At 39.0% G+C, this 273101-nt stretch overlaps 9 protein-coding genes and 4 long non-coding RNA genes across 20 annotated transcripts in view; 6 read left to right on the top strand and 7 right to left on the bottom strand.

Moving 5' to 3' along the window:
- Window positions 1-43417, top strand: part of LOC117482036 (basement membrane-specific heparan sulfate proteoglycan core protein-like) — a 55922-nt gene extending 12505 nt beyond the window's left edge. For 4 of the 7 annotated variants that reach the window (XM_034130003.1, XM_034130002.1, XM_034130001.1 and 1 more), the window contains 12 exons: window positions 31846-32112; window positions 33180-33446; window positions 34511-34777; window positions 35656-35922; window positions 36987-37253; window positions 38132-38398; window positions 39469-39735; window positions 40043-40303; window positions 41076-41157; window positions 41243-41303; window positions 42522-42658; window positions 42782-43417. In XM_034130003.1, coding sequence (XP_033985894.1) covers window positions 31846-32112; window positions 33180-33446; window positions 34511-34777; window positions 35656-35922; window positions 36987-37253; window positions 38132-38398; window positions 39469-39735; window positions 40043-40303; window positions 41076-41157; window positions 41243-41303; window positions 42522-42658; window positions 42782-42836 — 2465 coding nt within the window. In that variant the 3' untranslated portion in view covers window positions 42837-43417. The remainder of the gene's footprint in view (window positions 1-31845; window positions 32113-33179; window positions 33447-34510; window positions 34778-35655; window positions 35923-36986; window positions 37254-38131; window positions 38399-39468; window positions 39736-40042; window positions 40304-41075; window positions 41158-41242; window positions 41304-42521; window positions 42659-42781) is intronic. The other 3 variants (XM_034129999.1, XM_034129998.1, XM_034129997.1) reach the window with 3 other exon arrangements.
- LOC117482110 lies at window positions 27567-29835 on the top strand. Its single transcript, XR_004555822.1, has 3 exons — window positions 27567-28107; window positions 28185-28264; window positions 29762-29835. It is a non-coding gene; the product is annotated as an uncharacterized LOC117482110 (long non-coding RNA).
- A 2512-nt stretch (window positions 43418-45929) lies between the features above and the next one.
- Window positions 45930-49860, top strand: LOC117481996 (transmembrane and immunoglobulin domain-containing protein 1-like). Its single transcript, XM_034129941.1, has 7 exons — window positions 45930-45978; window positions 47050-47400; window positions 48311-48571; window positions 48745-48832; window positions 48943-49000; window positions 49556-49621; window positions 49719-49860. The coding sequence occupies exons 1-7, from the start codon at window positions 45930-45932 to the stop codon at window positions 49728-49730; spliced, it is 885 nt and encodes a 294-aa protein (XP_033985832.1). The 3' UTR covers window positions 49731-49860.
- A 25845-nt stretch (window positions 49861-75705) lies between these two features.
- On the top strand, window positions 75706-95398 carry LOC117481995. Its single transcript, XM_034129940.1, has 5 exons — window positions 75706-75866; window positions 88385-88735; window positions 88837-89049; window positions 94553-94578; window positions 95303-95398. The coding sequence occupies exons 1-5, from the start codon at window positions 75818-75820 to the stop codon at window positions 95396-95398; spliced, it is 735 nt and encodes a 244-aa protein (XP_033985831.1). The 5' UTR covers window positions 75706-75817.
- LOC117482102 (B-cell receptor CD22-like) lies at window positions 82338-105141 on the top strand. 2 transcript variants are annotated; one of them, XM_034130109.1, is made up of 5 exons: window positions 82338-82629; window positions 82789-82876; window positions 82972-83026; window positions 83242-83336; window positions 104817-105141. In XM_034130109.1, the coding sequence occupies exons 1-4, from the start codon at window positions 82347-82349 to the stop codon at window positions 83323-83325; spliced, it is 510 nt and encodes a 169-aa protein (XP_033986000.1). In that variant the 5' UTR covers window positions 82338-82346; the 3' UTR covers window positions 83326-83336; window positions 104817-105141. The 2 variants fall into 2 exon arrangements, with proteins under 2 accessions (XP_033986000.1, XP_033985999.1); XM_034130108.1 differs by lacking the exon at window positions 104817-105141 and adding an exon at window positions 83434-83689.
- On the top strand, window positions 99243-104708 carry LOC117481994. Its single transcript, XM_034129938.1, has 8 exons — window positions 99243-99327; window positions 99623-99979; window positions 100411-100623; window positions 102883-103024; window positions 103948-104060; window positions 104168-104255; window positions 104359-104422; window positions 104625-104708. The coding sequence occupies exons 1-8, from the start codon at window positions 99279-99281 to the stop codon at window positions 104706-104708; spliced, it is 1110 nt and encodes a 369-aa protein (XP_033985829.1). The 5' UTR covers window positions 99243-99278.
- Window positions 105142-107201: 2060 nt separating the features above from the next.
- LOC117481993 (B-cell receptor CD22-like) lies at window positions 107202-127017 on the bottom strand. The gene is made up of 13 exons (XM_034129937.1): window positions 126803-127017; window positions 126646-126725; window positions 124900-125247; window positions 124596-124805; window positions 123654-123905; window positions 123301-123561; window positions 119064-119116; window positions 109437-109656; window positions 108341-108502; window positions 107999-108080; window positions 107832-107892; window positions 107349-107530; window positions 107202-107256 (listed from the first exon to the last, which is right to left on the bottom strand). The coding sequence occupies exons 2-13, from the start codon at window positions 126713-126715 to the stop codon at window positions 107202-107204; spliced, it is 1956 nt and encodes a 651-aa protein (XP_033985828.1). The 5' UTR covers window positions 126716-126725; window positions 126803-127017.
- Window positions 127018-133852: 6835 nt separating this feature from the next.
- LOC117482118 lies at window positions 133853-134905 on the bottom strand. The gene is made up of 4 exons (XR_004555830.1): window positions 134710-134905; window positions 134428-134515; window positions 134260-134314; window positions 133853-134036 (listed from the first exon to the last, which is right to left on the bottom strand). It is a non-coding gene; the product is annotated as an uncharacterized LOC117482118 (long non-coding RNA).
- A 13047-nt stretch (window positions 134906-147952) lies between these two features.
- Window positions 147953-161764, bottom strand: LOC117482063 (B-cell receptor CD22-like). The gene is made up of 9 exons (XM_034130051.1): window positions 161703-161764; window positions 161546-161625; window positions 151208-151555; window positions 150904-151113; window positions 149952-150203; window positions 149600-149860; window positions 149042-149302; window positions 148803-148887; window positions 147953-148695 (listed from the first exon to the last, which is right to left on the bottom strand). The coding sequence occupies exons 1-9, from the start codon at window positions 161717-161719 to the stop codon at window positions 148635-148637; spliced, it is 1575 nt and encodes a 524-aa protein (XP_033985942.1). The 5' UTR covers window positions 161720-161764; the 3' UTR covers window positions 147953-148634.
- Window positions 161765-162503: 739 nt separating this feature from the next.
- On the bottom strand, window positions 162504-207458 carry LOC117482034 (complement C3-like). Its single transcript, XM_034129995.1, has 41 exons — window positions 207353-207458; window positions 206831-207020; window positions 205546-205711; window positions 205126-205196; window positions 204737-204828; window positions 203208-203290; window positions 203007-203094; window positions 201705-201807; window positions 201299-201413; window positions 200413-200528; window positions 200087-200221; window positions 197441-197656; window positions 197095-197295; window positions 196446-196601; window positions 195953-196082; window positions 191761-191829; window positions 190362-190601; window positions 189882-190086; window positions 180638-180723; window positions 179738-179877; window positions 176050-176259; window positions 175710-175770; window positions 175145-175228; window positions 174860-175063; window positions 174071-174146; window positions 173640-173799; window positions 173105-173212; window positions 172847-173003; window positions 171487-171650; window positions 170639-170794; window positions 170320-170379; window positions 169904-169994; window positions 169699-169750; window positions 169516-169603; window positions 169057-169146; window positions 168646-168751; window positions 168385-168474; window positions 167833-167916; window positions 166192-166272; window positions 165859-166006; window positions 162504-163265 (listed from the first exon to the last, which is right to left on the bottom strand). The coding sequence occupies exons 1-41, from the start codon at window positions 207430-207432 to the stop codon at window positions 163121-163123; spliced, it is 5097 nt and encodes a 1698-aa protein (XP_033985886.1). The 5' UTR covers window positions 207433-207458; the 3' UTR covers window positions 162504-163120.
- A 12591-nt stretch (window positions 207459-220049) lies between these two features.
- Window positions 220050-271900, bottom strand: LOC117482044 (hemicentin-2-like). The gene is made up of 16 exons (XM_034130014.1): window positions 271879-271900; window positions 267984-268193; window positions 243032-243385; window positions 242083-242307; window positions 240312-240668; window positions 239974-240183; window positions 239491-239844; window positions 227316-227525; window positions 226632-226886; window positions 226119-226379; window positions 224841-225101; window positions 223610-223870; window positions 222687-222783; window positions 222560-222605; window positions 220770-220969; window positions 220050-220687 (listed from the first exon to the last, which is right to left on the bottom strand). Exons 5-16 carry the CDS (start codon window positions 240535-240537, stop codon window positions 220627-220629), a joined length of 2442 nt encoding a protein of 813 aa, XP_033985905.1. The 5' UTR covers window positions 240538-240668; window positions 242083-242307; window positions 243032-243385; window positions 267984-268193; window positions 271879-271900; the 3' UTR covers window positions 220050-220626.
- Window positions 249508-250740, bottom strand: LOC117482119. Its single transcript, XR_004555831.1, has 3 exons — window positions 250648-250740; window positions 250315-250412; window positions 249508-249572 (listed from the first exon to the last, which is right to left on the bottom strand). It is a non-coding gene; the product is annotated as an uncharacterized LOC117482119 (long non-coding RNA).
- Window positions 257829-260013, bottom strand: LOC117482111. Its single transcript, XR_004555823.1, has 4 exons — window positions 259940-260013; window positions 259786-259843; window positions 259453-259550; window positions 257829-258314 (listed from the first exon to the last, which is right to left on the bottom strand). It is a non-coding gene; the product is annotated as an uncharacterized LOC117482111 (long non-coding RNA).
- Window positions 271901-273101: the final 1201 nt, after the last annotated feature.

Genomic DNA, 273101 nt, shown 5'->3' with positions numbered 1-273101 from the left:
AAATAGCTGTGAGTTTATCGTAATATTTGCAGAATTATAAATATATAAAAATATTTTATCATAATATTTTTTTCAAGAAGTGTTTAATTTTCGCACCTATGCCACCAGTCATATTATTTCATCCAGTAGCTAGTTAATCTTTCACCAGAAAACCGTTGAAAATGGCTTTTATGATGTCCCGAGGGATTCGGCGGCTCAGCCTCTTGTGCGCACGAGCATGTTACCGGTGCGCCAAGTAGGAAGAGGAGCGCACAGGAGACAACCGTTTGATTGCAGACTGTTATGTTTATGTGGGGAAATGGTGGTGCATACATTATTTGAGATATATTTCAAACTCGGACTTCATTTTAAGGACATGTCGGCCAGGGGTGTAGAGCTATTTGTTTAACCTGTTTCATGCCTTCCCCCCGGTACCGGGCGGATAAACGCGTCATTTGCAGGAAACAACGTCTAAGGAATCTTAATATTGAATAAAACTATGAATGTGTTATATCCATGTAACGGGAAGAAACTCAGCTAACTGATCTTTTTAATTTTTTTTTTCAAAAAAACCCACAATGCTAGCACTCAGCCTCTGAATTAGCCTCGATCGAAAAAACGGGACCGACAAAGACACATAAACTCACTCAGAACTCCCTTATTACTTATCCTAGATGCACAACCAAACACTATTTTTTGGTGTCCTGGAGACACTGAATCTACCGGTGCCCACCTCAACACTCAGTGATAAACATTCGCGACGCTATCAACGAAAGCGTACATCATCACATGTGGAGCCAAGAAGCTAAACATATAAATATGGCTTACCTTGGTCAAAAGTGGTCTTCAATGGCATTAAAACGATAAAAAAACGATGCTGCAGTTAATCCATAGGTTCATCCTATGTGTCTGTGCCTTCTTTGAAATTATTTCTGATAATCCATAAGCAATACAACTGCGTTTTAGTTTCCAAACTCCAGAAGGAGACATTCCTCCAGTTTAGTTTCGCTTTCCACACGCGAAGCGGCAACATTTTTTCTTTACAATGTGTGTCTATGTAGGTATCCTCCTTCGATTCTATTGGCTCTAACGGTCACAAGGGTATGTCAACCAACCAGATCGAGCAAGGGGGGGCCAGAGATAGGTCAAATCCACCCAAATGACCCCAGATGGCCCAGTTTTTGGCTAAATCTCTCTAAAAAGGTCAAATTTCACTTGTTTTGCATCAATCTTGATACAGGGTACTTATTATATGTTGTACTTTGGATTCCTAAAGCTTTTAGTCTACTAACCCATCATCCAAGGGTAGTTTTCACTATCTGTAAAAAATAATTTTTGGACGGACACTATAATTTACAGTTTTTTACTATGTAAAATCTGAATTTTCTTTAAAATAAAAAACATTTATATTGATTCTGACACTTCTACATCCAACTCACAGGTTTATCATTACTTTGAGAAAAAAGATTATTAATTTAACCCTTTTAGAAGGGAAGATATGGTCATTTGTTCTGGGAATGTCATTTTCGAGCCTGAGACCTGAAAAACAGGCTCAGAGTGGAACAGGTTAAGCACCGGATTGGCAAAACAGGAGAGTATAAACCAGTCTGCCTTGATCTATGAATTAATGTCCGGGACCCTCACGGTATCTGCTGCCCGCAGCTGTTTTATAGAAGGAAACCCTCCTTCATGAAATGGCTTCAGCATCAGGAGGCAGCGGGACGTATACTCGTTAAAGAGCTGTGCCTTTTTACGCACCGCCTTCGCTGTGTTTAACTTAATCAGAACAGTTTAAGAGTGACTGCAGGCTGCTATGTGTTACCACACACACATCTACACACATCGAACTGCCCGATTACTCCCCCTTTTATTGTGAGTGAGATGTCCAGTCAGTCACCAAGGCGCATGATGTGTGTGTGTGTGTGTATGTGCTCTGCTCAGCTCAGCTCTATGTGTTCGGTGTGTTTGTGTCTGTCCGACACCGGCATATATGCGGCTGTTCCCAAAATAAATTAGTTTAATCTTAATCTCGATGTAGTGCTAAATGCTGTCGGGAGTGCACCGGAACGAACGACACTATCATAATATCTTCTGAAAACAAATGCCACACACACACACACACACACACACACACACACCCTGGCGACCGGACATCTCCTTCATAATGCGCCTTCTCCTCGTTTTCCCAGCATTCACTGGATTATCCGTAAATCAATCAAACAAAACCAAAACGTTGATTTATCTGTGTTCCCGTTTTGGTTTAAAAACTGAATAACGTCGGTTTTTTGGTTTTCCGAAAAACCAAAAAACAACACCGGTTCTTTTTTAAACTTTGCTAATATGTTTTGGATGCATATTGTTCTAGTATTTGTTCAGGCTGTTACATACAATTAGACTCTGTTGCTCCCTGCTGGTGGTGAGTAAATATTAAAATCAGTTAAAATTGACAACCGGTCCGCGATTTTTTTTTTAATGTATCTACCGGTCCTTGGCACAATAAAGGTTGGGAACCCCTGCTCTATATTACTGCTTCAACTATGTGTACATGCTTATTTGTTATATGCAGAGTTGTTGATATTACAAAAGTCTTGTCAAATTGTTTTTTTAAATTCCACATAATAAATAACTTTGAAAAATCCTCATCAGTGTCTTGGTTAATAACTATCCTGCTGACAGAGACAATTAAGTCTATTTAAAACAGAGAGAGCCTAAAAACATCACATTTCACTCCATGTACAGTTTAGATTTTCACTCCATGAAACATAAGCTCACTAGAAGACCTTGTTAGATGTTACTGTGTAAGATTCAAATCAGAATAAATCAACAGCCAGCTCTACAACAAGTGAAGGACCATCGGACGAGTGTTTGGAAAAGATCACGTTCTAAAATCTCTAGATTTCCGATTTCTGTTTCACTTTTCATTAATTTGCGGTATATAATGTTTAATTATTAGCTAGCAATACAAAGAAAAATCAAAGTAGTGTTGCTTTTGTATATCTCCCATATATGTCATTATTTTCTTTTTTTTATTACTGCCGAATTTTACTCCATATTTTATTCCTTTTTATTCCATTCTATTTCTATGTAAATACTGAATTTTTTTTACTATATTTTTGATTATTTCTAATATTTGTTCATGTTATTTTTTATGTATGCACCATGACATCAAGTCAAGTTCCTCGTACGTGTAAACCTACCTGGTAATAAACCTGATTCTGATTCTGATGTGTCACTAGAAGGAAAGGAGCCACAGTGTTCATAATGATCTGGGATGTTTCTGATATGAAGATCCACAGACAGAGTTTTCAACTGAGAATCAATTTAAATTATTTGCCTTTTTGTCAAAACTTGTGGAAAATGCTTTTAGTCATATTTTATATATTTGTTTAGTCCACCCTTCCTTTCCCTTCCATCACCCCAACCCTCTATCCCTCAATCGTTCATCCCCATATCCATTCATCCTTTCATCCCTCCCTGAACCCTTGATCCCTAAATCCCTTCATCCCTCCTTCCCTTGACCCTTCATTCCTTAATTGTCCGTTCCTTCACTTTATTCCTGCACCATACATCTTCTCTTTCTGTCTCCCTTCATCTATTTCTAGTTAGTCTGGTGTTAACTTTCATCAAGTTCTATGTACTTTCTGGGCGCTTCTTTATTCAGACCAGACAGAAAAACGCCTGAGACTAAGTTCCCATACACTAAGAGACCAAGCACTCTCCTGGCTGGCTCTCCATTTAATGTCGGAGATGTTTAAATCCATGTTTGGTCCATAATATGAACACCGACCTCCTCACCAACATTTCTATCTTTACCGTCTTTACAGATTCAAAAAAGTGTCCTGGAAACGGAGTTCAGAGTTTGATGCATAGAGGTCTGGAAGTGTTGAAGGTCCTGCCACTCCTTTTCATCTAATAAACATGGTCAGTACCCCTGTAACTTGACCACAAGTGCAGTCAAGTTGGAGTCATATGTGTCTCATTGGTAGCCAAAGATAAGGTGAGAATATAGTATAGAATATACAGAGCACTTCTATAAGGAAAGTTCACTAAACCCAGCACTCCTATATCCTGCCTGGATTACAGTTGGTCCTCCAGACCAGCCTTACCCCTTCCTCTTACATTTCCTCAGTGCTCAATGAACAAAAAAACCTGTAATAAAAGTTTAACTGACATATTGTTGAGGAGTGGAAAATGCTAAAGAAAAATGTCCAATTTGGAAAAGCTTGAGCAACGCCCTGATTATGAGTCCTTATTCCAGTAAAACACGTTTTAAAGAGTTGCTTTCCAATATGTCAAAGATGTTGGTCCTCGTGTGAAGTGTAAATCTAATATACAGTAAATTACCTCTAATGTTAAAAGACTAAAATGGCAATAGGTTTCACTCATTTGATCTTTAAAAACTAAATATGCATTTAGATTTGTCAAAACAATCACTGATGGATGTTAGAATGTGTCTCAGGGTGCTGATTCAGTATCTGATGTTTCACTGTCCTCTAGTGGAGGATCTTAAGTGAGACACATTCAGGCGTCATCACTCAGAGAGCTCCCTCCACCGTCTGCTTTAAAGGGTCAGTTCACCCAAACTAAAACACTTATTTCCCCCTTTGTGACGGTCTGTCTGTTTTCCTGTTTCATTTTCAAAAGTGTTCACCCCCTGTCTTATGTCTGTGTCTGCTTCCTGTCTCTGTGTTTTCCCTCCTTTTTGATTTTTGATTCTGTTCACCGGGTACCATTGTGTTTTTCCTGCCCTGCCTAGCTCTGTCTTGTCCTTTGATTCGTTATGCATGTATTTAAGTTCTGTTTGTTTTGTGGGTTCTTTGAGATTACTAAGGAGTGAGTTCTGGTTTGTATGCTGTATATCAAGACGACCTTCAATAAAGGTCATTTTCTGTTTCGATACCTTCTCTGTCTCTGCCTTACCCTCGGGTCATCCACCTCCCTGAGTCAGTAGTAGGTAAGCAGTCAGTAGTATGTAAGCAGTCAGTAGTATATAAGCAGCAGTCAGTAGTATATAAGCAGTCAGTAGTATATAAGCAGTCAGTAGTATATAAGCAGTCAGTAGTATATAAGTAGTCAGTAGTATATAAGCAGTCAGTAGTATATAAGCAGTCAGTAGTATATAAGCAGTCAGTAGTGTATAAGCAGTCAGTAGTATAAGCAGTCAGTAGTATGTAAGCAGTCAGTAGTATATAAGCAGTCAGTAGTATGTAAGCAGTCAGTAGTATGTAAGCAGTCAGTAGTATATAAGCAGTCAGTAGTATATAAGCAGTCAGTAGTATATAAGCAGTCAGTAGTGTATAAGCAGTCAGTAGTATAAGCAGTCAGTAGTATGTAAGCAGTCAGTAGTATATAAGCAGTCAGTAGTGTATAAGTAGTCAGTAGTATGTAAGCAGTCAGTAGTATATAAGTAGTCAGTAGTATATAAGCAGTCAGTAGTGCAGGGGTACTCAAATACAAATCTTAAAGGTCCAACATTTTTTTTTCAATAAGACAAAGGTCCATTTATTACGGTCATTCAAACTTTTAAAACAATTGCAACAAGATTCTTAACACGAGGTTGCAAAAACAAAAATAATCTGTATGCAGCAGTTTTCATTGTTATTGTGTCTGTGCTTGATCCCTCAGAGTCGCAGTGTGAGCTGCACAGTTATGAATAAAGGCAGCTGCACCCTCTTTCATTCAGCATTCCCATTATTGCTTTATAAATGTCTTGCCCCCTTGTGTGTCCACTGAGGTTCGTCAGGCCCAACACATCTTCAACAAACTCCCCCTTTGCCTCATCATAAAAACTCACAAACACCAGCAACTGAGCATTGTCAGTGGTGTCAGTGGACTCATCCACAGCTAAGGAAATGCACTGTGCATTTTTTATTCCATCACAAAGCTGATTAATCAAATCACCAGCCAGTATTTATGTTCTTCTGGTTGCTGTGGAATCTGAGAGGGGGATTTGCTTGATTTGACCTGTTATTTCCTCTTTTTGTTTGCCTTCAAACATGGTCTCCATCACTTCAGTCATGCATTCTTTTATACTTCAGTTATTATCCAGTGGAATGTCCTTACCTACTGGCCTAGTTAAATCAAAGTGGTTATTTCTTTTTGTCTGGGCAGTGGGCAGTGTAGTTTTACACACCGTCTTATTTGACTTTCTCAGGACTTAAAACTGTTTTTTGGGGGCAGACCCCCACAAAGAAAAAAATATATTTACACACGTAAGGTCATCATCTTAACAGTTTTGTATGCTCATCCGTGAGCAGAGCATCAAGTTGACATGTCTATTACAGCTGAATGCGGCGATTACCATTTTGTTCAGCAAAACGCCTCACAAACTGATTAAGATCAACAGCTTTAGTGCGTTTTGATTCAATGCTGAGTACAGCCAAACTTGACAGTCTCTTCTCTGTCATTGTAGACCGCAAATACCTCATTCCTTCAGTACTTGGGTCCGAATGCTTCTCGTTTTGCGCCGTACCGTTCAAATGAAATCGCCGCCAATCATATTTCCACGCTCGCCCCAGGGCCGGGGGAGGGGTTACAAGACGTGCGTCTTGTGCTGCATTCACTTGCACTCGGACATTAGAGACTTTCTCTCATAAATGTCCGATGAGCCACAACTTTTCTTTCAAAACAAAGCTGCCAACTGGGGTGGCAGCTGGGGTGGCAAGGCCTATTTTTAGGGTGGCAGTTGCCACCCCGGTAGGTGAAACTAGGCTACTAGCTACAGTACAGATGCAACTAGATGAGCTGTTAACTCTCGCTCTGACTTTTTTTTTTTTAAACACACACGCATTTTTCCCACCCGCATTCCGCGAAGACCCGCCCTACTGTGCCTCTGATTCGCAGACTGTTGGTGGGGGGAAAAAACACTGACGGGATGCTGAATGTGATTGGACCAATGCGTTGACAGACACACACAGACAGTGGAACAGTCGTACATGCAGAGCGCTGTTTGCAGTGGACATAGCGGAGAATTTTGACTCGTTGCGTTGTGGCGATGTCTCACAGATAACACAGATAATACAGATAATACATATGAAAAGTATAATATGCTCAGAGTCCAGAGAGAGTTGTGGTTCGGTCCGGATCCGGACCGGAGTCCGGACTTTGAGGATGCCTGCAGTAGTGTATAAGCAGTCAGTAGTATGTAAGCAGTCAGTAGTGTATAAGCAGTCAGTAGTATATATAAGCAGTCAGTAGTATATATAAGCAGCAGTCAGTAGTATATAAGCAGCAGTCAGTAGTATATATAAGCAGCAGTCAGTAGTGTATAAGACTGATTCTATAATTTAGGGTGCATTTCACATCAACAAAACAGTACAAAGAAAGTGTTCTTTCTCAATAGAACAATCAGTGGTTCAAGTTAGTATATTCCTCAGTGTAACATATCCACTAGTTGCAAAGCTTAAACATTTTTATATATTTTTTTATTTTAAGGGAAAGGATGTTTTCACTACTCAGTTTGTCAACTATGTTACGGACAAACTTGATGTCATTACAATCATTTGATTAAGTCCTGCACTTCAAGTAAAATCAAATTTGAAAGGCTCTTGAGTCTATTCTACCATATATCCAAAGACTTTTTAAAGTTTAAAAAATAATTGTATTAAAGTTTTGTTTTTTCATGTGATATGTTCAGCACTGTCATTAAGTTTAGGGATATTTTGTATTATAAAACTACCATACAGGTCATTTTGATAGTTTTAAGAGATGTCATGTAAAACTCCAACCTGTGTAGATATACATTATACTATAAAGGATATCAGAAGCACTATTTTAGATATTTTAAATTTGAAAAAATGAGGTGCAACATAGTTGACAATGAAAGTCAAACATTTGACGCAAATAACATAGTTGACTGGACAACATTATTAACCATCAGCACTATGTTCATTTCAAGGCAGAAGTGCAACATTCCATTGATAATGATGTGTAATGACGTCTACATGTCGTACAAATTGTCAAATAGGTTATCTGTCAACTAAGTTACTACAGTTATTACAGTACTGGGTAACCTAGTTGACAATTTCCCTATTTTGACCCATCATTTCAATGGTAGGCCTTGCCTGGATGACCACATGTCATTTTCTTGAACAGGTTAACATCACATTTGCACATATAATTGAATTAAAATCATTAAACAATTGTAAACCATAACAATGTACGTAACATTGTTGATTGTCAATGAGTATATTAATTGACCATGTGCTATTATACATAAAATATTGTAAACATTTAGAGGACAATCACCACAGTGTGTTCAAAATGTCTGCCAAAGAGGAACATGGCATCATGTGATGCTGGTGACATGGTATTGGGACAAACCATTTTTTAGTTAAAGGAGGGAGTTCTGTTAGTAACATAGTTGACAGAACTTTTGCGGACATTCATATATTAAGATATTTAAATTATTTAAACGATGAAATCAATTAAAAATATGTTATTATTCTTTAGTATTTAGACTTTTGAAATGAATGAATCATTTTTTTTATTTACTTTAATGGTTTTTATTCATTATTTTGAAACCAAGACACCCTCAACTGAAAAACGGACAGAGCAAAAACTGACAATTTAAGAACATCATGACACATTTCAAGCTAAATAAAGCATAGGATGCACATAATGTTTGTGTGATATTATAACATGCTTTCCAATAATAGGCTAAATATGATATTTTTGAAGAAAATAGTTAGAATAATTATAATTATCATCAATGGACATCAATGGACATGGAATGTACCCTAAATTGTAGAATCACTCATAAGCAGTCAGTAGTATATATAAGCAGCAGTCAGTAGTATATATAAGCAGTCAGTAGCTAAGCAGCAAAACGGGTCTTTAACCATAGTTTTCTTATTTAAGAAAAGTTTATATTTTGTTAAAATACATTACTTTACTGAGTAGCGGGTGTTAACTGGCATTTGGCTCATCATGCATATTAATAATCTAAACAGGAAGGAAATCTAGTCTTCTAACGGAGCGTCCACACAGCAGCGTTAAAAAAATCTTGGAGGTGGGCGTATCTGAAGCTTGGGGATTTCTCGCGAGCAACGCGACCAACAACCAATCACATGAATCTCCCGCCCCCGACATACGAAGCAAAAAAGCCCGAAGTAAACTGGATATAAACTCCCCAAACAGGCGAAAACCTACCACTGTCTCTGCCACCTCCCTCCATGCCTGGCTCCTCCGGTTTGTATCCCGGTAGGTAAATAGGGACTGGTCATAAAGCACCGGGTGATTCCCTGCCGCTAATTTCTCCTCCATTTTTTGGAATATGAGGAAATGACCTGCGGTATGTCTCTCCCAGCATACACGCGGTTTGATTGGCTAGCGCTTGAACTGTCAGATTTGCATAAACGGGATTTGATTGGCTGACGCTTCCACCTCAGCTTCAAAAGTTGAACATTGCTCAACTTTTGAATCCTGAAAATCCTGAAAATCTCCGCTCTGCTTCCCACAATGCAGTTCGGCGAAAAGTGAGGCAAAGTGACGTCACCCCATTCAAAGTGAATGGGCAGAAGCGTTGGAAGATTTTTTTAACGCTGCTGTGTGGACGCTCCGTAACAGTCTGATATCCGTCTTCTGCTCATTGCTACAGAGGAAAGTTATCTTTAAACACATCGTTCCTCCTTCACTGTAAGTAGAAACAGTTTATTGATGTAATGATTCTGTATACCTCCTGTGAACATTATTTAATCTGACATGTTTTATAGTCTCACAGAGATGAGAGGAGCAGCTATGAGTTCACACTCACATGTTGGTCTAACAGTGCATTATTTACAGTTGACATTAGCATGTTTTACTGAATCATTTTCAACCCACAGCAGTTATTCAGGTGACACTCACTTATTTATCCGACTTGAACCGAGTTTGCTTCAGGGTAATGACATGTTGAATTCCTGGTGCTTCAAATCATGAATTAATAAGAAGTTTATTCCGGATTTTAACCATTAACAGCTTCTTCTATTCATTTATCCACCATGTTTGTGAGTACGCGCAATGCACGCTGGGAACACAGACTCCTTTCAAAATAAAAGCACTTCCTCTTCTTCTTCTGTGGTGTTTTACGGCTGTTTGCTTCCACAGTGTTGCATCACTGCCTCCCTCTGGATTTTACTGTTTCTCACACTTTTATAAAGTCTTTCCACCAGACCAGACATTCTTAAAAAACGTGCTTTCTCCACAATCTATTGACATGTATAGACTTTTTGCACTACTTTTTATTTTGTTTTGTATTTTGTGTTTTTGTATTTTATTATATATGTTGCATTGTTGGAGGAGCTCATGTCAGAATAATTTCATTGCCAACTCTACACTGTAGCTTATGTGCATATGACAATAAAACCTTTGAATCTGGAATTAAATCTTATTAGAAAAAGTGGTGGAAACCATTTCTCCAGATTTAACATCAGCACAGCAGAAGATTAAAGATGTTCCTCTCCTTGGTGTTGAACCTCGAACACCTGCATGAAAACCCAAATGCATAAACCTCTAGACCGGCAGTGTGGTTTTAAAACAATGAATGCCAAACTACAGGTCTTGTTGTGATGTGATTTAGAGTGAATCTGTACCTGTATGCACACAACGAGCACACAGGTATTGAGGACAGAACATGGTATAAGTATAAAATAAATAAACACATTAATACATGATAAATACAGGAATACAAAAATACAAGAATAAATAAATGTGGAAAAAAAAACGAGAAATAAATAAATGTGGAAATAAATACAGGAATAATAAAAAAATAATAATAAATACTGAAATGAATGTGTACATTAAAAAATGAAAGTTGAGAATAATACAGAACACACATTATTATATATATTTAATGTATTTTTTATATTTATTTTCACTTACATTTATACATTTATTAATTTCTGTCCCTGTGTTTCACACAATGTTGTTCTGCTTGGTCGCCTTGTATTCTGTGGATACGACAACCTTTATAACAAACTTACTTTCAGTTTCAACAAGTGTCTTTAACAATATCTTTGAGCTGCTATCATATTTAATTTCACTTCCTCTGACCAGTCCCCCTTTTATTTGGAAGCTTTGTGTCAAGTTGTACACAGTGCACGGAGAAACACTTCTCTCTTCAATGAGTATTTTTAAAAGCTTACAGCACCGGGAATTTCCAGCATATTCATGTTCTGTATTAACCTCAAAGCCCCCTGAGACAAAAGTACAATTTGTCATATTGGGCTGCATAAATAAACTTTGATTGACTTTTATTGATGGATTTGGCGCAAGAAGTACACTTCTCTTCAGAGCCCTCAAGAGCCAGATATAAATGTTTATTAGCGTCAAAAATGGTGTTGCTATTAAAGGTTTTGCTTCTACCTAAAGCTCAGTAACAGGAGTGGAATGGATGGGATTTCTAACAGGTTTGAGGTCTTTGATTTGAAGCTCTTCTCCACTGTAGCAGTGAGATAACACACACATTTAACAAGCAGCACAATACACACTAGGTTAAATCAACACGATAACTTGGCTTCTTCTGACTCAAAGACAACAGCTCTTCCTCTCAGCCACATCCGAATGATGGGCTGTCGTTCAGAAATGAAGATCAAGTTATAGCCGGTATGTCCAGATCGAGGTAACCGTTTTGTTTGTAAGAATGGAGGTTTGGTAAAGTTGGATAGATACCATGGCTTACTGTTAATGTTTACATTAATTATGTGACCATCTCTGTTTCCTGTAGATATTTAATTGCTCTTTTTACTGCACTGTTAGTGTACAGTTTTACTATTATGCTGCTGTGTTTATTGTATTTTTGTAACTCTGGCATAACAATTTCCTTCGGGATAAATAAAGTCTTATCTTATCTTATCTTAATTCCATTGTTTCTAAAGGACTCTGGTTGTGTTTTTCTGAACAGAAGTAAATATTTGGACTGTCACTTCCTGTGATGAGTTTCAACAAATGTATTTACCTCACTGTCTGCTTTGTGTGACCTGAGTGTCTGTCTGTGTGTGTTGCTGTGTGTACCTGTCTGTGTGTTGCTGTGTTACTGTGTCAGTGTGTGTGCTTTCTGTGTTACTGTGTGAAACTGTGTCGGTTTTCTCTGCGTTACTATGTGTGGCAGGGTGGTGCGGCTAGGTGTAAGAGGTCGGTTGCTGACAACGCCATCTGGGGGAGTTTCGCCCCCAGAAAATTCCTAAAACTAAGGTATTATACTTTTAAGGACAATCAGGTTTGTGTACAACACAGGCAGAGACAGTTTAAGGGTTAATATCAAAGGCTACTTTATTTATAAAATCAACCCGGTATCACAGCAAGACCTGAAAATGTGACGATTTACCACGCTGGGAGACGTGAAGATGTTACGATTTTGTCCCTTCAAACGTGACAGTTACACAGATTGTTAACATGGCCCACCAATGCAGAAATACCCGGATGTTATCTAAAAACACCAGACACAATACATTTCAATAAAATCCACACTTTGGGGAAAAGGACAGGGCTGGGACTTACCACAGCGGCAGTTAACATAAAGGGGAGTAAGGGGTCCAAACTAAATCACCCGTGACACTGCACACCACACACAACGGACACGTGAAGAACACCACTGCTCCCACCAGGGAGTCTGCCGCCTCAGGCCCACAGCACCTGTCCAGCACAAGACCAAAGGTTAGGGTTCTGCCACGTTTGGTGCAGAAAGATAAACAAAGGAAAAACAACAAAATACACCAAATCTTAATTAATGTAAACACAAATGAATAAACAAATTAAACCAGATGAAAGTAAATGTAAATATCATCATTGCACTCATTTATTTATTTACCCACCAGAGTCCAAAGAGACTGAACCAGGGCTCTAGGTTTTCTGTTTGATTTTAAAATAGGATAAATATACTCTTGCCACGAGGGATGCTACTAGAAAGAAGAATAAACGAGTGAATTATGAAGGAAACTTCTTCCATGACATAGATCAACATCAACATGTTAAATAAACAAATAGCTCCAACAATAATCACCGGACCATTGTGTGTCTGATTCCTTCCAGTCCACTTGATTATGAGTGTGATGTGTGTGTTCATGTTGGGTTCACACTAACAGGCCTGTGAGTTTCTCACGTCTCAGTGTTCTGCATTTCTCTGAAACAGAAGCAACCTGACCGCAGAGAGAGCAGAGAAGAAACAAACCAAGAGAAATTATATGGCATTTTCCATCCTCTCTTATAATTAATACTGTGCCCTTCATGTTGTTCAGTAAAACTGGCTCGTGGTTTCACAGGTTAATGCCTTCCTGTTCCTTCACTACACCGGCAGACTGTGTGACGTCCTCAGTGCTCATAGAGATGAATGTTATTCTCTTCTTCATTTGAATGCTCTTTTCTTGTTTCTGTGGTATATCGGCAGCAAAACAAGTTAAAACCATAGTTTATTTTGTATAAGAAAAGTTTATACTTTGTTGAAAAACATTACTTTGTTGTGTAGTGGGTGTTAACTGGCATTTGGCTCATCAAGCATATTAATAATCTAAACAGGAAGTAAATCTAGTCTCTTAACAGCCTGATATCCGTCTTCTGCTCATTGGTGACAGAGGAGAGGCATCTTTCAACACATGGTTCCTCCTTCACTGTGAGTAGAAACAGTTTCTTGATGTAATGATTCTGTATACCTCCTGTGAACATTATTTAATCTGACATGTTTTATAGTCTCACAGAGATGAGAGGAGCAGCTATGAGTTTAACTGCAGCAGTGAGTGGATTAGTTGTCTTCCTGCTCTCTGTGTCAGGTACTGTACATCTACACTTACATTCATCACATGAACAGAGGGGATTCTGGGAAAATGTGGGACTTGTAAAATCAGGTCACATGTGGGAATAAGTGGGATGGATTTGTGTAAAAGGCAAACCTAGCAGAAACATTTTAAATGTATTTGTGTGTAGAATTGTAGAAACTCAAAGACGTTACTAGTGTTTTTGATGGATTTTCTGAAGATCTTGTCGTGCGTTGCCACTGTCCTTTGCTCCAATCATCTGCATCAAATATCAGTTTGCTTATCACTTTTACAAGCGTTAGAATGAGAATATAGTGTATGCATAACTGTTCCATCCTCTCTCTCTGTGAAAACATTTTGCTTTGTTTTTTTCTTAAGACGACTTAAAGAATCTCCAGCTCTGTTTTTATTAAGTTTTTTATCTATTCTACCTGGATGGATTAAGAAATAAGAAAGTATCATTGGTACCAGTTTAAAAGTGCCTTAGAAAGAATTCACGTGTTTTTCTGCTCTATCCCAGTAAAGTTTGTAAAATGTTTATTTTCAAATTGTTTGTTGACAGTATTGTTTAACAATTTATAGATTAACTTTGATCATAGTTTCTGATGTGCTCTGTGTTTCAGTGGTTCAGGGTCAGGGTGGCTGGGGAGTGGCTTACTCTTCCACTGAGATCTGTGCAGTGAAAGGATCAACAGTGGAGATAAGATGCAGCTACACATACCCATCTAGAATAAGTGGCCTTGTTAACACAGTACAGAAAACATTCTGGTTTACTAAATGGAAAGGTGGTGAACTTGTAGATGTGACCACAGTCTCAGAGTATGCAGGTCGTGTAGAGAATCTCTATGAAAACAACAGATGCACTCTGAGAATCAGAAACCTGAGAGAGAGCGACTCAGCTGAGTACAAGTTCAGGATCATAACAAATAAAGATAAATATATTGGTCAACCAGAGGCCTGTACTACGAAGCTGGTTCAACCTAACCTGGATATGTTTGAGTTAGCCGGTTGGCCCAATCCAAAACATACGCGCTCTCGCTAAACTGTACTACGACGCTGGTTATCAAGTGGATCGCTCAAGCCAGCCGTGTCCTATCTAGTTAGGTGCGCGTTCACATGAAAGGGGTGGTATTTGGAGCATTCGACCAATCTCAAACACGGACAAGCGTACTGACAGCGCAGCGTCATACTTCCTGAATGAAAAGTTAACTTTAATATTAGTCAAATATGAAGAAGTTAAACTTTAAACATCCATGACTTAAACACTTTATCCAGGATAAAAGCCACATAGCTGCACCTGCAAGGTGAATACAGCTGGTAAAAGAGAAAGTGTTTGAATGCGTACATTAATAGGTTTATGATATCACTGCCCCGTCTAAGACACGATCTGACTTTAATTACATTTGACTCGAGTGTTTCGTCAACTTAATGTGTTGCTTAAAATAATACTTCTGCATACAGTATGTGACACTGTAAGTGTTGCACGGCCAGATACGGCTCAAGAAGCTGACTCAGATAAGGAAATATATGATACATTATGATGTGATATGATATGAATGATAATTGGACACATCGACGTCTGCACTCACAGTGCCGCGGACTGTACTTAATGTTACTCTGATCCGGTTACTTATGTCGTGGCAGATATTTAAGTAAGCTTTCTTAACGCTAATGTTATAATAGTCAGATTGCTCTGAAGATGGGAGGGGATATTCTATTAATTTTCACGTTCACACAGTCAGTTGATTTTTGCCGGCCGTCTTTCCTGCAACGGCAGTTTTTCTGTATTTCCTCTATCCTATAATATGAATTGATCGCTTTAAACTCCGCACACGGAGCTCTGATTGGTCAGCAGGCGGTGCTTTCACTGAGTTGATCTCTTAGCCTGCCACCTAACCTGCTCCGGAGCAGGTTAGCCGCTCAGCATAAGTTACCATGGAAATCTAGCCTGCTAAAAAGAGAATCAGCGTCGTAGGACCGGAAAGCCCGAGATTTCCCTGAAGTCAGCCGGCTAAGCGAAAATCCAGCTTCGTAGTTCAGGCCTCTGGAGTCACTTTGTTCATCACAGGTACTGTATCTGAAAATGTATTCCTAAAACGTTTAACATTTTATTTTAATTTCTTTACATAAACATGATTGATGTTTTCTTTATTTTTCAATTCCACCTTTATTCAGATCTCCAGGTGGAAGTGCCACACTCGTCTACTCTCCTTCAGTGTCTCAGCAGTTGTCCACCTGGTCAAACTTCCTACATCTGGTTTAAGAACAGACAGGAAGTGAAGGAAGACACATCTCCTTATGCAGACTTCACTTATGATTCAGCAGACAATTATTCCTGTGCTTTGAAGGGATATGAGGACTTCCCCTCTCCTTCAGTGTGTGAGTTTACTCAAAGTCTTCCATAACATAATAACATAAACATACAGTATAACATATATCATCATTGCACTCATGTATCTATTCACCCACCAGAGGTCACCAGCAGACATGGCAGTGTGCAAAGACACTGAACCAGGGCTCTAGGTTTTCTGTTTGATTTTAAAATAGGTCAAATATACTAAAATCCCTCAAAGTGTTTAGATTTCTGATAAAGGATGGAATCAAGTTAACCACCCACTCTGTGTTTTATTAAACTATTACTCATTAAAATATCTTCCACCGTGGAATTAAATGTGAAATGTGTTCATGTTATCTCCTCCAGATGCTCCAAAGCTTTAAAATGTTTTGCATTGTGTTTGTGAAAAACGTTTCCTGCTTTTTGTCTCTGGACATTTGCAAGTTGCCGTTATGTCTAACCTTCCATGTTAATAACTTTAAACACTTCTCCTCCAGATGCTCCAAAGCCTCCCTCTGTGTCAGTGAGTCCTTCTGCTGAGATAGAGGAGGGCAGTTCAGTGACTCTGACCTGTAGCAGTGATGCTAACCCAGCAGCTACATACACCTGGTACAAGGAGGATGGAAAAGCAAACGTTCCTCTTCTCAGTGAAGGAACACCATTTGTCTTCAGATCCATCCAGTCCTCTGACTCTGGAGAGTATTTCTGTAGAGCTGAGAACAAGCTGGGGAGGAGGCCATCTGCAAACACCTTTATTGACGTAAAATGTGAGTAAGACAGTTTATTAAAAGATAACAAGCTTATATCTGTCTAGTTGTTTCTAGAGAAGATGTTACTTATCATCACTACTTTCTTCAGCTCAGCTTGCTTTACATTACATGGGATCCAGGGAACAAGTGGGTAACAAAAAGTGAACTGGCAGTAACTTCTAATCACATTTTATAGAGTTGCTCATGATGACATCATTGAGAAACGACTGTTAAATATTGTTATATTTAACTAATATTTACTGTTATTAACTTTACAAGGCTATCTCTAAATCCTTAGATTCCATGACTCAATTCATAGTTGTGACTTGATTAAGTGATACACTAAACGGCATTTAACCAATGACAAATCATTACTTTATTATGACTAATAATGATTCAGAAATACCCATGAACAATTATTTACAGTACATATTAATTCATTTACATAATGCAACTTAAATTCTATTCACCTTTTGGACAAAGATTCAATCCGTCCAACAAGCATTTTGTCAAACCATGTTCAAAGTCCAAAATGCAGCTACAGTTCATTCAGCGTTCAATAATGTAGATACCCTTTGAGCTAATCTAGTGAGCAACACATTCTTAATATTTTCTGTTCACACATCTCCTCCAGATGCTCCGAGGATTCCTTCCTTGTCAACACTCTCTGGTGAGATAGAGGAGGGCAGTTCAGTGACTCTGACCTGTAGCAGTGATGCTAACCCAGCAGCTAACTACACCTGGTACAAGGAGGATGAAGACTCTCCAAAAGCTTCAGGACAGATCTTCACCATCACTTATTTAAAAGCTGAACACAGTGGGAGTTATTTCTGTGAAGCCCAGAACAAGTTAGGACGTAGCAACTCCACCTTACATCTGACTGTTGTGGCAGGTACGTTTTATGCGTTCATCTACTACCACACACACTTATCAGCTTGTTTGTTTTCAGTCACATTGTCTTGGTAGGAGGCTGAAAAAGGACTGCGTGTTCAAATGTACCTTTCCGGTTCGGGATAGGGGTTGTTTTCTGTCTATGACATAAGGATATAATTATCCTGAGGGTCCAGATTATATATGGGGTGCAGTCATTCCCTGTGTACTGTGTGAGTGAGAGTTGTGTATACTCAATCGCTCATCATAAAACTAACAATCTCATAAATGTGTTTCCATTTGTTTCAGCACTTGAACAAGTGCTTTTTTTTTTTACATTATTTTAAAAACAAATGATAGTATCATTAGTCTAGGAATAGGAAGGTTGAAAATAAAGTCTCACACACCCCCTGCTATACTCCAAAGTGCCCCTAGGGGTACTTGTATCCATATATGAGAAACACTGCTGTATTAACCATCTGTTCTCTGTCGATCTCTGTTTCTCAGGATCATGGAAGCTACCAGCTGCTGTATCAATCTCTGTTGTTCTCCTGGCTGTCATTTCTCTCTCTGTCTTCCTGTGGATCAGGTGAGCAGATCTGTTTCTCTTAATTGTTGTTTGGTAAATCAATGAAAGTCAGTTTGTCAGAACTAAAACATTTTATTTATTAATAAACTTTCCTAACCAGAAGAAAGAAGGCTTCCAGGGATTTGTCTGAGATTGAAGAGAGAGCGGACAATGGGGAAGAGGTGAGAATAGATACGTATGTCATCAATCTAGTACAAAATAAAACATGTTACATTCAATTTATACTGAGGAGTATTTCATGGTCTTTAAGTGCTTCTAGAAAATGTATCTGACAGAAGAGGACCACTTGCTGCTCTTTTGACATCCTTCTATAAACATCATACATCCAGAAGTGTTCCTACCTTTTGTCCTTTCCATCATTACCACAGCTGCTGTTGCTTTGGCCTTTTCTGTCCTGGGTCCATTCCTCTGTAAATGAAATATCTATTAATGTAAACATGTGTAGTTGAAAGTGTTTTCCTCCCTGCAGTGTGTACCTGATCAGCCGGAGCAGCAGGATGACCTTCAGTATGCCAGCGTTCACTTCTCCAACAACCGGGCAGACCCTCTTTACTCCAACATGAGAGCAGCTCAGCCCCTCAGACACACGGAGCAACAGGAAGTCCCGGAGTACGCTGCCGTCAAGTTCAGCAGTGCTGCCCCGAGGTGAGCAGATCCTCACACAGGAACATTATTCATATATCATTTAATTCCCTTTGCATTATTATTACCACTAAAAAATACATCATTTATCTCTCAGGACCAGAGGTCAGGACTCTGAAGAGGATCCAGCTGCATTGTACAGCACGGTCAACAAATCCCACTGAACACAGCAGGCGTTGCTTTTGAAGGATGATACTTCAGTTTTTTACAATCACATTTCTATGTACACAGGGTAATATGGATTTTTTAAATACATTTCTCAGGGTGGACCTTTCCAAGAATGAGGCGATGAGTTCTCAGCCTAGTTTTTATTAATGTGAATGGCTTAACTGTAAAGATTGTATTAAGTGTTTCAAAACTTAAAGGTGGGGTAGGTAATTTAGGAGAAACCAGCTCGAGTGCGCTCTGTTAGTACACATTTACTGACATATACATTTGTATCATCTGTTGTAGACCCAAATAAATAAAATAAAATAAGAACTCATTCTCAAAAAAGATAAACGCCATTCTTAAAATGTATAAACGAAAAAAGCGATCATGAAAAAGTTTCCAATAAATGAATAAAATCATTTTTCACCACTTTGTTGTTCAGATATATCACATACTTGTAACTGAATGATGCATTAATTGAAACAAAACACAGTATAAACTGAGGAGTGAGTCCCGTGAGTTTCATGTGTTTTCTTGACTCCGCTGGGAAACTGCTCTCATGTCAAGAAGCATCAGATCAGTGCATGCGCTGCATCGTCCAATCAGTGAGCGATACACAGTAAGGGGGCGGAGCGAGTGGCTGAGGATTTCACCGGAGGATGGTCTGGTGGTTCCTCAGTTATCGCTCCTCGCTCCTCGCTCCTCGGTCCTCCGGCAGAAATAAGCACCATGGGACGCTACTCAAGATGGCGCAGACAAATCAACTTCCGGTGATACCGAGGACCGACGAGCGAGGAAATGAAAATAACCGACCTGAGACGCAGCCACAGCCGGAAGAAATCTGCCACTTCCTTACAGAGCCCCTCCTCCAACACACACAAACGCGCACATGACCAATGAGGGCACGAGATAAGTTTGTGCACAGATGGAAGGCTGACAGGCAGGTAGGCCATCCAGTTATTTTAGCCGGGCCGGCTCAGATGATTGGTCGTGCTTTTTACAGTATTACAGCTTCCACAGATGACATTTTTTATGGATTTTTTGTCAAAGCACTTCAGATATTCATTGCTATCGGGATGTTAAGAGCATTCCATGGAATATAACAAAAAGTGTATCTCGAGCCGGTTTCTCAAACTTACCTACCCCACCTTTAATGTAATCAATTGTATATATTTATTTTGTAACATGATTTTTGCCAAAAGAAATTCCAAAATGTAGAGATGTTGCAACAAGGGATCTGATCCCTAACTGCTGGCTTGTTGGAAAATGTAGATATTACTAAAGAGCTATAATTTACTGATAACAAACCATTTCCATTGTTTTGTACATTTATCAACTTTATTCAAATAATATTTCTTTACAATGTTCCTCTTCTTGTCTAGACTGAAATATCAACAACTACTTGTTTGTGTTATTTTGTATCCATTCCAAAATACATGTTGTTATTGAAAAGCACATTGGGATATCAGAGAGGAACATGTGTTGCTGATGTAGTTGCAGTTTCATTCTGCTGCCACTAGGTGTCAGTAAAGAGCCGTATTTCACTGATGGAAAACCATTACCAAGAGCCTGTAAAGCACATTTATCTTTGGTGTGTGTACGGCCTTAATGTTCACACATTCTTATTCTGACATCTTTTTATGTAAATATAAAAGTTCCATTATCACCAATTAAAATAGTTAATTTCTTTGTTACTCTTTAAGTTCATAATCATCACAACTCAATGCATTTGTCTATTTTGCTTTGTTGTTACACCTGTTATTCTGACCCTAGTCTTTTGCTCTGTACTTCATGTGTTTACCTTTCTCTCGTTCTGTTCTGTTCTGGTTTGAGTTCATCAATAAAGGTTGAAATGTCCATAACTCTCGTCCACACTAATGCTAATGATAGCATTAGTGACACTAATCTGTCATTTCTAAATAGAATAATTGCGTGAGTGAGTGAAGTGTGTGTGTGTGAGTTAGTGAAGTGTGTGAGTGTGTGAGTTAGTGAAGTGTGTGAGTGAGAGAAGTGTGTGTGTGTGAGTTAGTGAAGTGTGTGAGTGAGTGAAGTGTGTGAGTAAGTGAAGTGTGTGAGTTAGTGAAGTGTGTGAGTTAGTGAAGTGTGTGAGTAAGTGAAGTGTATGAGTGAGAGAAGTGTGTGAGTAAGTGAAGTGTATGAGTGAGAGAAGTGTGTGAGTTAGTGAAGTGTGAGTGAGTGAAGTGTGTGAGTGAGTGAAGTGTGTGAGTGAGGGGAGTGTGTGAGTGAGTGAAGTGTGTGAGTGAGAAGTGTGTGAGTGAGAGAAGTGTGTGAGTGAGTGAAGAGTGTGAGTGAGTGAAGTGTGTGAGTGAGAGAAGTGTGTGAGTGAGAGAAGTGTGTGAGTGAGTGAAGTGTGTGAGTGAGTGAAGTGTGAGTGAGTGAGAAGTGTGTGAGTGAGTGAAGAGTGGAGTGAGTGAAGTGTGTGAGTGAGTGAAGTGTGTGAGTGAGTGAAGTGTGTGAGTGAGTGAAGTGTGTGAGTGAGAGAAGTGTGTGAGTGAGTGAAGTGTGTGAGTGAGTGAAGTGTGTGAGTGAGAGAAGTGTGTGAGTGAGTGAAGAGTGTGAGTGAGTGAAGTGGTGAGTGAGTGAAGTGTGTGAGTGAGTGAGTGAAGTGTGTGAGTGAGAGAAGTGTGTGAGTGAGTGAAGTGTGTGAGTGAGTGAAGTGTGTGAGTGAGAGAAGTGTGTGAGTGAGTGAAGTGTGTGAGTGAGAGAAGTGTGTGAGTTAGTGAAGTGAGTGAAGTGAGTGAGTGAGTGAAGTGTGTGAGTTAGTGAAGTGTGTGAGTAAGTGAAGTGTGTGAGTGAGTGAAGTGTGTGAGTGAGAGAAGTGTGTGAGTGAGTGAAGTGTGTGAGTGGAGAGTGTGTGAGTGAGTGAAGTGTGTGAGTGAGAGAAGTGTGTGAATGAGTGAAGTGTGTGTGTGAGTGAAGTGTGTGAGTGAGTGAAGTGTGTGAGTGAGTGAAGTGTATGAGTGAGAGAAGTGTGTGAGTAAGTGAAGTGTATGAGTGAGAGAAGTGTGTGAGTGAGAGAAGTGTGTGAGTGAGAGAAGTGTGTGAGTGAAGTGTGTGAGTGAGAGAAGTGTGTGAGTGAAGTGTGTGAGTGAGTGAAGTGTGTGAGTGAGTGAAGTGTGTGAGTGAGAGAAGTGTGTGAGTGAAGTGTGTGAGTGAGAGAAGAGTGTGAGTGAGTGAAGTGTGTGAGTGAGTGAAGTGTGTGAGTGAGTGAAGTGTGTGAGTGAGAGAAGTGTGTGAGTGAGTGAAGTGTGTGAGTGAGTGAAGTGTGTGAGTGAGAGAAGTGTGTGAGTGAAGTGTGTGAGTGAGTGAAGTGTGTGAGTGAGAGAAGAGTGTGAGTGAGTGAAGTGTGTGAGTGAGTGAAGTGTGTGAGTGAGTGAAGTGTGTGAGTGAGAGAAGTGTGTGAGTGAAGTGTGTGAGTAAGTGAAGTGTGAGTGAGAGAGAGTGTGAGTGAGTGAAGTGTGTGAGTGAAGTGTGTGAGTGAGTGAAGTGTGTGAGTGAGAGAAGTGTGTGTGAGTGAAGTGTGTGAGTGAGTGAAGTGTGTGAGTGAGTGAAGTGTGTGAGTGAGTGAAGTGTGAGAGTGTGAGAGAAGTGTGTGAGTGAAGTGTGTGAGTGAGTGAAGTGTGTGAGTGAGAGAAGTGTGTGAGTGAAGTGTGTGAGTGAGTGAAGTGTGTGAGTGAGAGAAGTGTGTGAGTGAGAGAAGTGTGTGAGTGAGTGAAGTGTGTGAGTGAGTGAAGTGTGTGAGTGAGTGAGAAGTGTGTGAGTGAGTGAAGTGTGTGAGTGAGTGAAGTGTGTGAGTGAGAGAAGTGTGTGAGTGAAGTGTGAGTGAGTGAAGTGTGTGTGAGTAAGTGAAGTGTGTGAGTGAGAGAAGTGTGTGTGAGTGAAGTGTGTGTGAGTGAGTGAAGTGTGTGAGTGAGTGAAGTGTGTGAGTGAGTGAAGTGTGTGAGTGAGTGAAGTGTGTGAGTGAGTGAAGTGTGTGAGTGAGAGAAGTGTGTGAGTGAGTGAAGTGTGTGAGTGAGTGAAGTGTGTGAGCACAGCACAGCAACAGTCCTGAGGCCTGTACTACGAAGCCGGATTTTCGCTTAGCCGGCTAGATCTCCATGGTAACTTATGCTGAGCGGCTAACCTCCTCGGGAGGCAGGTTAGGTTGCAGGCTAAGAGATCAACTCAGTGAAAGCACCGCCTGCTGACCAATCAGAGCTCCGTGTGCGGAGTTTAAAGCGATCAAGTCATATTACAGGATAGAGGAAATACAGAAAAACTGCCGTTGCAGGAAAGACGGCCGGCCAAAATCCACTGACTGTGTGAACGTGAACATTAATAGAATATCCCCTCCCATCTTCAGAGCAATCTGACTATTATAATATTAGCGTTAAGAAAGCTTACTTAAATATCTGCCACGACATAAGTAACCGGATCAAGTAACATTAAGTACAGTCCGCGGCACTGTGAGTGCAGACGTCGATGTGTCCCATTATCATTCATATCATATCACATCATAATGTATCATATATTTCCTTATCTGAGTCAGCTCTTGAGCCGTATCTGGCTGTGCAACACTCACAGTGTCACATACTGTATGCAGAAGTATTATTTTAAGCAACACATTAAGTTGACGAAACACTCGAGTCAAATGTAATTAAAGTCAGATCGTGTCTTGGACGGGGCAGTGATATCATAAACCTGTTAATGAACGCAATCAAACGCTTTTTTCTTTTACCAGCTGTATTCACCTTGCAGGTGCAGCTATGTGGCTTTGATCCTGGATAAAGTGTTTAAGTCATGGATGTTTAAAGTTTAACGTCTTCATATTTGACTAATATTAAAGTTCACTTTTCATTCAGGAAGTATGACGCTGCGCTGTCAGTACGCTTGTCCATGTTTGAGATTGGTGGAATGCTCCAAATACCACCCCTTTCATGTGAACGCGCACCTAACTAGATAGGACACGGCTGGCTTGAGCGATCCACTTGATAACCAGCGTCGTAGTACAGTTTAGTGAGAGCGCGTATGTTTTGGATTGGGCCAACCGGCTAACTCAAACATATCCAGGTTAGGTTGAACCAGCTTCGTCGTACAGGCCTCTGCTCTTCACAGACAGAAATGCTGATAGCTAACCTTCAGCATGTTGTAGTTTTTTTGCACACATTATTATTGCATGCATTCTTCAAGTCATGGAGTCCAGGCAGTTTCATTATAATATCAAGTGATGTTAATTTGCATTAGTAGTTAGTATTAGGATGTGTGTTCTCTTGTCAGTGAGGAGAGGTGCTCTGTTTACCACAAGCTGCTCTCTTTCTGCAGAACTACAAACCATGTAAAGCAATAATGTGAAGAGGAAGGAAGTGGTGTTTTAAACCCCCTGCTTTCTGTCTCCTTTCTACCTTCAAGCCCACAGAGGGACGTTAAGGTTCGTGAGAACTCCCTTTCTTTTAATGTAGGAAGGGTTTTCTTGTGGACATCAATCAACTTCTTTGTTATTTTGTCACTGAAGCCACACGGAGACGAGAGCAGCAGCTATGAGTTTAACAGCGAGTGGATTTGTTGTCTTCCTTCTCTCTATGCCAGGTAATGTACATCCACATGTTTTTTTATCCACATTATATTTAGCTTTTCTAAACGCTTTGACACTTTACATAAATATTCCATTCAAGTATACAGCAAACATACACAGGCATATATTAGTGACCAAACAAGATGCACGGAAATTCATTTGGAGAAAATACAAAGAGACAGAAAGAAGTGAGATTGGCAGGTGGTTAGTCAGCGGACGACCAGACCCAGGAGCAATGACTGAACTGGCTTTTCCAAGTGTCAAAGGTATGATCCTCTTCTGCATCTTCTACATATGGACAGTGTTCTGTAACTTGACTTCATGTGTTGTCAGGCGCAGCCAACAATAAGGTCTACAGATCATAATACAGAGCACTTCTATATGGAAACTCACTACTACACCATCCATTCCTGCCTCCCTTTATCCTCTCGTGCATTCATTCGTCTTATTCCAGGTATTCTTGCTCATATTCTGATTTGGCAGAAACACACCTGAGTAGAAATGGTTAAACTCATAAAATGTTAATGTGGCGGCACGTGGTAGTGTTTGTTTGAACTCCTATTTAAGATCTACATTTAACCAAAAGCCAGACAACGCCACCTTGGGAATTGCACCCAAGGAAATAATTATTCAAAGTACCAATAAGGCATCAGGTTCGTAATACTGAGGGGCAGGAGAGGTGGTTCCAATTCATCACATGTTTCATTTCAAGTATTAAATATCATTAAAAAACACAGTAAGATCATCATACACACTGGAAATAAAGGGGGACATCTTAATTAAGGGATGCTGAGGCTTACCAGTGGATGGAGGTGACGAGGGGTGAGAGGGATCCCCACAAAGTAAATGAGGGCACCCGTGATCACTAAACACTCACACACACGAAGGAACACCAACACCAGGGGGAGCCAACACACCTTTGGCTCTCAGCAACTAAAGAGGGGCCAACAAAACACATTACTGGGGGAAACAGTCAAAAATAATTAATACACAAACCAACACATAAGATCAGTATAAAGACAATAAGAAATCAATAATACTAAGAGATATAACTAATATCGACTGAAATAAACAAAACAAGTTTAGAACAGGGTCGAAAACAACTAAACTAAAGAAACGGAAATTAACCCAACAATCTACTTAATATTGAACTAAATAAACAAAACAAGCTTAACTCAACAGGGTCAATGAAATAACTAATCATAAACAGAAATTCATCGAACAGTCCACTATAACAATGTTTAAAATGTGGTCATGTAGTGTAATGCACAGTGACACAAAGAGGCAATACAGACGATGCAGGCCAAGAGCAACACCCGCCAGGCAGCAGTGTAGCGGTGAAGCACAGACGTTGAGGCAAAACAGCCGTCTTTCTGTATTAGGCTTCCAGCGCAGGTGATGTTACGATAATAATACTACATTCATATTATTCAGGAAGGATGAGACAAGCAAAAAGCGTACCTACCGATCAGGCTAAGTTAAGACACACAGCAGGAGAGCTTCGTTCAGCAGCGGCAGCAGACATGGGCTGCAGGATCCCTGCAAGGGTCTACAACCAGCAATACACATTTAGTATGTATGCTACTTGTCATGCTAAGCATACAACAAACGGCAGCCACCGCAAACTCACCGGTGCCAGCGGAGAAAGCACGTAAACGGAACCCGGAAGTGGCCTTCGTGCCAAAGAGCAAGAGGGAGCAAGAGCGACACTGACCCCTCTTTAGAAAGGTTGCCCCGTGTTGATAGGGCTGAACAGTTTATCCTGCTACATCGAGATAACGACGAAAACTACATTTAAATGTGCCAAAACAATCAGTGTTAAATATTAAACTGTACATTGTCTCCGGGTCCTGATTCAGTTCCTGATGTTTCACTGTCCTCTACTGGGGGATCTTAAGTGAGACACATTCAGGCTTCATCACTCAGAGAGCTCCCTCCACTGTCTGCTTTAAAGGGTCAGTTCACCCAAACTACTAAAGTACTGATGTCCTCTCTTACCTCCTAAACATGCAAATCATTCATAATGAAGTTTGCTGCATGCTGTGAGGTTGTTTTTCAAATGTTAAAGTGCTTTAATAAATGTAAACATTGGACATATGTTTACAGTTAATTCAACTGATCCACCTAAACATCCAAAGTCATTGAACATGTGTTTTTCGTATCATTAAACTCTGTGTGTCCAAATCCTACCAGTCCACTTGATTATGAGTGTGATGTGTGTGTTCATGTTGGGTTCACACTAACAGGCATGGGAGTTTCTCACGTCTCAGAGTTCTGCATTTCTCAGAAACAGAAGCAACCTGACCGCAGAGAGAGCAGAGAAGAAACAAACCAAGAGAAATGATATGGCATTTTCCATTCTCTCTTATAATTAATTTGGTTCTCTTCATCCTGTTCAGTTAAACTGCCTCGTGGGTTCACAGGTTAATGCATTCCTGTTCCTTCACTACACCTGCAGACTGTGTGACGTCCTCAGTGCTCATAGAGATCAACTGTTTTACCCTTATCATTTTAAATCCTTTCTAATGCTTTTTTCAGGAAAATTGTTTATTTATCAAATGTTAAAGTATCTATCAGTGTTGGATGTTAAAATGTGTTTCAGGGTCCTGTTCAGTATCTGTGATGTGTCACTGTCCTCTAGTGGGGGATCTTAACTGTTGCACATGCAGGCTTCATCACTCTGAGAGCTCCCTCCACTTTCTAGTGGAAGTCTCTTTGGGGGCATTTCACCAAAACTATAATAATATGTATTTCCTATCTCACCTCCAGTGGCATCTAGCCATGCTGATGGTTCATATGAAGTCTGTTCCATGCAGTGCGGTTAACTTAAAGTAAGACCTCTCTGCACACTGCTTTTCTAACTGATCCACTTAAACAAGTCAAAGTAATTTAAAGCATTGTTTTCTAATCAACATCTATCAAACATCAAACATTGTCTGTCCTACCAGTCCATGTGTGAGTGGTTCATGTTGGCAGGCATGTAAGTTTCCCACGTCTCGAAGTTCTGCATTTCTCAAAAACATTAAGCAACCTGACCGCAGAGATAAGAGAGAAGAAACAAACCAAAAACAATGACATGGCATTTTCCATCCTCTCTTATAATTAATTTGGTTCTCTTCATCCTGTTCAGTTAAACTGCCTCGTGGGTTCACAGGTTAATGCATTCCTGTTCCTTCACTACACCTGCAGACTGTGTGACGTCCTCAGTGCTCATAGAGATCAACTGTTATTCTCTTCTTAATTTAAATGCTCTTTTCTGGTGTCAGTGTTATATTGGCAGTGAAACAAATGTTTAACCGAAGTGTCTTTTAACGTGTATACTTTTTTAAAACAATACAACTTTTGTGTGCAGTGGGTGTTACAGGGTTTGGCTCATCATGCATATTAATCGTCTAAAGAGGAAGTAAATCTTGTCTCTTAACAGCCTGATTTCCGTATTCTGCTCATTGGTGACAGAGGAAAGGCATCTTTCAACACATGGTTCCTCCTTCACTGTGAGTAGAAACAGTTTCTTGATGTAATGATTCTGTATACCTCCTGTGAACATTATTTAATCTGACATGTTTTATAGTCTCACAGAGATGAGAGGAGCAGCTATGAGTCTAACTGCAGCAGCGAGTGGATTAGTTGTCTTCCTGCTCTCTGTGTCAGGTACTGTACATCTACACTTACATTCATCACATGAACAGAGGGGATTCTGGGAAAATGTGGGACTTGTAAAATCAGGTCACATGTGGGAATAAGTGGGATGGATTTGAGTAAAAGGCAAAGCAGAAACATTTTAAATGTATTTGTGTGTAGAATTGTAGAAACTCAAAGACGTTACTAGTTTTTTTGATGGATATTCTGAAGATCTTGTCGTGCGTTGCCACTGTCCTTTGCTCCAATCATCTGCATCAAATATCAGTTTGCACTTTTACAAGCGTTCAAATGAGAATATAGTGTATGCATAACTGTTCCATCCTCTCTCTGTGAAAACATTTTGCTTTGTTTTTTTTCTTAAGACGACTTAAAGAATCTCCAGCTCTGTTTTTATTAAGTTTAAGTGATTTAGAGAGATATTCTTATTCTAAGTCATAACATATTGACTCAACTCTTATCGATCATACCTCTGCACCAAACCCTTCTAGTTCCTTCTCTACTCTCTGACCTCAGTGTTATATTCACACGCTCTGAGTTAAAAGCAGTCTTCTTCTTTTTCTTATCTGTATATCAGACAGAAGCTGCTCACACCTCAGTGTTCTGCATTTATTGTTATTGTTCACACTTACCTCAGCAGCAACCTGACCACAGAGCGAACAGAGAGGGAACTGTTCAGAGAATCTCACACTATTCTAATTAATATGATCGCTAATCATTCACTGTTCATTTATATGAAGGCATTTTCCATTCTTCCTTTGCCCTGACTGTAAAACTGAGCATAGACTTTTTGTGTGGACTTCTGTTATACCTGGTTTAAAGTGGACCTATCTTGCTATATTTGAATAATATATTGTAGGGCCATACCTATATAAGGTATATTTATACGTTTTCTTTTTCAAAATACCAAACAGATCATGCATTTTAGCCATGCCTCATTTCGCTCTATTTTGCTCTCCTCCACCCTGTCTTTGCATGCGCTGCAGCTGACCACGCCCCCCTGCAAAGGAGGGGGCCGAGTTACGAGCGTCGTGTTACCATGCTGTTACCATGCTGTTACCATGCCACGGCAACCTCTCATTCCCCTGATAGGTGGAGAGTTGGCCATATAGGCGGAGCTCCTCAGTCCTGACGTCAGAGAAATGTTCAAATCTGGATCAGTTTTTATCAGATCCGTTGCAGCCCCGTTTTTAGAGATTTGGGTATGGAGGAAAATAGAGAGGGTTGTGTTTTCTGACACTTGGTGAGTTCCCTGACACACCGGGGACACATATTCATGTATAAAAGACGTACAAAAGTGCATTTTGCATGATAGGTCCCCTTTAATTAAGAAATAAGAAAGTATCACTGGTACCAGTTTAAAAGTTCCTTAGAAAGAATTCACATGTTTTTCTGCTTTATCCCAGTAAAGTTTGTAAAATGTTTATTTTCAAATTGTTTGTTGACAGTATTGTTTAACAATTTATAGATTAACTTTGATTCTAGTTTCTGATGTGCTCTGTGTTTCAGTGGTTCAGGGTCAGGATGAGTGGGGAGTGGCTTACACTTCTACTGAGATCTGTGCAGTGACAGGATCAACAGTGGAGATAAGATGCAGCTTCACATACCCATCTCCATCGAATGGAAGTGTTACCACAGTAGAAAAAAACATTCTGGTCTAAACAGAAAGATGGTGAATCTGTAGATCTGACCACAGTCTCAGAGTATTCAGGTCATGTAGAGAATCTCTGTGAAAAGAACATCTGCACTCTGAGAATCAGAAACCTGAGAGAGAGCGACTCAGCTGAGTACTGGTTCAGGTTTGAAACAAACCGAGCAGGAGGAAAATATAGTGGTTCACCTGGAGTCACTTTGTCTGTCAAAGGTAACACCAATCAGTTCCAAATGTTCAACATTAAGAAACAATAATATAATTGTGATGTGTTTTTAAATACATGAATGTTGAGAGTTTATTCTTAAATAACCTTCCTGTTCCTTCTTCACAAATACAGATCTCTCGGTGCAGGTGGAACGCAAATATTCCAACAGTGCAAACCTGAAGTGTCAGAGCAGTTGTGATTTACCTGATAATGATTACGTCTGGTACAAGAACGGAGGAAACGCTCTGTCAGGAACATCTTCTCTTCAGGTCGACTTTAATTATCTCGACAGCTATTCCTGTGCTTTGAAAGGATATGAGGACTCTCCCTCCCCTTCAGTGTGTGAGTTCACTTCACTACCTTATTCTAACATAACACCATCTAGTGGAAGCCTTAGCTAACTGTATGGGAATGTGACTTACCATTTATGTTTATTTTTCAGGTGTCACTGGTCGAGACAGCAACACACTGACTTATACTGAAGGAAGTATCTGCGCCCCCAAAGGATCATCAGTGGACATTTCCTGCACGTACAGCAGTAATGAATGTATTACATCTAAATTCTGGTTCAGTCCTGAGCGTAGTCATCAGGGACAGAATCCCTCTCAACCTGAGGACCTTAGTAAAAACTCCCAGTATGCAGGTCGTGTTCAGATCCTTGAAACAGAGAGAGGACGCTCCACTCTGAGGATCCCTGACCTGAGAGACTCAGATTCAGCTCAGTATCTCTTCACATTCAAAACACCAAGCTTTGAATGGAGGAGTGATTTACCTGGAACAACTCTGACTGTCACAGGTACTGATCAACACAAACTGATGTATACTGTATACACCAACACATTACAATGAAAACATACTGGAAGTTGAGTGTTTGTAATTACTGTTGGATGAGTTATCATATTTGTTCACCAACTGTAGACTGTTGTGTTAATGGGTATATGTACATTTATCATCAGTTTCATTTCAGACCGAGTGATATAATATTGTTTATTTTTCTCATATCCAGCTCTGCAGGTGCAGGTGATCAGAACAACTTACCAGCAGTCTAATACCTATGCAGAGCTGAAGTGTCACAGCAGCTGCAGTCCAGCTGGTGTTTCCTACGTCTGGTTCAACAACAGAAAGAAAATCACGACAACATCGATATCTTCCTATAAAGGCTGGATTAAACTCACAGACACTGTCTCTTGTGCTCTGGAAGGACATGAAGCCTTCTCTTCTCCTATAGTGTGTGAGTTCACTCATACACAAACACTGACATTTCAATACATTGACAATTTCAGATAGAAACCTTACAATAGTCTTCTGATTCTTAATGCAGACGCAGCAGTATTATTTATAGAAACAAAAAGCTTTCTAGGTCAACAACATACAGATTAAATAGATTTTGGTAGAGACATAATTTACAACATATCAGAGGTAAAAATACAAAATATCAACAATAACAGAAAATCCGGTAGGCAGCAAGAAACATCACAAAATATCTATCATAAATAAGGTTAGCTTTATATTGTTCTTCATGTTATTCCAAGTTACAGGAACAAGATGAAAAAACTGGATTCTCACTAAAAACCTCAGTCGGCAGCTGCTAGGGTTATTTTGGAATTAGTTCCTCATCCAATGCTCTGTAATGACTCGAAATGCAGCTATTCAGTGTTCAATAATGTAGATACCTTTGAGCTAATGCAGTGAGAAACACATTCTTAATATTTACTGTTCACACATCTCCTCCAGATGCTCCGAGGACTCCATCTTTGTCAAGACCCTCTGGTGAGATAAAGGAGGGCCGTTCAGTGACTCTGACCTGTAGCAGTGATGCTAACCCAGCAGCTACATACACCTGGTACAAGAAGAATGGAAATCGTAACGTTCCTCTTCTCAGTGACGGACCACAGCTTGTCTTCAGCTCCATCCAGTCCTCTGACTCTGGACAGTATTTCTGTTCAGCTACAAATGATCTGGGGAGTAGCACATCTGCAAACACCTTTATTGACGTGAAATGTGAGTAAGACAGTTTATTGAAAGATAACAAGCTTATATCTGTCAAGTTGTTTCAAGAAAATATGTTACTTATCATCACTACTTTCTTCAGCTCAGCTTGCTTTACATTACATGGGATCCAGGCAGGGCCGGCCTGACATGCACATTTACCATTTACCTCACTGTATAAAAAAGTAACTGTGTTGATAATATTAATAAACAGGAATTATATTTGCAAAGTACATTGTTTCCCAAAAAAATGGTTTCCCTCCTGTCGGTTGGGGGGGGGGGGGCTCATCTCACAATGTCGCTTGGAGCCCCAAGTTTGATCCAGGGAACAAGTGGGTAACGAAAAGTGAACTGGCAGTAACTTCTAATCACATTTTATAGAGTTGCTAATGATGACATCATTGAGAAACGACTGTTAAATATTGTTATATTTAACTAATATTTACTGTTATTAACTTTACAAGGCTATCTCTAAATCCTTAAATTCCATGACTCAATTCATAGTTGTGACTTGATTAAGTGATACACTAAACGGCATTTAACCAATGACATCATTACTTTATTATGACCAATAACAATTCAGAAATACCCATGAACAATTATTTACAGTATATATTAATTCATTTACATAATATCTAACGGTTGTTTCTCTAAAATATATTCCTTAGCTAAAGTGAAAAAACTGAAACGTTGACTATAATTAAATGTATTATGTCAACAAATTACACATAATTGTATCAGGTTGGTTGAAAGCAATAATGTACATTTTAAATGAAAAATATTAGGTTCATCTTAATATTATTGCTTTCAACTCACCTAATGCAAATAAATTGAATTTATTGACATAATACATTTAATTAAAGTCAATGTTTTAGTGTTTTCAGTGTACTCTACAAAATGTGATTAGTAAATGCTCAACAACTGTCCTTCAAGTTAGGGTTATTTTGGAATGAGTTCCTCATCCAATGCTCTGTAAGGACTCGAAATGCAGCTATTCAGCGTTCAATAATGTAGATACCTTTGAGCTAATGCAGTGAGAAACACATTCTGAATATTTACTGTTCACACATCTCCTCCAGATGCTCCGAGGACTCCATCTTTGTCAAGACCCTCTGGTGAGATAAAGGAGGGCAGTCCAGTGACTCTGACCTGTAGCAGTGATGCTAACCCAGCAGCTAAATACACCTGGTACAAGAAGAATGGAAATCGTAACGTTCCTCTTCTCAGTGACGGACCACAGCTTGTCTTCAGCTCCATCCAGTCCTCTGACTCTGGACAGTATTTCTGTTCAGCTACAAATGATCTGGGGAGTAGCACATCTGCAAACACCTTTATTGACGTGAAATGTGAGTAAGACAGTTTATTGAAAGATAACAAGCTTATATCTGTCAAGTTGTTTCAAGAAAATATGTTACTTATCATCACTACTTTCTTCAGCTCAGCTTGCTTTACATTACATGGGATCCAGGCAGGGCCGTCCTGACATGCACATTTACCATTTACCTCACTGTATAAAAAAGTAACTGTGTTGATAATATTAATAAACAGGAATTATATTTGCAAAGTACATTGTTTCCCAAAAAAATGGTTTCCCTCCTGTCGGTTGGGGGGGGGGGGGGCTCATCTCACAATGTCGCTTGGAGCCCCAAGTTTGATCCAGGGAACAAGTGGGTAATGAAAAGTGAACTGGCAGTAACTTCTAATCACATGTTATAGAGTTGCTAATGATGACATCATTGAGAAACGACTGTTAAATATTGTTATATTTAACTAATATTTACTGTTATTAACTGTACAAGGCTATCTCTAAATCCTTAAATTCCATGACTCAATTCATAGTTGTGACTTGATTAAGTGATACACTAAACGGCATTTAACCAATGACATCATTACTTTATTATGACCTACAATTCAGAAATACCCATGAACAATTATTTACAGTATATATTAATTCATTTACATAATATCTAACGGTTGTTTCTCTAAAATATATTCCTTAGCTACAGTGAAAAAACTGAAATGTTGACTATAATTAAATGTATTATGTCAACAAATGACACATAATTGTATCAGGTTGGTTGAAAGCAATAATATACATTTTATATGAAAAATATTAGGTTCAACTTAATATTATTGCTTTCAACTAACCTAATGCAAAACAATTAATTTATTGACATAATACATTTAATTAGAGTCAATGTTTTAGTGTTTTCAGTGTACTCTACAAAATGTGATTAGTAAATACTCAACAACTGTCCTTCAAGTTAGGGTTATTTTGGAATGAGTTTCTCATCCAATGCTCTGTAATGACTCGAAATGCAGCTATTCAGCGTTCAATAATGTAGATACCTTTGAGCTAATGCAGTGAGAAACACATTCTTAATATTTACTGTTCACACTTCTCCTCCAGATGCTCCGAGGATTCCTTCTCTCTCAACACGCTCTGGTGAGATAAAGGAGGGCCGTTCAGTGACTCTGACCTGTAGCAGTGATGCTAACCCAGCAGCTAAATACACCTGGTACAAGAAGGATGTTAATCGTAACGTTCCTCCTCTCAGTGAAGGACGACAGCTTTTCTTCAGCTACATCCAGTCCTCTGACTCTGGACAGTATTTCTGTTCAGCTACAAATGATCTGGGGAGTAGCACATCTGAAACCATCCGTATTGACGTGAAATGTGAGTAAGACAGTTTATTTAAAGATAACAAGCTTATATCTGTCTAGTTGTTTCTAGAGAAGATGTTACTTATCATCACTACTTTCTTCAGCTCAGCTTGCTTTACATTACATGGGATCCAGGGAACAAGTGGGTAACGAAAAGTGAACTGGCAGTAACTTCTAATCACATTTTATAGAGTTGCTAATGATGACATCATTGAGAAACGACTGTTAAATATTGTTATATTTAACTAATATTTACTGTTATTAACTTTACAAGGCTATCTCTAAATCCTTAAATTCCATGACTCAACTCATCGTTGTGACTTGATTAAGTGATACACTAAACGGCATTTAACCAATGACAAATCATTACTTTATTATGACCAATAACAATTCAGAAATACCTGTGAACAATTATTTACAGTACATATTAATTCATTTACATAATATCCAGCGGTTGTTTCTCTAAAATATATTCCTTAGCTAAAGTGAAAAAACTGAAACGTTGACTATAATTAAATGTATTATGTCAACAAATTACACATAATTGTATCAGGTTGGTTGAAAGCAATAATGTACATTTTAAATGAAAAATATTAGGTTCATCTTAATATTATTGCTTTCAACTCACCTAATGCAAAACAATTGAATTTATTGACATAATACATTTAATTAAAGTCAATGTTTTAGTGTTTTCAGTGTACTCTACAAAATGTGATTAGTAAATGCTCAACAACTGTCCTTCAAGTTAGGGTTATTTTGGAATGAGTTCCTCATCCAATGCTCTGTAAGGACTCGAAATGCAGCTATTCAGCGTTCAATAATGTAGATACCTTTGAGCTAATGCAGTGAGAAACACATTCTGAATATTTACTGTTCACACATCTCCTCCAGATGCTCCGAGGACTCCATCTTTGTCAAGACCCTCTGGTGAGATAAAGGAGGGCAGTCCAGTGACTCTGACCTGTAGCACTGATGCTAACCCAGCAGCTACATACACCTGGTACAAGAAGAATGGAAATCGTAACGTTCCTCTTCTCAGTGACGGACCACAGCTTGTCTTCAGCTCCATCCAGTCCTCTGACTCTGGACAGTATTTCTGTTCAGCTACAAATGATCTGGGGAGTAGCACATCTGCAAACACCTTTATTGACGTGAAATGTGAGTAAGACAGTTTATTGAAAGATAACAAGCTTATATCTGTCAAGTTGTTTCAAGAAAATATGTTACTTATCATCACTACTTTCTTCAGCTCAGCTTGCTTTACATTACATGGGATCCAGGCAGGGCCGTCCTGACATGCACATTTACCATTTACCTCACTGTATAAAAAAGTAACTGTGTTGATAATATTAATAAACAGGAATTATATTTGCAAAGTACATTGTTTCCCAAAAAAATGGTTTCCCTCCTGTCGGTTGGGGGGGGGGGGGGCTCATCTCACAATGTCGCTTGGAGCCCCAAGTTTGATCCAGGGAACAAGTGGGTAACGAAAAGTGAACTGGCAGTAACTTCTAATCACATGTTATAGAGTTGCTAATGATGACATCATTGAGAAACGACTGTTAAATATTGTTATATTTAACTAATATTTACTGTTATTAACTGTACAAGGCTATCTCTAAATCCTTAAATTCCATGACTCAATTCATAGTTGTGACTTGATTAAGTGATACACTAAACGGCATTTAACCAATGACATCATTACTTTATTATGACCTACAATTCAGAAATACCCATGAACAATTATTTACAGTATATATTAATTCATTTACATAATATATAACGGTTATTTCTCTAAAATATATTCCTTAGCTACAGTGAAAAAACTGAAATGTTGACTATAATTAAATGTATTATGTCAACAAATGACACATAATTGTATTAGGTTGGTTGAAAGCAATAATATACATTTTATATGAAAAATATTAGGTTCAACTTAATATTATTGCTTTCAACTAACCTAATGCAAAACAATTAATTTATTGACATAATACATTTAATTAGAGTCAATGTTTTAGTGTTTTCAGTGTACTCTACAAAATGTGATTAGTAAATGCTCAACAGCTGTCCTTCAAGTTAGGGTTATTTTGGAATGAGTTCCTCATTCAATGCTCTGTAATGACTCGAAATGCAGCTATTCAGCGTTCAATAATGTAGATACCTTTGAGCTAATGCAGTGAGAAACACATTCTGAATATTTACTGTTCACACATCTCCTCCAGATGCTCCGAGGATTCCTTCTCTCTCAACACGCTCTGGTGAGATAAAGGAGGGCCGTTCAGTGACTCTGACCTGTAGCAGTGATGCTAACCCAGCAGCTAAATACACCTGGTACAAGAAGGATGTTAATCGTAACGTTCCTCCTCTCAGTGAAGGACAACAGCTTGCCTTCAGATCCATCCAGTCCTCTGACTCTGGACAGTATTTCTGTTCAGCTACAAATGATCTGGGGAGTATCACATCTGAAACCATCCGTATTGACGTGAAATGTGAGTAAGACAGTTTATTTAAAGATAACAAGCTTATATCTGTCTAGTTGTTTCAAGAGAAGATGTTACTTATCATCACTACTTTCTTCAGCTCAGCTTGCTTTACATTACATGGGATCCAGGGAACAAGTGGGTAACGAAAAGTGAACTGGCAGTAACTTCTAATCACATTTTATAGAGTTGCTAATGATGACATCATCGAGAAACGACTGTTAAATATTGTTATATTTAACTAATATTTACTGTTATTAACTTTACAAGGCTATCTCTAAATCCTTAAATTCCATGACTCAACTCATCGTTGTGACTTGATTAAGTGATACACTAAACGGCATTTAACCAATGACAAATCATTACTTTATTATGACCAATAACAATTCAGAAATACCTGTGAACAATTATTTACAGTACATATTAATTCATTTACATAATATCTAACGGTTGTTTCTCTAAAATATATTCCTTAGCTAAAGTGAAAAAACTGAAACGTTGACTATAATTAAATGTATTATGTCAACAAATTACACATAATTGTATCAGGTTGGTTGAAAGCAATAATGTACATTTTAAATGAAAAATATTAGGTTCATCTTAATATTATTGCTTTCAACTCACCTAATGCAAATAAATTGAATTTATTGACATAATACATTTAATTAAAGTCAATGTTTTAGTGTTTTCAGTGTACTCTACAAAATGTGATTAGTAAATGCTCAACAACTGTCCTTCAAGTTAGGGTTATTTTGGAATGAGTTCCTCATCCAATGCTCTGTAAGGACTCGAAATGCAGCTATTCAGCGTTCAATAATGTAGATACCTTTGAGCTAATGCAGTGAGAAACACATTCTGAATATTTACTGTTCACACATCTCCTCCAGATGCTCCGAGGACTCCTTCTTTGTCAAGACCCTCTGGTGAGATAAAGGAGGGCAGTCCAGTGACTCTGACCTGTAGCAGTGATGCTAACCCAGCAGCTACATACACCTGGTACAAGAAGAATGGAAATCGTAACGTTCCTCTTCTCAGTGACGGACCACAGCTTGTCTTCAGCTCCATCCAGTCCTCTGACTCTGGACAGTATTTCTGTTCAGCTACAAATGATCTGGGGAGGAGCACATCTGCAAACTCCTTTATTGACGTGAAATGTGAGTAAGACAGTTTATTGAAAGATAACAAGCTTATATCTGTCAAGTTGTTTCAAGAAAATATGTTACTTATCATCACTACTTTCTTCAGCTCAGCTTGCTTTACATTACATGGGATCCAGGCAGGGCCGTCCTGACATGCACATTTACCATTTACCTCACTGTATAAAAAAGTAACTGTGTTGATAATATTAATAAACAGGAATTATATTTGCAAAGTACATTGTTTCCCAAAAAAATGGTTTCCCTCCTGTCGGTTGGGGGGGGGGGGGGCTCATCTCACAATGTCGCTTGGAGCCCCAAGTTTGATCCAGGGAACAAGTGGGTAACGAAAAGTGAACTGGCAGTAACTTCTAATCACATGTTATAGAGTTGCTAATGATGACATCATTGAGAAACGACTGTTAAATATTGTTATATTTAACTAATATTTACTGTTATTAACTTTACAAGGCTATCTCTAAATCCTTAAATTCCATGACTCAATTCATAGTTGTGACTTGATTAAGTGATACACTAAACGGCATTTAACCAATGACAAATCATTACTTTATTATAACTAATAACAATTCAGAAATACCCATGAATAATTATTTACAGTATATATTAATTCATTTACATAATATCTAACGGTTGTTTCTCTAAAATATATTCCTTAGCTAAAGTGAAAAAACTGAAACGTTGACTATAATTAAATGTATTATGTCAACAAATTACACATAATTGTATCAGGTTGGTTGAAAGCAATAATGTACATTTTAAATGAAAAATATTAGGTTCAACTAAATATTATTGCTTTCAACTCACCTAATGCAAACACATTGAATTTATTGACATAATACATTTAATTAAAGTCAATGTTTTAGTGTTTTCAGTGTACTCTACAAAATGTGATTAGTAAATACTCAACAACTGTCCTTCAAGTTAGGGTTATTTTGGAATGAGTTCCTCATCCAATGCTCTGTAATGACTCGAAATGCAGCTATTCAGCGTTCAATAATGTAGATACCTTTGAGCTAATGCAGTGAGAAACACATTCTGAATATTTACTGTTCACACATCTCCTCCAGATGCTCCGAGGATTCCTTCTTTGTCAAGTCCCTCTGGTGAGATAAAGGAGGGCAGTCCAGTGACTCTGACCTGTAGCAGTTATGCTAACCCAGCAGCTAAATACACCTGGGACAAGAGGGATCAAAATGCACTCCTTTCTTCTGTCAATGAAGGACCACTTCTTGTCCTCAGCTCCATCCAGTCCTCTGACTCTGGACAGTATTTCTGTAGAGCTGAGAACTCGCTGGGGGCGAATACATCTAAAGACATATTTGTTGATGTGAAATGTGAGTGAAACATTGTTTTAAAGCTTTAATCTGTCCTGTCTTTGCTGGAGAATATTTCTATGATCTTTACTACTTTCTTCAGCTCTATAGCTTCTCATTCACAGTCTGCTGTAATTCTCTTAATAGCTTAAGGTGATTTTAAGATACTTAAAATGTATTTTTTAAAGGATATTTATGACAATAATTACCTAAAAATGTATTGATTAATCCAAATTGATCCATTAATTCAAAATGCATCATCTGAGAAAGCCATGTAAACATTTAAAACATAGTGATGTGAATGACACGGGTCTCTCTGAATCTCCAGATCCTCCAAAGCTCCCCTCTGTGTCAGTGAGTCCCTCTGCTGAGATAGAGGAGGGCAGTTCAGTGACTCTGACCTGTAGCAGTGATGCTAACCCAGCAGCTAAATACACCTGGTACAAGGAGGATGAAGACTCTCCAAATGCTTCAGGACAGATCTTCACCATCACTGACTTCAGAGCTGAACACAGTGGGAGGTATTCCTGTGGAGCCCAGAACAAGTTAGGACGTAGTAACTCCACCTTTCATCTGACTGTTGTGAAAGGTACGTTTTATGGCTTCATCTTAAACAGCAAATGTATCAGCTTTTTTTAAATTTTCAGTCACATAGGAGGCAGAAGAAAGTTGCAGTTTTCATCGTTGATGTGGGAAACGTTTTCTTTCTGTTACATACAAAATGGCTCATATATTTTATTTATAAAATAAGATTAACTTTATTAATCCCAATTTGGGAATTTCTTTTGTTGCAGCAGCATAACATAATAACAGATACAAATAGTAGATATGAACAATTCTAAAATATAAACATCTCAAAATACATATAGAAATAAACTAGAATCTCTTATCTCTTGTGTTTCAACAAATTGTTGTGTTACTGCTGCAGTTTGTTGTGCTGTCTTTCCCTCAATACTTACAGTGAGAGTTTTGTTAAGTTAAGCACACCCAATGTGAATAAAGGGTTCTTCTTGCCTACATAAGAACAGAACAGTAAGGTAAATCCAAGGTCTGTGCAGTGCCCATTTATTGGGACATTAGATGCCAATTTCACTGTTTGCAGACGATACCGTCCTTTTCAATAGCCCTTGACCATCAGTGTGCCTAACCCTGATAAGACCTTAGTAATGCAGGTATTTGTATTCAACATTTAGTTTTGAGACAAACCCTGGACTTACTGGGCTGGTTAGCTGTCCAGCTGGTCTGGGAGCACCAGGAGATTCAAAAAGAAGGAAAAACAGTATTCACGGCGTAAAAAGTATCCCCATTAGAGAAACACTGCTGTATTAACTGTCTGTTCTCTGTTGATCACTGTTTCTCAGGATCATGGAAGCTACTACCTTTGGTAACAATCCCTGTTGTTCTCCTGGCTGTCATATCTCTCTCTGTCTTCCTGTGGATCAGGTGAGCAGATCTGTTCATCTTAATCATTGTTTGTTAAATCATTGAAAATGTGTGTTGTTAGAACTTTATCACTTTTTTTAACCAGAAAAAAGAGGGCTTCCAGGGACTCTGCTGAACCTGAAGAGAGACCGGAACACACGGAAGAGGTGAGAATATTTTTATAACAAATACTGTCTAGTCTTAAAAAATCTGTTCTATTGATACTTGTCTTGAAACGTCCTTAATCTTTTCTGTCATACAGCATGATGTTGATGAAGCAGGGATATTTCTTCCATCATACCACATTTGAGTTTTCTGTCCTGGCTGCAATCCTCTGAAAAACTATAAACCAAATAACATTAAAATGTATAGCTGATTCCAATGTCAGACAACAATATGTCCAAATGAGCAATCACAGGTCAGGGTTGTTTCACGAGTTGTCCTCCAGGTGTCAGTATTGGGTCCACTCTTGTTCATTACATTACATGTTACTTGTCAGACGCCTTTATCCAAAGCGACTTACATACACAATACTGTGGACAATCCCCACAGGAGCAATTTGGGGTGTCTTGCCCAGGGACACAACGACATGCTGACTGCAGTGGGGTTTGAACCTGTGCTCCCCTGATCCGAACACCAACGCACTAATCCACTGCGCCACACGCCTGTTCATCATCAACCGCCTTCACCATTATGTCCACTTTCACTGCTATGCCAACCTCTCCATGCCACACACCTTCACTCCCCCTAACCTAATCATTGATTGCTTCTCTGTACCTTTCTCCAGTCAAGTCAAACGCCTTTGTGTCACCTTAGAACCATCCTCTCTTATGCACCTAACATAAGAAACATCACCCAAACTTCTTTCTTCCACCTACGTAACATTTCCAGACTCCCTCCATCCCTCTCTAGATTAAGTCTTAGTCCATGTATTTGTCACATCCTGTATTGACTATTGCAAGGTTTCCCTCTCCGGTCTGTCCACCAATCTCTTCCACAAGCTCCAAATCATTCAGAACTGGGATCATTACCCGCACAGAATCCTCTGACCACATCATTCCCCTTCTCAAGCAGCTACACTGGCTCCCTTTTCAATACCAACATTGACTAATAAAACCTTCTGCTCACCTAAAAAGCGTATACCCCCTCCTGCTCCTTCCACTCATCCTCAGTTGATTATCTAACCATCCCCACTTCACACCAACCATTCTGTATGCTGTGATGAAATGCTACTGACCCTGTCCCACTTATGTTTGCCTTGTTTGTGTTTGGTTCAGGATTAGCTGTTTTTCTTATTCGATAATTTGTTTTATGCATTGAAAGGTGTCCTTGGGTGTCCTACAAGGCACCTCCAAATAAAAAGTATTATTTTTTTTATTTTCTAGTATGCCACCGTCCACTTTTCCAACAACCGAGCAGAACCTCTTTACTCCAACATGAGAGCAGGTCAACACCTCGGACACACGGAGCAACAGGAAGTCCCGGAATACGCTGCCATCAAGTTCACGAGTCGTGCCCCGAGGTGAGCAGCTCCTCACACAGGAACATTAACCTCATTACAAGATTAAAATGACACTACTTTGAAATATATCAATTGCTTTTGTATGCCTTTTGTCACTGAGAGATATTATCATGTATTTCTCAGGACCAGACCAGAGGATCCAGCTGAACTGTACAGCGTGATCACCAAAGCCCACTGAACACAGCAGGCTTTGCATTTGAACTCTGATACTTCAGTTTTTTGACAATGAGTAAATTACGCAGGTCAATATTGATCTTTAAAATATATTTCACAGGATGGGCCTCTCCAAAAATGTGCTTTGAGACAATTATGTATCTTAAAGAAACATAACATGTATTCATTCAAAAGTGTTTAGCTTAGCTTTGTTTACTCTTACTTGGACAGCTGTAAAAAAAATATTTAATGCATCAAATTGTTAATTTAACTTGGTTAATACAAAAGTAGTATCTTTCGGTACGACAAAGGATGTGATCCCTAACTGGCTTCCCACTGACAGCATTTTTTTATTGGGAAACTGGAGACATTAGCATAGAGTTAGATTTTAATGATAAAAGACAATTGCCTTTGTACATTTCTCTAATTACTTCATATAACATTTATTCACTCTTTTATTCATCTTCCAAAATATAAATCAAAACGATTTTGAGGCTTACTTGACCTTATATCAGAAATGTCCCAACTACTATTGGATTAAATATCTTAAAGGTCCCCTATGATACTCTTTTCATCAATATATTATAGTTCTCAGATATATACAAAACATGTCTCTGAAGTGTTTGTCTCCAAACACCAAACAGATCATTGCAGCATCCCATAATCCCCTCTGTTTCAGCCCTGTTTCCAAAGTGCTGATTCTCTGTCTGTTACTTTAGATGAAAATAAGGAGCCCCTCCCCATGCCCCTCTGAGAGATATTTGGTTACAAAGAACACAATGGTGCTCTAGGAGGAGATTCAGGTGATAAGGTGGGGGGGGGGGGGGGGGGTTACCTTGGTTGGTGATTGGCTAATGGTTACACAAGACAAAACATCGTTATGACATCATAAAGTGGCCAAAATCTGATCAGCTCATTTTCAGACAGGTTTTTATAGAAATGGATCAGGACAAAAAGAGAGAGAATCTTTGTTCCTGAAACTTTCAGAGTCTCTTTACACAGAGGGGACACATGTTGATGAAGAAGAGACATGAAGAAGAGGGGACACATGTTGATGAAGAAGAGACATGAAGAAGAGGGGACACATGTTGATGTAGAAGAGACATGAAGAAGAGGGGACACATGTTGATGTAGAAGAGACATGAAGAAGAGGGGACACATTTTGATGTAGAAGAGACATGAAGAAGAGGGGACACATGTTGATGTAGAAGAGACATGAAGAAGAGGGGACACATGTTGATGTAGAAGAGACATGAAGAAGAGGGGACACATGTTGATGTAGAAGAGACATGAAGAAGAGGGGACACATGTTGATGTAGAAGAGACATGAAGAAGAGGGGACACATGTTGATGTAGAAGAGACATGAAGAAGAGGGGACACATGTTGATGTAGAAGAGACATGAAGAAGAGGGGACACATGTTGATGTAGAAGAGACATGAAGAAGAGGGGACACATGTTGATGTAGAAGAGACATGAAGAAGAGGGGACACATGTTGATGTAGAAGAGACATGAACAAGTGGATTTTGCATAATAGGTGACCTTTAAATGTCACATATTCATATCTTTCAAAAGGTAAAATAACATGTTATTCCGCCAAAGTAGCATATTGAACATGATGGATGTATGGATTAAAACCCACCCAATAAAAAGTGTTGTTATTGGAAAGCACATTGGGTATTGGAGAGGAATAATGCCTTAGCTGATCTTGGTGCAGTTTCATAATGCTGCCACTAGGTTTTAGTAAAGAGACGTATTTTTCACCAATAGAAAACCATTTCATAGAACTGGTGGGTATATAACTATCTTTGTGTACAGTATTTTAACACATGCTTTGTTGGCCATCATGTTTTATTAACCAGCTCCATTATCAACATTTTATGTGATATTATGTTGTTTTTTTTTTACGGTTTTTATCATCAGAGCTCATTATAATTGTGTGACTCGCTTTGCTGTTATTACCTGTTCTGTTTGGCTCTGAAAGCATGTTTCTTTTTCTCTTCTGTATTGATTAGGTTTAATTGGTTTAAATATAATAATGTGTTTGAAATGTTAACAGCTCATGTCTAATGCAATAAATGTTGATGTTAAAATATCAAAGTGCATTTGTTTGATTGTAAAAACAGTGGAAACAGTAAAAACAAATTAAGCTGCAGTGATGAAAGTGCAGTGTTTGTCAGGATACATTAGAAGGTGAACACAGTGAAGGCAGAGTGTCACACTGAGTGAGAGAAGTGTGTGAGTGAGAGAAGTGTGTGAGTGAAGTGTGTGAGTGAGTGAGTGAAGTGTGTGAGTGAGTGAAGTGTGTGAGTGAGTGAAGTGTGTGAGTGTGTGAAGTGTGTGAGTGAAAGAAGTGTGTGAGTGAGTGAAGTGTGTGAGTGAGAGAAGTGTGTGAGTGTGTGAAGTGTGTGAGTGAGTGAAGTGTGTGAGTGTGTGAAGTGTGTGAGTGAGAGAAGTGTGTGAGTGAGTGAAGTGTGTGAGTGAGTGAAGTGTGTGAGTGTGTGAAGTGTGTGAGTGAAAGAAGTGTGTGAGTGAGTGAAGTGTGTGACCACAGCACAGCCAAAGTCCTGCTCTTCCCTCACAGAGATATTTGCAGCTAAGCTTCAGTTCGTGCGGCAGATTGTAGTTTCGTCTGATTTTACACGTGGATTTCAGAAATATTGACAATTGAAATGTGAAACCTTGGATAAGCACTAATGAATGAATTCATCATGACTTTTTGCAGTCATTATTAATGCATGTGTCTTTCAGGTTATAGTGTAGAGGCAGTTTCACAGAAGTTTAAAGAGCATTGTCTCACATTCTGAATGGAGCCATTTACGATAAAGGAAGACAAGAACACATTCATCCCCAGCATCAGAGAGGTGGTGAGGTGTGGATCCTTCAGGTTCACCACAAAACCTTTAGTTCAAAACAACAAACAGTGCATATTAATAATGTGAGAAAAAGGAAGTGGTGTTTTACACACCTGTTTCGGTCTGTTTATACCTTCAAGCCCACAGAGGGGCGTACAGGTCCGAGAGAACTTCCTTTTAAATTAAGTAATTGTTTCTTGTGTAAATCCATCCTTTCTTTATTCTACTGTCACTGAAGCCACACGGAGACGAGAGGAGCAGCTATGAGTTTAGCAGCAGGAGGGTTTATCGTCTTCCTTCTCTCTCTGCCAGGTAATGTTTATTTACATTAACATGGTACCACATTAACAGAACAGCTTTAATTGGGATTAGGAACATATTCTAAATAGATTGTTCGTCAAATCCTCAGATATCTTTTTGTAACGCCATATCTCTTTATCCTTTTTGCTGAAAAAGGTAACATGAGACCTTATTTCAAAATTAAGTAAAAAGAAAAGCTGCAAAACTTGAAACCAGGACATGTTTTTGAATGAAAAATGATATATATTAAATATATATTTTCTTGTAAAGTGATAGTTGTACCTGTATATAATGTCAGGTTGTTATATCAATAACTGTGTGCGTTACATATTATAAAGTCTTCATATTTTTAGTTTGCATAAATGTGAATTTATAAAGTCGTGTAAAAGCAAAAATGTGAAATACGTCCCTCTCAAGTGTAGTATAACTAAAAGTGCCCTAAAATGTCTTCAAAGTAATACAGACCAAATCTAAACACCCAGAAGTAAGAAATAATCAACATTTATCAATTATGATAAACACATCTTGCTCTTGTTTTTTGCATGAAGTAACCTCAAATATATTTGACATGCTGTTGAGTATATTGTATTTCCCCACTGTTCACTCCTCACCCTGTGAAAACATGTTGCACTGTTTAGTCTTAAAACTACCCTGGTTAAAAAATGGCCAGCTCGTTTTGAAGATATAATCTTCTCTTATTGATCGAAAATCTTCACCAAACCCTGCTAGTTCCTTCTCTTGCAACGCTCAGCTTTGATCTTATCTGTTTATCATTCAGAGACAGCTCACACCTCAGGGTTCTGCCTTTATTTTTCACACTTACTGTAGCTCAGCAGCAACCTGACCGCAGAGGGAACAGAGAGGGAACTGAACAAGACAAGCACACACTCTTATTATTAATACTGTCCCTGCTCATTGATGTATGTTAAGGATTCATCAGAGATATACATGAATACCTCAGACAATTGGGGAACTTAAAGCTTGTCCTGGTTAAAATTCCTCTAAATAATATTATGATCCACTTTTTCTCATTAACTTATTGTTATTGTCTTATTGTAGTTTATGTTGTGCTCTGTGTTTCAGTGGTTCAGGGTCAGGATGGCTGGGCAGTGACTTACACTTCTACTGAGATCTGTGCAGTGAAAGGATCAACAGTGGAGATAAGCTGCCGTTACACTTACCCATCTACATTGAAAGACGTTGTTAACACAGTAGAAAAAACATTCTGGTTTACTAAACAGAAAGATGATGAACCTGTAGATCTGAAAACAGACTCAGAGTATGCAGGTCGTGTAGAGGATGTCTGTGAAAACAACAGCTGCACTCTGAGAATCAAAAACCTGAGAGAGAGCGACTCAGCTGTGTACAAGTTCAGGTTCGAAACAAACCAAGATAAATACCTGGGTAAACCTGGAGTCACTTTGTTTGTGACAGGTAACTTTTTCACTTGAAATTATATTCATGTCTCGAAATTCGCGAAAATACTGTGCATGTTATCATCTACGTATATATGAACATATTTATTAGTTTTTTTGTTCTACCTATATTCAGATCTCCAGGTGCATGTGAGCAGATCACGACCGAATACTCGCCTTCAGTGTCTCAGCAGTTGTCGTCCACCTGGTCACACTTCCTACATCTGGTTAGAGAATGGACAGAAAATAAAGGAAGACACATCTCCTTATGCAGAAGTCAGTTATGATTCTGCAGATGGTTATTCCTGTGCTGTAAAAGGATATGAAGACTTCCCCTCTCCTTCAGTGTGTGAGTTTACTTACAGTCTTCCACTGACAAAACATTATTGCACTTTATTTATCGTAGTCACACACCAGAGGTAGCCAGTAGACATGGCTTTGTCCAAAGACACTGCACCAGGATCATTTCCTGTGGGCAAACAGGGGAACTTATTTTGGACATTTCTATAAGAAAAACAATCAAGCGGAAACATTTGCTGAAAATGTATTAATTCACAGATTAACATGAATGCTTACCATAGCATTATGTACACAATGCATCAACATCATGCTTACACAATGTCCCTCATCAAAAAACTGTTCACACACAATCCCAATCACCTAGGGTTTACCACTTCCTACATTGAGGCTCAACCCTGTGGTCACTGTCAACGCTCCATTTACCTTTGGTTGTGCATAATCTAAAAACATCATCATGGCTCCAACAATGCGTTTACTCCACTGTGTCAGTAACAGTGTATTATATAAAAGGAGATCAAGCTCCAACACCCACTTAGTTTTTTCTGAATTTTTGTCAATTAAAAGTATCTTCCACTGTGAGAACTGATCTTCAAATGTAATATTAAATGTATTTATGGTTTCTCTTCCAGATGCTCCAAAGCTCCCCTCTGTGTCAGTGAGTCCCTCTGCTGAGATAGAGGAGGGCAGTTCAGTGACTCTGACCTGTAGCAGTGATGCTAACCCAGCAGCTAACTACACCTGGTACAAGGAGGATGAAGACTCTCCAAAAGCTTCAGGACAGATCTTCAACATCTCTGACTTCAGAGCTGAACACAGTGGGAGTTATTTCTGTGAAGCCCAGAACAAGTTAGGACGTAGTAACTCCACCTTTCATCTGATTGTTGTGGCAGGTAAGTTCTCTACATTCACCAGACCTGATTCACATTGTAATATTCAGCAACCCATGAAATACTAAAAAACGTCAGTCTTCAAGGATGAACCTCCATGGTGTCAGACGTGGATGACACTGACAAAGAGATGTATCTACTAGTGAGACGTATCACATATGTATTCATGTTTCTAGGGAGTTCAACAATGATATTGAATATCATCTGGACGATTCCGGTGGTCTTGATTCTGATTCCTGTGTTCCTCGTGGGTCTGTGGATGAGGTACAACGAAATAAATCCATCAGTTCTCCCACCATTTAAAAAAAATCTTTTATCAACCCTACGTTTCTCTGTCATGAATTCTGTATTTGATATTATTGTACTCAATCCAGGAAGAAGAAAACTATTTCTCACCCCACCACTGAAGCACATGAACCTGAAGAGATAGAGGTGAGAGAGAGAACCTGGTTATAAATTGACTCATGGAGAGAGGTGGAGGAAGTACTCAGATCTTGTACTTGAGTAAAAGTAGAAGTACCAGAGTGTAGTAATACTCTGTTAAAAGTGCAAGTCCTGTATTCAAAATGTTACTAAAGTAAAAGTACAAAAGTATTAGCATCAAAATATATCAAAAGTAAATGTAGTAAAAGTAGTCATTGTGCAGATTGGTCCATTTGGTCCACTGCAGGGTATATTGTGAATTTACTCCAGGTGGAACTAAAGTCTGATTTAGGAGTTGTTTATATTTCAATTCATTAATCCAAATCTGCAAAGTAACTAAATGTATTAATTAAATGTAGTGGAGCAAAAGTACAAAGTATCAAAAAATTGAAATACTCAAGTGCAAGTCTTTCATATGTTTGTTCATAAGTAGGCTACAGTACTTGAGTAAATGTACTTTACACCAAAGTGAACTTGTGTTTTATAATCTAATGAAAAGTATAAACAGGTTTGATGAATGAGGTCCATAAAGCCTTACTGTATGTTGTCTTCTCTCTTCATCAGTTGGACTCTGATCCTGTGTATGAGAACTTCAGAGTTACTGCAGCACATGGTGTGAAGTCCAGTCAGGTTAGAGCCTCCTGCATCAGATAAAACAGGCCCACTCCACATTTATAGTCACAGTTCCAGCTGTAACTTTACACAAAGTCTTTTTGATTTTCTTCAGATGCTCACCTGATGGAAACAAAGAAGAAGGACATTGAAAAATCCCTGTGGAGAGCGAGGCTGTGCAGGATGTGGACGGATCTAGTATGAGTCGGCAGCATGTACGTCTAGAAGACTGTGCTGCCGGCAGCTTGAACTGAATCATGGCGAGATGTCAAACATGATGTATTGTTAGGATCAGCTGATGGTCAGCTGCTCTATATTACTGCTTCAACTATGCATGCTTTTTTTTTAATTTGTAGAGTAAGTGATAACACAGAAGTCTAGCTTAAGAGTTCTTATGCAATTTATTTCTTTGAATTTCTTCATAATAAATACATTTTGGAAAATCCTGATCAGCGTCTTGGTTTCCCTGGAAGCATCACATTGTACTCCATGTACAATTTCGATTTTCGCGCATTTTAATCAAATAAGAACAAAAGCTCACTTCTAGCAACAATTTGCAAAATCTTCCATTTCTCAAGTGTTCCTGTGTTAAATTGAAATAAAAGCCAGCATTTGTGTTCAGAAAGGTTTAGATTTCAGCTTCTCTTTTATTCTTAATCTAACTTTTACATCAAGAAATTCATTAGCTGAAGACTAAAATAAAAATTGTAAGCTGTAAACTGCAAGCAGTGATAAAGAAAAAAGATGGTCATATATAAAACAGGAAGTTACGTTAAGACATGTATACAATTGCAATGAAAGTAACAAAAACAATGCCATCTCCTTTTCAGGTTCAAAGAACACAAATTGGGTTATTTACATAAACTCTAAAAAAAATACATTTTGTAACCAGGAAGGGAAGACAGACATGGATATGACCCATGTGATTTGCAATATCGCAATATATCGTATCGCAATACTTAGCATATCGTAGAATCACAATATTATCGTTTCGTGGCTTAAGTATCGCGATAGTATCGTATCATGGAGAGCCTGGTGATTCCCACCCCTAGCACACAATGTACAACATTACTTTGTATTACGGCTGATTTTTTATTCCATATTTTATTCCTCTATTTGATTCCATTGCAATGTAAATACTGTTATATTTTACTATATATTTTGTATTATTTTTAATATTTTGCTAGTTCTCTACCTGTGTTTTTAATTCTTGTTTGTATGCACCCCGACACCAAGTCAAATTCCTCGTGCGTGTAAACCTACCTGGTAATAAACCTGATTCTGATTCTGATTCTGATTCTGCCGACTCCAGCTCCGTCGGGGGTCCCACTGGCACCAGATCCTTTCCCGTCGGGGTCCCTGACTACTTTTCCCTCTCCTGTCGGCTCTTGCTCCCCGGTCCACTCCCGTCCCCCAGAGTTTCCCCACCGCTGCCTTCGCCCCTGTCTCAGACCCCCAGAGTTCCCCTGCCAGAAACTCTGCTAATGCTCAGCCTCTGCCTTGCCAAGAAGCGAAGGAGTCTAAAAATGACCTCCCTACCTCCTCACTTTCATATTTGCATCCCATCATCCCTTTATCCCTTCCTCTCTACATCCCTAACTCGCCTCCCTCCTTTGCACACTCATTCATCTCCACGTCCCTCTTCCATTCATCCCTCCCTCATTTGAACCTTCTCCTCCATATCCCTTTAATGTTCCTTCCATAACTCATTCTTAAACCCTATATCCCTCTATCCCTCTTTCCCATGAGCCTTCATCTAAACATCCCTTCATCACTTCCTCCCCTCATCCCTTCGGCCATTTCTCCCCCCTACTTCCCTTCACTCCTCCCTCCCTACATAACTTCGACCCTTAATCCCCACATCCCTTCATCCATTCATCCCTTCATCCATTCATCCATTCATCCCTTCATCCCTTCATCCATTCATCCCTTCATTCCTTCATTCCTTTCTCCCTAAACCCTTCATCAGTCAAACCCTCCCTCTCTAGTTCCATTCATCCTTTTATTTTTACATCCCTTCATCCTCAGTTATTGAAGTCAAACTTGTAAAAGAGTTTGATGTTGTTGTAATATGTCAATGTTGTTCACAGGTGTGAACTTTCTGTCTAATATGCTGTGTATGACCTCCATAGTGTAATGGATTAAATGTCATGGTTAAAGAAAAAAAAAGCAGATTTATTTATAAAATGTTAAAGCATCTATCAGTGTTGGATGTTAAAATATTTGTTCAGTATCTGTGATGTTTCACTGTCCTCTAGTGGGGGAACTTAACTGTTGCATATCCAGTCTTCATCACTCTGAGAGCTCCCTCCACTTTATTTTTTTTTTTTTCACTTACATTTTTATTGACATTTTTATAAAGATACAAAACCACATATAGTTCAGTATACAATACTGAACTATACAGTATGTAAGACCCATTGAAAAAAAAGAAAGTACTAATACACATAATAATAAAAACAAGCAAACAACAACAGTGACATGGAAGCTTTCTATCCTATTTTAATGCAACATCATCCGAATTGATTTTAAACTCCTTTTATTTGTTTTTAAAGCACTAAATGGGCTGGCTCCGGCCTATATAGCTGAACTCCTCCAGCGCTACACCCCAGCCAGAGCTTTAAGGTCTGCTGACCAGCTGTTGCTGATAGTGCCCAAGACCAGGCTCAAAACCCGAGGGCACCGAGCCTTCGCAGCAGCTGGCCCGAGGCTCTGGAACACTCTGCCCCTCCATGTGAGGTCGGCCCAGACCCTAGGGGTTTTTAAATCTACTCTTAAGACACACTTCTTCTCCCTGGCCTTTTAGTCAGAGCGGAGCACGACTCCTGACTTTTCCCTGTGTTTTCTTTTTAAATATCTGTTGTAATTTATTGTCTTTTATTGTGCTTATAGAAATGTGTTTTTATGTGATTGTAGTTATTACATGTACAGCACTTTGGCCCGACCAAAAATCGCTTTTAAATGTGCTCTATAAATAAACCTTGATTTGATTTTGATTTGATTTGATCATGATCTGGTTCCAACTCTCAATTTGTGGTGTCATTCATTTTTCTTTTATATTCAACCCATTTTTCCCATTTGGACTCAAATTTCCCTTCATGGACCCTCAATATGTGTGTGAATCTTTCCATATCAAATATGTCCTGTACTACTCCCAGCAATTGCTCCTTCATAGGTGGATCTGCTTTGTACCATGCTCTGGGGCCTCATTTATAACGCCTTGCGTAGGATTGACGTAGGAAGGTTGCTTACGTAGTACAAAGCACAAAAATAGGTACATACATTTTCCGCCATTTTCCGATTCACAAAACATTGCGTACCGGCGAGGGAAGTGCGTACGGCACTTCCTACGCCTGTTTCCCTTTATAAAACACAATCGACTCGTAACGCCCATATTTGCCTATAAATAGTCAAAGAAACGCCCATTCATTCATTTATTTTGACTGACTGCATGAAGAAGATCGCAGGAAATGACGATAGAACAGCTAAAAAAGACATCTCACACCGTGTCAGATTTAGGTTATTGTGGGGACGTCGAGATAAATCATATTGTTTGGTGGATGCAGTTTGAACCAGAGTAGCAGCATGGAGGTCGGATCGTCACCAAAATAAATAAATAAGTGGTCCGAAAAAAGTTAATGACAAAAAAATACACATAACCTTCCTCAGGCAGTGTGTTTGTACCGGGGACAGGAGACACCCCCTTGATGAGAAACTGTAAGAAATGATCGGGGAATCCCTCCGGAGTGGAGTCATGACGACTGGATCTGAATTATTTTGTTGTATTTGGTGGTTTGTATTCCAGCTGTCGATCAGCAACTATATATCCATAATCCACCAGTTAAATGAAATACAACTAATGTGTTGTGTTATATTAGCTGTACAATTTACCACATAGGCCTATGGTGTTCTTAGTTTCCATACCTCCTGTGTTTTACGAGCGACTTATCAAGTCTTAAAACGGCAAACGGCATAAAACACGATTAAACGTGATAGTATATAAAACCATGCTCGTATCTACAACCTATAGAAATGCAAAACGGCGTCAGTTTAGACGTAATTCTGTCCTCCTGCTTACCGCATCATTTATGAGAAAACATTTCATAACAGTAACACAACATATTTGAGGTGGTTTTAAATAACATATCTGTATTTATTTATTTCTCCAAGTTATGTTTTTGTGTGCACTGAGGAGTTTCAAACAGGCGTTTGTTTAATCATTTTAAGATTGGCTTTAATCAATGTTTGAAAATGAATTCTTCATATTTGATAAATGAGGTAACATTTTATTTATGGTATTATTTCCACATATTTCTCTCCATTCTTCCTTCTGCCAACGGTGTCGCAGTTTCTCGTCTCTCCCGTTTGTGTGCTTAGTGCGTACGCATGGGTTAGAGTTTGCGTGGAGGACAGCACATTTTCCCGTTAAGTTAGTATTTTATAAATCGCAAACATTGCGTAGAAACTGGCGTACGCCATTTTTTGAGCGTATATCCCTTTATAAATGAGGCCCCTGGTAATTGTTTTCTTGCTGGCAGCCAGCAGCACCTTTATCAGGTATCTGTCCCCACCCTGTGTGTTTTCCTGTACCAGATTCCCCAAGTATAACACCAGGCCGGTCTTAGGAACCTCATAACCTAATATCCCCTTCAATACTCCCTATACTTCCTCCCAGTATCCCTTCATCTCTTGGCATTTAAAAAAAAAGTGTGTGTGGTCTGCCCCCACCTTGCCGCATTGCCTCCAACATGCGTTCTGTTCCGGGGCATACCTCCCTTTCATCTTTGGGGTTATGAAGTATCTGATTATGTTTTTCCAGCCAAATTCCCTCCATACCCTTGACTCAGTAGTTGAAAGCTGCACTCTACATACATTATACCATTCTTCCTCTGTCATATCAATCCCGAGTTCTTTCTCCCACTTTTCTTTTATATATTGCAAATTTCCCCTCTGTGGGACTAATAAAGGTATTCTGATAGAGTTGAATTACCCCTACTCTCCAACAGAGCTTGATATAGAGCTGAAATCACCCTGTCTTTCTTCCCTTCATATGCTTCAATCATTACCTTAATTACCCCATTTTGTTTAGTGGTTTTATCCATTTGTATTTCTTTTATATAATAGTCTCTAAAATGGTCACCCCTTTCCAGATCGAACTTATCTCTTACAGTAGATATTGAAAACTCTGCATTTCCCCTTTTTCCACCATCCTACATATTGCTGTGATGCCCCCTCGGGCCCATCGCTTAAAACCTGCATCTTCTTTTCCCGGCTGGAATTTATTATCATTTGTTATCCATCTCAAAATCTTTGTCTGTTTTCCTATTTTGTATCTCTTTATTACCGTGTTCCAAGTGTTTAAAGTGCATTTTGTGATTGGGTCCAATTCATTTTCCTGTGTCCCAAATAATTCTTTATCCCCTAGTAGTTTTTGAATCTGGTAGTTTTCCCCATTTGTTTCGATGTCCTTCCATTTGGCTACGTATTCCATATTACACCAACATGCCACTGTTCTGATTTGTGCTGCATAATAATAATCCTGGAAACTCGGCACTGCCAATCCTCCTCTCCCTTTGGGTAGCTGCAGTGTCGCAAGCCTAATCCTGGGCCTTTCCCCCCCCCCAAATAAACCTTGAAATCCATTTATCCCATTCCATAAATTGACTTTGTGGAATAGGTATAGGTAGTGATTGGTAGAGGTACAGTAGCCTAGGTAGTATATTCATTTTAACTATTTCAATCCTTGAACTAAGGTCTAAGGTCTGTATTGTCCACCTACATAAATCCCTCTTGATATTCTGATTGATCAGCGTATAATTTGCATTGTATAATTTGTCTAACCCTTTTGTGATGTTAACCCCTAAATATTTAATTGTATCCATGTCCCATCTAATTCTGTATTTCTCTTTGATCTCTAGTGTTGGTGTGTAGTTTAGTGCTAAAATCTGTGTCTTTGTCACGTTTAGTTTGTACCCTGAGTATTGTCCATATTCCTCCAGTAAATCCATCAGTATCGGGAAGCCCACGTCTGGTTGCCCCATGTATGCTCTCAAGTCGTCCACAAATAGTCCCAATTTGTGTTCTGAGCCTCCTGCCTCAACCCCCTTTATATTCTGGTTCTGCCTAATTGCTTGGGCCAATGTTTCGATGAAGGTATCAAAAAGTGTTGGGGAGAGACAGCAGCCCTGTCTAGTCGACCTCTCTAATTTAATCCGATCCATCAGACTACCGTTCACTTTCACTCTAGCTGTTGGTTCATGATACAATGATTTTATACATTTGATTGACTTTTCATTAAATCCAAACTTTTCTAAGACATTATACAAATAGACCCAGTTCACACTATCAAAAGCTTTTTCTGCATCTATAATCACTAACATTGCACTGTCTCCCCTCCTTTGGGCCTCCTCCACTATATGAATTGTTTTCCTTATATTATCTTGTGTCTGTCTCCCTCTAATAAAACCAGTCTGGTCCTCATCTGTAATGTCGGGCATGAATGTCTCAAATCTTTTCGAAATTATGGACGTATACATCTTGTAATCTGGATATTGGTCTAAAGCTACTACATAATTCTTTATCCTTGCCTTCCTTGGGAATTGTAGTGATAATAGCCTCTTTCCATGACGGGGGAGTTTTGTTCTCTTTCATAGTATATTTAAATGATGCCAACAGTAAGGGGCTTAATTCCGATTTGAATATCTTATAAAATTCGGATGGCAGCCCGTTGCTGCCTGGTGACTTACTATTTTTCATTCTACTAATTGCATCCCGCATCTCTTTTTCTGTAATATCTGAGTTCAATAAACTATTCTGTTCTTCTCCTATCGATGGTAGGTCCAGCCTAAAAATGCCTTCGTACTCTCTTCCTCTGCTGCAGTTGGTTGTGCGTATAGTGTCCTATAATAATCCTCAAATGCTCTCTCTATTTCCTCCGGCTCTCTTAGTAACTCATTGGTTTTAGGATTCCTAATCTTATGTATAGTGTTTAATGTTTGTTGTGCCCTTATCTTTCTAGCCAATAATCTATTTGCTTTGGGTCCCCCTTCATAATATGCCTGCTTTACAAACCTAGCTTTCTTCTCCACCTCTATTAATAATATATGTTCTATCTTCCCTCTAATGTTCTTAACCTTCCTAAGTGTCTCTGGGTTATTTGTATTTTTATGTTGCCTCTCTAATTCTTTGAGTTGCCCAGTTACATTTTGATAGAGTTCCAGTCTGGTTTTTTTAAGGTGCGCTGTTTGTGTTTGTGTTATTAGTTTCCCCCTTAATACTGCATTTAGTGCATCCCACAGAATAGTTTGGTCTACTTCAGCTATGATATCCAACAGTGCCTTAAAAAAAGTCTTATCGCTGTCCGGTGGGGCGTAAACATTAATTAGTGTAACCATTTGTCCTTCCATTTTCCCCTTGATCACCACATACCTCCCCTCTCGGTCATATATTTCTTTGTTTATTTCAAATTTTACTGAGTTCCCAATTAGTGTAGCCACCCCTCTCCTATGACCTTGCTTAAATGAACTATAACATGTGTTGTTATATCCATACCTTTTCAGTTTTTCATGTTCTTGTACTGATAGGTGAGTTTCTTGCAATAAAATAACCTGCATCTCCTCCTTTCTAAATTTGGTTAATACTTTCCCCCTTTTAATCGGATTGTTCAAACCATTGACATTTAACGACACCATTTTGATACCCCTACGTTTGCATTATATTTCCCTTCAAAGCATCTTTTCGTTCCCTCCATGTCACAAAACACAATAGATATAGTAGTAGCAACCGCTAAGCTAAACAAACAAAAATTAAACATCAGAACTTGGTCTTCCAAGGTTTTCGGGGGTTTCAGAACTATCCCCCTTTCCCCCGCTGGTGGGTGGAAGGTAAGGCCTCTCCTAATGAGAGGGCCCCCCCTAGTGGCGGAGATCTCTCCTGTGGCTGATCTCCCAAGCTCACTATAATTGTCCAGCGTGTGGTTTAAACTCCGGAGCTCCCGGCCGGAACTTTGTGAACATTTTTCATATAGTCTTTAAACCCCTGGTCTCTATATTGGCGATGGAGGTGATTCTATGTTTCTAGTGAATTAGCACTTCTTTAAATTAGTCCGAATCAAATCGTAAAATATTATAGATAAATAATTTCCCAGCCTGCATAAATGTCCATACAGGTTCTTTTTATAAAAACAAATAACAATCTTTCTTACTCACCCACTGCAGTGTTTCAAAGGGATTTTCGGGGCACAAAATAAAAGGCTATAGCATTTATAAGTAATTTGGTTAAATCTGTTTGTGTCTGTGCTCTGTCTTTTTCTGATCACCGTGGCCCGTCACCTCTCATCCTTCTGTCTTTTCATTGTTTTCAACGCTGTATCTTGTTCCCTCATAGACTACTCATCAACACCCCCGATACGGTGCCGGTCTTCCCTCACTCGCATCTCGTTGTTGTCTCCCCACTCTCGTCTCCGAAGTCTGGTCCACTTGCGCGCTGCCTCCAGTCTCTGCAGCAGCGTAGGTCTCTCTACTCCCGGGTCCGGCACCTGCCAGCCTCTCTGCCGCATCGCCCTCGCCGCGTCCTGAGCACTCTTATACACCATAGTTCCTTCGTTCCAGTAAACCCTCAGTGTGTCCATTGGAGATTGAAACCGAATCCCCTTATCTTTGAGAATTCTCTTGAGCCCCGCATATTTCCGACGTTTAACCGCCACCTCAGAAGAATAATCGTGGTTGAATGTCACTCTCCGTCCCTCCACTTCCATCGCCGTTCGCCAGGCCGTCTTAATGACGTTCTCCTTGACCTTGAACCTCAAGAAGATGACAATAATGGCTCTTGGGAGTTTGTCTGGTTGTGGTTTTGGAGCAAGTGCCCTGTGCGCCCTTTGAATCTCCAACTTAATATCCTCCGACATTCCCAGCTCCATGTGAATTAACCTGTCGACGTACTCGGAGACCGAGTCTCCCTCTATTCCCTCCTTCAACCCCCAGATTCGTACATTATTTCTTCTCGACCTCCCTTCTATGTCCGACAACTTATCTGGGAGCTTGGTTTGTTGTTCAAGAGAGGCCGTAATAATGTCCTGGACGTCGGTACTCCACTCCTCGACCCCAGCCGTACGCTATTCTAGGATCTCAATATCCTTCTTTTGGGCCCGCATCTCCGCCTCAGCGGTCTCGAAGTTTCTATTTGTTTCCTCTCTGAAGCTATCAAGCCCTTGCTTCATATCTTCTCCGTGTTTGTCCATATATTCTCTCAGTTGTCCCATTTCTTCACGTACTCTTCTTAGATTTTCTTCCATTCGGCTGCCAATTTGATCCAGTTTAGCATCCATGTTGTGCTGGGCATTCTCGAGTTTATCCTGCATGGCATCTAAGCTAGTCTGCAGTGCCGACACCCAGCTAGGTTGCTCTTCGTTGTTAGCTTTAGTTGCGTTAGCCGTTAGCGGCTGACTGTGTTCCGTCTGGACCTGCATCTCTCCTGACTGTTTTTCGGCTTTCGTCTTTTTCTCCGTTCCTTTTTACTTACTAATTTGCTCATGACCTATTCTTCCAACTTCGAATTGCATTTATAGGGGTTTTCTTCCTTATTGAACTTATTCGGCCGGGAGCTCCTCTTTTTAGCTGCTTATCGCCTCATGTGTAAACCGGAAGTCGCTCCCTCCACTTTCTAGTTGAAGTCATTTCACCAAAACTATAATAATATGTATTTCCTATCTCACCTCCAGTGGTATCTAGCCATGCTGATGGTTCATAATGAAGTTTGTTCCATGCAGTGCGGTCTGTTTTCAAATGTTAACGTTTCTGTTAACCTTAAAAGTAAGAAATCTCTGCACACTGCTTTTCTAACTGATCCACTTAAACAAGTCAAAGTAATTTAAAGTATTGTTTTTCTAATAAACATCTATCAAACATTGTCTGTCCTACCAGTCCATGTGTGAGTGGTTCATGTTGGCAGGCATGTAAGTTTCCCACGTCTCGAATTTCTGCAATTCTCCGCAAGCAAGCATGCGTTCCTGTTCCTTCACTGCACCTGCAGACCGTGTGACTTCCTCAGTGCTCATAGAGATCAACTGTTATTCTCTTCTTAATTTGAATGATCTTTTCTGGTGTCAGTGGAATATTGGCAGTGAAACAAATGTTAACCGTAGTCTCTTTTAACATGTATACTTTTTTTAAATAATACAACGTTGTTGTGTAGTGGGTGGTACTGGGGTTTGGCTCATCATGCATATTAATAATCTAAAGAGGAAGGAAATCTAATCTTTTAACAGCCTGATATCCGTCTTCTGCTCATTGGCGACAGAGGAAAGGCATCTCTCAACACATCATTCCTCTTTCATTGTAAGTAGAAACAGTTTATTAATATGACTGATTCTGTTTCACTCGTGTGAACATTATTTAATCTGACATGTTTTATAGTCTCACAGAGATGAGAGGAGCAGCTATGAGTTTAACTGCAGCAGCGAGTGGATTAGTTGTCTTCCTGCTCTCTGTGTCAGGTACTGTACATCTACACTTACATTCATCACATTAAAAGAGGGGATTCTGGGAAAATGTGGGACTTGTAAAATCAGGTCATTTGTAGAAAGAAGTGGATCGGGGTTGGATGAAATGCAAACTTTCCAGAAATATTCCAAATATATGTATTGTGTAGCTTTGTTGAAACACTTAGATGTTACCAAGTTTTTAATTGTAATGAATATTCGTAAAAATATCTTTCCTGTGTTGGTCAACGTCATTTGCACTTATCTTTTGCTTAAAGTAACTGTGTGCCCAGGGGCCTCATTTATAAAGGGATATACGCTCAAAAAATGGCGTACGCCAGTTTCTACGCAATGTTTGCGATTTATAAAATACTAACTTGACGGGAAAATGTGCTGTCCTCCACGCAAACTCTAACCCATGCGTACGCACTAAGCACACAAACGGGAGAGACGAGAAACTGCGACACCGTTGGCAGAAGGAAGAATGGAGAGAAATATGTGGAAATAATACCATAAATAAAATGTTACCTCTCATTTATCAAATATGAAGAATTCATTTTCAAACATTGATTAAAGCCAATCTTAAAATGATTAAACAAACGCCTGTTTGAGACTCCTCAGTGCACACAAAAACATAACTTGGAGAAATAAATAAATACGGATATGCTATTTAAAACCACCTCGAATATGTTGTGTTAATGTTATGAAATGTTTTCTCATAAATGATGCGGTAAGCAGGGGGACAGAATAACGTCTAAACTGACGCCGTTTTGCATTTCTATAGGTTGTAGATACGAGCGTGGTTTTATATACTATCACGTTTAATCGTGTTTTATGCCGTTTGCCAAGACTTGATAAGTAGCTCGTAAAACACAGGAGGTATGGAAACTAAGAACACCATATGTGGTAAATTGTACAGCTAATATAACATAACACATTAGTTGTATTTCCTTTAACTGGTGGATTATGGATATATAGTTGCTGATCGACAGCTGGAACACAAACCACCAAATACAACAAAAATAATTCAGATCCAGTCGTCATGACTCCTCTCCGGAGGGATTCCCCGATAATTTCTTACAGTTTCTCATCAAGGGGGTGTCTCCTGTCCCCGGGACAAACACACTGCCTGAGGAAGGTTAGGTTATGTGTATTTTTTTTGTCATTAACTTTTTTCGGACCACTTATTTATTTATTTTGGTGACGATCCGTCCTCCATGCTGCTACTCTGGTTCAAACTGCATCCACCAAACAATATGATTTATCTCGACCTGCCCAAAATAACCTAAATCTGACACGGTGTGAGATGTCTTTTTTAGCTGTTCTGTCGTCATTTCCTGCGATCTTCTTCATGCAGTCAGTCAAAATGAATGAATGAATGGGCGTTTCTTTGACTATGTATAGGCAAATATGGGCGTTACGAGTCGATTGTGATTTATAAAGGGAAACAGGCGTAGGGAGTGCCGTACGCACTTCCCTCGCCGGTACGCAATGTTTTGTGAATCGGAAAATGGCGGAAAATTTATGTACCTATTTTTGTGCTTTGTACTACGTAAGCAACCTTCCTACGTCAATCCTACGCAAGGCGTTATAAATGAGGCCCCAGAACATTTACATGCTGTAAACTGAGAATATTGTTCCCTCCTCACCCTGTGAAAACCTTTGCTTTATTTTATTTCTAAGATGACCCTGGTCAAAAAAATTATTGTCGTTTTTTATTAAGTTTTAGTGTTTTCGAGGGATATTTTTCTCACAAGTCATTACATACTGTCTCTCAACTTCTCTTATGTCGCCATACGTCTGCACCAAACCCTTCTAGTTCCTTCTCTCCTCTCTGACCTCAGTGTTATATTCCCACACTGTTAAAATCAATCTTCTTCTTTTTCTTATCTGTATATCAGACAGGAGCTGCTCACACCTCAGTGTTCTGCATTCATTGTTATTTTCACACTCAGCAGCAACCTTACCACAGAGCGAACAGAGAGGAAACTGGACAGAGAATCACACACTTTCTAATTAATATGATCCCTAATCATTCACTGTTAATGTAGATTAAGTCATCCACCAATCTTTGACAGCACTGACGTTGAAAAACTGAGCTTACAGTTTGTTTTTGGACCTGGTATAATTCGGATATGATGCTAAAATAAGTCATAAAGTATAATTGCATCAGGTATGAAGTGCCTAAGAAGGAACTGAGATGTGAATTTAACGTGCTCTTCTGCTCTTTCCCAGAAAAGTGTGTAAAATGTAACTCAATAATTATTTGTTGACGCAAATAATTTTGAAAACACTTTGTTTATGGAAACTTGGAAACACATAAAAGTAGGACATATGATCTTAACAATGATAAATATGATAAACCTAATACAAATCTATATTCAGTTCTCTTTACATACCGTAGATGATTAGAATATTTTTCTTATAATTAGGGATCTTGAGGCTTGTCCGGGTTACATCATCCTGAAATTATATTTGTATTATGACAAAAAATTCTTAGGAACTAATTGTTAACTTAAGTCATTCACTTTGATTCTAGTTTCTGATGTGCTCTGTCTTACAGTGGTTCAGCGTCAGGATGGCTGGGGAGTGACTTGCTCTTCTACTGAGATCTGTGCAGTGAAAGGATCAACAGTGGAGATAAACTGCACCTACAAATACCCATCGACATGGAAAGGAAGTGTTAACACAGTTATGAAAACATTCTGGTTCACTGAGAAGAAAGATGATGAACCTGTAGATCTGAGAACAGTCTCAGAGTATGCAGGTCGTGTAGAGGATCTTTTTGAAAACAACATCTGCACTCTGAGAATCAAAAACCTGAGAGAGAGCGACTCAGCTCAGTACAAGTTCAGGATCGAAACAAACCAAAAAGGTGGAACATATTCTGGTTCACCTGGAGTCACTTTGTCTGTCACAGGTAACATTTTCATTCATGTCTATTATTTCTAATCAGTCGAAATCTAGAAATCAATAACATAAATGTGTATGAATTCATGTGTGTTGACAGTTTTTATCTGAATCAACATTCCTGTTCTTTGTTCACAAATCCAGATCTCACAGTGCAGTTTGAAACCAAATATACTAACCGGGCAGAGCTGAAGTGTCAGAGCAGTTGTCTTGTACCCTCTGGTCATTATGTCTGGTACAAAAACGGAGAAAAATCTACGACTTCAATATATTCTACTCTCTTATTCACATTTGGTTCTACAGACACATATTCCTGTGCTCTGAAAGGATATGAAGACTTCCCCTTTCCTGCAGTGTGTGAGTTAACCACTACACACACGCTGACATTACATTACAATTCAATTTCTGAGATAACCTCACTGGAGTATTCTTAATCTTCATATGGAGACAGCAGTAGTAAAAAAACTAAAACTTAGCTGTAACCTGTACATAATTGTAATAAAAGCAACATACAGTAAACAATAAAAGGAAAATCCTATACAGTATGCACCAAGAACATCTAAAAAATAAATGTAAGAATAGATTAGGCAAATAAATTCTTAGCAATTAAAAAAACTAAATAAAAAACAACTGGAAGAGATTTTTGTTGATATTAAATATTTAACAAAAATATAAAATACCACCAGTAAATAAGCCATCTTAAGAAAATAAATAAGATGACTTGGAAATACTTTTTTCTCAAGACCTCAACTGGAATAAAGCAACGTTTATAAAATACAAGTAAAAACTAAATATCAGCAATAACCAGGAATCCATAACCACAAAGAAACAACGAAACATCACAATCAATAAATTACAAATGTTATAATAATCAAGAACAAGTGGAAGTGAAATAGTAAAAACAGGTCCATCCATCCATCTTCTCCCGCTTATCCGTGGTCGGGTCGCGGAGGTAGCAGTTCCAGCAGAGAGCCCCAAACGTTCCTTTCCCTGGCCACATCAACCAGCTCTAATCCCTCCACCTGGTCCTAGGTCTACCCCTCGGTTTCTTCCCAGCTGGACGTGCCTGGAACACCTCCCAAGGGAGGCACCCATGTGGCATCCTTACTAGGTGCCCGAACCACCTCAACTGGCTCCTTTCGACGCGAAGAAGGAGCGGCCCAACTCCGAGTCCCTCCCGGATGACTGAACTTCTCACCTTATCCCTGCGGAGGAAACCCATCTTGGCCGCTTGTATCCGCGATCTCGTTCTTTCGGTCATGACCCATCCTTCATGACCATAGGTGAGGGTAGGACCAAAAATGGCCCGGTAGACAGAGAGCTTTGCCTTCTGGCTCAGCTCCCTTTTCGTCAAACAACGGTGCGGTAAAGCGACTGCAGTACCGCTCCCGCTGCTCCGATGTTCCGGCCCATCTCACGCTCCATTGTTCCCTCACTCGAGAACAAGACCCGAGATACTTGAACTCCTTCACTTGGGGCAAGGACTCATTCCCTACTTGGAGTGGACAGTCCATCGGTTTCCTCCTGAGAACCATGGCCTCAGATTTGGAGGTGCTGATCCTCATCCCAGCCGCTTCACACTCGGTTGCGAACCGATCCAGTGAGTGCTGAAGGTCGCAGACCGATGAAGCCATTAGGACCACATCATCTGCAAAAAGCAGTGGTGCAATCCTTAGCCCACCGAACTGCAGACCCCCTCCCCCACGACTATGCCTCGAAATCCATCCATGAATATTACAAACAGGATTGGTGACAAAGCGCAGCCCTGGCGGAGGCCAACCCTCACCGGAAATGGGTCTGACTTACTGCCGAGGACCCGGACACAGCTCTCGCTTTGGGAGTACAGAGATTGGATGGCCCTGAGTAGAGACCCCCTCACCACATACTCCTGCAGCATTTCCCAGAGTAACTCCCTGGGAACCCGGTCATACGTCTTCTCCAAATCTACAAAACACATGTAGACCGGAAAAACGTACTCCCAGGCCCCCTCCAGGATCCTTGCGAGAGAAAAAGCTGATCCGTCGTTCCACGACCAGGACGGAATCCGCATTGTTCCTCCTCAATCTGAGGTTCGACAATCGGCCTAACCCTCCTTTCAAGTACCTTAGAGTAAACTTTCCCGGGGAGGCTGAGTAGTGTGATGCCTCTATAATTGGCACACACCCTCTGATCCCCCTTTATGAAAAGGGGAACCACCACCCCGGTCTGCCACTCCTTCGGTACTGTTACAGACTCCCACACAACGTTGATGAGACGTGTCAACCATGACAGTCCCTCAACACCCAGAGCCTTCAGCATTTCTGGGCGGATCTCGTCCACCCCCGGGGCTTTGCCACTGTGGAGTTGTTTGACTACCTCAGTGACCTCCCCCCGGGAGATTGGTGTTGATCCCCCGTCATACTCTCGCTCTGCCTCTACCATAGAGGGCGTAGTTGTCGGGTTCAGGAGTTCCTCAAAGTGTTCCTTCCAACGTCCTAACACTCCATCAGTTGAGGTCAACAGCGTCCCATCCAGCTGTACACAGCTTGGATGGTTCCCTGCTTCCCCCTCCTGAGGTGTCGGACAGTTTTCCAGAACAACCATGGCTTCTCCGAACTTCTCCCACACCCGTTGCTTTGCCTCGGCCACGGCTGAGGCTGCTGCCCTTCGGGCCTGTCGGTACCTTGCAACTGCCTCGGGAGTCCCCCGGGATAACATATCCCTGAAGGCCTCCTTCTTCAGTCGGACGGCTTCCCTGACCACCGGTGTCCACCAGGAGGTTCGAGGGTTATCGCCCCTTGAGGCACCTAAGACCTTGAGACCACAGCTCCCCGCCACGGCTTCGGCAATAGAGGCTTTGAACACCGCCCACTCTGGTTCAATGTCCCCAGCCTCCATAGGGATGCCCGAAAAGCTCCGCCGGAGGTGTGAGTTGAAGGCCTCCTGAACTTGGGCCTCCTCCAGACGTTCCCAGTTCACCCGCACTACACGTTTGGGCTTACCAGGTCTGTCCAGAGGCTTCCCCCGTCACTCAACCCAACTCACCACCAGATGGTGATCAGTTGACAACTCCGCCCCTCTCTTTACCCGAGTGTCCAAAACATACGGCCTCAGGTCCGATGATATGATAACGAAATCGATCATGGACCTTCTGCCTAGGGTGCTCTGGTTCCAAGTACACTTATGAGCATCCTTATGTTCGAACATGGTGTTTGTTATGGCCAATCCATGACTAGCACAGAAGTCCAGTAACAAACCACCACTCTGGTTCATATAAAGAGAATAATCAGTCGTTAAAAACTAAACATTTAAATGTTAAAGACTTGTTATTGGCTGTCCGTTTCAAACATGAGTTAAAATGATTTGACAGCTCCAGCTCTACATTACAATAATAAAGGAAAAAAGTAATACATATTTTAGATAGAAAATGTGCTTTTAAATATTTGTATATTTAAATATTAATGTAAATTTCTCCTGCAGATGCTCCAAAGCTCCCCTCTGTGTCAGTGAGTCCTTCTGCTGAGATAGAGGAGGGCAGTTCAGTGACTCTGACCTGTAGCAGTGATGCTAACCCAGCAGCTAACTACATCTGGTACAAGAAGAGTGGAAATCAGAAACTTCCTCCTCTCACTAAAGAATCAAAGCTTTTCTTCAGATCCATCCAGGTTTCTGACTCTGGACAGTATATGTGTACAGCTGAGAGCACACTGGGGAAGACATCAGAAGTGATCCCTATTGATGTGAAATGTGAGTGAAACAGTTTATTTAAAGATGACATGTGTCTAATCTTTCCAGGAGAAGATTTCACTGATCTTTTCTTCCGCTGTTCACATTACATTCTGTTGTAATTCTCTGAACAGTGTCAAGTGATTTTAGGAGTTATGGGACACCAAATGTAACATCCATTTGTCAGCGCACCTTCAAAGTCTAAAATGCTGATGTACACAGCTATTTACAAATTACAATTAAAATACCAAATCTTCTTCTGTAGTTACACATCCTTAACCTAGATTAATCTCTGTAACACTTCTCCTCCAGATGCTCCAACGCTTCCCTCTGTGTCAGTGAGTCCCTCTCCTGAGATAAAGGAGGGCAGTTCAGTGACTCTGACCTGTAGCAGTGATGCTAACCCAGCAGCTAACTACACCTGGTACAAGGAGAACCAAAAAGTGTTTCAGGGAGCTGAAGGAAGTTATAATATCATTTCCATCAGGTCTGAGGACAGAGGGATCTACTACTGCAAGTCTGAGAATCAATATGGAGAGGTCATGTCAGATTCTCTATCAGTAGATGTCCAGTGTGAGTACAAAACATTAGGAACTATGATGCTGTGGTGACCCAGCAGTAAGGGATGAATGTCATGTAGCTCCAGTCTACCTGTTTAACACATCATTTGTTGGTACAGAACATACAGTATATTGACAATAATTACAGAAATAATGTGAATATAGTGTTAACTGTGTTTTATTTCTTGACAGACAATAATAGCTCTATGAAGGCAAATTCCCAAGATTCATGCCCTAAAACTAAATGCAACATGTGACAAAGGCATGTTAACATTTAAAACATACACAACTATCTTATATTAAACAAATGGGTCTCTTTGAATCTCCAGATGCTCCAAAGCTCCCCTCTGTGTCAGTGAGTCCCTCTGCTGAGATAAAGGAGGGCAGTTCAGTGACTCTGACCTGTAGCAGTGATGCTAACCCAGCAGCTAGCTACACCTGGTACAAGAAGGATCCACATGCACATCTTCCTTCTTCAAATGAAGGACCACGTCTTGTCCTCAGCTCCATCCTGTCCTCTGACTCTGGGCAGTATAACTGTATAGCTGCGAACAAGCTAGGGAAGTCATCTACAAACATCTCTATCGATGTGAAATGTGAGTTAAAAATTGTTTTAGAGCTTTAATCTGTCCTCTCTTTGCTGGAGAAGATTTCACCGCTCATACTTTCTTCAGCTCTTCTTGCTTCACATTCACAGTCTGCTGTAATTCTCTGAACAGACTTCAGACAATTTTAGGAGTTTTAAAAAGTGTTTGGACCCATATACAAAAATCCATTTCAAAGCAAACCTACAATTATCATTAATACATCTGCTCAGGATGCTCCAAAGCTTCCCTCTGTGTCAGTGTGACTGAGATACAACTACATCAACGCTTTACAATTGTGTAGACAATAAAATGAATGCATTATCAGGGGGAGTAGGAATTACGAGGTGGAGTTAAAGCCAGCCTCAGTAACATCAACAAGGATTCTCATCGTCAGGAATTTAGTTTAGGTTAGGCCTGTCTGTCAAAGGCCTTACTGAATGAGATGCTTGTTACTTCAGCATTTACAGTAGCTCTTAGTTAATTCATTGTGTTTATCATAGATGTTTGATAAACTCTCATTAACAACTGCTACACATACTATGACACTGTAAGATTACCTAAGCTCTTATAAACCTTCCTGTAATAATCAAAATGACACAATGGAAACATGATTCTTTACAGGACAAGAGGTTTAGACTGTTTATAGGTAGCCATTAAAGAGTAATATAAAATATGATAAATGAAATAGCATGAGGCGAATCTCCTATACCAACACCTTCTTAAAAATGATTTTTAATAGAAGTATTAATAATTTTTGCCAATGTATCTTGAAGAATACACAAATGGATGTGACTGTAATATTACTCCAACAAAGCAACTTAGAGAAATGTGTAGCTGTAACAGTACACAACAGTTCACAACTTACCTGTTTCCTGTAGCTCTCCCTGCTAAGTTTAGAGGCTCCCAAACATATCATTTCAACGTGTGAATCCATCCTCATTTTCCTTGATTTATGTCATTTCTCCTCCAGACTCTCCAAAGCCTCCCTCTGTGTCAGTGAGTTCCTCTGCTGAGATAGAGGAGGGCAGTTCAGTGACTCTGATCTGTAGCAGTGATGCTAACCCAGCAGCTAACTACACCTGGTACAAGAAGAACCAAAAAGTGTTTCAGGGAGCAGTAGGAAGTTATCATATCACCTCCATCAGCTCTGAGGACAGAGGGATCTATTATTGCAAGTCTGAGAATCAATATGGAGTCATCAACTCTACGTCTCTATCAGTGGACTTTGTGTGTAAGTTCAAAACATAAACTAATCTGATGTTCTTGTGATCCAGCAGTAAGGGATGAATGATGTAGCTCCAGTGTTCCTGTTTAACAGAAGCCTTTTTGATACAGAATATTTATTTACAATCATTACAGAAAGTATGTGAATATACTGCTAATTGTGGCTTATTTATTGACAGACAATGATAGCTATATGAATGTTTTGTTCATGGGATGCATGCCCTTAATATATAATGCAACGTGTGACAAAGTCATGTTAACATTTTAAACATACAGATCCCTTTGATGTGAATGACATGGGTCTCTCTGAATCTCCAGATGCTCCAAAGCTTCCCTCTGTGTCAGTGAGTCCCTCTGCGGAGATAGAGGAGGGCAGTTCAGTGACTCTGACCTGTAGCAGTGATGCTAACCCAGCAGCTAACTACACCTGGTACAAGGAGAATGAAGACTCTCCAAAAGCTTCAGGACAGATCTTCAACATCACTGACTTCAGAGCTGAACACAGTGGGGGTTATTCCTGTGGAGCCCAGAACAAAATAGGACGTAGTAACTCCACCTTTCATCTGATTGTTGTGGCAGGTATGTTTTATGGCTTCATCTTAAACAGCAAACTTATCAGCTTGTTTTTTTTCAGTCACATAGGAGGAAGAAGAAAGTTGCAGTTTTCATCGTTGATGTGGGAAAGGGTGTAGTGTAGTTTTCTTTCTGTTACATACAAAATGGCTCATATATTTTAATTATAAGATAAGAAGAACTTTATTAATCCCAATTTGGAGAGAAAAATGTGTTGCCGCAGCATAACATAATAACAGATACAAAGAGTAGAAATAAACAATTCTAAAATATAGATATCTCAAAATAGAAATAGAAATAAACCAGAATCTCTTATCTCTTGTGTTTTGTTAGAAATTAAAATCAATATTCAATGATGTAATTTAGCGTAAACACATAGTAAGCTTTAAAAACTGTTTTATTCTGAAAACAGTTCAGAGTAAAGTTTATTTTGAAAAGCTGTATCTAAAGACGTTGACAACAATGACGACTTTCTGTGCTACAGTACTAATGGTCTCAGCCGTTAAATAATGACCATTTCCGGTATTACTAGAGTAACGATTACAGCCGTTATAATGCATTAAATAAAAAGTAATGAAAGAGAGTAGGAGGAGAAAAGGCGTGTGGAAGTGAGCAATGAATACAAAATATCGAAATCCTCTGTTATGCGCGATCTCGGACATGAAGACCGAGGTGGGTGGCCCCCTACGTCACAGCCCCCAGAGAGGAGGAGCGAAGGAGAGATACAGGCGGGAGAATCAACGTGTGCTCGCTCTCTTGCCTTGGTACCAGCTGCGGGACAACATCTGCTTTTGTCTCCCAACTACCCTTTGTTTGTTTCACTACCACGCTGCTTAAATCAAAGTAACCAATTTGAACCCTTTCAGAGACTCATTTGTCTCTTAATCTTTAAACTTCTTCCTGGACGCGATAGAATCATCACACATCAATAGTTTCGACAAATGTTTGGGTTTGTTGCACAGTTTTTCCCTGAATACTTGTGTTTGTTTTGTTAAGTTAATAAGTCAAGCACACCCAATGTTGATAAAGCGTTCTTCTTGCCTACATAAGAACAGAAAAGTAAGGTAAATCCAAGTTATGTGCGGTGCCCATTTATTGGGACATTAGATGCCAATTTCACTGTTTGCAGACGATACCGTCCTTTTCAATAGCCCTTGACCATTAAGGTCCTTACACACCGAGCCGATTTTCGGCGTCGATAGATGTCGGGCCATCGATGAGCGTCGTGTCGCCCTACTCAGATTGGTCTGTACTGCACCGTCGTGTCTTTTCGGCCGTACCGACACCTTCCGCCGCCAATTCGACATGTTGAATCGGGAGGAAATCACTCTGATTGGCTGTTCAGCTTAGCGAATCAGTGCATGAGAAGCGAAACGGAAGTGAGGGACCCAAACAACTATTAAGAAGGCAAATCTGAGATTTCATTTAACTCCAGCTCTCGACACAGGTTCGGGAAAGCCCCATGAGCTTCTCGCTGTAGAGTGAAAATGGAACGCACACGCTATTTGTTGGTTGTTTATATCACGCAGTCTGTTCTTCTTCTCTCGGTTGAATGACGAATACACACTACCGACGCCTGCTGGTAAGGAGAGTTATTGCCACTCACGCATGCGCAGTTCGTACGTGCAATTTGGCCGTCGGCTGAAGTCTTTGCGGTGTGTTCAAGTGCGAAACATGGCCAAGATGCAGGAGACGTCGGGACGTGTTCTTTGGTGTTCTTTAGTGTGCCTAAAACTGATAAGACCTTAGTAATGCAGGTATTTGTATTCAAAATTAAGTTGATGATTAAGGGCACATTAAGGACTTTCTGGGCACAACTGAGCAGGAGAAAGTTTTGAGACAAACCCTAGACTTACGGGGCTGGTTAACTATCCAGCTGCTCTGGGAGCACCGGGAGATTCAAAAAGAAGGAAAAACAGTGTTCACGGAGTAAAACGTATCCCCATTAGAGAAACACTGCTGTATTAACTGTCTGTTCTCTGTTGATCTCTGTTTCTCAGGATCACAGAAGCTACTACCTTTTGTAACAATCCCTGTTGTTCTCCTGGCTGTCATATCTCTCTCTGTCTTCCTGTGGATCAGGTGAGCAGATCTGATCATCTTAATCATTGTTTGTTAAATCATTGGAAATGTGTTTGTTAGAACTTTATCACTTTTTTGTAACCAGAAAAAAGAGGGCTTCCAGGGACTCTGCTGAACCTGAAGTGAGACCGGAACACACGGAAGAGGTGAGAATATTTGTATAACAAATACTGTTTATCTAGTCTTCAAAAATATGTTCTATTGATACTTGTCTTGAAACGTCCTTAATCTTTTCTGTCATACAGCATGATGTTGATGAAGCAGGGATATTTCTTCCATCATACCACATTTGAGTTTTCTGTCCTGGCTACAATCCTCTGAAAAACTATAAACCAATTAACATTAAAATGTATAGCTGATCCCAATGTCAGACAACAATATGTCCAAATGAGCAATCACAGGTAGGGTTGGGAACCCTACCTGTGAGAACCGATAAGAAAATGCCGGGTACTGGGTACCCATACAAAATACACAATTTCGGTTCTGCTTAACAGTTCCTAAACGCGGTAGACCCTGTATTCCACCGGGTCCGTCTGCGCCGCAGCGCCGCGGTGACCCGGTGGAATACAGCCAGGGTAAGGGCCTGTATTCCACCGGGTCACAGGCCGTTCTGTGGTTCTGGAGAATCACAGAACGGCCGGTCGTCAGCGGGCCGTTGACGGCCGGCTCGGTACGCTGACGGCTGGCACCTCCCTTAATTTTGTAACGGCATCATGTAAGTTGCGCTGACAGGCGACAGAGGTCCACAGTTGCCCCGCAGCGAGGCTCCCCCCGCCCTCCCGTAGACAGTTCATGAGCTCAGTCACTTCATAACACCAAAGATGGATTGCGGTAAACGCTCTAAAGTGAGGCTCCACTACACTAAAAAAGAAAAAGACAAGGCACAGTGTAATGCCTGTTAATAGCTTGCCACAGGCATAGCTCAGTTAAAATAAAGCACAGCTATTGTGCAATACATTTGTATTGCATGTATATTTTTTATTTGTAAAAATGTCAGTTAAAGCTTAAAAGAATAAAGATATTTTTGTTATCTAAACGTTTGACCTCTTTCTTTTACAATTTTGGAATCGAAACGGGGAATCGATAAGAACCGGAATCGATAAGCAGAACCGGAATCGGAATTGGAATCGATACATTTCAAACGATACCCATCCCTAATCATAGGTCAGGGTGCTCTGCTGTTTCACGAGTTGTCCTCCAGGTGTCAGTATTGGGTCCACTCTTGTTCATCATCTACCTCCTTCACCATGTTGTCCACTTTCACTGCTATGCCGATGATGAACAGGTCTACTTGTCCACCAAACCCAACAGTACCCTGCTGCCAGGACATCAGGAGCTGGATGAACAGGAACTCAGTGGCAACTAAATGAATACCGTCCTCATTGGCTCTAAAACCAACCTCTCCATGCCACAAACCTTTACTCCCCCTAACCTAATCATTGATTGCTTCTCTGTACCTTTCTCCAGTCAAGTCAAAAGCCTTGGTGTCACCTTAGAACCATCCTCTCTCATGCACCTAACATAAGAAACATCACCCAAACTTCATTCTTCCACCTACGCAAAATGTCCAGACTCCCTCCATCCCTCTCTAGATTAAGTCTTAGTCCATGTATTTGTCACATCCTGTATTGACTATTGCAAGGTTTCCCTCTCCGGTCTGTCCACCAATCTCTTCCACAAGCTCCAAATCATTCAGAACTCGCATCATTACCCGCACAGAATCCTCTGACCACATCATTCCCCTTCTCAAGCAACTACACTGGCTCCCTTTTCAATACCAACATTGACTAATAAAACCTTCTGCTCACCTACAAAGCGTATACCCCCTCCTGCTCCTTCCACTCATCCTCAGTTGATAATCTAACCATCCCCACTTCACACCAACCATTCTGTATGCTGTGATGAAATGCTACTGACCCTGTCCCACTTATGTTTATCCTGTTTGTGTTTGGTTCAGGATTTGCTGTTTTTCTTTTTCGAGAATTTGTTTTATGCATTGAAAGGTGTCCTTGGGTGTCCTACAGGGCATCCCCAAATAAAATCTATTATTATTTTTATTGTCTAGTATGCCACCGTCCACTTTTCCAACAACCGGGCGAATCCTCTTTACTCCAACATGAGAGAAGCTCAACAACTCGGACACACGGAGCAACAGGAAGTCACGGAGTACGCTGCCGTGAAGTTCAGCAGTGCTGCCCCGAGGTGAGCAGCTCCTCACACGGGAGCATTATTCACATATCATTTAATTCCTTTTGCATTATTATTAGCACTAAGAAATACATAATTTATCTCTCAGGACCAGAGGTCAGGACCCTGAAGAGGATCCAGCTGCATTGTACAGCACGGTTAACAAATCCAGATGAACACAGCAGGCGTTGCATTTGAAGGATGATACTTCAGTTTTTTTCAATCCCATTCTATTTACACAGGGTAATGAGTTTTCAGCCTAGTTTTTATTAATCTGAATGGCTCAAATGTAAATAATTTGTTAAGTATTTCACAACTTAATGTAATCAATTGTATATATTTAACATGATTTTTGTCAAAAGAAATTACAAAATGTAGAGATGTTGCAACAAGAGATCTGATCCCTTTTGTTGGAAAATGTAGATATTACTAAGGAGTTATTATTTACTGATAACAAACCATTTCCATTGTTTTGTAAGTACATTTATCTACTTTCTTTATATAATATTTTCCTTTACAATGTTCTTCTTGTCTACACTGAAATATCAACAACTACTTGTTTGTGTTATTTTGTATCCATTCCAAAATACATGTTGTTATTGAAAAGCACATTGGGATATCAGAGAGGAACATGCGTTGCTGATGTAGTTGCAGTTTCATTCTGCTGCCACTAGGTTTCAGTAAAGAGCCGTATTTCGCTGATGGAAAACCATTACCAAGAGCCTGTAAAGCACATTTATCTTTGGTGTGTGTACGGCCTTAATGTTCACACATTCTTATTCTGACATCTGTTTATGTAAATATAAAAGTTCCATTATCACCAATTAAATTGATCATTTCTTTGTTACTCTTTAAGTTCATAACCATCACAACTTGTTGCATTTGTCTATTTTGCTTTGTTGTTACACCTGTTATTCTGACCCTAGTCTTTTGCTCTGTACTTCATGTGTTTACCTTTCTCTCGTTCTGTTCTGGTTTGAGTTCATCAATAAAGGTTGAAATGTTCATAACTCTCGTCCACACTAATGCTAATGATAGCATTAGTGTCACTAATCTGTCATTTCTAAATAGAATAATTGCACGTGTTCACTTGAAATAAAAACACTGGAAACAATATTAAACAAAACAAGCTGCAGTGATGAAAGTGCAGAGTTTGTGAGGAGACATCAGAAGGTATAAAGAACACAGTGAAGGCTGTCACACTGAGTGAGAAGTGTGTGAGTGAAGTGTGTGAGTGAGTGAAGTGAGTGAGTGAAGTGTGTGTGTGAGTGAAGTGTGTGAGAGAGAGAAGTGTGTGAGTGAGAGAAGTGTGTGACCACAGCACAGCAACAGTCCTGCTCTTCACGGACAGACATACTGTTAGCTAACCTTCAGTTTGTGCTGCATGTTGTAGTTTGGTTTAAGTTTGGCTTGAATGAATATTATAAAATGTAAAACCCAACCTCAATGAAAAAATGTTGTGATGTGACTTTCTGTACACATTATGAAACTGTCCAGACAGTTTCATAATAATATCAAGTGATGTTAATTTGCATTAGTAGTTTGTTTAATTTGCATTGTTGATTTTTATTCACTGAACATGGTTTTAGATCTTGCATTTTGGCTGCTTTTATAATAAAGGAAGACATTTGGATGTGTGTTCTCTTGTCAGTGAGGAGAGGTGGTCTGTTTACCACAAACTGGTCTCTTTCTGCGAAACAACAAACTACGTAAAGCAATAATGTGAAGAGGAAGGAAGTGGTGTTTCAAACCCCCTGCTTTCTGTCTCCTTTCTACCTTCAAGCCCACAGAGGGAGGTTAAGGTTCGTGAGAACTCCCTTTATTTTAATGTAGAGGGTTTTCTTGTGGACATCAATCAACTTCTTTGTTATTTTGTCACTGAAGCCACACGGAGACGAGAGCAGCAGCTATGAGTTTAACAGCGAGTGGATTTGTTGTCTTCCTTCTCTCTCTGCCAGGTAATGTACATCCACATTATATTTAGCTTTTCTAAACACTTTGACACTTTACAGAAACATCCCATACAAGCGTACAGCAAACATACATAGCCCTACATTAGTGAAAAAACAAGATGCAATGAAATTAATTTGGAGAAAATACAAAGAGACAACAGAAAGAAGTAAGATTGGCAGAGTTATGACGTTGTGGATGGGAGTTTTATTGGAACTCTAAAGAGGTGTTATGATGATAGGGTGGTTGACTGTTTGATACGGCTGGGGAGGGCGTTCCAGAGGGATGGTGCAGCAACAGAGAAGGCCTGGTGGTCCCAAGCTTCCAGAGTCTTGGTGGTCTTTAGGGTGTTTGCACCTGCAGACCTTAGCCAACTGGTAGGGATGGATGGTGGGGGAGGTCCGAGAGATAGGGAGAGACCAGGTTATGTCGGGATTCGCAGGTGGTGAGTAGTATTTACTGGGAGCCAGTGGAAGTTGTGGAGGACCCGAATTATGAAATCTGAGTCAGGTGGATAAATGAATAGTAGGACCATTTACCATACTTTTTCAGAATAGCATCACATGGGATTTTCAAGTTTAAGGTTAGTATTGTTTTTCACAAGTGTTAACATTCCCATTTGTGAAGCTGAGACCTTGATTATTTTCATTTGTGCATGCAAAATAAGTTTGAGTTTCTTCTCAATAAATGTACAATAATAATAATAATAATACATTTTACTTAAAGGTGGGGTAGGTAATTTTGGAGAAACCAGCTCAAGTGCGCAAGAATTTGAAAATACACAGCCGGAAAAAATCTGCCACTTCCTTACAGAGCCCCTCCTCCAACACACACGAACGCGCACATGACCAATGAGGGCACGAGATAAGTTTGTGCACAGATGGAAGGCTGACAGGCAGGTAGGCCATCCAGTTATTTTAGCCGGGCCGGCTAAAATGATTGGTCGTGCTTTTTACAGTATTACGGCTTCCACAGATGACATTTTTTATGGATTTTTTGTCAAAGCACTTAAGATATTCATTGCTATCGGGATATTAAAAGCGTTTCATGGAATATAACAAAAAGTGTATCTCGAGCCGGTTTCTCAAACTTACCTACCCCACCTTTAAGGCTTCTTTCATGACACCCAAGAACACCGTACAATTCCTTAAATATTCTAAGAGGTAAAAGCAACAGAACAGGTTGGATGTGTGGGGGGAGGGAGTTCCAAAGTCTGGGAGCAGTGCAGCTAAAAGCCTGACCCATGGTGACGAGGCGTGGGATGGGAACAGTTAGCATAACAGCAGAGGATGAGCGGAGGGAGCGAGAGGGGGTGTACTCCTGAAGGAGGGCAGCCAGATGGGGGGGGGGGGGGGGGGGGGGGGGCAAGTTATGGAGGGTTTATTGGTGAGCAGGAGGTTTTTGAAGCTGATCCGGGACTGGACTTGGGAGCCAATGCCGTTGGATGAGGGTGGGGGTGGTGTTTTCAGTGGATTTAGTGCGGGTGATGATCCGGGCTTTAGAGTTCAGTTTGAATTTGATTTGAAGTTTATTGATGAGTTTGGTGGGAATGCCTGAGAGAATGGCATTACAGTAGTCGACCCGGGATGTGACGAATGCGTGAACCAGGACTTCAGTGTTTGATTGAGACAGGGATTGGCGGAGTCTGGAGATATTTCGTATGTGGAAGAAAAGTAGTCCGGGTGATGTTATTTATGTGAGGTGCAAATGAGAGGGAGTTGTCCAGGATGACACCAAGGCTCTTAACTTGGCTGGAGAATGATAAGGTTGGAGGCAGGGGAGGTTGGAGCTTTGGAGAGGTTGGATTTGGTGCCAACGAGCAGGGCTTTGGTTTTGCTGCCATTGAGTTTCCGGAAGTTCCTGCTCATCCAGCTCCTGATGTCCTGGAGGCAGTTGGTGAGAGAGGTGGGGGGGAGGGCAATGTTGGGTTTGATGGAAATGTAGACTTGTGTCTCATCGGCGTAGCAAAGAAACTAGTTAGATTCATGATGAGGAACTTTGTAGACAATGATTACTGCATTTTAGGGATTTTAGGGATCGTGAAGCTTATATTCCTCCAAATCATATTGGTAGTATGATCCATGGTCTCATTAACTGATTATTAACTCAGTCATTAACTTTGATTGATGTTCTGTGTTACAGTTGTACAAGGTCAGGATGGCTGGGCAGTGACTTACACTTCTACTGAGATCTGTGTCTTTAGAGGATCAACAGTGGAAATAAGCTGCACCTACACGTACCCACCCATATGGAAATACCATGGTATCACAGTTGAGAAAACATTCTGGTTTACTAAACTGAAAGGTGGTGAACCTGTAGATCTGACCACAGTCTCAGAGTATGCAGGTCGTGTAGAGGATCACTGTGGAAACAACATCTGCACTCTGAGAATCAGAAACCTGAGAGAGAGCGACTCAGCTGTGTACATGTTCAGGTTTGAAACCAACCATGAGGATGGAAGATATAATGGTTTACCTGGAGTCACTTTGTCTGTGCCAGGTAAAAAATGAATTCATGTTTTGATTACTTTTTATAAAGAATATTGTCTAGATATAAATATGTTAATTGGCATTTATGCTGTGAGTTTGGTCTAATACACTATTCCTGTTACTTCCTCACAAATCCAGATCTCCAGGTGCAGGTGCGCAGATTGTATGATTGTACCAGGGCAGAGCTGAAGTGTCAGAGCAGTTGTCCTATCCCTGGTTATCCTTCTTACATCTGGTACAAGAACGGAAAGAAAATCCAGACAGGAATATCTTATTCAGTAAACTATGGTTTTTCAGACAGCTATTCCTGTGCAATAGACGGGCTTTTGAATCGTTCTCCTTCAGTTTGTAAGTTCACTCCACGGTGTCAGTGGAAACAATTACAATGAAATTACAATATCATTTTTAATCTGAATTCTTCTTAATGTTAATGTGAAATAGCAGTATTATGTATTGAAACAAAACACTTCACTACTACTGTGTGCACGGTTTGTGTTTATTGATTATTGTTACATTAAATGATGCTGTTTTTGAAATGGTGAATCGCTCTGAATTGAATTGAACAGTTTGTAACAGAAGAGGTGTGTAGTGTTACCGTTTTCCATGGTATAATGTAAAATAGAGTTTATAGTTTTTTTGAAGATATATTCATTTTAAAAGATGTATTCATGAATCAACAGCCGGGCGATCTTTATGTTTTAAGTCATAAATCTGACAAACATAATACAACCCCAGAGGCAGGATAAAATCATATTGAACCTGCCGTTAACATTTGCAAACAATTGGTGATAGAAAAGATGTAAAGATAAAATGAAGACATTTAAGAAGATTTTATCAAAATATCCCAATGAAAATATCCTGAGAGTACGAGTTTCACTCCCAACCCCAAAGCATTTTAGTTATAGTGTTAGCAGCAGAATTATTTACGAACTGAAGACTATCTGGACGGACTCAGCTAACATAACCAGCATATAAAGAGAAGAATGTGTAGAGTTGTTAAAAATACAACAATTTCAAAGACTTGTTATTGGATACAGTAACTGTGATAAAAAAAGATAACGATAGTCTAAAGGAAAAAAAGAGAAATAATTATTTAAATAGTTAACTGTTTATGATAAGATATTCTAATCCACCCTAATAACAAACATTTTCTCCTCCAGATACTCCAAAGCTCCCCTCTGTGTCAGTGAGTCCCTCTGCTGAGATAGAGGAGGGCAGTTCAGTGACTCTGACCTGTAGCAGTGATGCTAACCCAGCAGCTAACTACACCTGGTACAAGAAGAATGGAAGTCCAGCCTTTCCTCGTCCTAATGAGAAACCCCAGTTTGTCTTCAGCTTCATCCAGTCCTCTGACTCTGGAGAGTATTATTGTACAGCTGAGAACAAGCTTGGGAGGAGTATGTCTGGAAATGTCTTTATTACAGTGAAATGTGAGTAAAACCGGTATGTATGTAAGGGATAATGTGCAGCGACTTGGTCATTATGGGGAAAATAACACCCGACAGGCTGATCAGGGAACCCGACACGGATCATGATCAGCCTGAAGGGTGTTCTTTTCACCATAATGACCAAGTCGCTGCACATTATCCCGCTTATTACATGGCCAGATACTAAACAAACTATCGACTCGACTCCCAATATTAATTGAAATTATTTTATTAACTTAAATATTATCGTATTTCTTCCTCTAAGAAAAAAAAACCTGCACCAACGGCTGGAACTGCGACAACAACAACTTTACGGCACCACTGTCCAAGTGTGTTTACAGTTTCTGATCCACTAACAAGTCCTTAAACACTGCAGAGCCCATACCGTGTTCCTGTTAGTGTTTACTTCCTGTCTGACTTCTTCTGGTGATTTATCTGACGTCCAGCGCTCCGTCTTTTAACCTCTTTTCCTTTCTCTTTCTTGATCCTCCTTAGCAACGGTCATTATAGTCCTTGACAACGGTCTGTACTACTGGATGAACAACGTGTCACATGTTCTGAATTGACCAATCAGAATCGATTATTCAACTAAACCGTGTAATAAGTTGAGATAACAAACTCAAATCTGTCTAGTTTCTGCATGGGAAGATTTTACCAATCATCACTAATTACATCAGTTGAACTTGATTCTGACGTCCAATTTTCACAGCCAATTGTCTGAAACAATCAACACCTGTGGATTAACAAAGGTGGCCTAACCAGGCCACGATGAGCTGGTGGAAAGGCATGCCGCTCCACATCTGGCACTGCATGCAGGTGCTCTGTTATATGTTGAATGCTTTCCTTCCCCTCAGGATGTAAAGCCATTACCCCTCTCTGGTCAAGGATTAGGGACACAAATGCTTTTACTTTATTTGTAGGGAATGACTTATTCTGTGCCTGCTGTAGAAGCATAGGCTCTGCTGATGTACTTGGCGGCTTTACTAGGAAGGCTGGAGCTTTGTTGCCTTTTATGTGTAGAATGTGCTGACAGGGAGCTGTGTACATGGGCTGGCAATCAAATGTCAACATTTATTGTATTTGTTTTATGTTTTTAATGTCATATACCATTAAACCTTTGAAATCTTGATATCTTGCTCGATGACGAACAGGGTTTCTACAGAAGTTGAATAACATTCTATAGTAACCTCAATTGCCTCAGTTGTTCCTTCTGCTAGTCCATGCCCAAATACAGACCTGGAAACAAATATTAAACAAGTTGTTTCTCTTTTGACTTCCAGATGCTCCAAAGCTTCCCTCTGTGTCAGTGAGTCCTTCTGCTGAGATAGAGGAGGGCAGTTCAGTGACTCTGACCTGTAGCAGTGATGCTAACCCAGCAGCTAACTACACCTGGTACAAGGAGGATGAAGACCCTCCAAAAGCTTCAGGACAGATCTTCACCATCACTGACTTCAGAGCTGAACACCTTTATTTTGTCAATGAAGGACCACTTATTGTCTTCAGCTCCATCAATTCCTCTGACTCCGGACAGTATTACTGTATGGCTGAGAATAAGCTGGGGTGGACATCTAAAAACATCTTCATTGATGTGAAATGTGAGTGGAACGTTGTTTTAAAGCTTGAATCTCTCCAGACTTTGCTGGAGAATATTTCACTGATCTTTACTACTTTCTTCAGCTCTATCGCTTCACATTCACAGTCTGCTGTAATTCTCTGAGTAGCTTCAGGTGATTTTAAGATACAAAGCAATTTTTTTAAGGACATTTATTGACAATCATATCCCAAAAATGTATCGATTAATCCAAAATGCAACATCTGAGAAAGCCATGTAAATATTTAAGATGGACCTATCATGCCATTTGTAGGCAAAAGCATAGCTCTCAGATATATAAAAATATATAAAAAACATGTCTATGAAGTGTTTTGCTCAAAATACCAAACAGATTACCCATTCTTGCCATGCCTCATATCCCTCTATTTCACTTCCTGTTTCAAAAGTGCTGATTTGGGGTATAAATCTTTAAAAAAATTGATAAAATAAAAAAGGAGGGGGCTGAGCTCATGAGGGACCCGGCAGCTACCGTCTAAACTAAATACTGCCGTGATGAAACGCCATATCATGGATTATCAAGGATTATTTCTGAAACAGTATGGAGCTCAAAGGCTTTCTCTCTTGCCGGTTATACCACAAGGTCAGTTCCTTTTTATTTCCTGCTTCTTCACACACATGCTCTGTGCAGTACAGGTTAGCTCTGAGTGTTAGCGATGCTAATGTAAACATGCACCGACCATATTACGTCCAAAACAGTCGGGCATTGTTTCTGACAGCAACGTTTCTGGGCCGTGGGTGTAAAGTCAGCCTACATTTCCGATATTACGTCATATCGGACGCAAATCTGGATCAGCTCCGTTGTAGCCCCGTTTTTAGAGATTTAGGTACGGAGGAAAAGAGAGAGGGTTTTATTTTCTGACGCTACGTGAGTTCCCCGACACACCGGGGATACATATGTATGTATAAAAGACATCAAAAAGTGCATTTTGCATGATAAGTCCCCTTGAAAATGTGAATGACATGGGTCTCTCTGAATCTCCAGATGGTCCGAAGCTTCCCTCTGTGTCAGTGAGTCCCTCTGCTGAGATAGAGGAGGGCAGTTCAGTGACTCTGACCTGTAGCAGTGATGCTAACCCAGCAGCTAACTACACCTGGTACAAGGAGAATGAAGACTGTCCAAAAGCTTCAGGACAGATCTTCACCATCACTGACTTCAGAGCTGAACACAGTGGGAATTATTCCTGTGTAGCACAGAACAAGTTAGGACGTAGTAACTCCACCTTTCATCTGAGTGTTGTGGCAGGTAAGTTCTCTACATTCACCAGAACTGATTCACTTTGTAATATGAAGCAACCCATAACTGAAAACTGGTCACAGAGAAAAATAAAACTATTGTTGTTCAGGGTGTTAGACGTGGATGACACTGACTGAGGTGTATCACATATGTGTTTCATGTTAATAGGGAATTCAACAATGATAGTGAATATCATCAGGACAACTCTGGGGGTCTTGATGCTGATTCCTGGGTTTCTCCTGAGTCTGTGGACGAGGTACAACAATAGAAATTCATCAGTTCACTCACCATTTATTATGTTCACATGCTTCACTCTCATGAATTCGGCACTTGTTGATGTTGTCAATCCAGGAAGAAGAAAGCTCTGAGCTCCACCACTGAAGCACAAGAACCTGTAGAGATAGAGGTGAGAGAGAGCGGACCTGTTTACAAAACTTCCAATACGTCTCGGTTATAAATTGTCCCATAAATGCTCCAGAAAAGTAAGTAAAGTACATTTTGGTCATAAAACAATGACATCAACTAATCTTTTTCAAAATAAAATACACTTTTGCTTATATCTCATGATATATACAGTTTCATGATTAAGAAGCCTGATTTTGTCTTCTCTCTCTTCATCAGTTGGACTCTGATCATGAGTATGAGAATGACTCAGACACTGCAGCACAGACAGAAGACACAGAGGAGCAGGGAGACCTGGTGTGAAGTCCAGTCAGGTTAGAGCCTCCTGCATCAGATAAAACAGGCCCACTCCACATTTAGAGTCACAGTTCCAGCTGTAACATTACACAACGTTTCTGTGATTTTCTTCAGACGCTCACCTGATGGAAAAAAAGAAGAAGGACGTTGCAATATCCCTTTGGAGAGCGAGGCTGTGCAGGATGTGTGCAAAGTGGATATATTCACCTTCAACTCCAAACATTTTTTTATGTTAGTTAATAGTAGCATCAGCAGGTAGGAGTCAGCAGCTTGTAGGTTTAGAAGAAGTGAATCATGTCGAGGTGTCAAACATGATTTATTTTTAAGACCAGCTGATAGTCATGTGCTCTAACGTGCTGATTTAACTATACATGCTTATATGTTATATGTACATTTGTTGATATTACAAAAGTCTAGGATAAATCTTACAAAAATTGTTGCTTTTAAATTCAACATAATAAATAATTTTTTAAATATCCTGATCAGTGTCTTGGTGTATAGCTGTCCTGGCTGAGAGACCTAAAAGCATCACATTCGACTCCATACAGTTTAGATTTGTTCACACTGAAACGAAAAATGAGCCCAATATTAGAAAACTTTGCTAGATGTTAAATGTTTTTCTGATTTGTTTTCCTTTCTTATATCATTTGTTATTATGAGGGAGAAGAAAACAAATCTAATACATTTCGCTTTTCTCCCAAATTCTCACTACATGTGTGGTGATAACTCCATGTACAGCCTGGGCGTTTCCCGGCTGGCTCGCCAAATAATGTCGGAGATGGAAATCATATTTGGGCCAGATTATGAACACAAACACAACATTTTCAATAGTTGAGTCTTCACTGCTTCAAAAATGTTCTGAGTTTGAAGTAAAGAAATGTATTCTTAACAGAAAAAAACTCTGACCGAACGTCCAGAGTCTGGGACAAGACTGAAATGGCTCTTTAACCTGTTAAGCCCTGAGCCTGTTTTTCAGGTCTCAGTCTCGAAAATGACCGTATCTTCCCTTCTAAAAGGGTTAAATTAATAATCTTTTTTCTCAAAGTAATGATGAACCTGTGAGTTGGATGTAGAAAAGTCAGAATCAATATAGATGTTTTTTATTTTAAAGAAAATTCAGATTGAACATAGTAAAAAACTGTAAATTATAGTGTCCGTCCAAAAATTCTTTTTTACTTATAGTGAAAACTACCCTTGGATGATGGGTTAGTAGACTAAAAGCTTTAGGAATCCAAAGTACAACATATAATAAGTACCCTGTATCAAGATTGATGCAAAACAAGTGAAATTTGTCCTTTTTAGAGAGATTTAGCAAAGAAAAACCACTTCTGGGGTCATTTGGGTGGATATTCCATATCTCTGGCCCCCCTTGGTCGATTTTGATGAATGAAATCTCTTTATAACCGCTAGAGCCAATGGAATCGAGGGAAAGTTCTATACACACCAACACGTTAACAAATAAGGAGTGAGAGTGACGCGTGGCCAAAACCGGAAGCTGCATACACTCTGTTGGCTACCATTAGCAGCTAACTTTTTTTCTCAGATTTTTTACATAAAAATTGAATTATGGATTATAAATAATTTTTTCAAAGCGACAGACACATTATTAATGTATGGATTAACCGATTCAGCCGCGTTTTTTCTCGTTTTAATGCCATTGAACACGTCTTTTGACCTAATTGACAGCTACGGTGAGACGATCTCCCGTAAAAGCTCCGTAAAGGTACGTGTTGTGATGTCTGTGTTTGCTTCCCCCTGTCGCGAGTTCGGATCGCTCAGTGATGATACTATACCTATATAATCTGTGGAGTCTCAGCTTTAATCGGATAAATTGTATGTGCAGTTACGATAAGTAATAAGGGTATCTTTATCTTGAGTTCTGTGCTAAGTGCGTTAGCATTTTTTTGCTTAGTGCTAACTCAGAGGCTTGGTATTACCCTTGTGTTTTGTTTTGGTAAAAATGGTTCATATCTTCAGTTAGCTGAGATTCTCCCCTGGTGCTACACATTAATAGTTTCATAAATGTTAAGAAGCCCTGAGACACAGTCTCGAAAAAAAACGTTGGGGGGCCCCCCTGTGTCTGAAAAGAAGCTGATCAGATTTTGGCCACTTTATGATGTCATAATGATGTTTTGGCTTGTGTATCCATTATTATTTTCTCACATATTTAAGTTATATTTATTTGGATTTATGCATTCATGTTGAGAATGTTCCATGCAAAAACGTTATTATTAAAAAGGCGTTTAGTCCATAAAAGATGACTATTGAGATCTATTGTCAGGAATGTTATTCTTATATGGCCAGAGGGCAGGACCTATAAACACTACCCAATAGCATTGTGAGGCTGAACAAAAGGACCTTTTTTTTTTACTATGTAAATGTAGTCTTTTAAAAAACAAAAACATTTACTGACTTTTTTGGATAGCTTAAAGTAATGTTGTAAAATTACAACCGGGGACCTTACAGGGTTAAGGGCTATTGTTTATTGTTATTTACTTTAAGATGTTTATTCTTAACCAATCGTTTAATTTAAAAACTCTTATTTAAATGATGTGTGTGTGTCTCTGTTTTCCTGATGATACACTGAGAGAATGAGCTCATCGTGCTGCTGATCACCATAAGCTAAACAGTCTGTATATTGCATTACATTTGTATAATGTAAGCTTCGTTGTTACTTTGCCTGTGGGAATAAGTAAAAAATAGTTAGATATACTGAATATTATTTGATCTAGTCCACCACTAGCTTAATCCCAAATAATGTAGAGGTGTGTTGTAGGTGCCTTAAATAACCCCTTATTTTATAGTGAGATGTATTTTATGTTCATGTAATAGTGATTTCAATGCCACCCCAAAATGATCACTGGTTCCATCCTGGCCACCCCACTGAAAATGTCTTGGCTCCGCCACTGCCTCTTCATCCTGTTCAGTTAAACTGCCTCATGGTTTCACAGGTTAATGCATTCCTGTTCCTTCACTACACCTGCAGACTGTGTGACGTCCTCAGTGCTCATAGAGATCAACTGTTTTACCCTTATCATTTTAAATCCTTTCTAATGCTTTTTTCAGGAGTCAGTATAGGTAGCTAAACGGGTCTTTAACCATAGTTTATTTAGTTTAAGAAAAGTGTATTGTTTGTTAAACAAACACACTTTACTGTGTAGTGGGTGTTACAGGGTTTGGCTCATCATGCATATTAATCGTCTAAAGAGGAAGTAAATCTAGTCTCTTAACAGCCTGATATCCGTCTTCTGCTCATTGGTGACAGAGGAGAGGCATCTTTCAACACATGGTTCCTCCTTCACTGTGAGTAGAAACAGTTTATTGATGTAATGATTATGTATACCTCCTGTGAACATGATTTAATCTGACATGTTTTATAGTCTCACAGAGATGAGAGGAGCAGCTATGAGTCTAACTGCAGCAGCGAGTGGATTAGTTCTCGTCCTGCTCTCTGTGTCAGGTACTGTACATCTACACTTACATTCATCACATGAACAGAGGGGATTCTGGGAACATGTGGGACTTGTAAAAGCAGGTGGAAATTAGTGGAATAGATTTGTGTAAACGGTTAACTCCGTGAAGCAATACAATAATTGGAAAATTAAAATCTTTCTTTGCCAGGTACCTTAGTTTATGACCCCGTCATAGTCATTCTTCTTATTCATGTTTAATAATGTAAGGTGATCGTCAGTTGTCTTAGTTTGACTCTTGTCACTGAATTTAACTGTGCTATAATCTCTCTGGCTGCTACTTTTCTTAGAGTTTTGTTTTCTTGTTTTTTTGTTTCTCAACTTCTCTTGTGTCGCCATACCTCTGTACCAAAACCTTCTAGTTCCTTCTCTACCTCAGTGTTACTGTATATTCCCACACTCTGAGTTAAAAGCAGTCCTTTGCTCGAATCATTTGCATAACATATCAGTTTGCTTATCACTTTTAAAAGCATTACAATTAGAATATAGTGTATGCATAACTGTTCCATCTTCTCTCTGAAAACATTTTACTTCTCGTTCTTCTTAAGACGACTTAAAGAATTACCAGTTCCGTTTTTATAAATTTTAAGTGATTTAGAGAGATATTTTCTTAGAAGTCATAACATATTGACTCAACTCTTATCAATCATACATCTGCACCAAACCCTTCTAGTTCCTTCTCTCCTCTCTGACCTCAGTGTTATATTCCCACGCTCTGAGTTAAAAGCAGTCTTCTTCTCTTTCTCATCTGTATATCAGACAGAAGCTGCTCACACCTCAGTGCTCTGCATTTATTGTTATTGTTCACTCTTACCTCAGCAGCAACCTGACCACAGAGCGAACAGAGAGGACAGAGAATGGTACAGAGAATCATCACACTATTCTAATTAATATGATCGCTAATCATTCACAGTTCAAATGAACAGTGAAGGCATTTTCCAATCTTCCTTTGCCCTGACTGTAAAACTGAGCATACACTTTTTGCGTAGACTTCTGTTCTACCTGGTTTGATTAAGAAATAACAAAGTCAAAGAGTATCATTGGTTTTAAAGTGCCTAAAAAGGAAATGTGTTATTCTGCTCTATCCCAATACAGTTTGTAAAATGTTTATTTATTTATACATTCTTTGTTGAAAGTACTGTTCAGTCAATTTCTCAACATTTTATAGATTAAAGGTGGGGTAGGTAAGTTTGAGAAACCGGCTCGAGATACACTTTTTGTTATATTCCATGGAATGCTCTTAACATCCCGATAGCAATGAATATCTTAAATGCTTTGACAAAAAATCCATAAAAAAATGTAATCTGTGGAAGCCGTAGTACTGTAAAAAGCACGACCAATCATCTGAGCCGGCCCGGCTAAAATAACTGGATGGCCTACCTGCCTGTCAGCCTTCCATCTGTGCACAAACTTATCTCGTGCCCTCATTGGTCATGTGCGCGTTCGTGTGTGTTGGAGGAGGGGCTCTGTAAGGAAGTGGGAGATTCTTTCCGGCTGTGTATTTTCAAATTCTAGCACACTCAAGCTGGTTTCTCCAAAATTACCTACCCCACCTTTAACTTTGATTATAGTTCCTGATGTGCTCTGTGTTTCAGTGGTTCAGGGTCAGGATGAGTGGGGAGTGACTTACTCTTCTACTGAGATCTGTGCAGTGAAAGGATCAACAGTGGAGATAAGATGCAGCTTCACATACCCATCTACATCACATGGTGGTGTTAACACAGTTGAGAAAACATTCTGGTTCACTAAACAGAAAGATGGTGAATCTGTAGATTTGACCACAGACTCAGAGTATTCAGGTCGTGTAGAGGATCTCTGTGAAAACAACACCTGCACTCTGAGAATCAAAAACCTGAGAGAGAGCGACTCAGCTGAGTACAGGTTCAGGATCAAAACAAATCAAGATAAATATATTGGTCAACCTGGAGTCACTTTGTCCGTCACAGGTATCTGAACATGTCCTTCTAAAACATTAAACATTTTATTTTAATTTCCATACATAAACACGATTGATGTTTTATTTTTATTCAATTCCACCTTTATTCAGATCTCCAGGTGGAGGTGAGCAGACCACACTCGTCTACTCTCCTTCAGTGTCTCAGCAGTTGTCGTCCACCTGGTCATACTTCCTACATCTGGTTTAAGAATGGAGAGAAAATAAAGGAAGACACATCTCCTTATGCAGACTTCAGATATGATTCAGCAGACAGTTATTCCTGTGCTCTGAAGGGATATGAGGACTTCCCCTCTCCTTCAGTGTGTGAGTTTACTCAAAGTCTTCCACTAACATAATAACATTAACATACAGTATAATATATATCATCATTGCACTCATGTATCTATTTACCCACCAGAGGTCGCCAGCAGACATGGCAGTGTCCAAAGACACTGAACCAGGGCTCTCGGTTTTCTGTTTGATTTTAAAATAGGTAAAATATAATCTTGCTACGAGGGATGCTACAAGAAAGAAGAATAAAGGAGAATTATCAAGGAAACTTCTTCCATGATATAAAGGTTAACACTTTCCCTCAAAGTTTTTTAGATTTCTGATAAAGGATGGAATCAAGTTAACCACCCACTCTGTATTTTATTAAACTATTTTTCATTTAAAAAGTGTCCCACTGTGGAATTAAATGTGAAATGGTTTCATGTTATCTCCTCCAGATGCTCCAAAGCTTAAACATGTTTTGCCTTGTGTTTGTGACAAACGTTTTCTGCTTTTTTTTTCTGCTGACCTGTAGCAGTGAAGCTAACCCAGCAGCTAACTACATCTGGTACAAGGAGGATGGAAATGCAAACATTCCTCTCATCAGTAAAGAATCTTGTCTTGTCTTCAGCTCCATCCAGTCCTCTGACTCTGGACAGTATTACTGTTCACCTACAAATGAGCTGGGGAGTAGCACATCTGAAACCATCCGTATTGACGTAAAATGTGAGTAAGACAGTTTATTGAAAGATAACAAGCTTATATCTGTCTAGTTGTTTCAAGAGAAGATTTTACTTAGCTCAGCTTGCTTTACATTACATGGGATCCAGGGAACAAGTGGGTAACAAAAAGTGAACTGGCAGTAACTTCTAATCACATGTTATAGAGTTGCTAATGATGACATCATTGAGAAACGACTGTTAAATATTGTTATATTTAACTAATATTTACTGTTATATTAACTGTCCAAGGCTATCTCTAAATCCTTAAATTCCATGACTCAACTCATCGTTGAGACTTGATTAAGTGATACACTAAACGGCATTTAACCAATGACAAATCATTACTTTATTATGACGAATAATGATTCAGAAATACCTGTGAACAATTAATTACAGTACATATTAATTCATTTACATAATATCTAACGGTTGTTTCTCTAAAATATATTCCTTAGCTACAGTGAAGAAACTGAAACGTTGACTATAATTAAATGTATAATGTCAACGAATGACACATAATTGTATTAGGTTGGTTGAAAGCAATAATATACATTTTAAATGAAAAATATTAGGTTCAAATTAATATTATTGCTTTCAACTCACCTAATGCAAACACATTTCATTTATTGACATAATACATTTAATTAAAGTCAATGTTTTAGTGTTTTCAGTGTACTCTACAAAATGTGATTAGTAAATACTCAACAACTGTCCTTCAAGTTAGGGTTATTTTGGAATGAGTTCCTCATTCAATGCTCTGTAATGACTCGAAATGCAGCTACATTCATTCAAATCAAGTTAACCACCCACTCTGTGTTTTATTAAACTATTGTTCATTTAAAAAGTGTCCCACTGTGGAATTGAATGTGAAATGTGTTCATGTTATCTCCTCCAGATGCTCCAAAGCTTAAACAGTATTTGCATTGTGTTTGTGAAAAACGTTTCCTGCTTTGTGTCTCTGGACATTTGCAAGTTGCCGTTATGTCTACCCTTCCATGTTAATAACTTAAACACTTCTCCTCCAGATGCTCCAAAGCCTCCCTCTGTGTCAGTGAGTCCCTCTGGTGAGATAGAGGAGGGCAGTTCAGTGACTCTGACCTGTAGCAGTGATGCTAACCCAGCAGCTAACTACACCTGGTACAAGGAGGATGGAAATGTTCCTCTTTTCAAAAAAGAACCACAGCTTGTCTTCAGATCCATCCAGTCCTCTGACTCTGGACAGTATTACTGTACTGCTGAGAACTCGCAGGGGAGTAGCACATCTGCAAACACCTTTATTGACGTAAAATGTGAGTAAGACAGTTTATTTAACCTGTTAAGCCCGAGAGACCCCGGTACCGGGGCCCTCCCGCAACATCTTGCAGGAAACAGTGTCTGAGGGCATGTTCATTTAATAAACTATGAATGTTTTATATCCATGTAACGGGAAGAAACTCATCTAACTGATCATTTTTCATCTTTTTTTTTTTTGAATTTGTTTTTCAAAATAAAACCCACAATGCTAACGCTGAGCCTCTGAATTAGCAACAAGCGAAAAATGCTAACAGATTACTGCACCGAAAATCACTCATAAAACCTTATTATTTATCTTTTCTGCAAATCCATCACATCGATTCACATCGTGAGGTGACACAGAATCGATGGGTGCATACATTATCACTCTATGATACGAACTTGTGACTTTATAAACAAAAACAGACATCAAAACATGTGGCGCTAGGTATCTAAAAACCCTAACATGGCTTACCTGTGTCGTAGTCTGGTAAAAAGTGGTCTTCAATGGCATTAAAATGATAAAAAACGCTGCTGAAGTTAATCCATAGGTTAGTCCAATGTGTCTGTGTCCCTTTGAAATGATTTCTGATAATCCATAAGCAATAAAACTGCTTTTCCGTTTCCAGATGTCAGAGCTAGAGTATAGGTTTGCTCTGATGCAAAACTGCATGCGCGAAGCCCTCACCTTTTTCTTTACCATGGCCCTTTCTCATGTCATCAAATGTCCCTCCTCGACTCCTCGACTCCTCGGTCCTCCGGTAGTGACCCGGAAATGAATTTTAGCGCGCCATGTTGAAGGACATCTCATTTCTCGAAATGCACATCGAGGACCGAGCATCGAGCGTCGAGGAGGCTCTCTGGAGGAGCTATAACCGAGGATACACTGATGGGTCCTCCACGGTCCTCCACGGCTCCTTCGTGGATGCATTTCCGGCAACAGTGATGTTTCAAAGAGTCGTGACGCACGGCCGGACTTATCTCAGCCAATGACAGCTCTGCATGCATCCCCTGGATATTATTTTATTAACTGCTTTCATCGCGACGCGATGTTTACAGTGAGAACAGCTGTGAGGTCCGTGCAGAAAGCAGAGCAGTGTGTATAATATATCATATCACTCAGTATAACAGGCCTACTCTCTTTATTTGCTTTAGTTTAGTAGATATCTACAAACAAAGTCGATATTTTTCTAAAACCATTTAGTGCTTCACATAATAAAATACACAACGGCTGTAGCCTGATTATATGCTTTAGGAGCTGTAGGTGCGTGTGTGTGGTGTAGGTGTGTGTGGTACAGTGTGTGCGTAGATGCAGCGGACAGACAGGTCTCAGTTGGTTTGGTGTCCTCTGCTTACTTTTAATACTTGTAAATAAAACTTTTGGCCCGTCATTTATTTCCCTCATTGTAGCGACCAGAGAGGGGGGGGGGATATATCCAGTCTCTGATAGTGTTACGTTATTATGAGAGTGCTCTGTTTGATTCTGAAATTGTATATATTTATATAAATATATACATATATGTGTGTGTGTGTGTGTGTGTCTGTGTGTATGTCCGCATCTGTAGCCTGTTATTGTCTCATTATACCGCACTGTGAATGAATGAAAGTAAATATATAAGTCGTCATGAACACATCTGTCCATCAGACAGAGGGCTGCTGTGCCTCCTGTCATCATTAATGGACGTCTCTTTAAAATGACCGCTCAGAGGAGAGCAGTTCTCATTTCTCTAACCGCCTGCTGCTTCCCCTCCTCTCTCCTCGGTTCCCCTCCTCGGCTCCTCCGCTCGCATCTCCTGTGGGCGGGACTAAGTCTCGAGGATAGGAGTCGAGGAGGGGAGTCGAGGAGGAACATTTGAAGATATGAGAAAGGGCCCATGTGTGTGAGTGGGGAAATCCCCCTTCGATTCTATTGGCTCTAACGGTCAGAAAGAGGTGTCAATCACCAAAATCGAGCAAGGGGGGCCAGTGATATGGAAAATCCACCCAAATGACCCCAGAAGTGTTTTTTTTGTGCTAAATCTCTCTAAAAAGGTCAAATGTCACTTGTTTTGCATCAATCTTGATACAGGGTACTTATTATATGTTGTACTTTGGATTCCTAAAGCTTTTATTCTACTAACCCATCATCCAAGGGTGGTTTTCACTATAAATAAAAAAGAATTTTTGGACGGACACTATAATTTACAGTTCTTTACTATGTTCAATTTGAATTTTCTTTAAAATAAAAAACATCTATATTGATTCTGACTTTTCTACATCCAACTCACAGGTTTATCATTACTTTGAGAAAAGAGATTATTAATTTAACCCTTGTAGAAGGGAAGATATGGTCATTTGTTCTGGGAATGTCATTTTCGAGCCTGAGACCTGAAAAACAGGCTCAGGGCTTAACAGGTTAAAGATAACAAGCTTATATCTGTCTAGTTGTTTCTAGAGAAGATGTTACTTATCATCACTACTTTCTTCAGCTCAGCTTGCTTTACATTACATGGGATCCAGGGAACAAGTGGGTAACGAAAAGTGAACTGGCAGTAACTTCTAATCACATGTTATAGAGTTGCTAATGATGACATCATTGAGAAACGACTGTTCAATATTGTTATATTAAACTAATATTTACTGTTATTAACTTTACAAGGCTATCTCTAAATCCTTAAATTCCATGACTCAATGAATAGTTTTGACTTGATTAAGTGATACACTAAACTGCATTTAACCAATGACAAATCATTACTTTATTATGACTCATAATGATTCAGAAATACAATTATTTACGGTACATATTAATTCATTTACATAATACAACTTCAATTATATTCACCTTTTGGATAAAGATTCAATCCGTCCAACATGCATTTTGTCAAACCATGTTCAAAGTCCTAAATGCAGCTACAGTTCATTCAGCATTCAATAATGTAGATACCCTTTGTGCTAAGCTAGTCAGAAACACATTCTAAATATGTACTGTTCACACATCTCCTCCAGATGCTCCGAGGATCCCCTCTGTGTCAGTGAGACCCTCTGGTGAGATAAAGGAGGGCAGTTCAGTGACTCTGACCTGTAGCGGTGATGCTAACCCAGCAGCTAAATACACCTGGTACAAGAAGAATGGAAAAGCAAATGTTCCTCTTCTCAGTGAAGGACCACGTCTTGTCCTCAGCTCCATCCAGTCCTCTGACTCTGGACAGTATTACTGTAGAGCTGAGAACTCGCTGGGGGCGAATACATCTAAAGACATATTTTTTGATGTGAAATGTGAGTGAAACATTATTTTAAAGCTTTAATCTGTCCTGTCTTTGCTGGAGAATATTTCTATGATCTTTACTGCGTTCTTCAGCTCTATAGCTTCTCATTCACAGTCTGCTGTAATTCTCTTAATAGCTTCAGGTGATTTTAAATATACTTTAAATGATTTTTTAAAAGGACATTTATGACAATTATTACCTAAAAATGTATCGATTAATCCAAATTGATCCAATAATCCAAAATGCAACATCTGAGAAAGCCATGTAAACATTTAAAACATACTGTTGTGAATGACACGGGTCTCTCTGAATCTCCAGATGCTCCAAAGCTCCCCTCTGTGTCAGTGAGTCCCTCTGCTGAGATAGAGGAGGGCAGTTCAGTGACTCTGACCTGTAGCAGTGATGCTAACCCAGCAGCTAACTACACCTGGTACAAGGAGAATGAAGACTCTCCAAAAGCTTCAGGACAGATCTTCAACATCACTTATTTAAAAGCTGAACACAGTGGGAGTTATTTCTGTGAAGCCCAGAACAAGTTAGGACGTAGCAACTCCACCTTACATCTGACTGTTGTGGCAGGTAAGTTTTATGCGTTCATCTACTACCACACACACTTATCAGCTTGTTTGTTTTCAGTCACATTGTCTTGGTAGGAGGCTGAAAAAGGACTGCGTGTTCAAATGTACCTTTCCGGTTCGGGATAGGGGTTGTTTTCTGTCTATGACATAAGGATATAATTATCCTGAGGGTCCAGATTATACAGTATATGGGGTGCAGTCATTCCCTGTGTACTGTGTGAGTGAGAGTTGTGTATACTCAATCGCTCATCATAAAACTAACAATCTCATAAATGTGTTTCCATTTGTTTCAGCACTTGAACAAGTGCTTTTTATTTTACATTATTTTAAAAACAAATGATAGTATCATTAGTCTAGGAATAGGAAGGTTGAAAATAAAGTCTCACACACCCCCTGCTATACTCCAAAGTGCCCCTAGGGGTACTTGTATCCATATATGAGAAACACTGCTGTATTAACCATCTGTTCTCTCTTGATCACTGTTTCTCAGGATCATGGAAGCTACCAGCTGCTGTATCAATCTCTGTTGTTCTCCTGGCTGTCATTTCTCTCTCTGTCTTCCTGTGGATCAGGTGAGCAGATCTGATCATCTTAATCGTTGTTTGGTAAATCAATGAAAGTCAGTTTGTCAGAATTAAAACATTTTATTTATTAATAAACTTTCCTAACCAGAAGAAAGAGGGCTTCCAGGGATTTGTCTGAGACTGAAGAGATAGCGTACAACGGGAAAGAGGTAAGAATAGATACTTATGTCATCAATCTAGTGCAAAATAAAACATGTTACATTCAATTTATACTGAGGAGTATTTCATGGTCTTTAAGTGCTTCTAGAAAATGTATCTGACAGAAGAGGACCACTTGCTGCTCTTTTTACATCCTTCTATAAAAGTAAATTTCTAACATAATCTCTTTAATTCTCTTCTTGTCTTTGATTTGAATAAATTCCTTGTACATCCAGAAATGTTCCTACCTTTTGTCCTTTCCATCATTACCACGGCTGCTGTTGCTTTGGCCTTTTCTGTCCTGGGTCCATTCCTCTGTAAATGAAAATATCTATTGATGTAAAAATGTGTAGCTGAAAGTGTTTTCCTCCCTGCAGTGTGTACCTGATCAGCCGGAGCAGCAGGATGACCTTCAGTATGCCAGCGTTCACTTCTCCAACAACCGGGCAGATCCTCTTGACTCCAACATGAGAGCAGCTCAGCCCCTCAGACACACGGAGCAACAGGAAGTCTCGGAGTACGCTGCCGTCAAGTTCAGCAGTGCTGCCCCGAGGTGAGCAGATCCTCACACAGGAACATTACCCATTACACGATTAAAATGACAAAACTTTCAATACATTAATTAATTTAGCATGAATATTATTATTAATAAATACATTGTTTATTTCCCAGGACCAGAGGGCAGGACCCTGGAGAGGATCCAGCTGCATTGTACAGCATGGTCAACAAATCCCGATAAATACAGCAGGCATTGCTTTTCTTATATTTTCGTGATTCTTTTACATTAAAATCTTTAATTTCCAGGTAAATTAAGATTTGTTTTAAATACATATAGGATGTGCTTCCCCAATATTGTGTCATAGAAACAATTATATATCTTAGAGAGACTTGCATTTATACGTTCAACATTGTTTAACCAATTTATTTGACTCTGATTGGGCCAGCTGCATAAAAAATTGAATATAAAGTGTTTTGTATTACATTATTTAAAAAAAGAAAAAGGCTCACTGCAGTAAAGTAGCCCTAATGGAAAGTATTTCCAGACGCAATGCATTATATTGTAAATAACACTTGTGTAACATGATATTTGCTTAAAAAACTAAGAGGTAGCTTTAGCCACAAACAGTTGGCTTCCCACTGCCATCTCTTTTTGTCGAAAACCTTTAAATATTACGGATTATATTTTACTGCTCACAAATAATTTCCATCGTTTTTTGAGTGCATTTCTCTCCATTCTTCATACAAATAGATCTTCACAATGTTCCTCTTCTTGTCCCGACTGAAATAACTTAACACCTACTCGGTTGATTGCTGTAGCATTTTGTTCATGTACATATAATGTCTTACAATGTCTTTGGAAAATAATTAATTCTTTACATTTTTGGATCATTTTTAATATTGTTATTAATATTCTTTAATTAAGTACAACTATACATGTTTGCTATTGAAAAGGACATTGGTATTGCATAGGAACATCTGTTAGCTTATCTAGTTGCAGTTTCATCCTGCTGCCACTAGGTTTCAGTAAAGAGCCGTATTTCACTGATAAAAAACATTTCCAAGAGCCTGTCAGGTGCATTTCCCTTTGTGTGGGTACGGTCATTTCCCCTACGTTCTTTGTCTTTCTTTTGACCAGTTCCATTGTTCACATGTTATCGAGTTACATTTAGTTGTTTTGTAGGTATATAACCATCACAGCTCATTACAATTGTGTATCATGCTTCCTTTTTCATAACTTTTATAATGACCATTTTCTTGTGTGCTGTATAACATGTGTTTACATTTTCCGTGTGCTGGTCTGTATTGATTTGCATTAATACAAAAGATGTCCATACTAGTGCCATTACCTGTGATGTCAAAATAAAACAATCGCATGTGTCTGCTTGAAATAAAAACGCTGGAAACAGTAAAAAGAAAAAAACCTGCAGTGATGAAAGTGTCACACTGAGTGAGGAAAGTGTGTGACCACAGCACAGCCACAGTCCTGCTCTTCACTGCACATTGTGGTGTTACAGCTACATGCATTAGCGGATCTAGTTGCAGTTTCCCGCTGCTGCCACTAGGTTAAAGTAAAGAGACATGTTTCACTGATAGAAAACTATTTCCAAGAGCCTGTAAGTATGAGTATACGTTGTGTGTAGACCATAGACTGTATTTATAAAGGTGTAGAAACTCCTTCTTCCCACGTGCTTTGTCTGCCATGATTTTCTTTAATTTACCTTTCCATCTTAAAGGTTTTACACATGTTATTACGACTCTTCTGGATTTCATGTGTTTACATTTTTCTTATTCTGTTCTGTATTCTGAGGACTGCAGATGGAAATGAGCTATTAGCTACAATCTGGCTTAATTAGTATCTTCTCTTTTCGATATCAATGTATTTGTGTGCATGGTCCTCTTTGAAATAAATACATGATATATATATTTTATGTTTTTTGCTTTAAAGTGGACCTATCATGCTATATTATAATAATATAGTATAGGACCATACCTATATAAGGCATATTTATACTTTTTTTTTTTCAAAATACCAAACAGATTATGCATTTTAGCCATGCCTCATTTCACTCAATTTGCACTTTTTTAGCTCTGTTTTTGCAAGGGCAGATTCAGTGAGAACAGCACCATCTACTGGCCTGGCATATGTACTACAGCGTCTCCAGCGCTTTCGAACGGCAATGGCCGTGGCTGTCTCCTCCTGATTGGTGGAGTTGGCCCAATAGCCGTAGCGCCACTGTCCTGACGTCAGGACAGTGTTCAAATCTGGATCAGTTTTTATCAGATCCGTTGCAGCCCCCTTTTTAGAGATTTGGGCGTACAAAAGTGCATTTTGCATGATAGGTCCCCTTTAATAAAAAAGGTTAAGATTGCCATAACTCATGTACATAGTATTTCCATAACCTGTGATTTCAAAATAGATCAACACTATCAACACTGAAAACAATAAATAAATGAAAAGCTGCAGTGATGAAAGTCAGTGTCAGGATACATTAGAAGGGGAACACAGTGAAGGCAGACTGTCCCACTGAGTCTTCACTGACAGAAACACTGATCGCTAAGTTTCAGTTTGTGCTGCAGATTGTACTTTGGTTGGGTTTTACATATTTGGATTTTTTAAACAGTGACTTTATGAAATGAACTTTCTCCTTGAATTTGTATTTAACAGCCCATATCATTATCATTATGGAATGTAAAACTTTAATGATTCCTTAATGATAAAGAGTTTTGATATGACTTTTTGCAGACAGTATTCATGCATGCATTTTTTGAGTCATGGAGTGAAGGCAGTTTTATTGAAGTGTAAAGTGATGTTGCAAACTTTTCATTTTTTCTTTGGGATCTTAGTTAATGTGTGCATTGTTGAGATTAAATTAGTTCATGTGTGCATTGTTGAGATTAATTGACAGAACATTGTTGTAGATCTTGAATTGTGGCTGCTGTTTAAAAAAGGAAGAGTTGAGAAATAATCTTCTCTTGTTAGTCTGGGCCGGTGGTCTGTTGTTGATGATACACGTTCACCACAAAACTGGTGTCTTTCTACGAAACAACAAACTTCTTAAACTAATACTGTGAAGAGGAAGGAAGTGGTGTTTTTACCCACCTGATCTGCATCGCTGTTCTACTTTCGAGCCCAGAGAGGGACATTAAGGTTCAAGATACATTTGATGTAAAGGTGTTTTTTTGTGGAGATCGATCGTCTTCTTTGTTTCTTTGTCATTGACGCCACACGGAGAGGAGATAGTTATGAGTTTAAAAGCGAGTGGATTTGTTTTCTTCCTTCTCTCTATGCCAGGTAATGTATATCCACATTTACATTTTAGGACAATCTACCAAACTTATTCAGAGCAGCTTTAAATAAGATTTGGTGAGGGATATGAAAAACACCTGATTCAATGATATTCTCCAGTTAATCAAGAGTTAGAAAGAGGCATGATGAGGAACTTTTTAGACAATGACTTCTGCTATTTGGGGATCTTATAGCTTGTTCAGGTTACATGTCCTCCAAATGATATTGGTAGTATGATCTTTTTCTCATGAAACTGATTCTTTACTTAGTCATTCATTTTGATTGATGTTCTGTGTTACAGTGGTACAGGGTCACGATGGCTGGGCAGTGACGTACACTCCTACTGAGATCTGTGCATTTAAAGGATCAACAGTGGAAATCAACTGCACCTACACGTACCCAGCCATATGGGAATACCAGGTTATCACAGTTAAGAAAACATTCTGGTTCACTCAATTGAAGGATGATGTATTTGTGGATCTGAATACAGACCTAGAGTATACAGGTCGTGTTGTGGATCAATGTGAAAACAACATCTGCACTCTGAGAGTCTCAGACCTGAGAGAGAGCGACTCAGCTGAGTACAAGTTCAGGATTGAAACCAACCATCAAACTGCAAGATGGGCTGATTTACATGGAGTCACTTTGTCTGTGCCAGGTAACAATTGTATTCACGTTATTATTCGTTTTTATAAAGGCAAGGCAAGGCAAGGCAAGTTTATTTATAGAGCACCTTTCCGCACAGGGCAACCCAAAGTGCTTTACAAAATAAGATAAAAGACATTTAAGAACAGTATACAGATGAAGCACATTAGAAAAAAGCATTTAAAAAGCAAAGATAATAAAATCAACACAACAAGTATAAAATACATGGATAAAAAGCCATACTGCAGTTAAAATGTGAACAACTCATCCAAATGCAGCGTCAAAAAGAAACGTTTTTAGTCTTGATTTAAAAATATCAACAGTTGCAGCTGACCTGCAGGATTAAAGTAATTAAAGTAAAATCCTGCTATAAATACGTTTATTTGCATTTATCTTGAGAGTTTGGTCCAACACAACATTCCTGTTTCTTCATTTCAAATCCAGATCTTCAGGTGAACGTGCACAGATCTGATGAAACCTGGTCAGAGCTGAGGTGTCAGAGCAGTTGTCAAATTCCTGGTTATCCTTCCTACATCTGGTACAAGAATGGAGAGAAAATTCAGACAGGAACATTTTCTTTTGCAGTTGACTATGATCCTGCAGACAGCTATTCCTGTACTGTAAACGGACATGAGAATCACCGTTCTCCTCCAGTGTGTAAGTTAACTCCACTGATAGTGGAAATAATTACAATGGCATTATCATTTCATATGTAACCTCACTGGAGTCTTCTAAATATTAATGTTGCACAGCGGTATTATCAACACATCCTCACTCCCGGGTCGGCGTATGTTGACGTTATGTCAAGGTCCCCTGTGGTCTTTTTCCAACGCAAGGGGGGCGGCCCTTAGCGTACATTTTCAACTTTCCGGGATGTACATAGGCTTCTATATAGCTCCCTAAACGTATGTTGTAGACGACTTGAGATCGCGAGTGAATGCTTCCCGCTGCGGGCCATTCTCTGCTGAAGCATACGTTGCGAGACTGCATTGCATTAAAAACATTATGCTCTCTATATATTGTCTTTATTATGCTTTAAACAGTGTCTCAGGCGTTGGCTATAGGGCGGTGTAGGTACCATATCTTCACGGCCTACCAGATCAGCACAGGGTCCGTTACGCGTACTAATTACGTCACGCATTGGCTGTACGCTGTCACTACCCGATCTGCCGCCCTGCCCTATCTGCAGTGCGCATGTGCGAGATGGTCCGCCATATTGCACAACTCCGTACGGCAACCCAACTAGGACACTTGACACAGTGGCATTTGGCAAAGCACACAAAGAAAACTCCGAAAACCGAGAGAGATGAGTTATTGTTATTACAACGTGACTTCACTATTATTTAACAACTCTTTTTATTGGGTTCCTTTATTTGGGGTTAAGTACATTGTCAGAATAAGTGAGAAATGGATTTAACTTCTGTTAGACAGCTATATGCTATACATGTTTGCATACATTCACAGTAAATATTTATTCAGTATATTTAATACTTTTAATACCACATTACGTCACACGTTTGATGCGCGCCCGTGATTGAAAATCTCTTTATTTAAAAAATACGGGGAATACGGATCTCGGGGTCTCCCTGCTCCCTGTGCGCAGATGCGACGCGTCATATGACGTCACATGTTTGGCATGTCTCGATTGAATATGCTTTATTTAAAACAAAAACAAGGACAATAAACAAAGCAGTCTTCACAACGGCCGGACAAAATACTTTGAGCCACCCTATAGCCAAAGCCCGAGACACTGTTTAAAGCATAATAAAGACAATATATAGAGAGCATAATGTTTTTAATGCAATGCAGTCTCGCAACGTATGCTTCAGCAGAGAATGGCCCGCGGCGGGAAGCATTCGCTCGCGATCTCAAGTCATCTACAACATACGTTTAGGGAGCTATATAGAAGCCTATGGGCAAGTTGAAAATGTACGCTAAGGGCCGCCCCCCTTGCGTTGGAAAAGACCACAGGGGACCTTGACATAACGTCAACATACGCCGACCTGGGAGTGAGGATGTGTTGGTATTATCTATAGAAAAAAACCACCTCACTACTAACAGTAAAAGCAATATTCAGATTCATGTTGTGATGCAACATTTTGCATTTTTCCTTCTGTGTTTGTGGTTCTTTACTTTTAGACGAGAACTACTATATCAATCTGGATGTTACATTTAACGGTTCTGTTATTAAATGGCAAACAGCTCTGAATTTAATTGTACAGTGTGTTACTGAGACTGAATATATATTCAGTTTTACCATTTGGAAAGGTAAAACTTTAAAATAGAGTTTCCAGTCTTTGAAGATGTATACATGACAGACTCATCAACCAAACAGTCTTGGTTACCAGACGTTACCAGTTATTAATCTGAACAATCATAGGTGCTTTTACAACCCCAGGCTCGATACAATGAAATTAACCTAGCTGGTAATATTTGCAAACTATTGGTGATACAAACGATTTCAGTGTAAAGACATCCAAGAAGATGTTTTTGTTTTTTATCAGGACATCCCAATGAAAATATTATGAGAGCTTAATGTTCACTCCTATCTCTAATGAATTTACAGTTAATAGAATAACAGTCTAGCATAATAATGTAAATAGTCATCTGTCTATGATAACATAATCTAATCTCAACATCCATTTTCTCCTCCAGATGCTCCAAAGCCTCCCTCTGTGTCAGTGAGTCCCTCTGCTGAGATAGAGGAGGGCAGTTCAGTGACTCTGACCTGTAGCAGTGATGCTAACCCAGCAGCTAACTACACCTGGTACAAAGAGAATAAAGACTCTCCAAAAGCTTCAGGACCAATCTTCAACATCACTGACTTCAGAGCTGAACACAGTGGACATTATTCCTGTGAAGCCAAGAACATATTAGGACGTATTAACACCACCTTGCATCTGATTGTTGTTGCAGGTACGTTTATCCAAGTATCCGTTGTCAACCACTTATCGGTAACCAAACTTCCCTTTTCCTACCCACATCAAACAGCTTTAACAGTGGATTCCAACGCGCTCCCAGGCCAGAGTGGAGATATAATCCCTCCACCTGGTTCTGGGTCTGACCCTCATTCTCGTTCCAGCTGGACGTGTCGTATCGGCAACCACCTCAACGGGCTCCTTTCTACTAGCTGCGGCTTGACTCTGAGTCCCTCCTGCATGACTTTACTTCTCACCTTATCCCTAAGCGAGATGCAAGCCATACTCCGGAGAAAACCCATTTTGCCCCCTTTGTGTCCTCAATCAAGTTATTTCGGTCATGACCCATCCTCATGACCATATGTTAGAGTAAGACAAAATATAGACCAGTAGATTGATCTGGCTCAGCTCTCTCTTCATCACAATGGTGCATTAAATACCCAATATTCCCGCAGCACCTTCCAAAGTATCTCCCTGGGAACCCAGTCATATGCTTTCTTCAAATCCACACAAAACATGTAGACCAGATATAGGCATACTCCCAGGCCCAGAGTAAAAAACTGGTCCGTTGTTCCATGACTAGATGAGAATCTGCGTAGTTTGTCTTCCATCTGAGGTACGACTTTCGGCCAGTACCTCGTTTCAACAAACTTTCCTGGGAAGGCTGGGTAGTGTGATGCCTCTGAAATGTACAAATACCCTTTTTTGATCTGGTCTGCCACTCCTTCTGTACTGTCCCCGACTTTCATGCAATGTTGATGAGACGGGTCAACCATGACAGTCCCTCAACAACCACAGCATTCAGCATTTCTTAACGGATTTCATCAACCCCTGTGGATTTGTCACTGTGGAGTTGTTTATCTACCTCAGTGACCTCAACCAGAGAGATTGATGGTCATCCCCCCATCACACTCCAGCTCTGCCCCTACCATAGACGGGGAATTTATGGGGTTCAAGAGTTCCTCAAATGTTCCTTCCACCCCCTATTAGTTGAGGTCAAAAACATCCGATCCTTCCTATATCATGTACAGCTTGAGATGGTTCCCTTGTTCCCCCTTTTAAGCTGGCAGACCGTTTTCCCAAACTGCTTTGATGCTGACCGAAAGTCCTTCTCCGTGGCTTCTTGGAACTCCTTCCACACCTGTTGCTTTGCCTCTGACATGGCTGCACTAACTGGTACACCAAATTTAAAAATGTCAGTGTTCTCCATGGTTTCAGAGGTGGATGAAACTGACAAAGTAATTTGTTTATGTACTGTATAACATTTTTGTTAATGATTCCAGAAATGTCAACGATGATAGTGAATGTCATCAGGATTACACTGGGGTTCTTGATTCTGATTCCTGTGTTTCTCCTGAGTCTGTGGACAAGGTACAACAATAGAAATCCATTAGTTCATTCACATTTGTTTAAACCTCTTATAACATCATTACATTGTATAGTTATTCATTCAATTCTGTATTTGTTGTTGTAGGCAATCCAGTAAAAAGGAAACTCGGAGCTTCCCCACTGAAGCACGTGATCCTGTGGAGATAGAGGTGAGAAGCCTATTAACAAAACTTTCACTATGTCACTATTAGTTATTTGAAGAAAGTCTGAAGTTAATGTAGGTTTCAAATCCATCTTGCAGAAACTCATAATGCACTTGGTCATGAAACTATGTGATCAAGTAATCTACTTTTAAACATGATTTAGTAAAAAAAGAGCAGTTCCTAATTTTGTCTTCTCTCTCTTCATCAGTTGGACTCTTTTCCTAAGTATGAGAACGACTCACACACTGCAGCACAGACAGAAGACACAGAGGAGCAGGGAGACATGGTGTGAAGTCCAGTCAGGTGAGAGCCTCCTGCATCAGATAAAACAGGCCCACTCCACATTTAGAGTCACAGTTCCAGCTGTAACTTTACACAAAGTTTCTGTGATTTTCTTCAGACGCTCACCTGATGGAAACAAAGAAGAAGGACATTGAAATATCCCTGTGGAGAGCCAGGCTTTGCAAGATGTGGGGAAAGTGAATACATTCACCACTCCCAAAGGTTTTTATTATCAGTTTTCAGTAGCAGCAGCAGAAAGGATTCAACAGCATGTACGTTTAGAATAATGTGTTGCTGGCAGCTTGAACTCAATCAGGCTGAGGTGTCAAACATGACTTATTGTTAGGGTCAGCTGATGGTCAGGTGCTCTGTATTAATGCTTTAACTTTGCATGCTTATTGTTTATCTGTTGAGTAGGTGATATTGCAAAAGTCCCAGATTAGAGTTCTAGTTTTAGAAATCCTACATAATAAATACATTTTGAAAAATCCTGATGGGCTTATTGGTTTGGACATAGCCTATAAAGTCTGTGCAAAACAGAGAGTGACCTGAAAACATCACATTTTACAATACAGTGTTGATGAAACAGACAACAAGTGAAGGACCATTGAAAAGAAAAGTTTCAATTTGAGATTCTCCTTTTCTTTATTTTCAGAATAATATCTGAATAATATACATGTATATATAAACTTTCCACATAATTACATTTCAAATGATTGTCACATTGGTTTATTTCTCACATTCACATACATTTGTATCGCCGTGAGGATGAAACGAGCCAAAGCATGATGATAACAATATGTTGTTTTTTTATTATAATACTGTCAGTACTGCACATCCCTCTGTATTCAGCACATTGCACATTGTGACTGCACATATTTTATTCAAATTGTATTTCTACCAATAAGCCTATATTTTAACCATATTCAATGTAAATATTGCTACATTTGTTCATGTTATTATAGTTTTCTTAAAATCGTTTTTTAGCTGTGTTTTTAATTTTTGTTTTATTTGTATGTATGTTTATGTATGCACCATAACACCAAGTCAAATTCCTCGTATGTGTTAACCTACTTGGTAATAAACCTGTTTCTGATTCTGATTTATGATGATCCAATATCAGGATGCACAAACAAAGTTTTCTGCTGAGTATCTGATTCAATTCTTGATTCATGAAAAACACATTGTTTTAAAATAAATAAATTCTTTGGCAACATGTCTGTGACTTCATCAGTGGAAAAAGTGTACATTCCCAAACATATGACCTTTAATGTTTCATCGATTAAATGTCCAGGGTGAACGACTAAACATGGCAAGGTCCTGATTCAGTATGTGATGTTTCACTGTCCTCTCGTGGGGAATCTTAAGTGTGGCACATTCAGTCTTCATCACTCCACTGTCTGCTTTAAAGGGCCAGTTCAACTAAAGTACAAGAAGACTTGGGATTGTTATAGAGTTATAACAGTAAATCTTAACAGTGGAAATGTTAAATAAAAAAAAGTATATAATAAAAATAATCTGGGAGAAAAGCGTTTATACACACTGAAAATAAATGTATATGTCAGGGTGTAGTTTACACCAGTAAAATACGGCTCTTCACTAAAACCCAGTGGTAGAAGCATGAAACTGCAACTAGATCAACTAATGCTTGTTCCTCTGAAACACCCAGTGTAATATAAATAGCTAAACATATCTTGTGATTATAAAAAATGTTTATTAGAATATTGAAAACAGTACAAAAATGTTATATCTAACCGGCGGAGTTGTTCACTACTGTACGTTATCGTTAAGGAGCACCGTTGTTACAGATGGGTCCTAGTATTGATTGTATTTTGTTTTTGATTGTTTGTGATGTTTAGCAGGTACACTTATTGATGTTTTATTTGGGTATCAATCCATACATTCTTTATGTTCACTATGTTTCTTCAACATGGTCATTTATATTGTGGGAGATATGGATGTGCAATATTTCAAGGCATTCCATCCAACTGTAGTTGCGACATTTCATATGAAAGGTGAAGTAATCATCAAAATCATTAGGGTTTATTCTGTAAGGATACATATCTGTACCAAATGATATAACGAACCATCTAAAGGGTTAGGGCACAATAAAACAAACATTTCAGAAGAACGTATTTCCGTCAGTACAAGAAGAACATGAATACATATTGTAAAGTGAAATGAGAGATATGTACATAAGCCAGTAAGCTATTGCTTTTTTTTTAACACAAAGATCATGTAACACAAGTTATATTTAAAAAGCAGCAGTCTTGAAATACTTGAAATGAATAACAGCTTACCCATTCACAGTAAAAAAGAAAGAAAAGCTGAATACTTGATATAATACAATTTAAGTTTCTCTAAGATATTAAATTGTCTCTTTGGCACATTCTTGGAGAGGCTCATCCTGAGAAATATATTTGAGAAATGTATATTAACCTGCGTAAATACATTATTGACAGTGAACAGAAGTATCACACTTCAATTGGAAAGCCTACTATGTTCAGTGGATTTTGGTGATCACGCTGTACAATTCAGCTGGATCCTCTGGTCTGGTCCTGAGAAATAAACGATAATAGCCATACAAAATCAGTGAATATATTACAAAGTTATGACATGGGGTAATGTTCCTTTGTGAGGATCTGCTCACCTCGGGGCACGACTTTTGAAGTTGACGGCAGCGTACTCCGTTGCTTCCTTTTGCTCCGTGTGTCCGAGGTGTTGACCTGCTCTCATGTTGGAGTAAAGAGGTTCTGCTCGGTTGTTGGAGAAGTGAACGCTGGCATACTGAAGGTCATCCTGCTGCTCCGGCTGTCCCTGATCCGGTAGAGGCTGCAGGGGTAAAAACACTTTCAGCTACACATTTTTACAAAATAATAGGTATTTATTTTACAGAGGAATCCATCCAGACAGAAAAAGGCCAAAGCAACAGCAGCTGTGGAAATGGTGGAGACATTTCCCTGCTTCATCAACATGATGCTTTGTGAGAGAAAAGATTAAAGGACAAAAAGTAGGAAAACTTTGGAATGTACAAGGAATTTATTTACATCCAAGACAAGAGGAGAATTTAAGGGATTGTGAGATGAATATGTTTATGTTGGTACTAATTGATGACATATGTATATACTCTCACCTCTTCCCTGTTGCCTGGGCTCTGCTCGAGCTCAGACGAGTCTCTGGAAGCCCTCTTTTTTCTGGTTAGCAGATTATATTACAAATAAATGATCAAATGTTTTAGTTCTGACAAATTCATTTTCAATGATTTAACAAACATTGATTAAGATGAACAGATCTGCTCACCTGATCCACAGGAAGACAGAGAGAGAAATGACAGCCAGGAGAACAACTGGGATTGTTACCAAAGGTAGTAGCTTCCATGATCCTGAGAAACAGTGATCAACAGAGAACAGATGGTTAATACAGCCGTGTTTCTCTAATGGGGGTATACGTACGCTGAGTGGTACTTTGGAGTACTGCAGGGGGTGTGTGAGGTTTATTTTTCTTGAATGATAAATGTTACATAAAAAATGTATTCAACACTGTAAATAAAAAACATTTTATATTCAATGTTAGAGTGCTGCAACAAATGCAGATGTGAAAACAAGCACGCTTTGTGGTTGTAGCTGAATGCATAAAATGTACCTTTCACAACAATCTGATGTAAGGTGGAGTTACGACGTCCTATCTTGTTCTGGGCTTCACAGGAATACTTCCCACTGTGATCAGCTCTGAAGCCAGTGATGGTGAAGATCTGTCCTGAAGCTTTTGGAGAGTATTCATCCTCCTTGTACCAGGTGTAGTTAGCTGCTGGGTTAGCATCACTGCTACAGGTCAGAGTCACTGAACTGCCCTCCTCTATCTTAGAGGGACTCACTAACACAGAGGGAAGCTTTGGAGCATCTGGAGATTCAGAGAGACCCATATCAATCACATCAGGATGTGATGTATGTTTCAAATGTTAAAATGGCTTTGTCACATGTTGCATTTTTGAGTTATGGCCTGCACTTTGTGGAGCAACACTTTTCAATACTATAATTTCTTATTAAATATACAACGCCAAATGAATATTAAACTATTTATTTCATTGTTGTCAACAAATAAAGAGTAACAAGTGACCCAAGAACTTTCCAGCTACATGGCATGCATCCTTTACTGCTGGGTCGCCGTCTCATCAGAACTGATGATGTTTTATACTCACACTGGACATCTACAGAGAGAGAAGAAGACTTGATCTCTCCATATTGATTCTCAGACTTGCAGTAGTAGATCCCTCTGTCCTCAGAGCTGATGGAGAATAAATGATAACTTCCTTCTGCTCCCTGAAACACTGTTTGGTTGTTCTTGTACCAGGTGTAGTTAGCTGCTGGGTTAGCATCACTGCTACAGGTCAGAGTCACTGAACTGCCCTCCTCTATCTCAGCAGAGGGACTCACTGACACAGAGGGGAGCTTTGGAGGATCTGGAGGAAATACAATAAATTAACAAAAATGAGTAAAAATACATTATGTTGATTGAGCTAAAGAAAGCAATTGTGTTGTATATATATATTTAGTTTCCTGTATTACTGCTGGTTTGAATATCCTGGACATACGTGCAGATTTGGGAGCCATTTGTAAACAAAACTTCATTTTCATCCTCTACTGTAGCTGCTCTCCATCTCATTGACCTACAGCAGCAGACTGTGAACAAGTTGCCATTGGGTGCATGATGCTTTTTAAATCATCTGGGTTTTACTCACATTTCACATCAATGAAGATGGGATCAGTTGTTCTACTCCCAACCAGATTCTCAGCTCTGCAGTAATACTGTCCAGAGTCAGAGGACTGGATGGAGCTGAGGACGAGACGTGGTTTATCACTGAAAGGAGGAGGAAGGTAAGAAGATACATTCTTCTTGTACCAGGTGTAGTTAGCTGCTGGGTTAGCATCACTGCTACAGGTCAGAGTCACTGAACTGCCCTCCACTATCTCAGCAGAGGGTCTTACTGACACAGAGGGAGACTTTGGACGGTCTGTGGGAGAAAACATACACACATTTAATTTCAAGATGAGTTTTCACAGTGGAAGATATTTTTTAATTAATAATAGTTCATTAGAAAGTGGCAGGTGGAACTTGATTTACTTTTGTATTAGAAACTGACGAAGAAGAGTAAATATACTGTTGAATGCTTAATAATGTTTTTATTTATGAATATTTTCACCTTAACTAAAACTCATGGTGAATGTAAACACATGCAGCTTTGACTTTGACCAGAGGTTGGAGCCTTTATGTAGGATTTGCTTAAAGGTAAGCTTCAGGTAATAAGAATCATGTGTGTGTGGAGAGCAAACCGTTTTTTGACTGCTTGACGTTTTGCTGAAAGACAACTGGCATTGTGTTCATAATACTTTGGTACGCATACATGCGATTCTGTCAAAAAAATATTACTATCAAAAGATAATGAGTGCACACATTGGTCACTACACATATTTAGAAGGAGAGCGATAATCTTCACGTCATTTAACACATTTTTCCTTTTTTATTCTGTAGACTGCAGCTGTTATTGTTGAAATATATCTTATTATCTATATTTTAAATCAGACTGAACAAAATCTACAGCCCATAAACATCTTATGAATATAATTCAGAAGACACAGGAAATGAAGACACTGAACCAGGATCTTTGGAGACTGACAGGTCTGCTGGCGACCTCTGGTGGGTAAATAATAAAGAACGAGTGCAATCATGTAATGTCAGTGAAAGACTGTAAGTCAACTCACACACTGAAGGAGAGGGGAAGTTCTCATATCCCTTCAAAGCACAGGAATAATTGTCTGCAGGACCATAACTGAAGTCTGCATAAGAAGATGTGTCTTCCTTTACTTCCTGTCTGTTCTTAGACCAGATGTAGGAAGTTTGACCAGATGGACAACTGCTGAGACATTGAAGGCGAGTAGACCAACGTGATCGGCTCACTTGCACCTGGAGATCTGAATGCAGGTAGAAATATATAAAAAAGATCAATCATGTTTATGTATAGAAATGAAAATAAAATGTTAAATGTTTGAGGACATTTTCAGATACCTGTGACGGACAAAGTGACTGGAAGACCCGTGTATGCATCTAGGTTTGTTTTGATCCTGAACTTGTACACAGCTGAGTCGCTCTCTGTCAGGTTTTTGATTCTCAGAGTGCAGATGTCGTTTTCACAGAGATCCTCGTCTACACGACCTGCATACTCTGAGACTGTGGTCAAATCTACAGGTTCACCATCTTTCTGTTTAGTGAACCAGAATGTTTTCTCCACTGTGTTTTCACTACCTTTCCATATGGATGGGTATGTGTAGCTGCAGCTTATCTCCACTGTTGATCCTTTCACTGCACAGATCTCAGTAGAAGTGCAAGTCACTCCCCACTCATCCTGACCCTGAACCACTGTAACACAGAGCACATCAAAAACTATAATCAAAGTTAATTAATTAAATTAACAATTAGTAATGGATACAATTATGAAAATAGATTTGGGGTAAATGTAACCAGGAGAAGCTTTTACATCTCCGAGTATCAGCAGTTATTATCATAAACTCTAACTATAACTATAGCTGAACTGAAAATTAGAATTTTACGAGATATTTATCAGAGTTCATCATTGTAGGGATGCAGGAATACCTAAGGATAGAATAGAGGACGTACATGTTGCCTGTGGGAAAGAGAAACTCCTTCTGAAGGGAACACAGGGATTGTAGCCTGCAGACTATTTACATGCACATAAACCTATATAACACACTACAGAAGACCCCTTTCCTTTTGAATTTACATCATCAATTCATGTTCAGGGATCACATTAATTATACAGGTCTGTGCTTTTCTTGTTCAGTTTCCTCCTTGTTCACTCTGTGTTCAGGGTGCTGAGGACTTAAGTGTTCATTGTAAATGTAAATGCAGAACACTGAGTGAGCTGCTTCTCTCTGATATACAGATAAGACAAAAGCTGAGGACTGCTATCAACTCAGAGTGAGGAAATAAAGCACTGATGTCAGAGATTAGAGAATGAACGAACAGCATTTGGTTCAGAGGTATGGCGACATAAGGGAGGTTGAGAGACAGTACGTAATGTCTTAAGGAATTTGAACACAGTTAATTAATGCAGAATACAACAGAAAAGTACATTGACCAACACAGGGAAAGATATTCCCAATATCCATTACAAGTGTCACAAAAAAAACATTTTTAGGTGTTTCCAAATTCTATACACAATTTAAATGCATTGCTTTTGGGAAGTTTGAATTTCATAAAACTCAGATCTACTCATTTACACACATGATTTGCTTTGAATGTAAGTGTAGATGTACAGTACCTGACACAGAGAGCAGGAAGACAACTAATCCACTCGCTGCTGCAGTTAAACTCATAGCTGCTCGTCTCATCTCTGTGAGACTATAAAACATGTCAGATTAAATAATGTTCACAGGAGGTATACAGAATCATTACATCAATAAACTGTTTCTACTCACAGTGAAGGAGGAACCATGTGTTCAAAGATGTCTTTCCTCTGTCACCAATGAGCAGAAGACGGATATCAGGCTGGTTAACAACCACATTTCCTTCCTCTTTAGATAATTAATATGCATGATGAGCCATATGCCAGTCACACCCATCACATAGGAAAGGTGTGTTTATCTTGCACGCTCAAAACATAACGAAACAGACTAAAGTCACAAGAAAAAACACTTTCTGCCAATATACCACTGACACCTGAAAAGAGCATTTTAAATGATAAGGGTAAAAGAGTTGATCTCTATGAGCACTGAGGAAGTCACACAGTCTGCAGGTGTAGTGAAGGAACAGGAATGCATTAACCTGTGAAACCACGAGGCAGTTTTACTGAACAGGATGAAGAGCACAGTATTGATTATAAGAGAGACTGGAAAATTACATATCATTTTTTCTTGGTTTGATTCTTATCTCTGTGGTCAGGTTGCTTCTAAGAAATGCAGAACACTGAGACAAACTTAGTGGCAAACCAACATGAACATGTCACCACATAATCAAGTGAACTGGTATGGTTAAGAAGACACATTATGGGGATATGTTGATGTTAATTAGAAAGACAATTTTAAATGACTTGGGCTTGTTTGGGTTGATAAGTTAAATAATATGCAAGCAGATATGTCCTATATTTTAAATTGAAATAAAACGACCCGACACCATGCAGCAAACTTTATTATCAATTATCTGCATGTTTAGATACCAATGGAGGTAAGAGAGGAAATAAGTATTTTTGTAGGTTGGGTTAACTGATCTTTTAAAGCAGACGGTGGAGTGATACGGAGGGATGAAGCCTGAATGTGCCACACTTAAGATCCCCCACTAGAGGACAGTGAAACATCAGATACTGAATCAGGACCCTGAAACACATTTGATATCCATCAAGACTGCAGCATAGATTGTAGCTTAACCAAAACTATTTCCGTCACTGAAGAGCAGGACTGTGGCTGTGCTGTGATCACACACTTTACTCACCCAGTAAAGAGGCACTTCAATATTTAAATCTGCCTGTTTTCACCTTGTTGGCAAATAATGGACTTTCATAATTTTGTCATCTGTTTGCAGTGTTTTCTTACCAAGCGAACGCATGCAATTCCAACTATTTTATCATCACATGTTATGGCATTAGTATGGACAAGAGTTGTGGTGAGTCTCTTTTATTCACAAAAACATTACAGAACAGAACAAGAAAAATATAAACACGTGAAATACAGAACAAAGAGAAGATTAATTGCAACAGGTGGAAACAACGAAGCAAGATAAACAATTGTTATCAGCTCTGGAGGTCTTTTTTCAAAAAATCTTCACCAATTTGACAACATGTAAAGCATTGAGCTGCAAATACTCAAAGCACAACAAATGATGATGATGGACACATCGGCAGGGCCTTCGTGTGCTGCACTTCCACGGAGGACAGCGGTTTTCATGACGTGCTCAGCATAGTCCTCTCTGACGATTTCTTTGCTCACATCCTGTCAAAACATGTGAATCGGTGTTGAGATACACTATACTGTACATGTTTTCTTTGAAGTGACTGAATATGCAAAAGGTGATTCATTAGGTTAAAGCGGCCATTTAATAGGGCTGAACAATCAATCAAAATGTTATCGAAACTGCAATATTGCCTACAACAATTTTCAAATCGCAGCAGGTGCAATATTTGTAAAAGGAAAAATGTGTGTCAACGTAGCATTTTAAATGTAATATTGTCGTGCTGCAGAGATGCCTACACATCATATTCTACAGTCTAAAGAAAACATTTTTGTTTGCTACAAATCCTCGCAAAAATCACACCATGATCATTTTAATATTTTTCAATGAAAATGAGAATAATGATGATCATCTCCTGATATCGCAATTGCAATATCAGTTAAAATAATTGCAATTAGATATTTTTCAAAATCGTTCAGCCCTAATATTTAACTAACTATTGATGTTATAGTTTCCTTCCTTTTGTAGATAAAGACGGGGTAAGTTATGTAGGGAATTTGTAGTCACTTTTATTTATTGGTTAAAAAATCTGCTTTGTTCCAAGCAGGAAGTAAAAGCTGGTATAGTGCTGGATTCAGTGTAGCAAAAATGAGGTGGGATCGGAGGTTTAAAGGCTCAAATCTTCAATTCTACTGAAAACCAAATTATGAATCAGAATGTAAAAGAAGATCATTAGAAAAATAATGAAAAAAATAATGAATGGAATAAAGTAACATGTTTGCTTTTATTTTAAATATATTAAATACCAATTTATTTAATCTAAATGTTAAACTTAATTAAAAGGACATGCCTTTTCCACATACTGGCATGAGTCACTAACTTGTAGAGATATCCATGTACAAATATTGAAGAATAGACAACATGTTTATGGATACAACAATCATCAGAACACTTACCTGGTAGTCTTTGATGAGTTCCTCTGTAGACTCTCCAAGGAACTCCATCAAGCAGTGGATGATGGCATCTCGTCTATCTTCTACATGTTGCTGTTAAAACCGACAAGTACATTATTGTAGAGAGAAAGCAAAATATGTTGCCTAATGGTCAATTGAACCTGCTACAAAAGAAGGCTCCAACTAAGTGCAAGGATGCAAAGCAGGATCAAGCTGTTCAGGGCCATGTTGAGAATGTTTCCTGTGTCTATGAGTAACAAAGGTTGAATATATGTTTGTACTGAAGCTGCAATCTTTGAATACACACGCAACTACTTCAAACTTCCTCAAATGGCTACCAAGATGTTCAAGATATATCCTCCCTGAATGAAAACAACTAGAATTGCATAGTAGACAATTAAATGAAAGACCTGGTGTTACTGACTCTGTGTGCTGTCGGGACAAATGGGCACGAAGGGCATTACATGTTTTAAACGAACAAGGGCAATCTGTATAAAGACAAAGGACTGAGTGGCAGCGGCCACCATTTACATGTTTTAGCCTGTAGTGCTTTAACAATCCTATCCTTTTGTTCGATTTAAAGCTACATATTTTGCACACCCCTCTGGTGGAAACTGAAAAAAACACAAATTATTTCAATCTTTAAACCTCTTGAAACTAAACCATGTTACAAAAACATTTCTATGTCAACTTAAACTTCTAACAGTACTGAGTTGATCAACTTACTCTGCATTAACTGTCAAAGACGAAATTGCTGAATGACTCAATTTCCCTTAATATACATTCAGAGCAATTTTTCTCATGTAAAATGTAATTTAAAAAATAATTCTATCACACATGTATACATACAACTTGTCACTGCATTCAAGGCTAATCAATACGCAAAGTAAAAATAACTTAACAATAATACTTTTATCCAAAGTACAACCTTTCAATACAATGACAGACCTCAGGTTCTTCATAACTGCTTTACCCATAGCTTCTTAACCTCATTGTGTTTTTCCAATTTTAGTAAATGTATCACTACATTTTAATAGACAGGATGCATTACTAAACTGGACCCTTTATCACAACTGTGAACATCAGGCTCATAGCCATTTACAAAAGTAGTTTGTCAAAGGACACATTATAAAAAAGCTGGAACATTATCTGTGTTAATTTAGTCTGGAAATATGTCCTTACACATATAGTCTTAAATTTAAATAATACACTGTCAACACCACTTTGCTGCTTAGAGTTGACATGCTGGCACATATGCATTTCTAATAATTGTGTTTGTTAATTATAACCACGAAATGTTGAGATACAGCCAGGTGAAGTGGTCTGTGGCTACTGAGTCTTTTTTACTATCATTTTCTTTGTGTTGTACCAAAGTACAAAAGATACGTGATTAAATATCATGCACATTATTAAACATTATACATTTAAGACGATTAACTGTCAGTAGCACTTGTCCATCTATTTTATTCATAGATTATTTTCTGACAATTTGGAACTCATACTAGACATTCACTGTCATCATGGTTTACAGCTTACCCGACTCCACTCAGACAGCAGCATTTATACCTCTCTGAGCTCTGCCACACCCTATCCCTTCCTCCGCCACCCAATGCACACTAAACGCTACTTAAAGGCTGTGCTAATCTGCTATTTTTCGACAGTATTTACATTTAGCTTTGGTTTGTATGGTGTTGACTGAAGACTAAGTGTGACCACATGACTTATCGATGTGACTGAAATTTGGTCGGTAACAGATTAAGAATGTTGGTTTTGACGACTTTTCAATTTACCTAGCCCTACACAATATACAATTATTTGTAAAGTTACCTCCATGGTCAGGTGTCTTGTCTTGCTGCAGAGACTCACTGCTGGAGGCAACACCAACCATCAAATGCAATGTTGCCTAAGAACAAAATTGAAAAGGGAAGGGAACAGATAAGCATGATTAGCTAACATAATGCAAGCACATCTGGTCAGCCCTATATCATTAAAGTCACTGTTACTATAGAATAAATTGCAATTAATATAAAGTTGCAATTAATATAAAGTTGAATACAGTAAAAAAGGGTGAATATATATATATATATACAGAAATTACATACATACAGAAATTGTATTGTTATCAGTGGCGGCAGTCAATTTCTCTTGATGTGTTTGCAAAATATATTTTTCTGTCCTCAAAAATGTTCAATTGCGCACTCAATAAAATGTTCAATGCTCAAAATGTTTCATTGCATGCTCAGGATAGAGGCACAAAAATAACGCCATTGTGTGAGGAGGACCTGCTGCAGGATTTCCGCCCCGTGTAGCGAGTGATTTTAGGATCAAACATTCAGAGTGCATTTTGGACTTCTGAACACTTTGTTTGCTGGGAGAAATGTTTTAACACTAAAAACTTAGTCTGAAGTGTTTCTGCTGATTCAGTCTCCGTGTGTCAGCAGTCTCTGCCGTCAGAACAAAGTGAACACATCGGGCCGAGGCAAACACTCAGACACACTCACCTTTTAAATCGCGCTGTTCATATTTAACTGTAAATATAATATTCCTTGACCACTTTTTACTTCTCTAGGCTGCAGTGAAACTGACCGCATCACGTAGCGTCGCACATACTGTTGAGTATTTCTTTTATCGAGCTGGAGCCATGAACACCCCCCTCCCCCTGAAATAAAAAACGATTAAAATGTTTTTAAAAATCTATGGAGGGCGCCAGTGCCATAGTTTCCATTATAAACTGCGAATGTCGTCCTAGCCGACAACTTTGAAGCTTCAAATAAGCCAGTAAAAAATATATATTATATCTGATGTGTTCAACTTGCATGAAACTGGACTAAGTTTGCTAGCACGATAACGAGCTAGTTAGCGGGCTAATCTGTCGGCTAATGTTAGCTAACTTAGCCTTACATTTTTAATAACCAAATACTGACTTCAGCTGACAAGCTAACAGGAATGTAACAAGTTAACCAAGCACATAAACATACTCACATGACTCCACATCCACGAATATTCACATGAAATGGTTGACCAAGCAGTCTTCCACTCAAATGTCAACCTTCTGAGTCCTGGACTGTCCGTGTCTGTGGGAGCAACTTGCGCGGGAACAAACTCTCCTCTCTCTGACGTCACCCACAGTTAACTTGCAAATGCCACACAGAGAAAGAAGTACAAGACAAATATGATTCTCACTCTGTTGTCAATTAATTACGCATGACCACAGCAAATAGTATGCTTTGAATTAGTGATCTATTCCAAACATTTAAATCCCTTATTTCCTTGTCAAATCAGGTGGAATGTATAATATGGAATATCCTCTTATATAAATATTTTTATTTTCTTCTCCAGATGCTCCCAGAACCAATTTTTCCCAACGACTTCTGCTCAGTTGTGCCCTGACCATCTCAACTTTATGTCCTGTGACACTGATACTGTTGAGCTCATAGAGGGAAGCCGCCACCGTGAGGAGAACTTACAGCAAAAACGCCATCTAACATCTCAATAAATGGCCTTGTCTTTAACTTGATATTCTGTTCTGAAGTAGCGGAGAGGAAGCCCACATATGTTTTTTCCATTAGCTTAACAAAACAGAGATAACTCTTACCTTATGCAAAGGGAAAAATATGTTCTCTTTACTGTACAAGAGATGATATAAAGGTCCCCTTTCTGATTGGCTGAAACACCAAACAGATCATTGCAGCATCCCATAATCTTCTCTGTTTCAGCCCTGTTTCAAAAGTGCTGATTCTGTGTCTGTAGCTTTAAATGCTAATGAGCTGCTGCTGGCCACGCCCCTCTGCGAGATGATTGGTTGAAAATAACCACAATGGTGCTCTAGGAGGAGAGTCAGGTGATAAGGTGGGGGCGGGGGGGTTACCTTGGTTGGTTATTGGCTAATGGATACATAATCCAAAAAAACATGTGGCCAAAATCTGATCCGCTAATTTAAGATGTACAAGGTTTTTATAAAGATGGATCAGGACAAAAAGAGAGAAAACAATGTTCCTGAAACTTTCAGAGTCTGTTCAGACAGAGGGGACATACTGTATATGATGTATTAAAGACATGAATAAGTATATTTTGCACAATAGTTTATCTTTAATTGCTATGAGCACTTGCAATGTAAAAGAAAGAAAACATTTTGACCCCTCTCTCGCATCAAGGATGAAAACTGCACACTCTTGTTTGCCTCATAAGTGACTGAAACAAAACAAGCTCATAGGTTTGTGTATGTAGCTGAATGCATAAAACGTACCTGCCACAACACTCAGGTGAAAGGTGGAGTTACTACGTCCCATTTTGTTCTGGGCTCCACAGGAATAGTTCCCACTGTGTTCAGCTCTGAAGTCAGTGATGGTGAAGATCTGTCCTGAAGCTTTTGGAGAGTCTTCATTCTCCTTGTACCAGGTGTAGCTAACTGCTGGGTTAGCATCACTGCTACAGGTCAGAGTCACTGAACTGCCCTCCTCTATCTCAGCAGAGGGACTCACTGACACAGAGGGAGGCTTTGGAGCATCTGGAAAAGGATATGGACGATAGTATTCAAATATTAAGACATGTTATCACACATGATTGACTTTTTTTATAATAAATGTAAGTTCATCTTTGGTATTGTTATATTGTAATGTAGATCCTTGTGCTGTCACAAATGAGACTCCATTCCATTTACGTTTCTTGCACTATTTATTTTTATTTTCTTGCACATTTTGCAACATTCTCTTGCACTATTGTATTTCTATTCTGTTATTTCTTTCACTATTTTCATTTTATTTGTTTTATCTTGAATCCTGACAGCCAATTACACAACTTTTTTTTTAAGACTGAACACAATTCTTTCTTTATCAGTCTCATATTATTGTGACATTGTATCAATGCATGTTTCAGCTGCCACTCTAAAGCCCTTATGTGGTGCTTTTCATTCTGCAGTAATGTACATTCCCAAAGATATTGATATTGAAGTGACTGTTATTTTGTATATATTGATTGTTGTGTTTTTTTATCTTAATGTCTGCATATGTAAAGTGTCTGTTGACTGTGTATATATAGGATATGTATATTTTATACATATTTGTATACATATCTGTATATTGTATAATTGTATTTTTGTGTTCGGGATTGTTGGAAATGTCATTTCGATCTCTCTGTCTGTAAACACCAACTGAAAGATTGACATTAAAGTTGACTTTGACTGCACAAACTACAATTGTAAATAATCATAATACTTATCATAGTGAGCTGTATAACATATCTTTGTGTAAGGCATGATTGACACTGAGTTTTATTTAGTATTAATAATATTTGTTTACCCACTTTGACTGCTTCCTTGTTGTCCTTTAATTTATTTATTAATAAATAATGTTAATTAATGGCTGTTTTAACCGAGGTTGCAAAATCAAGTTTCTATAAATAATACACCTGCCTCCATATTAACATTCAGGAGAGTTAAGGTTAAATCTGATAAAGTAATTGTATTGTAATGCCAGTGTGTGTGTGTGTGTGTGTGTGTGTGTGTGTGTGTGTGTGTGTGTATATATACGAGTTAACTCACACACTGCAGGAGAGGGGAACTTCTCATGTCCTTTCAGAAGCACAGGAATATCTGTTTGCAGAACCAAAGGTGACTAAACGAGTAGAAGATGTTCCTGTCCGAGTTTTCTCTCCGTTCTCGTACCAGATGTAATGATCAGAGGGTACTCGACAACTGCTCTGACATTTCAGCTCTGCCCGGTTAGTATATTTGGGTTCAACCTGCACCATGAGATCTGAGGCCTGTACTACGAAGCTGGATTTTCACTTAGCCGGCTAAATTCAGGGAAATCTCGGGCTTTCCGGTCCTACGACGCTGGTTCTCTTTTTAGCAGGCTAGATTTCCATGGTAACTTATGCTGAGCGGCAAACCTGCTCCGGAGCAGGTTAGGTGGCAGGCTAAGAGATAAACTCAGTGAAAGCACTGCCTGCTGACCAATCAGAGCTCCGTGTGCGATCAAGTCATATTACAGGATAGAGGAAATACAGAAAAACTGCCGTTGCAGGAAAGACGGCCGGCCAAAATCAACTGACTGTGTGAACGTGAAAATTAATAGAATATCCCCTCCCATCTTCAGAGCAATCTGACTATTATAATATTAGCGTTAAGAAAGCTTACTTAAATATCTGCCACGACATAAGTAACCGGATCAGAGTAACATTAAGTACAGTCCGCGGCACTGTGAGTGCAGACGTCGATGTGTGCCATTATCATTCATATCATATCACATCATAATGTATCATATATTTCCTTATGAGTCAGCTTCTTGAGCCGTATCTGGCCGTGCAACACTCACAGTGTCACATACTGTATGCAGAAGTATTATTTTAAGCAACACATTAAGTTGACGAACCACTCGAGTCAAATTCTCCTAATTAAAGTCAGTTCCACTCGTGTCTTGGACGGGGCAGTGATTTCATAAACCTGTTAATGTACGCATTCAAACACTTTTTCTTTTACCAGCTGTATTCACCTTGCAGGTGCAGCTATGTAGCTTTTATCCTGGATAAAGTGTTTAAGACATGGATGTTTAAAGTTTAACTTCTTCATATTTGACTAATATTAAAGTTCACTTTTCATTCAGGAAGTATGACGCTGCGCTGTCAGTACGCTTGTCCGTGTTTGAGATTGGTCGAATGCTCCAAATACCACCCCTTTCATGTGAACGCGCACCTAACTAGATAGGACACGGCTGGCTTGAGCGATCCACTTGATAACCGGCGTCGTAGTACAGCTTAGCGCCAGCGCGTATGTTTTGGCTTAGGCCAACCGGCTAACTCCAACATATCCAGGTTAGGTTGAACCAGCTTCGTAGTACAGGCCTCTGGATTTGAGAAGATGGAACGTAATTGTTTTTTTTCAGACAAAACTGTCAACATGCATTGATACACATTTATATTATTGTTTTCTATATTGAACATTCAGATATATTGTAGCACCTCACATTGCAACAATATTGATTTCAATTTGTAAAAAACTGCAATGTACATGAAATAAAATAGATGCTTTCAGGCAAAACAAGACGGTGATCAGGATTTTTCAAATGTTATTTATTATGAAATTCAAAATACAAAATGTCCACAAGAACTCTTATCCTATACTTCTGTATATTCACAAATTCCACAGATAAAAAATCAGCATGCATATTTAAAGCAGTATGTTAAAGCACCTGACCAGTAGCTGACCTTAAAACACATCATGTTTGACACCTCGACATGATTCACTTCAAGCTGCCAGCAGCTCATTCTTATAAACCTACATGCTAATAAACTCCAACCTGCTGCTGCTACTGAAAACTGACAATAAAAACTTTGGGAGTAAATATATAAATGTAAATATAAGAAAATCACAGAAACTTTGTGTAAAGTTACAGCTGGAACTGTGATCTTAAATGTGGAGTGGGCCTGTTTGATCTGATGCAGGAGGCTCTAACCTGACTGGACTTCACACCATGTCTCCCTGCTCCTCTGTGTCTTTTGTCTGTGCTGCAGTGTCTGAGTCGTTCTCATACTCGGGGATAGAGCAAGACATCAGGCTCTTTATCATGAACTGTATATATTATCATAAACTATCAAAAATGTAATACATTTGAAGTCATTGTTTTATGACCAAATGCATTACTGGTTTCCACTCAGCAAGTTGTCAACAAAACACAGGTGCATTTAACTCCTCTTTTTCAGAGCATTTATGGGACAAATTATAACCTCTCCCTCACACCTCTATCTCTTCAGGTTCACGTGCTTCAGTGGTGGAGCTCAGAGCTTTCTTCTTCCTGGATTGAAAACAACAACAAGTGCAGAATTCATGACATTGAAACTTGTGGATGTTATAAGAGAATAAATAAATGGTTGATGAACTGATGTATTTCTAGTCTTGTACCTGATCCACAGACTCAGGAGACACACAGGAATCAGCATCAAGACCCCCAGAGTCGTCATGATAATCACTATCATTGTTGAACTCCCTAGAAACGTGATTACATATGTGATACACCTCAGTAGTAGATTAATATATCCCTTCAGTCAGTGTCATCCACTTCTAACACCATGGACGTTTCTCCCTGAACAACAACAGTTTTCAGTTGTTTGAATCAATTCTGGTGAATGTAGAGAACTTACCTGTTCCAACACTCAGATGAAAGGTGGAGTTACTATGTCCTAACTTGTTCAGGGCTCCACAGGAATAACTCCCACTGTGTTCAGCTCTGAAGTCAGTGATGTTGAAGATCTGTCCTGAAGCTTTTGGAGAGTCTTCATCCTCCTTGTACCAGGTGTAGTTAGCTGCTGGGTTAGCATCACTGCTACAGGTCAGAGTCACTGAACTGCCCTCCTCTATCTCAGAGGGACTCACTGACACAGAGGGAGGCTTCGGAGCATCTGGAGATTCAGAGAGACCCATATCAATCACATCAGGATGTGATGAATGTTTCAAATGTTAAAATGGCTTTGTCACATGTTGCATTTCAGAGTTATGACCTGCACTTTGTGGAGCAATACCTTTCAATACTATGATTTTTGTTAAATATACAACGCCACATGAATATTAAACTATTTATTTCATTGTTGTTAACAAATAAAGAGTAACAAGTGACCCAAGAACTCTCCAGCTACATGGCATGCATCCTTTACTGCTGGGTCGCCGTCTCATCAGAACTGCTGATGTTTTATACTCACACTGGACATCTATAGAGAGAGAAGAAGACTTGATCCCTCCATATTGATTCTCAGACTTGCAGTAGTAGATCCCTCTGTCCTCAGAGCTGATGGAGGTGAAATGATAACTTCCTTCTGCTCCCTGAAACACTGTTTGGTTCTCCTTGTACCAGATATAGTTAGCTGCTGGGTTAGCATCACTGCTACAGGTCAGAGTCACTGAACTGCCCTCCTTTATCTCAGCAGAGGGACTCACTGACACAGAGGGGAGCTTTGGACCATCTGGAGGAAAGAAAAATGAGTACAAATACAGACTGTGAACAAAGTTGTCACTGGTAGCATGATGCTTTTCAAATAATCTGCGTTTTACTCACATTTAACATCAATAAAGATGGATTCAGATCTTGTACTCCCAAGCAGATTCTCAGCTGTACAGTAATACTGTCCAGAGTCAGAGGACTGGATGGAGCTGAAGATAAGACGTGGTTTCTCATTGAGAGGAGGAAGGTAAGAAGATCCATCCTCCTTGTACCAGGTGTAGTTAGCTGTTGGGTTTTCATCATTGCTACAGGTCAGAGTCACTGAACTGCCCTCCTCTATCTCAGCAGAGGGAGGCTTTGGACGGTCTGTGGGAGAAAACATACACAGATTTAATTTCAAAATGAGTTTTCACAGTGGAAGATATTTTTTAATGAATAATAGTTCATTTCAGGTGGAACATGATTTACTTTTGTATTAAAAACTGACGAAGAAGAGTAAATATATATATTAACTAAAACTCATGGTGAATGTAAACACATGCAGCTTTGACTTTGACCAGAGGTTGTAGCCTTAATGTAGGATTTGCTTAAAGGTAAGCTTCAGGTAATAATAATCATGTGTGTGTGGAGAGCAAACCGTTTTTTGACTGCTTGACGTTTTGCTGAAAGACAACTGGCATTGTGTTCATAATACTTTGGTACGCATACATGCTATTCTGTCAAAAAAATATTACTATCAAAAGATAATGAGTGCACACATTGGTCACTACACATATTTAGAAGGAGAGCGATAATCTTCATGTCATTGAACACATTTTTCCTTTTTTATTTTATAGACTGGAGCTGTTATTGTTGAAATATATCTATTTGAAATCAAACTGAACAAAATCTACAGCCCATAAACATCATGTAAATATAATTCAGAAGACACAGGAAATGAAGACACTGAACCAGGATCTTTGGAGACTGACAGGTCTGCTGGCGACCTCTGGTGGGTAAATAATAAAAAAACAGTGCAATCATGTCATGTCAGTGAAAGACTGTAAGTCAACTCACACACTGAAGGAGAGGGGAAGTCCTCATATCCCTTCAAAGCACAGGAATAACTGTCTGCTGAATCATAACTGAAGTCTGCATAAGAAGATGTGTCTTCCTTCACTTCCTGTCTGTTCTTAAACCAGATGTAGGAAGTATGACCAGGTGGACAACTGCTGAGACACTGAAGGAGAGCAGAAGATCCTGATCTGCTCATCTCCACCTGGAGATCTGAATGCAGGTAGAAATATAAAAAAAAGATCAATCATGTTTATGTATAGAAATGAAAATAAAATGTTAAATGTTTGAGGACATTTTCAGATACCTGTGACGGACAAAGTGACTGGAGGACCCCAGTATGTATCTCGGGTTGTTATGATCCTGAACCAGTACTCAGCTGAGTCGCTCTCTGTCAGGTTTCTGATTCTCAGAGTGCAGGTGTTGTTTTCACAGAGATCCTCTACACGACCTGCATACTCTGAGACTGTGGTCAGATCTACACGTTCACCACCTTTCTGTTTAGTAAACCAGAATGTTTTCTCAACTGTGTTTTCACCATCATCCCATGTAGACGGGTATGTATAGGTGCAGTTTATCTCCACTGTTGATCCTTTCACTGCACAGATCTCAGTAGAAGTGCAAGCCACTCCCCAGTCATTCTGACCCGGAACCACTGAAACACAGAGCACATCAGAAAGTAGAATCAAAGTTAATGACTTAAGTTAACAATCAATTGGTGAGAAAAAGTGGATCAAATGAATTATGATTTTGAGGTATATGTAACCAGGACAAGCTTTTAGATCTCCAACTATCAGCAGTCATTGCTATAACATTGTCTTTATCTTCATCTATTAACTAGAGCTGAACTGAAAATTGTATTTATCACAGTGATCATTGTTTGGACGCAGGAATATTTCCTAATTTTGTATCAACATTTATTTAAGAATTGGACCTTAAAAGGGTTGTTTATGTGTCAGATAAAATGTTTTAAAAATATAAAACATGTCACACACCTAAGGATAGGATAGAGGAGGTACATGTTGGCCAACAGTTAATTCCTTTTACAGCAGTTTACAACTGCTGCAATGAAAACGTTGTTATTCCTGAACCAAAACCGGTAGATTTGAAGTCCAAACACAGAGCTTTTCTTTGGTAAAAGATAGTCTGACGATGCCTTAAAGAGGATATATAATGCTCATTTTCAGGTTCATGTCAGTATGTAGTGTCTCTCCATGTCTCCATGCTTTAATGTTCAAAAAGTTCTTTATTGTTCTCATACTGCCTGTGCTGAAGCACCTCTTTTCACCCTCCAACCATTTTGAATGTACATCAATGAATGTTCAGGGATCACATTAATTATACAAGTCTGTGCTTTTCTTGTTCAGTTTCCTCCTTGTTCACTCTGTGTTCAGGGTGCTGAGGACTTAAGTGTTAAAAGTAAATATAAATGCAGAACACTGAGTGAGCTGCTTCTCTCTGATATACAGATAAGACAAAAGCTGAGGACTGCTATCAACTCAGAGTGAGGAAATAAAACACTGATGTCAGAGATTAGAGAATGAACGAACAGCATTTTGTGCAGAGGTATGGCGACATAAGGGAGGTTGAGAGGCAGTACGTAATGTCTTGAGGAATTTGTACATAGTTACTTTATGCAAAATACAACATTAAAGGAGGCGTGTGGCGCAATGGATAGAGCCTTGGTATGGGGATCAGATGGTCACAGGTTCAAACCCCACTGCAGTCAGCATGTCGTTGTGTCCCTGGGCAAGACACTTCACTCCAAATTGCTCCTGTGGGGATTGCCCACAGTATTGAGTATGTAAGTCGCTTTGGATAAAAGCGTCTAACAAGTGACATGTAATGTAATTAAAGTACATTGACCAACACAGGGAAAGATATTCCCAATATCCATTACAAGTGTCACAAAAAAACTGAACATTTCTAGTTGTCTCCAAATTCTATACACAATTTAAATGCATTGCTTTTGGGAAGTTTGAATTACACAAAACTCAGATCTACTCATTTACACACATGATTTGCTTTGAATGTAAATGTAGATGTACAGTACCTGACACAGAGAGCAGGAAGACAACTAATCCACTGGCTGCTGCAGTTAAACTCATAGCTGCTCCTCTCATCTCTGTGAGACTATAAAACATGTCAGATTAAATAATGTTCACAGGAGGTATACAGAATCATTACATCAATAAACTGTTTCTACTTACAGTGAAGGAGGAACGATATGTTCAAAGATGCCTTTCCTCTGTCGCCAATGAGCAGAAGATGGATATCAGGCTGGTTAACATACACAATTACTTCCTCTTTAGATAATTAATATGCATGATGAGCCATATGCCAGTAACACCCATCACATAGGAAAGGTGGGTTTATCTTGCACGCTCAAAACATAACGAAACAGACTAAAGTCACAAGAAAAAACACTTTCTGCCAATATACCACTGACACCTGAAAAGAGCATTTTAAATGATAAGGGTAAAAGAGTTGATCTCTATGAGCACTGAGGAAGTCACACAGTCTGCAGGTGTAGTGAAGGAACAGGAATGCATTAACCTGTGAACCACGAGGCAGTTTTACTGAACAGGATGAAGAGCACAGTATTGATTATAAGAGAGACTGGAAAATTACATATCATTTTTTCTTGGTTTGATTCTTATCTCTGTGGTCAGGTTGCTTCTAAGAAATGCAGAACACTGAGACAAACTTAGTGGCAAACCAACATGAACATGTCACCACATAATCAAGTGAACTGGTATGGTTAAGAAGACACATTATGGGGATATGTTGATGTTAATTAGAAAGACAATTTTAAATTACTTGGGCTTGTTTGGGTTGATAAGTTAAATAATATGCAAGCAGATATGTCCTATATTTTAAATTGAAATAAAACGACCCGACACCATGCAGCAAACTTTATTATCAATTAGCTGCATGTTTAGATACCAATGGAGGTAAGAGAGGAAATAAGTATTTTTGTAGGTTGGGTTGACTGATCTTTTAAAGCAGACGGTGGAGTGATACGGAGGGCCTGAATGTGCCACACTTAAGATCCCCCACTAGAGGACAGTGAAACATCAGATATTGAATCAGGACCCTGAAACACATTTGATATCCATCAAGACTGCAGCATAGATTGTAGCTTTACCAAAACTATTTCTGTCAGTGACGAGCAGGACTGTGGCTGTGCTGTGGTCACACACTTTACTCACCCAGTAAAGAGGCACTTCAATATTTAAATCTGCCTGTTTTCACCTTGTTGGCAAATAATGGACTTTCATAATTTTGTCATCTGTTTGCAGTGTTTTCTTACCAAGCGAACGCATGCAATTCCAACTATTTTATCATCACATGTTATGGCATTAGTATGGACAAGAGTTGTGGTGAGTCTCTTTTATTCACAAAAACATTACAGAACAGAACAAGAAAAATATAAACACGTGAAATACAGAACAAAGAGAAGATTAATTGCAACAGGTGGAAACAACGAAGCAAGATAAACAATTGTTATCAGCTCTGGAGGTCTTTTTTGAAAAAATCTTCACCAATTTGACAACATGTAAAGCATTGAGCTGCAAATACTCAAAGCACAACAAATGATGATGATGGACACATCGGCAGGGCCTTCGTGTGCTGCACTTCCACGGAGGACAGCGGTTTTCATGACGTGCTCAGCATAGTCCTCTCTGACGATTTCTTTGCTCACATCCTGTCAAAACATGTGAATCGGTGTTGAGATACACTATACTGTACATGTTTTCTTTGAAGTGACTGAATATGCAAAAGGTGATTCATTAGGTTAAAGCGGCCATTTAATAGGGCTGAACAATCAATCAAAATGTTATCGAAACTGCAATATTGCCTACAACAATTTTCAAATCGCAGCAGGTGCAATATTTGTAAAAGGAAAAATGTGTGTCAACGTAGCATTTTAAATGTAATATTGTCGTGCTGCAGAGATGCCTACACATCATATTCTACAGTCTAAAGAAAACATTTTTGTTTGCTACAAATCCTCGCAAAAATCACACCATGATCATTTTAATATTTTTCAATGAAAATGAGAATAATGATGATCATCTCCTGATATCGCAATTGCAATATCAGTTAAAATAATTGCAATTAGATATTTTTCAAAATCGTTCAGCCCTAGTATTTAACTAACTATTGATTTTATAGTGAAGTTAGCCTGCTAAGCGAAAATCCGGCTTCGTAGTACAGGGCTCTGGATTTGAGAAGATGGAACATAAATGGTTTTTTTCAGACAACACTGTCAACAAACATGCATTCATACACATTTATATTATTGTTTTCTATATTGAACATTCAGATATAAGTAACACAGATGGAAATGTTACCTGTGACGGACAAAGTGACTCCTGGTGAACCACCATATGCATCTTTGTTTGTTTTGAACCTGAACTTGTACTCAGCTGAGTCGCTCTCTCTCAGGTTTTTGATTCTCAGAGTGCAGATGCTGTTTTCACAGAGATCCTCTACATGACCTGCATACTCTGAGTCTGTGGTCAGATTTACTGGTTCACGACTATTTAATTTAGAAAACCAGAATGTGTTCTCCACTGTGTTAACACTGCCTTTCCATGGAGATGGGTATTTGTAGGTGCAGTTTATTTCCACTGTTGATCCTTTCACTGCACAGATCTCAGTATAAGTGTAAGTCACTACCCAGCCATCTTGACCCTGTACCACTGTAACACATCAAAAACCATAATCTAAATGAATGACTTGACTGAATGACTTGATTTAACAAACAGTTAATGAGACAATTAAGTTAATGAGACTCTCTCTAGGTCGTCCTCAGACGAGCCCTCCACTTCATGGTTGGCTTTACAATGCTGATTAAGGACTGGGGGGCGCAACTCCTCTCAGTCCGGAGCCTCGTCTCAATACCCCTCCTCGACTCCTCCTTTCCCTCACTCGCGTCCCTTCCTTGCGTCTTAGCTCCGCCTCCGTAAGATGCGAGCGAGAGACACGAGGAGGTGACGCGAGGACAGAGGAGTCCTCAGGTATTAATTGGGATGTCCTCGTTCACTCAAACGTCACTCTTAAACGACGTCTGTTAATGATGACATGTGCACAGCTGTATCCCCTCTCATTGGGTTTAACTGAATAACCTTTAGAACCGGCCCATTTATTGTTAAATATGTATTTAAATTATGAATCTTTCTCTTTTTAGTCAAGGAATTCAATGTATGATGGTTGGTCCTGCTTTTGTGTTCCGTTTTGGTGTAAAATGTACATTTCAATAAAATTATAATTATAATAATGTGAAAGCCTTTACTCTGAAAATGTGTGTCCTGTAGATCCCCACATTTACCACAAACCCACATTCAGGACTGTGAATTTTAAATAATTGAACTCCTGAATATCTTAACACAAAACAAAACAAATATTTTTTATTTATCAAGATCTAGCCATTTATGAAATAGCTTTCTTAATAGCTATGTTTTAGTGACGTTCAAGATCATTAAACATGACTTAAATTGTTAGTATAACCTTAAGAAATGAATTGCACATAATAATTCCCACGGAGCTGTGAGCACTTATACATTTATGTGACGCTTTTCCACTCATTCTTCCAGTTCTCCGTTTTCCTGTGTTGAAATCGACCAGCTGTGAAGGTGGGGGCGGGGCTTTTATACGCGAGTAGTGAAAACACTTCCGCGTAGTCTGCTCTTGTGTGTCCTCCCTTTCGTCTCCTCCCGCACCCCTCCTCCCTCACCCCTCCTCGACTCCTCCGTGTGCATTTCAGCTATTGGGACGTCCTTCAAAATGGCGTGTCTTGATCGATTTCCGGGTCAAGTCCCGGAGGATGGGAAGAGAGGAGTCGAGGAGGGGTATTGGGATGAGGCTCTGGTTTTAGTTTAGAGTGTCCTTCTCCTAGATGGGTTGCCTTCCATAACTATGAGCCCCATCTGCCCCAGCTATTTGCCCATAGCTGGGACAGTCGGTAGCACTTGGTCTTTCCGGGATTTGAACTGGTGACCTTCCAGTTGCCAAGCCAAGTCCCTATGGACTTCGCCACCACCGCTGCCAATAACAAGACAATTTCTTTTAAATTGCTTGAAAAATAATTCAGTTCATAAGTCAAAACATAATTTAAAAAGATGCATACACTCATTAGGTAAGAGTAATGTCTGAATTAAACTGAAGATTGAAAGACTCTGAACTTAAAGTTTTCGCTCAGTTTTACAAAATGAGTGCACTCAAAGATTTGAAAATGCCTTTAAAACAGAAACACTCAAATATTAGGGATCATATTTTTGAGAATGTATTGTGTTGAATATGTGTGACTCTCTTGTCCTGTGTCCTCTCTGTTCACTCTGTGGTCAGGTTGCTGCTGAGTTAAGTGTGAACAATACAAACAAATGTAGAACACAGAGGTGTGAGCAGCTTCTGTCTGATATACAGATAACACAGAGTGACTTTCAGTGACGTGCGGTGAGGTTCATGGCTGGTGAGGCACTGAGTCAGATTTACAAATATTATATTTTGACCTTAATCGAAATATTCGGTTATTTTCAAAAGCTTTTTTAGTCTGATGCTTCGATTCATTTTAAACAGACCGTTCAACAAAAGGATACCCAAAATCTAAATATTGGATTGTTCTTTCTTAGTAAGATCCCATTTTCATTACAAATGTGGTCTTACCTTGACTTGAAGATGAAGTCCATGCTATCCTTCTGGACAACAATCTCTATTACTTTTTTGTAAAAGTCCTCCTTATCTTCCTGTAGTTTCAAAAGTCTAGTTTGTTGTTACGTCTACCGTCTCTGCGTAGAATTACAGTAGCAACAAGAACCTGTGGGCTCACGTGCGCCCCCTTCAGTGCGGCAGAGGTTATGGCTGCCTCCCCTGGTGCATTTTCATTGCCGTTGAGAGCAGCGAGCCTAAATATCATATATACGTGAAATAAGTTATTTAGAGACTATGGATGGCGAGGATAAATGTAATAAAGGGATCTACATACATTACATTGGTGACCTACAGTGAGATGGTAACAGGCATGCGCTTAGGGCCCGCTTTCCAGCCAGTTTCTGTGGGGTGACGCATTCTGAGGTGAGGCAGATCTCATCTGTGCCTCAACTCAGCCCACAGTAAATGGCTTGAGCGCGCTCACAAAATAAGTGCCCGCGCTACATTAGTGCCCGCGCTCCAGCAAGTTACTGTGGGCTTACGAGAGGCAGAGCTCGCCCCTGCCTCACTTGTCATCGCTCCCGTAACGGAGCTCGGCAAATTTGCTGATTTTGACTATAAAAAGCGATTAGAATCATAGATAAATCACACTTACAACACAGATCAGTGGAGACATTTTATTATTATTACTATTTCGTTTTTCTTTAGTTGTTTTTCCGTTACATTGGAGTATGACAGGTGAGGCTCTGCCTCCCCTGCCTCCACTGACTGCACGTCGCTGGTGACTTTATATAACACTGAGGTCAGAGAGGAAAGAAGGAACTAGAAGGGTTTGCTGCAGAGGTATGGCGACATAAGAGAAGTTGAGGTAGTACGAGAAGACATAACCATGACAGAAGCAGACCCAACATAATACAGACATATAGAGTATTATATTTAAAAATTGAATACAAGTAATATGAAAACTTTCTCTGATGCGATCTTCACAGGAACATATCAGCTAAACATTAAAAAAATCCCTGTCCAGTATTCACTTTCACTATTTTAGTTGATTTGAGAGTTCTTCATTGTCCTGCATTAGTATTGTGCAAAAATAAACTAATAATCAGGGGTCATCTGTTTTCTCAATGATAAAGAAAGGCTTCCCTTCAAGAAAAAAGGTTGGGAACTGCTGTGTGACATGGTGACTTTTAATTAAATTGTTGAAGCAGCTAGGTAGGTTAAAGCACAATAAAATTCAACGACAAGAGTCAAACTAAAACAGCCAAAGATTACCTTAAATGAATAAACATGAATAAGAAGAATAAAAATGAATGTGATGAATGTAAGTGTAGATGTACAGTACCTGGCACAGAGAGCAGGAAGACAACTAATCCACTCGCTGCTGCAGTTAAACTCATAGCTGCTCCTCTCATCTCTGTGAGACTATAAAACATGTCAGATTAAATAATGTTCACAGGAGGTATACAGAATCATTACATCAATAAACTGTTTCTACTCACAGTGAAGGAGGAACCATGTGTTCAAAGATGCCTCTCCTCTGTCACCAATGAGCAGAATACGGATATCAGGCTGTTAAGAGACTAATTTACTTCCCGTTTAGACTATTAATATGCATGATGAGCCAAATGCCAGTAACACCCTCTACTCAGTAAAAGTGTTTTTATTTTTTACAAAGTAAATACTTTAAGAGAGGTGCAAAAAACGTATTTTGCCGCCAATATACCACTGAAAACTGAAAAGAGCATTCAAATGAAGAGAATAACAGTTGATCTCTATGAGCACGGAGGACGTCACACAGTCTGCAGGTGTAGTGAAGGAACAGGAATGCATTAACCTGTGAAACCACGAGGCAGTTTAACTGAACAGGATGAAGAGAACCAAATTAATTATAAGAGAGAATGGAAAATGCCATATAATTTCTCTTGGTTAGTTTCTTCTCTGCTCTCTCTGCGGTCAGGTTGCTTCTGTTTCAGAGAAATGCAGAACACTGAGACGTGAGAAACTCACATGCCTGTTAGTGTGAACCCAACATGAACACACACATCACACTCATAATCAAGTGGACTGGAAGGGATCAGACACACAATGGTCCGATAATTATTATTGGAGCTATTTATTGATTTTTATTAACTTTTCATATATATTTAACATGTTGATTTCAATTTTTTAAAAACTACAGTGTACATGAAATAAAATAGATGCTTTCAGGCAAAACAAGACGCTGATCAGGATTTTTCAAAGGTTATTTATTATAAAATTCAAAATACAAAATGTCCACAAGAACTCTTATCCTATACTTCTGTATATTCACAAATTCCACAAATAAAAAATCAGCATGCATATTTAAAGCAGTATGTTAAAGCACCTGACCAGTAGCTGACCTTAACAACAAATCATGTTTGACACCTCGACATGATTCACTTCAAGCTGCCAGCAGGGCAGTAAACCTACAAGCTGCTGCTACTTGAAACTGACAATAAAAACTTTGGGAGTAAATATATAAATATATACACTTTCCGCACATCCTGCACAGCCTCGCTCTCTACAGGGACATTTCAACGTGCTTCTTCTTTGTTTCCATCAGGTGAGCATCTGAAAGAAATCACAGAAACTTTGTGTAAAGTTACAGCTGGAACTGTGACTCTAAATGTGGAGTGGGCCTGTTTGATCTGATGCAGGAGGCTCTAACCTGACTGGACTTCACACCAGGTCTTCCTGCTCCTCTGTGTCTTCTGTCTGTGCTGCAGTGTGTGAGTCGTTCTCATAATCAGGAAGAGAGTCCAACTGATGAAGAGAGAGAAGACACAATCAGGCTCTTAATCATGAACTGTATATATTATGATAAACTATCAAAAATGTAATACATTTGAAGAAGATTATTTGAAGTCATTGTTTTATGACCAAATGCATTACTGGTTTCCTCTCAGCAATTTGTCTCCAAAACACAGGTGCATTTAACTCCTCTTTTTCAGAGCATTTGGGACAAATTATAACCTCTCCCTCACACCTCTATCTCTTCAGGTTCACGTGCTTCAGTGGTGGAGCAAAGAGCTTTCTTCTTCCTGGATTGAAAACAACAACAACAACAAGTGCAGAATTCATGACATTGTAACTTGTGGATGTTATAAGAGAATAAATAAATGGTGGATGAACTGATGATTTTATATTGTTGTACCTGATCCACAGACTCAGGAGAAACACAGGAATCAGAATCAAGACCCCCTGAGTCGTCCTGATGACATTCACTATCATTGTTGAACTCCCTAGAAACGTGATTACATATGTGATACACCTCAGTAGTAGATTAATATATCCCTTCAGTCAGTGTCATCCACTTCTAACACCATGGAGGTTCCTCCCTGAACAACAACAGTTTTTTTTCTTTGTAACAAGTTTTCAGTTTTGAGTTGCTGCATATCACAAAGAGAATCAGGTCTGGTGAATGTAGAGAACTTACCTGTCACAACAATCAGATGAAAGGTGGAGTTACTACGTCCTAACTTGTTCTGGGCTTCACAGGAATAACTCCCACTGTGTTCAGCTCTGAAGTCAGTGATGTTGAAGATCTGTCCTGAAGCTTTTGGAGAGTCTTCATCCTCCTTGTACCAGGTGTAGTTAGCTGCTGGGTTAGCATCACTGCTACAGGTCAGAGTCACTGAGCTGCCCTCCTCTATCTCAGCAGAGGGACTCACTGACACAGAGGGGAGCTTTGGAGCATCTGCAGATTCAGAGAGACCCATATCAATCACATCAGGATGTGATGAATGTTTCAAATGTTAAGATGGCTTTGTCACATGTTGCATTTTTGAGTTATGGCCTGCACTTTGTGGAGCAATACCTTTCAATACTATGATTTTTGTTAAATATACAACGCCAAATGAATATTGAACTATTTATTTCATTGTTGTCAACATATAAAGAGTAACAAGTGACCCAAGAACTCTCCAGCTACATGGCATGCATCCTTTACTGCTGGGTCGCCGTCTCATCAGAACTGATGATGTTTTATACTCACACTGGACATCTACAGAGAGAGAAGAAGACTTGATCTCTCCATATTGATTCTCAGACTTGCAGTAGTAGATCCCTCTGTCCTCAGAGCTGATGGAGGTGAAATGATAACTTCCTTCTGCTCCCTGAAACACTTTTTTAGTATACTTGTACCAGGTGTAGTTAGCTGCTGGGTTAGCATCACTGCTACAGGTCAGAGTCACTGAACTGCCCTCCTCTATCTCAGCAGAGGGACTCACTGACACAGAGGGGAGCTTTGGACCATCTGGAGGAAACACAATAAATTAACAAAAATGAGTAAAAATACATTATGTTGATAGAGCTAAAGAAAGCAATTGTGTTGTATATATATATTTAGTTTCCTGTATTACTGCTGGTTTGAATATCCTGAACATATGTGCAGATTTGGGAGCCATTTGTAAACAAAACTTCATTTTCATCCTCTACTGTAGCTGCTCTCCATCTCATTGACCTACAGCAGCAGACTGTGAACAAGTTGCCATTGGGTGCATGATGCTTTTTAAATCATCTGGGTTTTACTCACATTTCACATCAATGAAGATGGGATCAGATCTTCTACTCCCAACCAGATTCTCAGCTCTGCAGTAATACTGTCCAGAGTCAGAGGACTGGATGGAGCTGAGGACAAGAAGTGGTTTATCACTGAAAGGAGGAAGGTAAGAAGATCCATTCCTCTTGTACCAGGTGTAGTTAGCTGCTGGGTTAGCATCACTGCTACAGGTCAGAGTCACTGAACTGCCCTCCACTATCTCAGCAGAGGGTCTTACTGACACAGAGGGAGACTTTGGACGGTCTGTGGGAGAAAACATACACACATTTAATTTCAAGATGAGTTTTCACAGTGGAAGATATTTTTTAATTAATAATAGTTCATTAGAAAGTGGCAGGTGGAACTTGATTTACTTTTGTATTAGAAACTGACGAAGAAGAGTAAATATACTGTTGAATGCTTAATAATGTTTTTATTTATGAATATTTTCACCTCAACTAAAACTCATGGTGAATGTAAACACATGCAGCTTTGACTTTGACCAGAGGTTGGAGCCTTTATGTAGGATTTGCTTAAAGGTAAGCTTCAGGTAATAAGAATTGTGTGTGTGTGGAGAGCAAACCGTTTTTTGACTGCTTGACGTTTTGCTGAAAGACAACTGGCATTGTGTTCATAATACTTTGGTACGCATACATGCGATTCTGTCAAAAAAATATTACTATCAAAAGATAATGAGTGCACACATTGGTCACTACACATATTTAGAAGGAGAGCGATAATCTTCATGTCATTGAACACATTTTTCCTTTTTTATTCTGTAGACTGCAGCTGTTATTGTTGAAATATATCTTATTATCTATATTTTAAATCAGACTGAACAAAATCTACAGCCCATAAACATCTTATGAATAGAATTCAGAAGACACAGGAAATGAAGACACTGAACCAGGATCTTTGGAGACTGACAGGTCTGCTGGCGACCTCTGGTGGGTAAATAATAAAGAACGAGTGCAATCATGTAATGTCAGTGAAAGACTGTAAGTCAACTCACACACTGAAGGAGAGGGGAAGTCCTCATATCCCTTCAAAGCACAGGAATAATTGTCTGCAGGACCATAACTGAAGTCTGCATAAGGAGATGTGTCTTCCTTTACTTCCTGTCTGTTCTTAGACCAGATGTAGGAAGTTTGACCAGATGGACAACTGCTGAGACATTGAAGGCGAGTAGACCAACGTGATCGGCTCACTTGCACCTGGAGATCTGAATGCAGGTAGAAATATATAAAAAAGATCAATCATGTTTATGTATAGAAATGAAAATAAAATGTTAAATGTTTGAGGACATTTTCAGATACCTGTGACGGACAAAGTGACTGGAGGACCCGTGTATGCATCTAGGTTTGTTTTGATCCTGAACTTGTACACAGCTGAGTCGCTCTCTGTCAGGTTTTTGATTCTCAGAGTGCAGATGTCGTTTTCACAGAGATCCTCGTCTACACGACCTGCATACTCTGAGTCTGTGGTCAAATCTACAGGTTCACCATCTTTCTGTTTAGTGAACCAGAATGTTTTCTCCACTGTGTTTTCACTACCTTTCCATATGGATGGGTATGTGTAGCTGCAGCTTATCTCCACTGTTGATCCTTTCACTGCACAGATCTTAGTAGAAGTGCAAGTCACTCCCCACTCATCCTGACCCTGAACCACTGTAACACAGAGCACATCAAAAACTATAATCAAAGTTAATTAATTAAATTAACAATTAGTAATGGATACAATTATGAAAATAGATTTGGGGTAAATGTAACCAGGAGAAGCTTTTACATCTCCGAGTATCAGCAGTTATTATCATAAACTCTAACTATAACTATAGCTGAACTGAAAATTAGAATTTTACGAGATATTTATCAGAGTTCATCATTGTAGGGATGCAGGAATACCTAAGGATAGAATAGAGGACGTACATGTTGCCTGTGGGAAAGAGAAACTCCTTCTGAAGGGAACACAGGGATTGTAGCCTGCAGACTATTTACATGCACATAAACCTATATAACACACTACAGAAGACCCCTTTCCTTTTGAATTTACATCATCAATTCATGTTCAGGGATCACATTAATTATACAGGTCTGTGCTTTTCTTGTTCAGTTTCCTCCTTGTTCACTCTGTGTTCAGGGTGCTGAGGACTTAAGTGTTCATTGTAAATGTAAATGCAGAACACTGAGTGAGCTGCTTCTCTCTGATATACAGATAAGACAAAAGCTGAGGACTGCTATCAACTCAGAGTGAGGAAATAAAACACTGATGTCAGAGATTAGAGAATGAACGAACAGCATTTGGTTCAGAGGTATGGCGACATAAGGGAGGTTGAGAGACAGTACGTAATGTCTTAAGGAATTTGAACACAGTTAATTAATGCAGAATACAACAGAAAAGTACATTGACCAACACAGGGAAAGATCTTCCCAATATCCATTACAAGTGTCACAAAAAAACATTTCTAGGTGTTTCCAAATTCTATACACAATTTAAATGCATCGCTTTTGGGAAGTTTGAATTTCACAAAACTCAGATCTACTCATTTACACACATGATTTGCTTTGAATGTAAGTGTAGATGTACAGTACCTGACACAGAGAGCAGGAAGATAACTAATCCACTCGCTGCTGCAGTTAAACTCATTGCTGCTCCTCTCATCTCTGTGAGACTATAAAACATGTCAGATTAAATAATGTTCACAGGAGGTATACAGAATCATTACATCAAGAAACTGTTTCTACTCACAGTGAAGGAGGAACGATATGTTGAAAGATGCCTCTCCTCTGTCGCCAATGAGCAGAAGACGGATATCAGGCTGGTTAACAACCACATTTCCTTCCTCTTTAGATAATTAATATGCATGATGAGCCATATGCCAGTCACACCCATCACATAGGAAAGGTGGGTTTATCTTGCACGCTCAAAACATAACGAAACGGACTAAAAAAACTGCCAATATACCACTGACATCTGAAAAGAGCATTTTAAATGATAAGGGTAAAAGAGTTGATCTCTATGAGCGCTGAGGAAGTCACACAGTCTGCAGGTGTAGTGAAGGAACAGGAATGCATTAACCTGTGAAACCACGAGGCAGTTTAACTGAACAGGATGAAGAGCACAGTATTGATTATAAGAGAGACTGGAAAATTACATATCATTTTTTCTTGGTTTGATTCTTATCTCTGTGGTCAGGTTGCTTCTAAGAAATGCAGAACACTGAGACAAACTTAGTGGCAAACCAACATGAACATGTCACCACATAATCAAGTGAACTGGTATGGTTAAGAAGACACATTATGGGGATATGTTGATGTTAATTAGAAAGACAATTTTAAATGACTTGGGCTTGTTTGGGTTGATAAGTTAAATAATATGCAAGCAGATATGTCCTATATTTTAAATTGAAATAAAACGACCAGACACCATGCAGCAAACTTTATTATCAATTATCTGCATGTTTAGATACCAATGGAGGTAAGAGAGGAAATAAGTATTTTTGTAGGTTGGGTTGACTGATCTTTTAAAGCAGACGGTGGAGTGATACGGAGGGATGAAGCCTGAATGTGCCACACTTAAGATCCCCCACTAGAGGACAGTGAAACATCAGATACTGAATCAGGACCCTGAAACACATTTGATATCCATCAAGACTGCAGCATAGATTGTAGCTTAACCAAAACTATTTCCGTCACTGAAGAGCAGGACTGTGGCTGTGCTGTGGTCACACACTTTACTCACCCAGTAAAGAGGCACTTCAATATTTAAATCTGCCTGTTTTCACCTTGTTGGCAAATAATGGACTTTCATAATTTTGTCATCTGTTTGCAGTGTTTTCTTACCAAGCGAACGCATGCAATTCCAACTATTTTATCATCACATGTTATGGCATTAGTATGGACAAGAGTTGTGGTGAGTCTCTTTTATTCACAAAAACATTACAGAACAGAACAAGAAAAATATAAACACGTGAAATACAGAACAAAGAGAAGATTAATTGCAACAGGTGGAAACAACGAAGCAAGATAAACAATTGTTATCAGCTCTGGAGGTCTTTTTTCAAAAAATCTTCTCCAATTTGACAACATGTAAAGCATTGAGCTGCAAATACTCAAAGCACAACAAATGATGATGATGGACACATCGGCAGGGCCTTCGTGTGCTGCACTTCCACGGAAGACAGCGGTTTTCATGGCGTGCTCAGCATAGTCCTCTCTGACGATTTCTTTGCTCACATCCTGTCAAAACATGTGAATCGGTGTTGAGATACACTATACTGTACATGTTTTCTTTGAAGTGACTGAATATGCAAAAGGTGATTCATTAGGTTAAAGCGGCCATTTAATAGGGCTGAACAATCAATCAAAATGTTATCGAAACTGCAATATTGCCTACAACAATTTTCAAATCGCAGCACGTGCAATATTTGTAAAAGGAAAAATGTGTGTCAACGTAGCATTTTAAATGTAATATTGTTGTGCTGCAGAGATGCCTACACATCATATTCTACAGTCTAAAGAAAACATTTTTGTTTGCTACAAATCCTCGCAAAAATCACACCATGATCATTTTAATATTTTTCAATGAAAATGAGAATAATGATGATCATCTCCTGATATCGCAATTGCAATATCAGTTAAAATAATTGCAATTAGATATTTTTCAAAATCGTTCAGCCCTAGTATTTAACTAACTATTGATTTTATAGTTTCCTTCCTTTTGTAGATAAAGACGGGGTAAGTTATGTAGGGAATTTGTAGTCACTTTTATTTATTGGTTAAAAAATCTGCTTTGTTCCAAGCAGGAAGTAAAAGCTGGTATAGTGCTGGATTCAGTGTAGCGAAAATGAGGTGGGATCGGAGGTTTAAAGGCTCAAATCTTCAATTCTACTGAAAACCAAATTATGAATCAGAATGTAAAAGAAGATCATTAGAAAAATAATGAAAAAAATAATGAATGGAATAAAGTAACATGTTTGCTTTTATTTTAAATATATTAAATACCAATTTATTTAATCTAAATGTTAAACTTAATTAAAAGGACATGCCTTTTCCACATACTGGCATGAGTCACTAACTTGTAGAGATATCCATGTACAAATATTGAAGAATAGACAACATGTTTATGGATACAACAATCATCAGAACACTTACCTGGTAGTCTTTGATGAGTTCCTCTGTAGACTCTCCAAGGAACTCCATCAAGCAGTGGATGATGGCATCTCGTCTATCTTCTACATGTTGCTGTTAAAACCGACAAGTACATTATTGTAGAGAGAAAGCAAAAGATGTTGCGTAATGGTCAATTGAACCTGCTACAAAAGAAGGCTCCAACTAAGTGCAAGGATGCAAAGCAGGATCAAGCTGTTCAGGGCCATGTTGAGAATGTTTCCTGTGTCTATGAGTAACAAAGGTTGAATATATGTTTGTACTGAAGCTGCAATCTTTGAATACACACGCAACTACTTCAAACTTCCTCAAATGGCTACCAAGATGTTCAAGATATATCCTCCCTGAATGAAAACAACTAGAATTGCATCGTAGACAATTAAATGAAAGACCTGGTGTTACTGACTCTGTGTGCTGTCGGGACAAATGGGCACGAAGGGCATTACATGTTTTAAACGAACAAGGGCAATCTGTATAAAGACAAAGGACTGAGTGGCAGCGGCCACCATTTACATGTTTTAGCCTGTAGTGCTTTAACAATCCTATCCTTTTGTTCGATTTAAAGCTACATATTTTGCACACCCCTCTGGTGGAATCTGAAAAAAACACAAATTATTTCAATCTTTAAACCTCTTGAAACTAAACCATGTTACAAAAACATTTCTATGTCAACTTAAACTTCTAACAGTACTGAGTTGATTAACTTACTCTGCATTAACTGTCGAAGACGAAATTGCTGAATGACTCAATTTCCCTTAATATACATTCAGAGCATTTTTTCTCATGTAAAATGTAATTTAAAAAATAATTCTATCACACATGTATACATACAACTTGTCACTGCATTCAAGGCTAATCAATACGCAAAGTAAAAATAACTTAACAATAATACTTTTATCCAAAGTACAACCTTTCAATACAATGACAGACCTCAGGTTCTTCATAACTGCTTTACCCATAGCTTCTTAACCTCATTGTGTTTTTCCAATTTTAGTAAATGTATCACTACATTTTAATAGACAGGATGCATTACTAAACTGGACCCTTTATCACAACTGTGAACATCAGGCTCATAGCCATTTACAAAAGTAGTTTGTCAAAGGACACATTATAAAAAAGCTGGAACATTATCTGTGTTAATTTAGTCTGGAAATATGTCCTTACACATATAGTCTTAAATTTAAATAATACACTGTCAACACCACTTTGCTGCTTAGAGTTGACATGCTGGCACATATGCATTTCTAATAATTGTGTTTGTTAATTATAACCACAAAATGTTGAGATACAGCCAGGCGAAGTGGTCTGTGGCTACTGAGTCTTTTTTACTATCATTTTCTTTGTGTTGTACCAAAGTACAAAGGATACGTGATTAAATATCATGCAAAACATTATACATTTAAGACGATTAACTGTCAGTAGCACTTGTCCATCTATTTTATTCATAGATTATTTTCTGACAATTTGGAACTCATAGTAGACATTCACTGTCATCATGGTTTACAGCTTACCCGACTCCACTCAGACAGCAGCATTTATACCTCTCTGAGCTCTGCCACACCATATCCCTTCCTCCGCCACCCAATGCACACTAAACGCTACTTAAAGGCTGTGCTAATCTGCTATTTTTCGACAGTATTTACATTTAGCTTTGGTTTGTATGGTGTTGACTGAAGACTAAGTGTGACCACATGACTTATCGATGTGACTGAAATTTGGTCGGTAACAGATTAAGAATGTTGGTTTTGACGACTTTTCAATTTACCTAGCCCTACACAATATACAATTATTTGTAAAGTTACCTCCATGGTCAGGTGTCTTGTCTTGCTGCAGAGACTCACTGCTGGAGGCAACACCAACCATCAAATGCAATGTTGCCTAAGAACAAAACTGAAAAGGGAAGGGAACAGATAAGCATGATTAGCTAACATAATGCAAGCACATCTAGTCAGCCCTATATCATTAAAGTCACTGTTACTATAGAATAAATTGCAATTAATATAAAGTTGAATACAGTAAAAAAGGGTGAATATATATATATATATATATATATATATGACACAGAAATTGTATTGTTATCAGTGGTGGCAGTCAATTTCTCTTGATGTGTTTGCAAAATATATTTTTCTGTCCTCAAAAATGTTCAATTGCGCACTCAATAAAATGTTCAATGCTCAAAATGTTTCATTGCGTGCTCAGGATAGAGGCACAAAAATAACGCCATTATGTGAGGAGGACCTGCTGCAGGATTTCCGCCCCGTGTAGCGAGTGATTTTAGGATCAAACATTCAGAGTGCATTTTGGACTTCTGAACACTTTGTTTGCTGGGAGAAATGTTTTAACACTAAAAACTTAGTCTGAAGTGTTTCTGCTGATTCAGTCTCCGTGTGTCAGCAGTCTCTGCCGTCAGAACAAAGTGAACACATCGGGCCGAGGCAAACACTCAGACACACTCACCTTTTAAATCGCGCTGTTCATATTTAACTGTAAATATAATATTCCTTGACCACTTTTTACTTCTCTAGGCTGCAGTGAAACTGACCGCATCACGTAGCATCGCACATACTGTTGAGTATTTCTTTTATCGAGCTGGAGCCATGAACACCCCCCTCCCCCCGAAATAAAAAACGATTCAAATGTTTTAAAAAATCTATGGAGGGCGCCAGTGCCATAGTTTCCATTATAAACTGCGAATGTCGTCCTAGCCGACAACTTTGAAGCTTCAAATAAGCCAGTACAAAATATATATTATATCTGATGTGTTCAACTTGCATGAAACCGGGCTAAGTTTGCTAGCACGATAACGAGCTAGTTAGCCGGCTAATCTGTCGGCTAATGTTAGCTAACTTAGCCTTACATTTTTAATAACCAAATACTGACTTCAGCTGACAAGCTAACAGGAATGTAACAAGTTAACCAAGCACATAAACATACTCACATGACTCCACATCCACGAATATTCACATTAAATGGTTGACCAAGCAGTCTTCCACTCAAATGTCAACCTTCTGAGTCCTGGACTGTCCGTGTCTGTGGGAGCAACTTGCGCGGGAACAAACTCTCCTCTCTCTGACGTCACCCACAGTTAACTTGCAAATGCCACACAGAGAAAGAAGTACAAGACAAATATGATTCTCACTCTGTTGTCAATTAATTACGCATGACCACAGCAAATAGTATGCTTTGAATTAGTGATCTATTCCAAACATTTAAATCCCTTATTTCCTTGTCAAATCAGGTGGAATGTATAATGTGGAATATCCTCTTATATAAATATTTTTATTTTCTTCTCCAGATGCTCCCAGAACCAATTTTTCCCAACGACTTCTGCTCAGTTGTGCCCTGACCATCTCAACTTTATGTCCTGTGACACTGATACTGTTGAGCTCATAGAGGGAAGCCGCCACCGTGAGGAGAATTTACAGCAAAAACGCCATCTAACATCTCAATAAATGGCCTTGTCTTTAACTTGATATTCTGTTCTGAAGTAGCGGAGAGGAAGCCCACATATGTTTTTTCCATTAGCTTAACAAAACAGAGATAACTCTTACCTTATGTAAAGGGAAAAATATGTTCTCTTTACTGTACAAGAGATGATATAAAGGTCCCCTTTCTGATTGGCTGAAACACCAAACAGATCATTGCAGCATCCCATAATCCCCTCTGTTTCAGCCCTGTTTCAAAAGTGCTGATTCTGTGTCTGTAGCTTTAAATGCTAATGAGCTGCTGCTGGCCACGCCCCTCTGCGAGATGATTGGTTGAAAATAACCACAATGGTGCTCTAAGAGGAGAGTCAGGTGATAAGGTGGGGGGGGGGGGTTACCTTGGTTGGTTATACGCTAATGGTTACATAATCCAAAAAAACATGTGGCCAAAATCTGATCCGCTAATTTAAGATGTACAAGGTTTTTATAAAGATGGATCAGGACAAAAAGAGAGAAAACAATGTTCCTGAAACTTTCAGAGTCTGTTAAGACAGAGGGGACATACTGTATATGATGTATTAAAGACATGAATAAGTATATTTTGCACAATAGTTTATCTTTAATTGCTATGAGCACTTGCAATGTAAAAGAAAGAAAACATTTTGACCCCTCTCTCGCATCAAGGATGAAAACTGCACACTCTTGTTTGCCTCATAAGTGACTGAAACAAAACAAGCTCATAGGTTTGTGTATGTAGCTGAATGCATAAAACGTACCTGCCACAACACTCAGGTGAAAGGTGGAGTTACTACGTCCCATTTTGTTCTGGGCTCCACAGGAATAGTTCCCACTGTGTTCAGCTCTGAAGTCAGTGATGGTGAAGATCTGTCCTGAAGCTTTTGGAGAGTCTTCATTCTCCTTGTACCAGGTGTAGTTAGCTGCTGGGTTAGCATCACTGCTACAGGTCAGAGTCACTGAACTGCCCTCCTCTATCTCAGCAGAGGGACTCACTGACACAGAGGGAGGCTTTGGAGCATCTGGAAAAGGATATGGACGATAGTATTCAAATATTAAGACATGTTATCACACATGATTGACTTTTTTTATAATAAATGTAAGTTCATCTTTGGTATTGTTATATTGTAATGTAGATCCTTGTGCTGTCACAAATGAGACTCCATTCCATTTACGTTTCTTGCACTATTTATTTTTATTTTCTTGCACATTTTGCAACATTCTCTTGCACTATTGTATTTCTATTCTGTTATTTCTTTCACTATTTTCATTTTATTTGTTTTATCTTGAATCCTGACAGCCAATTACACAACTTTTTTTTTAAGACTGAACACAATTCTTTCTTTATCAGTCTCATATTATTGTGACATTGTATCAATGCATGTTTCAGCTGCCACTCTAAAGCCCTTATGTGGTGCTTTTCATTCTGCAGTAATGTACATTCCCAAAGATATTGATATTGAAGTGACTGTTATTTTGTATATATTGATTGTTGTGTTTTTTTATCTTAATGTCTGCATATGTAAAGTGTCTGTTGACTGTGTATATATAGGATATGTATATTTTATACATATTTGTATACATATCTGTATATTGTATAATTGTATTTTTGTGTTCGGGATTGTTGGAAATGTCATTTCGATCTCTCTGTCTGTAAACACCAACTGAAAGATTGACATTAAAGTTGACTTTGACTGCACAAACTACAATTGTAAATAATCATAATACCTATCATAGTGAGCTGTATAACATATCTTTGTGTAAGGCATGATTGACACTGAGTTTTATTTAGTATTAATAATATTTGTTTACCCACTTTGACTGCTTCCTTGTTGTCCTTTAATTTATTTATTAATAAATAATGTTAATTAATGGCTGTTTTAACCGAGGTTGCAAAATCAAGTTTCTATAAATAATACACCTGCCTCCATATTAACATTCAGGAGAGTTAAGGTTAAATCTGATAAAGTAATTGTATTGTAATGCCAGTGTGTGTGTGTGTGTGTGTGTGTATATACGAGTTAACTCACACACTGCAGGAGAGGGGAACTTCTCATGTCCTTTCAGAAGCACAGGAATATCTGTTTGCAGAACCAAAGGTGACTAAACGAGTAGAAGATGTTCCTGTCCGAGTTTTCTCTCCGTTCTCGTACCAGATGTAATGATCAGAGGGTACTCGACAACTGCTCTGACATTTCAGCTCTGCCCGGTTAGTATATTTGGGTTCAACCTGCACCATGAGATCTGAGGCCTGTACTACGAAGCTGGATTTTCGCTTAGCCGGCTAAATTCAGGGAAATCTCGGGCTTTCCGGTCCTACGACGCTGGTTCTCTTTTTAGCAGGCTAGATTTCCATGGTAACTTATGCTGAGCGGCAAACCTGCTCCGGAGCAGGTTAGGTGGCAGGCTAAGAGATAAACTCAGTGAAAGCACTGCCTGCTGACCAATCAGAGCTCCGTGTGCGATCAAGTCATATTACAGGATAGAGGAAATACAGAAAAACTGCCGTTGCAGGAAAGACGGCCGGCCAAAATCAACTGACTGTGTGAACGTGAAAATTAATAGAATATCCCCTCCCATCTTCAGAGCAATCTGACTATTATAATATTAGCGTTAAGAAAGCTTACTTAAATATCTGCCACGACATAAGTAACCGGATCAGAGTAACATTAAGTACAGTCCGCGGCACTGTGAGTGCAGACGTCGATGTGTGCCATTATCATTCATATCATATCACATCATAATGTATCATATATTTCCTTATGAGTCAGCTGAGCCGTATCTGGCCGTGCAACACTCACAGTGTCACATACTGTATGCAGAAGTATTATTTTAAGCAACACATTAAGTTGACGAACCACTCGAGTCAAATTCTCCTAATTAAAGTCAGTTCCACTCGTGTCTTGGACGGGGCAGTGATATCATAAACCTGTTAATGAACGCATTCAAACGCTTTTTCTTTTACCAGCTGTATTCACCTTGCAGGTGCAGCTATGTAGCTTTTATCCTGGATAAAGTGTTTAAGACATGGATGTTTAAAGTTTAACTTCTTCATATTCGACTAATATTAAAGTTCACTTTTCATTCAGGAAGTATGACGCTGCGCTGTCAGTACGCTTGTCCGTGTTTGAGATTGGTCGAATGCTCCAAATACCACCCCTTTCATGTGAACGCGCACCTAACTAGATAGGACACGGCTGGCTTGAGCGATCCACTTGATAACCGGCGTCGTAGTACAGCTTAGCGCCAGCGCGTATGTTTTGGCTTAGGCCAACCGGCTAACTCCAACATATCCAGGTTAGGTTGAACCAGCTTCGTAGTACAGGCCTCTGGATTTGAGAAGATGGAACGTAATTGTTTTTTTTCAGACAAAACTGTCAACATGCATTGATACACATTTATATTATTGTTTTCTATATTGAACATTCAGATATATTGTAGCACCTCACATTGCAACAATATTGATTTCAATTTGTAAAAAACTGCAATGTACATGAAATAAAATAGATGCTTTCAGGCAAAACAAGACGCTGATCAGGATTTTTCAAATGTTATTTATTATGAAATTCAAAATACAAAATGTCCACAAGAACTCTTATCCTATACTTCTGTATATTCACAAATTCCACAGATAAAAAATCAGCATGCATATTTAAAGCAGTATGTTAAAGCACCTGACCAGTAGCTGACCTTAAAACACATCATGTTTGACACCTCGACATGATTCACTTCAAGCTGCCAGCAGCTCATTCTTATAAACCTACATGCTAATAAACTCCAACCTGCTGCTGCTACTGAAAACTGACAATAAAAACTTTGGGAGTAAATATATAAATGTAAATATAAGAAAATCACAGAAACTGTGTGTAAAGTTACAGCTGGAACTGTGACTCTAAATGTGGAGTGGGCCTGTTTGATCTGATGCAGGAGGCTCTAACCTGACTGGACTTCACACCATGTCTTCCTGCTCCTCTGTGTCTTTTGTCTGTGCTGCAGTGTCTGAGTCGTTCTCATACTCGGGGATAGAGCAAGACATCAGGCTCTTTATCATGAACTGTATATATTATCATAAACTATCAAAAATGTAATACATTTGAAGTCATTGTTTTATGACCAAATGCATTACTGGTTTCCACTCAGCAAGTTGTCAACAAAACACAGGTGCATTTAACTCCTCTTTTTCCGAGCATTTATGGGACAAATTATAACCTCTCCCTCACACCTCTATCTCTTCAGGTTCACGTGCTTCAGTGGTGGAGCTCAGAGCTTTCTTCTTCCTGGATTGAAAACAACAACAAGTGCAGAATTCATGACATTGAAACTTGTGGATGTTATAAGAGAATAAATAAATGGTTGATGAACTGATGTATTTCTAGTCTTGTACCTGATCCACAGACTCAGGAGACACACAGGAATCAGCATCAAGACCCCCAGAGTCGTCATGATAATCACTATCATTGTTGAACTCCCTAGAAACGTGATTACATATGTGATACACCTCAGTAGTAGATTAATATATCCCTTCAGTCAGTGTCATCCACTTCTAACACCATGGAGGTTCCTCCCTGAACAACAACAGTTTTCAGTTGTTTGAATCAATTCTGGTGAATGTAGAGAACTTACCTGTTCCAACACTCAGATGAAAGGTGGAGTTACTATGTCCTAACTTGTTCAGGGCTCCACAGGAATAACTCCCACTGTGTTCAGCTCTGAAGTCAGTGATGTTGAAGATCTGTCCTGAAGCTTTTGGAGAGTCTTCATCCTCCTTGTACCAGGTGTAGTTAGCTGCTGGGTTAGCATCACTGCTACAGGTCAGAGTCACTGAACTGCCCTCCTCTATCTCAGCAGAGGGTCTCACTGACACAGAGGGAAGCTTTGGAGCATCTAGAGATTCAGAGAGACCCATATCAATCACATCAGGATGTGATGAATGTTTCAAATGTTAAAATGGCTTTGTCACATGTTGCATTTCAGAGTTATGGCCTGCACTTTGTGGAGCAATACCTTTCAATACTATGATTTTTGTTAAATATACAACGCCACATGAATATTAAACTATTTATTTCATTGTTGTTAACAAATAAAGAGTAACAAGTGACCCAAGAACTCTCCAGCTACATGGCATGCATCCTTTACTGCTGGGTCGCCGTCTCATCAGAACTGATGATGTTTTATACTCACACTGGACATCTACAGAGAGAGAAGAAGACTTGATCCCTCCATATTGATTCTCAGACTTGCAGTAGTAGATCCCTCTGTCCTCAGAGCTGATGGAGGTGAAATGATAACTTCCTTCTGCTCCCTGAAACACTGTTTGGTTCTCCTTGTACCAGATATAGTTAGCTGCTGGGTTAGCATCACTGCTACAGGTCAGAGTCACTGAACTGCCCTCCTTTATCTCAGCAGAGGGACTCACTGACACAGAGGGGAGCTTTGGACCATCTGGAGGAAAGAAAAATTAGTACAAATACAGACTGTGAACAAAGTTGTCACTGGTAGCATGATGCTTTTCAAATAATCTGCGTTTACTCACATTTAACATCAATAAAGATGGATTCAGATCTTGTACTCCCAAGCAGATTCTCAGCTGTACAGTAATACTGTCCAGAGTCAGAGGACTGGATGGAGCTGAAGATAAGACGTGGTTTCTCATTGAGAGGAGGAAGGTAAGAAGATCCATCCTCCTTGTACCAGGTGTAGTTAGCTGTTGGGTTTTCATCATTGCTACAGGTCAGAGTCACTGAACTGCCCTCCTCTATCTCAGCAGAGGGAGGCTTTGGACGGTCTGTGGGAGAAAACATACACAGATTTAATTTCAAAATGAGTTTTCACAGTGGAAGATATTTTTTAATGAATAATAGTTCATTTCAGGTGGAACATGATTTACTTTTGTATTAAAAACTGACGAAGAAGAGTAAATATATATATCAACTAAAACTCATGGTGAATGTAAACACATGCAGCTTTGACTTTGACCAGAGGTTGGAGCCTTTATGTAGGATTTGCATAAAGGTAAGCTTCAGGTAATAATAATCGTGTGTGTGTGGAGAGCAAACCGTTTTTTGACTGCTTGACGTTTTGCTGAAAGACAACTGGCATTGTGTTCATAATACTTTGGTACGCATACATGCGATTCTGTCAAAAAAATATTACTATCAAAAGATAATGAGTGCACACATTGGTCACTACACATATTTAGAAGGAGAGCGATAATCTTCATGTCATTGAACACATTTTTCCTTTTTTATTTTATAGACTGGAGCTGTTATTGTTGAAATATATCTTATTATCTATATTTGAAATCAAACTGAACAAAATCTACAGCCCATAAACATCATGTAAATATAATTCAGAAGACACAGGAAATGAAGACACTGAACCAGGATCTTTGGAGACTGACAGGTCTGCTGGCGACCTCTGGTGGGTAAATAATAAAAAACCAGTGCAATCATGTAATGTCAGTGAAAGACTGTAAGTCAACTCACACACTGAAGGAGAGGGGAAGTCCTCATATCCCTTCAAAGCACAGGAATAATTGTCTGCTGAATCATAACTGAAGTCTGCATAAGAAGATGTGTCTTCCTTCACTTCCTGTCTGTTCTTAAACCAGATGTAGGAAGTATGACCAGGTGGACAACTGCTGAGACACTGAAGGAGAGCAGAAGATCCTGATCTGCTCATCTCCACCTGGAGATCTGAATGCAGGTAGAAATATAAAAAAAAGATCAATCATGTTTATGTATAGAAATGAAAATAAAATGTTAAATGTTTGAGGACATTTTCAGATACCTGTGACGGACAAAGTGACTGGAGGACCCCAGTATGTATCTCGGGTTGTTATGATCCTGAACCAGTACTCAGCTGAGTCGCTCTCTGTCAGGTTTCTGATTCTCAGAGTGCAGATGTTGTTTTCACAGAGATCCTCTACACGACCTGCATATTCTGAGACTGTGGTCAGATCTATACGTTCACCACCTTTCTGTTTAGTAAACCAGAATGTTTTCTCAACTGTGTTTTCACCATCATCCCATGTAGATGGGTATGTGTAGGTGCAGTTTATCTCCACTGTTGATCCTTTCACTGCACAGATCTCAGTAGAAGTGCAAGCCACTCCCCAGTCATTCTGACCCGGAACCACTGAAACACAGAGCACATCAGAAAGTAGAATCAAAGTTAATGACTTAAGTTAACAATCAATTGGTGAGAAAAAGTGGATCAAATGAATTATGATTTTGAGGTATATGTAACCAGGACAAGCTTTTAGATCTCCAACTATCAGCAGTCATTGCTATAACATTGTCTTTATCTTCATCTATTAACTAGAGCTGAATTGAAAATTGTATTTATCACAGTGATCATTGTTTGGACGCAGGAATATTTCCTAATTTTGTATCAACATTTATTTAAGAATTGGACCTTAAAAGGGTTGTTTATGTGTCAGATAAAATGTTTTAAAAATATAAAACATGTCACACACCTAAGGATAGGATAGAGGAGGTACATGTTGGCCAACAGTTAATTCCTTTTACAGCAGTTTACAACTGCTGCAATGAAAACTTTGTTATTCCTGAACCAAAACCAGTAGATTTGAAGTCCAAACACAGAGCTTTTCTTTGGTAAAAGATAGTCTGACGATGCCTTAAAGAGGATATATAATGCTCATTTTCATGTCAGTATGTAGTGTCTCTACTGTGAAATGTCTCCATGCTTTAATGTTCAAAAAGTTCTTTATTGTTCTCATACTGCCTGTGCTGCAGCACCTCTTTTCACCCTCTGTCTGAAACCATTTTGAATTTACATCAATTAATGTTCAGGGATCACATTAATTATACAAGTCTGTGCTTTTCTTGTTCAGTTTCCTCCTTGTTCACTCTGTGTTCAGGGTGCTGAGGACTTAAGTGTTCAAAGTAAATATAAATGCAGAACACTGAGTGAGCTGCTTCTCTCTGATATACAGATAAGACAAAAGCTGAGGACTGCTATCAACTCAGAGTGAGGAAATAAAACACTGATGTCAGAGATTAGAGAATGAACGAACAGCATTTGGTGAAGAGGTATGGCGACATAAGGGAGGTTGAGAGGCAGTACGTAATGTCTTGAGGAATTTGTACATAGTTACTTTATGCAAAATACAACATTAAAGGAGGCGTGTGGCGCAATGGATAGAGCCTTGGTATGGGGATCAGATGGTCACAGGTTCAAACCCCACTGCAGTCAGCATGTCGTTGTGTCCCTGGGCAAGACACTTCACCCCAAATTGCTCCTGTGGGGATTGCCCACTGTATTGAGTATGTAAGTCGCTTTGGATAAAAGCGTCTAACAAGTAACATGTAATGTAATTAAAGTACATTGACCAACACAGGGAAAGATATTCCCAATATCCATTACAAGTGTCACAAAAAAACTGAACATTTCTAGTTGTTTCCAAATTCTATACACAATTTAAATGCATTGCTTTTGGGAAGTTTGAATTTCACAAAACTCAGATCTACTCATTTACACACATGATTTGCTTTGAATGTAAGTGTAGATGTACAGTACCTGACACAGAGAGCAGGAAGATAACTAATCCACTGGCTGCTGCAGTTAAACTCATAGCTGCTCCTCTCATCTCTGTGAGACTATAAAACATGTCAGATTAAATAATGTTCACAGGAGGTATACAGAATCATTACATCAATAAACTGTTTCTACTCACAGTGAAGGAGGAACGATATGTTCAAAGATGCCTTTCCTCTGTAGCAATGAGCAGAAGACGGATATCAGGCTGGTTAACATACACAATTACTTCCTTTTTAGATAATTAATATGCATGATGAGCCATATGCCAGTAACACCCATCACATAGGAAAGGTGGGTTTATCTTGCACGCTCAAAACATAACGAAACAGACTAAAGTCACAAGAAAAAACACTTTCTGCCAATATACCACTGACACCTGAAAAGAGCATTTTAAATGATAAGGGTAAAAGAGTTGATCTCTATGAGCACTGAGGAAGTCACACAGTCTGCAGGTGTAGTGAAGGAACAGGAATGCATTAACCTGTACTGTAAACCATGAGGCAGTGTAACTGAACAGGATGAAGAGAACTGTATTAATTATAAGAGAGAATGGAAAATTACATATCTTTGTTCTTGGTATGTCTTATCTCTGTGGTCTGGTTGCATTGTGTGATTCTCTGAACAGTTCCCTCTCTGTTCGCTCTGTGGTCAGGTTGCTGCTGAGCTAAGTGTGAAAAATAACAATAAATGCAGAGCACTGAGGTGTGAGCAGCTTCTGTCTGATATACAGATAAGAAAAAGAATAAGACTGCTTTAAACTCAGAGTGTGAATATAACACTGAGGTCAGAGAGGAGAGAAGGAACTAGAAGGGTTTGGTGCAGAGGTATGATCGATAAGAGTTGAGTCAATATGTTATGACTTAGAATAAGAATATCTACACAATTACATTTAAAATGTTTCTGGCAGTTTTACTAAAGAGGATGAAGAGCACAGTATTGATTATAAGAGAGAATGGAAAATTACATGTATTTTTTTCTTGGTTTGACTCTTATCTCTGTGGTCAGGTTGCTTCTAAGAAATGCAGAACACTGAGACAAACTTAGTGGCAAACCAACATGAACATGTCACCACATAATCAAGTGAACTGGTATGGTTAAGAAGACACATTATGGGGATATGTTGATGTTAATTAGAAAGACAATTTTAAATTACTTCGGCTTGTTTGGGTTGATAAGTTAAATAAAATGCAAGCAGATATGTCCTATATTTTAAATTGAAATAAAACGACCCGACACCATGCAGCAAACTTCATTATCAATTATCTGCATGTTTAGATACCAATGGAGGTAAGAGAGGACATAAGTATTTTTGTAATATGGGTTGACTGATCTTTTAAAACAGACGGTGGAGTGATACGGAGTGATGAAGCCTGAATGTGCCACACTTAAGATTTCCCACTAGAGGACAGTGAAACATCAGATACTGAATCAGGACCCTGAAACACATTTGATATCCATCAAGACTGCAGCATAGATTGTAGCTTAACCAAAACTATTTCCATCACTGAAGAGCAGGACTGTGTTAAGATCACTGTTACGGATTGCGGAAAAGGTAGGACCCAAAAGCAGACTACAAAAAAGATAAAGGTCTATAAACAAAAGCGAGCTTTATTTAAAAGCTGAAAAAACAAAAACATGGCATGAATCGAAAAACATAGATAGTGCAAGGTAAAACACACAAAACTGACCGTGACCAACAATGGAGGGAGACAGGAGAAACAAACAATTAACCAACGGGGAACACAGGAAGAGACAAGACTAAATACAGGGAGGGGTAATCACGAGACGAGAAACAGCCGGGCAGGGGAGGCAGAAACACAAGGGCAACAGGTGAACACAATCAGACAATCAGACACACCAGGGAAACTAACGACAGGAAGGAAAACACAGGGAGAAGGACCAGACAAGAAACAAAGAGGAAAACATGAAAAAGGGAGAACAGAACAGCAAAACAACACCCATAACAAGACATACAAAACTAAAAACGTGACAAAACATTAGGATCGTGACAGACTGTGGCTGCGCTGTGGTCACACACTTTACTCACTCAGTGATGGGGCACTTCAATATTTAAGTCTGCCTGTTTTCACCTTATTGGCAAATAATGGACTTTCATAATTTTTTCATCTGTTTGCAGTGTTCTTACCAAGTGGACGCATCCAATTCCAACTATTTTATCACATGCTATGGCATTAGTATGGACAAGGGTTGTGGTGAGTCTCTTTTATTAACTAAAATCAATACAGAACAGAACAAGAAAAAGGTAAACAGATTAAATACAGAACAAAGAAAAGATGAATTGCAACAGGTGTAAACACATGTTTATGTTTATTAAGGATCCCCATTAGCTTTTGCTCTTGACAAAGGCTACTCTTCCTGGGGTCCGACACTTAAAACAATACAACAATAATACAACAACATTCAAGACATGAAGCAAGATAGACAATTGTAACCAGCTCTGGAGGTTATATAATTAACAAAGTCAAAAAGTCAAAGTCAAAGTCAGCTTTATTGTCAAAAGTTCTACATGTGTTATACATCCAGAAATATCGAAATATCGTTTCCCGCAGTCCCACAGTGTGACATGTATACATAAAACAAAACAAAAAGGGCCTAGATAGATAACAATAACACAAGCATAAGAAAAATAAATACGGCAAACAAAGAATGTGGGTGAAATGAACATAAAATATAAATGTACCTGACTCTTGGAAAGTACAAGTAAAATACAGCTCTTTATTGAAGCCTAGTGGCAGCAGTATGAAATTGCTCTTAGAAAAGCTAATGCATGTTCACTACCATTACCCCAATGTGCTTTTCAATAGCAAAATGTTCATATATTGGTAGAAATATTAATACAAATATTTAAAAGATATCTTAAAACATAATATACTTATTAATCTTCAGGTTAAAGCATGTTATTTTATCCTGTGGGAGACGTATGGCACTCAATCCAATAGTAGCTGAGACATTTCTCATGAAAGGTCATCCTTCAAATCATTTAGAGTTATATTTGAGGAACCAATATTTGAGACAAATGTAAAGACAGTCCATCCAAAAGATGTGAAGTCATAAAAAGAAAACTCTTTAAAAGTATGAATCAAGAATTCAAGGCTTTTATTGTCATTCGTACATCGCTACAGTGCAGTTATGTCGAGGAAAATCTTAGTTCACAGGCTCCTCCAACATTGCAACACAATAAAACAGATAACATAGTGCAAGTAAATACAAATAAAAACGAATAAAATATAATAGAAATAGTGCAATCAGAGTCTATATACAAGTAATGTATGTGAACAACATTTTATGGCAATCTATCGAGTACTTGTTGAGATATTTCAGTCAGGACAAGAAGAAGAACATGGTGAAGAACTATTGTAGATAGAAAGGACAGAAATGTACTTAAAGAACAATGTAAATAGTTTATTATGAATACAATATAACTCTTTACTAATGCATAAAGCTTGCCATTCAATGTTAAATACAGCTGACCCAATCAGAGTAAAACAAAGCTGAAAACTGTTGAAATTATAAATAAATATAAGTTGTTCTAATATATTATTTTCTCTATGGGACATACTTGGTGAAGCACATCCTATATGTATTTTTAAAATATCCAAATTAACCTTGTTATTTAAGATCATACATACTATCAAGAAAATCCTAGAAATACAAAAAAAGCCATGCCTGCTGTGTTTATCTGGATTCATTGACCGTGCTGTACAATGCAGCTGGATCCTCTTCAGGGTCCTGCCCTCTGGTCCTGAGAAATACATAATATACCTCTTAATAATAATACTCATGCAAAAGTAATGAATTGATTTAAAGGTTATGTAATTTTAATCTTGTAATGAGGGCAATGTTCCTGTGTGAGGATCTGCTCACCTCGGGGCAGCACTGCTGAACTTGACGGCAGCGTACTCCGGGACTTCCTGTTGCTCCGTGTGTCTGAGGGGCCGAGCTGCTCTCATGTTGGAGTAAAGAGGGTCTGCCCGGTTGTTGAAGTGAACGGTGGCATACTGAAGGTCCTCCTGCTGCTCCGGCTGATCAGGTACACACTGCAGGGAGGAAAACACTTTCAGCTACACATTTTCACATTTAGTGTTGAATTTACGGAGGAATGCAGCCAGGACAGAAAAGGCCAAAGCAACAGCAGCTGTGGTAATGATGGAAAAATATCTCTGCTTCATCAACTTGATGCTGTATGACAGAAAAGATAAAAGATAGGAAAACTTATAGATTTACAAGGATTTTATTAAAATCAAAGATCAGAAGGGAATCAAAGAGATTGTTATAGAAATGTACTTTTTATAGAAGGATGTAAGAAGAGCAGTAAGAGGTCCTTCTCTGTCAGATCAATTTTCTAGAAGCATTTAAAGACCATGAAATACTCCATGTATACATTTAATGTAATGTGTTTTCTTTTGTACTAAATGTATCACATATCTATTCTCACCTCTTCCCTGTTGTCCGGTCGCTCTTCAGGTTCAGCAGTGTCCCTGCAAGCCCTCTTTTTTCTGGTTAGGAGAGTTTAAAAATAAATGATGAAATATTTGAGTTCTGATAAACTCACTTTCAGTTATTTAACAATCAACGATTAAGAGGAACAGATCTGCTCACCTGATCCACAGGAAGACAGAGAGAGAAATGACAGCCAGGAGAACAACAGGGATTGATACAAAAGGTAGTAGCTTCCATGATCCTGAGAAACAGAGATCTACAGAGAACAGACAGTTCATTAGGGAGGTGCCAGTTCACCTCCTGGGCCCTGCCCCCAACTGCTCCCTGGCGTCGGCTAAACTGGCAGCCTCCCTCTCTGGCCCTCTCCAGATGCATGTGCATGTGTATTCTGTATTGTGTGTGTATAACGGTGTGTCTATCTACTTGTATACCGTGTGTGTGTGTGTGTGTGTGTATTAAAAAAACAAAATACAAGCCAGAGTGATTAATAAAGGTTCAACTTCTTCTTCTTCTTCTTAATATGGATACACGGACCCCTAGGGTTACTTTGGAGTACTGCAGGGGGTGTGTGAGACTTTTTGTTCAACCATCTTATTCCTAAAATAATGATACTATATTAAGTACAAAAAAATAAGGTAAATAAACAACCCTTTTTAAATAGATAGTAAGAAAACATTATCTCACTAATGAGAATTATCTCCAGACACCATCCCCTGCTCAGAAAAAAAATCTTGAATATGACCTGACAAATCTCAACTTAATGTTGAATACAAAGACCTGCATTGCTAAGGTCTCATCACATTTAAAAACAATGGTTGTCAAAATATTTTGAACAGGACAATACCATCTGCAAACAGTGAAATTGCCGTCTACTGTAATGTCCCAATAAATGGGCACTGGACAGACTTTGGCTTTACCGTACTATTCTGTTCTCATGTAGGCAAGACAAACCTTCCATCAACATTGGGTGTGCTTGACTTAACTTCACAAAACAAACACAACTCTCACCGTGAGTATAGATGGAAAGACTGAGCCCCAAACTGCAATAAATTACGATGAGCCCTTAGTTATGTTACAGAGAGAAAACATCCTGACCCCTATCCCCAACCAAGAATTAAATGTGTAACCCACATTGTTTTATGCCTCAAGTCACGTGTGACTGAAAACAAACAAGCTGATACGTGTGTAGTAGTGGATGAATGCATAAAATGTACCTGTCACAACCATCAGATGAAAGGTGGAGTTACTACGTCCCATTTTGTTCTGGGCTCCACAGGAATAATTCCCGCTGTGTTCAGCTCTGAAGTCAGTGATGGTGAAGATCTGTCCTGAAGCTTTTGGAGAGTCTTCATCCTCCTTGTACCAGGTGTAGTTAGCTGCTGGGTTAGCATCACTGCTACAGGTCAGAGTCACTGAACTGCCCTCCTCTATCTCAGCAGAGGGACTCACTGACACAGAGGGGAGCTTTGGAGGATCTGGAGGAAATACAATAAATCAACAAAAATGTGTAAAAATACATCATGTTGAATTGAAATGAAAAATAGTTATCTGTGTGAGCATCTGAATTTCGAAATGTTTTTTGACAGGTATAGAGCTAAAGACAACAATTATGTTGTATACAAATGTCTTTTTTCTGTATTCCTTCTGGTTTGAATACACAGCAAACGTGCAGATTTGGGAGCCAATTGTAAATAAACCTGCATGTTCATCCTCTACTGTAGCTGCTCTCCATCTCATTGACCTACAACAGCAGACTGTGAACAAAGTTATAATTATTGCATGATGCTTTTCAAGTTAGCTTGGTTTTACTCACATTGCACATCAATAGAGAAGGATTCAGATCTTCTACTCCCCAGCTTATTCAAAGCTCTACAGTAATACTGTCCAGAGTCAGAGGACAGGATGGAGCTGAAGACAAGACGTGGTCCTTCATTGACAAAAGAAAGGTGTGCATTTGGATCTTTCCACCAGGTGTAGTTAGCTGCTGGGTTAGCATCACTGCTACAGGTCAGAGTCACTGAACTGCCCTCCTCTATCTCAGCAGAGGGACTCACTGACACAGAGGGAGGCTTTGGAGCATCTGGAGGAGAAAATATAAACTAATTTTCCATTTAATTCCACAGTGGAAGATATTTTAAGTGGACAATATTTTTAATAAAATACAAAGTGGCTGGTTACCTTGATTTCATCCTTTATCAGAAATTAAAACACGTTGACATCTTCTATGTTATGGAAGAAGTTTCCTTCATCATTCTCATTTATACTTTATATTCTTGACAGCAGCTCTTCTAGTAAGAGTATATTCTTCCCATTATACATAAGACATAAAGTATGTAAAATTCAGATTCACGAGGAGTAAGTATCTCAGTGTTGAAGATAGAAAACAGGAAATGAGCTTGGTTCAGTTTTTTTGGGACACTGACAAGTCTGCTGATGCCCTCTGGTGGGTAAACAAGACAATGAGTGCAATCATGTTATGTTAGTGGAAGACTTTGAGTAAACTCACACACTGAAGGAGAGGGGAAGTCCTCATATCCCTTCAAAGCACAGGAATAACTGTCTGCAGAATCATAACTGAAGTTTGCATAAGAAGATGTCTCTTCCTTGACTTCCTGTCCATTCTTAAACCAGATGTAAGAAGTATGACCAGGTGGACAACTGCTGAGACACTGAAGGCGAGTAGACGATTGTGATCTGTTCACCTGCACCTGGAGATCTGAATAAAGCTATAATTAACAAAACTGTCATTATGTTCATACATAAATATAAATAAAAACATTCACGCTATTTGCAAGAAGTGGAAATTAAGAAATGAATTGTTATAACTCAGTTATTGTTATAAACCCAGTGTAAATGTTACCTGTAACAGACAGAGTGGTTCCAGGATTACCCCAGTATGCAGCTTGATTTGTTTTGAACCTGAACCTGTACACAGCTGAGTCGCTCTCTCTCAGGTTTCTGATTCTCAGAGTGCAGATGTTGTTTTCACAGCGATTCTCTACACGACCTGAATACTCTACAGATTCAGGCCTAATCCATTTAGTAAACCAGAATGTTTTCTCTACTTTGTTATGTCTGCGTTTCCATTTGGATGGGTATCTGTAGGTGCATCTTATCTCCACTGTTGATCCTTTCATTGCACAGATCTCAGTAGAAGTGTAAGTCACTCCCCAGCCACGCTGACCCTGAACAACTGTAACACAGAGCACATCCGACACCACAATGAAAATTAAAAACTTAAGTTAACTATGAGTTAATGAGACATAGTGGATCGTAATACTGATATAATTTGAGGGAAAAGTAACTTAGACGGTTTCAAGGTCCTCGATAATCAGCATTATTCGCCATAAAAATGTTTTCATCATGCATCTAAAGTATATAGCTGCTGTAGAACTGAACTACAATAGATATCTATCAAAGTTAATCATATTTTTATCAATTTTGAGACGTAGGAATAATTGCTTCATGTTAGGAATTTGCTCCTTTTAATCAACATTTTGTTTCAGAAATTGACTAGTTCCTAATACATTTCAGAAAGATACATTAAGCACACTTTTCTCAGATATAGCAGAAACTGAACATGTAATTCCTTCTTATCCACGTATAACCGCTGCAAATTATACTTTGAAGATTTTTTAAAGCTATTCCTGAATTAAAATAAATAAATGCAGAACACTGAGGTCTGAGCAGCTTCCGTCTGATATACAGATACAAAAAGAAGAAGTTTGCTGTAACTCAGAGTGGAAATACAACACTGAGGTCAGCGAGCAGAGAAGGAACTATAAAAGCGTTTGGTGCAGACGTATGGTGACATAAGAGAGGTTGAGACACAAAACGTCATGTCTTAAGTAATTTGTACACAGTAACTTTATGCAAAATACCAAAATAAAGGATATTGACCAACACTAGGAAAGATCGTCAAGTGTCACAACAAAAAAACTGAACATTTCTATACACAATTTGATAGCATTGTTTCTGGGAAGTTTGGATTCCACAAAACTCAGAACTACTTATTTCCACACATTATCTGCTTTTACAAGTCGCACACTTTCCTAGATGTCCCTTTCCCTTTACGTGATGAATGTAAGTGTAGATGTACAGTACCTGACACAGAGAGCAGGAAGACAACTAATCCACTCGCTGCTGCAGTTAGACTCATAGCTGCTCCTCTCATCTCTGTGAGACTATAAAACATGTCAGATTAAATAATGTTCACAGGAGGTATACAGAATCATTACATCAATAAACTGTTTCTACTCACAGTGAAGGAGGAACCATGTGTTGAGAGATGCCTTTCCTCTGTAGCAATGAGCAGAAGACGGATATCAGGCTGTTAAGAGATTTACTTCCTCTTTAGACGATTAATATGCATGATGGGCCAAATGCCAGTAACACCCACTGCACAATAACGTGTTTTCTTTTTTTAAATATAAACTTTTGGTTTGAAACCTATTTTGATTTCATTTCTCTTGGTTTGTTTCTTCTCTGTTCTCTCTGCCGTCAGGTTGCTTCTGTTTGCAGAGAGATGCTAAACACTGAGATGTGAGAAACTGACATGCCTGTTAGTGGCAACCCAACATGAACACACACATCACACTCATAATAAAAAGGACTGGTAGGACTTTATCAACAACACGTTTCACTTTAGCTCATGTCACAGATATCAATATGACAGTTTCACTATTTGTTATCCATTTGAAGAAAGCTATAATACCCTTAAAGAGGCTGTTTAGTGTCATGCTATTACTTTGCTGCTGTCTGACTTCATTCTTCCTCATTCTTTGATATCAATAGACTAAGAAACAAAACTGTGTTGTCCTTTATTGCACATGCTTTAGCTTTAAAATAATCCATGCATCTATCTGTGTGGGCAGTTGTTTGCCGGAAATGGTTTGCAACTGCCTGTCTTGGTGATGTTTTATTAATTTGTGGCAGCTAGTCGTATTTAGTCTTTCCTTTCATTGTGGGGGAAACTTCTGAAGCATTTGGAGACAGGACTCAGAGAGACACGAGGAGAGCTGGAGCTTTGATGGCAAACACTGACGGTTTATTTGGAGCTTCGGCCGGAGAATTCACAAGACATGTCAAAGGGTCACGGTCTGACCACACGGTTGAGATGCCACAATCAATTCTGAAGAAAACTTCCTCTGGTAGATGTTTTAAACTAGTTTGCTCAGGGTAATCAACATTATTCACTAGATAGACTAAACAGCTGGGGACACTGAATTACTTGCAGAGCCTCGAAGATTTCACACCTTGGGTTCATCAAACCCCGAGAAGGAAGTGTTCCATATGTCCCCATAACAATAAACTATCTCTGACCGAGAGTTGCCCAGTCATAAACTGGTAACAACAACAAATGGCTAAGGCAGCCCCTCCTTAAGGGATATAACAGTTGCCAAGGTTGGTCATCTGCGTCAGAGGGCAAAAGGTAAACATGTATGGACAATTATTCCCTGACATTCATGATATCATTACAGTAAAGAAAAAACGTTATGGGTGTGGGTTGACAAACAAAACTGCACCTACAGTTAATTCTTTACATTTTGAAACACAAACAACATGTTATTCAATCCCTTTTCTACAGGCTTTAGCCCTAAAATGATCTTTGCATCTTCATGTGTACAGTTGTCTTCACAGTGGCACAGGTGAAGGTGTGCAGCTGCCTCTCACACAGCTCTACAGCCTGCAGGAGTTGACAGAGAGTTCCTCTGCAGTATCATGGAGGCTCTTGCATTTAGCTTGCAGTTCAGGACTGCTGGAGCACTCTGCAGGCGTCGGCCAGCGCTCCACCCAGGTGTCCTTCCCCAACATGTAGATGAACCTGACGGACAGGGAGGAAGGAGACAAGTTCACACAGTTTAGTTGTTTTACTCCTTGAGCTTGAAGTTAGAAGATGTGCAAGAAATTGGGAAATTATCTGCTACAAATAGCTCAAGTAGGACGTATAACCATTGTTTCATTGAGAAATGTTGATCAGATATTTAGAAAGCATGGCTATAATCAGGTGTGCACATAACTTTTTGAGTGAGTTACTCAGATGAGTACCAGGAGACAGCGTTTGGTACTCACCCCACATGAAGCGTGGTGTTAATAAGTGCAGTCTTCCTCACTGTCCTCCTCAGTGTCTCCTTCACTGTCCTCTATTTACACTTCTTGCATGCTAGATGATGAAGATGATGAAGATGCACCTCCCTGTCTCTTTGTAAGCATCCAATTTGCTTTCTCCAAAACTTGTTGCCAAAACTGTGAAGTCCTTGCATTTCCTGAGGCCAAGTTGAAGGATCAAATACTAAGAAATTATCACATGACTTGAAGTCATATCTGATTTCAGAGGTGGGAAGTAACAAAGTACACTTATTCAAGTACTGTACTTAGGTACAATTTAAGATACTTGTAGTTTACTTGAGTATTTCTATTTTATGCTACTTTGTACTTCTACTCCACTACAGTTCAGAGGTAAATCATGTACTTTTCTTCCACTACATTTATTTAATACCTTTAGTTACTTTACAGATGTGGATGAATGATGTGAAAATATAATCAAGTGTTAAATCAGACTTTAGTTCCACCTGGAGTAAATTCACAAGCTACCCTGCAGTATACAAAGTCATTCAAACTAATTTTTAAACACTTTAATGATCAATAATTATAAAACATATCACATACATTATTATGAAATGGACCAATCTGCACAATGACTACTTTTACTGTCGCTACTTTAACTAGATTTTGATGATAATACTTTTCTAATTTTACTTGAGTAACACTTCATCCACCTCTGTCTGATTTCAAACTCTTCCATTAACAGCCTGAGTAAGTTTGCAGCTGTGTGTTTTACTCCACTTTGTTGTAAATAAAACTGCAGCAGCTTGACCACAGAGCGTGAAGGTTGTGATCAGCTGATTTTGCGCAGTTCTCCAGTGTGTGCGCGGGGCACAGAATGTGCACAGGGGAGTCTCCCTCGCCAGTTGACGTAGTTTTGGTACAATTCTGTTGTACACACCGACGTTAACAGCAGCCCCGTCTGTGCACACGGCGACCAACTCTGTCGTCCAGTGATCTTAGCCTCTGCCTCCTGTGAAGCTTCACAGGTCCGTCGGTTATGTCCTGCGCGGCACGGCCAGCACCCAGTTCAATCAGTCATAGAAAGTCTGAAGATTTTAGCAGGGAGCGAAACGGCAAAGTGGCTGCTTAATGTCTTTGTTTTTTTTGGACATGTCTAATAATTTACTCCACTGAGTGTTGACAAGAAACATGTGTAGGCGAAATATGTGTTTTGTTTTGATGACCTATCAGGTACGCAAAGGCGCGTTGTGACACAAGTGACGTTACTCATTTCAGATTGTTGCCGCGCATGCGTACCTGCGTACCAGTTATGTGCACCCCTGGCTATAATACTCTAACAGGAAAAATCAATGTAATGTTTTGTAATGTCTGAGCAGGCTTGGGGATTGATTTTAACGGAATAATCAGGATACAAAATAAAGGAACTGTATTCCCTTACAATAACATAAAAAGAGATGTAATCAGATTACTGTTACATTTCTAAAACTAGCAGGATAAAAAAGATCATATAGTGTTTGTTGTAAAAGGATCAGATGTTATCTCTTCTCTGAAAGCTGTACTGTTTTTTGTACTGTTTTTTGTACTGTTAAATATTCTCAGAATCCAGAAATTCTTAAGATTCTGACTTCCTGAATTTTTTTATAATTCTAACTTTTTCTGATTTATACAAATTCTGACTTATTTTTCTAGAATTCTGATTCAGATTTTTACTCAAAATTTCACTTTTTTTTTAATTCCTGACTTTTTATATAATTCTTACTTTTTTTTGGAAAAATTCTAAGTGGATCAGATGTTATGTCTTCTGTTAGCTGTACTGTTCTGTAGGCTCATACTTTAAGTGTGAATCTATACTTCTACTGCCTGAATCTGCTTTATGGTTTTCACTTTCTTTGGTTCATTTGTTCTGTTTCTAATTCAGCAGGTGAACCTATATGTTCATAGGATAGTCTGTGTGAGCTTAATACACTAGTACGTGCTCATGTGTTTCAGTGCTGGTGTATAAGCTGCTGCCTGAATATGCTGAATGAAAGGCAGGTTTTCCTATCAATACAATTATACTGATCCTAAATATCTTGGTTTCTTCTTTTCTAAGTTCTGTTGTCTTACATAATACACTTAGTAAAAAACATCTTATTGTTATTTATTTGCATCACATTTGGTATTTAGGTTTACATCACTTTTATAGTATATTACTTTTTTCATAATAAAACATCACAGAACCTCAACTTCTGGACGGACTTAACGTGTCAAAGTGATGAGACAAACTTACACTCTTAGTAACTTCCTTTATTAGAAGTTGAGTAGCTACACATATTTTATGCAACAGGTGTATTTAATGTGTTTCTCACCTGTTGGTGTCAGAGTCGATGTTCCACTGGTCCTCTTTGGGCCCCATGACGAGGTACTGGGAGCCCTGCTGCAGGTTCAGGTCATCTCTGCAGCCTCCGTGAGACATGAAGACCCTCTTCTGACCCACCTCAACTCCAGACTCCACACCTGGAGGGAAGGGGGAAGAGGTTTAGATAAAATGAAGCGGCATTGTTACATAAAACTATATAGAAATCGTCTTATTTTGTGTGACATATTCCCCTTTAAGTATTTTAATTAGTTGTGTCCTTCTGTTATGTTTTGCTCAGAATCCCTAAATTAACAAACAGAGCTGTTGAAAGACGCATACTCACCCAGCTTGATAACTTTTGTGATCTCCATCTCGTATTTGTCGTAGTAACTCTGGGTGACATTCAGCACCTTCATCTGGAAAACTGTACACAATAATAAGGTGTTAATGTTTCCCTATTTATAATTACGCCTTTCACAGCGATGCCAATACATCTGTTTGTCCCATTTGTGGACCGTTCCTTATGTTTTTCCCTAATATATCTTCTCCTGACAGTAGGGTAGAAGTTGTCAAATGTATACAGGAAATAATGCATCCCAAAAAGCACATCATACATTTCTACTTTCCACAGCCTAATTATAAATGCTGCAACAAATAATTGTACTAGTTGTGCGTTCACAGAGGGAAAATAAGTGAACGTTCAGCGCTGCGAGATTACAAGCCAATGGAAAGTCGCCAAAATCTCCCTGGATGGGGCAAATTACACGAGTGATGCAAAATTCATTCATGTAGTTATTTCAGCATCGTTTTAATACGTGTATTGCAATCAAATCAATGCTAAATGACTTAATTTAGTGTTCATACAGCTGTAGAAAACAAGATTGATTCAGGTTACTTGTGACTCACTTTAGAAAGGGATCATACCTCTCATTGAGCACATGACTAATGAACTCAGGCAGCATGGCTTCCTGAAGTATCTGTGACTTCAACACTATGTACAAGGCAGGAAACGTGGAGATTTGGCCATGGCTTTTAAACATTGTTTTAGCTACATGGAGATAAGCCCCGCCTCCTTGCCAATGCGTCTGTTTAAGTGACAAGAGGTAAGGGTTTCGCTTAGCAGCGGGAGTGAACACACCATTATACTAGCCAAAAACTAATTGAACACACATTAGTAGCTTGAGAGTGTAACACCTTCAAATTTAAATTGTTAAACTTGTATACATGCTAGATACAGCCATTGTTTAATCAAGAGCTATTAATCTTTTTTACATTTGTATTGAAGAATATTATTGATACTTTTTTCTGTATTTCATCAATCTCATATAGAGTGGTGCAGTGACGCGTCCCAAAACCCGGAAGTAAGCCGCGCATGGGTTCCCTCGACAAAAAAGCAATGGGATTTCTCCATAGGGTTTTGGAAAATAGCTCGAAATAAGGTCTGTGGAAAACGAACCTGTTAGATAAATGCACGTTTTGTTCAGCCGGATAATATCCACATGTCTACCCTACTTTTATAATTTTCGAACCATAAATATAATCGATAGATTTATGATCGATATTTTTATGATTAGAAAATTATAAAAGTACTTCGGGGTTTTAGGACGCGTCACTGCACCACTCTATTATCCTCTAATTTAAAATACTGTAATTGATCAAGACAACACATTTAGGGCGAATCAATAATAGTGTCATAAGTAGGTTTAATGCTCCAGTTTTTCAATTGAAAAATATAAATTGGGTTGGTTTTAGACCCTTAATTGCAATATTGTAAAAGCTTTTGACTGGTTATAACACAATGAAGACTTGAGACTTGTTCTGACCAAAGTTAGCATCAGCAGTATGTGTGTGTGTGTGTGTGTGTATGTGTTGTGTATGTGTATGTGTGTGTGTGTGTGTGTGTGTGTGTGTGTGTGTGTGTGTGTGTGTGTGTGTGTGTGTGTGTGTGTGTGTGTGTGTGTGTGTGAGAGAGACACCATCTCACCGTGGTGGAGAGTCGTGCAGGCAAACGTCTCTCTTTCTTTGTTCAGGAAGTTTTCACTGTCGCTTTTTGGAGTGCAGCAGTCACCTGGAGATTAGGATCATTTTAAAACATGTCTATGGACACCATTAACACACAAAAAACATGGTTAGTGAGGAATCAGCTCTGTCAACACGGAAGCAATCTCTTGCACTGCCTGTGCCGTAACCTGTTGCTATCTTCTTGCTATGTCAAGATTCAAAGGTTTATTGTCATATCATATACACAACTACGGTGCAGTATGTAATGAATGACAAGCTTGGGTCACAGATTCCTCAACAACGCAATTACAAGACATAACGCAATTAAAAAAACAACAACAGTTGTTGTATGTTTTGTTTTATTGTTTTTGTATTAGCATTTCCAGTATTGTTGCATGTTTTCACTGATTGTATTCACTTGATTGTTATCTTAATTTATTTTTAGTTTTTTAGGGTGACTTACATCTGTCAGGGGGACTACATATGAAAAAATAGCATTTTGTCTAGAGATAGAGCAGACTCGTTCACACTTCACCCTGCGTGCAGCGGCAGACGTTGTCTCTGCAGATCTGAGCGAGCTCCTCTCTGTCCTCCCTGGGAGTGTAGGTGTGAGTGCAGCGGTGATCTGACAGAGAGCAGAGACATTTTAAACATATTTTCTAAACTTGAAAAGGGTCATATTATATTTTTTTACTCCATTGCAGAGATATTATAAACAAAACAATATTTAAAGAACAGAGGATGTATTCTGAGTTCTGCAGTAGTTAGATGTAATCTGTGCTGGTCAGGATGTTACCTGGGTTGTAATACTCGTAGACGGTGACTGAGGACGGTTGCAGGAGGCCCACTTTGAACCTCTGCTGCAGCCTGAAGATCAGGATCTCTGGCTCTTTGTGAGACACCTGACACGAGGAGAGAGGAGAAAGATCATTTAGTGCAACAGAGAAGATAAACAAACATTACAGACAGTTTAGCAAGCTTGAGTTCCATCGTATGGACCCCCAAAGAGCTGATTTACTGACTTTTCGGTATAACAGTGCTGTCTACAGTTCTAAAAGTAACTTTCTTTGGATTTTCCTAAGCAAAGTTATCCAGATAACTCATTAAACCTGCTTATAAGAAATGACACATACAAATTGACATTAATCATTTTATTATGGAAGGACACCTTTAATTGTGCACAAACTCCCTCTCTTTGCAAACAAACCTTGAACAGGTGGATGATCAGAGAGCCTCTTTCACTCAGGTTATCAACGATCTTGAAGTCATTGATGTAATGGTCCACAGAGTTTGACAACTGGACAAAAACACACACATATACACAGAGTTAGAGTGAGAAACCTGGAACTAAACATGTGAACCGTTTCATCTGAGCTCTCATTTATCATAATGCAGAAACTTGGTTTTATCTTCTTAAAGGGATTTGTTGGGATGTTTTATTGGTATTCTGTTCTCAAGACAAATAAATAACCCTAACAGTGACTGACAGCATCACAAAGCATTTCAGCCACTTGCTCACGAGTCTGCTTGAATTGTGTCTTTCTTTGCAAGGATTAAAAATAACTATATATAATTAATCAAAGTTTATTATAAAAATTATCTATGAATGTTACATATTTGGAAATACACTCAACACTTTAAACTGGATGATCTGAAGGCAGATTACCCTCTCCAGGTCGGAGTTTTCTGGAGTAAAGCCGGTGGGCAGACTGATATCCAGAACCACCATCCGGACATCTGTAGGTCCTAAAGCCCTGTGGGGAAAAATCTGGATTATTTGAGTATTTATCTTCTTCACTTTTAGTAAGTAGTAAGTAAGAAAAAGGTTAAGACATTAACACAAACTCACCGCACTTTGATGGTGATCTGGTAGGACTTTTGTACATCTACTGGAGGTGTTTCTGTTACGGAAGGTTGGGTTGGTTATTAGTGGACTTTCGTTTACATATTTATATATTGCATTTGGGTAGGATATAGTTTGTTATTTAATTGTATTGTGTTAAAAATTATGTATACATTAATACAATGTAAGTTAGAAAATTATAATGTTTTACCACTGGATTCTTCGATGTTGACTTTGAGCTCAAAGTCCTTGCAGGGCATTTTTTCATCCACCTCATGCAGCTGGTTGTAATAAGTCACAACCTGGAATAAAACAAATCAAGTTTAATGGACGGACACAAGAGAAACCTATTAATAAAAGCTTTGTAGTTAAAAAAAAACACAAACACAAAAAAAACACTTCCTGACAGATTTCTGTGTTATGTTATGTATGGGTTTACCATCATTTTAAACTTAGTGAGTTATACAGACCCAATCTTCACTGACCCTTTTATTATAAATCATGGAGACCATGGAGTCTCTTTAAGTTGATCAAAGTACTCACATCTTCTTTACAGTAGCTCCTCTCTTAGCCCTTGCTATGTATATATATATTTATGGTAAACTATCATAATAAATGTGATCATACCTCCAGTATTCCTTGTCCATTCCCTTGAGCCTGCACTTCCAAATCCATACCAGCAGGCAGCTACGGAACAAAAGCACCAGAGAAGAAGAGATTATAAGTAAAACAAATGGAAAATACACTTCCTGATGTTGTCATTGCAACCAGTGGTGCCATTATATTTAAAAAAAGAAAAAGTCCTTCAAGATGACAGTTTGATGTGATTATACTCAACTGTGAGCTGGGCTGAGTTTCTGAACATCAATAGAGAAACACCCTGATACACTCAGTTTCTTCTACTCATGAACTATCCTGGTTTAACATGTAGTTTCATGTCTCTCACCCTGGAGGAGCGAGCAGCGTAGGAATTCTCGGGGTTGAAATGGTAACGGATTTCCTTGCGTCCTCTTAACCTGACGTCCACGTCCAGACTGAGGTCAGCAGGAGGAGGTTTGTGGATCAGGTACTCTGACAGAGCCTGAAGCACCACCATGGTGGACTGGGAGAGCATAGAGAAGAGAGGAATTTAATTTTCCAGTAACGACGTCTTCTGATCTTGACGATGAGATCTTTTTAATGTTAACATTATTTAGTAATCATTTGTGTGGATTTCAGGAATTAAGAAGAGCAAAACTTATTTTCATTCCATGTCTGAGCCCAGTCTGCTCTGATTGGTTAGCAGGCCAGCTCTGTTGTGATTGGTCAACCGCTTAGAGATGTCCTGTAGCCTATCATGTACAATGTGTTGGAGCGCTAGTGTTCCATAGTGATGTAATTAAGTTACAGAATTAAGAATCCAATATTTCTGCAACTTCTACTTACTTTCTGCATCTTAGAGGGAGACATTGAACCTTTTTTTAATACAGTAGTAAGAACATCTGTAAGAAGATGGGTTAAGATACAACTTTATTGTTCCCTTGTTGAAATGTAGAAGCTACCCTGCAGTAAATGTAGTACACAATAACACCACAATTAAACATTTTGATTTGTGACCGTTTAAAAAGAAGTGTTGATTCAGCTGTAGGAATTTTGAGGGCTCTAGTTTGTCGTGCTGTTGGACTATTTTGCATTATCTAGACAAAATAAAGCCCCTATCAGTGGTCGGTAGCCTAGAGCAGGTAAATTAACCTGAAGAAGACATTTCTGGATTTGCAGATCCCAGGTCAGCCAGCAGACTCTCCCTGCTGTTACCTGAGTGGAGCCGAACCCCCCTCCTATCCTCCGCTGGCTGTTCAGCCATTTAAACGGCGCTGCAGCTTCCTCCATGCGTCCCAGCTTGACCAGAGCCAGCAGGGCGTAGCCGGTCCCCTCCAAGGTGAACAAGGTGTTCTTACTGTCGGGCCAGTGGCTGCCACCTGCAGGAGACAGGAAACAGTGAAGGGGGAATGCAAAACAGAAGCACCGTGTCAGCGAAAGAGAACAACAATTTTATAAAATGAATGAATAAAGAGGTAACTAGCTGTCATTGCAAATAACATCATGGGTGGAATATGAACAATGGGCACAGACAACGAGACTACTAATCTGCACAAGTTTGAATGTGGTAACATTTATGTTTACTCAAGTCACTAACTAGACACACTTGAGAGAAGGCGGGGCTTATCTCCATGAATATACCAACAAATACAACAAAATAAACTTGTTTTGCCGTGATTTAATTGTAATACACGTTTAAAAATGATGCCGAAATAACTAAACACTGATAAGTAAAACCATGAATTAATGCTTTGGCATATCTACGGAAGGCAAAAACGTTTAAAATGTGTGTTAGAGATTGGATCGATTAGGCTGTGTTATAGCTTCTACATCCATACTCAAAATAACGTCATACAGACATGAATAAAGCAGCAAATTAATTTGCCTTGCCATATGTATTTCTATGCAATGATTTTTCTCCAATTTCTGAACAGATATGAAGTACTGTTGGGCTCTATGTGCTGTTGCTCAGAGCTAACAGCTGATACTTTGTTTTGATTTTCTGATTCCACGTCAGGGACGACATTACATTACATTACATTTAGCTGACGCTTTTATCCAAAGCGACTTACAATAAGTGCATTCGATTAGTACATTAGTACATTGTTAGTAATTCTATCGCTCGAAGTGGAGTCAGGCTGAGATTCTCACCACTGATTGGCTTTCACGAGACAGCCTCATAGGAATTTCTCCCTTGTGTTTAACTCGCGCCACGTCATTCATCGACCCAGTGTGAATGGTGTCTTCGCATTGACTTTACAGGCTATTAAGCCGCAAAATAAATGTGCTCGTGTCCGTTGCAAAAACACCAATAAAGCAAGATACACAGACTTGTGTTGTTAAGCCTTTGTTGTTGTTTTGTAGGAATCTTTCTGTGGTTTTGTGTTTTATATTTGTTATGTGTCATTTTATGTCTTTTTGAAGTTGTTTTATGTTTCCTTTTTTTTCTGGCTGGTAGTTGTCTCTTTGAGTGACAATTTGGCCCTGAAGTCTTAGGGTTATGCCCTAAGAGGGATCTCTCCAAAGGTAGGATCCTTCATAATGTACAAATGTAATGTGTGAGTATATGAGCTACCTGGAGCTGCAGCACTGAGTAAAGATTGTGTTGGGTTGTAGTTATGATCTTTCCCCAGCAGAGCCAGTGCGTAGGAGGCGATGGCCACAGTGTACGGCCTCCTCCCCGTCGTCTCCAGCGCTCTCTTCAGGTATTCAGCTGTCTTACTGAAAAGTACCTGCAGCAGACAGACATGTATGTATTTAAGAATGACTATCACCCTGATAAAAAGCGATCTAAAGGAAACAGACACCAGGGAACCAACTCAGCAGGTAATACCATTTCAATAAAACCAATGCAGCTGATCCTGGCCTGCTTGGCCTCAGTGAGGGCTACCAAGACGAAGGCGGTCAAGGTTATCTCGGGGTCATCTCCACGCAGGCCGCCCTGGAGACACAGGAAAATACATTTTTTTATCAAAAATGTTTAAAACTCGAATGGTGAGTTTAGTTAAAAAAATCAACTCACAGCATCAGTTCTTTCAAATCCCTAAGATCAGATCAAAGATTAAAAATAAAATGCCCCTTAAGTTTCCCAGAATGCGCAAACTAACAATTACTTAAAACTCCAGTAAGTTGGCTGCATTGAAGCCTGGAAAAGTATGTGCCATGATGTGAATTATCCTAAATAAAAAAAGATAGAAACACCAAAAAGAAGCAGCAGAGGGTATTTAGTTGCTTATTTAGAAGGATATTTTTTGTCTGAGATATAAGACAAGGCAAAACAATGACAGGGAGGGAAATGGTGAACAGAATGTGTGGAGAAGATACATCAGTTAGTTTTAGGACTAACATGGTGTATTTGTGTGTCTCACAGTCATGGTGGTGCTGTAAACTGGATTGTTCTCTTTAAAGGTCCCTCTGTCCACAAATGTCTTCCTCGAAAGGTAGCGCAGGGGGTCGCACACATCCTTCTCATTGATGCCAACAATAGAGTAAGCCATGGAGAAAACTTTCACCGTGTACGCCGTGATCCTGAAAGTCAGGTGGACTGTAATTAACCATATATCACACAACATATGACACAGAAAAATATACAAGGTATTTCTACAGTATATCATATCTGATTGCAGCTTAGTGAAATATATTTGCATTGATGAGTTTAAATCTTTACAATATTGCATTGGCTCACTTTATATCAGATATCTCATACATGTCAGTTTACAAAGAAGAACGTATTTGAATTTTCATTATATATCAGCTCATGTGTTTGGAAGTTAAAGTCAAATGTAAAATTTGAGCGTACCATGTACTTGAACCCATCTTCCTATAGGGGGGGTAAGAGCCATCTCTCTTTCTGAATGCCAGCTGTTTCTGATAGCCTTAAAAAAATGAAAGAATAAAGATATGGTATGTGAAGGAGCGAAGTTTTGTTGTTCCAAAATGATCTGCAGTTCATCCATCAACAATCCATCCATGTATCCAACTATTTTTCTGATCTGACAATCCTAACCTGATCTGTTTGTATTAATCCATTCATACATTGAATCCATGTATCGAAATAGCCATTCAGCCTTCCGTCTTTCAAACCAACCAAAGTAATATATGAATTGAACATGCAATTATCCATCCATCCTTGTTTCCTCTCTCCATCCATCTATCCGCCCGCCCATATAACAGACTCTCCATTTATTCATGTATTCCAATGTTCATGCATCCATTCAACATTACATCCATTTATCCAACCGCAAATCCTTCCAAAAATGTTTCCATCTTTCTGACCATTCTTTCAAAACAATCCACCCATGTATCTATCAATCCATACAATCCAACTATGTACCCAAGTATTCATCCATCCATGTCCTCTTGTATCCAATGATTTATCCATCTATTCCTATACATTAAGATCAGTCCATCCACTTACTCAAAAAATAAAAATTCCCCCGTCTGTCCATCCAAACAAACACCAGTCCATTCAAATTATCTTTCTCTTAATATACATTCATTTAAATTGTCTTGAATAATCTATTTGACTTTTTTGTATATCATTCATCCATCTCTCATTCCTCCACGTGTTTCCTTCCCTCTCTCTCACCTCTCCTGATGTAGCGGAGAGCCTCAGCTTTGCGCTGCACCCCGACACTCTCCCAGCTGTCGGTGGTATCCAGGTAGAGGGTGGCGATGAGCGGCAGAGTGATGCTGGCCAAGTTCTGCTCCACACAGCCGCCGGGCATCCTGATCAGGGAGGCCAGAGAGTCCTCGCTGATGGAGTTATCAATGCTGTCTGCCAACACATTGCCTGGAGGGGAGAGGAGGAGTCAGGAATGGGAGAATTACAAGTTCATATTTTGTCCTTACACCAGCTCTGACATTGACTTACCTCTGACATTGATGAACGTCTCTGGTACAGATTTCGGCACAACAGACTTCAGGTTGGCCATAGGCACACGAACCGTCTGAGTTCCTGTTAAGGGAAACCGAGACATAAAGTTAAACTTCATGACTTAAAAACCAAACCTGAAGATAATCCAAATCATTCTTTACCTCTTCTCCTTAGCATTCGAAACCAAGTAGATTTTATTAGACGTTTATTATGGTTTGTTTTGTGTTACCTTTTATGTCATTTTATACTTATTTTTATGTTTTGTGAGCTGAGCTGTGTGATTTTATATTGTATGTATCTCTCTGTACAGCACTTTGGTCTGGAGGTTTTAAAGTGCTTTATAAATAAAGTTGGAGTGGATTAGATTTAATTTCCGAATATGTAAATTATAAAAGATGTTCAACATGCATAATGGTGTTTAAAACAATGTGTACATGGATAAAGAGAAAAACGTTTTAATTAGTCTTTTCAACTCCTTTTAAGTTGAGAAACCATGTTAAAACTAAATTATATTAATGTGACGTAGTTGAAAATAAATGATGCATCACTGTTATCTCCTTACCTCCCTCAGCTGCTGGGTTCAACACGGCACTCCAAACTTCCGTCTTCTGCACTCCATCCATCTGTTGGGGAAAGATTTTGGATTTAAATTTCTAACATAGTAAAATCTTACTTACGTTTAAATAATTGTAAGGTGTATTTATTGTACACTGATATTAAAGCAGGTAAAAGCATTTTTTTTAAACCAAGAATATCAAAATTCCTGTTTTTGCAGCTGAGGATGTTTATAAAACTAATAAACCTCCTAAAGGCTGATTGAGGAGAAATACTTTCTGGCACCCCTTAAAATCCTACCCTGATTATTGACTGCTATCCCATCTTCATCATCAAGATCTACTCACCACCACATTTAGAAGTTTCTGGATGCAGTCTGATCCCATTGCGCCTCTGGCTACCACCATCACCTCCAGAGGGAGTTTCCCCACCACCAGCGGTACGATGGTGTAAGGCAACGCAACAGAAGCACCAGCTGCCAGCGTCACTTCCTGTGTGTGTCTGTCTTTAAAGGCAATGCTGCACATGCCCTCTGTCTTCATCAGAACCACCCTCACCTAAACAGAAACAATCACAAGATGTATTAATTCAAGACTTATTTTATTGAATACATTTTGAGTGGAACCCAAGCATATTGTTTAAGCCTTAAAAGCAATTAGTGATTCCCAGAATTGTTTTCTATCGCCACCATAAGACTTACCTTTGATGTTCTAGAGAAGGTAACATTTCTGGAGTCAACTCTTGGAGTGGATTTCCAACACAATTGTCAGTAATTCTTTGCTATACAACTCAAATGTAACTTTAAAATATAACTATTTAAATGTACCTTTAAAAAAACAAAAATATGTCATCATCTTTCAAGTAGTGACAAACCAAAGAAAGTAAGGCTTTCCAAAAAGTTGTAGGGTGAAACCTTAACTTATTACAATCCCTTTTTTACAAAAACTATTTAATAAAATATATGTATTTTGTCTATATCGTAAGATTCCAAACAAAAATAGATGAACACAGAATACATTACACAATTTAATCATCTTTTCTGATATTAGCTTTTAGCAAAAAAGTGTGCCTTACTACATCCTTAGAGAGGTTATAACTCTGCGTTAGTATATGTTGGTAGTGCGTGAGGCCATATGTACAGATATGTACATGGGACATGAAAACAGTGCATCTCATATTGACAAAAATAAACCTCGCTAACCGAGTTTTCCAAATCACTCTAAAAATAAGCCGTTGTGATACACGTGTAGACAACATCTGCAGAATCATAAATGATCATTACATTGGGGTCATTAAACCATTATTTCGCTAAGATAAAAAACATTAAAGTTTTGGATTTTAGTGTAATTCACAAATGTTCCACCAGATGGTGCCACACACACCCAGGGGGAAAAGATGATATATTAACCCAGTAATAAGTGGCCAAAATATGGGTACATTAGTGTTTAAAGTCGGGGGAACTGTTTTAATTCAGGACCAGGGTGAAAAGATAACACATTTACCCAGGAATAATTGTCTGAATCATGGGTATATTAGTGTTTAAAGCCGTGGGAAATGTTTTAATTCAACAGGAGAGGGTAATTCAATTGTTACCCATGGAACAGGGCTGCAAACATGGCTACATGAGTGTTAAAATGCTGTCAAACTGTTTTAATTCAGTCACAATTGTCGTTTTTAGACGGTGTACATTGGACTCAATAAACATACAGAGTTATGGACATAAATGTGTCAGTATAGACGGGATAATGTACATATTAATAATATTTAATTAGTTAAATGTACAATGAGCTAAAAACAGCAGAATCACTGCTGTTAGCAGGGTCTCAGAGACCCATAGACCCAGAGAGCCAGGGTACAGCACATCGCTGTCTTACCCATAAAACAGGGCTCTGATCAGGGCTAAAGTAATGTTATAAACTGGTGAATCTGTTTAAATGCAGGCAGCATAGTCACTGCTTTTAGCAGGGTCTCAGAGAGCCAGAGAGCCAGGGTACAGCACATCGCTGTCTTACCCATAAAACAGGGCTCTGATCAGGGCTAAAGTAATGTTATAAACTGGTGAATCTGTTTAAATGCAGGCAGCATAGTCACTGCTTTTAGCAGGGTCTCAGAGAGCCAGAGAGCCAGGGTACAGCACATCGCTGTCTTACCCATAAAACAGGGCTCTGATCAGGGCTAAAGTAATGTTATAAACTGGTGAATCTGTTTAAATGCAGGCAGCATAGTCACTGCTTTTAGCAGGGTCTCAGAGAGACAGAGAGCCAGGGTACAGCACATCGCTGTCTTACCCATAAAACAGGGCTCTGATCAGGGCTAAAGTAATGTTATAAACTGGTGAATCTGTTTAAATGCAGGCAGCATAGTCACTGCTTTTAGCAGGGTCTCAGAGAGCCAGAGAGCCAGGGTACAGCACATCGCTGTCTTACCCATAAAACAGGGCTCTGATCAGGGCTAAAGTAATGTTATAAACCGGTGAATCTGTTTAAATGCAGGCACCTGCATTCACACCTCCAGGGCGGAGACCGGGAAAACCACCTCTCTTTGCCCGCTCACAGAGCCCCGAAGGACGGACTAGAGACCTCCAGCACCAGTCCCTAACAGTGGGACTCTGTTTATTTCACACCTCCAGGGCGGAGACCGGGAAAATCACCTCTCTTTGCCCGCTCACAGAGCCCCGAAGGACGGACTAATGACCACCAGCATGTCCCCCTAACAGTGGCACCTCCATAACATTGCACACCGTGAGTCCCCCGGCCCCCGCAGTTAAGCACTCCCCCACGGACTAAACCCAGATATTCACACCCTCCAGAATCTCGTGCCCCTGGTAAGACTAACAAGGGGTGGATTTTGTGGTGGTCTACCGTCCGCCCTTAAGCATCCAACTGCGGACTAAACCCAGATATTCACACCCTCCAGAACCTCGTGCCCCTGGTAAGACTAACAAGGGGTGGATTTTGTGGTGGTCTACCGTCCGCCCTTAAGCATCCAACTGCGGACTCCTGACACTCAGACACTTTTCATATTTTTAGGTTACCAAGGGCACGCTTGTCTGGCAGTTATGCACATGGGGTTTTGTCCAAGGCAGTGTGCTTAAGTCAGGGGGCCCGGGGACTCAAGGTGCGCATGGCAGGCCGCCTATGAGCGGCCAAAATGTTTTAATTAACTCGTTATTGTCGTTTTTAGACAGTGTACATTGGACGACATAAACATCCGGAGTTATGGACATAAACGTGTCAGTATAGACAGAACAATGTACATATTAATCATATTTAATTTATTAAATGTACAATAAACTAAAAACAGCAGAATCACTGCTTTAAGCAGCATATCACACTTCCAGGCAGACATACACACACCCAGGGGGGGAAGAGAACACATTGACCCAGGAATAAGTGCTCAAAACGTGGGTAAAAGTGTGTTAAAAAGTCGGGGAACATGTTTCAAATGACAGCAGACTGCTGCTTGTTTGCAGGCTGACACGAATCATGGGCATATTAGTGTTTAAAGTCGGGTGAACTGTTTTAATTCAGGACCAGGGTGAAAAGATAACACATTTACCCCGCTAAAGTGTTCAAAACATGGGTATATTAGTGCTCAAACTCGATTAAACTGTTTTAATTGCGGAGGTTTTACGTTTTGGTTCACTGTCTCACACACCCAGAGTGTTAACAACATTTTTTACAAATTTTATAAATTAGTCTAGAGCTCCATCTATTGTAATTTGAGTGTATTACACGTCTGTCCATGGAACGTGAGTTTTGTGCAATTTGAGTGGAGTAAACTGATATGCAGCTGGAGTAACATGTACATTGAGACGCATTGGGACATATCATCATCACTTTCAATGTTAACCTTGTACATATGAGGCACAATATGCTTACTCTTAGTTTTGTTAAAACTTCTGTAGAACGAGATTATTTTAATTGTATTTATCAGACAAGTCCTATTGAATAGAATGCGTTCTACATTGATTAGGTTCCATAGCAGAATAATATTAATTTACTGTGACGTGTAGTTTTGTATTGACTTTCTTACATACAGGTCTTCGTAGCCGTAGTTATGGACCACAGCCTTGATCTCGATCTGCTCGTTCCTCGCCACTGAGTATGGCAGCTTCAGATCCACAAATAAATTTTTCCATGCTTTGACGTTGTAAGGCTCTGCTACACAAAATCCTGTGGACATTAAGAACAACATCAGCGTGAATATATTTGTAGTATTTCCTTTCATCCTTTGAGTTTAGAGGTCTGAACATGCCCAAAGTGAACGATTATGTTCAGCCTTTGTGCTTTCAGTAAATTAGGAATTGGGTTTACGGCTTGTTAAATTGAACGCAATGAAACTATTAATCCAATGGAAGATATATTACTTTTACTTTACAGTTTAATTGACTGGCAATTGTTGGACAACACATTCTGTCGAAATGCTAAAGACATACAGTAACTGTTTTTTTAAATAATTGGTGGCATATAGTGTTGATCACAAATGCTTTATTTTGTGTATTGTGATGTTTTTTTGGAAAGAAGATCGATCGATAGATCGATAGATAGATAGATGTTCATTTTCAATAAGCTTAAAAGCCAGAGTTGTAATCCTAAACTAGCTGTGGTGACTATTGCCACTCAATATCCCCTGGGATTGACTAAAACTGGGTTAACTAATTGGACGCGTGCAATCTCCATGTAAGACGAAGTTTAGCTTTCAATATATTTTATTTTCAAAGAAAACAGCGTGTTCACAGACACGATAGACACGGTCAAAACACTTTTGCTCTCCCAGTCGCAATCACTACACTTGTGCCAGGAGATCACTTATATGCTGTTGCCCCATTACGCCATCTAGTGTTCAAATAACAAAACATATAAGCCATACTAATGGGCGCAACACTAGCCAAATTGCCACAATGTGACTACCCCCCCACTCTCCCTCTTGTACCTGTATGAGGTGAGGCACTGACAGCCAGAATCCCCCACTCCGTGATGCTGTCAGGTAAAGGGTGTTGCACATTTTTAGACGCCAACCTGTTGATCAGATTCATGTGTTTTACCAACTAAAAAGGTCAAAACCACTGATACAAGAATTTTAAAGAAAGTCTTCCGAATCATACAAACAGATTCATCAGGGTTAACACAGGAAACGGAGTCAGTGTTGTTTACTCTGAGCTGTTTATCCCGCTCTTATCACTGAACAAACAGAACATGATGCAATGCAGGGAGTTCACTGTGCTGTGGGTTTCTCTCATGTGATGAAACAGAGACTTAACATTGGACCTGGTCCATCTTTTTATCAGACAGTGGAGGTACGTCAAATGGCTGGATTTTTTAAGACTTTCAATGAGCCAGTTGCTGGTCCACTCCAGTATTCTCAAATGTGTATCCATACTCAGGGATGCAAACTCATCAGGTATGAAAAAGGTGACAAGGATCCGAGCCCCCCGACCCCACGGAATATCGGCTTTAAAATGAGGAATAACAGAGGATTTTAGCAGTCAGAACAACTAAAGCAGCAGTTAATAATAACAGAAACGCCAAAGAGTCACATCTAATAGAAATATATTTAAGCATTTATTTTAATTGTGTAGCAGTCAGTTTATAATTTTGGCAGGACTGTTGAGCATTTTGAAAATGTATTTTCATGCCTCTGTGCAAGGCTGTCTTTCTATCTTTATAGCCAGTGGTGTAAAGTAACCAAGTTCATAAACTCAACAAGTACTATACTTGGGTACAATTTTGAGATACTTGTACTTTATTTAAGTATTTCAATGTTTTGCTACTTTGTTCTTCTTCTCCACTACAGTTCAGAGGTAAATGGTGTACTTTTCCTCCACTACATGTATTTAATCCCTTTAGTTACTTCACAGATGTGGATGAATGATGTGAAATATAATCAAGTGTTAAATCAGACTTTAGTTCCACCAGGAGTAAATTCACAAGCTACCCTGCAGTATACAAAGTCATTCAAACTAGCTGCACCTTTACCAGCTTTGAGAACACTTTCATGATCAATCATTATAAAACATATCATATATATTATTCTGAAATGAACCAATCTGCACAATGACTACTTTTACTGTCGCTACTTTAACTATATTTTGATGATGATACTTTTCTACTTTTACTTGAGTAACATTTTGAATGCAGGACTTTTACTGTAACAGAGTATTCCTACACTCTGGTACTTCTACTTTTACTCAAGAACAAGATCTGAGTACTTCTACTTTTACTGATGTACAAGATCTGAGTACTTCTACTTTTACTGATGTACAAGATCTGAGTACTTCTACTTTTACTCAAGAACAAGATCTGAGTACTTCTACTTGTACTCAAGTACAAGACCTGAGTACTTCAACTTTTACTCAAGAACAAGATCTGAGTACTTCTACTTGTACTCAAGTACAAGACCTGAGTACTTCAACTTTTACTCAAGAACAAGATCTGAGTACTTCTACTTGTACTCAAGTACAAGACCTGAGTACTTCAACTTTTACTCAAGTACAAGATCTGAGTGCTTCTACTTTTACTCAAGTACAAGATACTTATACCACCTCCGTTTATAGGCTATGAAAGAAACTATTTGAAAACGAAGGCTAAAGCTAACGTTAGCAGATAGTGACAATGTATGCTAGTTAGCTAGCTCAACGATTCATTAAATAATATTGCGACAGAAACACTTTTCAGTGCACATCACGCTCTGCCGCTCCGACAGGGAGCTCTGCTCTGAACACCCCGTTCTAACCAGCGGTCCAGTCTGTGCCACAGTTCTACCGCACAGTTAATATTAACGAACGCACCGTAGGTAATGTAGCTGCTGAAGCTAGACCCTCATCCCGGAGCAGCAGAGCCTTATTATACCCTTACGCAAAGAAAATATATTTCCCCATATATTAACTGTCAATATATTGCATTATTTTGTTTTCTGATTTACTGGTTAATTGAAAAGATTTAATAAAGGAAATCTTGCTGTTGGCTACACCAAGTGATACTGATTAATAATCAACATGAAAAACATATTTATTCATATCTACAAAATATATTGAAAATATATTGAAGATATATAGAATAATATATTGTGTTAATATATTACAATATATATATATTGAATAATATATTGTGATAATATATTGTAATATATGGGATAATACATCAGTAATTGCCGCTTTCCATATATTGAGTAATATATGTAAATATATATAATATATTGGTTGTGTATATATGTGAACATACATTTTACTATATATTAACATTTATATGGGGACATGTACTATATATATTCACAAATATATGGGGACATGTATGCTCTATATATTCAGATTTATATGGGGACATGTATGCAGAATATATTCACAATTATATGGGGACATGTACTATATATATATGCACAAATATATGGGGACATGTATGTACTATATATTCAGATTTATATGGGGACATGTATGTAGAATATATTCACAATTATATGGGGACATGTACTATATATATTCACAAATATATGGGGACATGTATGCTCTATATATTCAGATTTATATGGGGACATGTATGCAGAATATATTCACAATTATATGGGGACATGTACTATATATATTCACAATTATATGGGGATATGTATGCGCTATATATTCACAATTATATGGGGACATGTATGCACTATATATATTCAGATTTATAAAAGACCATGTACGTACCATATATTCTGAACATGAGTGCAATATATGTTCACAATGAGGAGAAATGCATGTTCTGATAAAAAAAATCTTTCATTTCATTTCAAACCTTTATTTATGCAGGTGAATCCCATTGAGATCATTGATCTCTTTTTCAAGGGTGACCTACTGCAAGTAGGTTCCACATGAATACATATAAACATAACAGAAAAACAAAAAAGGACATCATACAGCATATTTACAGTGACTACAGTTTACATAGCTAGTAACATTTACAGGTTCCAACAGTTTCCGATTGGATAGTATCTATCCTTGCTTTAAAAACATTTAGCGGAACCAAATTGCTCAGACTGTTCCAAGTTAGCGGAGCTGCGCATCTAAATGCTATCTTCCCTAAGACAGTCCTAGCAGTTGGCACATTTAATAAAACCACAGCATTCGATCTCAGGCAGTAGCCACTTACAATTCGCCGTGAGATCAGGGAGCAGATGTAGGAAGGAAGTTTCCCTAACATGGCTTTGTATATAAAAATGTACCAGTGACTGAGCCTCCGTACAGTTAGTGAAGGCAAACCTGCCCTTGCATACAGGGTACAGTGATGGGTTAATACTTTACAGTTTGTCACAAATCTCAGTGCACTGTGATAGGCGGCATCTAACTTGACCAGGCAATTGGCAGGTGCATTCATATAGATCAGATCACCATAGTCCAGTACAGGTAAAAAGGTCACAGTGACTAGCCTTTTCCTGGCCTCAAGTGAGAAACAGGACTTGTTCCTGGAAAAGAAACCTAGCCTAACCCTCAGTTTTTTAAGCAGGTTATTGACATGAAGTTTAAAAGTGAGACAATCATCAAGCCAGATACCAAGGTATTTGTAACAGGTAACCACTTCAAGTTTTATTCCTTGTGTAATTAAAATATCTAAAACAGGCTCTGGTGTCTTTTTAGCTTTTGAAAAGAGCATTACCTTGGTTTTATCAACATTTAAAAGAAGCTTAAGCGCTGAGAGCTGAGTCTGAATAATGAGAAGCTTAATTTGTTTTTTTCTATCAATGTGTAACAGTTATCAAAATACTCATTAAAAGAAGGACAAGGAACGAATAAAAGAAAAGGCCTATAAACAACACATTATGTCATGACTCAAGAACATTTTTATGTAATTATGTAATAAAACGCACATTTTGTAATAATCTGCTGCATTCTGTAACAGCCTGAACGCAATATAAAATAAATGTCCCTGCATTTTGTAATAAATTATTACATTTTGCAATGGTTATTACAAAATGCGTGAGTTGCCCTTTTAAAAAACTGTAATATTCATTATGTAACCATAACCAAACTGTAAATATATCCCAAAATTGATGTTGATATACATGTTGGCTAATGAATATGGTAACACTTGATCTAGTTTTGGCCAATGAAAGATATTCTACTGAAGTATTTTTAAATTATGAGTAAGGATGATTCATGGTTGAATAAATAAATAAACAGTTGTAATGTTATTGTTTGCAACTCATTTTGTAATAACCACAGCAATATGTAATAATATATTTCAAAATGTGGCGACATGTATTACATATTTGCATTGAACTTGTTTACTACATAATGGGCAAATTATTACAAAAGGAGGTGTTATTACATAATGAAGGGAAAATGTATTACATTTTGTATAGGTATAGTTAATAAATGATGCATTGTTATTTCATACAGGGCCAAAAAGAGCAGTCTGTTATCCTATTTAACAATCTTGTTTTTTGTTTCACCTGGTGACAACTTTAAACATGAGCTGATCACTCATTAAAACAATGTCCGGAACAGGGCCAAAAAAACAGTCTTGTACCCTATTTGATCGTCAATCTTGTTTTTTTCGTGCCTTTACTCACAAATTCTTGTGTTAATGGATGTTCTTATATCTGATGTCTTGGTCCCTGGATGGTGGTTTACTACAGCATCTGTGGAACAGAACAATTACAAATAATTAGAAGTTCACAAAAGACAGCAGGAATTATAACAATATCCATAATATCTATATTAAAGCATGGGCTGGCTTGGTGAATAATGTGGGAATACAAATAGTGGAAGAATAGGCTTTGTACATTTTCGTCTGAGTGTGGCGCTACTGGTTGGTATATTTTATGGAATTTGGACCAAGCATCTGCATCTGTAACAGTTCTGTTTAAAACTTTTTTAAATGTAATTGCATTCATCTTTAAAGGTGGGGTAGGTAAGTTTGAGAAACCGGCTCGAGATACACTTTGTGTTATATTCCATGGAATGCTCTTAACATCCCGATAGCAATGAATATCTGAAGTGCTTTGACAAAAAATCCATAAAAAAATATCATCTGTGGAAGCTGTAGTACTGTAAAAAGCACATCCAATCATTTTAGCCGGCCCGGCTGAAATGACTGGATGGCCTACCTGCCTGTCAGCCTTCCATCTGTGCACAAACTTATCTCGTGCCCTCATTGGTCATGTGCGCGTTCGTGTGTGTTGGAGGAGGGGCTCTGTGAGGAAGTGGCAGATTTTTTCCGGCTGTGTATTTTCAAATTCTAGCGCACTCGAGCTGGTTTCTCCAAAATTACCTACCCCACCTTTAAAAGACTACTTTTATTGAATGAGAGTTTTACCTAGCACAATGAGCCTGGGGTGGTGGGAAGGGAGAACTGGGCCTCGGCATCGGCAGGAGTGGTAGTCGCCTATGAGTATTAGAATTTAGATGAACAAAGGCATAGAAAAACCCTGAAATATGTACTGACACAAAGCTACAACCCTCGATTTTGTAAGTAGTAGTAGTAAATACATACGTATATACAATATACAACAATACGCATAATGCAATTAGCAGTACCAGTAATAAAATAACTGAATAAATAGTAGTAGAACCTTTATTTAGCCAGGAAAATCAATTAAGAACAAATTCTTATTACAATGATGACCTGACAGGAGGCAAAAGGCGTCCTGAGGGGATGGGGTTTGGGAGGAAAAAAATAAAAAGACAGACTCCGGGCACTACAGAACCCAGGAGACAACACAATGACACAGAGCAGAGATGACAGGCATAGCAGTTAAACATATAAAATCTCTAAAACAATATTGCTGTGGTTCAATCTGTCATTAAAATAATATAGAACATTCATCCATTCAATCCTTCATGGCAAGGATAACTAAGCTGAATAGTGAATAAAGTGATATGTGAAAAGTAAAATGACAGTGAAATTAAATGACAGTGCGTTCCTTACCACTGCGATCTGGCTCCTCGGTCCTCGTATATTTTGGGTCTGATTCCTCACTACTGATGTCTGCCTCTGCATGGGCCCTCTCTCCTTATTTATTCTGTCTCAGTCACCACTGCTATCTGGCTCCTCTGTCCTCTTGACTTGTGGTTCTGCAGGCTTAGTTCGACCTATGAATTTCAACAATGCTCCTGTAAAATATATAGATATATAGTATTATGGGTCAACATTAAAATAACATACACTGGAGAGCAAAATGTGAAATGCCATTGACTGTAGGCTACATATTATCCACACAATTGTCAGCAGGGGCAATAACAACTAAAATGTGAACTAACTTGAATGCATTAGTCCACAACACATAGCCTAACGTAGAGTAGAGAATGAATGAATGGTTTCTGCAAAATACACAGAAATAGAAATAAGGTTCAAATTACAATAACTAACCAGACGATGGTTATTAATAATAAGCAACAGCAATACTAATTGTTGCTAAAACACATTAGACACGTTGCAAACACACGGCTAATAAAAGCTAAGTTAGCATCTCATCCACACACTATCATAGCTTAACTTAGCTAACTAGCTAGCATTAGCTCAATTCCTGAACAACATAGAAACTAAAAACGGGACATCAAGACTCATTAACACACTGACTGAGCAGGACACTATGCATACAATCTTATAACATTACCAACACTAAAGATCTGCATATATGCTCACATTCTTCACGAACGCATTCTCTCTGTGACGATGGTAATTATGCATGTGACGATGCGCAATAATGTCCTGAACGCACATGTGTAACCAGCTCGAAGACCCGTAGCTGAACTACTTTAGCTGTCCCTAAATGTGCCTGACTAAAACACGAACGATATAATGCAGATCAAGGAGAACAAGGGGAATTTACAAGACATAGACTAACTGTGGTTACATTACTTAACTAGCTCATCGTCGTCACCAGTCAGAAAATGTCCGTTAGCCGTGGGGCTAGTTTTCACTATGTTAAACTCCATTGACTTATGCTAAAATGTTAGCGATCTAAAGGTCCGCTATTTTTGGCTGTTTTGGGTCGACTTCAGTTGACTGTAAAATCGAAAATCTTCGAAATTGAATGTTCACAAAGCTGCGGACCGGTTATACACTCATACACGAGGGAACTAACATAGCTAATTTAACTAACGTTAGCTAATGTAGCTGGTGTAGTGCCGAGAGACGGGACATACGGATTAAGCAACTAGACTACTTATAGTGTACATGCAGAATTATTTCAATTTAAAATAGTTTTAAATGCTCACACACATACCTGACTCTGGTGCTGTATTTTCCTCTCGTTTCTTTTTAATTTTCCGTTTCGAAGCACCTGATGAATGCTTTCTCTTTGACACTCAGCGACAGAATCAACAGACAGAGGCAGCAACGCAGATTTGAATCTGCCAATCAGATCAATCTATTGCTGGAGAGGGGGGGGGGGCTCCCCGAAATCAGCCGGAAGTGGCGCATTCGAATACTGTTTGGGCTGTCTGCCGTGGATGGGCTGCGTTCCACTCCAAATAGCCGGTCGGCCGTAATATATGCATAGATATATATGCGTGCATATATTCATATATATATGCGTGCATATATGCATATATATATATATATATTTATATATATATATATGAATATATATATGCGTGCATATATGCACGCATATATGAATATATATATGCGTGCATATATGCATATATATATGCGTGCATATATGTGTGTGTCTATATATATTTATAAACTGTATATTATTTTCCATCATTCAATGGACAATTTGTACTTTTTTTATATGTAGGCTACCATCAAACATATGTTCATATATAAAGTGGGTAACTATACAAAACGAAGTGAGATAACTGTTTATGAATATCTGTTCAATTTTATGTAAACTCATGAAAGATAAATGAGTGTTTCAATAAAACTATTACATATAAATGTATAGTGCAGTTTTTGTTTTCATTGCAATATTTTTTTTTTATATGTATCAATATATAGCCATACATGGTCCATGCATATATTGCAATATATTTAAAAATATAAGGACTACTTTCCCATATATGGAAATGTATGATCCAATATATTGTATTATATTTACCAATATATTACAATATATTTTTGTTTCATAAGGGTACATCCATGAGCAGAGCTGACAGGCAGGAAGACTTGTGCTCCCGCTTCATTATAATATATAAAAAAAGAACACCATGCGTGTCATGATGGCACATAACAGCTCGCGGCCGCAAATTACTCCGGGTCCCAGACCCCCCCCATACCCCAAAAATATTTTTATTGCAGATCTACATGAATCACACAAACGACCTATTTTGGAATCAAAACGGCAAATTTCGCCGAAAGGTGACAAGTTTGCATCCCTGCCATACTATACACATGCTACTGTGTCGACTTTGGTTAAATATCCAGGAAAAATCCTGGACTGAGTGGGAGTGATTCATCTAATAATCCCTTTAAATGGTACTCGTGTTTTAAAAATAAGACGTAAAGGAGACAATATACTTGGCTTTCTAGTGGTTTACCTTGTGAGAAAACAGCTGTTGTCTTTTGGCTTTATGAAAACAATTAATTCTGAATGTACTGCATTCCATTAATATTACATTACAGTACATTACATGTCACTTGTTAGAGGCTTTTATCCAAAGCGACTTACATACTCAATACTGTGGGCAATCCCCACAGGAGCAATTTGGGATCTTGCCCAGGGACACAACGACATGCTGACTGCAGTGGGGTTTGAACCTGTGCTCCCCTGATCCGAACACCAGCGCACTAACCCAATGCGCGACAGCCTCCCTAATATTGTGGAAAGACTGGACAACTTATCAATAATAGATACAAATTGGAAATTAAACATCGAAATAAAGAGGTTAACATAATTATCTATTTGTTCAAGCAATAATGTTGTTTCAATGAACACAACTTTTAAATGAAAATGCAATAATGAATTTATTTGATTTAATTTAAAAAGGACTCCTATGGCTTCCATATCAGTCTATCTGCAATTGTGGACATCTCTTTGCTTTTGCTTTTTAACAACATTTTCCCTATTTGGTCATATTTTTTTCATGCTGATTTCAATGCTCCAGCAACAAGCTTATTGCATTAAAAGTATTCATAAAATCCATTTATCTAGATCAAAATACATCTAATTTAAAAAGTGATGCTGTTCTAGCAGATGACGTTTAGGTAAACTAGAAAGAATAATCTTCCTCTGATGTAACCTTTAATATTTCACTCACCCATCTCCGTCTGCCTGGGTTGGCAGGTTAACATCCGTCCACAGCCAAGACTCGTAGAACTTGGATCGTAGACTAACTTCAGACTCGTCCTGATACTCGTCTGGCTCCTCTTCTTCTCTTACTCCTACCACTCCTGGTAACATGGAAGGGTGAGCGGCTGCTTCCGGTTTCATCGGACAAGCCACCATACGTTCACCTTCAATATCTATGTGAACACATTTTTACATGATTAACAGGTTTTTACCTGTCCTTTGGTAGAAAATGTTAATCACGACACCCTCATGTATGTCCTTGTACACAAAACACTCTTTAAAGAAATAGCTCTTCAGTATAATTGGATATCAAAGAGTCTGAAAGTAAATGAGCTAGGTAGAAAGAATTGTTCAAAGTGTTGAAATTCGAAGGAAAAAACTAAGACAGAACCCAAAGTGGACTATGACGAGAGTGACATGTCAATCATAAGTCGGGAATGTAACTTACAATGAACAAAGCAGTCAGAAAAAGGATCAGGGGTGGTGGTGGGCAGAGGTGTTGTAAAGGGTGGTGGGGTTGTAGAGATCTCCTGATTCCTGTAGGTGGCGCAGCAGTAGCGGAAAGCCTTCATGCACTCCCAGCCCTCAGTGATGTAGAGGGAGCGCCGCGTGCAGGAGTACGGCATGGGGATCTCCCTGAGGCCGTCCTTACAGCAGCGGCGCTGCAGCTTCTCTTTGTAATGACTCTCTGCGGGGGGGGGGGGGGGGGGGGGGGGGGGGGGGGGGGGGGGGGGGGGCAGAACACAGTCATCAATGCAATAACTTCCTCATAAGGCACCAGCTAGCAAATCTTACACCGGGAATTATCCTGTTTTTTACGTTGCCCACTGCTTACAATGACTATTTTTAACTTTGCTCTTTGCCCCCTGCACACACACAATACTACACACTGCGAACTTGATCACTACTCTACTGATGTACAAATACTAGATTTTAAAATGTAAGAAAGAAGCTCTACATACTATTACAGTATACTGTCTTGTATTGTTATTTTTGTTTGGTTAAATAATTATAATTTGTTGTATGATAATTAAGGGCCTGTATTGTGGGAGCCAAAATGCTTATTTTGCCATTGCTTATTATTTCAATTATTATCGTTATTTGTTTACAATCAATCAATCAATCAATCAACAACTTTATTAATCCTGCAAGGGGCAATTGGTTATGAGCAGCTTATGTCATGTACACAGGCAAGAACATACAGGAAGAAAACACACAGATACATCCGGGAGCAGAGATGTGGATCATTCCAATTTACACGATAAATAGTTCATAGCATCACAATAATAAATAAATAAATGATCAAGTTAAAAAGCTTTTCAAGAATTTAAAAGTTTGAGTGCAGAGGGGATGAATGATTTTGAAAAGCGATTTGTCTTAAGAGCAAGTAGAGCATATCTACGCCCTGATGGCAACAGATGAAATTCATCTGCAAGAACATGACCTGGAGAGGCCAGAATGCTCTCTGCTTTCCACAGAATCTGTTTGTTGCAAAAGGAGTTTTACACCACGTTTAATTGTAATTAATTATCACTTCCAGCAATTTTCACATGGGGTTGGTTTAATGCTATTTAGGTAACCGGTTGCAGGCTGGTTTTGTGGATGACAAAAGAGGGCATTTTTCTCTGACATTTTCTGCTGACCATGTGGGAAGGACTTTGTTAATGTTTGGTATGTTTCCTCATTAAACATCGTCAAACTATGACTACAGTGCGCACTCTTCTATGGAACGCGTCACATGATGAGCAAAGTTTAGCCTTTCTGAAACATAAGTCATTGGGAAATTTGACGCTACACTAACCCTGACCCAGCTCTAATGACGCTCATCAATCAATCAATTCACTCACCCAGCTGGGCTATACGCTGCAGCTTTTCAGCAGAGCGCCTCCTTCTGGCACTTCCTGGACACTTCAGTGCTGACGAGAGGAGGAGAAAAAACATACAACATTTCTGTATTGTACAATCAATGATCATTTTGTTTATCTGTGTCCGTCTGTACATTTTCTAACAAATTAACATATATTTACAATAACCAATTATTTAAAAAAGGATTAGCTTTGCAACTTATGACAGGATGGAACAACATTACACGGTATATCTATAAGGAGCGTGTTTCCTACATTGACTCAATAATGTTAACCGCTATCCAAAGCAAGCTATCAATGCAAATATGTTGGCATTATGCGAGCCGTCAATATAAATTACAGTTTGTCAAAGTACAGCACACATTAGCTCCAGGATTTCTTCACTTTCGGAAAACACACAATGCAAACATGGCCTTCAGCTGCTACAAAGGGGAAGTCTGACTATCATTCGACAGGAGCTACTCTGTGCATTGTACAATTCATGAAAGTGTGTATTGTTTTTTTTATATGTAGGCCTATAACTAAGATATACTGTACGTTTACTGTCTACAGCTAGCAGTAATGAGCAACTAGAACATTCAGAGACATTTTGACTGTGTGAGTGAGACTTGGGTGCGCGTCCCGATGCTAACATTACCCCCACTGAGTAAGTATTAATAGCATTTGTTGTATTGTTAAGGTACAACAAATAATATCCATTCATTTTAGCTGACTGTTTTAACTGTTTATCTATTACATTTTTGGATTATTGTACCACATTCCTGCATCGTTTCTGAACATCTTTAGATTACCACCGGGTTTAGTTAACGACCGACAGGTGTGTTCAAAGATCAAATGGATTTCCCATTCATTCCTATGGGGCCAATGATAGCAGTTTTCTGCGATCTGCGTGAAAACGGCTTGGCGTATCTCATATAAAAGACATGGCAACCCGATGCCGGTCTGTCCGCTTGTTTTTATGTGTTTTTTGTGTGTTTCGTGTCAATGCTGCCGGACGAGTAGCATGACAACATTTGTGGCAGAAGAAGGAGAATAAGATGAGATAAGTATGTCGAATACTAGACTGTGTGTGGCTTCGCCAGTCACACAGAATTAAAGCTGCAAGCAACCATGAACTGGGTCTAGACCAGGGGTCACCAACCTTTTTTAGGGTGAGGGCTACTTTTAAAAAATAAAACAAGTCGGGGGCTACTTTTACTCCTCTTGCAAACCTTTGATCTCTTCATAGCTCGTTAGCTCAACTATAAACAAAGAGAAAACAAAAGGAGGAGCTCAAAGGCGTAGAGAGCGAGGAGTCGAGAGGCCGAGCGCTCTAGAGAAGAGCGAATGAGAAGAGCGAGAAGAGGAGAGCGACGGAGAGCGAGTACGGACGAGAGAGCGAGAGAGGATAGGAGATACGAGGAGAGAGTAGCAGGCGGATGAGAGAAGAGATGTCAGGCGAGATCGTGAGAGGAGAGAGCTCAGATAGCTCCTAGATATTGATCTCTCTCTCCTCTCTCTCTCTCTCTCTCTCTCTCCTCTTTCTCTCCTCTCTCTCTTTCTCTGTGTTTGTTTTCAAACGGTGTATGACTGATGATATGTGCATGTCTCTTAATGTCCACTATGTTTGTATATGTACATGGATGCACTGCAGGACGGAGTCCAGAACAAATTTCCTTACGGGGACAATAAAGTATATCGTATCGTATCGTATCGTATCGTATCGAATCGAGCCTTGGGGAACCCCACAGGTAAGAGGGGCTTTGGCAGAGGAGAAGGCACCTAGCTGCACTGAGAAGCTACGGTCTGTCAGGTAGGACCTGAACCATGCAAGGGCAGAGCCTGTGATGCCAGCGGACTGTTCAAGCCGTGACAGCAGGATGCTATGGTCCACAGTGTCAAAGGCGGCTGTCAGGTCTAACAGCACCAAGACAGCTGGGCTACCTGAGTCGGCGGCTAGGAGCAGATCATTAAAAACTCTTAAAAGGGCTATTTCAGTGCTGTGCATGGGTTTGAAGCCAGACTGAAACTTTTAATGGATTCCATGGATGGTTAAAAAAGACTGCAGCTGGGCGTAGACTACTCGCTCCAGGGCTTTTGATAAAAAAGGTAGCTGGGAGATGGGCCTAAAATTTGCGAGAATGGAGGGGTCGAGATTTTTCTTTTTAAGGAGTGGCTTAACCACGGCATGTTTGAAGGCAGCTGGGACACATCCTGAGGTAAGAGAGGTGTTTAAAAGTAATAAAATACTTGCTCCAACTGAATCAAAAACATCTCTGAGAAGGCGAGAGGGAATGCTGTCTGAGGTGCAGTTTGTCGGCCGCAGGTGCTTGACCACATCCGAGAGAGCAGAGAGGGATACAGGCTCAAAGTGGTCGAGGACAGCAGGGCACAGAAAAGGAGCAGGATCTGGGGTAGCACTAGTGTGGGCTAGCCTAAGAGCAGATACCTTTTCAATAAAAAATGTAAGAAACTTATCACAGAGAGTAGTCGATGGCACAATAGAAGAAACATCACAGGGATTAATGATCGAGTTAAGGACATTAAAAAGAACCTGAGGTTTATGGCTGTTTTTGGAGATTAACAGAGAAATGTGCTCTGTTTTGGCTGCTTTGACTGCCGTCTGGTAGTCAGAAAGGCAAGCACGAAGGATTTCTAGGGAGACATGGAGTTTATCCTTTTTCCATTTTCTCTCTGCACGCCTGCAAGCGTGTCTGAGAGCACGAGTACAGTCATTGAGCCACGGCTCTGATAGAACTTTGGTGTGTCTAAGCGTAAAAGGAGCAACAGAATCCAGTATTAGTGTGCATGTCGAGTCAAACATGGAGATAAGCTCATCAGCATTAAAAGCACAGTTCACATCTAATTTACAGATCGGAGAAGCATTAAAAACATCAGAGAACTCTGAGGCAGTCAAGGGGTTAATCGAACGCAGACGACGCGCCGGGGCACGTGATTCGACTCCTGCGGAAGGGATGTAGGTTGTAAACAGAACCGGTAAATGGTCTGAGATACGCGTTGCTGCACATATTTCATCCACAGATACAGACAGTCCAAACGATAATACTAAGTCCAAAGTGTGTCCTTTTTCACGGACTGAACGAGACCAAAAGAATCAAGGAGATTTAAAAAGTCCCTAACCAGAGGTTTGGACTCGCAACACATATGGACATTGAAGTCTCCGGAGATCAAAACACGATCATATTTCACCATGATCCCGGACAGAAAATCAGAAAAGTCATTTATGAAATCCTTATTGCACTTTGGCGGACGATACACGACTGCGCAGAGTATAGGCGAGGCCGGGTTCAGTTCAAAAAGCTGCAACTCAAAGCTGGCATAGCTAGTTACAGGGTGAAGCAATCGGCATTGGAGGCTAGCTCTAAACACTGATGCTATGCCCCCACCATGGCCAGTGGCACGGGGGGAGCTGAAGAATGTACAGTCAGGAGGAAGAAGTTCAGAGAACGGTGTATACTCGCCAGCGTGGACCCAGGTCTCCGTCAGGAACATAAAATCCAGTTCACGAGAGGTGAAGAAGTCGTTAGCAGGAACGTTTTGTTTGCTATCGACCTAGCATTTAGCAAAGCCATGCAAAGTTTTCGCTCCGGGCTTGCCGAAGGTGTAGTGCGTCTCAGCTGACGAAGATGTGCGTGTTGAACGCCGCACGGGCCGGGAGCAGTCAGTCGGGCAGGAGGAGCTGCCAGCGGGCCCATTAGAGTACGGAGCTCCGGAAAAAACGGGGCGAATCCACCGATCCCTCACATGGCGTGCAGCGGGAGGGCCATGACATCCGAGGCGTGGATAATTCACAGAAGAAGCCGTCAGGTATGCCTTAAGATGGACCAGTGCACCACCACGCTTTCCCCGTCGTCGAAAGCGCTTTCGGCGAGGCAGGATGCAGGGCGATCGGCGCAGGTGGGTGGGGATATCCGACAGTAGAGGGGGGGGGGACGATTTATGGTTGCCAGATGTAGGTTTGGGCAGCAATATCAACTCCAGTGAGGGTCTGAGGTGGAGGAGAGCTTGGCGATCATAAACGAGCAGAGCAGAGACATTCTGACAAACATAAAACAAAAACAGGATAGCTAAAGGTAGAGAGCTGAGCGAGCGGCGAGCCGACACAGGCGCCATCTTGAAGCACGAGTACAAAACACACAGGCCAAACAGGTATTTGCTCCATGCTTGTATGTACCTTGTCTGGTTTCGGTTTGGAGGCCGGTGCTGGAGGAAAAAAGTAGTCCTGCGTCTGAGAACACCGCCAGGGCATTTTGGCCTCCCCCTCGGGTGCAGCCGAAGTCTCTGTCCTCTACCGCGCCCCATATCTCAGAAAAAGGTAACAAAACACTTATAATGCTTGTCAGTATAGAACAAAAAATGACTTCTTGACTCCATATCATTTTTCCGTACATGTATGTAATGTAAAAAAAAATGTGTTCTTTTTGTACGTATTTGCCAAGAAGGGATAACTTCTGGAAAATAAAATTAAAAAGATGATCATTTCCGTAGTGTCATCCGGTCCATCCCAACAAAATGTGTAAAGATTTTGCAGATATGTTCCTAACATATATCTCCCATAATCTGTTGCAATATGTTATAGTGATACTTTAACATAGGCTGCATTTATTGAATGTGCAGATCTTACAAATTCAGTTTTTTAGTATTGATTCATAGACACACACACACACCTTCCCCTGTGTAAGTCTGTCCCTGTTGAGCAGAAACACAGCGTTGTCCACGGCCACCAGGTTGACCTTTGCCCCCGGGTCACCTCTGATCTTGAAACTAAAGTTCTTTCCTGGCCTGTAATCTCGAGGTATACCATCCACCGGCCCGACATTCAGCTGTAAGATAATCAAAAGAATGAATAAGAGAATACACTTGAATTAACTAGATAATGTTTGTCAAACCAGATACAACTATAAAATCAGGATTTAGGAATAAGGCTGGCATTATTCTATATTTTTCTTTTTTTCAACAAACCCCACAAAATGTCCGTACCCTGTCAGTGGGACTCGACCCAAAACCTATCCATTCCTAATTAAGAAACAGATCTACAAAAAACGGTTAAATATTTTTATCAGGCTCAGTATTTTCTAAAACATCTGGACACTGTAGTTTTGTGAGATAATGTTACTATATAGTAGGTAGAGCATTTAGTGTATTCATGCAGCACAGGCAGTATGAGAAAAATGAAGGACTTTTTGAACCTTTAAGCATGGAAACATGTCAAAGTGGAGGAACAAAATGCAAATACAGTATGAACCTGAAAATGAGCCGAATAGCACCACTTTAAGATATTATGTACGTTACTGTAGTAACTCTGAGCTGACTTACCGCACCAACGCAGGAATCTTCCACATCCACCCAGATGGAGTCCGGCACCACCTCCTCCCTTCTTTCCCAGGGGATACTGAAGAAAGCCACAAAACGGAAAGAGGGCATCATATCCGGGGTGATATGAAGTCCGACACTGGTGATCAGCTGACCTGCCACATTCACACGCTCAGCAACAATGATGTTGCCTTTATTCAGCACCTATTATTTTTGAAGAGAAATCCATAACTGTTTTTGACTAAGTTTAATTTGATTTTGTTGCTAATTGTTCGACTTGTACTTCCTGATTTCCACATGTATTGGAAATATAATGTAATGGCATTGTCATGTGGTGTTCTTGTCTCACCAGGTAGGTGATGTGTGTGATGTATTGTCTGTATCTTGGGTCTGCAACAGTGATGCCCATCTTCAGGGACATTCTGTCTCCCACGGACACTGTGTTGGTCCCTGTGGAGATGTACAGGTAGTTCTGTTTACGGCGTCTAAAGGCAATGAACGGCTGAACAGTGATCTGTTGTTTGGCCTGCTGCTCTGGTCTCAGTCCAGCCTGCACCGTCTCAGCCTGGGAAAGCAGAAACAAATTAGATCCAGATCAGTGGAGCATGATTGGTTGCCAGAGTTTGGTGGCGTCCCAAGAGATAAAAACAAAGTGGATCTAGCACACATTTTATTTTATTGCTGCTATTCTTTCTCCACAGTAGCATTTATGTTGCCTTTTCTTCAGCTTCCAGCTGATGTAGATAAAGGGATGCTGCTCACCTTGAACCATCTGGGAGAGTACTGCTATGACTCATCAGTCTGAACAATCAAGTCCAGAGTGCTGATATATTTAGGGCTTTCTCAAGCCGGTGGATTAGCCCTTCCGCTTTCTTCTAACTGTCCCTAAAGTCCACATAAACCTGGGCAAAAGGGCATTCAACTGAAATCCTGCTAGTCGGCCCGAAAGCAAAAAGAGATATTCTGGTAAATAATCTCGGAATGTTTACTCACCGGGTCAAACCGGAGGTCACAAGTCTTTGTGTTATATTAGATTCAGATTTAAGCTTCAGCTCTCACATTAGAAAAGTGACAAAAACATTGTTCTTTCACCTTAGAAACATTGCTAAAGTGAGATCATTCGTAAATCAAAAAGACGCAGAGAAGCCTTTTCACTGACCTCCCGAAAAAAAACTACTGCCAGACTTCAGCTCATCCAAAACTCTGCAGCTCGGTTGTTAACTAGAACTAAGAGAAGAGAACACATTACCCCAGTTCTAGCCGCTCTGCACTGGCTTCCTGTTTCTTTTAGGATTGATTTGAAGGTCCTCCTCCTAACATATAAGGCCCTTAATGGGCAAGGTCCAAGTTACATTATTAACTCAAGAACACTGCAATCCTCTGCTGCCGTTTTTTTTAAAGTTCCAAAAAACAGCAGTAAAAAGTAGTTTGGTGATGCAGCTTTCGTTAAATGCCCCAAAGCTATGGAACCAAATATCTGTAGAAATCAGGGAAGCCAGCTCGGTGGAAGTCTTTAAGAAAAAACTAAAAACACATTTGTACAATTTAGCCTTTTAGGAAGCAAACTCCTGCTCTCTGCTGCACTTTCTCAATGCATTGCGATGCATTTTAAGCTGTCACCTGATTGTGTGTTGAATTTGCAGTATCCCCCTTTTAATGCACAATTTCATTGTTTTACTTTTAATCTAATTGTATTTTTTATATATGTCTACTCTATTCCATTTGTTTTTGTTTTTATGTCTTTTACTGGTATCTGTATTCTGTGTGATATACCTTTTCTGTGAAATGTCTATGTGAAGCACTTTGCACTGCACTTGGCAGTAGCTGTCATGCAGAGTTTAAGGGGTAGAAGCCAGTGGGAGCCTTAGGAACTTTGCCGATCAAGAGAAAAAGATAGGGCAGAAGCTGGTCCCAGGTACGACTGTCTTCATCGACAACACTTTTTAACTTGGATTTCAACATCTTGTTGAAGCTTTCTACCAACCGAATTGTCTGAGGATAGTAAACGGATGTACAAAGCTGTTTTAGCTTGAAGAGCCCACAGATTTCCTTCATCACCTTGGACATTAAGGGAGTGCCTTGGCTGATAATTCTGGCTTGTATTTCCAGTTACGGAACAGCTATAGCCAAACCTTGCCAGTAATTTCCTGTTTAAGATTGTGTAATCTTGGATTGGTCCTACAAGACATGCCGAGGATTCCCTATGCCAGCCCCTTTTCTTAGCTATGGGCTGAAAGACTGTCAAGTAGGCCTAAATCGAATCGTCTTCCATCCTTTTGGTGATGAACAGACTAGGGTAGGGCCAGTCAGAAAATAGTGTTTTATTGCCCAATACACAAAAGCAGTCAGAACAACAAAGTCTACCTAAGCCGGGCCTCCTACATGGTTCAGGATAAAAACAGACTTCTTCAGCCCAAGACTGGGAGACTCCTGCTCTCTCCATGTGCCACCTCAAACTGAACTGCACAGTTGGCTTTTGTTTCCCTGGTTGTTGGGATTAGCTCCAGGTGTCTGGCTCTTCACACTGGCTCCCAATACAGCCAATTGGGAGTAGGGGGAGCCACCTGGCAGGAATATAGATGCCTCTGATTACCCTGCCTCTCAACCCCTTACAAACTAAAACCTAAAAATGCTTACCAAGGTAACACTACAAATTATAAGTAGGGTCATTCTCTCATAGACTTGAATAATATTTAACATTATTTTTTGCAACCAGAGGGTGCCGCTTGCGAGCTATTATCAAAAATGTAGGTTTATATATATTCAACATTGGCTTCCCCAGTACCTTGCCACTTTCTAAAGGATTTGCTAAAAACTAAGGAAGTATATCAAATCCAAAACAGCAAGAGTAACATCAGAACATGTAAAGTGCAAGTTAAAAAAATGAGGGAGTAAAAAGGAATAACAGAACCAAATCAGTCTTCTGCATAAAGTGATGAACAATAGTTTAAAATGTAGGTGGGAAATGGCTCTGAGGGAATACAGTCATACTCACAGTGATGGTCTGTTGGCGTTGATCTGTCGGCATGTTGATGGTTGTGCCGGTGGTCACAACCAGGGGCGCGTCCAGAAGCTTTAATTTGACCGGGACATGTTGGGCCGAAGAACCGTCATGGTGGCTCACCTGGATCTAAACAGATCGGGGAAAATGTTGCTCTGTGATTTTAAACACTTGACAGTTTTTTACTTACTGTAATCTATCTGATAAACACATGGACCCAAGACACAGAGGATCCAGCTTGTGGCATTTTATTTGACTGAACAAAAACAAACAAAATCAGTTTTGGAAAAGTAATAATAAACAAAGAAAAATGTCCTTACTGTGAGGTCCAAGGGGAGGCCCGGCTTGAAGTACTTTGGTATGTGTTTGAAGGATAAGACATAGGGAGACTCCACAATTTTAATGCCAGTCTTTTCTGCTTCGACTAAATCACTCCCTGTACAGGAGAAAACTCAAGGTCATCATTGCCACTAACAAAAAAACAGGATACTTTCAGAAATCTAGACTTGAATGTCCCATGTGATATTTTGACTTTGTTATACTATGTCACAGGTGTAAAAATGTCAATGTTGAGAAAATGTTTCTCTTGTAGTTCTTATCGGCAGTCTTAAAGATAAAATAATAAGCTTTTATTGCAGTGTAATATTGTTTGTACCAGTGTTTAAACATGGAGATTTTAATGTTCTTCCAAGATTTGGAATTCCTTGAGCTGTCAGCTGTCACTACTCAGAAAAGTTGATAATTCTGCGTGTGCACTGAAAAGAATATCTGGTGGTACACAGCACTATGTTGAGGTTATTTGAGAATTATTAAGATATGGGGGAATGATTTGTTTTAATTATATTATAGTGCCCTGCTGCTGCAAAGCGGGAGTGATGTTTGTTTTTAGTTAATTTATAATAAACATGTTACATGTCCGTATTGCACCACGTGGGTCCCCAGATATACACTCACAAAGTGTGAATGGACAAAATTATCTTGAGATAGTAAAAACCTTTCTTTCAGAACATTTTAAGAAATTATACTTATAAAAAGTGGTAGGGACATGTCCCCAGCATCCCAAGCATGAATGACGCCTATGCTCAAAACACGTTTAGTTTTCAAACCTGTGATAGTTGAGGTCAGGGTGAGGGGTATTAAAAAAGTATATTTTATTGATATGAAATGATTAGTTACATGGTTGACTTTCTGACATGAAGTGCTGACCTGACATGGTGAGCACTGAGGCCTTCACATACACAGAGCTGCCCACAAGAGATCTGATGTTGGGGTGAGCTCTCTTGAGCTCCTCGATGCTCAGTTTGACCACTCCTCCGTCCAGCTGCGGGAAAACAGGAACACAGGAAGTAAATCACCAGATATCTAGTTTACAATAAGTTACATTTTTCCAGAATGCTCCAAAAAACTAACAATTGCCCCTGAACTAGGGGTTCAGCTAGGTTTCTACCAAGATCTCGAAAATAGATATTTCTAAATATGTTTTTTAAAGGATTAGAGATAGATTTGTTCACACAGTTGCAACATATTAAAACCGGAATATTAGTGAAATATTCAATTTAATTTGCCATGTTAATGTTGCGCAGGTTTTTGTAGTCAGTGGGCAGTGACTTACATTTGAGACCTGCTTCACTGAAGGCAACCTCCTCATTTCTTGGTTGATTGTCACTCCAAACACCACATAGGCCGTGCCCTGGACCGGCTTCCCATACAGGTATCTGAGACATAATCACAACAACAGGAGAAAAAGCATCATGTCATCAGATATCCCCATAAGCGAGGTTCATTTGTACACTTGTATGGTTTCAGTATGTGGAACAAATGCCCTTGAAATAGTCAAAGTTTGCACCTCCTGTTTTCATTAGAGGCTAGTTAAATGTAGATACATGTTTTTAAGGTAAAGTCAGGATTAGGTTTAAGATAAATCGTAAGATTGATAGAAGTTATTAAGCTAATGTCTACAGGATTAACCTGTTAAGCACCAAGCCTGTTTTTCATGTTTCAGGCTAGAAAATGACATGCCCAAAACAAATGACTACAACTTAACTTCTAAAAGGGTTATATGAATAATTTATTTTATCAAAGCAAGGTTACATCTGTGAGTTGGATGTAGAAGTGTCAGAATCATTATAGATGTTTTTTATTTTAAAGAAAATTCAGATTTTACATAGTAAAAAACTGTAAATTATAGTGTCCGTCCAAAAATTCCCGCATGCAGGTTTGCACCAGAGTGAAGCGATCTCTCGCTCTGACATTTGGAAACGAAAAAGCAGTTTTATTGCTTATGGATTATCAGAAATCATTTCAAAGAGGACACAGACACATTGGATTAACCTATGGATTAACTGCAGCATCGTTTTTTTATCGTTTTAATGCCATTGAAGACCAGTTTTGACCAAGGTAAGCCATGTTAGCGTTTCTAGCTACCTAGCTCCACATGTTCTGATGTACGCTTTCGTTTATAGCGTCGCAAATGTTTATCACTGAGTATTGAGGTGGGCACCAAACGATTCTGTGTCTCCAGGAGATGTGAATCGAGGGGTTGGCTGTGCATCTAGGATAAGTAATAAGGGAGTTATGAGTGAGTTTAGGTGCAGTTACATTTTTTCGCTTGTGGCTAATTCAGATGCTGAGTGTTAGCATTGTGGGGTTTTTTTTATTTTTTTTTTAAAAAGATCAGTTAGCTGAGTTTCTTCCCGTTACATGGATATAAAACATTCATAGTTTATTAAATATTAAGATTCCTTAGACGTTGTTTCCTGCAAATGACGCGTTTATCCGCCCGGTACCGAGGGGGCGGTGCGTAACAGGTTAACAGTTGAAGTAAAATTGGTATTTGTGAAGGTTTGGGTTCACTTTAAGGGGTGTGAATAAAGTCAATAAAGCGGGTATGTGTGTGTGAGTGTATTAGACCAACCTGGCCCATATCTCTACTTCCAGTTCACTATCATCCAGGTCAAGGAAGGGTTTCCTGAGCATCAGAGTAACATTAAAGGCAGGAAGTACTGAAACACAACACAAAAAGTTAAAAATGTGATGGCTACAATACAAAATGTTGTCTAACCTGATAAAACAAGGTTGTATGTAGCAGGAAAAAGCATAGTTTAAGTTGACCTACCATATTTTTTCACTTTGAACTCTGAGAAGAACTTATTCTGCTCCCAGTGGTCAAAATGTGCAAACACCGTCCATTTTCCTTCACTGCCAAAGACAAACCGTCAAATCAGAGATCAGAGTAAGACTTTGCTATATTGGTCTATACTAAATTGTCTGCTAATACATTGCTCATTTTAGAACTTTATTTACTGCCAACAAAATATTTTTCTAAGATTGGCAACTTTTTCAAAGTGACCACTCTTCCAAGACTTCCGAGAAACTAAACATAAATATTCATCAGATATGTGTGTAAATACATAAATATGTATACTTTATTCCTTTTTTTAACATCATTTCTTCCAACTGCTTCAAATAAATTCCTAGATTGATTTATAATATGACTATACATCTTTACCTTCCTTTTTGCGAATTAAAACATGGCCAGTACTCACTTAGATACTGTAGTTTACAGAAATGTAATGCCAAAGTGTTCGCCTGAAGTTGAGAGGAAGTCAAAGCCTGTGGCTGTTTGACTTACCTTAACACAAACAAGCGCTTTATTATTGAATTATATAGATTTGATGCGAAAATAAAATAAAATGGTCTATGTTTTATAAAACATTCTCTCTTCTCAAGTGACATTTGCCCTTTTTAGAGAGGTTTAGCCAAAAACACTCCACCTCTGAGGTGATTTGGGTGGAAATGTTTTTTTTTCCATATCTCTGGCCCCCCTTTGTCGATTTTGATGGTTGACACCTCTTTCTGACCGTTAGAGCCAATAGAATCGAAGGGGGAGTCCCCCACACACACTCATTGTAAAACAAAAAGGTGGGGGCTTTGCGCATGTAATTTTGCATTAGAGTGAAACTATCTCTCGCTTTGACATCTAGAAACGGAAAAGCAGTCTCAATGCTCATGGATTATCAGAAATCATTTCAAAGGGACACAGACACATTGGATTAACCTATGGATTAACTTCAGCAGCGTTTTTATCGTTGTAATGCCATTGAAGACCACTTTGGAGAGACTACAGAGCCAAGGTAAGCATGTTAGCATTTTTAGCTACCTAGCGCCACATGCTTTGATGTCTGTTTTTTATCAATTCAGTGATAATGAGGGTACCCTTCGATTCTGTGTCACCTCACGATGTGAAACGATGTCATGGATGTGGAGAAAAGATAAATAATAAGGTTTTGTGAGTGATTTTCGGTGCAGTAATCTGTTAGCATTTTTCGCTCGTTGCTAATTCAGAGGCTCAGTGTTAGCATTGTGGGTTTTCTTTTGAAAAAAAAATTAAAATGATCAGTTAGATGAGTTTCTTCCCGTTACATGGATATAAAACATTCATAGTTTATTAAATGAACATGCCCTCAGACACTGTTTCCTGCAAGATGTTGCAGCAGTGCCCTGGTACCGGGGTCTCTCGGGCTTAACAGGTTAAATGCAGAGGTCAAATTTCACTGTGTGTACTGTGTCCATGTATGTGTGAACATTAAAGAGGGTCTCATCCCTCTGATTCTATCTGGAAGAAAGATGAGTCAAATATCTTACTTGACAACTTCAGAGAGAGGAAAATGATCAGCAAAAACGCCATCAACAGCTCTGATCTTTGATTCTTGTTTAACCACCACACCATCGGGATTCTAAAACACACACATACAATTGTTAAACATTGTGTTAAATAATTTCAATGGGTTATTGCAGGACTTAACATAGGGCTGCATACAAAGATAATTGTATTATGAATGTATTAATTTTTAGCCGAAAAGAGATACAAATTGGACCGTACGATTTCTGAATCCCCAGGTTATGATTTTAAAAGGTTATGTATTTTCAGATTACCAGTTTAAAAGACAAATATATTCATATTATAATGATATAGAACAAATCCTTGAGCAGGATCAACCAAGAAATAATTGGCAATTTAATTATTTGTTTACCTGAATATCTATTGTGATGGTGCTGTTAAAAGCCTTAAAAGACGGAGAGGAAGTGAACGCTCTGAATCGAACTGGAAAGGGAAATGGACAAAAGTCAGGCTGAAAAAACAATCAAAATAAAGTTTCCATAATAAGTCTAACAATTGAAGGTGCGCTATTGATATTACTTGTAGTTCTAATACATGTATTGCTTCTATTAGTACTACTTCTATTGCTAATGTGACCTCATCAAAGAAGGCTTTAACTTTATATGCAAAACAAAATACTTTTCCTTATTTGTTGTATTCAATACAAATGTTATTAACCAAACAGCAGATTTACCAAAAATGATTGTTCTTTCAAATGTATGAGGTTACGTTGAGGTTATGTTTAGATTATTCTTTGGGTTTGGATTGTTTTATCAGTGTCTCCAGCTCTCACCAGTATCTCCGGGTTTATAGATGGGCTTGTCTGTCTGGATGAAGATGTATCCAGAGTGAAAGGACACCATCAGTATCTTCTCCATCGAGTGGTAGCCCCCAAAATCCACCTTCAGATACACATACTTATTGTTCCACTCTTCGCGCTTCAAATGATCTGAGGGAAGCTGGGAGGAAATTAGATTGAGATGATAAGTTATTGTTGTATTTGTTGTCATGTTGCTGCTTCAACCGTATTTCATTCCTGGATTGTCCCTTGTTTCCCATGTAGATGTGCTGCTTGTCTTTGCTCTTGCATCATTGGCTTGTACCTCGTTTTTTGTTTTCTGCTTTTACTTTTTATTACCATAGCATGCCCCCTTAGTTTAGTGTTTACCAGTTTTCGCTTCAGTTTTACTTTTAAAAAAGCTTGCCTTTATTTAATTTATTTATATTTGTATTTTGTTTTGTGTTTTGATCCAACTGCTTTACATACCCTGTGACAGTAAAAACGGAACAAAAAGGGAGCTAGCATGTGTTTTTTTTGGAGATGAGATGTATGACTTGTCTTGCACATCAGAGCGGAAAACGGCCTCTTGTTGGGAGGGTGAAGAGGCTGCTCCTAGGATGTCACATCGGGAGTTGTCTAAGAAGCCCTAGCTAAGAGCTCATTGCCTGAGTGACTTAGAGACTTTGTAAACAATCCTTAATGTCAACCTTTTAGTCTGCTATCTTGTGCCGTGCTAACAATAAACCTGCTAGTAATAGGCCTCAACCCGAGCCTGACACTCAGTAAATAATGCATGGTCCCTATCACCGCAGCACGTGTCCTAAGCCAGCTTCAGTTCAGATAAATTGTCCTTTGGAGGTTCTTGATTAAACAGTTGCTTGTTTGGTCTTCTTCTTGCTCATCCTCCGGGTCGGCTACTCCTGTCTGGTTGGCCTCCAACTATGTGTCCAGAGAGGCTTCACCCAACTACTCTATCATCAGGCTGTTTGTCTGAGATTCCCTTCCTCCTGCCCCCAAGCCTTCCATCTGAATTTCCGTTTCCTAACCACAGGCCGTTTGCCTGAGATTCCCTGCCCGAATCCTTTCTACGGATCCCCGGCAACCACCATCAATTTCCCACTGAATAACCATAACTTATATTACAAAGTTATTTTTACCATATTTTAGTGTTATGCGGTGAAGTTTTGTTAGACATTGTTGACAGTTCATTGTGAGTAGTTGAGAAGAAAATGACTTACCAATTCAAAATAGAGTCTATTTAATCTTAATCTATGCACATAGGACCTTGGTTAGTCACCTGTATAGACTTGAGAGTGTGGAATTCATTGTTCAGATTGAGCATGACAGAGTCCTGCAGGAGCATGGTGGTCTTACTGAAGTCCACGATAGAGATTGTGACAGTGACGGGGGAGGACAGACCCTCTGCCTGGAGGTAGATGTTCTCCTGGCTGTCTGTCCTCAGCAGATCTGGAGCCAGCAAAGTGAACCTGCAGGAAAACATGATGCAGGGGAAGTATTGAATAATGTGACAGGCGCTGCCAAAACTACTAACACTGCTTTTACTACCACCATAAGTACTACTGAAACACTTACAAAACAATGGCAACTTTTAGTAATAAAAAGCACAATTATAATAGTAATATATAATACAAATACAAAGGTTAAAGGACCTATAGTATATTAATAATTTCCTTTAAAAATAGCTGATATGTAATTGAAATGTCTCTTGATGAATACCAAACATTGCATATAATCTTGCAAAAATAAGAACAAAATTGGTGTATGATTACTGTTTATGTTTACATGTAGAGAAAGGTACCTTCTTGAAGTATCAACTTTTCCGTTGGAGCTGCAGAGTAGCAAGAAAAATAAAAAGTTGAGTAGAGTCCAGCGAGCCATGTTGGTAGACTGAAAGCATCAGTGGACTGTGACCACAGACACGCAGTAAACTATTTTAACCCCCACGTCCCAACCCCCCAATTGAATCCTGAACAGTCAACAGTCTATGATCAATAACGATGACACTCAAGACACTCAATCTTGATTTAATTCAATTTCCTGCCTTTCTACAAATATATTAGGGACTATGGTGTTAAAAAAATCCAAGAAAAATGTGTGTTATTTAAGGTAATTAGGTAGAGGCCCTTTTTTATCAGTAACGAATTTAGCAGTTGAACATAAAAGTCAACTGAGTGTCACTTGCAATGACAGTGTTGTGTTTTTATTTTATGAACCTTTTACATAAAAAATTGTTTTATAAATATTATTATCAATATGGATAAATACTAGGCTATTTATTATAAACGTTAGTCCTTAACATCTATCACTGTGTATATCACCATTCTTTAATTACATGTTTGATAAGTTTCTATGAAATAAGAAATGAATACAATTAAAATGTAATTATCATATCATATATTATAATGTATTGTATTATTAAGTAATATTATACATTAACCCAATTATAGCAGATGCCACATTCAATGGATGCATTTATGCATCAATAATTACAACGGAGTATTTCTAAATACAAGTTGTAAAAATACTTATATGTATTTAATAATAATAATAATAATGGGTTCCATTTATAAAGCACTTCATATTTGAATTCAAATCCCGAAGTGCTACAAACAGTGAGCATGAACAGTATAAATAGACATTACACAACACGGTAGAATTAATAAAAAGCAATAAAAAAATAAATAAAAAAATAAAAAAATAAAAAAATAAATGTATACTAATAACATAATGATTAATTTTACTTTCAGATGATAATACTTTTCAGGGTTAGGGTTAGGTCCGGTCTGACAGCGCTTAGCTCTCTGCTGCAGAGAGGAAGAGAAGATCACTGCTCTAAACAAAGTCAAAAATCGTACATCCAAACGGAATAAATATAATTAATTATTATTAATACGTTAAGTCTTGTTCATTGTTTTTCACTTTTATTAAATGTTTGATATTTCCGGCACAGACCCTTTCATACCGGCAATGCGCGATAGAAACAACAGGAACTGCGACAGCATAAACATGCGAACACAAACCAGACTGCTGGAGAAGAGAGATCACGGGGGGTTGGGACACACACATTCCGATGGCCAATTAGTTTTAAACAAAGAGTATACTCAACATAGGGGGGTGGGGGCTGGTGAACGGTATGGTCAATGTTTGTAAACACTGTGAAATGTTAACTTTATTTGATCATTTCAGTTAAAAACTAACGTTCATATTTCTCTTTTTGAGAAGAGAAATATGAATATGTTAGTGGCTGACCCAGCCCCATGGTCTGTCACAGTAGTGCGGGAAAGAGAAGTGCACTGTTTTGCCTGGCTGGACCTGTAATTTACAGGAAAGGAGTGAGCAGAGGGTGGAGTTGTCGATTCTTGTTCTGTTTTCTGTGAACAATCCTCACCCTCTACCGCTACTAAAGAGACGCGCTACCATGGAAACGAAACAATGGTGTAGCTGTATTGAAGTCTGAGTGGAAACAGTAACATTTGGAGCGTTATGTTAGAATGAAACAGCCAGGTCGTGACTCACAAAAAAAAAGTGTTACTTCACTAACTGTAAGCTTGTCACTCAGAGTAACCTACAGTTAACTTAGCTGCTGGAGAAGAAAGATCAGGGGGGTGGGGGGGGGGGGGAGAGAGCTGTGGATGATGGGCCATTAGGTGTGTAAACTATTTTTGAAATCCATAAAAACATTTTCTAAATCCATAAAAGCATTTAAATTAATATTGGGAGTCATGTCGTTACTTTGTTGAGAATGTGGCCATGTAATAAGCGGGATAATGTGCAGCGACTTGGTCATTATGGGGAAAATAACACCCTTCATGCTGATCAAGGTCCCTCCGCTACGCGTCGGGATCCTGATCTGCCTGACGAGGCTCCATTAAAATATAAATATTTTTTGTGAATTACTGAGTTTAGGCACGTTAATAACGTTTTAATGAAGTTGACTACAGTATATTCATATTTGTCAGTGCTGTCATGTCAATTCAGCGAACATAAATGATCGTGGTGAAGATGATGATTAAATTAGGATTAAAAATCGAGAGCCGGGCTGCATTTCCTCCCGTTCGTTTTTGGAGCCGGCGGGCTTCCTGATGTTTTGTGTACAGTAGTTGTGGACTAAACAACATTATTTTGTTAAATAAAAACATGGTGATGTTTTGTAAATGATTACATGTCTCTTATTTAGCACAGAGTATGATCCTATCCGTGACATATGGATCTTAACAAAGATCCGCTATACAGTAGTACCAGACATAAATCTACCGTACTGTATCAGAGTTTATTTCACATGAGCTCCAGTGTGGAACCCCACTGCACCCCCTGGTGGATCAATGATCCATTGCAGCTGGCTTCATTATAATTAAATGTATTTATCAAGGGGGCGGTCTCAAGTCACGCTGGAGGTTTACCTTTGAGCGAGGGCAGACCCCGTGCCGGCCACGGCCCTCGCATTTCAAACTGTCCGAAATTAGGTGCTACATCTGTACAAAGACGCCCGCACATAAACATGAACAATGAGATTCAACAAATTGAATAACAATTGTAATTACCTGTGACAGTGAGTGGGACATAGGGACCTGAATACATCCCCCATGGATGGTTTGTTTCGAACCTGAATGCGTACACTTCCAAGTCGCTCGCTCTTAGGTCTGATATTCTTAAAGTGCTGGGTTGCGGTCGAATAGTCCATTTAGCTTAGGAACCTTCCTAACAGAGTGAAATGACCCGGAAGTCCCTCAGTGGCAGCCATGATAAGTGCCGTTCGAATTCTCTAAATTAAAAGGAAAGGAGGTTTCAAACTTCCTTTATAACCTCCTTTAGCTTAGGAACCACTGGACCTCCCTAACCGAAAGGAGAGGAGAAAATGCTGCCCCACAATGCCTTGCGGCCGCGGCATTTGCCGTCACACAACAGTCGGCCGTTCACGGAAACAATCGATTATGAACGAGAAATGATATCATGAAAGTTACGGTTCAAAACGTATGTGGTAAGTTGCCAAAGTGCTTTGTTTTGAACGTTCATCAGTATTATAATCAAAAAGAGAAATATGAACGTTAGTTTTTACTGAAATGATCAAATAAAGTCAACATTTCACAGTGTTTACTGAGCTGTGTGGGGTTTGTTCAACTTTTAAAAAGATGTTTGAATGGTGATATACACAGTGATAGATGTTAAGGACTAACGTTTATAATAAATACATTTGTATTGCTTTTAAGATCTTTTCATAGTTCATACAATCATACGTATTGGGATCATTTGTATTAATGTGGACCGGAGGGAGAGGGTGACGAGCATAAGTTTCACTTTCCTTTTTTATTTCAATTCCAACTTTGGTCATGAAGAATATGTTTCTCTGTTGTCCCCGTTCATAAAGCATAAAACAACAGCATCAGAGCGCGGTGCAGAGTTTACAGTAGTCCCTCGTTCTTATTAAACATCCCTGTTGTAGTCCGCTGTATAGAAAACTGTAGTTTCCATAGTTTCCCCACCGCAGCAGGCGCACATTTATGACCTCCGCTGGCGCATCATAAACACGTCGGATAGTGAAAGTGCAGTCGGATTCTCTAAAGTACCGCAGTCTCTTCTCCTAAATCCTTTTGAATTCTCCTATCCACTATCCCTTAACCCCGTGACGTTTCACTCAGAGGTCAAGGAATAGACGATAGGGTTAGAACTTAGGAGCTGATTTTTGGACTATTCGACCGCAACCCAGCTATTGGTTGCACAGAGATTCTGCCCACGACCTCCAACCTCTGTAGTCAGCTCCTCATATACATTGCCTGTCTTAATTTGCCAGAATTTTTTCTGAACTGTGATAACCTTGCCTTTCCATGGAGATAGGTATGTGTAGGTGCAGCTTATTTCCATTGTGGATCGCAGCACAGATTTTAGTAGAAGTGCAAGTCACCTCCCAGACATTTGCACCCTGTACCACTGTCACAAAGAGAATGTCAGAAACCACAATCAGATACTTAAAAGATCAAAAGAGAATATTTTATGGAAGTGCATCATTATGTAAACCTGCTGGAGAACAGAACTACATTTCCCAAAATAACTTAAAATGTGTCATATAGGCGGCTGCATAAATGACAAAAAAAACACATTACCCCAAAATAATTGCAACAAAAGGTTTGTTAACAGTTTTGTGTAGTATCGGTTCATGCCAGTTATGACCAATAACACTGAAATGTCCAATTGTATTGTTAAATTACCATCACTTTTAACATCAATATGCTTATAACCCATTGCTTTAAAATGTACTTGTAATCACGTAATAATCACTATAATTTAAATATGCTAATTCGCTTCTTAGATCACCAAAACATGGGATTAGTCAAATTACCAAAATTGCTTGACTGGGATGAGAAAATAAGGGAGTAATGTCATTATAAGGAACAGGCGAACCCACATTTTGGATTTAAAAATTATGTAATCTTATTAATACAAATGTTTTTTGCTACCTACTTCCTCAAACAAATCCCATTGAAAATGGTCAGGTTACGTACACTATACGTCAGCGTACACTATGTGATAAAGACACAGTTCACGTTTGTAAGAGAACAGTTGAACAATGAACATCAAACATAAAAAATTAAAAGTGTCTACCTTCCAGTTTTCTTGCTCCCTTGATTGATTATTATTGTTCTGGTAACAGAAGTGTTTGCCTAGTAAAACAATGAGTAGAAACTGTGGAAATTGAACACATGGCTTCTTTATCTACATGTAAAGGAAATATGAACTTTCTTCACCTTCCTGAACAGATCAAAGACTAATTGCAATTAATTGTTAGTTTGTGTTAGATTCCTGTTTTCGTTGTTATTGTGCTGGGAAATTAGAGTAAAAGGAAACCTCAGAATAAAAAAGAGTATGCATAGTAAAGATTCAAATCAACTTGTTATTGTCTCATGTAAACAGCACTGCACACAGTGTGATCACATACATTTGCATTTAACTCTGACTTATAATCCCCTTCGTTGACACCATCATGTAATTTAACACCATTCTTTAAATAAATTATAATTATGTCATACAGTTGAATTGTTTAGGTCCCTGGTTCCCAACAATAGGGACCACAGCCCCACTGAGGGCCTCCACTGCCAGGTGCGGGGTGTCTGTCTGTCTGTCTGTCTGTCTGTCTGTCTGTCTGTCTGTCTGTCTGTCTGTCTGTCTGTCTGTCTGTCTGTCTCTTTGTCTGTGTGTGTGTGGAAAATTACGATATATATATACCGTATATCCCATTTGAGCCCTCTGACCCCTTCTCGCCTCCACTTTCACGTGTGTGTTTTTGTGTGTGTGTGTGTGTGTGTGTGTGTGTGTGTGTGTGTGTGTGTGTGTGTGTGTGTGTGTGTGTGTGTGGCCTATCATACTATCACCACATGCTAGGTCTTACAGGAATTTAATGAATAAAAATGTGTACATTTCTGACCCCTTTTAGCCTCCACCGGGTCAGATTGACCCGAATACCATCTCTGTGATATAGACATGTAGGGGGGGGTTCCAAATGCATGACATGAACCATTTTCATTTTACTTGTTTATTGCACTAATTAAGGTAAGTAGAAGAAGTTTCATACAAAGAAAATACTTGAAAGTATTTTTCGTAGATTTTCAAACGTTCAAACGGGTCAATTTGACCCTGAATGTAACAGGAGGGTTAGGGAACATTTTGGTCCGCCAATGTTTTAGTTTGTACACTCCACAAAGCCTATTCGGAGGACAGATCAATCGTTAATATGGAGAAGTTGATCATTTTAGGCACCCTGAGCTTTAAAATCTGTCCAGTATTTCCGCTATATTCATTTTAAATGTAACACGATCATTCACATCCACTGGTCTTGTATGTTATGTTGCAGTCTCTGGCATGCAGATAAGTAAGCAAAGAGCAGAGTGAAATGGAGCTGACCTACAACTCAAATACAAACATCAGTTACCTACTAAAGCAGGCTTCATTTAAAGCTCCCATGTCATGCTTTTCCGGTTATTACCCGTCCCCTTGTGTGTTATGAAGGTTTTTATGCATGTAAACGGTGTGCAGAGTCAAAACCCTCAAAGTACACCCTGTAGCGAGTAAAACTCTAACACCGAAAATACCTCCCCAAAACGCCTCGTTGGAGATACGTCACTGGCCATTTGAGTCTTCCATTTCGTTCCGGGTACGGCATGATGTCAAGCGGTACCCGGAACGAAATGGACCAATCCGAAGAGCCGTTACGTTACGTCCGCGGAGCCGTTACGTTAAGCCCCTGCTGATTGGTCCAAATTGACCGATCCACGGACTTCCTCACACACACATCTGTGTGCAGGGAGCAGGCAGCTCAGCTGATTTCTCCTCCCTGGCTGCAGGCTGATAACAGACAGTTGGGATCGCGGCAAAATTCTCTCTGCAGACCCATTCTCACAGCGTTTATAAACCTTTTTCTTACTCAATATCAAGCCACACTTATTGTTTTTACTTCGGATGTGAGTTTGTGTGTGCTCAGGATGAGTTTGGCTGTGTTTCGCTATGTTTCCTAAACAAGGAAGCAACACCTCCACGGAGCTCAGCGCGATTCACAACGTCCCGACCAATCAGAGCACACTGTGCTCACAGGGAGGGTGGGGGCTGGAGCTTTTGGAGCTACAACGAGCCGTTAAAGGCAAATAGTGAAATTCAGTGAATACAAGTAGTTTACAGAGATGCTGTATGAGAAACCAATGTGAGTTTGGAAAAATGCACAGTATAAATCTATTTTAGTATACCTCAACAATGGAATTATGATCAGTGGAAATGGCCATGACACCTCTCCTTTAATAACTGATTACCAGTTAATTACAATCTAAAGTTTAGATTTGACCCATTGGTGTCTGACAGAAATGCACTAGAAATACTTCTTAGTATCTACTAGTCAAATGTGGTTCTTTACCACCATCTGAGGGCAGGAGTCAAAAACTACAACTACATCAATCCCCTCCATGTTTTTCACTTCTAAAATGGAATTTCACTTTTGAATAATAACCTCCTGTTAACTAAATTCATACTCTATAGACATTTCTAAAGTTTAAGGTCCTAGCAATCACTAAAAGGCTATATTTACTCTAACCAAACAATACATTTTACACGTTATGTTTGGATCCTGAGTAACTCAACAACTAGCTTACAAGACAACACTGTTAAATCCCCATAAAAACATACAATACGTTATAAATAATTGCTTACTTACCCTTTCTGGATACATGAAGCAACACTGGAGTTCTGTGTTGCAATATCAATCAGAAGAGAATCTGGGTGCGCGAATAAGAAGACCCTGGTGCTCGTCAAAACTTTACAAAGCTTTACAATGCTTTTATCGGGAGCTTTTCAGTCCGCCAATGTATTTGTTTGTATACTCCACAAAGCCTATGCAGCGGACTGCTCGATTAGTACATATGGACAAGTTGATCATTTTAGGCACCCTGAGCTTTAAAATCTGTCCAGTGTTTCCGCTATATTCATTTTATGAGCGCCGCTGCTTAAATGTAACACGATCATTCACATTCTCTAATTTTGTATGTTATGTTGCAGTCTCTGGCATGCACATAAGTAAGCAAAGAGCAGAGCGGAATGGAGCTGAACTGCAACTCAAATACAAACATCAGTTACCTACTAAAGCAGGCTTCATCTAATAACTGATTACCAGTTCATTACAATTTAAAGTTTAGATTTTACCCATTGGTGTCTGACAGAAATGCACTAGAAATACTTCATAATATTTACAAGTCAAATGTGGCTCTTTACCACCATCTGAGGGCAGGAGTCAAAACCTATTACTACATCAATCCCCTCCATGTTTTTAACTTCTAAATTGGAATTTTGAATAATAACCTCCTGTTAGCTAAATGCATAGTATATAGACATTTCTAAAGCTTAAGGTCATAACAATCACTAAAAGGCTAAACTTACTCTAACCAAACAATACATTTTACACACGTTATGTTTGGATCCTGAGTAACTCAACAACTAGCTTACAAGACACCACTGTTAAATCACCATTAAAACACAAAAGGCATTATAAATAATTGCTTACTTACCCTTCCAGCAGACATGAGGCAACACTGGAGTTCTGTGTTGCAACCTCAATCAGAAGAGGATATGGGTGCGCGAAGAAGAAGAGCCTGGTGCTCGTCGAAACTTTAAAAAGCATTACAATGCTTTTATCGGGAGCTTTTTTCGATCCGCCAATGTATTTGTTTGTACACTCTACAAAGCCTATATGGAGGACTGATCATTTTAGACCCCGAGCTTTAAAATCAGTATATTCATTTGACGAGTGCCACTGCTAAATTGTCACAAGATCATTAACATCCTCTAGTCTTGTGTTTTAAGTGGCAGTTCTGGCATGCAAATAAGTAAGCAAAGAGCAGAGCGGAAAGGAGCTGAACTGCAAGTAAAATACAAACTTGAGTCACCTACTACAGCATTCTTTGTTTTAAATAACTGGTTACTACTTAATTACAATCTAAAGTTTAGATTGTAAGAACCCATTCGTAAAAATGTTCGCCCTAGCTTCTTTGTCTTGTTTTGTATGGCCAAACCCAAAAGATGTTGACTTTAAGGTGATATATGCAAGTCCTCTTGTAGAATTGAATAACTGTAACTCAAGTTACTTTACAATGTGTTTCTGTTGCACTATATCTTAATGTTTTTTTATAAAGCAATAAAAATACACTTACCTTTCCTTGTTGTATTTACTGAAGGACCATCATGACTTTGTTCCTTGGGGGGGTCGCGGTAGTACTGCAGAAATATCGGGTGCCAGGAATAGTAATACAAACTGGTCAGTAGGCACAACTGTTGCTGGTAGGCAACTGTTGTGCCTACTGACCAACACAATACATTAATCAGGAGTGGAAATACACAGTAATAATATTGACTCTAGAAGAGAGAATACTATAGCTAAAATAGTACAATACACCATACAAGGAATACATTTAAATAAACTTGTTTAATTTAGAGCAACAGATTTATGCTGAACTACAATGAAGCCATGAGTAGGTGACAGAAATGTACTAGACGTACTAGTATCAACTAAGCAAATGTGGCTCTTTACCACGATCTAGCAGCAGCATTAAAAAAACACAACTACATCAGAAAATTACATTATGTCCCCTCCATGTTTTTTGTGTTAACTAAATGCATATTCTATAGATATTTAGCTTAAAACAAGCCTTAAAAGGCTATATTTACACTAACCAGACAATACATTTTACTCATGTTATGTTTGGATCCTTAGTAGCTCAACAGCTTACAAGACAACACTGTTAAATCACCATAAAAACACAAAAGGCATTATAAATAATTGCTTACTTACCCTTCCAGCAGACATGAGGCAATACTACGAGTTTAGTGCCGCAAACTCTTTTATAAGAGGATATGGGTGTGTAGAATATAATAGCCCTGGGCACATCAAAACTATTTAAAACTTCTAAAAAAGGAGCTTATTTTTTGTTATGTTTTTAGATCTGCAGATCCATTTGTATTAATACTCCACATAGGGCATGTGGAGGACATTAAACTAGCAGTAAAAAGTACACAGTAAATATATCAACACTAGAAGAGAGAAAAATCTAACTATATAGTACAATACACAATATTAGGAATACACTTAAGTAAGTAGGCAGAAATACATGCCATACTACTAACTACATTTAAAAATGACCTACTGCAGCACAAGTTCTCTTTAATAACTGACTAGGTAATAATAGGCTGTTTTTATTTAATAACTTATTAAAAAAACATAGTAGTTTAAATTGTATGAACCCATTGGTAGAGGTAAAATACTGCCTCCTATTTCTTTGGAGCAAGTTGCTCAGAACTACACTTTGCATGTTTAATCTGCAGATTTTTTTTTCTGAATTAATTGTTTTGCTATTATGTATGAGAAAAATTGTGAAAGATGTACACCACAGCTTCAAAAAAAGGCAACTCCCTTTAATGTGATGTAAAGATTACATTTCCATATTGCAAAAAACTGCATTTTCTGCTATTTTTGCACAAAAGATTAGCCTTAACCCTCCTGTTACATTCAGGGTCAAATTGACCCGTTTGAAAGTGTGAAAATCTACGAAAAATACTTTAAAGTATTTTTTTTGTATGAAACTTCTTCTCCTTACCTTAATTAGTGCAATAAACAAGTACAATTAAAATGGTTCATGTCATGCATTTGGAACCCCCCCCTACATGTCTATATCACAGAGATGGTATTTGGGTCAATCTGACCACACACACACACACACACTAGAAGGGGTCAGAGGGTTCAAATGGGATATACGGTATATATCATAATTTTCCACAGACAGAGAGAGAGACAGACAGACACAGACATGACAGAGAGAGAGAGAGAAACAGACAGACAGACAGAGAGAGAGAGAGACAGACAGAGAGGGAGAGAGAGAGAGAGAAACAGACAGACAGACAGACAGAGAGAGACAGACAGAAACAGACAGACAGAGAAACAGACAGACAGCACCTGGCAGTGAAAGTGGAGGCTAGAAGGACACACACACACACACACACACACACACACACACACACACACACACACACACACACACACACACACACACACACACACACACACACACACACACACACACACACACACACACACTAAAATACTTTCAATACAAATCCTTATGACTCATTTGGCTTGATTCTAAGTGAACGGGTCAATTTGACAATGAACAGAAGAGGTGTCTCGTCTTTATTTATCAACATCAACCAATTGGAAAAAAAGTTGGAACATTTTAAAAGTAATTTAAAAAATGTTATGTTATGCAAAACTAATGTATTTTATATCAAGGTTTTTCCAATGTAAAAAAGAAAATAGAAAAATGTGTTTGAATGTATATGTTTTGTGAAAAACGAGTGACTTATTCTAATGGAACCATGATCTGTGAGAGGTGAATAACACAATTGCACTAAATATTGATTTCATTGATAGTAATAAAAGGTACAAACTATGTACAAAAAAAAATCTGGATTTTGGGGCTTCTGACCATTTTTGGATAATTAAACATGCACTGGGTCAAATTGACCCACGAATATTATTGCTGTTACAAAAAACGAATATAACAGGAGGGTTAAACAATTCTCAAAAGAGTCACCCAATACTAATTAAGCTAATCATTGCAGCTCTTAAAAAATTAAATGCATTGGCAAATGATTTCAAAGTAATAAAGGATGAAAAAAAAAAAACGTGGTTTACCTCAGTTCTTCTGTTCTCCAGTAGGCCTGCTGCCGCGCTGCGTGGTCTCCAATGCTAAGTGCCGATAGCTTAGCTTAGCATTTACCCAACAACCCCCTCCCCAATCCCCCCACTCCCCCGTTCGGGCAGAGGTGCACATGCGTTCATCCTCTCAGGCACAAACACTCACCTGCACACAGTTCCTCTCACTACAGTAATAACAGTTAAAAGTACTGATATGGACAGCTAACGTTTTATTAGCTGCATGTGTGCATATTCATCTCCTCCCATACGCAGTCTAACGCGTGTCTAGACAGTAAAAAAGTTTTAAAAACTCTTAGCAAAATCATCGCACTGGGTAGTTCAGGGAAGCTCGGAAATTCGAGCGTCGCAACAAAAATATACAGATGTCTACACGTTTTATTGTACTTTTTTATATATGTGGTTTTTTATCCTGTCTCTTTGCATTACACTTTTTACTTGTTTGTTATTTTTACATTTTGAGGTGGAAGAATAACTCAGAAAGTGAAAGTAGAAGTACCAGAGTGTAGGAATACTCTGTTACGAGTTAAAATCCTGCATTAAAAATGTTACTCAAGTTAAAGTACAAAATGATTGGCATCAAAATATACTTAAAGTACCAAAAGTAGAAGTAGTCTTTATTCAAATTGGCACATTACAGAATAGTATATATTGTATATTTTCGTTATAATTATTGATCCATGTAAGTGTTATAGGAGCCATTGTATGGGTGTTGTTGGCATGTCAGTTTTTTAAATGTATATTTATAGTGCAATATTATGTTTGAACACTTGGTGGCGGGGGTTAGCTACACAAAAACAAAGTTGCCATTACAAGTGTTAAAAAAGCTTGTAAAGGTGCAGCTAGTTTGAATTACTTAGTATGATTGTGGAAGTTACTCCAAGTGTAAATAAAGTATTATTTCATAAAAACTTCATACAAATCTGCAAAGTATCTAGATATTACATTTATTTGTATTTAATCGTTTATTTGGCAAGGACAATGCACAATAATGAACACTTCAAACATTAAAATGTGTCAAGCGTAACAGTGCCGGATTTAGCTTTGAGCTAATTTCCATCCGCAGTCCCTCACATAAAACATTTAAGAAAATTACATTTTACAAACATAGCAAAAACAAAATACATGATATGCAAAAAGTGCAAAAGTGCAAAAGAGCAAGAGCAGCATACACAAGTATTTACCACAAATAAATGTAATACAAGTACAATATTTACCTCTGAATTGTAGTCGGGTTGAAGTACAAAGTAGCACAAATGGATATACTCAAGTAAAGTACAAGCCCTTCAAAATTGTACTTAAGTACTGTACAGTACTTGCAAATGTACTAAGTTACTTTACACCATGGCAATAGGTAAGATATTCATGTGCATGCATTATACAACTTTGAATACAGTAAAATAAACTGACTACTGAGAAATATAACACACATTTATGAACGTATTTGTATTTTATTTATTTTTTTTGCACTGTAGAATGCTGATATAGTATTACAGTAAGTGACAAGGCAAGGCAAGTTTATTTATATAGCACCTTTCAACACCAGGCAATTCAAAGTGCTTTCCAAAAAAGGAAGAGTTTACCCAAATAAAAAAATATGGAGAAAAAACCCTGCTGTGTATGGAGGTGGAAAAATAAAATATCCACAGGGACATGTGACTTTTAATTTTTCTGTAATTTGGTTCAAGAAATCCTTCCATAAACAATAACCAAGCAAACTGATGTTTACAAATCCCACATTTATATTTGTTATGGGTGCATAAATGCTACACTTAGACATATTTCCTGACATTCTTGTTTTAACTTAGTACAATAAATAACCGGTGACAGATCCATTTTCATTTATTGACAGTGCTGTAGAGTGCAAATAAATCCTCCCCAACTTCTTGACGTCTCAGGCTGTGAAGAGAAAAATAGAACAATAATGTCCAACCAAATGTGTATGTGCTTAATCATATAGAGATTGAATTAAGATGCTCACCCTGGAGTTTTGACAGCAGTATATTCAACCATATCCTCATCTTCCTCTGTTTGTCTGTGGGGTTGCACTCTCCCGATGTTAGAGTACAGAGCGTCTTCCTGGTTCTGAGGCAAGTGGATGCTGGAGTAGTGAAGGTCATGCTGCTCTTCTGCTGGTTGTGCTGTATCTGAAGGGACGTCATGCACCGGGCCCATGTTTAGCTGACGGGAAAAAACAGAAGGCAAGCAAAAATGCAGTTTTTATTGCTGCTGCACGGAATAACCTCACCATTGTCATTAGACATGCATGCTTAAATATATGTCATCTAATGTATGTTAATATTTGCTTTGCTCTATAGTATTTCACCACAAGAGGGTAGCATGTGCCAGTTTATCTGTTAGGTGTTTCAAGGTTACAGGTGATGATGAATGGTAACAATTTCTGTCTGTAAGATCCTCATTTTGCATCAATAAAAAAGGTATTGTCACCATAATTGTCTCATGGTTTGGCCATTAACTTACTTGATACACATAAAGAACAGTCTTTTTCACTTATGTAAGTAACTGTTATTTGAGATAAATGTTCAAACGCAGTCCCTGGCAGGTTGATGTCATTGAAAGAAAAACATTCAAGAGCACATAAGCACAGAAAAGTCATGAGCACAATGTCAGCACATAAGCAACATTGACTCATAATTGCAGCACATAAAAAGCCCACTTTAAAGCCCTTTTTAAAAACTGTAAAACCAGTAAAACCTGTTGGATTCACGGTGGGATTAAGGTTGTTCTTTAATTCTTTACTATTTCTACCTAAGTCTCTGGTCCGCCTTGACATGGTGTTCGCGGACCGCTGTGAAGTGAAATCATGTAATTTAATTTATTAAAACATGTTTTATTTTCCAGAAGGGGAACGGTAAGCTGAAAGTGGGGGCTTTTTATTTATCCTACTGTATATGAACATTACATTACATTACATGTCACTTGTTAGACGCTTTTATCCAAAGCAACTTACATACTCAATACTGTGGGCAATCCCCACAGGAGCAATTTGAGGTGAAGTGTCTCAGGGACACAACGACATGCTGACTGCAGTGGGGTTTGAACCTGTGACCCCCTGATCCGAACACCAACGCACAACCCACTGCACCACACGCCTCCCAGAGAAGAAACCACAATTCAGTTCAATGAATCCAAAAAAGTTAAAGTGAGACATTTTAAAGTCAATTATCTTAGCCTTGACGGTCTGCACATTCATAATTCTTAAAATAATTTCCCAAGCCAAAGCAATGGAGTTGACTGTGATTATGATTGTGATGCTGAAAGGATTAATAAACCTCTCCAGAAACCAAATTATAATCCACATAACACAGTTTTAATCTATTGAACAATTTAAAAGAAAAATGTACATTAAAACTGTTGCCAGCCTGCTTTAAGTGCTTCATTAGTTTTGGGGAAATATATATTTTACAATTACTCTTTTCTTAAGAACCCCCATAAATATTGCAGTATTTTTAAGAACTGTTATCTAAATCATATTATCACTTTTTCTTTTTCTATTTTTCTATTATTACTAGTATTAGTATTAGTTTAAGTATTAGTCTTAGTATATTCAATTCAATGAACCACAATTAAATTTGGGTCACCACTGCTCAAAATCTCGACCTGAAAATATTCAAATAGTGAGTGGGTAACATTTTTTAACTGAAATAACTTTTAACTACTAATCATCTTTAATGAAATTAACCCCAGTACTGAGAGGGTGGGTTATTATTAATAAGCCATAAGAGGTACAGAAAGTGTGTGTTTTCTCACCTGTGCATTGTTGTCAGGCTTCTCTCCACCATCAGACTTATTTCTCCTGGATAATAGGATGAGTAAATTAATTAATTAACTACAACTGCATTAGAGACCACAATCATAGTGAGAGAAAATTGCTTACTTAAACCATATGAAGATAGCGATGAGGATGATAGCCAGGAGGACAACAGTGATTGTTCCTGTAGCTGCTGATTTCCATGCACCTGAATATTCAAATTCTGACAATAGTGAAGGAAATACAAGACGTTTGAGTATTTACAACTCATTACATTGCACCAAGATCGTCTAAAAGTGTTGCAAAGAATTAATTTACATTGGTTTTTCCCAGGACATTATTTTACTTTGATTGAATAGACAGTTGTTAGGTGCCATTTGCAGAGTGTTGTAAATATCTACCGTAGGGAAGTCGGCCTTTTCTAAAAGCTTGTGATGCTCAAAGCAGCAAAGCCAACATTTGAAAAAATCAACATCAATGTCTCTCTGCAGAAGAAAGACACTTCGGTAGACCTTGATGAGAGTATATTTTCTTTCTACATCCACCAACCGAATCACTGCAGAAAAAGAAGCGTGCATCTACACATGGATGACGCTCCTGCTGTTGGTGGCATGAATGAGAGTTCAAAATGAGTTGCTTCCTCTTCGACTGAGCTGTAATGTTACTCTTCCTCTACACGGTAATATGATAACAAGACAGTAGTTCCTAAACGAACATGCTCGCAACAAGGTCTGTGAATTATCTTCACTAGTCATGATTGTGTTTTTTCACATGTATCTTTTTGCCACTTTGAGCAAGCTAAGTTTAATGTATTTGCATTTAATTTGAGCGTAGGCAGAAACATTTATTTGGTTAATAGCTTCAACATTCAACGCTTCACATAAAAACAATCTAGGTTCATAAACGGCACTACAGGTAAGAGGAAATATATGTAGTTCGGATTGAGGGCTAACTGTTCCTTTAAGGGGAAGGATGTGAGAGGGGTTTCTGCAACCACCTACATACATCTGTAGTAAAAAGGTGTATGTAGATACATTTAAAGATCTTACCTGCCCAAAAAAGTATAAGTAAGGGGGAGCTTTGACGTCCCATTTTGTTCTGGGCTTCACAGTAATAACTCCCACTGTGTTCAGCTCTGACGACCGTGATGTTGAAGATCTGTCCTGAAGCTTTTGGAGAGTCTTCATCCTCCTTGTACCAGGTGTAGTTAGCTGCTGGGTTAGCATCACTGCTACAGGTCAGAGTCACTGAACTGCCCTCCTTTATCTCAGCAGAGGGACTCACTGACACAGAGGGGGGCTTTGGAGCATCTGGAGATTCAGAGAGACCCAGATCAGATGGTGAAGTATGTTTTAAATGTTAAAGGTGGGGTAGGTAATTTTGGAGAAACCAGCTTGAGTGCGCTAGAATTTGAAAATACACAGCCGGAAAAAATCTGCCCCTTCCTTCAGACTTCCTTACAGAGCCCCTCCTCCAACACACACGAACGCGCACATGACCAATGAGGGCACGAGATAAGTTTGTGCACAGATGGAAGGCTGACAGGAAGGTAGGCCATCCAGTTATGTTAGCCGGGCCGGCTCAAATGATTGGTCATGCTTTTTACAGCGGCTTCCACAGATGAATTTTTTTAATGTATTTATTGTCAAAGCATTTAATATATTCATTGCTATCGGGATGTTAAGAGCATTCCATGGAATACAACAAAAAGTGTTTCTGAAATAATTTACATACCCCACCTTTAACATTACTTTGCAAACAATGCTCATTTTGGACAAAGGTTATATATTTTGTTTAAGAGCTATCATCTTTCAGTCAACAAATAGACTTTACCATATGTATGTTTCTGATACTGTCATATATTGGTCGTTCATAGAACTATCTAACTTATCTAGAACATTTATTTACAGTACAGTGTTCTTTGTGATTCATGTCCTCGCTACTCTATACTGATGCTGTTTATTGTTTTTAATTGTATTTAATTAACTTTATACCTTTTTTCCACCTTTACGTTTTTTTTAATGCATGAACACACTGCCGCTACTGTGACAAAATAATATTCCAATTTGGGATCAATAAAGTGCCTGCCTGCCTGCCTGCCTGCCTGCCTGCCTGCCTACCTACCTACCTACCTATCTATCTATCTATCGAGACGCTAACATTACATTCTAATTTCTCTGGTGATTTTCAATAGATCTTTCAGGAAAACTGAGCAACAAGGCATACATCGTTTGCTTGTGGGTCACAGGAATGTCCTATTAACTTATGTTTTGTACTCACACTGGACATCTATTGATAGAGGAGATGACTTGTTCTCTCCATATTGATTCTCAGACTTGCAGTAGTAGTTCCCTCTGTCCTCAGAGCTGATGGAGGTGACATTGTATCTTCCTTCTGGTCCCTGAAACAGGGTTTGGTTCCTCTTGTACCAGGTGTAGTTAGCTGCTGGGTTAGCATCACTGCTACAGGTCAGAGTCACTGAACTGCCCTCCTCTATCTCAGCAGAGGGACTCACTGACACAGAGGGGAGCTTTGGAGCATCTGGAGATTCAGAGAGACCCAGATCAGATGGTGAAGTATGTTTTAAATGTTAAAGGTGGGGTAGGTAATTTTGGAGAAACCAGCTCGAGTGCGCTAGAATTTGAAAATACACAGCCGGAAAAAATCTGCCCCTTCCTTCAGACTTCCTTACAGAGCCCCTCCTCCAACACACACGAACGCGCACATGACCAATGAGGGCACAAGATAAGTTTGTGCACAGATGGAAGGCTGACAGGAAGGTAGGCCATCCAGTTATGTTAGCCGGGCCGGCTCAAATGATTGGTCATGCTTTTTACAGCGGCTTCCACAGATGAATTTTTTTAATGTATTTATTGTCAAAGCATTTAATATATTCATTGCTATCGGGATGTTAAGAGCATTCCATGGAATACAACAAAAAGTGTTTCTGAAATAATTGACATACCCTACCTTTAACATTACTTTGCAAACAATGCTCATTTTGGACAAAGGTTATATATTTTGTTTAAGAGCTATCATCTTTCAGTAAACAAATAGACTTTACTATCATATGTATGTTTCTGATACTGTCATATATTGGTCGTTCATAGAACTATCTAACTTATCTAGAACATTTATATACAGTACAGTGTTCTTTGTGATTCATGTCCTCGCTACTCTATACTGATGCTGTTTATTGTTTTTAATTGTATTTAATTAAGTTTATACCTTTTTTCCACCTTTAAGGTTTTTTTAATGCATGAACACACTGCCGCTACTGTGACAACATAATTTTCCAATTTGGGATCAATAAAGTGTCTGCCTGCCTGCCTGCCTGCCTGCCTGCCTACCTACCTGCCTGCCTACCTACCGACCGACCGACCGACCGACCTACCTACCTACCTACCTATCTACCTATCTATCTATCGAGACGCTAACATTACATTCTCATTTCTCTGGTGATTTTCAATAGATCTTTCAGGAAAACTGAGCTACAAGGCATAAATCGTTTGCTTGTGGGTCACAGGAATGTCCTATTAACTTATGTTTTGTACTCACACTGGACATCTATTGATAGAGGAGATGACTTGTTCTCTCCATATTGATTCTCAGACTTGCAGTAGTAGTTCCCTCTGTCCTCAGAGCTGATGGAGGTGACATTGTATCTTCCTTCTGGTCCCTGAAACAGGGTTTGGTTCCTCTTGTACCAGGTGTAGTTAGCTGCTGGGTTAGCATCACTGCTACAGGTCAGAGTCACTGAACTGCCCTCCTCTATCTCAGCAGAGGGACTCACTGACACAGAGGGGGGCTTTGGAGGATCTGGAGGGGATGTGTTAGATTTTTATGAATTCATATTGCAGTATTTTAAACTTTGGACAATGGCTTGTGAGGAAAAAGACAGTTTTAATTCCCTGAACAGTGCAGTCTTCAACTTCTACTGGAACTTCTCAATGAACTACAGCTACTGTGAATGTAAAGAGGACAGCCATAATCTGCTAAACCTGTCCTTTGTGATCTAGATGCAACACATTTTACAGAGTAAAGCCTTTTAAAATACGTTTTTTAACTCACATTTCACATCAATAAAGAAGCTTTTAGATGTCCTCCCCAGCTTGTTCTCAGCTGTACAGTAACACTCTCCAGATTCAGAGGATTTGATGGAGTTAAAGACAAGCTGTGGTGTCTCAATGAGAAGTTTTTGGTTCCTCTTGTACCAGGTGTAGTTAGCTGCTGGGTTAGCATCACTGCTACAGGTCAGAGTCACTGATCTGCCCTCGATAATATCACCAGAAGGACTCATCAACACCAAGGGAAGCTTTGGACCATCTGGAGGAGATCATAAGAACAATAGTGAGTGTTACTCATACACTTACAAACACCAATAGTACAAACTAAATCCATGTGTTATACTTTTGCAATATTGCAGTTTTCCTCTTCATTCTCTTTGCTGTCACATATTTAAGCTTATCTTAGCATTACCACAGCCAAGCGTTGATCACTGGAATCAGCATGAAAGCAACAGCAGTGTGTTAATTAAGCCTGTATGCATGTTTACAAGATCACTCATAAAAAAAAGCAATGCTCCATTGTGCTAATAGTGGTCCAAATCTCCACAAAGTGCCTTTAAATGTTGCTTTTACTGTACATAGCTGTGAGAGATAATAAGGACATTATCCCTAAATATTGAACAGATTTTAGGGTATTTGTACTTCGCCAGATGAGATTTAGTTTGTGATAAAGTGGAGTAAAACTCACACACTGGGCGAGAGCGGTAACCGTCATAGCCACAGGAATAATTGTTTGCAGAATCAACGTATTCTCCGTAAGAAGCAGATGTTTCTCCCTGAATCTTCGTTTCATTCTTGTACCAAACGAATGTAGGATGACCAGTAAGAAGACAGCTGCTGAGACAAACCAGCTTTGTACCAGAGGAAGACTTGATCACTTGCACCTCTAATTCTCGTTCTGTGAAAAAGAGACAGGGATTCTTTTTTTTTAGATCATTGAATAAATCATATTAACACTTTCCTAAAGACACTGTCTTATCTAAACATGGTCTAAAACATGCACAAAAGCACTCTTAATAATATATTTCCCTGACAAATACATATATTTTAACAACAAATGTAATTCTGCTACATTAACAACATCATCAGTGTGTGTTGATCAGTACCTGTGACAGTCAGAGTTGTACCAGGTAAACTGCTCCTCCATTCAAAGTTTTGTGTTTTGAATTTGAAGCGATACTGAGCTGAATCTGAGTCTCTCAGGTCAGAGATCCTCAGAGTGGAGCGTCTTCTCCATGGTGAAAGAACCACAACACGACCTGAATACTGGGAGTCTGTACTAAGGTCCTGATGACTACGCTCAGGTCTGAACCAGAACTTAGATTGAACATTTTCATAACTGCTGTACGTGCAGGAAATGTTCACTGAGGATCCTTTGAAGGCACAGATGCTTCTTTCACTGTAAGCCACTGTATCGCAGTATTGACCTTTAACACCTGAAAAATGAAATATCTTTGGTTAATTATTATGAAAATGTAATTGCCTTAACTCAAGGCTGAATGTATTGCTGTGGACAGTGTCTCCCTTTTATGTAATAAGGTATAGCATCATGTTGGTGGAAGACTGTAAGTGAACTCACACACTGAAGGAGAGGGGGAATTCTCATATCCTTTAACAGCACAGGCATAGCTTTCTTTAGGATAGAAATAGTCATTAAAAGAATCTCCTTGTTTTGGCGATTTCAGTCCATTCTCGTACCAGATGTAGGAACGACGGTAAGCTCGAGGACAACTGCTGAGACACTCCAGGGTAGCCCATATACAGCTTCCTCTGCAGGAACTTGTTTTGGTCACCTTCACCTGGAGACCTGGATTTGTAAGGAACAAACATGTTAAACTGAACTGTCATTGTACGTGTAGTAGAGGCACTGACATTCACTGCAGTGTTGACCAAATGTTGAGCTAACTTACAAAGTTACAAACAAAGTATTACCTGTGACAGACAGAGTGACTGGTTCACTAGCATAAACGTCTTGGTTTGTTATGATGCTGAACCTGTACACAGCTGAGTCGCTCTCTCTCAGGTTACTGATTCTCAGAGTGCATCTGTTGTTTTCACAGAGATTCTCTACACGACCTGAATACTCTGAGACTGTGGTCAGATCTACAGGTTCAAGATCTTTCTTTTCAACAAACCAGAATGTTTTCTCTACTATGTTTTCCTTATCTTTCCATCTGGACGGGTATGTGAAGCGGCATCTTATCTCCACTGTTGATCCTTTCACTGCACAGATCTCAGTAGAAGAGAAAGTCACTCCCCAGCCATTCTGACCCTGAACCACTGTAACACAGAGCACAACAGAAACCACAATCAGACTCATAACAATATAATTTGACTGAATTTAATATGTGCAGGTATTTGAGCTTATTAAAAAAAAACGGAATATTGTTCACATCGTCACAGCTCTTTTGGTGATACCCTTACTCTAAAAAAAGTTCTATGCTCACTGCTCTCTACACCTTTTTTTACTATGGACTGTTGCACATCGGCTCAAGCGTGAATGTTTTTGCAGAAGTGTGATTAATAGTCAAGTATGCAAGCTTTTTAGAAGTAGTGATTATAATGCACGAGTTGTTTGAAGCTTATAAATCGATGTTTTTATTCAGTTTTGTCTTTTGTTAAACGCAGCCCCCATTCACTTCCATTTCACCTGACTTTTTTATATTGATATACAAATGCTCATTTCCATTTAAAGTATTCCTTTAAGCATCGTGCATTTCTTCAGTTATCTATCTGAGTAACAGTGAAGCAGGGCATCATAGTGTTTGAAGGATCAGTGAGGTAACAGGAAAGTGCTTTTCAGAAAAGAAGAAGCAGAGAATGAGTTGTTAGTGGGGCGTGGCATGTCATGGCAGCGATACAAGAGACATGCAACAAAAAGAGATGTGAAACTTTTACTGCCCGTAATCTTGTTAATCTAATGTCTTATTAGGGGAGCATACATGGCACAATGAGGTCAATGGCACTGTCTGGATTGTCTGCCCTAAATCAGCATTTAACGTTTTTTAAGCCTTATGTTTTGAGCCTTTTGTCTATGAACACATGTTGTTCCTTCTCCGTGTGAGCGTGGCAGGTCCAAACTAGATCTAAGCTAAAGAAACACTTACATCTCTTAGACATGTTGCTTTATACTAATGGAATTGTAAAAAAAAATTCTAAGCGACCAAGACTGATGACTTCCTCCACTAAGATACATAAAACTCAAATAAGTTCACTTTTATTTTCCAATTTCAACGATTGTGTTGTGTTGCATGATTTTAAAGGTTAATATCAAATAGATGATCAAATCTATAGGGGCTCCAGTGACTCATTATGGGTAATAACTCAACCTTTCTCAGCTTAAATCTACCTAGCCTCACGGTCCTTTAATTAAGGTAAGTGTACCATTATGGAAAAGGAACAACAAGTCCTATAGAATAGATCTTTAAAAATACAAATGAAGATGTACAGTACCTTGTAGAGAGATAAGAAGGAGACTAAACCCACGCACTGCTGCTGTTAGACTCATCGCTGCTCAACTCGTCTCTTTGTGTGTATAAACATGTCAGAAGGTACTGTGTATTATCTGCTATTCAAATCTGCTCTGCTCAGAACAGAGAAGGATGTGGTGTTGAAACAAAACTTCTGTTATCTGGTGACATTATTAGACAGATGACAGAAGAAGGCCTGGCTTCCTTCCTCTTTACTTCATTAGTATGCATGGGTTGCTGGATGTTGGGAATCCCCCAATTGAAATGATGAAATTACCGTTGTTTTGCAAACTTTCCATGCAGTTACTGGCTTATTCTAGCCCTTTACGGATAGAGGTCACTACAGTGGACAGATATTCAAAATATGTTTTCTTGTATATGCATGGGTTTTGATGGCATAGTTGCACATCAGCCTCCACAGTGGACGCTATGGCATCATCCCATACACTGCCACTCAGTGGCAAGTTGTTGTAAGTGCAGGATCCATTTATCAAAACCAAGATGGTCGACAGACAGCCAGACCCTATTGATGACTGACCCAGTCACTCATCAATATCTTGCAAATCCTTCTATGGAAAGTGACCCTTGGAGGTATACAAATGTTTGTGACATCAAGTAACAACTAAGGACTCATATAATGCATAACATGTCAAAGTAGTGATTTTATGTTGGGAGGAAATTACGATTAATCATCCGTCCACTAAAGTGGACATCATGCATCACTGGCTATATTTGAACTACAATTCATACAGTTACTGCTACTGTTGTTTTTGAAAGTACTTCATGTGCAGTAACCTTTTGGGCTGTTAATCAATATACTTATGTTATTAGAGTAATTTGAAGTTTTTATATATACATTTTGAGGGAGTTGAGGCTGAGGAAGCTGAGGGAATTGAGGATGAGGAAGAGGATGTAAATGCTGAGGGAGTTGAGTAGGCACTCAAATATAACAGAGACTCTAACGGATAGTCTAACTGTATGCCAGTGGTGTGTGTAGGTTACTGTTTCCATGTGCTCTATACAGGAGAGTGAGATAGAGAGTATTCCTAAATTGTGTTTATATTTACATATACTAATCTTAAGTTTGCACATCTTTATGTATCATTTTATTCATTTGTTTGTTAGAATATGTTTTCAGTGGACAACAAAAACGCATCCTGTCCAGCTGAGTGGACATTTAAAAATATCTTTGAAAAAATCTTGTTTTTTCTGCCTCAAGAGCAATACAAATAAGTAGTAAAACATTCCTGACTGGAACATAATTCATTTATGAAAGGGCTAGTTACTTATCAGGAAAAAAATATTAGCAAGCAATCAGACAAAAGACAACTTTTTTTTGAAAAGTCATATTTTCATGGCCCTTTTTTAACAGATGCTTTATTATCATTTGGATTGACAGAAGACATCCGGAAATAATGGTAGTTGTTTTCATTTTTACTTTAATCAAATTGTTCCTTGCCTAGAGGACAACATAAGTAAAAAATTGGCTCATATTACCCCACTCTCCCCTACAGTAAGTACAGTACTTTTCATTTAGTTCTTCAAGTATACTGTGATGCTAATACTGTTAGTATTACTTAAGTTTAATGTAATTTAGCTGACACTTTTATCCAAAGCAACCTACCTACACTTCAATACGGTAGACATGCAGGACCCAATGTGGCTTATATATCTTGCCGAAGGACAGTTTGACATGTTGACTGTAGGGGATTGAACCTCCGATCCTTTGATTTATAGACATCCATGAGCCATAGCTCTCACCAATGTAGTCATAGTCTCATTAGGAGTTCATAATAATACACTGTTTTGAGATGAAGCAACTTATAAAACTATTAGGATGTCCCTCTGGCTCCCTCGTCACTTAAACATTAAACACCTTGCTTAGAAATGTTGACAATCAGTAACAGGTAATTAACTGAATAACTTTATTTAATGATATGGTTACTTACAAACAATACAAATCAGTGACATCAAATCAGTTTTACAAATTACAAAAAAAAAATATTTAAGTTATGGGATGAGTACTTTAACAAAACACTAACTTATAATGATAATGAAGCAGAAGTTAAATATGAATAAAATGAATATTATCAACATGTTAAACAATAAAACGGCAATTAAACTGAACAGCAGAGCAGAAAAAGATAGTGGTAAATATATATTGTACATAGAGACATGTAGGCTACTTTGACAAGCTTAAAAATAGTTTTCTGTGTTGGAATTTATAAATTACAAGCTTCAGCATACGTTAGCTACATGATACTAGTAATCTAGCAGTGAATGTCATAACTCAGACCTTATATTTATACATGTGTGTTTAAACTGTTTGAACACTGTTTAAGAGAACACAGATGTTATGTCAATACTCTTGGTTTTTTGTTGACTACGCTGTACAATGCAGATGGATCCTCCGCAGCCTCATGACGCTCTGATCTGTTGATAAAGCAAATTATAAACTCACATTACTGACTAAGAACATGTTTTTGTAAAGAAGGATGAAACAGCCGGAATAACGTTATGTAGCAAAGCAAAATGATCTTTTACTCACTCTGCAGTAGCACTGTGACTTTTAAATGTGACAGTAGAGTAGTCAAGATCATCCTCCATGTCCTTCTCGTCCTTCTTGTGTCTGCGGAGATGAGCGGGCTTGATGTTGGAGTAGAGAGCCTCTTCCTGGTTTTTAATGAACCTCACGCTGGCATAGCAAACCTCGGCCTCCTGCTCTGGTGTTGCACTCTGTACTGCAGCTGAAGGGCCGTCATACATGCGTACCTGAAGGAAAAATCACAAAGACAAACACAACATATATTTGTAGTGGTTAGTGTCTCATAGATTGGCCTTTAAGACAAAATTACCATTACTTTTGCAATGGGGCTTCTTTGCAATTTCAGTACATTTAAAAATTCCAAATCAGGCACCAAAAACTCCTCGATTTATTAAATGTCCTCATCTTTCATGGTCAAGCGCAATTTTCAAAGCCTAAAAGTGATGAAAAGATTTGAGGCATAGACTGTATTTAAGAAGTTGGTGTCGAAGCCTTGAATTTGGTATTTTGCCCACTCAATGTTCTGTTAGTGACATGAAAAGGTTTAGCAAAGAACAAAAAACATGTTACAAAAACTTTTTTTAGGAATGCAAATGGGTTCAAGTTGTAAAAAAACAACTGTGAACAACATTATGTTTTTTGATAACAAGTCACCTTTTTGCTAATTTATTCTAAATGGGACCATAACTTACAACAAATAAGTTGTGCTGTATTAAAGAAGACTTTAAACCAGCAATTAAGACTGTAAACTCATTAGGAAAATGTATACTGAGGTCATAAATCATGTTAACAGTAGGGTCATTTTCTCATAGAATTCTACACAATCAGATTCTGTGTTATAGCCAGTGGATTCGCTCTCTGCTGGCCATTGGAAAGAATGCAGCCTTAAGGCACTTATGCATTGGCTTCATCTTTCAGACCTGAAGTGGCTGCTTCTTTGAAATCACTTCTGTTATTGTCATTGTATCCTGCAATATTTAAAAAATGCTTACATGTATGGAAAGGTTTACATCCCAAGCAATGGAAAGACCAAAGACACAATACACATAATGTTGATAACCGTATGGCACAGAATGACTGAGGTAAGGCAAACTAAGGTACAAGGCCGTCCCTGGCCAACATGAGGCCCCACGCTAAGTTATATGATGAGGCCCTCTGATTCGCGAGGGTCGTCGTCATCGACGACAGGGGACGGGGGGGGCTGCTAGTGGCGCCTCACAGCGGCGAAACCGTGCCACACCACACTAACTACGCCGCATAAGCGCATTGGTGCGCCACATTTTCGGCTCAGTTGAGGCACCCTCCGCAAGATGAGGCCCCCTCCGCAAGGTGAGGCCCCACGCAGTCTGCATGATCGGCCTGTAGGGAGCGACGGCCCTGCTAAGGTATGAAAAAAGCATAGCTATGGATTTATCAAATTGAATTTAAAAGGAGGAAAAAATAAAGTATGATAGGGACTGAATGATAATCGACTGCACACTAGTAAGCACTGCAAAAAGGCCTCTCATTCACCCATTCACCAAACTCACACACAGATGGCGACAAAGCTTCACCGAAAAAGTCCTACATGGCCCATGAAGAGCATCTTGATTACGTTTATTTTGGTCTTTAAACACACAGACAGGGATCAAAGCCCCAACACTGTGATTAATGGATGACTCACTTTACCTCCTAAGTCACATTTCCCAAAGGTAAAATATTTAGTTTGGGAAAAGGAAGTTTCCAAACTGGGACATGATGCACTGTTCAAATTAGTTTGCAGGTGAAGGTTGACCCTAAGTGATACCTGAAATCTTCTTTCTCACCTGAGCGTCGTTGTCTGGTCTCTCTCCAACTTCCGTGGTTGGTTTCGAGGACCTCTTTCTTCTGGAAAAGAAAGTGAATTAACAAAGAAATGAATCGTAAAAGTAAATAACTGGCCTTACTGAACGTAATCAAAGTAAAACTGAACTGCTTACCTAATCAACAGAAAGGCAATGAGGAATATGATACCCACAGTAACAGCAGTTATTGATCCAGCAGCGACTGATTGCATTGAACCTGGGAAACAGTGACAATTAGCTTTTGTATTACAGGTATTTTTGAGTGTATTAACATGTGATTATTAGTCATTAAATCTGAGATCTTAAGCATTTAAAATAGTAACTCATCAAAGTTTGCTTTTGCTTTTGCCTCCCATAAATGATCAACAGCACAAGGGTATTTTTAAAACCGGAAACAACCATTGGTATTGGCGCCCCCCAGACTAAAGATTAATAGTTGACTTTGTACTCAAATGATCAAATCTCTGTCTTGGATTCTTTAGCAGAGCAGTCAACTGATCCCAACTTAGTGATGAGGTTAATCACCTTATCAGGAATGCTGCCCACTCCAAAGAAATACTTAATGGAAAGTTTGGGAAACTATAGTTTTCGATGCCAAAGAGAGGGATTCGAAGATATTCTGGCAATCTGTCCGGTGACTGAAAAAAGGGAGGCAAGACCTTTCCTAGCATCTCGTCAAAAGTGAAGAAGTGCTGACCTCGACTGGGAGAGCAGAGAGTGTTGGATGACTTGCAAGTAGTCAAAAAGCCTCAAGATGACAAGGGGTAAGGCAAAACAAATTATTGATTGGTTGTACTGGTTGACAACCCACTGCAGAGTAACGCAGAGGTTGTGGAGATGCCTGTGTCCTAGCAGAGAGGGGAAGTAGACTATATGTGTGCTAGAAATGATCGGGGTATCACAGAAAGTCTGACAAATTCGAGCAGCAAACCTCAGATTTAGAATTGAAAAAATAATTCTGTCCAGAGATAGTAACAGTAAATTGCATCTTGGCTCTTCAAAGAACTGTAGTGGTTCCGAGACTTTTCCACATGTATGATATGAACTTGGAAGTTGCTGTGCCTCTTGGGATGTCCTGTGGGGCGAAATGACTTACCTCCTGCCACAACAGTCAGATGTAAGGTGGAGTTACTACGTCCTAACTTGTTCTGGGCTTCACAGTAATAACTCCCACTGTGTTCAGCTCCAAAGTTAGTGATGTTGAAGATCTGTCCTGAAGCTTTTGGTGAGTCTTCATTCTCCTTGTACCAGGTGTAGTTAGCTGCTGGGTTAGCATCAGTGCTACAGGTCAGAGTCACTGAACTGCCCTCCTCTATCTCAGCAGAGGGACTCACTGACACAGAGGGGAGCTTTGGAGCATCTGGAGGAGATGCGAAAACAAATAATTGTCTAGGTTAAAATTAGTGTTTTAACATTACATGTTGTACAGGATATTTTAAATCACTAAATGTGAGAAGCTATGTGCAACTGCATTGTATATTTTGAAGGTGGTCTGACCAATGGATGGTTCACGATTTAAATATAGGTCCTTAAAGTGCACTAAGCCTCTGTTATCTCCTGAAGCTGCTCAGTCATTTACAGCAGACTGTAAATATAATGCAAGTGGATGTAAGAAAACATTTATGATTACTCACATTTCACATCAATAAAGGTGTTTACAGATGTGCTCCTCCCCAGCTTGTTCTCAGCTCTACAGTAATACTGTCCAGAGTCAGAGGACTGGATGGAATTAAAGACAAGCTGTGGTGTCTTAATTAGCAGTGTTTGGTTCTTCTTGTACCAGGTGTATGTAGCTGCTGGGTTAGCATCACTGCTACAGGTCAGAGTCACTGAAATGCCCTCCTTTATCTCACCAGAGGGTTTTGACAAGGATGGAGTCCTCGGAGCATCTGGAGGAGAAGTGTGAACAGTAAATATTCAGAATGTGTTTCTCACTGCATTAGCTCAAAGGGTATCTACATTACTGAACACTGAATAGCTGCATTTCGAGTCCTTACAGAGCATTGAATGAGGAACTCATTCCAAAATAACCCTAACTTGAAGGACAGTTGTTGAGTATTTACTAATCACATTTTGTAGAGTACACTGAAAACACTAAAACATTGACTTTAATGAAATGTATTATGTCAATAAATTAAAATGTGTTTGCATTAGGTGAGTTGAAAGCAATAATATTAAGTTGAACCTAATATTTTTCATTTAAAATGTATATTATTGCTTTCAACCAACCTAATACAAGTATGTGTAATTTGTTGACATAATACATTTAATTATAGTCAACGTTTCAGTTTTTTCACTGTAGCTAAGGAATATATTTTAGAGAAACAACCGCTGGATATTATGTAAATGAAATAATATGCACTGTAAATAATTGTTCATGGGTATTTCTGAATTGTTATTGGTCATAATAAAGTAATGATTTGTCATTGGTTAAATGCCGTTTAGTGTATCACTTTAATCAAGTCACAACTATGAATAGAGTCATGGAATTTAAGGATTTAGAGATAGCCTTGTACAGTTAATAACAGTAAATATTAGTTAAATATAACAATATTTAACAGTCGTTTCTCAATGATGTCATCATTAGCAACTCTATAACATGTGATTAGAAGTTACTGCCAGTTCACTTTTCATTACCCACTTGTTCCCTGGATCCCATGTAATGTAAAGCAAGCTGAGCTGAATAAAGTAGTGATGATAAGTAACATCTTCTCTTGAAACAACTAGACAGATATAAGCTTGTTATCTTTAAATAAACTGTCTTACTCACATTTCACGTCAATAAGGATGTTTTCAGATGTGCTACTCCCCAGCTCATTTGTAGCTGAACATAAATACTATCCAGATGGATGGGTCATGGTTTTAATCTGGGACCTAAAACTGCATAAAGCTTCTAAAATCTCCTAGAGTTGCTCACAGAATTGCAGCAGACTGTAAATTACATCGATAACCAATACTTACATTTCACATTAATAGAGATGTAATTAGATGTGCTCCTTCCCAGCTTGTTCTCAGCTCTACAGTAATACTGTCCAGAGTCAGAGGACTGGATGGATCTGAAGACAAGCTGTGGTCGTTCACTGAGAGGAGGAACGTCTGCGTTGCTATTCCTCTTGTACCAGGTGTAATTAGCTGCTGGGTTAGCATCACTGCTACAGGTCAGAGTCACTGAATGGCCCTCCTTTATCTCAGCAGAGGGACTCACTGACACAGAGGGGAGCTTTGGAGCATCTGGAGAAACATAAATAAATTATGGGTGTAAATTGCAATCAAGCAACATGTAAATTCAAAGGATAAATAGTGTGTCCATATCCCAAGTATGTTTACATTGTAATGTAGATCCTGGATGTGTAACACGTCTGCTGCTGATGAGCAATTACAGCCAAAATCATGTGTTTAATCCAACCCGGTATCACGGCAAGACGTGAACATGTGACGATCTACCATGCTGGGAGACGTGAATATGTCACGGTTTCGTCCCTTCAAACGTGACAGTTACACGGTATTGTTAACATGGCCCAACCAGTGGAGAAATACCCGGAAGTGCCAAGCAAAGGGTCTACCGCGCCTATTGGTCGGTTTTTATTGTCAAAATTAGATGTTTTTAATTTATTGCCTGGCAACGCAATCGCACAACGTCACGTCCGTTAATTCCACATCCACACCTCCACACACATGGATTAACATCGATTTAATACATTAATGTAGCCTTTGTTTCTGCTAAAAGAGGTGTCGACCAGCGAGGGCAACAAGAAAATCGGCGAAATCGAGTGTGACGATTAAAAAATAAATTAAAAATATCTAATTTTGACAATAAAAACCGACAAATAGGCGCGGTAGACCATTTGCTTGGCACTTCCGGGTATTTCTCCACTGGTTGGGCCATGTTAACAATACCGTGTAACTGTCACATTTGAAGGGACGAAACCGTGACATATTCACGTCTCCCAGCATTGTAGATCGTCACATGTTCACGTCTTGCCGTGATACCGGGTTGGTTTAATCATTTTAAACCTGAACATCTTCATCTTACTAGCAGACTAACTCTAACCCTGCATGAAGACTGTGATGTTAATCACTGTGCACTAAGTATTCTTGGAGATTAGGATAATACACGTCATATTGAGCTGTACATCTCTCTGTATGATAAACTGTTTTTTTTATTTATAATACTGTTTTTTCACCTCCTTAATGTTTATTTTGAAGTGGGCCCACATCATGATTAAATTCTGTTGCAGCTGCCGACTGAGGTTTTTAGTGAGAATCCAGTTTTTTCATCTTGCTCCTGTAACTTGGAATAACATGAAGAACAATATAAAGCTAACCTTATTCATGATAGATATTTTGTGATGTTTCTTGCTGCCTACCGGATTTTCTGTTATTGTTGATATTTTGTATTTTTACCTCTGATATGTTGTAAATGATGTCTCTACCAAAATCTATTTCATCTGTATGTTGTTTACCTAGAAAGCTTTTTGTTTCTATAAATAATACTGCTGCGTCTGCATTAAGAATCAGAAGACTATTGTAAGGTTTCTAGCTGAAATGGTCAATGTATTGAAATGTCAGTGTTTGTGTATGAGTGAACTCACACACTATAGGAGAAGAGAAGGCTTCATGACCTTCCAGAGCACAAGAGATAGTGTCTGTGAGTTTAATCCAGCCTTTATAGGAAGATATCCATGTTGTCGTGATTTTCTCTCCGTTCTTGACCCAGATGTAGGAAACACCGGCTGGACTGCAGCTGCTGTGACACTTCAGCTCTGCATAGGTATTATACTGCCGGTAAGTTGTTCTGATCACCTGCACCTGCAGAGCTGGATATGAGGAAAATAAACAATATTATATCACTCGGTCTAAAATGAAACTGATGATAAATATATATACCCATTAACACAACAGTCTACAGTTGGTGAACAAATATGATAACTCATCCAACAGTAATTACAAAAACTCAACTTCCAGTATGTTTTCATTGTAATGTGTTGGTGTAAACAGTATACATCAGTTTGTGTTGATCAGTACCTGTGACAGTCAGAGTTGTTCCAGGTAAATCACTCCTCCATTCAAAGCTTGGTGTTTTGAATTTGAAGAGATACTGAGCTGAATCTGAGTTTCTCAGGTCAGAGATCCTCAGAGTGGAGCGTCCTCTCTCTGTTTCAAGGATCTGAGCACGACCTGCATACTGGGAGTCTTCACTGAGGTCCTCAGGTTGAGAGGGATTCTGTCCCTGATGACTACGCTCAGGACTGAACCATAATTTAGATTTAATACAGTCATTACTGCTGTACATGCAGGAAATGTCCACTGATGATCCTTTGGGGGCGCAGATACTTTGTTTAGTGTAAGTCACCATGTTGCTGTCTCGACCAGTGACACCTGAAACATTCAAACTCATTTTTACACCATTGTTTTACCAGAGTTGATGAGAAGTCACATACCCATACAGTTAGCTATGGCTTCCACTAGATGGTGTTATGTTAGAATAAGGTAGTGAAGTGAACTCACACACTGAAGGGGAGAGAGAGTCCTCATATCCTTTCAAGGCACAGGAATAGCTGTCTAGATAATTAAAGTCGACCTGAAGAGAAGATGTTCCTGACAGAGTGTTTCCTCCGTTCTTGTACCAGACGTAATCATTATCAGGTAAATCACAACTGCTCTGACACTTCAGGTTTGCCCTGCTATAATCTTTGCGTTCCACCTGCACCGAGAGATCTGTATTTGTGAAGAAGGAACAGGAAGGTTATTTAAGAATAAACTCTCAACATTCATGTATATAAAAACACATCACATTTATATTATTGTTTTCTTAAAGTTGAACATTTGGAACTGATTGGTGTTACCTTTGACAGACAAAGTGACTCCAGGTGAACCATTATATTTTCCATCTGCTTGGTTTGTTTCGATCCTGAACTTGTAGTCAGCTGAGTCGCTCTCTCTCAGGTTTCTGATTCTCAGAGTGCAGATGTTGTTTTCACAGAGATTCTCTACACGACCTGCATACTCTGACTCTGTGGTCACATCTACAGGTTCACCATCTTTCTGTTTAGTGAACCAGAATGTTTTCATAACTGTGTTAACTCCGCCTCTCCATGTAGATGGGTATGTGTAGCTGCATCTTATCTCCACTGTTGATCCTTTCACTGCACAGATCTCAGTAGAAGAGAAAGTCACTCCCCAGTCATTCTGACCCTGAACCACTGTAACACAGAGCACATCAGAAACTAGAATCAGAGTCATAACAACATCAAATACCAGACTTTCATTTGTAGTGTTGATGTTTCAGTCCACATTTCTCGAAACTACTTATCCACATGCGCCTTGGGCAAACTCAGCAAAACTCAGTATTAAATGTTTTTCTTACATTGTTCATATTTTAATAATTTACCTTAATGGGTTAAATATATTGTGATTATAGTTTTAGTGTTTTAGGGTCTGAGGTATAGAGTTATGAGTAAGTGATGTTAGTGCACTGAGTCAGGACAACATGCACCCTGTGTTGAACCTGTAAACTTTAACACATTATTTCTTAGACAACATTTCAAATAAATAAAAACATATTAGAGGGTGTGGTACATAAAATAGAGTTTTCTTTGCTATGTTGAGTATTTCTCTGTGGAAAGGCTGCTTCAGGGTTTGAATGGAAACTTTAAAGAAAAGCAGAACTTTGACGCGTTTAAAACTAAGATAACAAATTACTGAAAGAGAGTTTATTTTTAAGTATTGGACTTCTAATTGCTTTCAAAAGTAGACACCAACCCACAAACATTGATTACTTCCTGTATGTTGCACCTGCTATATCTCTCCTCATTGACAGAAGGAAAGCATCATCTCTGCAGAAATGTCTAGATATTTATCAAAGCTACAACAGCAACTGAACAACATGTATTTAAAGTTATGTTGAGGACTGCAGGACGATAGAGGAAGTTCAACACAGCGATGAATTGGCAATTATTTAAAGCATGAGTAGTTTGTTAATGTAGGTACTGTATGTACAGTCATTATTTCCATCCATACAGACATAGTGTTACCATGCTAAATGGTGCTGTATTTCTAAAGTGTTTAAACGATCATACAATATAAATGTAGATGTACAGTACGTCTCACAGAGAGGAGGAAGACAACAAATCCACTCGCTGCTGCAGTTCAACTCATAGCTGCTGCTTTTATTTTTTCACCTCCTTAAATTATCTTGTGGGCTCTCATCATGATTAAATTACGTTGCAGGTGCTGGCTGTTTTTACTGAGCTTGCAAAAATCTAAATGTTCTCATCTTGCACCTGCAACCTTGAATGACATTTAGAACAATTTAAAGCTAACCTCATTTATGATATCTTTCTTTGTGAGGTATCTTGGTGCCTAAAGGATTTACTGTTATTGTTGATATTTAGTTTTGTTTGTAACTCTTCTTTATTCAAAATGAGGTCTCCACCAAAATCTATGTCTTCTGTGTGTCTCTTTTCCTAAAATGGCTTATTTACTGGCTGTAGTTAAGCTTTCTTTTTCGATATATATAACTGCGGCATCTGCATTGAGATTCAGAAGACTCCTGTGAGGTTTTGTCTGAAATTGTCATTGTATGTAATGTCAGTGTGTGTGTATGAGTAAACTCACACACTGCAGGCGAGGGGAAGTCTTCATGTCCTTCAAAAGCACAAGAGATCCTGTCTGCGTGGTGAAGCAAGCCTTTATAGGAAGATATCGTTGTTGTGGGGATTTTCTCGTCGTTCTTGAACCAGACATACGAAACACCGGCTGGACTGCAGCTGCTGTGACACTCCAGCTCTGCTAAGGTATCAGACTGCTGGACCCAAGCTGTGATCACCTGCACCTGCAGAGCTGGATATGAGAAAAATAAACATTTGAAAAGACACAATATTATATCACTTGGTGCAGCGGTTAATTTGGGATTTGTTATGAAAGGGGTGGGGGGCTGATAGATGAAGAGAACAATCTTTTTAATAGTCACATTAAACTGTTTACATCTTAAAATATTGCAATATACACTCAATATATATTCAAAACTTTCCCTTTACTTCTCGAAGTGCCATTTTAAATTACCATTTCCTTGTAATCGAGCTAAAGGAAAGTGAAATGAAACTACAAGTGACTGAATACACCTTACCAAGCAGGATCATGGGGAAAGTGATAATCATAATTATATATCATAATTATTGTGAAATAAACATTAAGAAACGGCGCACTGCTCTGACTTCCATGTTGTGCCACAATTGTGCTAACTTAAAAACTAGGGATGCACCTTATTAGAAAAAACTGAAATTGCAATTCCACTTAATATTGCAATACTTAAGAATTACAGAAAACTTGTGAGGTTAGATTAATCTTGTAAAACGTGTATTGTATACAAATGTGAGTTCCAAACATCTCTAACGCTGGCTGGTGTATGGCTGTGTATATTTAATTTAATATGCAGCAATGTAAACTTTTGTTTCGTAAACATATTCATTGTTGAATAGCTGCGAGGCTGATGACGTGAGAGCGAGGACTGTATTTGAAGGTATAAAGTGTAGGTGTATTTTCATCAGTGTGTGTTGATCAGTACCTGTGACAGTCAGAGTTGTTCCAGGTAAATCACTCCTCCATTCAAAGCTTGATGTTTTGAATGTGAAGCGATACTGAGCTGAATCTGAGTCTCTCAGGTCAGAGATCCTCAGAGTGGAGCGTCCTCTCTCTGTTTCAAGGATCTGAACACGACTTGCATACTGGGGGTCTTTACTAAGGTCCTCAGGTTGAGAGGGATTCTGTCCCTGATGACTACGCTCAGGTCTGAACCAGAACTTTGATGTAATACATTCATTACTGCTGTACGTGCAGGAAATGTCCACTGATGATCCTTTGGGGGCGCAGATACTTCCTTGAATGGAAGTCACCGTGTTGCTGTCTCGACCAGTGACACCTGAAACATTCAAACTGATTTTTAAACCATATTTTGACCAGAGTTGATGAGAAGTCACAAACCCATACAGTTAGCTAAGGCTTCCACTAGATGGTGTTATGTTAGAATAAGGTAGTGAAGTGAACTCACACACTGAAGGGGAGAGAGAGTCCTCATATCCTTTCAAAGCACAGGAATAGCTGTCTAGAAAACTCAAGTCGACTTGAAGGGAAGAAGATGTTGCTGTTCGAATCTTTTCACGGTTCTTGTACCAGACGTAATCATTATCAGGTAAATCACAACTGCTCTGACACTTCAGGTTTGCACTGCTAGGATCTTTGCTTTCCACCTGCACCGAGAGATCTGTATTTGTGAAGAAGGAACAGGAAGGTTATTTAAGAATAAACTCTCAACATTCATGTATATGAAAACACATCACATTTATATTATTGTTTTCTTAATGTTGAACATTTGGAAATGATTTGCATTAATACAAATGTTACCTGTGACAGACAAAGTGACTCCAGGTGAACCAACATATTTTCCTCCTGCTTGGTTTGTTATGATCCTGAACTTGTACTTCACTGAGTCGCTCTCTGTCAGGTTTCTGATTCTCAGAGTGCAGATGTTGTTTTCACAGAGATCCTCTACACGACCTGCATACTCTGAGTCTGTGGTCAGATCTACACGTTTACCATCTTTCTGTTTAGTGAACCAGAATGTTTTCTCAACTGTGGTAACACTGCTTTTTGGGTATGTGTAGCTGCATCTTATCTCCACTGATGATCCTTTCACTGCACAGATCTCAGTAGAAGAGTAAGTCACTCCCCAGCCATCCTGACCCTGAACCACTGAAACACAGAGCACATCAGAAACATTCATCAGACTCATTAGACTTTCTTAGCTTCATCAAACACATCTTTTTACTATTTCATATTATATTAATTTACATAGACGGGAATGTTCTGATGTTTGTTTCTAACTGGGTTTATACTATAACAAAGTTGTAATGTTGTTTCCAGTGAACAGAGGCATCAAAAACATATATAATGTTGACGTAGGACATCATGCTGCAGTGTATTTAACCTTTAACGCATTATTTACCTGATAAATACTCAGATAAATACTTAGATTTCAAACCTTAGAAAAAGATAAGAATAACATATTAGAGGGTGTGGATCAGAACAAAGAGTCTTCTTTCCTGGCTTGCTTTTCTCTCAGTGATCCGGCTGCTGCAGGGCGTGAATGGAAACTTCAAAGAAAAGCAGAACATTGAGGCGTGTGATATTAAGATAACAAATGACTGACAGAGAGGTTATTTTTAAATTTGACTAATTGCTTGCGAAAGTCGACACAAATGTTGCATGTTGCACCTAGGTCTCCTCATTGTCAGGTAAAAGAAAGCATCTGGCTTCTCTGCAGAAATTAGATATTTATCAAAGCTACAATATCCACTAAACCACATGAGTATTTATGTAAAGTCATGTTTCTAAATGACTCTTAACATAAATCCAATGTTCAGTCTTGTTTTGTCAGATAAATATTACTATGTCCCCATCTTCATGCTGCAGTAACTTTGTGTATCCTTATGTTGGTGATGCCTGAAGTGCAGAGTTTTGAGAGGTCTTATCATTGAAGAAAGCTGCATATAGCACCTTGCGTTGATAGTGACTTACTGCACTAACTTGTTACTGTGATCGCCCCGGTTCCTTTTTTGCATGTCATACCCAGATCTCTCTTCCTGTTTCCAGTAAGTCTTTACACTTTTCACCGTCCAATGGAGGCAAAACATGAAGAAAATGCAAAAGCTACGATCATGTACATGCATGCAAACAGACGTTCATGCATTCACGTACACACACCTTCACAAACACTTGACCTGCAGGAACAAAACTGTGGCCGCCATAAAAGAGAGAAAGAGCGTTCAGTTGCAGGGCGCAGCTGAAAAACAGTAAAGTTGTTTTTTTTGCCATAAAAGCAAAACAATAATCTAAAAGAAGCTTAAACTTTAGTGAGGTGATTATTATTGTGTTTTCATTTCTACAAGCAACCCCTCGTTCCTTTGACTCATTGTTCATTAAAAAAGTATTCATTAGTGATGCTTTTTATCCACGTTGCAACTCCTACCATAAGTTATCTCTTAAAACACTAAAGACATGACACAAGCTCATGTTATGTTTCTGATTTATTACATTATCAAATAATTCTAAATGTATTCTAAGGCGGAAAAAGACTCGCTAAAGTTAAGTGTTGAGGACTGCAGGACGACAGAGGAAGTTCAACAGAGCGATGAATTCAAATTTGCAATTATTCAAAGCATGTTTTGTTTGCTAATGCAATTATGTACAGTCATCATTTCTATCCACACAGACAAACACTCTGTTTTTCACTCTGAGGTGCATTAACTGACTTACAATATAAATGTAGATGTACTGTACCTTGCACAGAGAGAAGGAAGACCACCAATCCACTCGCTGCTGCTTTTAACCTCATAGCTGCTCCTCACGTCTCTGTTAGATTTGCAGGTAGATCACACATGAGAAATACTCTATCAGTATATCACCAAAAACATCTCTACAGAAATAAGGAGGATGTGGTCTTTGAAGGCAGTGTGTTTCTTCTGTGGCTGGTACAGTTCTGCTGTTTAAAACCAGCCTGGTTTCCTTCCTCTTTACATTATTAGTATATATGAGCACATGAATTACTGTAAATCCCCAAATAAAAATATAGTTAATGGAAATGACAAGCATTTTGATCTCTTTTTACCTTATATTACAAGTAAGGATCAGTGTATTTAAAACCCAGGTACAAAAGATATTCGTGCCATAAACATGCAGCCAGACGGCCATTGTAGTCTGAGTGTACGTGTAAAGTAAAAGACAACCACATTTTCTTTATTTGTACCTCATGGCTTTCTAAATGTTAACATTAAGGCGGTAGACAGAGTGCACGTTGTAGAGAGAATGTTTGAGAGCAGACGTTTGGATGTGGTTTGCGTCTGTACTATACATCATCAGAGCTTCCTGTTAGAGTTTCAGAAAGACTTGTGGTTGTGGTTTTAGAAAAGGAACTGCTGAGGTGGGAGGTCACAGCTGAGGTGGGAGGTCACAGCTGAGGTGGGAGGTGGGAGGTCACAGCTGAGGTGGGAGGTCACAGCTGAGGTGGGAGGTCACGGCTGAGGTGCGAGGTCACGGCTGAGGTGGGAGGTCACGGCTGAGGTGGGAGGTCACGGCTGAGGTGGGAGGTCACGGCTGAGGTGGGAGGTCACGGCTGAGGTGGGAGGTCACAGCTGAGGTGGGAGGTCACGGCTGAGGTGGGAGGTCACGGCTGAGGTGGGAGGTCACAGCTGAGGTGGGACGTGTACTCTAACAACTCACCTGCTACCATCATTACTACAGACAGACGTGTCCCTTGAGAACAACGCCATAAAAATAGTTGCATCGTTGTATAGATACTGAGATAAAACGACTGAATAAGGAGAAAGAAAGAAGTTGCAAAGTGAGAAACGTACAATCTGTCAACATGACAAATCCTTGTTGATAGATGATCCAGTAGTATTAAACAAACCACCTGATACAAATGTGCTCTGTGGGGTTACTCAACAGTAGAGCTTAAAGGTCACCTATCATGCAAAATGCACGTTTTGATGTCTTTTATACATAAATATGTGCCGCGGCGCTGGTGTGTCAGGAGACTCACAAAGTGTCTGAAAATACAACACTCTCTCTTTTCCTCCTTACCCACATCTCTAAAAACGGAGCTGATCCAGATTTTCTGCGGTCATGACGACATTACTCAAATGTGCCCACGGCCCTATCAGAAACGTTGCTATCAGAAACAATGCACGGCCTGTTTTGGGAATATAATATGGTCTTTGTTTACATTAGCATCGCTAACACTCAGAGCTAACCTGTACTGGAGAGAGCATGTGTAAAGAAGCAGGATGTTAAAGGAACTCACCTTGTGGTAAACCTGAGAGAGAAAAAGCATTTGAGCTCCATACTGTTTCAGAAATAATCTTTGATGTGGTTTGGAACATAATATGGCGTTAAATCACGGCAGCATTTAGCTGAGAATCTGAGTAGAACTCTCCTGCATGAGCTCTCCTCTCTTTATTTTTATTTTTTTTAAACTACAGACACAGAATCAGCACTTTAGTAACAGGACTGAAATAGAGGGGTTTGAGGCTAGAATGGGTGATCTGTTTTGGTATGTTGAGCAAAACACTTCATAGACATGTTATTATATCTGAGACCTATAATATATGCCTAACAATAGTATAACAGTAGACCTTTAAAGCTAAATGCTAACATCAGCATGCTAACATGCTCACAATGACAATGCTGCCATCCTGGTGGTTAGCACGCTTATTGTTTACCACGTTTAACAATTCCTTTTAACGTGTTAGCTGGCTGGCTAGCATTTGGTATAGGCCTATAGCAGTTACCACAATTAATAGCTTAAGATAAGTATAGGCCTGTTGTATATTGCATTACACACTGCTAACATGTGACAAAACAGGGACAATCTCGGCTAACAAATTGTTAAAATAACATTGTCCCAGCGGTGGAAAGTAATTAAATACATTTATTGAAGTATTGTACTCAAGCACTATGTTGAAATGATTTTCTTTATTTTGAGAGCATCCATTTTATGCTACCTAAACCTTTACTCCACTACATTTATTTATCAGTTTTAGCTTCCATTTACATATAAATACTTGATATGACGTGATACAGTACTGTGCTACTTGACGACAAGAGTACTTGAAAAATTGCTTAACATTGAAATAGTACACTGGGGATAAAAACCCAATTATAATATTCTAAAATACTTTGCTAATTCAATCCTGTTAAAGGACAATTCTGCAATATGAGTACTTTTAGTTTGATATTTGAATTACAATTGACTGATTCTTCTGTACTTCTACTCAAGTCACATTTTCAATTCCTAGCTTTAACTTGTGATCAAGTTCATAGTATTTCTACTTTTTCTTAAGTAGAGGATCTGAGTACTTCTCCCAACACTGCTTTGTTTCAAAGGTAAGACATTAGTAGAACAAATGTTTAATTATTTGGTGATTCTAATAGGGACTTGAAGGCCTAAACCACAGTTTGCTAGGCAAAACACATAGGCAATACAATGGACTAATGATAACACAACAGCTAAGTGCTCTTTGAGAGAAAAGACACTACACACTCGAAAGGGCAAAACAGATGGATAAGACATACTCTATATCACTCAATATGAAATGTATAATATGGACAATGTGACAAAGGTTTGGTCAAAAGGACTGCAAATGTATTTACAAATACTCATTCAGAATTAAAAGACAATTCACAACTTAAAAAATACTTTAACAATTTAAAAAAGAGAAAGCTACCAAGAGCATACCTCTTTACAAGATCTATGACTAAACATATTTCATAAGGACAAATAATAATAATATTTCCAAAAACACATAAAATAAGGCTTGTGCTACGCTGAAGGACAAGATGCTGAGGTTAAGACTCTGTTGAAAGAGGAAGAAAACATGTTACAGTTATTTATAAAGAATACTTAGAAGTAGAGCTAAGAGAAATGAGGAACTGATTACAACTCAACCTTCATTCAACAACTAGAGGTCAAATGTGAACATCATTTTAGAACAAGACACAATAACATGTAAAATAATCAAGAAAAATTATATTTGAACAAGTTGAAAATATTGATTGATGAGGATGTGGAGTGTGTTTGTGTGTGTGTGTGTGTGTGTGTGTGTGTGTGTGTGTGTGTGTGTGTGTGTGTGTGTGTGTGTGTGTGTGTGTATAGGTTTGTACAGAGGTATGCCTATATGTGTATAAATATATATACCTGATATGTATAAGCCTTCTTTATTTCATTTTTTCCTAATTTATCCCAACTTTACTACTATTATAACCTTTTGACTATAACATGTATACAAATCCTGCTGTGAGATTAGTCGTTTAATCGTATATATTCTTTAGGTGATAGTAGGCTGATTTAGTAACTGTTTTAATGTGACTGTTGAAACTCAGGTCAGAGTCCATGACTATACCTAGATTTCTGGCTTTATCTGTTGTTTTGAACATTGCAGACTGAAGCTCAGCGCTAACTTTTATACGTTCTGCCTTGGCTCCAAAAAACAGGTAAATGTTTCCTCTTCAATGTTTCACTTCCTTCTGTTTCCATCCAGGTCAGTCTCCCTCTGGTTTAAAGCAGCAGAAGAAAAGCATGAGCAAACGTTAGTGAGTTATTTCTCAGTAAGGGACCTGAGTTGTTGTTTTGAGTTTGTTTTTCGACACATGTAGCTTCTTATTGGCCTTTTTACTGCCATCCAATTTGTGTTAAAGTCCTTGCTGAAATGACAGGAGGCGTAATGGGTCAAACTTGGTAATGTGACTAAACTGCTATTTTTAAATCCAGGATGAAGACTCACACTGCACTGTGACTTTTATTTAAGTTTTGTATACCTGTCTTCTTCTATATAAACATGTTTATTTTATTCTGTTTGCTTTTTAATGACTGTTTTAAATGGCATCATATAATGTGTTGCTGATTCACTATTTCTGAATGCTCTTAATGTTTTAAAGCACTCTGAATAGCCTTGTGTTGAAAGGTGCTATATGAATAAACTGGCTTTGTTGAATACTCTATGCTGATTGGACAATTTTAAACATTCTGAGGTCTGCTCTTTTTTTGCTTTGGTCGCTCTGATCAAGGGACTCAGTGCCGTCAAATCAATTCGTCGATGGAAGTCCGGTCAATTTAACGTCAGCAATGGACAAAAAGTACATGTTTTCCTCCGTCAGAAAATGTTTGAATTAAGCATTACGGCGTTTTGAAGCCGTATAACGTCTAAGGTTTGAACATATATGTCTACACAAATAGATAGGAATTAATGAAAAGATGACTCAACAGCACATGCTGCTGACTGATAGCTGGCTGACCTTCAGACCAGGTCCTCCTGCTCCTCTGGTTCTTCATCCTGTTCTGCAGAGACCATGTTCAGGTCTGAGAGGTTAGTATAATCAGGACCAGATTCCAACTGAAGGGTAGAGACAAGAACATATGAACGTTCAAGTCCTTTGGATACAATTACACCTTTTAATAAAGGAAAGATTGTTTTATATATTTCTCTTTTGATATGAATGACAGGAGGATTAATACATATTGGTAATTGTATATCAAGAAGCAAGGCATATTTACATTCTCCTTGTGAACACAATTATTAACAATTCTGTAATATCACTTTGCTGGAGTTGGATCTGTCACTGTCTCACCTCCACAGTCTCTATGGGTTCATTCGCTTCAGAGGTGGAGCTCACAGTCTTCTTCTTCCTGAATTGTGTTCAAACATAGTCAGATAAATAAGTAAAAGTGTTACTCTAAGTACCCCAAATGATAAATGTCAATGCGGAAGTTTAAAAGTCTCACCTCATCCAGAGACAGACAAGGAGCAGAGGAATCAGCACCAGAACCACCACAGAGAACCTGGTGATGTTCACGGTCATTGGGGATGTATCTAGAAAAGGAGGTAAACAGTTGTCAGATACTTTAACTGTGAGTGGGATCCAGGAACCCCTCAACAAACACACGCCTGTTTGCTATCCTGGCTCCACACTGGTAGAAGGAGTTCCCCATTGCTATCAGAACAGCAGAAAGTCTACACATCGTGCATTATAGACTGAAAACCAAATCTGTGTCCACTGAACCTAGGACATTACATTCTTTCAACTTCCCATTTCGGTCACCTTTTTACTTCCTGGCTTTGTGTTTTCCCGCCTGTGTGTTTGTCCGCCCCATCCTGATTATTTAACCTGCTACCCTTGTGTTTTTGAAGAAGATTCAACATTCTGTTAGTATTTAAGTCCTGGTCTCCTGTTAGTCTTTGTCAGATCCTTGTATGTTGCTATATCCTCAGGGTTGATTGCACTTATAGTAAGTTGCTTTAGTGTGAGCTAAACGTAATGAAATATAAAGAAAATATTTCTAACAGTTTCCCTCGATTCAATCTCTAGTTAAACTCACTCAGTGTTGACATGTATGGATGTGGAGTTTATCTTGTCCTATTTAATCTCTACTAATTTAAGTAACAAATTGGTTATGGCTTTGTGAAGCTGTATTTTAGACTTTGAAGATGGCCGGACAAATGGATGTTTAAGGTTTAAATCTGGGTCCAAAAGCTGCATTAAAACTGCTAAAATCTCCTAAAGCTTCAGCAGAAGGAGGTGAATTTGAAGGAGGGAGTGTTACAGAAATTAAGATCAGTAAACGTTGCCCATCCAGGTACTGGGCGCATTTAAGCTTTAAATAAACAGTTTCACTCACCTTTTACATTAATAAAGACTTTTTCAGATGTCCTTCTCCCCTGCTCATTCTCAGCTGAACAGAAATACTCTCCAGAGTCAGAGGACTGGATGGAGCTGAAGAAAAGCTGTGGTCCTTTATTCAGAGATGTAACGTTTCCACTCTTCTTGTACCAGGTGTAGTTAGCTCCTGTCTTTTCATCACTGCTACAGGTCAGAGTCACTGAACTGCCCTCGATAATATCACCAGAGGGACTCATCAACACAAAGGGAAGCTTTGGACCATCTGGAGGAGATCATATGAACAATAGTGAATGTTACTCATACACTTACAAACACCAATAGTACAAACTAAATCCATGTGTTATACTTTTGCAATATTGCAGTTTTCCTCTTCATTCTCTTTGCTGTCACATATTTAAGCTTATCTTAGCATTACCACAGCCAAGCGTTGATCACTGGAATCAGCATGAAAGCAACAGCAGTGTGTTAATTAAGCCTGTATGCATGTTTACAAGATCACTCATAAAAAAAAGCAATGCTCCATTGCGCTAATAGTGGTCCAAATCTCCACAAAGTGCCTTTAAATGTTGCTTTTACTGTACATAGCTGTGAGAGATAATAAGGACATTATCCCTAAATATTGAACAGATTTTAGGATATTTGTACTTCGCCAGATAACATTTAGTTTGTGATAAAGTGGAGTAAAACTCACACACTGGGCGAGAGCGGTAACCGTCATAGACACAGGAATAATTGTTTGCAGAATCAACGTATTCTCCGTGAGAAGCAGATGTTTCTCCCTGAATCTTCGTTTCATTCTTGTACCAAACGAATGTAGGATGACCAGTAAGAAGACAGCTGCTGAGACAAACCAGCTTTTGACCAGAGGAAGACTTGATCACCTGCACCTCTAATTCTCGTTCTGTGAAAAAGAGACAGGGATTCTTTTCTTTAGATCATTGAATAAATCATATTAACACTTTTCTAAAGACACTGTCTTATCTAAACATGGTCTAAAACTTGCACAAAAGCACTCTTAATAATATATTTCCCTGACAAATACATATATTTTAACAACAAATGTAATTCTGCTACATTAACAACATTATCAGTGTGTGTTGATCAGTACCTGTGACAGTCAGAGTTGTACCAGGTAAATCACTCCCCCATTCAAAGCCTGTTGTTTTGAATTTGAAGCGATACTGAGCTGAATCTGAGTCTCTCAGGTCAGAGATCCTCAGACTGGAGCGTCCTCTCTCTGTTTCAAGGATCTGAACACGACCTGCATACTGGGAGTCTTCACTAAGGTCCTGATCACTACGCTCAGGTCTGAACCAGAATTTAGATTTAACATCGTTTTCATAACTGCTGTACGTGCAGGAAATGTCCACTGAGGATCCTTTGAAGGCACAGATGCTTCTTTCACTGTAAGCCACTGTATTGCAGTATTGACCTTTAACACCTGAAAAATGAAATATCTTTGGTTAATTATTATGAAAATGTAATTGCCTTAACTCAAGGCTGAATGTATTGCTGTGGACAGTGTCTCCCTTTTATGTAATAAGGTATGGCATCATGTTGGTGGAAGACTGTAAGTGAACTCACACACTGAAGGAGAGGGGGAATTCTCATATCCTTTAACAGCACAGGCAAAGCTTTCTTCAGGATATAAATAGTCATCAAAAGAATCTCCTTGTTTTGGCGATTTCAGTCCATTCTTGTACCAGATGTAGGAAGGATGAGAAGTTGGAAGACAACTGCTTAGACACTCCAGGGTTGCATATATATAGCCTGTGAAGCGATATATTTTGCTCACCTTCACCTGGAAACCTGGATTTGTAAGGAACAAACATGTTAAACTGAACTGTCATTGTACGTGTAGTAGATGCACTGACATTCACTGCATTGTTGACCAAATGTTGAGCGAACTTACATAGTTACAAACAAAGTGTTACCTGTGACAGACAGAGTGACTGGTTCACTAGCATAAAAGTCTTGGTTTGTTTTGATCCTGAACCTGTACTCAGCTGAGTCGCTCTCTCTCAGGTTTCTGATTCTCAGAGTGCATCTGTTGTTTTCACAGAGATCCTCTACACGACCTGCATACTCTGAGACTGTGGTCAGATCTACAGGTTCACCACCTTTCAGTTTAGTAAACCAGAATGTTTTCTCAACTGTGTTTTCACCATCATCCCATGTAGATGGGTATGTGTAGCTGCATCTTATCTCCACTGTTGATCCTATCACTGCACAGATCTCAGTAGAAGAGAAAGTCACTCCCCAGCCATCCTGACCCTGAACCACTGTAACACAGAGCACATCAGAAACATTCATCAGACTCGTCAGTAGGCAGACTTTCTTAGCTTCATCAAACACATCTTTTTACTATTTTATATTATATTAATTTACATAGACGGGAATGTTCTGATGTTTGTTTCTAACTGGTTTTATACTTTTAAAAAGATTTAGTGCTGTTTCCAGTGAACAGAGGCATTGAAAAAAGATTTAGTGTTGACGTAGGACATCATGCTGCAGTGTATTTAACCTTTAACGCATTATTTACTTGATAAATATTAAGATAAATACTTAGATTTTGAACCTTAGAAAAAGATGAGAATAACATATTAGAGGCTGTGGATCAGAACAAAGAGTCTTCTTTCCTGGCTTGCTTTTCTCTCAGTGATCAGGCTGCTGCAGGGCGTGAATGGAAACTTCAAAGAAAAGCAGAACATTGAGGCGTGTGATATTAAGATAACAAATGACTGACAGAGAGGTTATTTTTAAGTATTGTACTCCTAATTGCTTGCAAAAGTCGACACACATATTGCATGTTGCACCTAGGTCTCCTCATTGTCAGGTAAAAGACAGCATCTGACTTCTCTGCAGAAATTAGATATTTATCAAAGCTACAATATCCACTAAACCACATGAGTATGTATTTAAAGTCATGTTTCTAAATGACTCTTAACATAAATCCAATGTTCAGTCTTGTTTTTGTCAGTAAAGTTGTTTTTTTTGCCATAAAAGCAAAACAATACTCTAAAACGGAAAAAGACTCGCTAAAGTTAAGTGTTGAGGACTGCAGGACGACAGAGGAAGTTCAACAGAGCGATGAATTCTAATTTGCAATTATTCAAAGCATGTTTTGTTTGCTAATGCAATTATGTACAGTCATCATTTCTATCCACACAGACAAACACTCAGTTTTTCACTCTGAGGTGCATTAACTGACTTACAATATAAATGTAGATGTACTGTACCTTGCACAGAGAGAAGGAAGACCACCAATCCACTCGCTGCTGCTTTTAAACTCATAGCTGCTCCTCACGTCTCTGTTAGATTTGCAGGTAGATCACACATGAGAAATACTCTATCAGTATATCACCAAAAACATCTCTACAGAAATAAGGAGGATGTGGTCTTTGAAGACAGTGTGTTCCTTTTGCGGCTGGTACAGTTCTGCTGTTTAAAACCAGCCTGGTTTCCTTCCTCTTTACATTATTAATATATATGAGCACATGAATTACTGTAAATCCCCAAATAAAAATTAAGTTAATGGAAATGACAAGCATTTTGATCTCTTTTTACCTTATATTACAAGTCAGGATCAGTGTATTTAAAACCCAGGTACAAAAGATATTCCAGCCATAAACATGCAGCCAGACGGCCATTGTAGTCTGAGTGTACGTGTAAAGTAAAAGACAACCACATTTTCTTTATTAGTACATCATGGCTTTCTAAATGTTAACATTAAGGCGGTAGACAGAGTGCACGTTGTAGAGAGAATGTTTGAGAGCAGACGTTTGGATGTGGTTTGCGTCTATACTATACATCATCAGAGCTTCCTGTTAGAGTTTCAGAAAGACTTGTGGTTGTGGTTTTAGAAAAGGAACGGCTGAGGTGGGAGGTCACAGCTGAGGTGGGAGGTCACAGCTGAGGTGGGAGGTGGGAGGTCACAGCTGAGGTGGGAGGTCACGGCTGAGGTGGGAGGTCACAGCTGAGGTGGGACGTGTACTCTAACAACTCACCTGCTACCATCATTACTACAGACAAGACGTGTCCCTTGAGAACAACGCCATAAAAATAGTTGCATCGTTGTATAGATACTGAGATAAAACGACTGAATAAGGAGAAAGAAAGAAGTTGCAAAGTGAGAAACGTACTATCTGTCAACATGACACATCCTTGTTGATAGATGATCCAGTAGTATTAAACAAACCACCTGATAAAAATGTGCTCTGTGGGGTTACTCAACAGTAGAGCTTAAAGGTCACCTGTCATGCAAAATGCACGTTTTGATGTCTTTTATACATAAATATGTGCCGCGGCGCTGGTGTGTCAGGAGACTCACAAAGTGTCTGAAAATACAACCCCCTCTCTTTTCCTCCTTACCCACATCTCTAAAAACGGGGGTACAACGGAGCTGATCCAGATTTTCTGCGGTCATGACGACATTACTCAAATGTGCCCACGGCCCTATCAGAAACGTCGCTATCAGAAACAATGCGCGACCTGTTTTGGGAATATAATATGGACTTTAGCATCGCTAACACTCAGAGCTAACCTGTACTGGAGAGAGCATGTGTAAAGAAGCAGGATGTTAAAGGAACTCACCTTGTGGTAAACCTGAGAGAGAAAAAGCATTTGAGCTCCATACTGTTTCAGAAATAATCTTTGATGTGGTTTGGAACATAATATGGCGTTAAATCACGGCAGCATTTAGCTGAGAATCTGGGTAGAACTCTCCTGCATGAGCTCTCCTCTCTTTATTTTTATTTTTTTTTAAACTACAGACACAGAATCAGCACTTTAGTAACAGGGCTGAAATAGAGGGATATGAGACTAGAATGGGTGATCTGTTTTGGTATGTTGAGCAAAACACTTCATAGACACGTTATTATATCTGAGACCTATAATATATATGCCTAAAAATTGTATAACAGTAGACCTTTAAAGCTACATTTTTACTCCACTACATTTATTTATCAGTTTTAGCTACTATTTACATATAAACACTTAATATGACATGATACCGTACTGTGAAATAATGGGGATAAAAACCCAATTATAATATTCTAAAATACTTTGCTAATTCAATCCTGTTAAAGGACAATTCTGCAATATGAGTACTTTTAGTTTGATATTTGAATTACAATTGACTGATTCTTCTGTACTTCTACTCAAGTCACATTTTCAATTCCTAACTTTAACTTGTGATCAAGTTCATAGTATTTCTAGTTTTTCTTAAGTAGAGGATCTGAGTACTTCTCCCAACACTGCTTTGTTTCAAAGGTAAGACATCAGTAGAACAAATGTTTAATTATGTGGTTATTCTAATAGGGACTTGAAGGACTAAACCAGAGTTTATTAGACTAACTAGTCTGTTTGTTGTTGTAACACCTACTGGTCACCAGCAGAGGTCAATAATATTCACATTTTACTACACGCCTCATTGGGACCTGGAGATAACTGAGACTAATGCTGGTTGGTAGAGTCTGACACTTTGGGGGTTACCAGTGAAAAGGTTTGATGGTTTATAAATAAATACACTTTAAAAAGGTTTTTCCTTTAACTTCTTTATTTCACAAATGTGTTTTTGTATTTGAAACACATAGGCAATACAATGGACTAATGATAACACAACAGCTAAGTGCTCTTTGAGAGAAAAGACACTGCACACTCGAAAGGGCAAAGCAGATGGATTAGACATACTCTATACAACTCAATATGAAAACATAAATGTATAATATGGACAATGTGACAAAGGTTTGGTCAAAAGGACTGCAAAAGTATTTACAAATACTCATTCAGAATGAAAAGACAATTCACAACTTAAAAAATACTTTATCAATTTAAAAAAGAGAAAGCAACCAAGAGCATACTCCTTTATAGATCTATGACTAAACATATTTCATAAGGACAAATAATAATAATATTTCCAAAAACACATAAAATAAGGCTTGTGCTACGCTGAAGGACAAGATGCTGAGGTTAAGACTCTGTTGAAAGAGGAAGAAAACATGTTACAGTTATTTATAAAGAATACTTAGAAGTAGAGCTAAGAGAAATGAGGAACTGATTACAACTCAACCTTCATTCAACAACTAGAGGTCAAATGTGAGCATCATTTTAGAACAAGACACAATAACATGTAAAAAAAGACGAATCAAGAAAGATAGTATTTGAAAATATTGATTAAATATTGGCCGTGTTTGTGTGTGTGTAGGTTTGTACAGATGTATGCGTATATGTGTATACGTATATTTAAATATACGTATACACCTTCTTTATAAAAACATAATCTAATTTCTTCTCCTTTTTTTGTCTTCATTATTTTATATTTTCCCAACTTTACTACTATTATAACCTTTTGACTATAACATGTATACACAATGAAGGAATGCTATAAATATGATAGGCATTCAGGATGATGGTGGTTAGCACATGCACATTACTGTGGTTAATTGTGTTTATATTTACAGTATAACAAGTTGCAATCTACTCATGCCTGTACATCTCCTGCTGTCTGTGACTGCTGACTCCTACCTGCCACTAACAATGAAACTCTCATATTTGAAGGTAAATGTTTCCTCTTCAATGCTTCACTTCCTTCTGTTTCCATCCAGGTCAGTCTCCCTCTGGTTTAAAGCAGCAGAAGAAAAACATGAGCAAACGTTAGTGAGTTATTTCTCAGTAATGGACCTGAGTAGTTGTTTTGAGTTTGTTTTACGACACATGTAGCTTCTTATTGGCCTTTTTACTGCCATTCAATTTGTGTTAAAGTCCTTGCTGAAATTACAGGAGGCGTATTGGGTCAAACTTGGTAATGTGACTAAACTGCTATTTTTAAATCCAGGGTGAAGACTCACACTGCACTGTAACTTGTATTTATGTTTTGTATACCTTGTTCTATATAAGCATGTTTATTTTATTCTCTTTGCTTTTTAATGACCGTTTTAAATGGCATTATATAATGTGTTGCTGATGCACTATTTCTGAATGCTCTTAATGTTTTTAATTTTTGTAAAGCACTCTGAATAGCCTTTTGTTGAAAGGTGCTATATGAATAAACTGGCTTTGTTGAATACTCTATGCTGATTGGACAATTTTAAACATTCTGAGGTCTGCTCTTTTTTGCTTTGGGCGCTCTGATCAAGGGACTATGTGCCGTCATATCAATCCGCCGATGAAAGTCCGGTCAATTTAACGTCAGCAATGGACAAAAAGTACATGTTTTCCTCTGTCAGAAAACGTTGGTATTAAAGGTAGGGTAGGTAAGTTTGAGAAACCGGCTCGAGATACACTTTTTGTTATATTCCATGGAATGCTCTTAACATCCCGATAGCAATGAATATCTTAAGTGCTTTGACAAAAAATCCATAAAAAAATGTCATCTGTGGAAGCTGTAGTACTGTAAAAAGCACGACCAATCATTTTAGCCGGCACGGCTAAAATAACTGGATGGCCTACCTGCCTGTCAGCCTTCCATCTGTGCACAAACTTATCTCGTGCCCTCATTGGTCATGTGCACGTTCGTGTGTGTTGGAGGAGGGGCTCTGTAAGGAAGTGGCAGATTTTCTCCGGTTGTGTATTTTCAAATTCTAGCGATCTCGAGCCGGTTTCTCAAACTTACCTACCCTACCTTTAAGCATTAAGGCGTTTTGAAAGACCTATAACGTCTAAGGTTTGAACATACTGTATGTGTCTACACAAATAGATAGGAATTAACTAAAAGATGACTCAACACCACATGCTGCTGACTGATAGCTGGCTGACCTTCAGACCAGGTCCTCCTGATCCTCTGGTTCTTCTGTCTGTTCTGCAGAGACCATGTTCAGGTCTGAGACGTTGATATAATCAGGACCAGACTCCAACTGAAGAGTAGAGACAAGAAAAGATGAACGTTCAAGTCATTTGGATACAATTACACCTTTGAATAAAAGAATGACTGTTTTATATATTTCTCTTTTGATACGAATGACAGGAGGATTAGTACATATTGGTAATTGTATATCAAGAAGCAAGGAATATTTACATTCTCCTTTTGAACACAATTATGAACAATTCTGTAATATCACTTTGCTGGAGTTCGATCTGTCACTGTCTCACCTCCACAGTCTCTATGGGTTCATTCGCTTCAGAGGTGGAGCTCACAGTCTTCTTCTTCCTGAATTGTGTTCAAACATAGTCAGATAAATAAGTAAAAGTGTTACTCTAAGTACCCCAAATGATAAATGTCAATGCGGAAGTTGAATAGTCTCACCTCATCCAGAGACAGACAAGGAGCAGAGGAATCAGCCCCAGAACCACCACAGAGAACCTGGTGATGTTCACGATGATTGGGGATGTATCTAGAAAAGGAGGTAAACAGTTGTCAGATACTTTAACTGTGAGTGGGATCCAGGAACCCCTCAACAAACACACGCCTGTTTGCTATCCTGGCTCCACACTGGTAGAAGGAGTTCCCCATTGCTATCAGAACAGCAGAAAGTTTACACATCGTGCGTCATAGACTGAAAACCAAATCTGTGTCCACTGAACCTAGGACATTACATTCTTTAAACTTCCCATTTCGGTCACCTTTTTACTTCCTGGCTTTGTGTTTTCCCGCCTGTGTGTTTGTCCGCCCCATCCTGATTATTTAACCTGCTACCCTTGTGTTTTTGAAGAAGATTCAACATTCTGTTAGTATTTAAGTCCTGGTCTCCTGTTAGTCTTTGTCAGATCCTTGTATTTTGCTATATCCTCAGGGTTGATTGCAGTTATTGTAAGTTGCTTTGGACAAAGTGTGAGCTAAACGTAATGAAATATAAAGAAAATATTTCTAACAGTTTCCCTCGATTCAATCTCTAGTTAAACTCACTGTATGTTGAAGTGATTTGCACATTTGTGTTGATATGTATGGAGTTTATCTTGTCCTATTTAATCTCTACTAATTTAAGTAACAAATTGGTTATGGCTTTGTGAAGCTGTATTTTAGACTTTGAAGATGTCCTGACAAATGGATGTTTTAAGGTTTAAATCTGGGTCCTAAAGCTGCATTAAAACTGCTAAAATCTCCTAAAGCTGCAGCAGCAGGAGGTGAATTTGAAGGAGGGACTGTTGTAGAAATTAAGATCAGTAAACGTTGCCCATCCAGGTACTGGGCACATTTAAAGTGGACCTATCATGCTATATTTAAATGATATATTGTAGGGCCATACCTATATAAGGTATATTTATACGTTTCTGTTTTCAAAATACCAAACAGATCATGCATTTTAGCCATGCCTCATTTCGCTCTATGTGCTGTTTGCTGTCTACGGGTCTGATTCTGCTGACCACGCCCCCCTGCAGGAGAGGGGAGCCGTGCTCTGATCAGCTGCTGGGCTGTCAGAAGAGGGGGAGAAAAAGAGATCTCCGTCCTCCGTGTTTTATTATATATATATATATATATATATATATATTATTTATGAGTCGTTATTCATTTGTTTTAAAGCTCAATAAATAACAAAGAAGACCTTTGACCGGCACTTTTTCAAATTTTGTCCGGAAGATTTCAACTTTAACGGACATCTTGACCGGCGAAAGAAACTGAAACTGAAACTCTGCCGCACAGTCCCCTCGTTCCTTGGAAGAGGCGGAGAGGTGGGTGTTTGTCATCTGCTGGTGGACTAACCGGAGAGAATTACAGTGCTTACAACGCTTGCCTCGGGGAGGGAGAAAAAAAGCCACAGCGGAGAATAAACAGAAGGGTAACCATGGTAACTATGGGCGGGAAGTCTTCTTCGCTGCTTTTGTGGCAGACTATAGCGCCACTTACAGGCCTGGCATATGTACTACAGCGTCTCCAGCGCTTTCGAGCGGCAATGGCCGGCCGTGGCCCAACCCCACATTCCCCTGATAAGTGGAGAGTTGGCCCAATAGCCGTAGCGCCACTTCTGTGACGTCATAGAAGTGTTCAAATCTGGATCAGTCTGTATCAGATCCGTTGCAGCCCCTTTTTTAGAGATTTGGGTATGGAGGAAAATAGAGAGGGTTGTGTTTTCTGACACTTGGTGAGTTCCCTGGAACACCGGGGACACATATTCATGTATAAAAGACGTACACAAGTGCATTTTGCATGATAGGTCCCCTTTAAGCTTTGAATAAACTATTTCACTCACATTTTACATGAATAAAGACTTTTTCAGATGCTCTCCTCCCCTGCTCGTTCTCAGCTGAACAGAAATACTCTCCAGAGTCAGAGGACTGGATGGAGCTGAAGAAAAGCTGTGGTCCTTTATTCAGAGATGTAACGTTTCCGCTCTCCTTGTACCAGGTGTAGTTAGCTCCTGTCTTTTCATCACTGCTACAGGTCAGAGTCACTGAACTGCCCTCCTTTATCTCAGCAGAGGGACTCACTGACACAGAGGGGAGCTTTGGACCATCTGGAGGAGATGTGATAACAAAGATTATTTCAAGATAAGAATGTCCTTATGGACCATTTTTGAAATGTTCCACCACCATAAGATCAACATAATTAACATCCACTGTCTCTATACTTAAACATTTTGTAGAGTTATTAGTTGATGATTTGTACTTACATAGGACATTTATGTGTAATGATGTAGAGTTGATCTGGCCGTACTAATTCTTAGACTCGCAGTGGTAGTTCCCTTTGTCCTCTAAGGTGATAGAGGCGAGTTGATAACTGTCTTTTGACCCCAAAGGCAGTGTTTGGTTGTCCTTGTACCAGGTGTAGTTAGCTGCTGGATTAGCGCCACCTTTACAGGTCAGCTGAAATGATTTGCCAATCTCTATCTCAGCAAATGTTTCAATAACAACTGCAATTTGTTATGGCTTTTCTTAGAAAGGCGCTGCATGTACTTTGCATGTTTTAACACCGCACCAGTGGCATTAAATGTGTCAACATGGTTTCAAGCTTGGTCAGTTAGGAGACTGACCTCCTGCGGTTTTATACACACGACTGGAAAGATATAAGAAAGACACATTTCCAAATGTACATTGAAATAATGAGTTGTTGAGTGGCCACGGTCAGGTTGAATATTCATCTATAGCACATCTAGAGTTTAAAATGGAAACACTAGTCCATAGCCCATTTTATGCCAGAGTCACAGTATTTGCATTTGTAGTATTAGTATACTGTATGCTTGGATATTTATCAGACATGACTGATTAACATAATGTGTTGCGCCCATTAGAATGGTTTATATGTTTTGTTATTTGAACACTAGATGGCGTAATGGGGCAACAGCATATAAGTGATCTCCAGGCACAGGTGCATTGATTGTGACCGGGAGAGCAATCGTTTTTTGAGCGTGTCTATCGTGTCTGTGAACACGCTGTTTTCTTTGAAAATAAAAGATATTGAAAGCTAAACTTCTGACACCATAATAAGGCATCCGACAGAGCTATCCTTAAATTCAGACCGGACTTTTACTGAAACCTAAGGTCAAGAGAGGATGAGAAGCACTCCTATGATTACTGATGTTACTGAGGCTTGCCACACTGCAGCTGCTCATTCTGACTTTCTTCTGCTAACAATATATTCAGCCTTTCTTCCATGTGGGCAGTACTGTGCATTGATCTTTCTTGGATTTACACTTTTGCCCAGTTATGGGAAAGTTCTGCTCCAGTTCTTGAGGAGAAATGTGTTAACAAAGATGACCCTGGGTGATGTTGTTTCTCATAGTACATGTTGTACAGGGTATTTATATCACACAATGTGAATAGCTCTGTGTAGATGCATTTTAGACTTTGAAGGTGGAGTGACAAATGGATGGGTAATTTTTTTATTGTGGGACTTTAAACCCAACAAAGCTTCTATAATCTCTTGAAGCTTCTCAGTGATTACACCAGACTGTGAATGTAAAGCAAGTAGATATAAGAACCTAACTACAATTACTCACAATGCACATCAATAGAGATGTCTTTAGATGCCTTCGTCCCCAGCTTGTTCCCAGCTGTACAGCAATACTGACCAGAGTCAGAGGAATTGATGGAGCTGAAGACATGCTTTTGTCTTTTTTTGAGAACATACATGTCTGCATTTATCTTCTTGTACCAGGTGTATTTAGCTGCTGGGTTAGCATCACTGCTACAGGTCAGAGTCACTAAACTGCCCTCCTTTATGTCATCTGAGGGACTCATGAACACAGAAGGAACCCTCAGAGCATCTGGAAGAGATGTGATAACAGAGATTATTGTTGACAATGTGTTGCTTACTAGATTAGCAAAATTGTTATTACAAGTTTAAACTCCTGAGTAAAGCTGCATTTTGGATTGAAGGTGGTCCTACAAACTGCATGTTTGATGATTTAAATCTGGGTCCCAAATCTGCATAATTAAAATGTCACCCTTAAACCACGATACATTGCACTAAGATATTCGTATCTTAACGGACAGTTGTTGAGTATCTCCTGAGAAATGCATAGTTCTCAATTGCTTCCCTGTACTGCACTAACCAATAACAAATCCTGACTTTATGATGAACCACATATTTGTTTGTATTTCCCTCTCCTCCAGTCAAATGGTGCACAGTACTGACTTGTTGGTTGTTACTGAGTATGTTACCACCAATAACACAAATATATAAACAATTGGTGGGTCATAAAAAAATATAACGGTGAAAGCAGATTATTTAAACAACCGTTAGATATTATGTAAATGAATTCATATCTACTGTAAATGATTATTCATGGGTATTTCTGAATTGTTATTAGTCATAATAAAGTAATGATTTGTCATTGGTTAAATGCCGTTTAGTGTATCACTTAATCAAGTCACAACTATGAATTGAGAAATGGAATTTAAGGATTTAGAGATAGCCTTGTAAAGTTAATACCAGTAAATATTAGTTAAATATAACAATATTTAACAGTCGTTTCTCAATTATGTCATCATTAGCAACTCTATAACATGTGATTAGAAGTTACTGCCAGTTCACTTTTCGTTACCCACTTGTTCCCTGGATCCCATGTAATGTAAAGCAAGCTGAGCTGAAGAAAGTAGTGATGATAAGTAACATCTTCTCTTGAAACAACTAGACAGATATAAGCTTGTTATCTTTAAATAAACTGTCTTACTCACATTTTACGTCAATAAGGATGTTTTCAGATGTGCTACTCCCCAGATCATTTGTAGCTGAACATAAATACTATCCAGATGGATGGGTCATGGTTTTAATCTGGGACCTAAAACTGCATAAAGCTTCTAAAATCTCCTAGAGTTGCTCACAGAATTGCAGCAGACTGTAAATTACATCGATAACCAATACTTACATTTCACATTAATAGAGATGTAATTAGATGTGCTCCTTCCCAGCTTGTTCTCAGCTCTACAGTAATACTGTCCAGAGTCAGAGGACTGGATGGATCTGAAGACAAATTGTGTTCCTTCACTGAGAAGAGGAACGTTTGCATGTCCATTCCTCTGGTACCAGGTGTATTTAGCTGCTGGGTTAGCATCACTGCTACAGGTCAGAGTCACTGGACGGCCCTCCTTTATCTCACCAGAGGGTTTTGACAAAGAAGGAATCCTCGGAGCATCTGGAGGAGATGTGTGAACAGTAAATATTAAGAATGTGTTTCTCACTGCATTAGCTCAAAGGGTATCTACATTATAGAACGATGAATGTAGCTGCATTTTGAGTCATTACAGAGCATTGAGGAATCTGGAATTAGCACAGGAAGAAGAAAACCTCAATATTGTTTAACTCAACAGATTTATTATAAATCAAATAGAGGTGGTGTTTGTTTCTTGGCTGCGTTTTACTCACATTGTACATTAAGAAAGATGTTTTCAGATGTCCTCCTCCCCAGATCATTCTCAGCTGAACAGTAATACTGTCCCGAGTCAGAGGACTGGATGGAGCTGAAGACAAACTGTGGTCCTTCAATAACAGGTTTAATGTTTGGACTTCCATTCCTCTTGTACCAGATGTAGTTAGCTGCTGGGTTAGCATCACTGCTACAGGTCAGAGTCACTGAACTGCCCTCCTTTATCTCAGCAGAGGGACTCACTGATACAGAGGGAGGCTTTGGAGCATCTGGAGATACATAAATAAATTATGGGTGTAAATTGCAATCAAGCAACATGTACATTCAAAGGATAAATAGTGTGTCCATATCCCAAGTATGTTTACATTGTAATGTAGATCCTGGATGTGTAACACGTCTGCTGCTGATGAGCAATTACAGCCAAAATCATGTGTTCAATCCAACCCGGTATCATGGCAAGACGTGAACATGTGACGATCTACCATGTTGGGAGACGTGAATATGTCACGGTTTCGTCCCTTCAAACGTGACAGTTACACGGTATTGTTAACATGGCCCAACCAGTGGAGAAATACCCGGAAGTGCCAAGCAAAGGGTCTACCGCGCCTATTGGTCGGTTTTTATTGTCAAAATAAGATGTTTTTAATTTATTGCCTGGCAACGCAATCGCACAACGTCACGTCCGTTAATTCCACATCCACACCTCCACACACATGGATTAACATCGATTTAATACATTAATGTAGCCTTTGTTTCTGCTAAAAGAGGTGTCGACCAGCGAGGGCAACAAGAAAATCGGCGAAATCGAGTATGACGATTAAAAAATAAATGAAAAACATCTAATTTTGACAATAAAAACCGACCAATAGGCGCGGTAGACCATTTGCTAGGCACTTCCGGGTATTTCTCCACTGGTTGGGCCATGTTAACAATACCGTGTAACTGTCACATTTGAAGGGACGAAACCGTGACATATTCACGTCTCCCAGCATTGTAGATCGTCACATGTTCACGTCTTGCCGTGATACCGGGTTGGTTTAATCATTTTAAACCTGAACATCTTCATCTTGCTAGCAGACTAACTCTAACCCTGCATGAAGACTGTGATGTTAATCACTGTGCACTAAGTATTCTTGGAGATTAGGATAATACACGTCATATTGAGCTGTACATCTCTCTGTATGATAAACTGTTTTTTTTAATTTGTAATACTGTTTTTTCACCTCCTTAATGTTTATTTTAAAGTGGGCCCACATCATGATTAAATTCTGTTGCAGCTGCCGACTGAGGTTTTTAGTGAGAATCCAGTTTTTTCATCTTGCTCCTGTAACTTGGAATAACATGAAGAACAATATAAAGCTAACCTTATTTATGATAGATATTTTGTGATGTTTCTTGCTGCCTACCGGATTTTCTGTTATTGTTGATATTTTGTATTTTTACCTCTGAAATGTTGTAAATGATGTCTCTACCAAAATCTATTTCATCTGTATGTTGTTGACCTAGAAAGCTTTTTGTTTCTATAAATAATACTGCTGCGTCTGCATTAAGAATCAGAAGACTATTGTAAGGTTTCTATCTGAAATGGTCAATGTATTGAAATGTCAGTGTTTGTGTATGAGTGAACTCACACACTATAGGAGAAGAGAAGGCTTCATGACCTTCCAGAGCACAAGAGATAGTGTCTGTGAGTTTAATCCAGCCTTTATAGGAAGATATCCATGTTGTCGTGATTTTCTCTCCGTTCTTGACCCAGATGTAGGAAACACCAGCTGGACTGCAGCTGCTGTGACACTTCAGCTCTGCATAGGTGTAAGGCTGCTGGTCAGTTGCTCTGATCACCTGCACCTGCAGAGCTGGATATGAGGAAAATAAACAATATTATATCACTCGGTCTAAAATGAATCTGATGATAAATATATATACCCATTAACACAACAGTCTACAGTTGGTGAACAAATATGATAACTCATCCAACAGTAATTACAAAAACTCAACTTCCAGTATGTTTTCATTGTAATGTGTTGGTGTAAACAGTATACATCAGTTTGTGTTGATCAGTACCTGTGACAGTCAGAGTTGTTCCAGGTAAATCACTCCTCCATTCAAAGCTTGGTGTTTTGAATTTGAAGAGATACTGAGCTGAATCTGAGTCTCTCAGGTCAGAGATCCTCAGAGTGGAGCGTCCTCTCTCTGTTTCAAGGATCTGAGCACGACCTGCATACTGGGAGTCTTCACTACGGTCCTCAGGTCGAGAGGGATTCTGTCCCTGATGACGACGCTGAGGACTGAACCATAATTTAGATTTAATACAGTCATTACTGCTGTACATGCAGGAAATGTCCACTGATGATCCTTTGGGGGCGCAGATACTTCGTTTAGTATAAGTCAGTGTGTTGCTGTCTCGACCAGTGACACCTGAAACATTCAAACTCATTTTTACACCATTGTTTTACCAGAGTTGATGAGAAGTCACAAACCCATACAGTTAGCTAAGGCTTCCACTAGATGGTGTTATGTTAGAATAAGGTAGTGAAGTGAACTCACACACTGAAGGGGAGAGAGAGTCCTCATATCCTTTCAAAGCACAGGAATAGCTGTCTAGATAATTAAAGTCGACCTGAAGAGAAGATGTTCCTGACAGAGTGTTTCCTCCGTTCTTGTACCAGACGTAATCATTATCAGGTAAATCACAACTGCTCTGACACTTCAGGTTTGCCCTGCTATAATCTTTGCTTTCCACCTGCACCGAGAGATCTGTATTTGTGAAGAAGGAACAAGAAGGTTATTAAAGAATAAACTCTCAACATTCATGTATATGAAAACACATCACATTTATATTATTGTTTTCTTAAAGTTGAACATTTGGAACTGATTGGTGTTACCTTTGACAGACAAAGTGACTCCAGGTGAACCATTATATTTTCCATCTGCTTGGTTTGTTTCAAATCTGAACATGTACTCAGCTGAGTCTCTCTCTCTCAGGTTTCTGATTCTCAGAGTGCAGATGTTGTTTTCACAGAGATCCTCTACACGACCTGCATACTCTGGGTCTGTGGTCAGATCTACAGGTTCACCATCTTTCTGTTTAGTGAACCAGAATGTTTTCATAACTGTGTTAACTCCGCCTCTCCATGTAGATGAGTATGTGTAGTTGCATCTTATCTCCACTGTTGATCCTTTCACTGCACAGATCTCAGTAGAAGAGAAAGTCACTCCCCAGTCATTCTGACCCTGAACCACTGTAACACAGAGCACATCAGAAACTAGAATCAGAGTCATAACAACATCAAATACCAGACTTTCATTTGTAGTGTTGATGTTTCAGTCCACATTTCTCGAAACTACTTATCCACATGCGCCTTGGGCAAACTCAGCAAAACTCAGTATTAAATGTTTTTCTTACATTGTTCATATTTTAATAATTTACCTTAATGGGTTAAATATATTGTGATTATAGTTTTAGTGTTTTAGGGTCTGAGGTATAGAGTTATGAGTAAGTGATGTTAGTGCACTGAGTCAGGACAACATGCACCCTGTGTTGAACCTGTAAACTTTAACACATTATTTCTTAGACAACATTTCAAATAAATAAAAACATATTAGAGGGTGTGGTACATAAAATAGAGTTTTCTTTGCTATGTTGAGTATTTCTCTGTGGAAAGGCTGCTTCAGGGTTTGAATGGAAACTTTAAAGAAAAGCAGAACTTTGACGCGTTTAAAACTAAGATAACAAATTACTGAAAGAGAGTTTATTTTTAAGCATTGGACTTCTAATTGCTTTCAAAAGTAGACACCAACCCACAAACATTGGATTACTTCCTGTATGCTGCACCTGCTATATCTCTCCTCATTGACAGAAGGAAAGCATCATCTCTGCAGAAATGTCTAGATATTTATCAAAGCTACAACAGCAACTGAACAACATGTATTTAAAGTTATGTTGAGGACTGCAGGACGATAGAGGAAGTTCAACACAGCGATGAATTGGCAATTATTTAAAGCATGAGTAGTTTGTTAATGTAGGTACTGTATGTACAGTCATTATTTCCATCCATACAGACATAGTGTTACCATGCTAAATGGTGCTGTATTTCTAAAGTGTTTAAACTATCATACAATATAAATGTAGATGTACAGTACGTCTCACAGAGAGGAGGAAGACAACAAATCCACTCGCTGCTGCAGTTCAACTCATAGCTGCTGCTTTTATTTTTTCACCTCCTTAAATTATCTTGTGGGCTCTCATCATGATTAAATTACGTTGCAGGTGCTGGCTGTTTTTACTGAGCTTGCAAAAATCTAAATGTTCTCATCTTGCACCTGCAACCTTGAATGACATTTAGAACAATTTAAAGCTAACCTCATTTATGATATCTTTCTTTGTGAGGTGTCTTGGTGCCTAGAGGATTTACTGTTATTGTTGATATTTAGTTTTGTTTGTAACTCTTCTTTATTCAAAATGAGGTCTCCACCAAAATCTATGTCTTCTGTGTGTCTCTTTTCCTAAAATGGCTTATTTACTGGATGTAGTTAAGCTTTCTTTTTCGATATATATAACTGCGGCATCTGCATTGAGATTCAGAAGACTCCTGTGAGGTTTTGTCTGAAATTGTCATTGTATGTAATGTCAGTGTGTGTGTATGAGTAAACTCACACACTGCAGGCGAGGGGAAGTCTTCATGTCCTTCAAAAGCACAAGAGATCCTGTCTGCGTGGTGAAGCAAGCCTTTATAGGAAGATATCGTTGTTGTGGGGATTTTCTCGTCGTTCTTGAACCAGACATACGAAACACCGGCTGGACTGCAGCTGCTGTGACACTTCAGCTCTGCTAAGGTATCAGACTGCTGGACCCAAGCTGTGATCACCTGCACCTGCAGAGCTGGATATGAGAAAAATAAACATTTGAAAAGACACAATATTATATCACTTGGTGCAGCGGTTAATTTGGGATTTGTTATGAAAGGGGTGGGGGGCTGATAGATGAAGAGAACAATCTTTTTAATAGTCACATTAAACTGTTTACATCTTAAAATATTGCAATATACACTCAATATATATTCAAAACTTTCCCTTTACTTCTCGAAGTGCCATTTTAAATTACCATTTCCTTGTAATCGAGCTAAAGGAAAGTGAAATGAAACTACAAGTGACTGAATACACCTTACCAAGCAGGATCATGGGGAAAGTGATAATCATAATTATATATCATAATTATTGTGAAATAAACATTAAGAAACGGCGCACTGCTCTGACTTCCATGTTGTGCCACAATTGTGCTAACTTAAAAACTAGGGATGCACCTTATTAGAAAAAACTGAAATTGCAATTCCACTTAATATTGCAATACTTAAGAATTACAGAAAACTTGTGAGGTTAGATTAATCTTGTAAAACGTGTATTGTATACAAATGTGAGTTCCAAACATCTCTAACGCTGGCTGGTGTATGGCTGTGTATATTTAATTTAATATGCAGCAATGTAAACTTTTGTTTCGTAAACATATTCATTGTTGAATAGCTGCGAGGCTGATGACGTGAGAGCGAGGACTGTATTTGAAGGTATAAAGTGTAGGTGTATTTTCATCAGTGTGTGTTGATCAGTACCTGTGACAGTCAGAGTTGTTCCAGGTAAATCACTCCTCCATTCAAAGCTTGATGTTTTGAATGTGAAGCGATACTGAGCTGAATCTGAGTCTCTCAGGTCAGAGATCCTCAGAGTGGAGCGTCCTCTCTCTGTTTCAAGGATCTGAACACGACCTGCATACTGGGAGTCTTCACTAAGGTCCTCAGGTTGAGAGGGATTCTGTCCCTGATGACTACGCTCAGGACTGAACCAGAACTTTGATGTAATACATTCATTACTGCTGTACGTGCAGGAAATGTCCACTGATGATCCTTTGGGGGCGCAGATACTTCCTTGAATGGAAGTCACCGTGTTGCTGTCTCGACCAGTGACACCTGAAACATTCAAACTGATTTTTAAACCATATTTTGACCAGAGTTGATGAGAAGTCACAAACCCATACAGTTAGCTATGGCTTCCACTAGATGGTGTTATGTTAGAATAAGGTAGTGAAGTGAACTCACACACTGAAGGGGAGAGAGAGTCCTCATATCCTTTCAAAGCACAGGAATAGCTGTCTAGAAAACTCAAGTCGACTTGAAGGGAAGAAGATGTTGCTGTTTGAATCTTTTCACCGTTCTTGTACCAGACGTAATCATTATCAGGTACAACACAACTGCTCTGACACTTCAGGTTTGCACTGCTAGGATCTTTGCTTTCCACCTGCACCGAGAGATCTGTATTTGTGAAGAAGGAACAGGAAGGTTATTTAAAAATAAACTCTCAACATTCATGTATATGAAAACACATCACATTTATATTATTGTTTTCTTAATGTTGAACATTTGGAAATGATTTGCATTAATACAAATGTTACCTGTGACAGACAAAGTGACTCCAGGTGAACCAACATATTTTCTTCCTGCTTGGTTTGTTATGATCCTGAACTTGTACTTCACAGAGTCGCTCTCTGTCAGGTTTCTGATTCTCAGAGTGCAGATGTTGTTTTCACAGAGATCCTCTACACGACCTGCATACTCTGAGTCTGTGGTCAGATCTACACGTTTACCATCTTTCTGTTTAGTGAACCAGAATGTTTTCTCAACTGTGGTAACACTGCTTTTTGGGTATGTGTAGCTGCATCTTATCTCCACTGTTGATCCTTTCACTGCACAGATCTCAGTAGAAGAGTAAGTCACTCCCCAGCCATCCTGACCCTGAACCACTGTAACACAGAGCACATCAGAAACATTCATCAGACTCATTAGACTTTCTTAGCTTCATCAAACACATCTTTTTACTATTTCATATTATATTAATTTACATAGACGGGAATGTTCTGATGTTTGTTTCTAACTGGGTTTATACTATAACAAAGTTGTAATGTTGTTTCCAGTGAACAGAGGCATCAAAAACATATATAATGTTGACGTAGGACATCATGCTGCAGTGTATTTAACCTTTAACGCATTATTTACCTGATAAATACTAAGATAAATACTTAGATTTCAAACCTTAGAAAAAGATAAGAATAACATATTAGAGGGTGTGGATCAGAACAAAGAGTCTTCTTTCCTGGCTTGCTTTTCTCTCAGTGATCCGGCTGCTGCAGGGCGTGAATGGAAACTTCAAAGAAAAGCAGAACATTGAGGCGTGTGATATTAAGATAACAAATGACTGACAGAGAGGTTATTTTTAAATTTGACTAATTGCTTGCGAAAGTCGACACAAATGTTGCATGTTGCACCTAGGTCTCCTCATTGTCAGGTTAAAGAAAGCATCTGGCTTCTCTGCAGAAATTAGATATTTATCAAAGCTACAATATCCACTAAACCACATGAGTATTTATGTAAAGTCATGTTTCTAAATGACTCTTAACATAAATCCAATGTTCAGTCTTGTTTTGTCAGATAAATATTACTATGTCCCCATCTTCATGCTGCAGTAACTTTGTGTATCCTTATGTTGGTGATGCCTGAAGTGTAGAGTTTTGAGAGGTCTTATCATTGAAGAAAGCTGCATATAGCACCTTGCGTTGATAGTGACTTACTGCACTAACTTGTTACTGTGATCGCCCCGGTTCCTTTTTTGCATGTCATA

This window comes from Trematomus bernacchii, unplaced genomic scaffold (genome assembly GCF_902827165.1).
Source record: "Trematomus bernacchii unplaced genomic scaffold, fTreBer1.1, whole genome shotgun sequence".
Classification (NCBI taxonomy): domain Eukaryota; kingdom Metazoa; phylum Chordata; class Actinopteri; order Perciformes; family Nototheniidae; genus Trematomus; species Trematomus bernacchii.
Note: the sequence above shows the minus strand (reverse complement) of the source record. Positions and strands in the feature narration are given on the sequence as shown.

What these genes read in the sequence shown, in the direction of transcription:
- LOC117481996 (XM_034129941.1), top strand. Translation starts at nt 45,930, where the DNA reads ATGAGTTTAGCAGCAGGAGGGTTTATCGTCTTCCTTCTCTCTCTGCCA. An exon ending in CTTCCTTCTCTCTCTGCCAG is followed by an intron (nt 45,979 to 47,049) that starts GTAATGTTTATT and finishes TCTGTGTTTCAG; the next exon opens with TGGTTCAGGGTCAGGATGGC. An exon ending in ATGAACCTGAAGAGATAGAG is followed by an intron (nt 49,001 to 49,555) that starts GTGAGAGAGAGA and finishes TCTCTTCATCAG; the next exon opens with TTGGACTCTGATCCTGTGTA.
- LOC117481995 (XM_034129940.1), top strand. Translation starts at nt 75,818, where the DNA reads ATGAGTTTAACAGCGAGTGGATTTGTTGTCTTCCTTCTCTCTCTGCCA. An exon ending in CTTCCCCTCTCCTTCAGTGT is followed by an intron (nt 89,050 to 94,552) that starts GTGAGTTTACTC and finishes CTGAATCTCCAG; the next exon opens with ATGCTCCAAAGCTCCCCTCT. An exon ending in CAAAGCTCCCCTCTGTGTCA is followed by an intron (nt 94,579 to 95,302) that starts GTGAGTCCCTCT and finishes ACTGTTTCTCAG; the next exon opens with GATCATGGAAGCTACCAGCT.
- LOC117482102 (XM_034130109.1), top strand. Translation starts at nt 82,347, where the DNA reads ATGGGTCTCTCTGAATCTCCAGATGGTCCGAAGCTTCCCTCTGTGTCA. An exon ending in TCATCTGAGTGTTGTGGCAG is followed by an intron (nt 82,630 to 82,788) that starts GTAAGTTCTCTA and finishes TCATGTTAATAG; the next exon opens with GGAATTCAACAATGATAGTG. An exon ending in AAGAACCTGTAGAGATAGAG is followed by an intron (nt 83,027 to 83,241) that starts GTGAGAGAGAGC and finishes TCTCTTCATCAG; the next exon opens with TTGGACTCTGATCATGAGTA.
- LOC117481994 (XM_034129938.1), top strand. Translation starts at nt 99,279, where the DNA reads ATGAGTTTAAAAGCGAGTGGATTTGTTTTCTTCCTTCTCTCTATGCCA. An exon ending in ATCCCTCCACCTGGTTCTGG is followed by an intron (nt 103,025 to 103,947) that starts GTCTGACCCTCA and finishes CCCCCTTTTAAG; the next exon opens with CTGGCAGACCGTTTTCCCAA. An exon ending in GTGATCCTGTGGAGATAGAG is followed by an intron (nt 104,423 to 104,624) that starts GTGAGAAGCCTA and finishes TCTCTTCATCAG; the next exon opens with TTGGACTCTTTTCCTAAGTA.
- LOC117481993 (XM_034129937.1), bottom strand. Translation starts at nt 126,715, where the DNA reads ATGAGAGGAGCAGCTATGAGTTTAACTGCAGCAGCCAGTGGATTAGTT. An exon ending in TCTCTCTATAGATGTCCAGT is followed by an intron (nt 119,117 to 123,300) that starts GTGAGTATAAAA and finishes ATCCTTTTCCAG; the next exon opens with ATGCTCCAAAGCCTCCCTCT. An exon ending in GCCCAGGCAACAGGGAAGAG is followed by an intron (nt 107,531 to 107,831) that starts GTGAGAGTATAT and finishes TTACCCCTGCAG; the next exon opens with CCTCTACCGGATCAGGGACA.
- LOC117482063 (XM_034130051.1), bottom strand. An exon ending in CTTCCTGCTCTCTGTGTCAG is followed by an intron (nt 151,556 to 161,545) that starts GTACTGTACATC and finishes TCTGTGTTTCAG; the next exon opens with TGGTTCCGGGTCAGAATGAC. An exon ending in CATCTTTATTGATGTTAAAT is followed by an intron (nt 149,861 to 149,951) that starts GTGAGTAAACGC and finishes TCTTTCCTCCAG; the next exon opens with ATGGTCCAAAGCTCCCCTCT.
- LOC117482034 (XM_034129995.1), bottom strand. Translation starts at nt 207,432, where the DNA reads ATGGCTCGCTGGACTCTACTCAACTTTTTATTTTTCTTGCTACTCTGC. An exon ending in AAGATTCCTGCGTTGGTGCG is followed by an intron (nt 196,602 to 197,094) that starts GTAAGTCAGCTC and finishes ATTATCTTACAG; the next exon opens with CTGAATGTCGGGCCGGTGGA. An exon ending in GCAGCGTATAGCCCAGCTGG is followed by an intron (nt 190,602 to 191,760) that starts GTGAGTGAATTG and finishes CCCCCCCCGCAG; the next exon opens with AGAGTCATTACAAAGAGAAG.
- LOC117482044 (XM_034130014.1), bottom strand. Translation starts at nt 240,537, where the DNA reads ATGAAAACATTCTGGTTCACTAAACAGAAAGATGGTGAACCTGTAGAT. An exon ending in AGTCACTTTGTCTGTCAAAG is followed by an intron (nt 240,184 to 240,311) that starts GTAACACCAATC and finishes TCACAAATACAG; the next exon opens with ATCTCTCGGTGCAGGTGGAA. An exon ending in GCTATCTTCATATGGTTTAA is followed by an intron (nt 222,606 to 222,686) that starts GTAAGCAATTTT and finishes CCTATTATCCAG; the next exon opens with GAGAAATAAGTCTGATGGTG.